Source organism: Meriones unguiculatus, chromosome 9 (genome assembly GCF_030254825.1).
Source record: "Meriones unguiculatus strain TT.TT164.6M chromosome 9, Bangor_MerUng_6.1, whole genome shotgun sequence".
Lineage (NCBI taxonomy): Eukaryota > Metazoa > Chordata > Mammalia > Rodentia > Muridae > Meriones > Meriones unguiculatus.
The window spans coordinates 85,945,955-86,234,312 of NC_083357.1; positions in this window are offsets into that span (position 1 = coordinate 85,945,955).

The following is a 288,358-nucleotide window of genomic DNA, read 5'->3' on the forward strand; positions in this document are numbered from 1 at the left end:
GCCCCTGGCAGCAGCATGGGTCTGGATGTCAGCGTGGTAGAAAGCAGCCTCAATACCTAGCTTGAGCGGCACAGTAGACTTGGTCCTGGTGGTGTAGGCATGGTTGAGCTTGTCCCAATAGCATAGGAGCAAGAGTGCTGGCCTTGCCTCTTACTGGCTACAGCAAATACCCTAGATAATGGAGGGTATGGAGCCTGAACCCAGCCATATTATGTAACCAGGCTATGCCAAAAACCCATATCCTGTCCTTTCTTCAAAGTACTCTGGGGTAGTGGTGGCTAAGAGGTTATAGGGGCAGCCAAACAATGAATGACTGCTCTAACTTGAGTCTGTTGAATCCCACTCCATGAAAGGGAGCCTATGCCTGAGACAGACTAGCTATCCATGATAAGGAAGCTGGCTAGATCAGATACCCAGGGTAAAACCAAACACTGCTGATAAAAAAAAAAATACTATTATTCTGCCATAGTCACAGGATTGGTATCTAATTAAAAACATTAAAAAAGTGTTTCCTCCTGCAGCATATTAGAGCCATTATTGAACTATATGCAAACATTAGGCAGAGCTCTGGAACCACATATAAGATGGGGAGGAATTATTGTAAGAGCCAGAGGTATCTAGAACCTCACGAAAAGAGGGCCCACATAATCAAGTAAGCAAGGCCCAAAGGGGCTCTATGCTCAGATCTCTGAATACATGCTGTAGTTCTTTTCTTCTTTTCTTTTTCTTTTTTCTTTTTTTTTTTATAAAGGAAAATATTTAATTGGAGCTGGCTTACAGTTTCAGAGGTTTAGTACATTATTATTATGACGGGAAACATGGCATTGTGTAGGCAGACAGGGTGCTGGAGCTGAGAGTTCTATATCTTTTTTATATCTTTTTTTATTTTATTAATTACACTTTATTCATTTTGTATCCCCCCATAAGCCCCTCTCTCTCCCCTCCCGATCCCACCCTCCCTCCTCTTTCTGCATGCATGCCCCTCCCCAAGTCCACTGATAGGGGAGGTTCTCCTCTCCTTTCTGATCTTAGTCTATCAGTTCACATCAAAAGTGGCTGCATTGTCCTCTACTGTGGCCTGGTAAGGTTGTTCCCCCCAGGGGGAGGTGATCAAAGAGCAGGCCAATCAGATTATGTCAGAGCCAGTCCCTCTTCCCATTACTATGTAACCCACTTGGACACTGAACTGCCATGGGCTACATCTGTGCAGAGGTTCTAGGTTATCTCCATGAATAGTCCTTGGTTGGAGTATGAGTCTCTGGGAAGTCGCCTGTGTTCAAATTTCCTCGTTCTGTTGCTCTCCTTGTGGAGTTCCTGTCCTCTTCAGCTCTTACTATTTCCCAGTTCTTACATAAAATTCCATTCACTCTGCCCAACAGTTGCCCATCAGGCTCAGCATCTGCTTTGATAGTCTGTAGGGCAGAGGCTTTCAGAGGCCCTCTGTGGTAGGTTCCTAGTTTGTTTCCTGTTTTCTTCTTCTGGCTTTCAGAAGCCCTCTGTAGAAGGTTCCTAGGTTGTTTCTTGTTTTCTTCTTCTTCTGATGTCCATCCTCTTTGCCTTTCAGGATGGGGATTGGACATTTTAGCTAGGGTCCTCTCTCTTGCTTAGTTTCTTTAGATGCACAGATTTTAGTGGGTTTGTCCTATGTTGTATGTTTCTATGAGTGAGTGGGTATATACCGTGTGTGTCTGTTTGCTTTTGGGACAACTCACTCAGGATGATCCTTTCCAGGTCCCACCATTTACCTGCAAATTTCATAATTTCCTTATTTTTCATTGCTGAGTAATACTCCATTGTATAGATGTACCACAGTTTCTTCATCCATTCTTCAGTTGAGGGGCATCTGGGTTGTTTTCAGCTTCTGGCTATTACAAATAAAGCTGCTACAAACATGGTTGAGCAAATGTCCTTTTTGTGTACTTGAGCCTCTTTTGGATATATGCCCAGGAGTGGTATGGCTGGATCTTGAGGAAGCGCTATTCCTAGTTGTCTGAGAAAGCGCCAGATTGATTTCCAGAGTGGTTGTACAAGTTTACATTCCCACCAGCAGTGGAGGAGGAGTCCCCTATCTCTACAACCTTTCCAGCATGTGTTCTCACTTGAGTTTTTGATCTTGGCCATTCTCATGGGTGTAAGGTGAAATCCAAGGGTTGTTTTGATTTGCATTTCCCTAATGGCTAATGAGGTTGAGCATTTTTTTAAGTGCTTCTCTGCCATTCGGTATTCCTCTACAGAGAATTCTCTGTTTAGCTCTGTTCCCCATTTTTTAATTGGATTACTTGGTTTGCTGCTTTTCAGCTTCTTTAGTTCTTTATATATACTGGATATGAGTCCTCTATCAGATAAAGGGTTGGTGAAGATTCTTTCCTAATCTGTAGGCAGTTGCTTTGTTTGTTTTCTTTTCTTTTTCTTTTCTTTTTGTTTCTTTTTCTTTTCTTTTTCTTTTCTTTTTTCTTTTCCTTTTTCTCCTAGCAATGGGAATGGGGGTGTCTGTGACACTTTCTTTTTCTCATAGGATCTTATCTCCTAGGGGGTTACATCAGTCCACCTTGATATGAATATTTATTTAGTCATATTCGGCTTGTTATGCCATGTTGGTTTGATAGCACTGGGAAGTCAGTTTTTTTTTTCTTTTTTCTGAATACTAATGCAAGAGCATTGGGTCTTGGGAAGTGGGTAGGGGCTGGAAGGAGGGTAGGGAAGGCTGGAGTCAAGATTTATTTTATGAGAAAATAAATTGAAGAATAAACACACACACACAGAGAGAGAAATAAATTTTAAATTGTGGGTCGAGAAAAAGCACATGGAACAGTTCCAATCAGGGTTTGATAGCCTGACCATTAGCCCATCACAGTTTGGGCTTCAGCCTCATTCTGTAAGATGGTTTGACACAGTGTTAGAACAATGTGTGATCTCTTTCCAGGAGACACATTTACATAGTAGCTGAATTGATGCCATTTATTTCTCCTAGTATAAAATTGTAAATATATATTACTTTCATTGGGTCCATTGTTTTATAATCTGGTAGGTTAAAATATTCAAATGTCTCTTTAGTATATTATCATTTAGTCCAGGGCAGTTATAATCCTACAGATAACTTCAGATAAATAGGTGTACCACCTAGAGAACATTTCTGCTGTTGTGCCTAATGAAGTTGTTATTATCAGAATACATTAAGTCTAACTGGAGAGGAAAACTGACATTTTATTTTTCCTAGAAAATCATGTTCAAATTTATTCTAGCTGTTTCTCTTTCCCCTTTGTGCCTTTGTGTGTTCTGATAATCAATGACTCTTTCATTAGCTCATTTGGATCACATCCATCTTTTGATTTGTATATGGTACTTTAGAGATGTTACAAATATAATTTTTCAGACCAAGACTACTTGATATATGTACAGTATATTGAAATAATAAAACCATAAACATTGTATGAATTTCAAATCACAATTCTTGCCATTTTGATTAATGTATTTTTTTATATTTGAAGTCATTCAGCTTAATTTTATTTTAAAAGATTTGATTTTTTATATATTGGCTTTATTATAAAAATGAAAATAAATTATAATATATCATGAGTAATTTCTATAAAGAAGCAACTGTATATGGGAATACAATGTAACAAGTGAAAAAGAAAACAGAAAGACTAAATATTGACGGATGTTAACGACTTGAATACATGTAATGAAAATGAGTTATACAACAAGACACAAAGCTTATTGTTTTTATAGTAATAACTGTCATACATTTTTCATTTTAGGTGGTGAATACATAAATTCCAGTGTGAAGTTTTATATCTTCCATTCTGAGTTCCCATTTTAAATGTGCATGAGTTCATTGAGTTGTATAGTCTTTGGATCTGGTTAACTTTGCTACATGATTTTTTACGTTCATTTTGACTTTATTCTACCCAAGACCAAGATAACACTGTATTATTCTTTAGTAAAAGGCAAAACATATACCAGAAGAGAAATAAAAAGTGACACCAAATGCAAAACTTTTATCCCTATTCAGAAGAGAAAATTTGAAGGCAATAGTTTCCTTGTGCAGAAAGCTAAAATACTAATTATTTTCTTGCCCAATGCAAAAAGGATTTTCTTTTTTTTTTTGAAAATCAAAGCATAAATTTATTACATAGACACACAGAAAACAACAAAAAGAATTAACAAAGTGAAGAACTGTTTTTTTAATTAAATTTTTATTTTTCTTTTTTAATTAAATTTTTATTTTTTTATTTATTACAGTTTATTCACTTTGTATCCCAGCTGTAGCTCCCTCCTTTATTCCTTCCCAATTCCAAACTCCTTCACCTCCTCCCTAAGTCCCTCTCTAAGTCCACTGATGGGGAAGGTACTCCTCCCCTTCCATCTGATCCTAGTTTATCAGGTGTCTTCAGGACTGGCTGCAATGTCCTCCTCTGTGGCCTTGCAAGGCTGCTCCCCCCTCAGAGGAGGGAGGGGGAGGTCAAAGAGCCAGCCATTGAGTTCATGTCAGAGACAGTCTGTGTTCCCTTAACTAGAGAATGTAATTGGATACTGAGCTGCCATGGGCTACATCTGAGCAGGGGTTCTAGGTTATATCCATGCATGGTTGGTCCTTGGTTATAGAAACAGTCTCAGAAAAGACCCCTGTGCCCAGATATATTTGGTCCTTGTGGAGATCTTGTCCTCTCCAGGTCATACTAACTTCCCCTTCTTTCATATGATTCCCTGCACTCTGCCAAAGGTTTGGTTATGAGTCTAAGCATCTGCTTTGATACACTGCTAGATAAAGTCTTTCAGGGCCTTCTGTGGTAGGCTCCTGTCCTGTTACTTGTTTTCTCCTATTTCCAATGTCCATCCCATTTGTCTTTCTAAGTGAAGGTGCAAAAAGGATTTTCTGCTCCTAGTCTATCATTTATCATCAGAAGTGGCTGCACTGTCTTCCTCTGTGGCCTAGTAAGGCTGCTCCCCCCTCAGTGGGAGGTGATCAAAGAGCAGGTCAATCAATTTATGTCAGAGACAGTCCCTGTTCCCATTACTAAGGACCCACTTGGATACTGAGCTGACATGGGCTACATCTGGGCAGGGGTTCTAGGTTATCTCCATGAATGGTCCTTGGTTGGAGTATCAGTTTCAGAAAGCACCCCTGTTTTCAGATTTTTGGTTCTATTGCTCTCCTTGTGGAGCTCCTGTCCCCTCCAGTTGTTTCTATCTCCCTGTTCTTTCATAAGAATCTCTGAACTCCTGTCAGAAATAGTCCCTGTTCCCCTTACTATGGGAAAACAATTGGTTACTGAGCTACCACAGGCTACATCCAAGCAGAGGTTCTAGGTTATATCCATACATGGTCCTTGGTTGGAGTGTCAGTCTCAGAAAAGATCCCTGTGTCCAGATATATTCTGTCCTTGTGGAGCTCCTATCCTTTGCAAGTCATATTAACTCCCCTTTCTTTCATATGATTCCCTCCACTCTTCCAAAGGTTTGGTTATGAGTCTTAGTATCTGCTTTGACACATCGCTAGGTAGAGTCTTTCAGAGGCCCTCTGCAGTAGGCTCCTGTCCTGTTACTTGTTTTCTCCTATGTCCAATGCACATCCCATTTGTCTTTCTAAGTGAGGGTTGATCATCTTACCCCTTGTCCTCTTTCTTGTTTATCTTCTTTAGGTGTACAGATTATGCTTATCATAATGGCATGCTCTTTGATCTCTCCACCCCTCAAGGGAGGAGCAGTCCTGCTAGGCCACAGAGGAGGACTTCGCAGCCAGTCTTGAAGATACCTGATAAAACAGGGTCAGATGAAAGGGGAGGAGGTCCTCCTCAAGCAGTGGACTTGGAAAGGGGCAGGGAAGAGATGAGGAAGGGAGGGTGGGATTGGAAGGGAATAAGGGAGTGGGATATATTTGGGATACAGAGTTAATAAAATGTAACTAATAATAATAATAAAAAAGAATGAAAAGCAACTGGAGATTATCAAAGTCTTCTGAAATTTACTGATTTCCTGAAATGTGCTTGATTTTCCTTAACCAGTGTTGACAGACAACTGTCAAATCACATTAAAAATGCCTCTCTTTGACTAAAAAAAAAAAAAAAAAAGAAAATTCCTTTTCTATATTTTAAAGTGAAACACACACACTTAAAATTTACTACAATGTTTCTATGGTTATTATCATTGGCTACTAGAATATGTAAATTCTCAATCATTCCTTAATTTATAAAGAATGTAAATATTAAAAAAAAAAGAATCCCTGAACTCTGCCCAAAGTTTGGCTATGAGTCTCAGCATTTCCTTTGATACTTTACAGAGTATAGCCTTTCCAATCAGTGAACTGGAGGTGGGGACATGAATGGAGAAGAAGGAGGGAAGGTGGGATTGGGAGGGGAAGAGGGAAGGAGCTACAGGTAGGATACAAAGTGAATAAACTCAAGTTAATAAAAATGAAAATAAAATAAAAATATAAAAAAGATGTTTTGCTTATTTCCAATATTACTTAACCTATTTGGTTTATGGATAGTTTTAACTCTTTTTGCATTTCTGACAGCTAAAATATATAACTAAATTATTCATAAAAACTGTGAAATGATTACTGTACAAGGTGAATCAAGTCCTGTGATATTTATTTTCAAGGAACAAATTCAAACTAATTGATTATTAGCTTTGGCATTGAACTCTGAATTTTGCTTCAATTAATTTTTCAAAGAATTCTATTAATATAATCATCACTTATATCTTCCTTTTTATGTTGTCTAAACTCAATTTCCTTTGCTGGTTAAATAAATATTCATTTGACAAAACAGTCTCTTTTAGACTGTGATCTGCTTTATGAAAATCTTTAAATAAACAGGAGGTACATTTCAATCCCTTATGTTATTAACCAGATCCTGCTATATCCCCTTCTCATTTTAAATCCTTAGAGCCTTGTAAATCCTCAGAGCCATAGAATTACCATATGATACATGGGACACTAAAATAATATATGTATATGTTATTTTTATTCTAAATGTATTTTCAAATTAATTTTACTAGTTTTTCAGAATCATTAATACAAATGAAAATGAACATAAATTATTATTTTCTATGTTTTGAAAATGCTACCTTCATTGTAATGTACTTAAAATATCAAAGTAATGAATTATATCAAGAAAAAATTGCATATTCTATATTGGCAAATTTTATGTTTTATTTAATTTGTGATACTTGACAAAAATACGTAAATTCTACATGTAAATCTTTTATTTTCATTTGGTTTTTTTTGCTTTTTGAGATAGGGCTTTTCTGTGTGGACTTGGCTTTCTTAGACTCTCCTTATAGACCAGGCTGCCTTCGAACTCAACATAGATCTGCATGCCTGTGCCTACCTCAGTTCTGGGATAGCAAGCATCTGCCACTGTACATGGCTTATACACTGAAGTTTTGGTACCTGGATACATTGTACAAATATTTCTACAGGGAAGGTAATTTATAGACTACTACCTCCCATACATTCCAGTGTTCATATGTGTGTGGCTTTCATTAGAAAAGGGCAGGCCTATTTTATAGTCAGGACAGCATTGTAAATCAGAGGATTCGGGGGTTAGATTAGTATATGTTTCTCTTTTGGGAGCCTGCAGAGTAGCTTCCTATGCCAAAACCAAACCATCAATAGGGCTGATTCATATATAAACTAACCAAGACTATGGCAGCATGACACTGGCTATATCACACTCCAGGGCCTCTGTAAAAAATGTCTCTTACTTGGTGTAATTGTTATTTCAGAGGCTTATTTCTGAGTATGCCCAACCTGTCTAGCTCTTCCTGAACTTTGGCTGACTGGTTCAACTCAGCTGTTCTGGCTCAAACTCCTTTCCAAGCTGACTGATACAATATGGCTTCTCTGGGCTCCTCACTGAATTGCTCTGCTTGGCCTCAAATTAACTCTTGCAATCTGTTCTAATGTCCCGTTTCTTTCTCTGAATTTAACTCCTTTGCATGAACTCATGGATGAACTCAAATCTACTGCCTGGCACTCACTCAATGGAACTACCCCAAACTCAACTCCACCCAACTGATGGAACTCTCTGAGCTGCTAGAAACTGAACTGCCACTACACTGACTCTCAACTGACTGACTTCAACTCAACTGCACTCTTTCCTGTCTGTTCTCCTCAGAGCTGGGAGAACTCTGTCAGATCTTCCTCTGATTCATCACTATATCTGCCTCTCAATTAGATTTCGCTTTTAAACATGGTTGCTTCTTTCTGCAAACTTACTTTACCTTCATTGCTTAGAATCAAAGGTGTGTACTAGGGGTGTGTCTATACTTCAGCCAGAGGATTAAGGTTAAGAGCAGGTCCTGTCTGCACTTCAGTCAGATCACACAAATCTAGGAGGCTTTTGGGTGTCATCCAAGCAACCATGTTGCAAGATTAGAATTCATGTAAGAGCCTCAGGTTTCCCCAGGTCCCGCCTCTGAGCAAAAGGTATTGGACGGGTCTGATGCTCTTTGGATGGATGACACCTAAATGATCATTGGTACAAAGTCCCAATTTATTTCTAATATCAGAGATCAGACCTCTACTCTTGCCTGATGTGTCTAAAACAAAAAGGGGGAACTGTAGAGAGCTGTGAAATGCCGCGCCTTAAAGATGGAGCTGGTTTCTGCCTTCCACCTTCCCGATGTCACAAACAACTCCACATTTGGCTAAGGCTGAGGATCTGGCTTGCTTCCATGTATGTGGACCTATCTGCATTGCCCACATGGCACGCTGGGGTTGGCTACCCAGAGGCTATTTAAGCTGTGGGCTGGCTTTCCCCAGGGTCCGAGGATTGTTCAAGGTTCCTGAATAAACTGCATTGAAAAAAAAAAAAAAAAAAAAAAAAAGAGCCTCAGGTTCAGCAGCTCTGAGTTAGCACCAAATTCTTCAGTGTATTTTGCTTTGTTTCAGTTTTTTTTTTCTTTGTTTCCTTTTTGTGGATCTTTTGTTGCTGTTGTTTGTGTTGTTTGGGGTGTTTTCCTTCTTGTATTTTGAGAGAGAAAGATGGTGACCTTGGGAAGGCAGGAAGAAGAGAGGAATCCAGAGGCACTCAGAAGGGAAAAAAAGAATATGAACAAAATACATGGTATAAAATATTTTAAATGACATAATTTTAAATGAAAATATAACTGTCAAATATTTGTAGGATGGTGGTGGTCAATTTTATTGTTATAGAATTTGAGAAAAATGAATTTAGCCATTGAAGGCTAAATACCATCTTAAAATTGACATACTGATACTCACTTGAGATGAGTAATACAGAGGTGAAAGTAAGGATACTCAGTGGCAGGTCCATTGTTCACCTTCCCCTGGGGGAGTGCAGCATTGCAGGGGCACAGAGAAAGATGTTGCTGCCAGCCCTGATGAGACCTGATAAGCTAGGGTCAGATAGAAGGGGAGGATGTCCTCCTCAATCAGGGTACTGGAGAAAGCCATGGCTGGAGAAGGAGGATGGGTGGGACTAGAAAAAGAAGAGGAATGAAGATACAGTGGGGATACAAACTGAATAATTTGTATATATTGTATATGCAATTATATACAATATATATTATATACAATATAAATACAATATATACTAATATAATTACATACAATATATTCTCTCTCTATATATATATATCCCATTGATCAAGGTAAATCTGTGCATGTTATTTCTCAAAGTCTTTATTTTTTAAATATTGTACTGTCATACAGCCACTGAATATCATGTTCTCTAATATTTTAACTAGTCTCTGTGGATAACTAAAAAATGTCTGTGGTCTGAATAAGACTTTAAGGTGAATATATATGTGCAGTCATTAGAAATTTTTTTTGGTGGCAGAAAAAATGTTTATTGGCTTTTAATCTCATTCCATATAATGTTCACAGTTTGGTAGTAGTCTTTTTACCACCTGTTTGGATTTGCCTGCAAAACTGTAAAATTCTACTTTCTAAAGGAAAATCCAAACTCACGAGATTCTTAATATGTCTACTATTTTCATCTGTCAAGAACAGATGCCCCTCAACTGAAGAATGGATGCAGAAATTGTGGTACATCTACACAATGGAATATTACTCATCAAAGAAAAATAAGGAGATCATGAAATTTGCAGGTAAATGGTGGGACCTGGAAAGGATCACCCTGAGTGAGCTGTCCCAGAAACAGAAAGGCATATACAGTATATACTCATTCATATAGACATGTAATATAGGATAAAGCTACTAAAATCTGTACATCTAAAGAAACTAAACAAGAAAGAGGACCCTGACTAAAATGCACAATTCTGAAAGGCAAAGAGGATGGACATCAGAAGAAGAAGAAAACAGGAAACAAGCTAGAAATCCGCCACAGAGAGCCTCTGAAAGCCTGCCCTGCAGTCTATCAAAGCAGATGCTGAGACTTATGGCCAACTTTTGGGCAGTGTGCATGGAATCTTATAAAAGAAGTGGGAAATAGTAAGATCTGAAGAGGACAGGAACTCCACAAGGAGATCAACAGAACCAGAAATTGAACACAGGGAACTTCCCAGAGACTCATACTCCAACCAAGTACCATGCATGGAGATAACCTAGAAACCCTGCACAGATGTAGCCCATGGCAGTTTAGTGTCCAAGGGGGTTACATAGTAATGTGAAGAGGGACTGCCTCTGACATAATCTGATTGGCCTGCTCTGTGATCACCTCACCCTGAGTGGTGAGCAGCCTTACCAGGCCACAGAAGACAACAATGCAGCCATTCCTGATGAGATCCTATAGACTAAGATCAGAAGGAAGGAGAGGAGGACCTACCCTATCAGTGGACTTGGGGAGGGGCATGAGTGAAGAAAGGGGAGGAATGGTGGGATCAGGAGGGGAGGAGGGAGAGGCTTATGGGGGGATACAAATGAATAAAGTGCAATTAATAAAAAATAATAAAAAAAGAATTCTCTCCACAGCCCTTCACTATTCTGATCATTAATTGCAACTGATTTTTTTTCTCATTAGTTCTTTTAACTTTTTTTATTGTTTATTACGATTTCTTCACTTTGTATTCTGACTGTAGCCCCCTCACTCCTCTCAATCCCACCCTCTTTCTCTCTTCTGGAAGGAGAGAGGGAGGGAAATACAGCCGGAATACAAAGTGAATAAATTGTAATATTAATAAATATATTTAAAAGAAACTGAAGAAAAATACAGGAAGTATTTTTAAGGGACATTTTTAATGATAAGTTAAGAGAATTGCTTGTTTGGTCAAAAACACATGAACTGAAAAGAAAAAAAGAAGAAACAGAAATTGTGGCTAACACTCATATCAAGGTTGTTACCAGGTATATATAAATGCCTCTTCTCAGTTAGTAACCAAGACACTTGGCAAGTGTTTATTTCCATTTCAGTTTTCTATTTTTAATTTTATTTGAAGCTGTGAAAATCTAAATATGTTGAGTATATTGAGAAAAAACAATGTTAGGATTTTAAAAGTAAATTTAATGTGTTCATAGATTCTTTTTTATTTTTGTGTACATACATGTATAAACTCAAATCAAAAAGTTTTAAGTTGCATCATATTTTGTGATAGGTATATAAACAGAGAGATAAAGAAGATATATTTTCCTTAATAATGTAAAGATTTATTAAGAAGATGTTACTATTTGTTTTCATTGTACACACTGAGGATTTTTCTTGTCTTACTCATAGAAGCAAAGACTCAGTGTCATATGTATCTTGTGTAAATATGAGAATGCAAGATGCCATTTTTCGCCAATCCATTTTACAGAAGTTCATTTATTCAGCTATTCATTCACAAGCAGAAATATTGAAAGACGTTATTCTAAACCCCCAAAGAATCTTTACTTTAGATCAATTTATTTGAACAATCGCTTGACAAAGCATAGCAACCTGTAAATATAGCACATTCACAACAAATACACTGCTTAAGGAGAAAATAAAGAGTGAATAATTTTTCAGTTTCTTCATTTAAAAATCAAAACAGCATCTGTTTAAGAAAAGACAAATGGATTTTCTATTCCAGATCTTTTAAACAAGAAAACACTGGAAAGGAGACCTTTCATTTAGAATCAATAAAAGTCTTCAGAACAAACAACATTTTGCTCTTTTAGCAAGGCAGTCTATTTCTTCTCAGAAATCAGTATCTAAAGAACAAGGATGTAAGAGAAAGATGTATTGTTCAGAGCAATTAAACTGAAACCTACATAAATAAAGGCTGTGGCTTTGTGTCAGCTTCAGACACAGCTATTGCACTAAACACTGAGATATTACAACTATAAAGCCTCAACAAAGTGCGATATTGCTTTGTAAATCAGTTTCTAAATCAAGTTTGAGTTTTATTTCTCCTTTATAGTTTGAATGAGAATATGCATTATAGAAAACAAAAATAATTTGGTGATTTAAATGATCAGTTTTACTTACTCAAAGTTTCAAAAATCTTTTGTTAAAGGGGCACATGCTAGAATCCCGAAAGTTTCTAATATACCTATTTTTATTGTATAAAATTTACTATCCTAATTTGTTTAAAATTTTCATTTTTTTTTCTTCTCCTAGAGTCCTGAATAAGGTACTTGTATCTAAGAACTACTGTTTGTTTTCCCTCCATAAATCTATGTATCCATCATCTATTTACTTATAATTTATCTAAAAATATTTTAGTTGAAGTCTATTACTCTGATTTTCTCTACATACTTAACATTCTATTTTAATTGGAACTCAATAGTAAATTACATGTTACCAAGTGAAAATTGGAACACACACATTTAAGTGATATCTCAACTTCCTGTGGTATTGTTATAATTTAGAATGACATAGCATACTAAAAGAGAAAAAGATTTCTTGGTAGTGTAGTTACAAAAAGTTGTGGAAGTATATACCCATTTTCTTGTGGTTACTGTATTATTAATCATTAGAAATGATTAATACACAAATAAGGACACAACTTTATATTATAAAAAGAAATCCAATAGCCAGGCATCTTTATATGAAAAGTATTAAGTATAGATTAGTAGATTTTATTTCAAAATGAATTTATCTGTTGGTGTTCTCTTCAGAAAGTTGTCTCCTGTGTCAATGAGTTCAGAGCTTTTTCCCACTTTTTATTTTAACAGGTTTAGTTTGTCTGGTTTTATGTTGAGTCTTTGATCCACTTAGGCTTTAGTTTGTTTGTTTGGTGTTTTTTGTTTTTTTGGAGGGTGATAAATATGGATCTATTTGCAGTTTTCTACATTTAGACCATCATTAGACCAGCACCGTTTGTTGAATATGCTATCTATTTTCCATTGTATTGTTTTGGCTTCTTTGTTGAAAATCAAGTATCTGTAGGTGTGTGGGTTTATTTCTGGGTCTTCTATTTGATTCCATTGATCCACCATTCGGTCTCTATGCCAATATTATGCAGTTTTTTTTCTCAATGCAGTTTATTCAGGAACCTTGAACAATCATCTGACCCTGGGGAAAGCCAGCCCACAGCTTAAATAGCCTCTGGGTAGCCAACCCCAGCGTGCCATGTGGGCAATGCAGATAGGTCCACATACATGGAAGCAAGCCAGATCTTCGGCCTTAGCTGTTGCTCTATAGAACAGGTTGAGATCATGGATGGAGATACCTCCAGAAGATTTGTTTAGCAATTCTGAGATTTTTGTTTTTCCATATGAAGTTGAGAATTGTTCATTGAAGGTTTGTAATGAATTGTGTTGGTATTTTGATGGGAATTGCATTGGATCTGTACATTGATTTTGGCAGGGTGGCCATTTTCACTGTGTTAATCATGCCAATACATGAGAATGGAAGGTCCTTCCATCTTCTGATATCTTCTTCTAATTCTTTCTTCAGAGACTTAAAGTTATTTCCACATAGGTCTTTCACATAGTTGTTTAAAATCTTACCAATGTACTTTAAGATCAACAATCAATAAATGGGATTTCATGAAATTGAAAAGCTTAGGTAAAGCAAAGAATAATGTCATCAGAACAAAGTGCCAGCCTACAGATTGGGATAGGATCATCACCAACCCTATATCTGACAAGAAGGCTAATATCCAGAAAATGTAATGAACAAAAGAAATTAAACACCTAGGACATGAACTCAGTGGCTGGATATTTGTTCATCTCCCCCTGAGGGGAACAGTCTTACCAGGGTACAGTGGAAGACAATGCAGCCAGTCCTCATGAGACCTGATAGGCTAGGTCGATGGAAGAGGAGGAGGACCTCCCTTATCAGTGGATTTGGAGAGTGGTATGGGAAAAGATGAGGAAGGGAGGTTGGGATTAGGAGGGAATGAGGGATGAGGCTACAGCTGGGATAAAAAATGAATAAACTCCCGTCCAATTACCTAAAATATAGCTAGACAATTGTTTAGACAGATTTGCAGCACAGGGAAAATTCTCATGTTGTATGCTAGTGACTCAAAGTCCAGCATACTTTCATTGACAGCCAAGTTGAGCGATTTGCCATAGGGTATCAATTTGCTCCTGCACGAGGTCAATCCTGCTCTCTGTCATGAACAACTCCACATTTGGCTAAGGCTGAGGATCTGGCTTGCTTCCATGTGTGTGGACCTATCTGCATTGCCCACATGGCATGCTGGGGTTGGCTACCCAGAGGCTATTTAAGATGTGGGCTGGCTTTCCCCAGGGTCAGATGATTGTTAAGGTTCCTGAATAAACTGCATTGAAAAAAAAATGAATAAACTATAATTAATATAAAATTAAAATTAAAAAAAGAAGTTAAACACCAACAAAACAAGTAATCCAATTAAATAATGGGGTGCAGAGATAAACAGATAATCCTCAATAGAGGAATATTGAATGTCAGAGATACACTGAAAGAAATGTTCAACTTCCTTAGTCATCAAGGAAATGCAAATCAAAACAACCCTGAGATTTCACCTTATACCCATCAGAATGGCTAAGATCAAACACTCAAGTGACAACACATGCTGGAGAGGATATGGAGAAACATCCTCCATTGTTGGTGGAAATGTAAATTTGTACAACCATTTTGAAATCAATCTGGTGTTTTCTCAGAAAATTGGGAATAGTTCTACCTCAAGATCCATCTATACCACTCCTAGGCATATATCCAAACTATGTTCAACTATACAACAATGACCTTTGCTTGACCATGTTCATAGCAGCTCTATTCGTAATAGCCAGAATCTGAAAACAACCATGATGTCCCTCAACAGAGGAATGGTTACAGAATCTGTAGTACATTTACATAATGTAATACTACTCAGCTATTAGAAGCAAGAAAATCATGAAATTTGCACGCAAATGGTGGTAACTAGAAAAGATCATCTTGACTGAAGTATCCCAGAAGCAGAAAAACACCTATGGTATATCCTCACTTATAAGTGGATATTAGCCATATAGTATAGGGTATACATACAAAAATCTATACGCTTAAAGAAACTAAACAACAAGGAAGACCCCAGGGAAGATGCTCAATCCTCATTCAGAAGGACACATGCAATAGACATCAGAAGCAGGAGAAGACAGGGAACAGGACAGAAACCTACCACAGAAGGCCTCTGAAAAACTCTGCTGATCAAGGTATCAAAGCAGAGACTGAGACTCACAGCTAAACTTTGTGCAGAGTACAGATAATCTTATTAAAAAAATGGAGGAGATAGAAAGATATGGAGCAGATAGGAGCTCCAAAGGAGACCAACAGAGCCAAACAAACAAACAAACAAACAAAAAACTTAGCCCTCTAGACCTGCAGAGATTGATACCTGAACCAAGGACAATCAAACCTAAAAGTTTGGCTCATATGTAGCCCATAGACTCAGTCTCCAAGTCTGTTCCCTAATAAGGGGAGCAGGGGCTTTCTCTGGCATGGACTCAGTGGCAGGCTCTCCTCCCCCTGGCATGTGCAGCCCTACCAGGCCACAGAAGAAAGTAGTAAAACCAGTCCTGATGAAACCTGATAGACTAGGGCCAAATAGAAAGAGTGGAGGACCTCATATATCAGTGGACTACATTAGGGAGAAGAGGTAAGGAGGGTGGGATTGAGAGGAGACCAGGGAGGAGGACACAGCTGGGATAAAAATTGAGTAAATTGTAACAAATGATAGTAATAAAATTTTAAAAATGAAAATATCTCAAAATAAGTGATCAGTATGTATAAAAATAATAAATAAACAAATTTAATTTTATTCAGTATTTAAAGGAATTATCATTTAATTCTAGTATTAAACATTTCTGTCAACCTCGAATGAAGAGAAAATTTAATACAGAAGCTAAAAGTTACAAAGAATGAGATACCAGATTCAGTCCTAATGAGACATCTGTATCATCTTTCTCCCTTGCATGGATCAGAAAACATTTTAGAAAATGTAGTGGACTTGATATAAGAACAAGATTTTTGGGAAGACTGCTGTGAAGGAGTACCTCCTAGTTAAATCATTGCCATTACAGTCAATGGCATTAAACTCAAAGTAAGTAACTCTAACCTGCACAAGATCCAGTCAGAGACCCATAGCCTATCATTAGGCTAAGCTCAGTGAGATCTGTGGAAGACTTCCAGGAAGGATAGAGGGAACTAGAGGGATCAAGAAAAACACAAGAAGACCTACAGAGTAATCTATCCTGGGCCCATGGAGGCTTGAAAAATCTGAACCACTAGCCAAAGTGCATGCATGGGTTGGACCTATAAATCCTACACATTTGTAGCAGATTGTAGTGGGGTAAAGATGTGGTTCCCCTAACAATGTGCATACTGACTGTCTCTGACTCTGTAGCCTGCCTCTTTATCGCTTTTCCCTAGCTGGGCTGCCTTGTCAGGCCTCAGTAGGAGAGGATGTACTTAGTCCTGCTTTGACTTGAGATGCCAAGGTGGGTTGGTCTCCCTTGGGGGCCTCTCCTTCTTTGAGAAGAATTGAAGGCATGGGGGAAGGGGATATGAGAAAAAAATATCTATCTTAGATAGAAAAAAAAACCACACATAAACAAAGCTTCCCCACTAACTGAAGGACACTGGCAGTTGAAGGATGTTGGAATAAGGAGAATCATTTGTCCTAGGACAGTGATCTCTACTTGGATTCCATGCACCACATAAAAGCCTACATCCATGGACATATGGACAGTACTGTTTGAACACATATGGTTATAGAAAAGTACATGAGTAGGCAAGAACACGAAGAGCTAAAAGGGTTGCATCATTAGCTTCAATAAGTATGAGTTTCTTATTCATTGTTTTACATTTTTTTACCTTTATTTTTGTCACAGATTTCTAAAATAAAGTGTCTAGTTTTAAGTACACAATTCCGAGGCACTGGATTTTATATTATCAGTATAAAATCATCCACTTAATATAATTATAAAAACTGTTCCCTAACTCCGTCATAGCCTCCAAAAACAATTAGACTATAACAAATACCCCTTCTTTTAGTACTAGAAAACCTTCCCTTTCATGAATTTATCTGCTCTAGATATTTTGCACAGTTCTAATACAAATAAAAATGTAAGTTTTATTGTGTGTCCCTTCTTTTACTCCACACAATTCTACTGTGCAGTTCTGTGGAGAATAGATGAAGTCCTGGGTAAATATTGGCCATAGTGTGGTCATAGCTACATACACCAATTCTCAGATCCATGAAAATTGTTAAAACTTTTCCTGGATTAGTGTCAGGGAAATGGAAAAAGCCATCCTCTGTCCCTTCCGCAGGTATTGACAGTACTTGCATAAATAAGCTGCTACAGCTTTCTCTTTCCAGATGACTGCAACCTAAGACTGCTCTTAGAAATATAACTCCCCAAATTCTAGCATGCTCTACAGAAGGAAACTACAGAATCCCTGGGTTGTTGTGTAGTTGATGCTGTGACTTTAGAGAAATTGAATCCCTCCCAGGAGCAGCTTTTCTGCAAGTGTGTCTGTGTGTTTTGTTTTCACTCCACTGTCAACCAAGTCAGGTTTCCAGGAGCAAACCTTCCAGGATGTGGCACTCTTCAATATGTCTCATGAGTGTGTGAAGTGCCACAGTGAGTGTACACTGTATTTTGTCCATTCATTTATCTTGCTGTGAACTTTGAGTCTTGAAAGTAGTTATGGCGTGCTATCCTTGAAATTTCCATTAATATTTCAATTTTAATCAGACTTACACATAACATCAGCAACTAGAACAAAAGCAACAGAGGTTTTAAAAAAAGGGAAAAGAAAAAGGATATGGTTGGGACCACTTATGAGATTGGAAAATAGTGTCAGAGTTAAGATTTCTCAAGATTATCAGGATTTTCACTATAAAAAGAAGGAGTATGTAATAAATTTATGTGTGACTACAATTTATACTTATAGTTGGAAATATTGCCTAAATATTCAGCCACTCTCTGACAAAAATATTTTGCTTTGTAAACTATAGTATATTAGCTCCTTACTATGGAAATATCCATGAATGCTTCTAGTACAGAATGAATGCAATGTAATTAAGATATATTGAGTCATATTTACCAAACATTCCTTCACAACACAGGACACAGTGAGAATCATTTGCCATGTTATTATTGCTCTATGGAAACTCAGTGTGTCACTGCTCTTGATCAGAATTCTGATAGCCTCATATTATTTGATCAATTGCCTTTGAAAAAGATTGAAATTTATAATTCAAAATATGCATCCTTCAAATTAAAATTAAATGTCCTTATGTGTAGATGTGCAACAAAACCCAAACAAAGAAGATGGGATATATTTAGTGAAATGTCTCTATATGTCCCTCATATCCAACATTCCACGGGTTTGATATAAAAAATCAAATTGTGTTTTAAGACTCAAAAGTTCTCAACAAAATGTTTGCAAACATGTGGGGTTTTTTTTTGTTTTAGTGTTTTTTTTTTTACTTCGGTGAAATGACATAAAATATTAATTCACAGATATGAAAATAATGACATTGTAACATGTGTATACAGTAAAACAACATGTTAAGTCCTCTGCATTGTTTTTCCATATTACATTTTCTTATGTTGTATGCAAGAAACCATGAGAATATAGAATATGATAAAATTTCACATTTTATTGTCATGTCCATATGTTGTTTCCAACATTTATGGAACATGTACTAAGTATGGATTATATCTCTTGGGGTGGGTCTTGAGCCAAATCAGATATTGGTTGCTTACTCCCACAGGCTGTGTGCCGCCATTGTACTAGCCTTTCTAGCAGACAGGAGTCCATTGCAAAAGATTTGTGGCTGGATTAGTGTGAGCCATGAGGACCGTGGCATCAAAAGAGTTGTTATGGAACTGGAAAGGTAGAGTATGTTCAAACCCTGGAAATCTCAAACTTGAGATATAACACCTGATGCGGAGACCAGCAGGAGTGGGACAGCTGTCTCTCTCTTTTCCCTGCTTCCCTTGGAGCACCTAAAACCTGACCCACAGCTAGATAGTTGCTGGCAATCTAGAATGCATCTGGATAACAATAAGCATCACCTGCATGCCAGTCCCAGTGAATGGGAGATATTCACTCCCAAAGCTCCCTCTCACTGCCCAAACTTTATAAACTCCCTATTCACATGGAATGAAGACGCTCCATCGATTGCCACAGCAGTAGCTGCCTTCAAAGCTCTCCTAGGTTGTGAGCTTCCTACAGCAATGTTCATCCACATCAGCAGGCTTCAGGTGGTTTCTAACCAGCTGCCCTATTTGTCTGTGTCAGGTTGTTCTCCCAGTGCCTCTCAGCTCTATTTTGGAGCCCAGAGCTCTTAATATTGGCTGGCCTGGTGCCAAAAGACCAACTAAAAGAGCTATGGCACAACTTGTATTGAAGAGACGGTCTTTCTCTCCTGTATGCTTATCAAAAACTATGATGCTTTCTGGTGGAGAGGATTTACTTCTTCCTGGATTCAACATCCAGCTCCACCCAGCTTCTCACCTCTGTGATCCATGCACCATCCTCCTGAGCCACGAGTCAGGTGGGCCAGATATTACAGGGAGAAACATGTGCTTCTTTCCTCCAGATATGGTACCTGGCCATGTCCAGCTACTCCAAGCAGGATTGGGACCACAGATTAGAGTTTACCTTTCTCCTCTGGTAGCAGGCACAGTACCTTCTTGTACCAAATGTATAGGAATTTTAATTCAGCAACATGGCTGCTCTGATTGCATCCAACGACCTTCTATGTCTGTGTGATCTGGATGGAATACAGACATGTCTTTAGTACAGATCTTTAATCTTGAACAACAACAATGAAGGTAAAGTTAATTTGTAAAAAGGAAGCACCCATGTTTGAAAGTGACGTTTGATTGAGGGGGAGACAAAGTGATGAAACAGAGAAATATTTGACAGACTGAGTCACGATAAGGTATGCTCAATTCTCACAAGAACAGATAGGAAAGAGAAGCTATTTAAGAGCAAAAAAGTAGTGTTCAGATAGTAGAGTAGGGTTCAGTAGAGAGAGTAGGGATGATAATACAGTAGTGAGTTCAGTAGAGAAGACAATACAATACAGATGAGTTCCGTACAGGCAGTTCAGTGCAGTTTGGTGCAGCTCAGTTGACTTTAGTTGAGTTCATTTGAGTTTCTGCAGTTTAGTTCATGGAGTGCAGAAGTAGAGCAATTCAGAAGCCAACCATAGCTAGTTTGAATCAGTCAGCTAGGAGAAGAGTTTGAGCCAGAACAGCTGAGTTGGACCTACTAGCCAGAGTTCACAAAGAGCTAGACAGGGTGAGCATATTCAGCAGTAAGTTTCTGAGACAACAATTACATCAGGTGAATAAAAGTTACTTTTAGACAAAAAAAGCTAGTACTTAGGGGTGAGGTCTCTATGCAGGCACAAGCTTGACTTGTAAATGTTCAATGAGTTGTGCAGGTGTGGTTTTCAGCAATGGGGCTTTGTGTCAGTTAGTGGAGAGCAAACTACGGCAACAGCCTGGGTTGTTTAGGGATTCCCATAGGACCCCTCTAGCCAACAACTCAATTAGATGCAACACAAATTCTGGTATTAGAAACTTTATTTGGTGACATGGGATGACAATTTGGAATTCTGTAATTTAGCTGAAGAAAGATTCAGATCTCAATTTCCACAAAAATTCCTACTTGTAAAACATGTTTCTTTTAATTTCTGAATGTTTCTTTGTTGACTTTAGATTTTCTATTTTTTTAATAGTACATCTTGAAAACACAGAATAAGGAAAGCTCATGGGAGAACAGGTGGGAAATGGCATATGACTTCAGAGGAAGACTAAGAAATCCCAAGAAATCAAAATTTCTCTGGGACAGGGATTGCTTAACGTAGAATCAGACTGAGCATGAAGTCAGTTGGAAACCTTTAAGAGCCATGCTGTCACACTCATGCCCCAAGATAGAAGAGGCTCTGAGAAAAATCTCTGGTGCTCTCTATCTCTTTAAGCTTTAAGGAAGCACTGACTCTCAACATAACAGAGAATCTGGAGATCTGTTTATTCTTTCCTCTTTGATCTGGAGATCAGAAGAACCAAAATGTGATTATTTCAAAAGCTTTTCTTTTCACTGGAAGGAGAATAAGAAGGAGAGTTCCAGGGACCTGTGGCAACCAGAGCACAATCAAAACAAAACAAAGCCTTCATTCATTCTCACATGGGATTCTAGTACTTCAGAGGACACTGGGATATTCACTTTGCCTCCTTCATAAAGTTCCTCCACTTGTAAACTGAAAATATTTTTCAGATAAACATATTGTTGCTTCTCAAAATACTGACAGCACCAGACTGAAGTAAATTTTTGCCCAGCTATCTATAATGCTGAAGAGTAGTAAAAGACCAGTGTTGAGTATTGCTTTTCTTATCTGTAATAAGAGCCACAAATCTATCAACTTCCTACAGAAATGTGCTTACCAGCTGAGAAGCTTACAAAAGCCTGTGAAATATAGTCAAAGATTTCAAGTGATGAAAGGGAGAAATCCCTGTGTTTCTGTTAAGTCATTATTCTAACATGCAGAATACAAATTTTACAAAAGGAGTTTGCAGACCTGTACTGTCTACTAGTTTGGGAATTATCTTTAAGTTGGACAGATTGGTGGATGTTCGTTAGTAACAGGAAGTCCATTGATCTGTACCAGCTTCTCTTTTTGTGTGTTAGATATAAAGTAACATGGTTTGCCTATGTTCTAGAGAAACATTAAGCTCTGTCTTGGAATATGTAAATAGGACTTCTTAGACTGTAATTTTAGTATGAATGTTTTGAAAAAGAAGGTTGTTGAATAATATTAGAGGTTTACCTAAGAAAGCTATTTGCAATATTGCCTTCTTTAGATACTGAATGCCCAGTGATTTCGATAATTTAATCTTCCACATTTTAAAGATAACAAAGAAAAAAAAATACGGCTGAGATTTATGTGAGGAATTATTGGCTAAATTAGGTTAGAGTAATGCTGTTTTCTGTCTTTGCTGATGTATTTGTCAGAGGGAGATATGAGAAAGTAAAGTTTTCATAATAGTTTATGAGCAAAATAAAAGAGAAGAGACAGATAACCACTATCATTGCTGCAGATTGCTAAAAGAAGCTTAGGAACTTGGGGATAAAAAAGATGTCCCAGGGCCTTATCAGCAAATTCAATTACAAATGCAAAGCCAGGAGGTTTAGAAACGCTAAGCTAAAATCAGATTCTGATCATTTGGAAACATCCAGGTTGCTTTTCATAGGTCTAAACCTCAGCTTGATGAGACAGGAAGAAATTGGAAAGAGTGTATTTTGAGGCAAGGGGGTTACATTTAAAATAATGAAATAGGTCTGCACAGAGGAGCTTAGCCAGCAGATTGGCTCAGCAGGTGCCCTCATTAGGACAGTTCCTTGAAGCTGTGGATTGTTAGCATAAATAAGAAAGAGATACCTTGTTGATAGTCCTTAGACACAGGTATTCATCTTCAAACTGAACTGTCTGTTGAAGAATTATGAGGTCCACAGGAACTGATTCTTTTGTATCCTCTAAATATCAGGCACAATACATATTACCACAAATTGCCAAAGAACACAGCACTTCTTGCTCCAGCTTAATTTGTTTGTGTGCTACTTTCCCTATGTGCATGGATACCTGAATAAACAATTTCTAAGGAATATTTTGCTTTTGAAAATCGGGGTATATATTGTTTTTAATGTGCACTAATGTCTGGCTTTTCAGTCACAACACCTTTATATTAATATCTTACATCATGTTCAGTCAAAGATTTCCAAATTTCTTTTTTGTCTTATGTAAATATCTTTACTTTTGAAATGCAACAGAACTCAGATAACTCACATCACTTGCATGTGATACATGTGTGGTAAATGTGACATGTCTGTGCATGTGAAGAGGCATTGGAGGAAGTTGAAGGTCTTCCTCTACCATTCTTCACATTTCTCCACAGCTTTAGTATCTATCCCTCACTGAGCCTGTCTGTTGCCATCATTTGGACTTTTTCTCCTACTGGGTCGCCTTATCCAGACTTAATAAGAGTTGAGATGCCTAGTCTTAGTGCAACTAAATAATCCAAGGCTGGCTGATACCCATGAGAGGCCTACTCTTTCTTGAAGAGAAATGAAGGAATGGATGAGGTAAATGGAAAAAGGTGCAGGAGAGACTGGGAGGGGAGCAGGGAAGAGAAACTGCAGCTAGGTTATAAGTTAATAATTAATCAACAATTCAAGAAAGATCTGAATCACAAGTATGGACTCCTTTTAGGGATTGTAGTTCATTCCAGATATAGTCGAGTTGACAGCCAACAATAGCCATTACGATGTCATATCATCAATCATCACATATGATTCGGCAATATGCAAATATTCTCAAATTATTGACATTTATGTGGAAGAAATAGGTGAAGCTGTTTTGTATATTTGTTGAACAGAAGGTTGACTAGTCATTATTACTGGATCCTCTACAGCTGGGTATTACAAACTCCAGAAAATCATATTTAGTCATACTTTTTCCTCTCTTGATCAGAGTACAATTAGAAATAATTAGTAAAGAAATAAAATAGTCTCAAATCCCTGTTTTGTTTTGTTTTTCTGTTTAGTGCAAAAAGCAAATGAAGGAATTCTGCAGGCTAAGAAACTAATGAGTATTTGTATTGTTGAAAATAAAAGGTATCAGGCTAAATAATGTTTATTATTAGCTTTATAATTATTACAGCTGTATTATTTAACCCACTATCATAATCAATAAGGCACAGTCCCCTAATAGTATTTATAATTGCCTTACAACACCTTGGGCTGGGTAAATAATTCTACCTGTGCCATAACATCCACCTTCCAGCTCTCATCCAATACCATCCACCTTATCCATTCTTACCTAGGCTACCTTCCATCCATAATTTTATAAATACTTGCTTAACCTTAATCTGGATCACTCATTTCCACACCATTTTCAGAGTCTTTCCTCCCTGCCCAAGTGGTTCCTTTTCCACGATAACACATCATGGCTTCCTTCTCTTCCCTTTCTTCCTATCTGTCTGTCTCCTTTCCATAATTCTCCTGTCCCCAAAGCCCAGTAACCTTCTCCCAGCATACCTCCTTCCACCTTGCCCAGGTACAAGCTTTTTTTTTTTATTAACCAATCAGGAATGTCTAAGGCAGATTTACACAAGTATAGGGCAAGAATCAGATCATGAAGGCCAGTAATTAGCGCCAAAATACAAATATCACACTCTGCCCCCCTCACCAACACCACTACAATGGTGATGACCCAAGCCACTAACTCTAATCACTAGCAACAGTGATCAGTAAGGACATGGAGAAGAAAAGCAGACTTGGTCTCAAGAACCTCTACCCAGATATAGCCCATCGCAGCATAGTATCCAAGTGGGTTCCCTAGTTTAGGGGAACAGGGACTATCTCAGACATGAACTCAATGGCTGACTCTTTGACTTCCTCCCCCCACTCCCCGAGGGAGGAGCAGCCTTGCTAGGCCACAGAGAGGACATTGTAGCCAGCTCTGAAGAGAACTGATAAGCTGGGATCAGATGGAAGAGAGGAGGACCTCCCCATCAGTGTACTTAGAGAGGGGCAGGAAGGAGATGAAGGAGGGAGGATGGGATTGGGAGGGAATGAGGGAGGGGGCTACAGCTGGGACACAAAGTAAATAAACTGTAATTACTATAAAAATAATAAATTTTTAAAAAAGAAATAAAAAGATTTTCTTTTTTTACTTAGACATACTTTTCAAAAATTTTTATTGAATTTTGTGAGTCACATCATATCATGCACTTCTCATCTCCCTCTACTCTTGTGTTGTCCTTTCATCCTTGCAACCTCCCCCCACAAAATAAAACATACACAAACAAACAGAAAAAAAAGCAGAGCATAGGAAACATCTCATCATAGAAGCTGTAGTAGGTCATGGTGTGTCCCACACTATATCCCTCTGTCCATACATCTTCACTTGCAAATGTTCATTGCAAGTGAGTCATTGCTCTGATTTGAGATCTTTGGCTTCTATGCCACCATCAATATTGAATCCTCACCTGGACTCCTCCTGGTTATTCTGTTGTTATCCTATGTCATGGAGATCCTGCATCATCGGAATAGCAGGACTTGCCTTTCAAACATTCCAACTATTTTTAGATGATATAGATTTTGGGGGTGTGCCAATTCAGGTCCCTGGATCTGGGTCTGTGTGGTAGCTGAGCCAGTTATCCTGCAGATTCTCTCTTACATGCATCACCAAGACAAGCTCTCCAACAGTACTCCAGCTAGGCCACCCAATGCCATCTTCTTCAGGAGGCATCAGCTATCCTGCTCTCCTACCTTTGCGGCTGGCTCAATTGTAGCTTTGCCATTAGAGCAAGTTCCACTGTGCTGCCCAGGCAAGGAGCTTTGTCCATTATCCAGAGTGCTGCAGCTGATGAGGTATAGGGCCAAGTCAAGCACTCTCTTGAGTCCAGTGACATTTTTTCCCAGCTGCACTAGGTGGTGAGGCATGACCAGGAAAGGAGGGCATCACTCTACATCCACTGCACCTCGTTCCAGAAGAATGGTAGGGCTAGCTCTCCAAAGCTCTCACCCTCAGGGCTGCCACAACTGTGACCTTGCCACCAGGGTCCAATCTGCTGTTGTCTAGGTAGGGTAGAGGGCCTACTTTCTCAAGTGCTGCAGCTGGTGAAGAGTAGGGCTTACCCTCCAGAGATCATGACCCTGTAGGCAGATTTTCTGACTGCCGGAGGAGGTGAGGAGGGTGATTATCACCTCTGAAACCAAGTCACCCCATAGCAGTGGAGTATCAAGGTCATCTCTCCCATAAACATATCCTCAAGGCTGGCTAACTCACTCTCCTGTCACCAGGGCCATCTCTACTGTGCTGCCTAGTCAAGGCTCAGGGGCCACTCTCTTGAGTGCTGCTCTTGATGAGAGATAGGCAAGTTCTCCAGAGCAGTGCATCCACTGAACGGTGCAGCCAGTTTTATTCCCTGGTGGCTTTCTCAACCAGCCACAAATCCATGTTTTCTAGTACTAAATAACTTGTGGTTATTGTTGTTTTTAAGAAACTAATGTTTGTTATACTAATTCACACACATACAGTCATAAAATTACTACTTGGCAAGAGGAATTTTGATACCAAGTGTTTTGAATTAGGTTTAGTATCCACTTATGAGTATATACCATGTGTGTGTTTCTATTCCTGGGATACCACACTCAGGATGATCTTTTCTAGATCCCACCATGTGACTGCAAATTTCATGATTTCCTTGATTTTAATTGCTGAGTAGTGTTCCATTGTGTAAAAGTGCCACAGTTTCTGTATCCATTCCTCCGTTGATGGACATCTGGATTGAATTAGGGTTTTTGTTTGTTTGTTTAGTTGTATAGTTTTTGGGTTTTGGTTTGAGACAGTGGCTTACTGTGTATCCCTGGTTGTCCTGGAACCCACTGTGCATACCAATCTAGCCTGGAACTCACAAAGAACTTCCTGCCTCTGTCCCCAAACTCTGGTATTAAAATTGCAAGCTACCACACCAGGCCATATTATATTTTTAATAAAATATTTTATTATTTTGTTTACATTTTGAATTGTTATAATTCTACATTTTTCCCTTTCCCTTTCCACTTTCCAAACCCTCCCAAATATCCTTCTTTGCTTTTTTCCCCAATCTATGCCCTTTTTCTTTATTAAATTTTTTATTATACAACGCACACACATTTTTAAATAGATAAGTACAACCCACTGAGTGTGCAGGATTCTGTCTCCTAAGAATGTCATACATTATACCCATAACATCTCACTCACATGGATGCTTAAATATGAACACATGAATGGAGTAAGGACAATGCCATTAGACATGATAATATGGACAGAGGAAAGCTCAGGAAGCTTCAGCGTTATACAAAAAGCTACAGGCAATGAAGGGATGCTAAGCACAAGGAATATAGTCTGCTTCAGGGATGAATATATCAATTACCCAGGCAATACTAAATAATCAGGCCTGAAAACATATACAAATATAATATTACACAGAATGAATAACTTGTACTTATGTATCTGGAAATTACATTTTTAGAATTTTTAACAAGTTTCACATTCTAAAAGTCCCTAACGTCTACTTGTCAAAAAATTATACATGAAGTCTTATTCTGAATATCATTGACAATATTTATTATCTACATTATATTTAATATTATTAGTATCAAATGAATTTTGACACAATTTGCCTATTTTTCATTAACTGCAGCTGTTTAAAAAACTGACAATATATAACATGTATATTTTTTTGCTTTTTTTACTTTATTTTTTTAATTATTAATTACACTTTATTCACTTTGTATCCCCCCTGTGGTTCCCTCCCTCCTCCTGTCCCAATCCCTCCCTTCCTCCATCCTCTGCATGCATGCCCCCCCCCAAGGCCAGTGATAGGGGAGGTCTTCTTTTCCTTCCTACTGATCCTATTCAATTAGGTCTCATCAGGAGTGGCTGCATTGTCTTCTTCTGTGGCCTGGTAATTCTGCTTCTCCCTCAGGGGGGAGGTAATTAAAAAGCAGGCCAATCAGTTCATGTTTATTTTATGATTAGTTCCAGTATTTACTATTATTTCTATAAAGTATAATTTCACATATTGTTTTACCTCAAATCTAATTGTGCAAATATTGAACTAAATATATGTTAATTTTAAATTTTAAATATTTTTGTACTAGACTTATTTTCTATGGGAGCAGTGTATAATATAAAAAATATATAACTGTCACCAGTACATTCTATAAACTAAATGTAGTCAAAACCTATACAAATAAATGCTGTTAAGCTTCAAGTTATAAGTGTTTTATAAATATTCTGAACTAAAACATCACATCAAAAATATTCACATACACATACAATTATATCAGTGAAGCTGGAATTAAAAATATAAGCTACAAAAAGATTGGAAAAGAAGAGAGATTATTTTTACAAATATGTACAAATTGCAGTATCTATAGAAGAGACAAATTTCAAAATATAAAAGTTTGTAATAATGACTCTGCTTATTTTTCAGACAAAAACACATTTCATAACATAATTCTGAATGTTATAAAACATTTCATTTGTTCCTAAGTGCAGTATTAACTTTGCAGTTCCTTTTTCTTGTTATTTTCCATTTGATACACAACACTAGCTTCTTGTTTGTTGGTATATCCTGTATGTGTGTCTACCTGTGAAGAAGAGGTACAACATTTCTTTACTTTAGGCCTCTAGATTAACGGAAAAGAAGATACACTTAACTTTAAGGGTCTGAGTTTTCTTGTGCCTCTGTTAACTTTGCCTAAGGGATTCTTTCCACTGCAGAAATTTCACATTCAATCATAGTGTACTCTGGGGGTATTTGTCATGGTCCTGACAGGTTGGATAAATGGTTAGTTAAAGCCACAGTGAAGGTCAATAAGGATAAGACTAAGGTAGCTAAATTAAAAGTGAACTATCAGTTATAACCAGCTTGTTATATAATGACTAGTTATGTTCAAAGAGAGCAGAATTGCAACTGTCAGGCAATAGATTTACAAGCATAGAGTTTTCACTCTGTAGCAATAGGCAACTAAAATAAAAACTCTACTTTTGTACAGTTGGTATTAGGACATTGTCACCTTCCCATCATATTTATTATTGATAGAACAGCATTAATGAAGAAAATATTAAAGGTGCTACAAAGTCAAGGTACTGGAGAAAATTAAAACAGCAAAAGTTTTAGTAAACAAAATAGTCCGCGTGATCAGTGTACTGAGTATAAGAAACATTAGGAGCAGCCTTGCTAGGCCACAGAGGAAGTCAATGCAGACAGCCATGATGAGATGTGATAAAGTAGGGTTAGATGGAAGGGGAGGAGGACCTCCCCTATCAGCGGACTTAGAGACAGGCAGGGAGGAGATGAGGGAGGGTTGGTGGGGATTGGGAGGGCATGAGGGAGGGAGCTACAGCTCAGATACAAAGTGAATAAACTATAATTAATATAAAAAATAAAACACACGCAAAAAAATAGAAACATTAGCCATACTGGAAAAGATATTTGTTGGGTGTTTCCGTCAGTAGAAATAGTCATGGGCTTCACAGTGAAGTGGTTTTTACTACAGTCTTTCAGCTTTTACAGAACTATTTATTATGAATGAGAAAATTTACAAATACATTTTAATTCTTAAACTTCAATAATACTTAAATAATTGGGTATTATTTCAAATATTAATAGTTTAAATATCTGGTTTCTGTGTTTCATTTTCTCATGAATTTGCTGCAGTTTTTTGTAGCTACATTTATATTAAAAACTGTAGTATCCATACATTAATTAAAAATAATTTATTAATATAAGCAATCCCTGAATGACTTAGACATTTCCTTAAGGCCCCCCGAATTCGTTCAATATTCATCAAGTGGCGGTGCTGGATAGTATGCTCAAAACACAAAATCACCCACAAAATCATTAAAATTATGTTAATGACACCATTGTGAGCAAATCCCAAACAATAGGAAACTTCTTATGTAATTAATGTCCTTTTTAAAAAACTATTTAGTCTTTAATTTTCAATGATGAATTACTAATTTTAAAGCATTTGCTCATAATGCAAACTATTCCCTTGAGCTCATAACTTGATGAAAGCACCAATGCCTTCAATTCATCCTCTGAAGATACTAAATGTTAAATCCTGCAGAGATTCACCTGCTATTATAAATTTCTTGTACTAACACAATCTCATTTCTAGGAACTATTGTTCTGAAAATCCTCATTTGAAAGTTTTATAAATATGGATAAGTATTCACTGCATGGCAATACATCCAACATAATAAAGTGAATGTGTACTCGGAAACCCAAGTTTAACAGAGTATCACCACAAAGAATTTTGAAAATGTTAAATGTCAGTCCATGCCATTAATGTAACCATATTCTGTTTATATTCTTATACATAAATTTTATACATAAGGTATTATAATTTAAACCTGTTTATATATTTAATGAGTAAGCTTCATTTAGAAGTTGGGTAGTGTTTATATTCTAATATACAGATTAAAGCTTTAAATATATTCTATTAAAGCAAGTATCAAATAGTGCAGTGTCTATCTGGAATGATTATACATTGTTTTTAATTCCAGTATAAATAACTGTCTTAGTTAGATAGTTATATTATGACACCTAAACGACACCACTCTGCTTATAAATAAAAATGTTACCACTTTTGAGTGTTTTGTATAAATTCTGATGTATTCCAGATTGGTTTATAGGTGGTTTTCAAATTGACTACATAAATCTACTTGACCAGGTTTCTTATTTCTTAGGGTTGTCTACAAATTTATCAGTGAAGACAAAATATATAATTTCAACCTCAAATTCTAGGTAGCAATACAAAGGACTGGACCTTAAAATAAAAACAGGAAATTGAAACCCGCTATCATCCTATATTGTGTAGACAATAATAAAATTAAAAATATATATGCTTGTGAATGCATATAACAGAGAAGTTGATTAACATATTCAAAGTGCTTTTTTTCTGTTTCCCTTGATTTATACCGATGAATACAATTTACATTATTAAATGCAGATAAGATGTTTCTTCTAACTAAAGAAAACAAGAAATAGCAGAAACATTAAAAACTTCATTCCTACTGAAAGATGAGTCTGTCAAAATATTGATGTTTCAGTCAGAATGAGATGTGGAACTCTTTGTTTCCTCTTTCATACCAAAAGCTGAGTGAATGTGTGGTCAAGCTAGAACACTTGTATTTGTATCATAAATATTCTGAATGTGTGTAGGAAGGAAGTTTCTGGTGGGACAATGTGTACTAGGCTGAAACTACTACTGTGACACTTATCATTGTGAGGGAAACTGAAGCAGAAATCATGAAAGACTGCTGCTTACAGGCTTGCTCTTTACGGCTTCCACACCCTGCTTTCTTATATAACTCAGAGCCGCCTGCTTAGAGGCATCACCAACCACAGAATGCCCATGCCTTCCCGTATCAATCACCAGTAAAGAAGATGTACCACAGGCTCATACACACTGAGCTCAGGAAGAAAATTTCTAAATTGAAATCCCATCTTCTCAGATAACTCCAGTTTGTGTAAAGTACAAATATACACACACATATTCAATACTTTTCAGCTCTTTAGCTTACACATAAACTTGTGGTTTATAACTTTATGTGACAACACATTTTGTAGGACATAAGGTTAGAGTGTTACTTCTTTAAAATATACAGTGTTCAGTAACTCTATAAATCCTAATAAATTAATTGCAATTTTTGAAATATTCATATAAAAGAACAACTCTAAGGCATATGCTACAAAGTTTTAAAATGGAGAATAATTTGTCAGTTCTATAATAAACAATGTAGCTAAGACCTCATATATTTATTTTTGTACAAATAGAAAAAAAAAGCTTAATGTTTCTAGAAGAAAATATTTTTAATTTCTGTTCAATAGCAAATCCACATTCTAAAGTAGCTTATATTTTTTTCAGTGTTTATAGCTTGGCTAACAACGATTTGCATGTGCACAAACAAACACACACACACACACATATTGTGAGGATTTTATTACAAATCCTGGTAAAGCCTAAGTCAGGATAAGTCCCTGGGAGGATATGAGAAGAAATCAAGCAGTGATTAGTAGTAGCAAATGGGTAGTTAGGCTTTATGTAGGTGCTCTAGTAAGAAAAGTGAGGACTTCTTTGGACAAGGACACACTTCCCAACTTTTTGATCAATTCACCCTGGAGAGATTGCATTGCCAGGCCACAGGAGAAAATGGCATACTCAGTCCTGATACAACATGGAGAGTTGGGGTAGATAGGAAAAAGAATTCCCATTTTCTGATGAATAGGCAAGGGAGGACAGGGAGGAGAGAGAAGTGGAAATGGGAAAAGAGGAGGGATGGAGCTGCAGGCAGGTAATAAAGTGAATAAATAATAAATTAAAAAAACAAAAGAGAAATCTTGAGATCTTGATCTATTTGGACTTTAAATTTCTTTAGGGTGATAGATATGGGTTTATTTGCATTTTTCTGCATGTGGACATCCAGTTAGACCAGCACCATTTCTTGAAGATGCTGGCATTTTTTCCATTGTGTGGTTTAGGCATTTTTGTTGTATTCAGTTTGTGAGCATTTTGTTGAGTATTTTTGCATCAATGTTCATAAAGAACATGGGCCAGGGGACCAAAGATCTCAACATAAAACCAGACACACTAAATCTGTTGGAAGAAAAAGAGGGGAAGAGCCTCGAACTCATACACACAGGAGACAAGTTCCTGAACAAAACACCAACAGCTCGGGCTCTAAGATCTACAATTAATAAATGGGACCTCAGGTAACTGAAAAGCTTTGGTAAAGCTAAGGACACTGTCGTTAGAACAAAACAACAGCCTACCAACTGGGAAAGGATCTTCACCAACCCTATATCCAATAGAGGGCTAATATCCAGAATATATAAGCAACTCAAGGAATTAGACACCAATAAATCAATCAATCCAATTAAAAAATGTGGTGCAAAGCTAAGCAGAGAATTCTCATCAGAGGAATATAGAATGACAGAGAAACACCTAAAGAAATGCTGAATGTCTTTAGTCATCAGGGAAATGAAGATCAAAACAACTTTCAGATTGTACCTTAAACCTATCAGAATAGCTAAGATCAAAAATTCAAGTGACAACACATGCTGGAGAAACCCTCCTCCATGCTGGTGTGAGTGCAAACTTGTATGACCGATTTAGAAATCAATCTGGCACTTTCTCAGAAAATTGAGAATAGCACTATCTCAAGATCCAGCTATACCACTCCTGGGCATATACCCAAAAGATGTCCCACCATTCAATAAGGACATTTACTCAATTATGTTCATAGCAGCTTTATTTGTAATCAATTTCCATAATCTGGAAACAACTAGATGTCCTTCAACAGAGGAATGATTACAGAAATTGTGGTATATCTATACAATGGAATACTACTCGGCTATTAAAAACAAGGAAACCATGAAATTTGCAGGCAAATTGGAGGAACTAGAAGAGATCATCCTGAGTGAAGTAAACCAGAAACAGAAAGACAGGCTTGAAATACACTCACTTTTAAGCGGATACTAGCCGTATAATACAGGTTAACCATTTACAGACCTAAAGAAGCAAAACACTAAGGAGGACCCTTGGGAGGATGCTTAAATCTCATTAAAAATGGCAAACAGGATAGACAACAGAAGCAGGGGAAAAGAGGAAACAAGATGGCAGCCTACTGTAGAGGGTCCTCTGAAAGGATTCACCAAACAGGGGAACGAAGCAGATGCTGAGAGTCACAGCCAAACTTTGGGCAGAGCACAGGGAGTCTTATGGAGGAAGAGAGCTGTGGGAACAGAGAAGAGCAACATGGAGCGGACAGGAGTCCCATAAGGCATCCAACAAAACTAAAAGTTCTGAGCCCAGAGGGTCCTGCCGTGACCGATGCACCAATGGAAGACAGTGAAAGGAGAGGACCTAGACACGCTGCTCAGATGTGGCCACTTAGCAGCTCAGTCTCCATGTGGATCTCTGAGTGAGGGGAGCAGGGGCTGCCCCTATCATGAACTCAGTTGACTGTTTTTGATGAGTCCCCGCTGGTGATGCAGCCTTGCCAGACCATGGATCCAGGCAGCCCTGATGAGACTTAACAAGTATGGGCAGACGGCAATAGTGGAGAAGTTCTCCTTTCAGTGGTCTAGGGGAAGAGGATAGGGAGATGAGAGAAGGGTAGGAATGGGGGAAGTTGAAGAAGAGGGCTTCAATTGGGGTATATAACAAATAAATTGTGAAGAAGAAAAAAAGGTAAACATTAAAAAAAAAAAGAAATCTTGGTAACCATATATACATTTCAGTTGAAGCATATCATATCTACATTAAATCTGCCTTTAATTATTAATTTATTGTTATTGTATATACACACTCAACACAACACAATCTTAGTAACAGAAATATGTTACATATCAATAACAAAAACTCAGTTTCTTCAGTACTTGAAGAACAAAATTTGCTCTTTAAAAGATTGTTGGATACAACATCAAACTAAAAGGAGAGAAAATTAAGTCAAATAAATTGAAATCAGGGAAAAAGGAAGGTTGACAATTCTGTCCATATCTCTTCAACACAGTACTGGAAATCCTAACTACACCAATAAGAAAACTAAACGACATCAAGGAGATACAAATCAAAAAAGAAGTAAAAGTACCACTATTTTCAAATGAGGTAAGAGTATACATGAGGGATCTCAAAAATTCTACCAGGAAAATCCTACAGCTGATGAACATTTTTCACAAAGTGGCTGGATACAAAATTACCTTAAAAAAAAAAAGTAGAAGCTATCCTGGATACAAAACATGAATGGACTGAAAAACAATTTAGAAAAACATCTTTTACAGTATCTCCCTCCCCAAAACATTAAGTACTTGGTGTAACTCTAACCAAGCAAGTTAAAGACTTGTATGAAAAAACCTGGACACAACCCAGATGTCCCTCAACAAAGGAATGGATATAGAAATTGTGGTACTTTTACACAGTGGAATACTACTCAGCAATTAAAAACAAGGACATCATGAAATTTGCAGGCAAATGGTGGGATCTAGAAAGAAAAGATCATCCTGAGTGAGGTATTCTAGTTGCAGAGAGACACACATGGTATATACTCACTTATATAGTCCTATAAGATAGGATAAACATACTAAAATAAGTATACCTAAAGAAGATAAACAAGAAAGAGGACCCGGGGTAAGATGATCAATCCCCACTTAGAAAGACAAATGTGATGGACATGGGAAGTAGGAGAAAACAAGAAACAGGACAGGAGCCTACCACAGAGGGCCTCTGAAAGACTCTACCTAGCAGCTTATCAAAGCAGATGCTGAGACTCATAACTAAACTTTCGGTAGAGTGCAGGAAATCATATGATAAAAGGGTGAGTTAGTATGACCGGGTAAGAACAGGAGCTCCACAAGGACAAAATGTATCTGGGCAAGGAGGTCCTCTATGAGACTGTTTCTCAAACTAAGGACCATGTTTGGATATAACCTAAAACCCCTCCTCGGATGTATCCCATGGTAGCTCAGTATCCAAGTGGGTTTTCCTAGTAAGGGGAGCAGGAAATATTTCTGACATGAACTCAATGACTGGCTCCTTTACCCCTTGCTAGGCCACAGGGGAGGACATTGCAACCAATCCTGAAGATACCTGAAAAGCTAGGGTCAGATGGAAGGGAAGGAGTACCCCCCCCCCGATCAGTGGATTTGGAAAGGGGTAGGGTGGAGATGAGGGAGGGAGAGTGGGATTGGGAGGGAATGAGGGAGGGGGCTACAGCTGAGATACAAAGTAAATACCTGTGATTAATATTAAAAAAATAAAATTCAAAACAAGAAAAAATATTAAGAAAAGTAAAATAAATCAACCAAATTCAGAAGTGAAAAGAATATCTAATTTGAAGTGGATGGTAATTTTACATTTAAAGTTTTATGCACATTTTTCATTTTCATTTTCCATAAAAGACACATTTGTAATCAGCCTACTAAAACTAAATTTCAATTTTACTTTGGTAACTTAAAAAAACTTCAAATTTTATAGAAAGAAATTAAAGAGGAAATTCAGAAGATGGAACAATCTCCCATGCACAATGATCTGAAGGATTAACAGCAAAAATGTTAATCTCATTCAAAATGGCAAACAGGATACAGAAGTGGTGAAAGAGAGGAAATAGGATGGGAGCCTACTATTGAGGGTCCTCTGAAAGGATTCAGCAAATAGGGGATCAAAGAAGATGCTGAGAGTCAGAGCCAAACTTTGGGCAGAGTGCAGGGAGTCTTATGGAGGAAGAGAGCTTGGAAAGATTACTTACCAAAAGCAATCTACAGATTCATTACAAATCCCATAAAAATACCAACATTATTCATTACAGACCTTGAAAGAATAATTCTCAATGACGTATGGAAAAACAAAAATCCCAGAATAGCTAAAACAATCCTGTGCAATAAAAGGTCATCTGGAGTTATCTCCATCCCCAATCTCGAGCTGTACTATAGAGCAACAGTAATAAAAACGGCATGGAACTGGCATAAAGCAGACTGGTGGATCAATGGAAGTGAGTAGAAGACTCATAAATAAACCCACACAACTACGGACACCTGAGTTTTGATGAAGAAGCCAAAACTATAAAATGGAAAAAAAGAAATAATCTTCAACAAATGAGGCTGGTGTCACTGGATGTCCACATGTAAAATATGCAAATAGACTCATATCTATCAGGCTGAACAAAATTAAAGTCCAGTGGACCAAAGACAGCAATATAAAACCAGATATAATAAATCTGTTAGAAGAAACAGTGGGGAAGAGCCTTGAACTCATTTGCACAGGAGGCAACTTCCTGAACAGAACAGCAACAGCACAGGCACTAAAATAAAAATAAATAAATAAATGGGACCTCATGAAACTCAAAATCTTCTGTAAAGCAAAGGATATTCTCAACATAACAAAGTAATAACCCACACACTGGAAAAAATCTTTACCAGTTATACATCCGACAGAGGGCTAATAACCAGAATGTACAAAGAAATCAAAAATTATATACCAACAAACCAAATAACCCAATTTAAAAAAAGGGGTATAGAGCTAAACAGAGAATTCTCAACAGAGGAATGTTGAATGGTGGAGAAGATTTAAAGAAATGCTCAATGTCCTTAGTGATCAGGGAAAAACAAATTTCAACAAATCTGAGTTTCTATCTTATAATCATCAGAATGCATAAAATAATAAAAAAAATTTCAAGTGACAAAACATTCTGGAGAGAATGTGGAGAAAGGGGAATCTTTCTCCATTGCTGGTGGGATTGTAAACTTGTACAACCACTTTGGAAATCAATCTGGCCCTTTCTCAGAAAATTAAGAATAGTGTTACCTCAAGATCCAGCTATATCATTCCTGGGCATATATCCAAAATATGCTCAAGTATACAACAAGGACATTTATTCAACTATGTTGATAGCGGCTTTATTTGTAATAGCAAGAATCTGGAAACAACCTAGATGTCCCTCAACTGAAGAATGGATACAGAAATTGTGGCACATTTATACAATGTAATACTACCCAGCTCTTATAAACAAGGAAATCATAAAATTTGCAGGCAAATAGATGGAACTAGAAAAGGTCATCCTGAGTGAGGGAACCAAGAAGCAAAAAGACATGAATATTAAATACTCTCTTACAAGTGTATATTAGTCATAGGATAACCACACTAAAATTTACAGACCTAAAGAATCTAAGCAACAAGGATGACCTTAGGGAGGATGCTTAATTCTCATTCAGAATGGTAAACAGGATAGACATGGAAACAAGAAGGGATCCAACCATAGATGTCCTCTGAAAGACTCCACCCATTAGGGATGGAAGCAGATGCAGAGACTCACAGCCAAACTATGGGCAGTACAGGGAGTCTTATGGAAAAGGGGGAAGTTAGAAGGTCCTTGAAGAAACAAGAGTAACACAAGGAGAGCAACAAAGCCAAAAAATCTGGGCCAAGGGGGTCCTGCAGAGACTGATACTCCAACCAAAGACCATGCATGGAGAGGAGATAGACAGTCTGCTCACTGTAGCTCATAAACAGCTCACTCTCCACGTGGGTGTCCTACTAAGGGGAGCAGAGTCTGTTTCTGACATGATTTTTATTGCCTGCCCTTTGATCACTTCAACCTGGTGTGAGGACTTGAGAGAACACAGAGGAAGAGGATCCAGGCAGTCTTGATGAGACTTCATAAGCTAGAGTATGATGGCAGGGGAGGAGGTCTCTTCCTTTCAGTGGACTAGGGGAAGGAGAAAGGCGTAAGAGGTAAGGAGGGTTGGACTGGGAGGAGATAACTACAGAATCACAGAGTACTTACTAAGGTGAGGCAGTGAGCTATATACAAATATCCGTTGCTTTGTATTATCAGTTTGTACTGTTTTCTTTTTCAGATTTTTAAAAAAAATTTTATTAATTACAATTTATTCACTTTGTATTGCAGCTGTTGCTCCTCCCTCATCCCTCCCTATCCTGTTCCCTCTCCCTCTTCTCTTCTCCTGCCCCTTCCCTAGTCCATTGATTGGGCAGGTCCTTCTCCCCTTCTGTCTGACCCTAGCCTATCAGGTCTCATCAGGACTGACTGCATTGTCTTCCTCTGTGGCCTGTAAGGCTGTCCCCCCCCCATGCTCAGGAGCTAGCTCACTTATTTTTTAAGATTTTATACAGCTTTTGTCTTTCAAATATTTTAATGTTGTTCACTGTTCCTCTCTACCAGTGAAAATATTAAAGTTATTGACCACCATCACCATTATACTATATGATTCTTGTAAAAAAGATGATGAAGAAAGCATTTTCCCATTGCTATTTTTTTCATATCATAAGTGGTTTATATATACATAGGAAACATTAATCAACTAAATTGCCTGACCCTGTAAAAGTGCTAGCCATATAAGACTGATGAACTTAATTTGATACTTGCATGCCAGGTAAAAAATCAGATATGCTGACATATGGCTGTAATTTAGGCATTCCTAAGGTGATAAAATTGGTAGGGATCATGGAATTAACAAGAAGTTTATAGGCCAGATACCCAGGAGTAAGCAGTGGAGTCTTAGAAAGAAAATAAACTACCTCAAAAAGGGGAAACCCAGGGAATGACTTCTGAGAGTAGCTGCAGATCTCTCTATATAAGGGCTGCAGTAGAAAATGACCTGCTCTCTCTCTCTCTCTCTCTTTCTCTTGTGTGTGTGAGCCCCTCTCAATAAATATATTTTTAGTAGTTAAACAGAACCCTTTTAGTTTTTCATGGTATCCTTTTAAATTGTTTGTAATGAATTCTTCATGCAGTAATCACATTTCTTTCTTTCTACAAAGAGTTGTTGGTTTGTTTTTTTTTCTTTTTCACATTGTCCACTTTGAGTAAATGATAATTAAGTTTTTTTGTCAAAATAGAAGACTCTATTGTACAATCTCAGAAACATTTTGATGTGAAATCCATTAAATTGCTGCAGAGTTCTTACATAACACTATTCCATCCAACCAGAAACTATATCAATAATTAAGCAATGATAATAATAATAAAAATGTGCATCACCACAGTAAATAAAAAAGTTTACCTTAAGAGGAAAATAAAAAGAGAAAAATAATTCTCCTTAAATTCCTAGATACAGTCTTCAATTGAAATGTTAAAATGATAAGCCACATTGAATTATGTTGGGGAACTTAACTTTTGGACTAAAAAAAAAAAATATGTCAAATGACTATTTTGCTCATTCACTCAACCATTTTTCATATATGAATTACTTCAAAAATTTTGCTGAATAGATATTATATGAAGGAATATAATAAGTGTTGGAGCTAAAGTAACAGGTAACTTGATAAAGATTTTCTCTATTCACCACAACCCAAGGAAATTAAGCAGCGCTCAAAGCCAATACTTCAGAGAAATGTCTGAAAACAGGACGGACTATACAAGGGGTCGACACTGTTGCATTATTTATCTCCTTTCGTCAGTGAGTCTGAAAATCTTCTCTAATGCCAAAGGTGCGAAAACAAAGAATACAATTATCAAAACTTTAAATTATTTTTGTACAGGAAAGATAGGGGACCTCTAATTCAAGAAGAAAATAAGGACTGCTTTAAGAATTATGCATAGAAAAAGAAGGTATATTTACAGATTTTCTCGCAGCAAACAGTACACAAATTGACCTAGAAGAAAAATTAGAACATTACAATCTTTCGATAGTGCTGTTAAGATAAAACCACGTATTTTCACACATTATAACTATTAGTAAAAGCTGCATATCTTGAATTTCAGCAGTGATTAAATTTGACATTACTCAGAAATAATAATAAAGCATTTTGAATAAGTATTTTGAAGAGAATTTAAAATCCTTCAGAATGGACCTGGATGACTACGTCCAACTATAACAAAAGAAAGTATAGATTGCTCATAAAAAAGATTAGTCCTTCATGTGACCACCCAAACACAACAGAGATTATAGTTAATGCAGACTAGTCTGGCTTTTCAAATTCAGTCATTTATAAAATTTATTTTATTTTATTTATTCCCTTTACATCCCAATCATAGGCCCTCCTCCCTCTTCCTCATCCCTCATCCCCTACTCTTCAAATAAGAGGAATCCCTTTCCACCAACCAACACCAGCACATAAAGTACCATCAGGAATGAACACAACTTCTTCCCCTGTGGCCAGGTGAAGCAGCCCTAACAGGGAAACATTGAAAAGCAGGCAACAGAGTCCATGCCAGAGACAGCCCATTCTCACCTTTCTTGGAGGCCTACATGATGACCAAGATATGTATGTGTAAGGTGCCTAGGTCAAGTTTATGCATGGTCCTTGGTTGGTGCATCAATCTCCATGAGCCCACCTGGGCCCAGGTTAGTTGATTCTGTTGGTCTTCTTATGAAGCTCTTTTACCCTTTGGATCATTTTACTCTTTCCCTGAATTCTTCCACAACATTCTTTCTCTCTGCTCTCTCCAGTGTTATGTTGTGAGTCTCTGCATCTGTTTTGATTCCCTGCTGGATGGAGCCTCTTAGAGGAAAACTATGCTAGGCTCCCTTCTGCAAGCATAGCATACAATCCTTAATAGTGTCAGGGTTTAACTCTCTCCAGTGGGGTGGGCCAGATATTGGTTGAACATTCCCTTAATCTCTGTTCTATCTTTATACCTGCCTGTCTTATAGGCAGGGTAAATTTTGGATCTAAGTTATTTTTAGGGGATGGTGGTGGCATGTTCCTCTCTCCTCACTAGGCATTCTGTCTGGAGAGTGGCCTGCTCAGTCTCCATGACCACTGCTACTAGTCTCTAATGGAATTAACCTCATATGTTGCCGAAGCCTACTCTGTCTCCAGCTTCTCTCAAAGATGCCCCTTCCCTTGTTTTTTTCTTTCTGTGCAAACCCTCTGTCCTCCTGCCCTCTCTTCCTATGTCTGATCTCCACCTACATTTTTATCAGGTGTGCTCTCCTAACCTGTTCCCTCTCTTCAACTTCTACTGTCCATTTTATTTCCTCTTTTGAATGAAATTCAACAATAGTCCCTAGGGTCTTCCTTGTTAACCCAGGGAAAATTCAGTTATTTTGATAGAAGTTTATAAATTTTTCAGTTCCTATGGATTTGGCTTCATTAGTACAGGTTAAAATAATAAGCTGTTATTTAAAATTTAATTAAAATTTACTATTTCTGAGTTCTCCTTTGGAAACAGGAATGCATAGTCTGAGCCATTATTTGTTGGACATATCTACTTTTTACTTTATTTTATTTTTTTTTAAATTTTATTTCACAGCAGGTCCACTAGGCTGGATGCCTCAGCTTTTCTTCAGTATATGTCAGAATCTCAACGAAAAATGTTCTACTGTCAGTTAATAAATAGATTTGCCAGCATGAGCAAGAAAAACCAGGAAAAGATCAAAGTGTTCCCTCTTCCATGTACTTTGCATAGTCTGGTACCAGAATGTGTGGCCTCAATCAACAAAGAAACTTTAGACATGAAGGGATCCCAATTAAAAATGAATCTTCCCACTTCAAATTATTTTATTTAGAAAAATTTCCACGTAGGTGTAATGGTCTTCTTGGGCTTTAGTCAACTATAAATGTAGTCACATTGACAACTAAGAATAGCCATCATATTTGCTTACATTTTCTTATGGGCAAGATAAACTCAAAGAGTTTAAATACACAGTAGGAATAAAAATCGAGAGTTTTAAATGATCTCATGACATTTGAATAATTTGACTTCAAAGTAAGGGAAGGATCTGTTTCTGAAAGGTTTTTCTAAAACCTACTAGATTTATAGCTGAGCAAATATTCATAAACATGTATAAAGTGTCACAATAGTGTGTGTACAAGCAGTGACATAGTTATCAATAATTGTCTACTTAGCACAGCATAGTTTCACTAGACCAAAAATGTTTTCAATTAATTAATTAATTACAATTTTTTATCCCTGCTGTAGCCCCTCCCTCGTCTCCTCCGAGTCCCCCCTACCCACACTCTTCTCCCCCTATGCACCTTCCCTAGTCCCCTGATAGGAAAGGACCTCCTCCCCTTTTATCTGACTTTAGCTTATCAGGTCTCATCAGGGCTGGCGGCTTCATCTTCCTCTGTGGCCTGACAAGGCTACACCCTCCAGGGGGAGGTGAACAAAAAGCTGGCCGTTGAGTTCACGTCAGAGACATCCCCTGAACCCCTTACTGGGAATCCACTTGGAAACTGAGCAGTCCAATGGTTGGAATATCAGTCTCTGAAGGACCATATGAACCCAGAATTTTTGGCTCTGTTGGTCTCCTTGTTGAGATTCTGTTCCCTCCAGGTCTTTCTAATTCTCTCTTTTTCGATAAGGTTTCCTGCACTCTTCCCAAACTTTGCTTATGTGTCTCAGTATCTTTTTTCATACCCTGTTGGGTTTTTCAGCAGTTCCCTGTGGAAAGCTCCTGTCCTGTCCCTTCTCCTACTTCAGATGTCTATCCTGTTTGCTATTCTGAGTAAGGTTTCAGCCTCTTCCCTAGGGTCTTACTTTTTGTTTAGTTTCTTTAGGACTATAGATTTTAGTATGTTTATCCTATATTATATGGCTAATATCCACTTATAACTGAGTACATATCATCTGTGTCTTTCTGCTTCTGGGTTACCTCATTCAGGATGATCTTTTCTAGTTCCCACCTTTTGCCTACAAAATTCCATAATTTCCTTGTTTTTAATAGCTGAGCAGTATTCCACTTTGTAAACATTCCACAATTTCTGTATCCATTTTTAGTTGAAGGACATCTAGCTTGTTCCAAGATTCTGGCTACTGTGAATAAAGCTGCTATGAACATAGGTGAGATTGACATCAGAACAAAATGAGAGGCTGTACACTGGGAAAAGATCCTCACCAGCCCTGCATCTGAAAAGGGGTTAATATCTAAAGTATATAAAGAACTGAAGAAGTTAAACATCAACAAGCCAAGTAAACCAATTAAAAAAATGGGGTACAGATTTTAGTGTGTTTATCCTATATTATAGATCTAGTATCCACTTATAAGTGAGTATATACTATGTGTGTCTTTCTGCTTCTGGGAGACCTCACTCAGGATTATCTTTTCTAGATCCCACCATTTGCCTGCAAATTTCATGATTCTATCCAGCAGTGTATCAATGCAGATGCTGAGCCTCTTAACTAAACTTTGGGCAGAGTGTAGGGAATCCCATGAAGGAAGGGGGAGATAGGGGACCTGGAGAGGGCAGAAGCTCTACAAGGACAGCAACAGAACCAAAATATCTGGGCACAGGGGTCTTTTCTGAGACTGATATTCCAACCAAGGATCATTCATGGATATAATCTAGAACCCCTGATCAGATGTAGCCCATAGCAGCTCAGTACCCAAATTTGTGCCCTAGTAGGGGAACAGGGACTGTTTTTGACATGAACTCAGTGGCAGGCTCAGGGGGAGCAGCCTTGCCAGGCCACAGAAGAGGACAATGCAGCCAGTCCTGATAAGCTAAGTTCAGATTGATGGAAAGGAGGACCTCCCCTATCATTGGACTTGAAGAGGGGAATGGGAGGAGATGAGGGAGAGAGGATGGGGTTGGGAGGAAATGAGTGAGTGGGCTACCGCTAGAACACAAAATAAATAAATTGTAATTAATATAAAAATTAAAATAAAAAAATGGGTACAGAGCTAAAAAGAGAATTCTCAACAGAGGAATACCAAAAGACTCAGAAACACTTCTTAAAGAAATGGGGGAATTGCAAATCAAAATGACTGTGAGATTCTACCTCACACCCATCAGAATGGCTAAGATCAAAACCTCAAGGAATGATGCATGCTGGAGAGATTGTGGAGAAAGGGGAACCTTTCTCCATTGCTGGTGGTAATGGGACCTTGTACAACCATTTTGGAAACCAATCTGGCAATTTCTCAGTAAATTAAAAACAGTACTACCTCAAGATTCAGGTATGAAACTCCTGAACATATACCCAAAATACACCCCACAATTCAATAAGAGCAGAAAAATCTTGATTGAGAAATTGTCTAGATCAACCTTTGCCTTTATGTCTAAAACAGTGATCTGTGTGCCTACAACTTATTATATAGTTTGGAAGCCTTTGAAATTGACTTTTGATAAAATTTTGTACTTATCAAAGAATTAAGGAATAACAGAAGAATGCAAAGTGAACAAATAGATGGAAGTCCAGAATACTAATGGAAATCCAGAATATTAATAGAAAATCAACAGTAAAACTGAGTTCATTATGTTTGGGATGTTTCCAGGTTACTATAGGCCACAAGGTTAGGAGGCATTATCTCAAGTTAAGTGAAAGATTTTCTTTTTTCTTTCCATAGCCTAAGACATAATGAAAAACTGAATTTAAATGTACTGTGTTAATTTTCCTGCTGAAGAAAAATTCAAGGTAGCAAAAAAGTAAACACAACAGCAGAATCATTACTGGATATCCTTACTCATAGTTTATCAGGGCATCAGTCTTATCCAGGGTTAACATTACTGTGCTCGAACATCATGACAAAAGCAACTAGGGAAGAAAATAGTTTATGGACCTCGTTCCATAGATTAGTTTATCATCAAAAGCTGTACGGCCGGGAACTTAGTAAAGACTGGCACATCGAGGCAGAAGAGAATGCAAAAGCCTTGGATTGGTGCTGCTTGCTGGCTTGCTCCTTTTTGCTTGCTCAGTCTTCTCTCTTATAGAACCCAGAACCACCAGTCCTGGAACGATGCCATACATAATGGGATAGGATCTCCAGCAATCACTGATTAAGAAAATGTCTTATAGCCACTTTGCTAAAGGTGTTTATCAGCTGTAGGAGTTTTCTGGTAGAATTTTTGGGGTCACTCATGTTAACTCAAAAAAATCAGTAGACCCCTGTATACAAATGATAAACAGACTGAGGAAGACATTAGGGAAACAATACCCTTCACAATAGTCACACACACACACACACACACACACACACACACACCAAAAAAAAACAAACAAAAGCATAAAATATGTTGGTGTAACTTTAACCAAACAAGTGAAAGAACTGTATGACAAGATTTCAGGGCTCTGAACAGCAAACTGAAGATATCAGAAGATGAAAAGATCTGCTATGCTCCATGTAGTTCCCGTCAAAATACCAAGGCAATTCTTTACAGAACTTGAACGAACAATTCTCAACTTTATGGAAAAACAAAAAGCCCAGAATGGATAAACCAATCATGTAAAATAAAAGAACTTCTAGAGGTATCTCTATCCCTAATCTTAAAAAGAGTAATAAAATCCCTAATCTTAATAACAGTAATAAATATTCGATGGTACTGGCATAAAAACAGACTAGTGGATCAATAGAATTGAATCGATAGCCCAGAAATAAACCCAAACACCTACAGACACTAGTTTCTTTAAAAGGGAGTCCAAAACCTTACAATGGAAAAAACAAAGTCTCTTCAGCAAATGGTCCTCGTCTAACTACATGTACACATGCAGAAAATGCATATAGATCCATATTTATCAACCTGCACTGAAGTCCAGGTGGATCAGAGAGCTTTAAATAAAGCTAGGCACACCAGCTCTATTAGAAGAAAATGTAGGAAAGAACTTCAAACTCATTGGCACGGGAGATAACTCCCTGAGCATAACACCAACAGCACAAGCTCTCAGATCAACAATCAATAAATGGGACCTCATGAAACTGAAAAACTTCTGTAAGGCAAAATATACTGCCAATAGAACAAGGCAGCAGCCTACAGACTGGGAAAAGATCTCCACTAACATTACATCTGACAAAGAGCTAATATCCAAAATATACAAAGAACTCAAGAACCTAAACAATAACAAAACAAATAATCCAATTAAAAATGGAATACAGAGCTAAACAGAGAATTCTCAACAGAGAAATATCAAATGTCAAAGAAAAACTTTTAAAAAAATGCCCAACATCATTAGTCATCAGGGAAATGCAAATTAAAACAACTCTGAGATTCCACCTTACGCCAATCAGAATGGCTAAGATAAAAAGCTCAAGTGCCAACACATGCTGGAGAGGATTTTGAAAAAGGGAACCTTCCTCCATTGCTGGTGGGAGTGCAAACTTGTACAATCACTTTAGATGTCAATGTGGGGTTTTCTCAGAAAATTGGAAAGAGCTCTCCCTCAAGATTCAGCTATACAACTCCTAGGCATATATCCGAATGGTGCTATAATATACAACAGGGACAGTTGCTCAGTTGTGTTCATAATGGCTTTAGTTTTAATAGAAACTAGAACCATCCCAGATGTCCCTCAACTGAAGAATGGACAAAGGGACTGTGATACATCTACAGAAGGGAATACTATTCAACTATTAAAAACAGGACGCCAAGAAAATTGCAAGCAAATGAATTTATCTGGACAGGCTCATCCTGAGTGAGGTAACCCATACCCAGAAAGATATGCATAGCATATAATCACTCATAAGCTGATACTAGCCATATAACACAGGATAATTATCCTATAACCCACAGACCTAAAGAAGCTAAGTAACAAAGAGAACCTAAGGTAGGATGCTTAATTTTCATTCAGAAGGGCAGAGAGGATAGAAACCAGAAGTGGTTGAGGGCAGGGAACATACCATAGATGTCCTCAAATAGACTTCAAGCAGCAGAGAAATAAAGCAGATGCTGAGACTCACACCCAAACATTGGACAGAGCACAGGGAGTCTTATAGAAGAGTGAGGAAATACATAGATCTTGAGGAGACAAAAGCTCCACAAGAAGAGCAACAGAGGCAACTAACCAGGGCACAGATGGGCCTGTGGAGTCTGAAGAACCAAAACCCCCTGTGGTTCCCTCCCTCCTCTCATCCCAACCCCTCCCTTCCTCTACCCTCTGCATATGCATGCCCTTCCTCAAGTCCAATGATAGGGGAGGTCTTCTTTTCCTTCCTTCTGATCCTAGTCAATTAAGTCTCATCAGGAGTAGCTGCATTGTCTTCCTCTGTGGCCTGGTAATGCTGCTTCCCCCTCAGAGAGAGGTAATTAAAGAGCAGGCCAATCAGTTCATGTCAGAGACAGTCCCTGTTCCTATTACAATGGAACCCACTTGGATACTTAATTGCAGTGGGCTCCATCTGTGCAGAGGTCTTAGGTTATCTCCATGCATAGTCCTTGGTTGGAGTATCAGCCTCAGGAAAGACCTTGTGCTCAGATTTTTTGGTTCTGTTGCTCTCCTTGTGGAGTTCCTGTCCTCTCCAGATCTTACTGTTTCCCACTTCTTTCCTAAGATTCCCTGCACTCTGCCCAAAGGTTGCCCATAAGTCTTGGCATCTGCATTGATTGTCTGCAGGGCAGAGCCTTTCAGAGGTCCTGTGTTTCAGGCTCCTAACTTGATCTCTCTTTTCTCCTTCTGATGTCCATCCTGTTTGCCTTTCTGGATAGGGATTAAGCATTTTAGCAAGAGTCCTCCCTCTTGATTAGTTTCTTTAGGTGTACAGATTTTAGTAGGTCTATCTTATATTATATGTCTATATGAGTGAGTATATACCATGTGCGTCTTTCTGCTTCTGGGATAGCTCACTCAGGATGACCTTTCCAGATCCCACCATTTTCCTGCAAATTTCATGACTTCCTTATTTTTTATTGCTGAGTAATATTCCATTGTGTAGATGTACCACAATTTCTGTATCCATTCCTCCACTGAGGGGCATCTGGGCTGTTTCCAGCTTTTGGCTATTACAAATAAGGCTCCTGCAATCATAGTTGAGCAAATATCCTTCTTTTGTACTTGAGCCTCTTTGGATACATGCCTAGGAGTGGTATGGCTGGATCTTGAGGAAGTGCTATTCCTAGTTGTCTGAGGAAGCACCAGATTGCTTTCTAGACTGGTTGTACACATTTACATTCCCACCAGCAGTGGAGGAAGATTCCTCTTTCTCCACAACCTCTCCAGAGTGTGTTTTCACTTGAGTTTTTGATCTTAGCCATTATTATGGGTGTAAGGTAAAATCTTAGGGTCGTTTTGATTTGCATTCCCCTTATGCTAAGGATGTTGAACATTTCTTTAAGTGTTTCTCTGCCTTTTGCTATTCCTCTATTGAGAATTCTCTGTTTAGCTCTGTACTCCATTTTTTAATTGGATTACTTGATTTGTTGCTGTTTAACTTCTTGAGTTCTTTATATATACTTTATATATATATTAGTCCTCTGTCAGATATAGGGTTTAAATTTTAAATAATTTTATACATTCACTTGTATCCCAGCTGTAGCCCTCTACCTCTTTCCCTCCCAATACTCCCCTCCCTCCCTCATCTCCTCCCTGCTGCCTTCCTAGTCCAATGATAGGGGAGGTCCTCCTCTCCTTCCATGTGACCCTAGTTTATCAGGTATCTTCGGGAAGGCTGCAATGTCCTTATCTGTGGCCTAGTTAGACTGCACCTCCCTCTTGGGAGAGGGGAAGCTCAATGAGCTAGTCATTGAGTTCATGTCAGAAACAATTCCTGTCTCCCTTACTAGGGAACCTACTTGGATGCTGAGCTACCATGGGCTCTGTCTGAGCAGGGGCTATAGGTTTTATCCATGCATGGTCCTTGGTTGGAAAAACCAAGTCTTTCAGGTGCCCTCTGTGGTAGGCTCCTGTCCTGTTACTTGTTTTCTCCTACTTCCAATATCTATGCCCATTGTCTTTCTAGGTGAGGATTGATCATCTTACCCTTGGTCCTCTTTCTTGTTTATTTTCTTTAGGTGTACAGACCTTAATATGTTTATCCTATTTTATAGGTCTAATACCCACTTATAAGTGAGTATATAACGTGTGTCTTTCTGTTCCTGGGATATCTCACTCAGCATGATTTCTTAAAGGGATTTCACCTACCTTTGCTTGTTGAGGAAGGCTGACTAGACTTGAGCCTTCTTGGGTCAGAGACAGAATGCTGTTTCAGATAAAAAAATATATATATAATCCCCTTACACCCATCAGAATGGCCAAGATTAAAAACTCAAGTGACAACACATGCTGGAGAGGCGGTGGAGAAAGGGGAACCCTTCTCCACTGCTGGAGGGAATGTAAACTCGTACAACCACTCTGGAAATCAATCTGGTGCTTTCTCAGACATAGCACTTTCTCAAGATCCGGCCATACCACTCCTAGGCATATATCCAAAAGGGGCTCAAATACACAATAAAGACATTTGCTCAACCATGTCTGTAGCAGCTTTATTTGCAATAGCCAGAAGTTGGAAAAAGCCCAGATGGCCCTCAACTGAAGAATGGATGCAGAAATTGTGGTACATCTACACAATGGAGTATTACTCTGCAATGAAAAACAAGGAAATCATGAAATTTGCAGGTAAATGGTGGGACTTGGAAAGGATCATCCTGAGTGAGCTGTCCCAGAAGCAGAAAGACACACACGGTATATACTCACTCATATAGACATATAACATAGGATAAACCTATTAAAACCCTGAACATCTAAAGAAACTAATCAAGAGAGCAGACCCTGACTAAAACACTAAATCCTCATCCAGAAAGTCAAAGAGGATAGACATCAGAAGAAGTAGAAAACAGGAAACAACCTAGGAACCTGCCACAGAGGACCTCTGTAAGGCTCTGCCCTACAGACTATCAAAACAGACACTGATTAAGGCCAACTGATGGGCAAAGTGCATGGAATCTTAAGTAAGAAGTGGGAAATAGTAAGACCTGGAGAGGACAGGAACCCCGCAAGGAGAGCAACAGAACCAGAAAATTTGAACACAGGGGTCTCCCCAGGGACTCATATTCCAACCAAGGAAGATGCATGGAGATAACCTAGAACCCCTGCACAGATGTAGTCCATGACAGTGTAGTATCCAAGTGGGTTCCATAGTAATGGGAAGACGGACTGCCTCTGACATAATCTGATAGGCCTGTTCTTTGATCACCTCCCCCTGAGGGGAGAGCAGCCCTACCAGGCCACAGAAGATGATAATTCTGCCATTCCTGATGAGATCTGATAGACTAAGATCGGAAGGAAGGAGAGGAGGACCTCCTCTATCAGTGGACTTGGGAGGGGCAAGTGAGAAGAAAGGGGAGGGAGGGTAGGGCTAGGAGAAGAGGAGGGAGGGGCTTATGGGGGAATAAGTACAAAGTGAATAAACTGTAATTAATAAAAAATAAAAAATATTAAAAATATATTCCCTAAAGGCTCATGTGTGCATTCTAGTTAAATAAAAAATTTATAATTGCATAATTTCACATGAATTATTTGCTATGTCTAGCAACTTTGAAGATTTTAGCTTACAAAATTGGTCTAATGGAAATTATGTGTTTGAGTCCTTCAATATTATAAGCATAATTAATTTCATAAACATAGTCAATATTATTTTAACTTGAAAGAAATTGTTTCATATAAATAACTTAATTTATGAATTAAAATAAAGACATGCATTTAAAAATCCACAAAAGTTAAGTATGTCTGTATATATGTCCTCTTCCTCTATGATTGCTTCAAGATTTAAAAAATCATAAATAGAAGCAGTGTTAACAAAATTAAATTTCTGGTGTCTTGAAAGTTATTAAATCAAACAACAAACAGCATGCATAAATATAAATTATCAATCAAATATACTAGAAAATTATTGTCACTTATAATACTAACGTCAATGAAACCTAAATGTTAAACACTTCACGTATGCTGTTGAATGAGGCTTAAATGGCTCATTCAAATGCAAGTTGCTCTTGTGATTTCGTGTCACAATCTTTCACATGTTATTTCTGTTCCTCCTTGTCATTTCCTCCCTACATCCACCCTTTCCTATCCATCTGTCTCGTTCTCTTTACTTTTTTTTCCCTTCTGTTGAAATATATACACTTGGCAAGAGATCATTCACTACTTCTCTTGGTTTCCTTTAGTCAAAGCATTGTAGACTATATTTTCAAGCATAGAGGAATAGCGCACACCTGTGCTTGGGGTAAATTTCAACAGTCTGGACCACTGTTAATTTACTATATGAAGGGAAATGAATGCCCTAGGGATGATCCTTTCGAAGACTGTCAACTTTTTGGTTGCATCTTAAAAAGCACGCGTGCTTTAAACTTGCATTTCACTTGTAAAATATTCAGACATTCTTCAAAAATATTTTTAAAAGTTCCTAACGAAAAGCATAGTTTAAAATAAAACATTATATATAATATTATATATTATGTTATAGTTTATGCATTACAGTATATTATATATATATATATATATCACACAAGATGTTTATTTATTCCTAATGATATTTTGCTATATTCATAGGTCTGTGATTCCCCCAAATGCCATGAGTGGGCATCATCCATCAACTGACAGGAGAAGATACAGAGGCACATAGCCAAACACTAGGCAGATGCAGGGGGAATCCCAAAGAAGGAGGGAGTGGAAGGATTCGAAGAGCTAGATGGGTAGAGGTCATGGTCCACAGATTTAACTAGGCAGTGCTCAGTGGGGCTCAAAGAGACCCTCTATGGGTCTGAGCTAAGTCATCTGCATACACCTAATAGTTGCATAGCCTGCTGTTCTTCTGGAACTGCCAACAGTGGGAGTGGCGGATGACTATTTTGTCTGTTCTTGGGATCCTTTTCCTCCTACCTCGTTGTCCCTCCTTGATATGAGGTTTTGTGCCTAGTGTTACTGTCACTCATTAGGTAATGTTAGCTGGCCTCTTTTTTTTTTTATATATAACTTTAAGAGAAACCTAGGAAAAGTGGTTCTGGCCTATCAGTGGACTTGGAAAGGGGCACGGTGGAGATGAGGGAGGGAGGGAGGGACTGGGAGGGAATGAGGGATCCGGACACCGCTGGGATACAGAGTTAATAAAATGTAACTGATAAAAAAATAATAAAATAAAAGAAAAGAAAAGAAAAGTGGTTCTTGGAAAGAGGGGAGGTCAGGAAAGGACTAGGAAGAGTGGAAGAAGGAATGTGTGCAGGATATAATGTATAAAAGAAGAATAAAATAAAGAAAAAGATACTTATCTATTTCTTTTATAAAAAGTATTATATTCAGAGAACTTCTCAGAACCAAGAATATACAGTTAATAAAATGATTTGGATAACATCACCTGTTGATTCTCTAACCAAGAACCATGCATGGATATAACCTAGAACCTCTGCTCAGACATAGCCCATGAAAGATCAGTATCCAAGTGGGTACCCTATTAAGGGGAACAAAGACTGTCTCTGACATGAAATCAGTGTCTGGCTCTTTACCCTTCCTCCCCCGAGCAAGGAATAGCCTTCCTAGGCCAAAGAGGAGGAGATTGCAGCCAGTCTTAATGAGAACTGATAAGCTAGGGTCAAATGGAAGTAAAGGAGGACCTCCCCTATCTGTGGACATAGAGAGGGGCAGGGAGGAGATGAAGGAAAAAGTGAGGGATTAGGAGAGAATGAGGGAGGGGGCTACAGCTGGGATACAAAGTAAATAAATTGTAATTAATATAAAAGAATAATAATTTAATTAAAACAAAACAAGTACTTTTAAACACGAATTACTTGAACTATTTAAAAATAACTTTCTAAATTGTAAAAATCTTAGTTATAGGATATAATATACACTCTGAATTTATACTTCAAAAAATTAAAGTGGATGAGCTCTCAAATGAAATAATATAGCTAGTTTTAGACACTTTCTACACTATTTTAAAATAGTCTGTTTGTCAGATAGAACATGGGTGCTCTAAATATATATTAGTGAAAAAAACTTTATGGAAGTAAACATGCTAATGAGCACTGAAAGCATTAATCAAGAGAATTAAAATCAATAAACATTACAATTTCCTCATGATTCTCCTTGTAGACATAAGAATTCAAGAAATCACAGTACATGAAAAGTATTCTATAGAGAGAAGAGACTAAAGAGATGGAAAGGCACGTGGAAATGTGTATACTGGCAAAGAACAAGTATATCAGTTACAAAGAATTAATAACTAAATTTAGCACTTACAAAAGTATACAAATAAATATTATTAATAATAAATATTCAGGTCACATACAACTTGTAGGAAATAGAAACGTTAGGGCAAAAATACCATAATAAACATTTAAATAAAAGCATAAAAGTAACAGTATAAAATGTGAAATATTGCAATATTTAGTAGTTTCCTATGCATGTGTTCATTTGTGTAAATCATAGGTGCTTATATGCAATTTTAGATGTAATAGAATTGTTGGTTGTATACTGAATATTCAAATATTTCTATTTTTGTGATGTATCAGAGTACATATTGCTGTTATTGTTTCATTCCTGATAGTCAACATTAGAAAAACAAAAGCAAAGTCATATTTTCAAAGAAAACCACAGTTAGGCTGTCGCCTAATTTAGAGTAGTTGCAAAATTCCTGGACATTGAGAAAACCTTTTCAGTAAAGAAACCAACTTCAGAAAGTGATGTGAAGGAAATGCTTTTAAGAGCTCAAAGCAGTAGCCACATGGAACAAAAGACTGAATGGCGAGGGTTCTGTGTGATGTTCACATTGAAGTTCTCCTCTTTATAGCTCAGCAGATCAAATGTGATGAGCCCCTCGTTACACCACTTGTCACCAAATAAAAGGGTATGAGCTTTTACTTTCACAAGTCAAAGAACCAAATTGTTCTTCTTTTATAAGTACCATAGGGATTAAAGTTTGGGTTTTTTGTATTTTTTTTAAGAGGGCCATTTAGCAATCCCCTAACTCCTGCTTTCAGTTATGACTTGTGGGCAATTAGAGATTCGAGTCTGGATCGAATAGACAGCTTTAAAAATGAACGTAAGTTGTTGGATTACTGTGATAGTCCATTAAGACATCAGAAACTACACATGATGTAATTCTTTTATGAAAAAAATAATGTGACTATGGACATCCAAACTTATTATCTTTGATTCTGAATTTGTCAAATGAACAAGATCCATATCACTTTCAATATTTTGGTAAGCCTGATTTTACCTACTTTTAAATTATTAACTTTGAATCCGTGTTCTAAATATGATTAAGAACCTACTTAATAAACATCACCAATTGTGAAGTACACTATGACATTAGCATTTGCCCCTCCATCTCTCTCTTTCTCTCACTCACTGCCCTGAGATCTACTTGGCCTTCTTGATGATTCTTGAACATAATAAATGTTCTGTATCTGAGAAACTTCAGACAAGTTTTGTCCTACCAAATATAATTATTTGGCCTATGCTTTGTCACTCCAACCTTAATTTTTAAAATATCTTTTCTTTCAATAAAATATTCCCTGTATCTACAGTCTTATGTAGAGTTTGTAATTTTCCTGTCTCCAGTATTCCTGAAAGTAATCCTGCCTTGCCTTTTCTCTCCATAACATTTAGTTTCTCTAACAGAGTGACAATTTCACTTCTTTTGTTTACTGCTTATTACATTTCTCTCATTTCTAGAATGGAGCCCCTTCTAGCTCTGCAGATGTAGTGTTGACTATTTTAGCCACTGGCAGAACAGAGTAACAAAGTAAGAAAATAACAGCAAAGAAAAAAAAAAGAATATAAATGGAATTATCTTAGAAAATGTACATTTACATGGGAACAAAGGACTTACACATGAAAAATATGATAAACAGGAATTAGCTACCATTGCGCTTTAAATGTCTTAAGTAAACCTTACATCACACCATCTGTACATAATGGTCCATGGCTTCAATTCCATACTTAGGTCAATGTGTATTTCTATGAGTTCAAAGCTATTCAACTTTATTTAGCTAGTTTGAAGGCAAACAGTGCTACTGAGCCCTGTTCCTAAAGAAAATAAGAGTTGGTTATTGCTGCACCATGTGCTTTTTATTTGGAAAGATTAAAAAACAAACATCCAAACATAATTTAAAATTCTGGGATAATTAATTATAAAATAAATTTAAGTAATTGATACCTATTTTTTGCAATATTGCCTTATTGTATATTTTTTAAAAATATATTAATTATCAAGTAGATAAAGAAGAAACTATTTGACTCCCAGAGACATTGTTAAAGTCACTTGAAATACACATTATTTCATAGAAGAAATATTTAGCAAATAATAGGTTTCATATAATTGAGACAATTTAAAACTCTATTGAATTTGGATAAATGAGTATGGGTTAGAACAGGAAGTATAATTGTAGGGACATGAGTCTGAAGTACTGAAATGTTCAACATTGCAGCATAAGTATAATGATTAGCCAATTACAGGATATTTATCATTTATTGTGCACAGAACTGTAAGATGCCTAAAGCAGGGAGTAGGTTGTCACAGGGCTATTTATTTTAATATAGACCATCACTTTTTAAGCTCAGTGCCACATATTGACAGTTATAAATTGCCCCTGGGTCCTAAAACTGTTAAAAATGTTTCTCTTGTTCTGACACTTTTCCATGCATCTATATATTGCAATTTCCTTTTAGAGGCTAATTAGAGAAGCAAGATTTACAAAGGCCCAGAAGTCAGATCAATGCTATAAGAACATTTCAATTTGTTTCACTGGGTCATATGAGTGAGTCATGATCAAGAGTGAGAAAATTATGGTTGGAACTGTTCCCCGGATAGATTAACACCCACGAGGCTGAAACTTTGAGTAAGCCACTGGACTAAAGTAAGCAAGTATCAGATCATTGAATGGTGCATAATTAAGATTGGAAGCTGCAGGTATTGACAAATGAAATTATGAAACAAATACAAGAAATCACAGACAGCGTTCTTTTTTGTCTCCAAATAATATAAGGTATTCAAATTATTATAGGCATACAATATAGTCCCTATAACCTCTTTTACAATAAATAACTAACATCAATTTTACTTAGGGGAGAATACCTTGTTATTAAAGATTCACATTTTCTTAATTTGTCTTTCACTGATGATGTACTCACAAAAGACATGCTAACCTAGGATGTTTTGTTGTTTTGGTTAATTAAAAGATTATTTAGTCCAAGCAAGGTAGCTCATGCTTGTAACCCCAGCACTTGGAGGACCAGAGGCAGGCAGCTCTAAATAAAAGGGTATTTATTTTGAGTCCAACCTTGTTTGTAAAGGGAGTCCAGGACAGCCCGGGCTATTGCATAGAGAAACCCTGTTTCAAAAAAAAAATCTTCATATTACTTTCACTGCCATTTCTACTCATAATAGTCCTTCAAAAAATGACCAGCATATTGTTTTTAGATAATGTTTTTTGTATCAGAAAACAAAATTTAAAAAAAATCTTGTCTAATTTATTACCCTGAATTAACATATATAATTTCACCTTTGATTTCTGTGCTGCAACTCTGCCCATGTAATTCCTATTCCCTCTCAAATTCATCTTATTTTTTGATTGTTACTCTGATACATACACACTTTGATGAAGGACCTTTGTCATTTCCAGACGACACAGTCTCACAGAACATTCCTTGTTCTCTGGCTCTTATGATATTTTTGCCTCTCCTAATGTAATGTTCCCTGAGTTTTGACTGCAGGAGTTATATTATAGATGGTAGCCCACAATCAGTTGTTCTCTAAAGTTTGACCAGTTAATTGTTCTCCGTAAAGTCTCTGTTAAAAATGGAAGCATCTTTGTTGAGAGATGACAGCTACACTTATATGTGAGTATAGAATAATTGTATGTGCAGTTAGGAATTATGATAGTTTAGTAAATTGCATGTAAATTCTCCTCTGTGATCCGTGAGCTTACTAGCCTCCAGAGAGTTGGCTGGGTTTCCAGTACCACACATTACATCACTTCTGTTGCAGTGTCTGTAAGTATAACTATACAGATTTAGATTACTTCCATGATATCAGTGCCAACATTGTACCTTTATAGTTATCTTGCTATGGTGAACAGTGTGGTTCATAGCTGTGATGCTTAGTAGGAGTATTGATTTCTTCTCTTCTTTGACAGTAGCTTTTCTAGCACCTTCAAATATTATGTGCACTAGTCATCATGGAAGAGAATTTTGATTAAAATCATTTTAGGTTCTTAGAGTCATGTATCCAAAGTGCATCAGTCCTTTGATACAAAGAATATTTGGCAATAAAAACTTAACTTCAGCCTCTAGGAGACAATCAAGAGCAACATTAACAGCCTATATTGTTCTAAAAGTCTTTGAGCTACCGTGATCAACAATGATAAATGGGTTTCTCATGTCTGATATCAGGGTTTTAATAAGTTAATCTATAGCTCATTAAATAAAACATCGTCAGTCCAGAGGATTTGGGATGAAAAAGAATATTCAATAAATTGAGCAATATTATTTTGGAATTGACATTTCGGATTCTAAAATATATTACAGAGCCATACTAATAAAAGCAGTATGGTACTAGTGCACAAACAGATGTACAGACCAATAGCACAAAATAGGATACTTGAACATAAGTACACATCACTACAGATATCAGATGGTTGATTAGGAGTTCAAAAGCATATACTAGGAAAATATAGCATCTTTGACAAATGATGTTAGGAAAACATGATGTCCTGAGAAGAATAAGAGTAGGCCTACATATGTCACTTTGCATATGTCACTTACTCAGCCATGTCCATTAAGTCTCTTCTCATAGCAGCTAGGAAACTGAAACAATGTAAGTGTCCTTCAACTGATGTTGGGTAGTTAAAATGAGCTATGTATACACCATGGAATACTCTTTAGCTGTAAGGAAATATAAGATTTGGAGCTAAGAGGGTAAAACTAGGAAAGATCACAAAACAGCTAAAAGATCACTAAAACAGCCCAGAAAGACAAACCTCACAAGTTATCTCTCATTGTACATGCCTAGTCCCATATCTACAGATATACAGTATACGACCATGAACAACAGCTCTCAACCTTCATAATGCTGTGACTCTTTAACACAGCTTCTCATGGGTGATGCCCCCAAAACATAAAATTATTTCTCTGCACCTCATAACTGTAGTTTTGCTACTTTTATGAATCCTAATGTAAATATCTGTGTTTTCTGATGGTTTTGGATCACCCAAAAGGGGTCGTGATCCAGAGGTTTAGAATTGCTGGTCTTAGAGCATCTCCAGAAACTAGGAATGTAAAAAGATACCAAGAAGGTAAAGGCATTCCTAGAGAGAGAATAGCATGATACAAATGATGTTAAGGGATATCTGGAGAAAACGGGAGCTTTGAAAGTGGGGCTTAAGGGACATGAATACAGAAGAAGTTGGAAAGAGGAAATTATGGCACTAAAAACATTTCTAAAAGCCATAAAATCATTATTTTTTGTTCTCCTAAAATTACATATAATGAATATAAGTGTATTTGTACACTAGCACATTTGTAGTTTTAATGAGCTGTGTCATATGAGCTAAAAAAAAATCTTGATGGTGTGGTAATGTGAAAATGAATCTATGATCATAGGATCATTTCTGTATAGTTTCAATGGAAAACACATCTCTTGTGTTTATGTAAATTAAATATGATATAAGCAAGCTTTCAATGCTCATATATACCAAAACTTTGCAGCCAGAAACAACACAAAGATGTGTTCCTTCAGGGTGAAACACTGGCTCATTCCAACCTCTGCTTCTGTTCCTCTTAACAGCAATCTCACCCTTCCAGTGGTTTATTTTCCTAGGAAGCTAAACCACCGTACCATAACGAGGCAACACTGACAGCTTTGCCAGTGCAGCTTTGCCTGGGTAGGGCCTTCATTGCTCCCACCGTGGCTACATCCTTGGTGGTGTCATTATTTTAGACTAACAGTAGCTAATTTCAAAGACTAGTTAAGATTCCTTTAGAGGCGTATTTGTGCAGATGGTAAACTGTAAGCTCCTTTTCAGAAGACATAGCATTGTTGGCAACATGACATAGACTTCGTGGGTCTATAGTGTGCCCTCACCATTCCTTATCATTATAATGTTTCTAATTCATGATCCAGAATAATTTTTTCTGCAATGTAACAGTATTTATCTTGTATGTATTCTGTCTTTTTGCTTTATACTGAGAAAATCAGTAGTGTTCTTAGGTTGGAATCTTTCCTTGAATTACATATGTATAAGCTTTAACATTCTTCTTTTCCATGTAGCATAAGCTTCCCTTTGTGTAAATTTGAAGCATAGCAGGTGGGCTGTTGCCCTGAGGATATCAACCCCGTCGTTCCATTCTTCATCAGGCCTCTCATCTTCAGCAAAACCTTGCCTCCAGGATTAATGTTCCTGGTACTACTTTTCTTTTCAAACTACATTTTGTTTTTCTTTCGTTCCAGTTGATATTACTCAATATAGTTATTCATCACTGATAGATAATAACCAAATGACATAACCAATGTTAGTCTATCCTGTAGGGGAGGAAGCAGAGAGTAAGAGCGAGAGTAAATGGAGGACTCCTAGAAATATCGACCCTCTGAATCAACATGAGTAACGTTCATATAAACTCACTGACTCTGAAGCAGCATGCTTAGGGCATGCACAGGGTTGTACCAGATCTTGTGCACTTATACTATAGTTTCCAGTTTTATGTTCTTACGGGGTTGCTGATTGTGAGAATGAATAGGTCTTTGAATCTTGTCAAAGTTTTCTCATGGGCTATTTTGTTGTTGTTGTTGTTGCTGTATCTTCAATGTATTTTTTCTAATTGTATTTTATTTTGTTAAATTAAAAATGAATGAATGAATGAATGAATGAATGAATGGATGAATGTAAGTCTAGGCACTAGTGTAAAAATTAACAACTGGTCTGCTATTGATGCCTGCTGGAAGAAGGAAAACCCATTGGATTCAACCATGGGTGATCCTTCTCACTGTCCTTGGAGTGAATGCCTTCCGGTACTGAAGGTGAGGCTCCAAACCCAGGTGCCCACTCTCATAATCCTGTGGACACCCTCTGGGTACTAGCGGCTTCTGCTTCCAAGCCAGGGAACCCACTCACACACAACTGTGGACACCTTTCTGGTCATTGCGACTAGTGTCACTCACGCTGGCCATCCTGTCGAGGGATACCTTCTGGTACTGTGGGGGAAGCACAGCTCCACTCTGCAAGATGGCCAGAAGCCTGGGTCATAAACAGCAAGATCAGTGCAGATAGAGAACACAGCAGAGCTGAGCTAGGCACCTGCCTCAAGTTCACTGGCCTTCTCCCCAAAGAGACCTGTTGGGGCACTGGAGCAGCTCTAGGTTTAGAGTTTTTTTCTGCCTGCTTCAAAGCAGCTTAGCCACCAGAGTTAAAAAAAAAAAAAAAGGAGCTCAGAATAGCCAGTGAGCCCAGAGAAGCTGAGCAGGTGTGGGACCCAAATCCCAATTTCCAGCATCTTAAGGAAGCCTGTGGGGCATAAAGACAGCTCTAAACTTGGAGGTCTTACTGCCTGTGCCCCACTACCTAGCATAACTGGGTAACAAACAATGAGCCAGTAGAGGCAGGGAATCCAGCAGAGACTACTCAAGACTCCAGAGATAGGTGGTGCCAGTCTGAAGTACAGGCTACAGGAGCAGTCAAGGATACAGACAACCAGATGGTTAGAGGCTGACACAAGAATACAGGCAACAAAAACCAGGACAACTTGGCTTCACCAGAATCTCCAAAAAAGTCAACAGTTATTCTATTGAGGCTGAAACACAGGAAAACTATCTAAATCTGCAATTTATGGAGTTATTCGAGGCACATAAATAGGAAACGAACAAAAAATAGAAGGCATCATAGACAGGAATCTGCTTTCAAACAGATAAAGGAAATATATAAAATCATTCAAGACATGTAAATGGAATTAGAATCAATAAAGAAAACACAAACAGAGAAAACGCAGGAGATGGAGAACTTAGAAAAGAGATCAGGAACCACAAAGTTAAACATCACCAGAAAGAATACAAGAGATAAAGGAAGGACTCTTAGGCACTAAAGATACAATTGCAGAAATGGGTCCAACTCTGAAAGAAAAAAATAAAATTGGAAAAGTTTCAGACACAAAGAAATCAAGAAATCAAGGACACCATGAAAAGACAAAACCTAAGAATAACAGGAATAGACAAAAAATAAAAAGATTTTAGACTCCCAAGCCCAGAAAATATTTTTGAGAAAATCACAAAAGAAAATTTCCCCAACCTTAAGAAAGAGATGCCATGTCCTCCTCTGTGGCCTAGCAAGGCTGCTCCTCCTTCGGGTCAGAAGGTGGTCGGTCACAGTCAGTCCTGATGAGACCTGATAAGCTAGGGTCAGATGGAAGGGGAAGAGGACCTCCCCTATCAGTGGACTTAGAGAGGGGCAGGGAGGAGATGAGGAAAGCAGGGTGGGACTGGGAGGGAATGAGGGAGAGGCTACAGCTGGGATACAAAGTAAATAGACCACAATTAATATAAAAAATAAAAATGAAAAAAAAAACTATATAGAAAAAAGAAAAAGAAAGAGATGCCATTAAATACACAAGAGGCCTACAGAACACCCAATAGACTAGATCAGAAAAGAAATTCTTCCCACCACGTAATAATCAAAACACAAAATCTACAGAACAAAGAAAAAAATTTTAAAAGCAGCAAGGGTAGAATGCCAAATAATATATAAGAGCAGGTCTATCAGAATCACACCAGACTTCTCAACAGAGAATATGAAAGCCAGAAGAGCCTGGGTGGATATCATACAGACACTAAGTGACCACAGATGACAACCCAGCAAAACTTTCAATCAAAATAGATGGAGAAAACAAAACATTCCATGACATAACTAAATTCAAGAAATGTATACACAGCAATCCAGCCCTACTGAAGATACTACAATGAAAACGCCAAACCAAAGAAATAAATTACATCCAAGAAAACAGAGGATAAACACACAATCACAACAAAAACTCAAAAGAAAACAAGCACACAAGCACAAAATTACCACCACCTCCACAATAAAAGGAACTAACAACAAAGAACATACCTTCTTCTCAGCACCTCGGGAACCTTCTCCATAATTGACCATATAGTTGATCATAAAGCAAGCCTCAACAGATACAAGAAGATTGAAATAATCCCTTGTATTCTATCTGACCCTCGTGGTCTAATACTGGACCTCAACAATAACAGAAATAGCAAAAATCCTACACACACATGGAACTGAACAACTCTCCACTAAACGACACCTGGGTCAGACAAGAAATAAGAAAAGAAATTAAACTTCTTAGATTTCAATGAAAATGAAGGTACAACTTACCAAACTTAAGGAATACAATGAAAGCAGTGCTAAGATGAAAGTTCTTAGTACCATGTGCCTTCATAAAGAAATTTGAGACATCTCATTCAAGTAAATTAACGGCACACCTAAAAGCACTAGAAAATAAAAGAACATACCCAAGGAGAGTAGATGGTTGGAAATAATTAAACTTGGGGTTGAAATCAATAAATTAGAAATAAAGAAAACAATTAAAAGAATCAACAAATCAAAAAGCTGTTTATTTATTTATTTATTTATTTATTTATTTTTAGAAAATCAACAAGACAAAAAACCCTCAGCCAAACTAAAAGGCAGAGAATACTATCCAAATCAACATAATCAGAAATGAAAAGGGGGGACATAATGACAGACACTGAAGAAATCCAAAGAATCATTAGGACCTACTTCAAAAGCTTATATGCAATAAAATTTGAAAATCTAAATGAAATGGACAATTTTCTGGATATATTCTATTTACCAAAGCTGAATCAATATAAGGTAAATAAATTAAATAGTCCTCTATCACCTAAGTAAATAAAATCTGTTATCAAAAGTTTTATTTAAATTAAGATTTACATGTGTTGAAAATGTATCTGGCCATCAATAAAAATGTTAAGAAAGAGAGATCGTAAGAACATTTAAAATGACATCATTTCATGTTACCTGAATGTAGATATTTCATTCACAAAAATGAGATCACATAGAAATAAATTAGTTTATTCAACATAGAGTAGTCAGTCATGAGCTATAAAAGCAAATGATCCATTGCATTGGATACAGTGGGAAATTAAAATTCAAAACATAGTTGAATTTTAAGAAAACATGTTAAAATAGAATGTAACATAATCATTTTATTTTTTTAAGATAGCTGCAGAGACAGCTTCTAAATTAATATAATAAAAAAGAGTGACTTAAAAAATCTGTTAGAAAAAATATATGAGAGTTAAATCACATTTCACTCAAACAGGAAGAATCATTGACTATCATGAGTCTGAGAGCCAACATTTGGAAGAAAGAACTGGAAAAAATTTAATCAAAGCAAACGTGTCATATATTTTTAAAGTATGGTTCTTTCTTTAGAATTATTGAAGCTGTTTCTTTGCCTTGAGAATTTCACCCATAAATGAATTCATAAGAGGTATATGATACAATCTTTGGTTTCTTTTGTGAAATACATGGATAGGGAGGGAACACTCATTCTGCTATTTCAAATAGACTTTATGGTTATCTGTCAAAAACAGTATGCATTAGATTATGAAATATGTATTATCATAGTAATATGGGATATTGAAAAAATAAGGTAGAGTGAACATTATCTGCCTGGGCTTTAATTTTTCTTAGATTATCATAGATTTATAATATGGTTAAATAGATACAGTTTAAATAGAAATTGTAGAACTGGAATTATCTACCAGAGTGTATAAGCATACCAGATATCTACCAGAGTATAAGCATACCAGATCATGGTTCCTCACCTTTTTTTTTCTTTTTTCATCATTAAATTTGAAACCATAGGGAAGCTTTAATATAAAACATAGATAAGTAGTTTTAAATATTTAGTTGTAACTGTGTTTGCTATTATTGGTGCAATTATTAACATAAATATTTTACAATCCTTCTTAGAAATAAGGGCTATGTAACTCTGTGGGTGATTGCTTCCTCTGACTTACTGTCTCAGAGTCTTATAATCCTTAAAAAGTGATCCTTTATCCCTGTGGTGTATGTTAGTACTCAGCTCATTTAATATCTTTTCAACTGTGTAATTCTCAAATGATTAAAAATAAAGTAATGCTTAATCTCTACATTCAGCTGTGTTGATAATTTGGAGAAGAACTTGTAACAAAGCTAGGAAGCTCTCCGAAGTTGCTAGATCTGCTGGGACTTGACTTTCAACTCCGACTAAATTCTGATGTTCTAGCTCTTTATGATATGTTATTCATCTGCTGATATGCAGATGGATGTTACAAGGTTTAAGCAGTAATGACATTACATGCAAACACACATACAAGAGCCCTGCAGCCATACATGCACATACCCCTATATTGTCACTAGAGTTTTGTGTGATTGAATTGGAGCCTTTTGTAGCCTCTTTTATAATGAAGCCGTGGTATTAAAACTGAAAAGTTTAAAGGTAAAATGTAACAGTTTGTCACAATTATGTTTCATATTGGCAGGTGCTCTGAACTTTCTGTTTGATAACTAGACATATAAATTTCAGTTCTTAAAGCTTTGCAGCCAATTTAAGGGCTCATTTATTTCACTGACAGCAAGATGTATGTGCAGTCTGGCATTCTGGTTGTCTGGGGCCAAAATCGGCACTTTGTTGCTTGCTTGTCTCACGGGGAGTAAATAGTAGCAATTTTTCAGCATAGGCATGCTAGCACAAGGTGTTTAGCAAATAAATGAGCATAAGATGACCTGTGGTGTCCTGAAATTACTAAAATTCATGAATAATAAAATGATCTATAGATTGTTAGCAGAGGGCTACAGCACAGGCTAATTTGCAGCCAGTGAGGCTTTACAGTATAATTTATAACTTTTGAAAATTTAATGACTTCATCAATTTTTACCTATTTTTTCACCAATATAATCTCCTGAATACCAGCGTGTCAACATATGACTTCCTCATATAGAAAGGGCTAAGTCACCTATATTTTAGTTTCTCTATGTTTCGTTTTCTTGAAATAATTTATATCAAAAAAGCAAAGTTACACTATGAAAAAGACTAAAAATTGACCTTAGTATTGCATAAATACCCAGGTAACTTGTTATTTCCTCAGGAGGGAATCATTTAGTTTTGACATTTAATAAGTTTGCTTGAATTTTAGTATCAACAACAACATATATATTCTTTAACAGTTTCAAAGTAGTCCATAAGCAAAGGTAAAAATATAAAAATATATGGCTTATTATAATAAAATACATGCAGAATATTTTGAAATTATTAACTTCAAAAACAGTATACAATTCCTAAACATAAATTTATCCTGTCATTTGGGATAAGAAATTAAAATTACAGAAGAATATCTATATGTGTGCTTTTGTTCTCACAGCATGCACACTATGTACTTTATAAACAAGTTGCTTAGTTTTATTATAAGTCTTAGACTATGATTTTATAATGCCAATAATTATGACAATTTTTTGGTAAAGTTTGAAAATCTATGAAACAACATTCAAGTTGGCCAGCCTAGGTCTAACCTAGGCCATCTGCTTATATTATAGTTTTTCTGTTTAAGAGAAAGTATGGGGCTGTTTCCAACACTTTTGCTTTCTGATACATTATCTTTCTACTGTATTATCTTGCCCAGCCTTTAAATATAGGGAGGTGCCTAGTCTTATTACAACTTGATATGCTATATTATATAGATATCTTTTAGAGTCCTGCGATTTTCTGAAGAGAAATGGAGGAGTGGATGGAGAGAGAGGATGTGGGTGAAGGGCCTGAGAGGAGAAGACTCGGGGCAAGGACTGTGATTAGGATGTAATATATGAGAGAATAAATTAGTAAAAAAAAAAAAAATCAAAAATGTCTTATGTAATAATGATTTGATTTTTGGTAAAGTGATCATAAAAATGCTCTTTTTAATTTAATTTTATTTATATGTTTATTTATTACAATTTATTCACTTTGTATCCCTGCTGCAGCCGAATCCCTCATCTCCTCCCTGTCGTACCCACCCTTCCTCTTCTCCCCTTATGGCCTTTCCCTAGTCTCCTGATAGGGGAGGAATCTACCCCTTCTATCTGATGCTACCTTATCTGGTGTCATCAAGGCTGGCTGCATCATCTTCCTCTGTGGCTGCACCCATCCAGGGGAAATTGATCACTCAGGATATGTTTTCTAGTTCCTAAAATTTGCCTGAAAATTTCATGATTTCCTTGTTTTTAATTGCTGAGTGGTATTTCATTGTATAAATGCACCACAATTTCTGTATCCATTCCTCTTTTGAAGGACATCTGGGTTGTTTCTAGATACTGGCTACTATAAATAAAGCTGCTATGAACGTAGTTGAGCAAATGTCCCACCATTATTGAATGGTGGGGCATCTTTCAGGTATATGCCTAGGAGTTGTATAGCTGTATCTTGATATAACACTGTTCCTAACTTTCTGTGAAAGCGACAGATTGAATAAAAAATGGTGCTGGGCTAACTGTATGTCTACATGTAGAAAAATGCGCATAGACCCATATTTATCACCCTGCACAAAACTAAAGTACAAGTGGATGAAAGACCTCAACATAAAACCAGACACACTAAATATGTTAGAAGAAAAACTGGGGAAGAACCTTGACCTCATTGGCACAGGAGACAAGCTCCTGAAAAGAATACCAACAGCACAGTCTCTAAGATCGACAATCAATAAATGGGACCTCATGAAACTGAAAAGCTTCTGTAAAGCAAAGGACACTGTCATCAGAACAAAACGACAGCCTACAGACTGGGAAATTATCTTCATCAACCCTACTCTGACAGAGAACTAAGATCCAGAATATATGAAGAACTGAAGAAGTTAAACAGCAACAAAAGAAGTAATCCAATTTAAAAAAATGGGGCAGAGTGCTAAAGAGAGAATTCTCAACTGAAGAATCTCGAATGTCAGAGAAACACTTGAAGAAATGCTCATAGTCAATGATATCTTTGATGTGTTTTTTTATTCGTTTTGCAAGTATTTTGTTGAGTATTTTTGCATCAATGTACATAAGGAAGATTGGCCTGAAATTCTCTTTCTCTGTTGGGTCTTTGTGAGGTTTAGGTACCAAGGTGACTGTGGGTGGCTTCATAGAATGAGTTTGGTAGTGTTCCTTCTGTTTTTATTTTGTGGAATAGTTTAAAGAGAACAGGAGTTAGCTCTTCTTTGAAGGTTTGGTAGTATTCTACAATGAAACCATCTGATCCTGAGCTTTTTTTAGATGGGAGAATTTCAATGATCACTTCTATTTCCTTGGGGGATATAGGATTATTTAACTGATTTACCTGGTATTGATTCAGCTTTGGTAATTGGAATCGATGAAGAAAATTGTCCATTTCATCATTTCATTTAGATTTTGAAATTTTGTTCCATATAGACTTTTGAAGTAAGTCCTAATGATTGTTTGGATTTCCTCAGTGTCTGTAGTTATGCCCCCCTTTTTCATTTCTGCTTTTATTGATTTTCATGGTGTCTCTCTGCCTTTTAGTTAGCTTGGCTAAGGGTTTGTCTATCTCGTTGATTTTCTCAAAGAACCAGCTCTTGGTTTCATTGATTCTTTGAATTGTTTTATTTGTTTCTAATTGTTTGATTTCAGCTCTGGGTTTGATTATTTCCAGCTGTCTGCTCCTTTTTGGTGTGTCTACTTCTTCTTTTTTTTTTTTTTTCTAGGGTTTTCAGGTTAGCCATTACGTTTCTTGTATGAGATATTACAAATTTCTTCTTGAAGGCACTTACAGCTATGAACATTCCTCTTAACAGTGCTTTCATTGTGTCCCACAAGTTTGGGTATGTTGTGCCTTCATTTTCATTGAATTCTAGGAAGACTTAATTTCTTTCTTTATTTCTGCCCTGACCCAGCTGTCATTTAGTAGCAAGTTTTTCAGTTTCCATGTGTAGGGTTTTTGCTATTTCTGTTGTTGTTGAGGTCCAACTTTATTCCATGGTAATCAGAAAGGATATACAAGATTATATCTGTCTTGTATCTGTTGAATCTTGCTTTGTGACCAGCCATATGGTCTATTTTGGAGAAGGTTCCATGAGGTGCTGAGAAGAAAGTAAATTCTTTTGTATTTCGGGGTAAGGTTCTGTAAATGTCTGTAAGGTCCATTTGATATTTGACCTCTGTTAGAGATATTATTTCTTTGTTTAATTTCTGATTTGTTGACCTGTCCTTTCTTGAGAGTGGGGTATTGAAGTCTGCCACTATTAATGTGTGGAGATCTATGTGTGGTTTAAATTTTATCAATGTTTCTTTTACAAATATGGGTGCCCTTGCATTTGGGGCATAGATGTTCAGGATTGTAATGTCTTTATCCCAGGTATGCAGGGGCAGTTCAATATATGGAAATCCATCAATGTGATCCATCACATTAACAAACTGAAAGAAAAAAAAAAAACACATGATAATCTTCTTAGATGTTGTAAAAGCATTTGACAAAATCCAACATCCATTCATATTTAAAGTATTGGAGAAGTCAGGGATACAAGGCACGTACCTAAACATAGTAAAGGCAATATACAGCAAGCCTATAGCCAACATCAAACTGAATGGAGAGAAACTAAAAGCAATCCCACTGAAATCAGAGACAAGACAAGGTGGCCCACTCTCTCCATATCTCTTCAACATAGTTCTGGAAGTCTTTGCTAGAGCAATAAGACAGTTGAAGAAGAGCAAGGGGATACAAATTGGAAAGGGGGAAGTCAAATTATCACTATTTGCAAATGATATGATAGTATACATGAGTGACCCCAAAAAGTCTACCAGGGAACTCCTCCAGCTGTTAAACACCTTCAGCGAAGTGGTCTGATACAAAACTAACTAAAAAAAAATCAATAGCCCTCTTGTATACCCAAGACAAAAGGGCTGAGAAAGAAATTAGTGAAACAAGACCCTTCACAATAGCCACAAGTGACAAAAAGTACCTTGGTGTAACCCTAACCCAGCAAGTCAAAAATTTGTGTTAAAAATATTTCAAGTCTCTGAAGAAATAATTAGAAGAAGATATCAGAAGATGGAAAGATCTCACATGCTCATGACTTGAAAGGATTAGCATAGTAAAAATGGCCATTTTACCAAGGGCAATCTACAGATTTAATGCAATTCCCATCAAATTACCAACACAATTCTTTACAGACCTGGAAAGAAAAATTCTCAACTTCATATGGAATTAGAAGAAACCCAGATTTGCTAAAACAATCCTCTGCAATAAAAGATCTTCTGGAGGTATCTCCATCCCTGATCTTAAGCTGTACTATAGAGAAATAGAAATAAAAACTGCATGGTACTGGCATAGAAACAGAATGGTTGATCAATGGAACTTAACAGAAGACCCAGAAATAAACCCACATACTTACAGAAACCTGATTTTTGACAAAGATGCCAAAATCATACTATGGAAAAAGGATAGCATCTTCAACAAATGGTGCTGGTCTAACTGGATGTCTACATGTAAACAAATGCAAATAGATCCATACTTATCACCCTATACAAAACTAAAGTCCAAGTGGATCAAAGACCTCAATATAAAACCAGACACACTAACCCTGTTAAAAGAAAAAGTGGGGGAGAGCTTGAATGCATTGGCACAGGAGACAACTTCCTGAACAGAACACCAACGGCACATGCTCTAAGAGCAACAATCAATAAATGGGACCTCAGGAACCTGAACAGCTTCTGTAACGCAAAGGACAGCATCATCCAAACAAAATGAATGTCTACAGATAGGGAAAGAATCTTCAAGAACCCTTTATCTGACAGAGGGCTAATATCCAGTATGTATAAAGAACTAAAGAAGCTGAAAAACAGCAAACCAAGTAATCCAATTAAAAAATGGGGAACAGAGCTAAACAGAGAATTCTCTGTAGAGGAATATTGAATGGCAGAGAAACAAAGAAATGCTCAACGTCATTAGACATTAGGGAAATGCAAATCAAAACGACCCTAAGATTTCACCTTATACCAATCAGAATGGCCAAGATAAAAACTCAAGTGACAACACATCTGAAGAGGTTGTGGAGAAAGGGGAACCCTCCTCCACTGCTGGTGGGAATGTAAACTTGTACAACCACTCTGGAAATCAATCTGGCGCTTTCTCAGACAGCTAGGAATAGTGGTTCCTCAAGATCCAGCCATACCACTCCTAGGCATATATCCAAAAGTGGCTCAAGTACACAATAAGGACATTTGCTCAACCATGTTTGTAGCAGCTTTATTTGTAATAGCCAGAAGCTGGAAACAGCCCAGATGCCCCTCAACTGAAGAATGGATGCAGAAATTGTGGTATATCTACACAATTGAATATTACTCAGTAATGAAAAATAAGGAAATCATGAAATTTGCAGGTAAATGGTAGGACCTAGAAAGGATCATCCTGAGTGAGCTGTCCCAGAGGCAGAAAGACACACATGGTATATACTCACTCATATAGACATGTAATATAGAATAAACCTACTAAAATCTATACATCTAAAGTAACTAATCAATAGGGAAGATCCTGACTAAAATGCTCAATCCCCAAAAGGTGAGGAGGGTGGACATCAGAAGAAGAAGAAAACAGGAAACAACCTAGGAACCTGCCACAGAAGGCGTCTGAAAGCCTCTGCCCTGCAGACTATCAAGGCAGATGGTGAGACTTATGGTAAACTGTTGGAAAGAGTACATGGAATCTTATGAAAGAAGAGGGAAATAGTAAGATCTGGAGAGAACAGGAATTCCACAAGGAGAGCAACAGAACCAGAAAATCTGAGCACAGGGTTCTTTCCTGAGACTGATACTCCAACCAAGTACCATGCATGGAGATAACCTAGAACCCCTGCACAGATGTAGCCCATGGTAGTTTAGTGTCCAAGTGGGTTACATAGTAATGGGAAGAGGGACTGCCTCTGAAATAAACTGATTGGCCTGCTCTGTGATCACCTGCCCCTGAGTGGGGAGCAGCCTTATCATGCCACAGAAGATGACAATGCAGCCACTCCTGATGAGATGTGATAGACTAAGATCAGAAGGAAGGAGAGGGGGTCCTCCCCCATCAGTGGAGTTGGGGAGGGGCATGTGTTTAAGAAGGGGGAGGGAATGTGGAATTGGGAGTGGAGGAGGGAGGGGTTTATGGGGGATACAAAGTGAATAAAGTGTAATTAATAAAAGTTAAATAAAAAATTAAAAAAATATAAGTCAAAAAAAAGTGGGAGGGAAGGTGGATTTAGGAGGGGAGAAGTGAGGGAGTTATAGGGGGATACAAATTGAATAAAATATAATTAATACAAGTTAAAAGAAGGCAACATATCAATCCCAAATATAAGAGTTTTATTAAATTCTTGTAATTTGAAAAAAAAAAAAAGAAATGTTTAAACATTTAGATTGTCCAAATCTTTCTCGTGGTACAGTGGCACCACTGTTAAAGATGCAGCCCTTGATGGGAGAGCTGAAACTTGGTAGAGAGCAAGGAAATACATCTATGCCTTCTTTCCAGTGGCTTAGAATTTCACAAGATTTCTGTGGGAATGTAACTGTTTTGCTCCTGTGTCTAATGTTTTATTTCCTTGTAATTACAGAGACAATGATTGACTTTTAATAAAGTCCATCCATGCCATAAACGTGTAACACAAATTTTCCTAAGGGGGAATTTGTGTGGCCCCCTACCTTGAATGTGTCTAGAAGTTCATCAGATTTAGAAGTGAAGGAAGTGTTTACTATACTCGTGTGGGAAGGAGAAACATCATATTTTCAGATTGTAAATGATTTTTAGCTTCAGTAGATGTTTAAAAAAAAATTCTTGAAAGACTCTACCCTATAGGATATCACAGGAGATGCTGAGACTTGCAGCTAGACTTTGGGCAGTGTGCAGGGAATATTATGGAAAAAAGGGGGAGACAGAAACATCTTAAGGTAATAGGAGCTCCAAAAACATACCAACAGAGCCAAAATTTTGGGCCCAGAAGGGCCTGCAGAGACTAGTACTCCACCCAAATTCCATGCATGGTGAGTATCTAGAATCCCTGCTCAGAGGAAGCCCACTGGCTGCTCAGTTTCCAAGTGGGTTCCATAGTAAGGGGAACAGGGACTGTCTCTGACATGAACTCAGTAACCAACTCTTTGATTCCCTCCTCCTGAGGGGTGTGGCCTTGATAGGCCACAGATGAACATGATGCAGCCAGTGCTGATGAGACCTGATTGGCTAGGGTCTGATAGAGGAGAAGGAGGACCTCCCCTATCAGGGGACTGCAGAAGGAACATATGGGGAAAAGTAGAGGGTGGGACTGGGAGGAGACAAGGGAGGGGACTACAGATGGGATATAAAGAAAATAAATTGTAATAAATAAATAAACAAATTTCAAAACAAGAAAAGAAATGCTCAACATCCTTAGTCATTTGGGAAATGCAAATCAAAACAACCCTGAGATTTCACCTCACACCTATCAGCTTTGCTAAGATCACAAACTGAAAGGTTGATGCATGTTGGAGAGGATGTGGAGAAAGGGGAACCCTCCTCCATTGCTGGTGGGAATGTATCCTTGTACAACCACTTTGGAAAAATACTCTTTAGAATTTTCTTTAGAAAACATCATTTGTTCTTTGAGAATGCCTTTTTTAAATTAAATTTAATTAATGAAAGTTATTACTGGTAAGGTCTAAAAATGAATTATTCATATAAAACATAAGAATAGAAGGTAAACATAAACAGTAAACTCCCTTTATCTAGAGTAGATATAAAGTAGAAAAAATTGAAGAAATCTTCAGTTGCATTTAATACTATAGCATTACATAAATATGTATACATATCACTTTGTGAAACATTAGTCTTGTGATTTTTTCTTCCCATATTTATTTTTAGAAATCATTTTCATATACTTAATATATGTATTTCCATGATGTTTCCTATTTGAAGAATATATGAAATGCAACTAATATATTTTTCTGGTAAACATAGAAGTAATTGGAATCATAGCACTTTAATAAACATTTCTTTTTATATTATTAATTTATTAAAATTGTGCAATGCACAAGTGTTTAAACCAAGCATTTTATCAATTGTGTGTTATTAATATTTTTATTAAAATATTTATTTATTGTAGGACAATTATTACTTGAGTACTATTTTACATAAATTATTTGGTATTTCATTGGCTATCAGGATGTAAAAATATATGGATTCATACTGGAATCTTTATATGAGATAACACTGAGATATTGATAAATTTTTTTCAAGTTCCATTAACTTTTGTTCTAATCATGTGTATTTTGCAAAATAAGACATTTCTTCTCTCCAAAGGTTTATCCAGGTGTAAATGTCCTTTATTTTCAGTGGTCTCCTTAGAATATATATTTAAATAACAAATATTTCAAATATTGATGATTTAACTTCAAATTATCATCTGTCTTACTTCTTATACCTATAGCCAATGCTATACATTTTTAATTCACTCAACCATATTGGAAATTTCTGCCACTGTTCACTATTGTTCTGTGTTTTACTACTGTATAAACATGCACTTCTTATAAAAAAATTAAAAAACATAAATAACATTGTATGAAAATTTATGCAACTGCCTCTGTATTGTCAGCTACAAACTAAAGAATTCACAGCAGCAAGGAAGGCATTTTAGAATATTCTGCAGTGAATAGTATGACCCTAAAATACTCTTATGTCTATGAAACAGACTATTGATTGATGGGAAAAAAAAGGATCTAAATCTATTTAGATAAAATAGAAAGTTATCTGGTCACTAAAGCGGGGGGAGGAAGGGGGGAGAAGAACAGGGCCAGAGGCAGAGACAGACAGAAATAGAAGGCAAATGAGAGAGCATGAATTTTAACTTGTCAAGAGAGAGAATTAAACACTAAGTTGATTTAAGTGAGATTTTTCTTAATAACTTAAGTTTCTGTTTGACAAAATAATTGCACTGTAAATGGGATTTGCTATACAAGGATTTCAGAGTTAAATATACCTGAGTGAATTATGAACATTCAAAGATTTAGTTTGGATATGTGATTATTCTTTGTTCACTTTTCATTTTCAATTTGCAAAACCTTAAATTTTGAGTAAAGCAAGACAAACAAATTAGGATAAATAAGACTTAGGGAGAATTATATTCTCTATGTGTAATCAATGTGGAATTGTACTAAAAATAGGGGTATTAGTGAAGGGGAAGTCATAACAATCAGTGTGATCTGGAGAAAATGAAATATCTGAAAAAGTTTTACAGTGAGAAAACCTTACATTAATTATCACTGGCTTTTTTTTTTTCTCTAAAGTGTTTTCATTTTTTATATTTATTGGATATTATACCATTGATAAAATATAATTCTAGATACATTTATGCATATATATAGTTAGATATATGTGCACACTATCTATTAAAATTGGTTGGCATATTAAAATATGCAAAGTAATTATGGAAATTCTATTAACAACAAAGAGTGTCATTTTATAAAATTAAATATCTGACTACCTCACACTCCCAACTATGTGACATAAACCTGTAGCATATGTCAGCTCTTACTGATTACAGTACTAATTAAGAGGTAACAAAATGTAAATATGCATGTAAGTATGTTACCACGTGGTTAGTATCCAAACCAGAAAATGTTGAGGTCAAAGTATTATCTGCAATTGTGGCTTTCCCACGCTCCTAATGGATTCTGAAAACAAGCCTCAGAATACCGAACTCCAACCTACCAGGGACTTCTAATGACACATTCTACAGGAAGAGTTCACAACTAAATGGCCCTCTCTTGTGGAGAGCTGAGACTCAGACGCCACTAGATGGCGTTGACATTCCACCCTCAGAACTGTAAACAGCCTCCAGTACACATGCGCGAATTGCCTAAGCACGCTAAGCATGCTGGCCCGAGTCATCAGGCGGGGTAAAGAGTGGGCAGCCAATCAGGGTATTGACACGTCACTTAGGTGCGACCTGGGCTTATATAAACAGCGCCACATCTGGGCTCTCTCCTCTCCTCTCCTCTCCTCCTCCCCCTCTCCCCGCCCGGGGCGGGCGGCCCGCGGGACGCCAAGGCGTCTCTCGGCCAATGCCCGCGGCCCTCTCCTCTCCTCTTTTCATCGCGTGAGTGTAATAAAGATTTTGTTGCGGGAGGATCCTTGAGTCCGCGTGCGTTTCTGCCGGCGAGACGATCACGCGGCTCCCAACACTCTCTTCCTTATCCCCCTACAACAAACTCACCGATATACATTGCTTCATCAAAATTCCAGACCTCCTCTATTTTCATTACACCTGGAATAAGAGACAACATGATTACCGCCTTGGAGTTTAGACTACTTATGAGCATGACATGGAACCTCACTCACTACTTTATCTAAAGAGGACAGTGTTCCACACTGTGCTGCAGGAGCTTCAAGTATTCTCAGACCCTCTGCCTTTCACTTTCTGTCTGTCCACAGCATTAATATCTCTTTTACTAGTTCTCTTACTGCAAAAACAATCTGCATAAGTGTCTCCCTTGTACTACTACCTTAGACCTATTGCAGCTTTCTTTTGAAATTGGTTACATGTCAGGCATGGGGGTACATGCCAGTAAGTCCAATACTCGGGGAGTCAGAGGCAGGTGGATCGCTATGAGTTCAAGGCCAGCCTGGTCTACAAAATGAGTCTAGGACAGCCAAAACTACACAGAGATAACCTGTCTCAGAAAAACCTGCAACTCATTTAAGAAGGTAAAATCCAGTGTAGTATTTCCCTTTCTTTAGCCTTCTTGATATCTAACCTTGAGAACGTAAGATGCAAATCCAAAGAGGCAATAAATATGCTGAAAGTTTCAAAAGTTAATGTAAATGTTATTTTGCCTTATCAAGATTGTTTAAACACCTACTCTTCTTAGGTTGCACAAATTTCAAAATTTACATATTGTAATCAACATTGCAATGTTATTTATTGGTGTCTATTTTATACTTGATTTTAACAAAAAGCCCAAGAAGAGATAAATAGTTATATTTATTAATAAGAATTATTAATAAAATATAAAAATAATAGAAATTCCATGTTAAAAATGTGGAAAATTTTGCCAAAACTGAGGAAGCAGGAAGAAGGTTTCCAATGAACCTAGGCCTCACTGCATCTTTTTTCTTTTTTTGATGTATAATTTTATTTTATTTTTTTATTAATTACACTGTATTCACTTTGTATCCCCCCATAAGCCCCTCCCTTCTCCCCTCCAGGTTCCACCCTCCCTCCCCCTTCTTCACACATGCCCCTACCCAAGGCCACTAATAGGGGAGGTCCTCTTCTTCTTCCTTCTGATCTTAGTCTATCAGATCACAGCAAGAGTGGCTGCATTGTCATCTTCTGTGGCCTGGTAAGGCTGATCCTCCCTCACGGGGAGGTGATCAAAAAGCAGGCCAATCAGATTATGTCAAAGGCAGTCCCTCTTCCCATTACTATGTAACCCTCTTGGACACTAAACTGCCATGGGCTACATCTGTGCAGGGGTCCTAACTCACTGCATCTTTTACTGAAAGATTTAAGGACCACTTTAATCTTTGCTGTTGGTGAATGTAAGGCTATCATTTCCTCAAGTCCATAAGAACACTCTCTAACTAGGCTCCTAATTAAATTGTAATTTATATTTAATTTCTAATTTAATTATTTTCTTAGAACATCTGTTATTATTAATTTCTTTCTTTCTTTTCATCTTTCTTTTTCTCTCTCTTTCTTTCTTTTATTATTTCTTTCACAGAGATTCACCTGTCTCTGCCCCATGAGTGTAAGTATGAAAAGTGTGAGCTGTCACACCTTAATTATTAAGTTTCTTTGGAAGTCTTCAAGTATCATGACTTAAAAGCAATCGATGATTATTGATTATTTAGTATTAATTATTCTATCAGGTGTTATTGAATAACCACTGTGAATAAAGGCTAAGAGTGTTATTGTGAGCACAGAGGCTGAAGAAATTATTCAAAATGGGTAAGACAAACAAAGCAAGAAGCTCAGTTTATTCTTACTCACGCTTTCTTTTGCATTTGTTTTTTAGGTTAAGGAATGTCTCTTATTCCCATGTTTTTTAAGATTTGTTCTGTTTGTTAGCTCTCAGTTGTTTTATTAAAAAGTGATACATTTATTTAGCTTTACTTTAATCTTCTTTTTCTTTTTCTCTGGTGCCTAAAATGTACATTCAAAATTGCTAATAACAGCAATTCATTTACTGTCATTTCAGTGAAGTAATAGGACACTAATTGGTTAAAAGCAAAACAAAACAAATAAAAAAAACTACATGTGTATATGTTCAGTCATGAAGGTTGCAGCACAGTAATAATTGCTTCATCAATGATGGATATCTGTGACATATCTAAAAATCTTACATGTGCATGTATGTACATGTTCCTGTACATAAATATGCATGTGTGCTTATGTGTGTGCATGTTTGCTTATGTTTACATGTATGAATGTGGAGGCCAGAGCTTAATATTGTCAGGTATCGTTTATCTTCTTCAAATACTTTTTTCTTATTGTTTCCCCCCCCCACAAAGTCTTTCATTGCAACTGAGCTCACTAACTCAACTATATTAGTTGGTATCAATATCCAGCTTTGATATCAATAGGATAAACTGAGGCAAGGCATAGATCCTGCTGCTGGTGACTCAGCAGACTCTCTCTAAGGGCAACTTTCTTGGCCAGAACCGATAGTTGCCACTGATAGCGGTAAAAGGAGGGGCCAGAACTGAGTTGTTCTTGGTGGCAAGCCAGTCCTGGTTTCTTCCTGGAGTGGGCTTACACCTATTATAGTAAGCAGGGGCTAAGGCTCTTCGCTCTTAGTGCAGGTTTTCCATGGTAGTTGCAAAACCAAAAGGAAAGAAAGAAAGAAAGAAAGGAAGGAAGGAAGGAAGGAAGGAAGGAAGGAAGAAGAAAAAGGAGGAGTGAAAGGACCTCTGCACAGGTTCACAAATGTAACCTCAGCAGCCCAGTGGATCAGGATTGAGAGCATCTAGCTCCAAATCAGCGGGATTTCTATTGGGGTTTCAGCAAGGTTCAGGGAATTCCAGCTTGACAATTCTATGATTGATTGACATTTAGCAAAGGTGATAGAACCGGACTGATTCTGTATGGTGGACCAAACTGCAATTGTTTCACCCAACCTATTGTGAAGAACACCTGGGTAATCTCCAGGTATTTATTGTTTAGCTGTTGCTAGGGGTGATGGTTAAATGTTACCAGAGGTGGGTGAGTAGCAATTGTTGAGGGGAACATCTGGGCCATGAATTAATCTCCAACTATTCACTGATTAGCCATTGCTAGGGGTGATGGTTAAATATTATTAGAGGTGGAGTTGATTTTTTTTCATAAATGGGGTTACACAGGCCTCACGTTGCACACTTCACAAGTGGGAGCAAAGGCTGGAAAACTTAGTTAAGATCTTGGAGTGACTGGGGCAGAAAAAGCTGACATTTTCCTATAATTAAGTTCTATTGCACTGTCTCCTCTAGACCTTAGAATAGGAAATCATTTACTCAACATTACTACCACTTTCTCTAAGGAAAAGATATGGATCATGCCTTCTTTTTGTAAAAACCTTTGATTGGAATTGCACTAGTAAGCTTAGTAATAATGGATCACTTATTGATCATATAAGGGGACATAATAATTGATAAAGAAATCACTGGTCTTTTTAATATAATGGCTACAGGCTTAAATAAGTCAAACTTAATCATCTTTCTATAAGTCTCTGGTGGAGACTTTGGCAATTTAAGCACAGGTTACAGTAGACAGGTTTCTTCATATTGAACTTTCATGTCCATCTTTGTCCTTTATCATGTCCATCTTTGTCCTTTATCTCAAAAAAGATTAATAATTGATCATTCTGTCAAGTGCCCTTGAACACTCCAGCCCTTACTTTTAAGAGCTTACCTCGATTTACCTAATTTAACCTGAAGTTAGCACTTTCTATCTGAAGAACCAAGGGGAAAGTTCAGTTATTAAAAGAAAAATCAACAAAACACAGATTATTATATTTTAAGCATTATCTTCTGCTAATGACAGTGCTCATTGCCTGAGCAAGCTTTCTAAATGTGGGTCATCTCTAAAGGTGTAAGCAAACTTAGGTTAATGTTTTTATTTGTCTAATGAAACTTACTTTCTTTTGAGATGTACAACAATGATTAAACTATTTATTGATTTTTTTATTTTTTTTAACTTTTATTAATTATACTTTATTCACTTTGTATCCCCCCCATAAACTCCTCCCTCCTCCCCTTCTAAGCCTACCTTTCATCCCCCTTCTTCATGCATGGAACTTCCCAAGTCCACTGATAGGGGAGGGCCCCCTCTCCTTCCTTCTGATCTTAGTCTGTCACATCTCTTCAGGAGTGGCTGCATTGTCATCTTCTGTGGCCTGATAAGGCTGCTCCCCACTTAGGGGCAGGTGATCACAGAGCAGGCCAATCAGTTTATTTCAGAGGCAGTCCCTCTTCCCATTACTATGTAACCCACTTGGACACTAAACTGCCATGGGCTACATCTGTGCATGGGTTCTAGGTTATCTCCATGCATGGTACTTGGTTGGAGTAGGAGTCTCTGGAAAGACCCCTGTGTTCAAATTTTCTGGTTCTATTGTTCTCCTTGTGGAGTTCCTGTCCTCTCCAGATATTACTATTTCCAACTTCTTTCATAAGATTCCATGCACTCTGTCCAACAGTTGGCCATAAGTCTCAACATCTGCTTTAATAGTCTGCAGGGCAGAGCCTTTCAGAAGTCCTCTGTGGCAGGCTCCTAACTTTCTTTTATATTTATTTTTCTCCATAGGAATGTATCAGTAATCAAATGGAATGCTTGAGGTCAGAGAAATAATATGAACATGTTATTTAGGAGTTCAATATGTGGCTATGTTCATTAATGGACATCAAACTGAAGCCCATTTGAGGGAAATTCGTACACATTAGCCAGGTTAAATTTTTCCTAAGGTATACCGCATGGGAATATCAGGCTTGGGAACTTATCTCCAACATGCCCTCCTCCATAAGAGTAAGTTACTGTGATCATATAGTTTTATATGTATATATGCATGTATGAATGTATATATGTGTCTATATTAATGAATGTATTTGCGATATGTTGTTTTAAATTTTTAATTACACATCACTGAAATGTAGTTCTAAAGATTACATATCTTTTTTCATTGATATAGTTTGATGCTAAATGATAACATAAGATGAATTATGAAAAAGTATCAGATAATTTAATACTTGAGTCATTTAGTTCATATATTCAGCAGACATTTTTTATTTTGATTTTCAGATAATCCAATTCAACAATGGTTTGCATAAAACAAAAATTAATATTGATATTTTACTATATTTTATAAAGAGACATAGTAGAAAGGTTTTTTGGATTAGTATCAACATATTTCACTTAAATTTTTATGATTTTATTTTCTATTATATAACTTTCTATAATTATAAGTTGAAATTAATCATAAAATATTACATTTTATTTTCTTATAATATGATATTAAAGAAAAATCTAATATAACTCTAGTATGAAAAGATATCCAAAAATAAGAAAAAATAAAGAGTAGTTATACTTAATAAGTATTAAAATACATTGTAATCTGAAAATTATGTCAGATCTAAAATAAATCTATGATAAAATGCAAAAGTAAATACTTTTCAGGTTGTAAAATAGGAAGAGAAGAGGGAGGGTGGGCCTTGGAGAAGATGACGGAGGTGATACAGCTGAGATACAAAGTGAATAAATTGTAATAAATAACAAATAAATAAATAGATAGATAGATAGATCTGTATATTTGCTCAACTATTTTGATTTCTGAATTGTGGACTTATTTAAAATCTCAATATCAGTATAACATTTCTTTTTCTTTGTAGATACATCAGGTTTGATAGTATTTTCTTTTAATCATAAAAATAGATCCTCCCCTATAAGAGGATTAGGGAAAGAGCATAGGGTGGGAAGAGGGAAGGAGGTTACAGACAGGATACAAAGTGAATAAAGTGTAATAAATAAATAAATTTTTAATTAATTTTTTATTTTTATATGAATTACAGTTTATTCAACTTATATCCCAGCTCTTGCCCCCTCCTTCTTTCTCTCCCAATCCTACCCTCCCTCCCTCATCTCCTCCCACTCCCCTCTCCAAGTCCACTGATAGAGGAAGTCCTCCTCCCTTCCATCTTATCCTAGCTTATCAAGTCTCATCAGGACTGGCTGCATTGTCCTCCTAAATTTTACAGTATTGTAAGTAATATTTAAAAATAAAGAACTTGTAAGTATAGTAATAATTTTTAAATAGTAACAATGATTTAACACTCATAGTAATTAGTAAGTCATTTATTGAATACTAGAAAATGGGACCAACTCCAACATTCGTTTAATAATTTTTCTCGTCTTTTACTATGTACACCCATATTATATTATTTGAGTGGGGAAAGACGTTGACAAAGTCTGTTTTAAGGAGTAGGAAACTAGACACCCCTCAAAACTTTCTGTTCCTTGTTTTTGTTTGTCTGTTTATACACTTTACATACTTATTGTAGCCCCCCCCCCTTTTTCCCCTCCCAGTCTCACCCTTCCTCACTTGCAGGCTCCCCTCCTCTTTTCCTCAGAAAAGGAGAGCTCCCTTTTCCATCGACCCCAGCTCGTCATGTTGCCTCAGGTCTGAGCTTGTCCTTTTCACCTGCAGCCTGGCAAGGCAGTCAAGCTAGAGGTAAGATAGCAAAAAGCTGGCAAGAGAATCCATGTCAGATGAGTTCCTGCTTCCATTACTAGAGGACCAACATGAAACCTATGCTGGCCATCTGCTACATCTTTGTTGGAGGCCTAGGTCCAGTTCATGCATGACACTTGGTCTCAGCAAGTCCCCTCTGGGCCATGGTTATCTGGCTCTGTAGGTTTTCTTCTGGAGCTCCTATCACTTTCAGATCTTCTCTTTCCTCCCTCTTTTCCATAAGACTCCTTAGGCATGATTCAATGTTTTGCTTTACTACAAGGTGTGCAGGGATAAAGATAGAGCAGAGACTGAGGGAATGCCTAAAAACTACCTGGCCCAACCAAAGACCCACCCTATCAGAGAGTGCTGACCCCTGACACTATGAATGATGCCCTGATAAGCTTGCAGACAGGAGCCTGACAGAGTTGTCCTCTGAGAGGCTCTATCCAGCAGTGTCTCAAAACAGATGTTCATTGTCTTTTAAGTTAGATACTAAGAAGTAAAGTTAGGTGAATTTTGTATGAATTTAGTAACTTTTTTTGAAATTGACTTGAAATTGTGATCCTTACTTTCTTCTCTTTATATATGTGCATAAGTAGTTCTCTAAATAAATGGCTCAGAGATCAAAAGTAAATAAGTAAACCAGATGACATCAGTTGAACCATAATGAACCATATCTTGAAAAAAAAAAAAAGACCTTTTGGCAAGAACATTTTTTATCTGATATCCAGAAGCATGACATACCATTCATAGGAATTAATAACATGCAAAAATAATAAATGTTTTTGTTTGTAGCATGCACTGGTTTCTCTTCTTATGTATAATTATATAAACGAATTTCCAGTACAAATCAAGTTAAGTGATCACTATTTTCAGACTATGGTGTTACAGTTAATTTTATAAAACTGGGTTCGTTTCTCCATTTCTCTCTTAACTCAAATGTCATAAAAATAATTGATATGCTACAAATTTTTGATTTATTATTATTATTTATTACAATATGTTCAATTAGAATCCTAGCTGTGGCCCCCTCCCAACTCTCTTCCAGTCCAACTCTCCTTCCCTCTTCCTACCCCTATGTACCTCTCCTAGTCCTCTGATTGGGGAGGACCTCCTCACCTTCTTTCTGACCCTAGCCTATCATGTCTAGTCAGGACTAGTTACATTGTCTTCCTCTGTGGCCTGAAAAGACTACACACCACAGGGGGAAGTGATCAGAAAGCCTGTCTCTGAACACATGCCAGAGACAGACCCTGTTCTCCTTTACTAGAAAACCCACTTGGAGACTGAGTCTATGGGCTACACCTGAGCAGGGGTATTAGGTCCTCTCCAAGCATGGTCTTGGTTGGTGTATCAGTCTCTGCAGAACCCCTGCCCCTCCCTCACTTTTTTTTTTTTTTTTTTTTGGCTCTGTTGGTCTCCTTGTGGAGCTCCTGTACCCTCCAGATCTTTCTCTCTCCCCCTTCTTTAATAAGATTGCACTCTGCCCAAAGTTTGGTAATGAGGTCTCAGCATCTGCTTTGATACACTGCTGGGAAGAGTCTTTGAAAGGCCCTGTGTGGTAGGCTCCTGTCCTATTTACCCTTTTCACCTTTATCCAATGTCCATCCCATTTGTCCTTCTGAATGAGGATTGATCATCTTACCCAGGGTCATCCTTCTTGCTTACCTTCTTTAGGTGTACAGATTTTAGTATGTTTATCCTATCTTATAGGTCTTATAATATCCACTTATAATTGAGTATATACCGTGTATGTCTTTCTGCTTCTGGGATACATCACTCAGAATGATCTTTTCTAGATCCCACCATTTGCTTGCAAATTTCATGATTTCCTTGTTTTTAATTTCTGAGCAGTTTTCCACTGAGTGAATGTACCTCAAATTTTGTATCCATTCTTCTGTTGAGGGACATCTGGGTTGTTTACAGGTTCTGGCTATTACAAATAAAGCTGCTACAAACATGGTTGAGCAAATGTCCTTGTTGTATACTTGAGTATATTTTGGATATATGCCTAGGAGTGGTATAGTTAGATCTTGAGGAAGCACTATTCCTAATTTTCTGAAAAAGCACCAAATTGATTTCCAAAGTAGTTGTATCAGTTTACATTCCCATCAGCAATGGAGAAGAGTTCCCCTTTCTCCACATCCTCTCCAGAATGTATTGTCACTTGACTTTTTGATCTTAGCCATTCTGATGGATTTAAGGTGAAATCTCAGGGTCATTTGATTTGCATTTCCCTGATGACTAAGGACTTTGAGCATTTCTTTAAGTGTTTCTCTGCCCTTCTATATTCCTCTACGGAGAATTCTCTGTTTAGTTCTGTATTCCATTTTTAACTGGATTATTTGATTTGTTGTTTCTTAATTTCTTTAATTCTTTATTGATGTCCTTTCTGGATGCAATAGAGAGACATAATTTGTAACTCTGAGTTTATTATTACTGTGTTGAAATTGACCACAAGAGATAGCTCAACATATGTAAATCAATAAATAAATGTCATCCACCTGACAGACGACACAAGGACATATGATCATAATGTTATGCACAGAGGCCTTTGATAAAACCCAAAACCCCGTATGATAATAGTCATGTAAATTCTTGGGAGGCATGAGATTTCTCAACACAACAAACCCATGTATTATATCAAGGAAAATAGTGAATTAACTACAAATGCTTAGTTATTCTTTGTGTTTGTTTGTTTACTTAGTTTGAAAAAAATCACTGATGGCAGTGATAATATCCAGACAATCTGTGCACACATTAAAACTTGAAAATTCTAAAATGCATTTAATTATATACTTTATTTGTAATTATTATTTTATTTTATTTTTTACTTTCATTATTAGCATGATTGTTTGTCCATGTATGGGACTTTGTGGTAACAGGTGGCTGTGCTTTTTGTCGATAGCATGTGGTAATCAAACAATTACTTTTCAGAGTCTCTTCCCATGAGCTGCAATGCAATTTGTGTTTGTCTGTCTTTTATCTTGTAAGTGAAGTACTGGATTACAGTTGTAATCATCAGGAATTTTTTTTGTGTTCAAGGAATGGAACCCAGGTCCTCAGGCTTGTGCAACTAGTGTTTGACATACTAATCCAGAATTCTGCAACTTAAAGGCAGTGAATCCTGTACTTTATGACTCAAATTTTACAAAAATATGTTACAGTCTTTTTCCTGTATATGGTCATTGTGTGTGTGAATTTGCAGTTATTGTGAAGATTTATAATAATCTGAGAACTTGATGATTAATGTATAAAACTAGTGCATTTGTAGGTGTCATGAAATTTGCTAAAGTTGAGATTCCAAATAATATATATATGTATATATATATACATATATATATATATAGAGAGAGAGAGAGAGAGATCTATAACTTTCAGGGATTGATGTATCCACTTTAAGAACGATTGATCCTTCAAAAGGAAAATTAAGGAAAAGAAGCAGAGAGAGTGCCTGGGAGATTGTTCAGACTGTGTCCCTTTAGTCACGTGTGTATAATGTCCAAGGAGCATCGTCAGTATTTATTGAAATGCCTAATTTAAAATACTACAAATTGACGTAATTTTCTTTTTCAGGAAGCACCATAGTTATTAAAAAATATTAAAAAGAAATATGACTATATATTCATGTTAAAATGTTTTATAATGTATACAGGTCGTGTATTGAATTGGTGCTTTTATTACTTCAATAGCCTATTTTTTTGTCTTTGCATGCCTCCTGTTTCACTATAGTTTAATATAAAATGTAACAATATATGAGTAGTTCTGTTTCAACTCATCATTCTTCCCCAGTTATTCAATAAGAGCAACATGAAATCCTCACAATTACGACAGTTCTCTAAGGATGTGCCTACCTTATCTTCTGCAAACTACAAAGGCAAAAAAAAAATGATAAAGTAATTTTCTTTGAGATGATATCTTTTAAGTCATTTACTTTTATATGTGAAATTAATTAAACAAGCAAGATTGAAAGTTGATATACCCAGGATCTTATTTCTTTTGCTTAATGTAGCATATATTTCTCTTTGAAATAATGCTCTATTGTAACTTCCTTTTTTCTCTTAAACCATCTGAAATGTTAGTTAATGATATACTTTATTATGTAAAGTTATTCTTTTCCTGTCAATATGTTTTTATACAGACCTCATATCATTTAAAACTCTGACTGATAACACTAAGTCAAACAAATTATTTTATGATAACAAATGCTATGTGAAATTTATATTTTTGTAGGTATAGAAAAATCACTAAAAATGAAGCTACTTGCAAATCATTTGGCATCTCTTCTGGGTAAGTATTCTTGACACAGAAGAAAAACAATACTTTTCTATGACCAGAATTTTTGGAAATAAAAACTATTGTATCATATCTCATAATTAAAAACATTATTACTATGTAATTTTATGCTTAATAATTCAACTTAAATAGGAATTAAGGGACGGCTAGACAGCTGGAATACAAAGTGAATAAATTGTAATAAATAATAACAATAAATTTAAAAATAGAAATGGAAATAGTATTCTGGGTTTTCTTTGATCATTTTAATGTCTTAATTGCTTATGTGTTATTCTTTGAAAAATATAAAGCTTTGTAGTAATAAAAAGTTTATTTGTTTAAAATAAATGTTGCTTATTAAGGGTCTGATAGACTGTTTTTACACTATCTTGCTAACTCACCTAAAATGTATTCTGTGTAAGATTTCATATTGTCTTTTGTATTTATTTGGATAGGTTGCATTAAATTCTACTGATGCTTATAAGCCATTATCTGAGTGAGTAATATTTAAGTATTGTATGAAGAAAAAATAAGCCTAATTAGCTGAAAACCAACAAAATGTTAGCTATTATACAAATACTTTTTTTTTAGATTTCTAGTTTTTGAAATTATTCTTTCCATCTTTTATTCTTCTCTCATACATCACATTCCAGCCACAGATTCTCCTCCCTCCACTCCTCCCAATTCCTCCATCCACCTCTTCTCCCCCACCATCTGCTCCTCCCTAATCTCCATTCAAAAACAAAAAGCCTCCCAGGTATACCCACTGAGTATGGCATAACAAGATATTCTTAAATAAATTTGGTCCTTTAGCAAAAAACTTTTCTATAAATTCAAAATTCATATTTATACTTTTCTTTAAAATAGTGGTTTTTATCTGTAGCATTGCATATCTATCTTTATATAAACTAATACAAGTACATTTTGGAAGTCTTCATAGAAATTATTTTAATATCATTTTAATATTTTTTTGTATATTTTCTTTACATTGCCACTAGGTGGAACCAGTAAACTTCATAATTTATACTGATTCATTTTTTTTCTATATGTATATTCTGATAACACTTTAACCAAAAGTTGTGGAACTTGTTCAAAATTGAAATTTATTTATAACAATGATCAACATTAGAACTTTAAATCTGATCACCACTAGAATTTAATTTCAAGTCTACCAATACTTTGGAGAAAATATTACTTCAAAAATAAGCAAAATAATCATGACCAATAAAATATATTTTGTTAGAGTAAATACAGTTTTCCAACAAATGAGAGAGAATATTAAATCATAATTTAAAACTACATTAATATTTTCAATGAGAAAAATGTATTCTTATGCTAATATTAAATGTTCAAAACTATGTACTAATTTTTAAATTCTTTAAAATAATTTGTAGCTACTAGATCATTAGACAAAGTTTATAAATTTACTGATAACAGTTAATTATGAAATGTGGAAGAAATAATGTTCTTTCCTACTTCTCTTATAAAGTGTAAGATATGGATTGTTTTGTGGAAAGGACAATCTTTGGTTTTAGTTGTATTCCAAAGATGATCTAAGGAGGCTTTAAGGTATATGTTATAAGGCGTAGCCACACAAATAATCCTGTCTAAAATCAGTCAGTCACAAAACAACAAAAAAACAAAAATACACTTCTGTGTGTGACAAAATGACTGGTGGAGAGGAAGGTGGTGCTACCAGAAATGAGAGGGAGACAAGAGAGTAGAGGCTACATAATGAATCTATATACATGTATGAAATTATTCAAGAACTAATTTGATCATCATCAACAACAACACACAAACACAAATAAAAATAAAAAACTAATGACAATGACAAGAAAAAAAAGAATTTAGCTCAGACTAATAAAGTGCTGATTACAGTATAAGCTATTTCCTTACAGGGAAGACAGTGGGAGAAGACGAAAATTCAAAACAGAAAAAGAAAAGATGAGGAAAATGAAGATCCAGCTGTGAGAACTGGAAGTGGCCTGTTTAAGAGAATACCTAGCTGCCTTAAAAGGGAAGACACTGTGCCTCACTGTTCTAGAGTACAGTATTTTGCATACCCACAGATATATTCTCATGGACACTCATGTCTGTGCTGTACTTTCACCAAATTTTCTTTTTTTAATAATTGAATCTTATTTAATGAAAAATATCTCAAAATTTATATTGATTATTGCAAACGTACTACTTTCAAGTAAAACCTTTTCTACAGTAGCTAGTAGTTGGAAACAACACTTTTGAGGTAAGATGTAAATCAAATCACAAAGTAAGCCTTGCATTAAAATATTTGCACTGGCCAGGTGTGGAGGCTCACAGCTGTAATCTTAGCATTAGGGGAAGCCTCAGCAGACTGATCTTTGTGAGTTCAAGGCCAACGTGGTTTACAAAGCAAGTCCAGGACAGCCACATCTATACAGATAAACCTTCTCTCAAACAAACAAACAAACAAAAAAACAAACAAACAAACAAAAAAACACACAACCAAAATCCCCAAATTATATAACTTTGTAATGATATAATAAAGTACTTTATTCTGTACAATTTATTAAGAATCAATTACAACTCCCATCACCCTGCAGGCTGAGAAATAAATACATGATGTTAGGAATATAGCCATACTCCAGCAGCTATCTTAAATAAGTAGAAGAGACGTTTTTCTCCACTGCTTTAATGAAAGACATCATCTTAAAGGTAGAGAGTTAATAAACTTCGTCAGGTCAAACAGACACTTTAGAGAAACTGAGTTTGAAATTCTTCATTAAATTAGCAGCAATGTTGTTGATGATGTAATCAAATAACATTCTAAAAATAATTGCGAAATTCTAGGGTGGACTTTTCCGGGCTAAAAATCAAATGAATTAATTTCTCTTTTGTATTAATTTTATTCAGTTTATTCATGTTTTATCCCAGATGTAGCCCTTATTCCCTCCCAATCACACTCTCCCTCCCTCATCTTCTCCCATGCCTCTCTCCAAGTCCACTGATAAGGAAGGTCCTCTTCCCCTTCCATCTGATCCTAGCTTATCAGATCTCATCAGGACTGGCTGCATTGTCCTCCTCTGTGGCCTGGCAAGGCTGCTCCTCTCTCAGGGGAAGGTGATCAAAGAGCCAGCCACTGAGTTAATGTCAGAGTCAGACCCCTTACTAGGGAACCCACTATGGATACTGAGCTGCCATGGGCTACATCTGTGCAGGGTTTCTAGGTTATCTCCATGCATTGTTTGGGGTATCAGTCTCAGAAAAGACCCCTGTGCCCAGATATTTTGGTTCTGTTCTCTTCTTGTGGAGTTTCTGTCCTCTCCAGGTCTTATTATCCCCTACTTCTTTCCTAAGTTTCCCTGCATTCTGCCCAAAGTTTGGTTATGAGTCTCAGCATCTGCTTTGATATACTGCTGGGTAGAGCCTTTCAGAGGCCCTCTGTGGTAAGCTCCTGTCTTGTTCTTTGTTTTCACCTTCTTCTGATGTCAATTGCATTTGCCTTTCTGAATGAGGATAGAACATCTTACCCAGGGTCCTCCTTCTTGCTTAGCTTGTTTAGGTATACAGATTTTAGTATGTCTATCCTATATTATATGTCTAATATCCACTTATAAGTGAGTATATACCATATGTGTCTCTGTTTCTGGGATACCTCACTCAGGATGATCTTTTCTAGATCCCACCATTTCCTTGCAAATTTCATGATTTCCTTATTTCTAGTTGGTAAGCAGTTTTCCATCGTGTAAATGTACCACAATTTCTATATCCATTCCTCAGTTGAGGGGCATCTGGGTTGTTTCCAGGTTCTGGCTATTACGAATAAAACTGCTATGAACATGGTTGAGCAAATGTCCTTGTTGTGCACTTGAGCATCTTTTGGATATATGCCTAGGAGTGGTATAGCTAGATCTTGAGGAATCACTATTCCTATTTGTCTGAGAAAGTGCCAGATTGATTTCTAAAGTGGTTGTATAAGTTTGCAATCCCACCAGCAATGGAGGAGGGTTCCCCTTTCTCCACAACCTCTCCAGCATGCACTGTCACTTGAGTTTTTGATGTTAGCCATTCTCATGGGTATAAGGTGAAATCTCAAGGTGGTTTTGATTTGCATTTCCCTGATGACAAAGGATGTTGAGCATTTTTTAAGTTTTTCTCTGCCATTCTATATTCCTCTATTGAGAATTCTCTGTTTAGCTCTGCATCCCATTTTATTTATTTATTTATTTACAATTAATTACACTTTATTCATTTTGTGAATTTTATTCATTATCCCCCCATAAGCGCCTCCCTCCTCCCCTCCCGATCCCACCCTCTCTTCCCCTTCTTCATGCATGCCCCTCTCCAAGTCCACTGATAGGGGAGGTCCTCTTTTTCCTTCTGATCTTACTCTATCAAATCACATCAGGAGTGGCTGCATTGTCATCTTCTGTGGCCTGGTAAGGCTGCTCCCCCTTCAGGGGGAGGTGATCAAAGAGTAGACCAATCAGATTATGTCAGAGGCAGTCCCTCTTCCCATTACTATGTAACCCACTTAGACACTGAACTTGATTTGTTGCTTTTTAACTTCTTGAGTTCTTTATATATTCTGGATATCAGACCTTTGTCAGATATAGGGTTGTTGTAGGCTGTCATTTTGTTCTGACAACAGTGTCCTTTGCTTTACAGAAGCTTTTCAGTTTCATGAGGTCCCACTTATTGATTGTTGATCTTAGAGCCTGTGCTGATGGTGTTCTCTTCAGGAAGTTGTCTCCTGTGTTAAGTTCAAGGCTCTTCCCCAATTTTTCTTCCAACCAATTTAGTGTGTCTATTTTCATGTTGAGCTCTCTGATCCACTTGTACTTTAGTTTTGTGCAGGGTGATGAATATGGATCTATTTGCATTTTTCTGCATGGAGACATCCAGTTAGACCAGCACCATTCGTTGAAGATGCTATCTTTTTTCCATTGTATGGTTTTGGCTTCTTCGTCAAAAATCAAGTATTCATAGGTGTGTGGGTTTATTTTTCGGTCTTCTGTTCGATTCCATTAATTCATCATTCTGTTTCTATGCCAGTACCATGCAGTTTTTATTACTATTGCTCTGTAGTACAGCTTGTGATCTGGGATGGAGATACTGCCAGATTATTGGTTGTTTTACAGTATTGTTTTGGCAATTCTGACTTTTTGTTTTTCCATACGAAGTTGAGAATTTTTCTTTCCAAGTCTATAAAGAATTGTATTGGTATTTTGATGGGAATTGCATTGAATCTGTAGATTGCCTTTGGCAAGATAACCATTTTCATTATGTTAATCCTACCATTCCATGAGTACGGGAGATCTTTCCATCTTCTGCTATCTTCTTCAATTTCCTTCTTCAGAGATTGAAGTTTATTATTATTATTATTATTAGTTACATTTTATTAACTCTGTATTCCAGCTGTATCCCGCTCCCTTATTCCCTCCCAATCCCACCCTAAATAATTCTAAATAATTTTTATTTTTAAATACAACAAAATATTAACACTGTTTAAGATAGAATATGCACCTTTGAACTTTTAAGAAGAAAGACATTAAGAAGGGTTTAAGAGTGAATGAGGGTAATGATATAGAGTGGCACAATTTGTGTGAAATTTTTGATGTGCGTGACCTTGGTAACACACGGTACACTGTAGAAGAGTTTGGCTCCAGTAACTGGAGTGCACTTTGAACTTCAGGAGAGACTGGAATGGTTATTTCCTAGAAGTGACTGGTAAAAAAAGCTTGAATGGAAGGGAGATTTGGCAAGAAGATGATGTAGAGAAAATGTTCAAAGCTTGCATTATTATTGGACACAGTTAAAATGGTAGCTGTATATAATAATATGACTGCATTAAAGGCCCCGGTTGTCATTTACTGACAAAAATTACAGTTGTGTGCTGTAGCACAATGAAGGGTTGGAAAAGCTACACAATTAGATAGGTTCTTGAATTTAAGCATAATTACATAGCTAATAAATTATTTGTTATGGAGAGATACAAGTAAAAGATTATGGATGTTTACATGCATAGATAAAAAAGTACAGAGAAGAAAGCATGTACTCTGTAGTTGGGTAATATTGCCAGATATTATTATTTCCAGACTTATAAAAACCTATTGAGCTACATATACTTTCAAAAGGTTTAAATATACATTTTGCAGCTATATAAAAATGAACTTTGTGTTTTTGGTCTGAGCCTATCTAAATATTTTTTTAATTTTATGTTATTAATAAGAACATATGATTTAATCCTGAATTAAGTGAAAAGACATTTAGGAATTCAAATTTTCTTAAATATGGGAACTATGGAAGATGTGTTTTCTTTAAAATATAATATAGAATTAAAGAGTTCAGAAACATAACTCATATCTATAATAATGTTCTTAGTGAAAAAATGTTTCTAGTCTACTCTATAATACACACATATAATATTTTATTTAGATACTTAAAGTGTAGAAACATATCATCTATCCACCAGAATTACAATAACATGTGGGTTTTCTGGGATGACAGCTGAAAATATTCATGACACAGTTGTGGGAAAGCCACTGTGTCTCCATTTGTTCTGAGAGTCTTTTTAAACTTGTTCATTTTAAAAAACAATTGACCGGAGCACACAAAATCTTATCTCCATAAATGAAATTTGTCCTCTCTTAGTTAATTTTGTTATTATGTCTCGGAATCAAGAGAAGGGTTTAAGGGACAAAATCAATACTAGCAATAGTTACCTGGATAAGTGCAAAGATCCAAAAATTAACTGTGGAGCTGAGATGTCAATGTCCATCAGCAAATGGAAAATTCAGAAGACGATATAAGTGATTCAAAAAGTTAAAGAAAGGTAGAAGTGCCTACCTACTCTTAACTAGCTGCATGAAAACAAGAAACAATCTAATTACAGTAGTGTAGTACTTACAAGTGAATCCTCAGTATTTTAGAATCAAATGCAATATTTACAAACTTCAAAGCAAGTATATAAGAATTTTGGCATAAAAATCTCAGATTATTTTCAAAAAATTTACTGCATGAAATATAATTGTTTCTGAATCAATTTTTATTAAATTATACTATAACTACATACTAGCATTATGTATGAATTTAAAAAGGAAAACAAAATTTCATTATATGAAAAATTTGGACATATACAATTAAAAATACCATCTTTAGTGTTCCTATAGCTGTGTAATGAATAACAGAAAATATGACACTGTACTGAAAATTCAGAAGAGGATCTGATGTTAATTTCAAATGGACTGTGTTTTAGTTCCTTTGTTTGCAGTCTTTAGATGACGGCAAAAATAAAAATTAAAAAAAAAAAAGGCTTACACAGCTATAAGCCATACATTTATAAATTGTGTTACCCTAGGTAACCAGGTAGAGGCCTCCTTTCAAAAACAAATCCAGTTTTTTACTTGTTAAACAATTAAGAAAGTACACATTAAGGGAAATGTATAAGTGAGGTAACTTGGGAGAGCCACAAGGAAAAGGGGGAGCACAGAAAACAATTGCTTCTGCAGCAAAGCAAATGTGGAGGTGCTAACTTATGATAGCCATACTCTAACAGCTGTAAACACACCAGTAAAAGTATATCCAACCATAGAAATAGTGTTGGTCTATGTAAGTTATATAATACATTATATATGCATGTATATGTATATATTACATAATATATACATACACCTATAAATTAAAGCAAGACATGACTATCTTACTTTAAGGGAACTATTCATTTATGAATGAGTACATGTTATTTTTGCTTTTCTGGTTCTGGGTTACCTCACTCAGAATGATGTTTCCTAGTTCCAATTTGCCTGAGAATTTCATGATGTCATTTTTTTTCATCCCAATACATTTACTGATCATATTTTATATTTTATTGTTATTATTATAATCATTATTATTATTTACAATTTATCTATTTTGTATCCTAGTCTTAGTCTATGTCCTCATCTCCTTCTGGTCATTCTCCCCACCTCTCCCTTCCCTATTCCTCTTCCCTAGTAGATTAGTAGAGGAAATCCTCATGTCCCCTCCAGGTCTTTTTATATCTCCCTTCTTCCACAAAATTCCCTGAGTTCTGTCCAAAGTTTGGCCGTGGAACTATACTTCTGCTTTGACCCCCTGCTGGTTGGAGGACATCTGTGGTAGACTCCAGTCCTGTTTGATCTCTTCTCCTGCTTCTGATGTCTATACTGTTTTCCCCTCTGAATAAGAATTAAGCATCTTCCCTAGGATCTTCCTTGTTTCTTTAGCTTCTTTAAGTCTGTAGATTTTAGTATGTTCATTCTATATAATATGAAAATATCCACTTATAAGTGAATATATATCATGTGTGTGTCTCTCTGTTTCTGGGATAGCTCACTCAGGATGATCTTTTCTAGTTCCATTTATTTGCCTGAAATCTTCATGATTTTTTTTTCTTTTTAATAGTTGAGTAGTATTTTATTGTATAAATGCACCACAATTTCTGTAACTATTCTTTGGTTGAGGGACATCTAAGTTGCCACTGATTTTATCTGAGTATATCTACTATAAACATTCCTTTCCAAACACTGTAAAGATATTCTTATTGTTTTGAGTTTACTATAATTTCTTCCTCTTTTAATTTTTTTATTTTTATTAAATATAGTTTATTCACTTTGTATTTCAGCTTCCTCATAAAATATCTTTTTTACAACTGATCTAAGTGCTAAATACCTAGAGTACATTTTTACATTTATCAGTCCTAAACTTTGAATGAATTCCATTTAATCCATCTGTGTTAAGATTACTGTCAATCACTAAATCTACTCCGGAGGTATATAATCATATATTTTTTTCAAATACTCATTTCCATAATGATTGTTGTTCCTTACCACTCTTGGGATCAAATCTGTGGATGTTTTCTTTATTTTTTTTGATGTTTTCTTTTAATTAGGTCTTTTTCTCATCTGTAACTCCCCAAACTTTAAAATTAATATTTGAATGTATTTAGTATATGGAAAATGAATGAAATATTATTGTTCTATTAGCTTTTTTCTTATTTATTTATTTTAGTCACTTTTATATCTTTGTAGTGCCTTCCCTCCTTCTCTTGCTGTTCCTCTCTTTTTTTCTTCTGCCCCACTTACCTCTGTTCATTTGTATTTGATATTCTGAGACAGTTTTTCTCACTTAACCATGAGCTCAGGGACAGGCTTGATTAGCTTGCCATTGATCTCTGGTAATGTGCCTGTCTCTAAACCCTATTGGCAGGGCTACAGCTGTGCTCTGTAGGGTCTGACTTTTATGTGGTTTCTTAGGATCCATGTTTATGTCCTTATACTTGTGCACCAAACTCTGGATTAACTGAGTTATCTGTCCACCACAAAAGTTCAGTAGATTTTGACTGTTTTAAACTATATCTCATATTATCCACAATCCACCCTCCAGTTTCTTGTATTGAATCTATAACTCCAATGTTAGGACTCCAATTGGTCTGGAGTGCTGTTCTATGAAGAAGATGAAACAAGAGACTTATTTCCTTTAGCGCAGAAAGAAAATACCTTATGATTCCATACAAAGACATTTCAGCATCCACCTATAAACTATTAAAACAGCAAAAATTAATCATGATAGTAAGCATATGATACATTTAGTTTCCATAATTGCATTTAAGCCATTCTTGGTCTTTTTGTTACGGTACACATAACAGTTACATATAATTACCCCTACTTTGCCTTTGAAAGGAAGTTAAGACGTCTTGGTTAGAGTACTAGAGAATCTTACCTTATTTTCTTACTTACTGAAGAATAAACATACACAAAGTAGGGTAATAATATTGTAACATATGTTAATAACACATGAAATGAAATCAGAAAAAAAAATGTTAGGTTTGATTTACTTGTGTAGTTTCTCATAATACTTGAGACTATGAATTTACTTTTTGTGACTGGTATTTTACCCGCTACATTTTTTACCTGGGGAATAGGGCAGAAGAAGGAGTTAGGTGGGACTGGAAGGAGATGAGGGAGTGGGCTGCGATCAGGATGTAACATGAATAAATTATTTAAAAAGTAGTTTGTATTAAACGAACTGAACAAAAGGATCCAGACAGTCCTGATGGCTAGGGTCAGATAGTAGGGGAGGACGCCCTCTCAGTGGACTAGGGGAGAGACATAGTGGGAGAAGAGGAAGGAGAGTGGCACAAGGAAGAGCTGAGGACAGAGGCTACAACCAGGAAACAATGTGAATACGTTGTTAATAATAATAATGAAAATTTTTAAATATATATAATGTGAGAATAAATGTAAAGACATTAATATAAAGCCCATGTCTTCGGGCACATAAATATTAACTGTATTGTGTTATATTTATCACTATTTTATCCAAGGGACTGTCTTAAAAGCTAAGTTATTATATTCTAGATATGGAGTGATAATTTAATCTCTTGTGTTATTTGAAAACCTATTAGTTTCACATTAAGTTTAAAATATGATCATATTACTAAGCAGAAACAAATACTAAGATCATCATGGTTAAATTTTATGCTAATAATATGTCACAGAAATGCAAATTCTGTTTTAGAGTCTTTGGAGGTTTTAACCAAAATCATTTTATTTTTTTTAAATTATATGTTGGAGACTTCTGTCTCCTGTGGGAGAAATCCTAATAGTTAAACTTTGAATGCATCACAATTTTGTCAACACTTTCCTAATACTAGTTAGGGAACTTAGACCCTTTTTTCCATTATTGTGGTTTTTACCTAAGACATCATGACACTATACACACATGGTAAATTCATTACCAATATTCTTGTGATATAAGAAGGTTGGGGCTGGAGAGACAGCCCATGGCATCTCAGGGTCCAAGCGGGTTCCCCAATAATAGGAGCAGGCACCCTCTCTGACATGAACTGAGAGCTGGCTCTTTGATCACGTCCACCTGAGGGGGAGCAACCTTACCAGTTCACTGAAGAAGACAAAGAAGCCAGTCCTGATAAGACCTGATAGGCTAAGGTCAAATGAAAGGGAAGGAGGACCTACTTTATCATTGGACTGGGAGAGGGGCATAGGCGAAGAAGAGAGAAGGGGGTGGGGTTGGGAGGGTATTGGGGATGGGGCTACAGCTGGGATACAAAGTGAATAAACAGTAATTAATAAAAATAAAAATTAAAGATAAATAAAAAAGAAGGATGACTTTTGAAGATGATAATTGGTGAAGAGCTTGCTTAGCAGCCAAATCCAGGATTGAAGGTGTAAGCCTTGTCCTTGGTAAGTGAAAGCAGGAGAACCTGAAGATAAAGATATCTTGGGCCATATAGTGATACAGAGTCAAGTGAGTGATATGACTCTGTTCCCAGACTAAACTGAAAACAAGGAACATTATTATTAAGTAATGTCTATGGTTAATTCAAAACACTTTTTTCTATATTTTTATTATTATAGCAGTTGTTAATTATAATTTATTCACTTTGTATCCCAGCTGTAGCCCCCTCCCTCATCCTTTCCCTCTTCCCCCCACAATGTCCTTCCTGTAGTCCACTGAAAGGGGAGGTCCTCCTTCCTTCTATCTGACCCTAGCCTATCAGTTCTCATCAGGGCTTCATGGATCTCTTCGTCTGTGGCCTAGTAAAGGAGAGGTGATCAAAGAGGAGGCAACTGAGCACATGCCAGTAGCTGCCTCTGCTGTCCTTAATAGGGAACTCATGTGGAGACTTAGCTGCCTATGGGCTACATCTCAGCAGGGAGTCTAGGTCTTCTCCATGCATGGTCCTTAGTTGATTCATTAGTATTTGCAGGCTCCCAGGGCCCAGACTTTTTTGGCTCTTTTGGTCTCCTGATGGAGCTCCTGTCCCTCCAAGTCTTTCATTCTCCTCCTTCTTCCATAAGATTCCCTGCACTCTGCCCAAAGTTTGGATATTAGTCTCAGCATCTGCTTCGATACTCTTTCAGAGGCTCTCTGCGGAAGGCTCCTTTCCTATTCTCTGTCTTCTCCTACTTCCTATATCTACCCTGTTTGCCCTTCTGAGTGAGGATTAAGCCTCTTTTCTAGGGCCCTCCTTGTTTAACTTCTTTAGGACTTTAGATTTTAGTATGTCAAAAACATACTAAACATATGTTTGAAAACAGTTTATTGTAAGGATTGGCACATTTTCTTCAGGTTTTATATCATCATTTGAATTAACTTTTAGTCTCATTTCTATTTATACCTTCAACTCTTTAAATATGAAATTACATTTACATATTACAAGTATAAATTTAAACATACCCATACTGGAGATATAAAAAGAGCTCATATATTAAAATACATACTGAAAAATATTAAAGCATTTCAGGATCAGACAATAACAAGTTGAAGAGTAAAAAGAAAATACAAGGAGAAAGTGAATCCACTCTCCTAAAGAACAAAGCAAATACATTATTTATTATATGAGAGTAATATTAGAATCATTAAGGAAGATAAGGAGGAAATCATTTAGATAATAAGAATTTCATCAGGTGCATAGAAAACTAATTCATGAGATAATTGTACATTCAGCCATCTACTTATTATCTGAAACTATTTACATCATCAATGAAGCCTCATTCAGATTTGGAAATATTAGTGTTAATATTTGAACCAAAAAAATAAAGAAAATGGAAAAAGAAAAAAAAGGTACTGTTTTAAAAAAATTTTAACAATTTTATTTAAGTCCAGTAGCAAAAATTTTCTTTCATAATAATCTATAGAAATATGTAATGTTTGGCGAGCCATATTTTTTATTTTGTGGGTTTTGTTGCTTGGCTTTTAGAGGAAGCCTTAGTATGTAGCTTGGGCTGAGATGGAATGCATTGACAAGAAAGAGTGGCTTATTATTGTCAGTCTTAAAAGCACTTATGAGCCCCAATGAACAAGCCAAAGATTGGAAAACAAGGCAAGTGTTAGGGGACCTAACTAAATAAAGCTCATCAAGGTAATAAAAAAAGGTATAAATTACAAAAATAAGTTCTTTATAAAGAGATATGTTTATGCCAAAAGGAATCAAAGTAGTAATAGATGGCAATGTGATGTAAATAAAATTGTAATGAATAAAATAAAATTGTAAATAAATATATGGTGATTCTTTAAAAATTAAAAATATATATTTAAAATTGCAGTTAAGTAGACAGAGGTAAAACATAATGAGATCGACTTTATGCTGTTCTGCAACATTAAATGTCATAAGACAAGGGCTCATTATCTGAATTTTGTGGGGAAAAAAAGGCTGTGCCCTCTGTGACAAAATCTGTCAGACCAGCTGTGACAAATGAGACAGAGAAGGGCACTCATTGACATGCAAAGAGTCAGAAATAAGCATGGCTTTCCTGTTGCAGTTATCTTTTTAGGAAAAATAGTTGGAATATCAACATCAACATTTCCATTAATGTAAAATATAACTATATATGCTAAATACATTTTAATATAATATATTATGTATTATTTAAACAGAGAAGGCCAGTGACTAGAAAATTTAAAGAGACTTTATGTAAGCAATGTTAATTAAAGACAAGGAGTTGAAATGTTTTTTACATATGAAGTATTTTTTAAACACCAACATAATTTGTGAAAAACGATATTTTGTTTTGCCAATGTTTTGAAGGACATGGGTGACTATGTATGAAGAAATGAGTAAAGAGGAATAACGTATATTTAATTAATAATATCAGTGAGGAAATGGAAAGGTTTTTTGAAAGATATGATTTTAGAATTTTTTAAGACATAAACTTTTAAAAGTATAAATATTTGCAACAAGTTTTAGTATGCATAAAACTGTAAATTAAAAAACAATGAAACAACATCATTAAAACTGATCTCTGAGTTACAAAAGTGATGTTTACAGAGGTGCTCATGTTGAATCCTGGACAACTAGAATTTATGAACTGATTACAGAGAAGAACTCAGAGTTTCTTATATTAGGATTTTTGTCTCTGATCATTCCAGATTAAGCATGCAATTGACTCAAAAGTTTGCATCCAAGGAATGATTTGCAATATTGTTAGCTAAGTCAATTTAGGACTAAAAATACACTTATCTTAACGAACAAGTATCATTTAGTTCTTGTTTTGGGCCACTGCATAACCTTTGGTATCTATAATAAAGTATACGGCAGACCAACAAGTGATTAATTTGATTCTTCAAATTATTAATTGTTGGTTTAAAAAAAAGGGGGGGGAATAATTTAAGAGAATGAATAAAGTGTAATTGATGAAAAATTTTAAAAAAAGGGAAAAAAATAATTTAAGAACCTTAAAGGACTTTCAAAAGTGGAGGAAAACATGGAGTTAGTCAATTTACATGGAGCACGTCTCGTCCCTGGGGGCAATGGTCTCCTGAACCTACTCAGACCTCGGACTCCACCACTGCTAGTTCTAGAATTGATGCAGAATGTTCCAATGAGGGGGTTAAGGCTTCTCATAATATTTACTATAAAACCACACCTGTTTGTTTATATCCCCCATTTTTATTCATTATTAGCCAGATAGAGCCAAGTAATTGTGGTAATGATACTTGCTTTTTTGCCCAATGCTGGAATGCTAGTGAATTTAGGTATGCCCTAGTTACTCGCATGCCTCGCTGGGTGCCTGTGCCCGTTGATGCCCCTCAAGCTATGACTCTCTTCAGACAGAAAAGGGATCTTGGAACTACAGCCACCATTGTTACTGCCATCTCATTGGCGGCTGTTGGAGCTACCACCGGGGCATTAGCCATGAGTCATACTGTGCAGACTGCTCAGACCCAGAACAATCTTTTAGCCAATGTAGCTCATGCCTTAGATGTACAAAAAGGAATTAATGCTCAACTAAAAGGAGGCTTGATGGTGTTCAATCAGAGGATTGACCTCGTGCAGGAGCAAATTGATACCCTATGGCAAATCGCTCAACTTGGCTGTCAATGGAAGTATGCTGGACTTTGTGTCACTAGCATACAATATGAGATTATTTTCCTGTGCTGCAAATCTGTCTAAACAATTGTCGAGCTATATTTTAGGTAATTGGACTGGAAAATTCGATACTACGATGGAGCAGCTGAGAGTGGCCATTGCCACGGTAAATTCTACCAGAGTGGACGCAGGACTAGCCACAGGAATATCATCATGGATTGCTGCAGCCATGAATCATCTGAAGGAATGGGCGGGCATGGGAGCGTTAGCAGGCCTTCTGGTGTTGGTCTCCTTGGTTTGCCTGTGGTATATATGCAAGATTAGAGTCTCACAACAGCGTAATGCAGCCATGACCATTCAGGCCTTTACAGCCATTGAAGCAGGATAGTCTCCCCAAGCATGGTTGGCTACCATAAAAAGCTAAAATGTTATGCTCAGGATCCGAGGCTAAGCACTGCACTCAGGGTCAGCTGCTTTCGACCCAGAGAAGAGCATGTCTGTTTGCATGGGGGTTGATGCCACAGGTCCCGCCTCTGATAAAAAGGTATCAGACGGGTCTGATGCTCTTTGGGTGGATGACACCTAAATGAACATCAGTACAAAGTCCCAATTTATTTCTAATATCAGAGATCAGACCTCTACTCTTGCCTGATGCGTCTAAAACAAAAAGGGGGAACTCTAGAGAGCTGCAGAATGCTGTGCCTTAAAGATGGAGCTGGTTTCCCGCCTTCCACCTTCCCGATGGTGAGTGCTCTCTGTCACGAACACATTTGGCTAAGGCCAAGGATCTGGCTTGCTTCCATGTATGTGGGCCTATCTGCATTGCCCACGTGGCACGCTGGGGTTGGCTACCCAGAGGCTATTTAAGCTGTGGGCTGGCTTTCCCCAGGGTTAGATGATTGTTCAAGGTTCCTGAATAAACTGTATTGAAAAAAAAAAAAAAAGAAATCACACTTTTATTTTGAAGAGACTCAAAAACTTAAATAATAATATTATCATTCACAGACAGCCTTGCTTACCATTTCCTCTTAATTTCTTTTTCCAAAATGAATAATATTGAACAATTTCAGTGTCAGCATAAATGTAGACAAACAATAGTAAGGATGTGTGTGAAGGCAACTAGAAAACATTAGTTAACTCAATATGCATAATTTAAATGAAGTTTTGCAACTAGAGATGACAACTCTTTACTCAAACCCCATAGATACAACGCATTTTGTATCTATGCCACACATGGGAATCTGAGAGACTCCCAAAACAATATCAAATATTTATGATGCATTTGCTCTCCTCCCAAAGCTTGAATATAAGATTCTATTGATGTCCTTCCCATTTACCTTTCTGAGTGAGGATTGATCATCTTACCCAGGGTCCTCCTTCTTGCTTAGCTTCTTTAAATGAACAGATTTTAGTATGTTTATCCTACATTATATATCTAATATCCATTTTATAAGTGAGTATATACCATGTGTGTCTTTCTTCTTCTAGGATACCTCATTCAGGATGATCTTTTCTAGATCTCACCATTTGCCTGCGAGTTTCATGATTTCTTTGTTCTTAATTGCTGAGTAGTATTCCATTGTGTAAATGTACCACAATTTTTGTATCACAATTTCCTCAGTTGAGGGGCATCTGAGTTGTTTCAAGGTTCTGGATATTGCAAATGAAACTGTTTTGAACATGGTTGAGCAAATGTCCTTGTTGTGTACTTGAACATATTTTGGATATATGCCTAGGAGTGATATAGCTGGGTCTTGAAGAAGCAGTATTCCTAATTGTCTGAGAAAGTGCCATATTGATTTCCAAAGTGGTTATACAAGTTTACATTCCCGCCTGTAATGGAGGAGGGTTCCTCTTTTACTCTTTCACCACATCCTATCCAGTATGTATTGTCACTTGAGTTTTTTTTTTTAATTAGTTACATTTTATTAACTCTGTATCTGCTCCCTCATTCCCTCCCAAACCTTCCCTTCTTCCCTTATCTCCTCTCTGCCCCTTTCCAAGTCCACTGATTGGGGAGGACTTCCTCCCCTTTCATCTGATCCTGTTTTATCAGGTGTCTTCAGAACTGGCTACAAAGTCCTTCTCTGTGACCTAGGAGTACTGCTCCTCCCATGGGGAGTGGGGAGGTCAAAGAGCCTGCCATTGAGTTCCTGTCAGAAATAGTCCCTGTTCCCCTTACTATGGGAAACCAGTTGGTTGCTGAGCTACCACAGGCTTCATCCACACAGAGGTTCTAGGTTATAGCCATACATGGTCCTTGGTTGGGTGTCAGTCTCAGAAAAGACCTCTGTGCCAAGATGTATTTGGTCCTTGTGGAGCTCCTATCCTCTCCACGTCATACTAACTCCCCCTTCTTTCGTATGATTCCCTGTACTCTGCCGAAGGTTTGGTTATGAGTCTTAGTATCTGCTTTGATACACTGCTAGGTAGAGTCTCTCAGGGGCCCTCTGCAGAAGAACTCTCCAGTCACTTGAGTTTTTTATTTTAGTCATTTTGATGGGTGTAAGGTGAAATCTCAGGGTTATTTTGATTTGCATTTCCCTAATGACTAAGGACATTGAACATTTCTTTAAATGTTTCTCTGCCAGATTTCTCAACAGAGAATTTTCTGTTTAGCTCTGTACCCCATTAATAAATTGGATTATTTGGTTTTTTTTTTCTTTTTAACTTCTTGAATACTTTATATATACTGGATCAGAACAGGGAGAAAACGGGGAACTGGACAGGACCCTACCACAGAGGGACTGTCAAAGACTCTACCCAATAGGGTATCAAAGCAGATGCTGAGATCCATAACCAAACTTTGGGCAGAGTGCAGGGAATCATATGAAAGAAGTGTTAGACAGAAATACGTGGAGGGACAGGAGCTTCACAAGAAAAGAAAGAGAACCAAGAAAACTGGGCCAGTGGTCTTTTCTGAGACTGATCCTCCAACCAAGGACCATGCAAGGAGATAACTTAGAACCCCTGCTTAGATGTAGCCCATGACAGCTCAGTCTACAAGTAGGTGTCCTAGTAAGGGGAACAGAGTGTCTCTGATATGAACTCAGTGTCTGGCTCTTTGATCAGCTCCCCCTGAGGAAGAAGCAACCTCGTCAGACCACAGAGGAGGACATTGCACCCAGTCGTGATGAGACCTGATAAGCTAGTGTCAGATGGAAGGGGAGGAGGACCTCTCCTATCAGTGGACTTGGAGAGGGGCATGGGAGGAGATGAGAGAGGAAGGGTGGGCTTAGGAGGGAATGAAGGAGGGGGCTACAGCTGGGATACAAAGTGAATAAACTGTTTTTAATATAAAAAATTGAAATTAAAAGAACCTATTGGACTGGAGAGATCACTCAGAGGTTAAGAGCACTCATTGTTCTTCGAAAGGTCCTGAGTTCAATTCCCAGCAACCACATGGTGACTAATAACGATCTACAGTGAGATCTGGTACCATATTCTGGTGAGCAGGAAGAATGATGCACAAATAATAAATAAATAAATCTTTAAAAATAAAAGAAGCTATTGATGAACACGCTATATACTTGGGACACTGGTCTTTTAGGAATCAAGCTACAAATAACCTGAGAGCCTCTTCCCTGAGGACTAACTCCCATAGAATAAGAAGGAACTATTTGAGGTTTACAGAAGGGGGTAATTCAAAATCTATACTCAGCATTCAGCCTACATCAATGACCAAAATCTACCTAATTGAACTTAGTCCTTCTAAGTAGGAGAGAATTTATGCCTCATATTAAAAGCTTAATTACCTACTTGTGGTTATTCTCATATAGTAGAGAAACTGACACTGACACTTTAATAAAACTTTTCAAATTCTAAATCCATTATAAATACAGAAACTTATACACCTGATAAGTGTTATATTCACGTTCTACCAAAATTAATTTCCTTTGTCACCCAATGTAGATTATCGTAGCAATACACAACTGATCAAAATGAAGAGAATGTCTTACCACGATATTTCCAAACCCATTTTCTTTATATATGAAACAACCTTTACACCTAAGACTCTAAAATCATCATGAAAGAAGGGTCACTAAGATAGAAAGAGCCAAAGGACAAGAACAATTTCTTTGAAATAATAGCTTGTACATTTAACAGAGAAGGAGCATCCATTGAATTATAGGTAACATTAATAATTACAGAAGAATCCATCAATTTAATAGCAAGTAAAAGGACACATCAAGAAGACTTACTATCCCCCTGAGGGGGGACCAGGCTTACCAGGTCATGGTCAGTGCAGCCAGTCCTGATGAGACCTGATAGGCTAGGCTCAGATGGAAGAGGAGAAGAAACCTCCTATCAGTGAACTTGGGGAGGGACATGGGAGAAGGTGATCACAGAGTTCACGACAGAAGCAGTCCCTGTACCCCTTACTTGGGAACTCACTTGGAAACTGGGCTTCCTTTGAACAGGGGGTCCAGGTCCTCTCTATGCATGGTTCTTAGTTAGAATATCAGTCTCTCCATGCCCCCCCCCCCCGGGCCCAGGGATTTTGGCTCTGTTGTTCTCCTTGTGGATTTTCTGTCCCATCCAGGTCTTTCTATCTCCCTCTTCTTCCATAAGGATTCTGGCACTCTGGCCAAAGTTTGGCTATGAGTCCATTATCTCTTTCAATACCCTGGTGGGTAGTCTTTCATGGTCCTCTGTGGAAGACTCCTGTCCTGTTCTTTGTCTTCTCCTACTTCCCATGTCTATCCTGTTTGCCCTTCTGAATGAGCATTAAGCATTTTCTTCCTTATTGTTTAGTTTCTTTGGAAGTATAGATTTTAGTATGTTTATCATATATTATATGACTAATATCCACTTAGAAGTAAGTATATATCATATGTCTTTCTGCTTCTGTGTTACCTCACTCAAAGATTTCACCTCACATCCATCAGAATGGCTAAGATCAAAAACTGAAGGGATGATGCATACTGGATAAGATATGGAGAAAGTAGTACCCTCCTCCATTGTTCATGGGGGTATAACCTTTACAACCACTTTGGAAATCAACCTGGCAGTTTCTCAGACAGTTAGGAATACGGTTTCCTCGCATCATGGATTGCTGCAGCCATGAATCATCTGAAGGAATGGGCGGGCATGGGAGCGTTAGCAGGCCTTCTGGTGTTGGTCTCCTTGGTTTGCCTGTGGTATATATGCAAGATTAGAGTCTCACAACAGTGTAATGCAGCCATGACCATTCAGGCCTTTACAGCCATTGAAGCAGGACAGTCTCCCCAAGCATGGCTGGCTACCATAAAAAGCTAAGATGTTACGCTCAGGATGAGAGGCTAAGCACTGTACTCAGGGTCAGCCACCTTCGACCCAGAGAAGAGCATGTCTGATTGCATGCGGGTTCATGCCCCAGGTCCTGCCTCTGAGAAAAAGGTATCAGACGGGTCTGATGCTCTTTGGGTGGATGACACCTAAATGAACATCAGTACAAAGTCCCAATTTATTTCTAATATCAGAGATCAGACCTCTACTCTTGCCTGATGCGTCTAAAACAAAAAGGGGGAACTCTAGAGAGCTGCAGAATGCTGTGCCTTAAAGATGGAGCTGGTTTCCCGCCTTCCACCTTCCCGATGGTGAGTGCTCTCTGTCACGAACAATTCCACATTTGGCTAAGGCTGAGGATCTGGCTTGCTTCCATGTATGTGGACCTATCTGCATTGCCCACGTGGCACGCTGGGGTTGGCTACCCAGAGGCTATTTAAGCTGTGGGCTGGCTTTCCCCAGGGTTAGATGATTGTTCAAGGTTCCTGAATAAACTGCATTGAAAAAAAAAAAAAAAAAAAAAAGATCCAGCTATACCGTTCCTAGGCATATATCCAAAATATACTCAAATACACAACAAAGACATTTGCTCAACCATGTTTGTAACAGCTTTATTCGCAATAGCCAGAACCTGGAAACAATCCAGATGTCCATTAGGGAGGAATGGATACAGGAATTGTGGTACATTTACACAATGGAATACTACTCAGCAATTAAAAACAAGGAAATCATGAAATTTGCAGGTAAATGATGGGAACTATAACAGATTCAGATTTTGTAAACTGAATTTTATCCCAGATCTGAAATGCCAATGTTATTATGTTGTGTTTTTCTTACTAAAGTATCATTTCTTAAAAACAATTACTTTTTCCCCAAAGCATTCTCCCTGTGTTTCAGTTTCATGTATGTTATCCTTATCAATCAGTGTATGCACATATATCCACTACTTAATTAATTTAATGTAATGTCAGAGAGTAGGTTTCATATATATTTAATCACTTCAGAACCTAATGCAAAGTATGCTATTCGTAGTTTAACATTCTATCGATCTACAAAAACTGTGATGACACATTTTACAGTTCATTAGTTAGAATAAATGTGTAATCACAGTAAAATTTTTAAAGCTTCTTATAAACCATTATGTTGAAAAAAGAATTAAATGGATGCTGCAATAAGTAATTGTTTTTGTATATACAAATAACCAAAAAATGACTCAATATACATATATATATGTATAGAGAACGAATCTCTTTTTTATATGTATATGTACATATATATACATACAACACACACATATAAATATATACATATATGTATATATATATATATCACAAAAAAGGATCAATGGAAGACGAACGAATGTTATTGAGAAGAGAAGATAAAATACAGTGAGAGTGGCTGAAGAGAGGGGACAAGGTAGAAGAAAGGTCACAGAGAGTTAAGAGGGTGGGGATTAAACATGGGGAGGGAGACTGTGAGAGGACAGAAGGCCTGAAGAAAAAAGAGGAACTGATGATCGGGGTATCTCTGTGACAAGTTAGAGGCCTCAGTCTTCGAGGCTCCTGGGAGGATTTGAGGGGGACTAAAGCAGACACTCTGAATGATAGAGGCCATAGAGACTGAAGAGGACATCCTCCAAATAGACTAGTCTCCTAGTAGAGGGATGGGAATACCAAACCTCCCACAAAGAACTTTGACCCAACATTTACCCTGCCTACAAGAAATGCAGAGATAAAGATAGAGCAAGAAGAGCAGAGACTGAGGGAATGCCCAACCAATGCTTGTCCCAACCAAAGACCCAGGTCATCAGAGTGCCTGAAATCCCTGAATTTTGAACAAAACTCTGCTAAGATTGCAGACAGGAGCCTTACAGAGTTGTTCTCTAAGAGGCTCTATCCCGCAGTGGCTCAAAGTAGATGCTGAGACTCACAGTCAAACATTGGGGAAAGATTATGTAATCTTGTGGAAAAGTGGGAGGAAAGAGAAAAGGACCTGGACAAGAGCTCCACAAGAAAACCAACAGAACCAGGGCCATCTGCTTCTCCCTTACTTTTCTGTTATATGTCTGCTTATGTGCCTGTCTGTCTTATTAAGGAAAACACAAATTTCTATAATTCTCATAATGATTGATATATGACAATAACTCTTCATTCATGGAGGTGGTTTTCACTAACTGATAATGCATATTTTATGCCTAATAATTGATAGTAGTGTATATTGGCTCATTTGGTCCTTTAAAAGCTTTGTCTACTAAAAACGCTTTATTCAATATTTATTACTTTATAAATTAAATATCTGAGGTATGCATATAATGCTTTACCAACAAAGTACAGAGTACTGGAAATCAGGCTTAATTATAGGAAGCCACGCTGCAAAGCCCGTTATGAACATCATATTTTAACAGTTAACTCTGCTTTATTTTCTCCTACAGTCAATCCTGTTGATTTTGACATACACAAATTAATCACTTAGCTATAAAGTTAACAAAACATATTGTTCTTCCTTCCCTAAAGCAGTTTAGCATGACTATCACTTGTACACAGGACTATCTCCTTGGTACTTCATAGGAGACAAGAGAAATTCACATTAGGAATTGAAATTTGAGACATAATGGCATACCTAAGTCACACATGTGTTAACAGACATGTCAGATATCAACATTCAAGTAGTTTTAACCAATGTTTTAAAACTATACAAGTAAAATGTTTTGTGATAGGATTTACAAACATGAAAAATGTAAAGAGGTTTACATGATAAATAGTTCTATCAAGGCTATGAAAACAAATAACGATATGAGGATTTTTCATATTTGACACAAAACTATTTCATACCACCAAATATAAAAAACAAAGATATATAAATATGTGGTATTTATATTGCTACTATGGAAACCTATGCATCTATAAATGATGAGTATTTGAATATAGCAAGAATTTACATTTAGCACAGGAAGATTTCATAAAGACAGGAAGCTTCTACATTGAGAAAAACATTCTCTTACATTATTTGCTTACAAGAAGACGCAGAAAAGTTTCAATGTAGAGGGCAAGATAGTAAACACTTCCAGCTTAATAGATTCTAGCATAATTCTCAAGTCTTTTATAGCAAAAAATAAAAATAAAAACAGAAACAAACAGCACATGACTGAAGGGCGCAGGTTCTGTTCCAATAAAACTTCATGAAACAGAATGAGTCAGATTTTGCAACAGTTTATAGTTTTCTGGCTTAACCAAACAAATCAAATTCCAACTTAGTTTAAAAGACTAAATGCATAGAAATAACAACAACAAAAACGACTATTCTATCTTGGTTAGTGATGTCTATTTCTTGAAATTGATAAGTAAATTTACATGACAAATATTGCTGGCCCTATGTAATCATTCAAATATTTTTAAAAATCTACATAAAGCAGAAACAATTTATAGGTAGAATTTAGTCGTCCTTGTCACGTGCTTTTCTCAAATCATCTGCCACTACCCTTTGATAATCTCTATGCCATGTTCCTTCCTGACACAGATAAAATTGTTTACTCCTAAATTTCAACAACACACACATGTAGAGTTTTAATAACTCAACCTCTCTTTTAAATTAGGACTATACTGAAAGAGATACTGAAACTCATAGTGAAAGTTTGGGAAGAGTGCTGGAGTCATTATGGAAGAAAAGGGAGATAGAAAGACTTGAAGGGGTAAGAACGTCACAAGGAGAACAACAGAGCCAAAATATATGGGCCCAGGGAGGCCAGCAGAGATGATACTTCAATTAAGGATCATACATGGAAAGGACCTACACCCCCTATTCAAAGGAAGCCCATTGGCTGATCAGTTTCCAAGAGGGTTGCTTAGTAAGGAGTACAGGGGATGTCTCTGACAGGAACTCAGTGACTGGCTCTTTGATCACTTCCCCCTGGGGGGTGCAGCTTTGCCAGGCCACAGAAGATGATACAGCCAGAGTTGATGAGACCTGATAAGCTAGGGTCAGATAGAAGGGGAGGAGGACCTCCCCTATCAGTGGACCTCGAAAAGGGCATAGGGAGAGAAGGGAGAGTGTGGGTGGAACTAAGAGACAAGAGAGAGAGCTGCAGTGAGGATACAAAGTGAATAAATTGTAATTAATAAATATATAAATAAAGTTAAATTAAAAAAAATAAAATTTATGAATATTTAAATGTTACTTTTCTTATAGGAACATCATTATACATCAATAAAACATTATGAAATGATCATTGTATTTATAATCAAAGCTGAGATCATAAATAAATGCCACTAACAGATGATGTTATAAAATCCTAAATATACTAAATATCTAACTTTGTGTTATTCTAAATTCAATTTTGTAAGCTTTCAAGATAGATTTTTATGTATTATTGAGCAACATCAAAAATGTAGGTGCCCATTCAGTACTGTTAATGGTCTGGTACTTCTCTTTACTAGAGAGAATGTAATAAATCATTCAGTTATTAAAAATACTTCTTCTGTTTCAAAATACAAGTTAATAAGTATCTGTTAATATTTAAATTACAAGGCATGTTAATATTACTGATTTTAAAGTGGATAATAACAATAAAATATTAGCTATTATGTAAGACAATCTTTTGTGTGAAAAGATTCTTGAAGTTTACTTAGTTTGCTTAACATCATAAAACGTAGACACACAACATTTACTTTGTTAGTAAGTATGATATTTCAGCTTTTAAAAAATATTTTCATATTTATAAGTTATAGTTCAAGAAAATATGAAAATTTAAAATAAAAACACAATTACTATAATTTATTGAAATACCTAATTTATTAAGGATAATTTATTAAGGATACCTTATAGATAAAAATCATATTTTAAAGTATACAGTTTGCAACCTTCGATCAGAAAATAGCAGTTACTAAAAATAAGATGCATTGAATTTTCATTTAATAATAACAAAATCTTTAATGTACAATTAAAATATTTTGTTTTTCACATTGCTTGGTCTTTTTAAATAGTAGCTAATTATATTAGTTCTGTTTAAAAGCTCAACACATTTGTTTGGAAAGGCTTTGGAAAAAACAACAACAACAGAAAACCAAACGAATGAACTCCCTTCAGTGTAAATCACTAAGAAGAGGACAGAAACAAGTGTATTCAGTGTGTTGAGTACTGGAGCCCACAGGGATTCAACACTTGCTCTGTGTTGGGAAAAACAGCAGGATTTTTTCAGTGAAGAAATGAGGCAGAGGAAAAACTTGTGATCACAAAACAGAAAAGCATATTGCTGATAAGACACAAGTGTTAGAGGCTTTCTTTAACCTCAAGCTGTGTCTCTCTCTGGAAAAAAAAAAAAAACTCATACTAATTTACACGAGGCAATTTTAGTTGCACAGCTAGAGAGAACTGTGAAAAATGAAATTAGTTGTTCTTTTTCAAGGGATGATTCATGCAAACTCCTGAAATGCCTGTCTCTTTTGAACTCAGTGGAAATAGCTGACTCCTGAATTTCCATATGAAACAATTTACTAAAGAAAACAGAACAGTCTTTTTAAAACGCATTTGGATATATTCTTGCACTTTCCCATAACAAGTATTTTTTTGTTGTTTACTTATTTTTTTGTTGTTTTTTTTTGTTTGTTTGTTTGTTTAACTTTTCAAGACAAGATCTCTCGGTATAGCATTGGCTGTCCTGGAACTCACTCTATAGATAGGCTGGCTTCACAGAGATCAGCTAGACTCTGCCTGCTGTGTTCTGACATTGAAAGCATGAACCACCACCACCGCCTAGCTCACAAGTTTTTTGTTTGTTTGTTTGTTTAATAAATTAAAATGAAATAATAAAAGAAAAGAAAAGAAGATGACATTTGGCTGTTGGATCAGAAAGTCCAAGCTTAAGGAGCTACGCCTGCCACTGACAGGGAGATTGTTGTCTGTTGCGTATTTTGGATATGAAATTCAAAGAGGAATATAACTCTGCCTTCTGCCTCTGCCTGCCAGTTCATTTTTCAGTTTTACAGTTACAGCTTGTAACTTCTGTGTATGTTTTGAGTTAAATGCATTTGCACTGGTGTGCACTGGGCATTTTGATTTATCTGTTCTAAGGCTTACATCAGGACAGATGAATCTGTACATGTCTGTCTTCATGCCTCCTGCTCAGTACCAATGTTTTGTGTACATGTTAAATGTGAACTCATGAAAGACTAACAATAAGCTCTCAAAATAGGGCATTGTGTCTAAATTAACAATACTTATACTTAGACCATTATCAAAGAGTTACGTCATAAGTCAAAAGCCCTCTTAAACATGAAAAATAAAGAGAACAAAATAGATATCTATTGAAGAAATTATGAAATGTGAAGGAGAGACTGTAGCACATATTCAAATTGGTTTTAATTATAGGGCTTTAAACTTTGCACCATGAAAGTTAAAAGTCAGTCTCTAATAAATTTTACATAGAAGTCCAAACTGAAAAAAATCTATGGATTATATTCAGTAAAAAATAAATGGTATCCTTTTCTGACTTATGAAATATTCAATTACAACAGTATATTTAAATGACTTATCTCTCATATATGTTCTGTCTCACCATAGTTTGAATTATTTTGATACTTATTAAAAATGTATATATTTCACTTACATTTTATTAAATGGATATGCAGTGATTAAAGGATCTTAATTTCTAAAGAGCTTCATGATTGCATATTATATTTTAGTTTTTTTCTTGCTCTTGAGTAGTTAATATTCTGCTTAGAAAGAATATTAATAACTGAACACAGTTTGTAATCACTATAATGTTCAGCATGTCTTATTTTAATGATATTTTTACTAAGTTCATATTTAGATTATTTAAGTACTAATTACTTAGATTCTAATAGAATACTATTTACAATATATAATGCTAAAATTTAGAACATTTCATATAAATGAGTGAAAATTTGAGAAATGCCATGTTTAAATATATTTTTTTTTAAATTCAACACCCAAGATTGGTGCGGAAATAGACTGACACTTCTGACAAAAAGGCAGGCTCAAACCCAGAGACAAAGACAAACAAATGTAGAATTTGACGATCAAGTTTAAAATTTTTTTAAGTTTTATTAATTATGCTTTATTCACTTTCTATTTTTTATATTTCTTTATTTTTAAATAATTTTATACATTCACTTGTATCCCAGCTGTAGCCCACTCCATTTTCCCTCCCAATCCTTCCCTCCCTCATATTCTCCCTGTCCCCCTTCTGAGTTCACTGAGAGGAGGTGTTCTCCTCTCCTTCCTTCTGGTTCTAGCTTATCAGGTATCTTCAGGACTATTGCAAGGTCCTTATCTGGGGCCTAGCAAGGCTGCTCCTCCATCAGGGGGGGAGGAGAAGCTCATGAGTTCATGTCAGAAACAATTCATGTCCTCCTTACTAGAGAACCCACTTGGATGCTGAGCTACCATGGGCTATGTCTGAGCAGGGATTGTAGGTTATATCCACGCATGGTCCTTGGTTGGAGAAACAGTCTCATAAAAGTACCTTGTGCTCAGATATATTTATGTGTTGTGGGGCTCCCTGTCCTCTCTAGGATATACTAATTCCTCCTTCCTTCATATGATTCCCTACACTCTGGTTTGGTTATGAGTCTCAGCATCTGCTTTGATATACTGCTAGGTAGAGTGTTTCAGGTACCTTCTGTGGTAGGCTACTGTCCTGTTACTTGTTTTCTCCTGTTTCCAATGTCCATTCCCTTTTTATTTCTAGATGAGGATTGACCATCTTACCCCTGGACCTTTTTCTTGTTTATCTACTTTAGGTGTACATATTTTAGTATGTTTATTTATTTTTTTGGCACAACCTTTAGCCAATAATTGCAAGGTAAACATAGATGGCTCATTTTTGTTTGTTTGTTTTGTGTTTTTTTCAAGACAGTGTTTCTCTTTGCAGAGTTGGCTGTCCTGGACTTCTTTTGCAGACATGACTGGCTTTGAACTCACAGAGATCCTCCTACCTCTGCCTAACCAAGTGCTGGGATTACAGATGTATGCCACTGCACAGTCTTGTAAATTTCAAGGAGAGTGTGGCCTATATATTTGCAGACCAGCTGTCACTACATTGTCTCATTTAACTAATTAATTAAACATGTAAAGTCACTTAAAATATCAGAAGGCTTTAAATTAAGGGTTCACACAAATCAAAATAAGTTAAGTAATTATTATTCAAAGAGGTACGATCTAAGTTACAATTATAATCAAAATCAGCAATTCAAAAAGGTAACTTTGGAGACATCATCTTCTGTGCTATAAAGAGTGACCAACTACACTTTTCCACCTCTACTGTCTAAAGCATACATAGGTTGATTGGAAGGTTCTGATCAGCTCTGCTCCCCACCTGCCACTATCCTTCCTTCATGACCAGCATGACCAATATGAAGTTGAGATCTCTACTACAACTAAGACTGAACCGTCAATGAACAATCCTTGTCTCATTCTGGAGAGACAGAATGCCAAGGATCATGTGCTCTCTATAACCATTTAATGCTTTCATATCCATTACAACCAGGCATTGTGGTTCACACCTTCAGTCAAAGCACTTAGGAAGCAGGCTTAAGTGGATTTCTGTGAGTTCAAGGCCAGCCTAATTTGTGTGGGTTTATTTCTGGGTCTTCTAACTGATTCCATTGATCAAACATTCTGTTTCAATGTCAGTACCATGCAGTTTTTATTACTGTTTCTCTAAAGTACAGCTTGAGATAAGGGATGGAAATACCTCCAGGAGATCTTTTATGGCAGAGAATTATTTTAGCAATTCTGGGCTTCTTGTTATTCCATATGAAGTTGATAATTTTTCTTTCAGGGTCTGTAAAGAATTGTGTTGGTAATTTGATGGGAATTGCATTGAATCTGTAGATTGCTTTTGGTAAGATAACCATTTTTACTATGTTAATCTTGCCAAGCCATGAGCATGGGAGATCTTTCCATCTTCTGATACCTTCTTCTAATTCTTTCTTCAGAGACTGGAATTTTTTTCCATACAAGTCTTTGAGTTTATGCCTTTTTTTTTTTTAATGATGTTTTTTTGTGAGGCTTCTCTTTTTTTTTTTTTTTTTTTGTACTTTATGTCTTTTGTGGTTATTATGAAGGGTGCTGTTTCCTTAATTTATTTCTCAGCACTTTTGTCTTTTGTATACAGGAAGGCTACTGATTTTTTTTTTTTTTTTAGTTAATTTTGTATCCTGCCACTTTGCTAAAGGTGTTTATCAGCTGTAGGAGTCCCCTCAAAGAATTTTTGGGGTCACTCAGGTATACTATCTTATCATCTGAAAATAGTGATACTTTGACTTCTTCCTTTCCAATTTGTATCCCCTTGATCTCCTTTAATTATCTTATTGCTCTAGCAAGGAATTCAAATACAATGTTGAAGTGATATGGACAGAGAGGGCAGACTTGCCTTTCCCTGATTTCAGTGGGATTGATTTAAGTTTCTCTTTGTTTAGTTTGATGTTGGCTATAGACTTGCTGTTTATTGCCTTTACTATATTTAGGTGTGTGCCTTGTATCCTTAATCTTTCTAATACTTTAAACTTGAATGGATGTTGGACTTTGTCAAGTGCTTTTTCAGCATCTAAGGAGATTATCATGTGTTTGTTTGTTTTTTTTTTTCTTTCAGTTTGTTTACATGGTGGATCACATGGAGAGATTTCTGTATATTGAACCAGCCCTGCATATCTAGGATGAAGCCTACTTGGTCATAGTGGATGATATCTTTGATGTGTTCTTGTATTTGGTTTGCAAGTATTTTGTTGAGTATTTTTGCATCAATGTTCATAAGGGAGATTGGCCTGAAATTCTCTTTCTTTGTTCGGTCTTTGCGAGGTTTAGGTACCAAGGTGACTGTGGCTTCATAGAATGAGTTTGGTAATGTTCCTTCTGTTTCTATTTTGTGGAATAGGTTGGAGAGTATTGGTGTTAGCTCTTCTTTGAAGGTCTGGTAGAATTCTGTGCTGAAATAATCTGGACCTGGACTCTTTTTGGATGGGAGACTTTTGATGACTGCTTCTATTTCCTTAGGGGATATAGAATTATTTAATTGATTTACCTGGTCTTGATTCAGCTTTGATAAGCGGAATTTATCAAGAAAATTGTCCATTTCATTTATATTTTCAAATTTTGTGGCATATAGACTTTTTAAGTAAGTACTAATGATTATTTGGATTTCCTCAGTATCTGTTGTTATTTTCTCCTTTTCATTTCTGATTTTGTTGATTTTGATAGTGTCTCACTGCCTTTCAGTTAGTTTGGCTAAGGATTTTTCTATCTTGTTCATTTTCTCAGAGAACCAGTTCTTGGTTTCATTGATTCTTTGAATAGTTTTATTTGTTTCTAAATTGTTGATTTAAGCCCTGAGTTTGATTATTTCCAGGCATCTACTCTGATTTGGTGTGCCTGCTTTTTTCTCTAAGGCTTTTAGGTGAGCCATTAAATTGCTTGAATGTGCTGTCTCGAATTTCTTCTTGAAGGACTTAGTACTATGAACTTTCCTCTTAGCACTGTGTTCACTGTGTCTCATACGTTTTGGTATGTTGTGTCTTCATTTTCATTGAATTCTAGGAAGTCTTTAATTTCTTTCTTTATTTCTTCCCTGACCCAGCTGTCATTTAGTAGTGAGTTGTTCAGTTTCCACATGTGTGTAGGGTTTTGGCTATTTCTGTTGTTCTTGAGGACCAGATTTATTACATGGTGATCAGATAGGATACAAGGGATTATTTCAATATTCTTTTATCTGTTGAGTTTTGCTTTGTGATCAACTATATGATCTATTTTGGAGAAGGTTCCATGAGGTGCTAAGAAGAAGATAAATTCTTTTGTGTTTGGGTAGATGTCTGTTAGGTCCATTTTAATGACTTCTGTTAGAAGTATTGTTTCTTTGTTTAATTTCTCTTCTGTTGACCTGTGCTTTGTTGAGAGTGGAATGTTGAAGTCTCTCACTATTAATGTGTGGGGATCTATGTGTGGTTTAAGTTTTATTAATGTTTCTTTTACAAATGTGGGTGCCATTGTATTTCGGGCATAGATGTTCAGGATTGTGATGTCTTCCTGGTGGAATTTTTCCTTGATATGTATGAAGTGTCCTTCTCCATCTCTTTTTATTAATTTTGGTTGAAGGTCTATTTTATTAGATATTAGAATGGCTACTCCTGCTTGCTTCATGGGTACATTTGCTTGGAAAACCATCTCCCAGTCCTTTAGTCTCAGGTAATATCTATCTTTGTGACTTAGATGTGTTTCTTGTATGCAACAGATTATTGATTATTATTTACACATCCATACTGTTAGTCTGTGTCTTTTTATTGGAGAATTGAGTCCATTGATGTTGTGAGAGAGATTAATGACCAGTAACAGTTAGATCCTTTGATATTAATGTTGGCTGTGGTAGTATGTTTGTGTACTTGTTTTTTGTGTTTTTGTGTTTTTGTTTGTTTGTTTGTTTGTTTTATGTAGTGAGGTTATTCATTTCCTGTGTTTTCTTGAGAGTATTTAGTTTTCTTGGGTTGTGTTTTTCCTTCTAGTATCTTTTGTAATGCTGGATTTAAATGTACATATTGTTGAAATTCCGTTTTGTAGTTGAAAATCTTCTTTTCTCCATCTATGAGGACTGAGAATTTTGCTGATTATAGTAGCCTAGGCTATCATCAGTGTTCTCTTAGGGTCTGCATGATATCCGTCAAGGCCCTTCTGGAATATTACTCAGCAATAAAAAGCAAGGAATTCATGATGTTTGTAGATAAATGGTGGGAAATCAAAAGATCATCCTGAGTGAAGTATCCCAGAAACAGAAAGACACACAGGGCATATACTCACTCATAAGTGGATATTATACATATAATATAGTTTAAACATACTAAAATCTGTATAGCTACGAAAGCTAATAAAGAAGAAGGACTCTGTCTAAAAAGTTCAATCCCCATTCAGAAAGGCAAATAGAATGGACATCAGAGGAGGGAGAAAACAGGGAACAGGACAGAAGCTTACCACAGAGGGCCTCTGAAAGGCCTTACCCTGCAGGGTATCAAGGCAGATACTGAGACTCATAACCAAACATTGGGCAGAGTGCAGGGAATCTTATGAAAGAAGTGGGAGATAATAAGACCTGGAGAGGACAGGAACAAGAGATCCAAAAAGTCTGGACACGGGTCTTTTCTGAGACTGATACTCCAGCCAAGGACAACTCATGGAGAAAACCTAGAACCCCCGCACAGATGTAGCCCATGGCATTCCAGTGTCCAAGTGGGTTCATAGTAATGGGGACAGGCACTGTCTCTGACAGGAAGTGATTGGCCTGCTCTTTGATTATCTCCCCCTAAGGGGGGGAAGAGTCTTACTAGGCCATAGAGGAAAATAATGCAGCCACTTCTGATGAGATCTGATAGAATAGGATCATAGGGAAGGGGAGGAGGAGTAGGGCATCCCTTATCAATGGACTGGGGGAGGGATGCAGGTAGGGATGAGGAAGGGCAGGTAGGATTAGAAGGGGAAGATGGAGGGAGCTACGGGAAAGATATAAATTGAATAAACTGTAATTAATTAAAACAAAAATAAAATGTTTGAATAAAAAAAGAATAGATAAAGAAAAAAGATTTAATCATACTAAAAATATTTTTGAAGAAGTAACATGTGACATATTTTAAAGAAAATTTATAGATAGCAATTAAGAATAATTCTATGTTAATTTTTAATAGAAAAATAGTGCACAAAATATTTTGTCGAGCACATACCAGAGAAATATTGTCTATACTTTATTAATTTAACAAAAAGAGAAATGTAAAAGTAAGTAAAGTAGAAACCCTGCAGTGATAAGCTTAATGTGAATGTAAAAATACCCTTATTATTACTATAAAGTGTAATGTTTTTAAAAACGTGAAGCACAAGAATAAGTCATGTTATTATGATTCTTTAACACTAAGGCAGAAAGAATGAGGAAATTTAAATGAAACAGCAAGTGGTCAATGCCAATAGTTCCTTTCAAATGAAATGTTGAATACTTTTAATTCTCTATGATAATTTAGATTTTATTTATTTAAAACTTATTTTTGAAATATTCTTCTTTTGATATATTTTCTTGGTAAATTTTTATCCCTTTTCTGCCTCTTATTCTAGCACTGTGAACACTACGAGGTATATGATTATAGAAAAGCAATGCACATGAATTTATGTATGTTGAACCTGGTAGCTTTTATGGATTTTCGTGTTTTTTAAGAATTTTTTCTATATTCTTTCTCATCCTATTAATATTAACTAGTCTCCCTATTTGGTTTGTCTAGACAGCAAAAAACTGAATATATTTATAACTGCAAAGGAGGGCACTGTTCAACAGTCTGAACTCTATGAAATTCAAATTTAATTTCATATTAAAGAGAGTCCTGTGTATGCATGTGTATGCCTATGTGTATTTGTGTGTTTATGTGTGTATGTGTTTGCTTGACTATAAGTCAAAAATTTAAATTACTAATAAAAGTTCTGTGTTATGAAAAAGGGAACGAAATGCTCACTGTGCCTTCTTTCGTGACTGGCTAGTTTCAGCTCCAGACCAAAATTCTCTTTGTACTGTGCTAGCAATATATGTATATTCCTGAATTAGCACTTCCTAATTTTCTGCGTAAACACCAGACTGATTTCAAAAGAGGATGCACAAGCTTACATTCCCACCAGCAATGGAGGAGGGTTCCCCTTTCTCTACATCTTCTACAGCATGTATTGTCACTTGAGTCTTTGATCTTGGCATTCTGAATTGTGTAAGGTTAAATCTCAGGGTCATTTTGATTTTCAGCTCCCTGATGACTGAGGACATTGAACATTTCTTTAAATGTTTCTTTGCCATTTGCTATTCCTCTATTGAGAATTCTCTGGTTAGCTCTGTACCTAATTTTTATTTGGATTATTTAGGTTTTTTGGGTGTGCAACCTCCTTCAAAATCTATCTGGTACTTTCTCAGAAAATTAGGAACAGTGCTACCTCAATATCCAGATATACCACTACTAAGCATACAAAATATGCTCAACTATATAACAAGGACATTTGTTCAACCATGTTCATAGCAGCTCTATTCATAACAGCAAGAATCTGGAAACAACCTAGATGTCTCTCAGGAGAGAAATTGATACAGAAAGTGGCATATTTACAAAATGGAATATTACTCAGCTATTAAAAACAAGGAAACTGTTAAATGCTGGGCAAATGGCATTAACATTGTGAAAATGGCCATCCTGCCAAAAACAATCTACAGATTCAACGCAATTCCAATCAAAATACAAACTCAATTCTGTACAGACCTTGAAAAGAAAGATTCTCAGCTTCATATGGAAAAACAAAAAACCAAGAATCTCCAAAACAATCCTGTACAACAAAAGATGGAGGTTATCTCCATCCCCAATCTCAAGCTGTATTACAGAGCAATAGTAATAAAAACTGCATGGTATTGGCATAGAAACAGAAAAGAGGATCAATGGAACCGATTAGAAGAACCAGAAATAAACCCACACACCTATGAATACTTGATTTTTGACAAAGAGGCCAAAACCATTCAATGGTGCTGGTCAAACTGAATGACTACATCCAAAAAAAAAAAAAAAAAGAAAGAAAAGAAATCCATATTTATTACCCTGCACAAACTAAAGTCCAAGTGGATCAAAGACCTCAACATAAAACCAGATGCTCTAAATCAGTTAGAAGAAAAAGCAGGGAACAGCTTAGAACTTATTGGCACAGGGACAACTTCATGAACAGAACAACAACAGCACAGGCTCTAAGAGCAACAATCAATAAATGGGACCTCATGAAACTGAAAAGCTTCTGTAAAGCAAAGGACAGAGTCATCAAAACAAAACGAATGCCTACAGATTGGGAAAGAATCTTCACCAACCCTTTATCTGACAGAGGGCTAATATCCAGTATATATAAAGAACTAAAGAAGCTGAAAAGCAGCAAACCAATCAATCCACTTAAAAAATGGGGAACAGAGCTAAACAGAGAATTCTCGACAGAGGAATACCGAATGGCAGAGAAGCACTTAAAGAAATGCTCAACCTCACTAGCCATTAGGGAAATGCAAATCAAAACAACCCTGAGATTTCACCTTACACCCATGAGAATGGCCAAGATCAAAAACTCAAGTGTCAACACATGCTGGAGAGGTTGTGGAGAAAAGGGAACCCTCCTCCATTGCTGGTGGGAATGTAAACTGGTACAATCACTTTGGAAGTCAATCTGGAGCTTACTCAGACAATTAGAAATAGTGCTTCCTCAAGACCCAGCTATTCTACTGATAGGTATATACCCAAAATTTGCTCAAGTACACAACAAGGACATTTGCTCACCCATGATTGTAGCAGCTTTATTTGTAATAGCCAGAACCTGAAAACAACCCAGATGTCCATGAATGGAGGAATGGATACAGAAATTGTGGTATTTTTACACAATGGAATACTACTCAGCAATCAAAAAGGAGGAGCAATCAAATTTCAAATCATGAAATTTGCAGGCAAATGGTGGAATTTAGAAAAGATCATTCTGAGTGAAGTATCCCAGAAGGAGAAAGACAAACATGGTATATACTCACTTATATAGACCTACAAGATATGATAAACATACTGAAATCTATGCACCTAAAGCAGATAAACAAGAAAGAGGACCTGGGGGGTAAGATGATCAATCCCCACTTACAAAGACAAATGGGATGTGCATTGGAGGTACGACAGGAATTCTACCACAGAAGGCATCTGAAAGACTCTACCTAGCAGTGTTTCAAAGCAGATACCTTCGGCAGAGTGCAGGGAATCATATGAAAGAAGGGGAGTTAGTATGACGTGGAAAGGATAGGAGCTACACAAGGTCCAAATATATCTGGAATTTAGAAAAGATCATTCTGAGTGAAGTATCCCAGAAGGAGAAAGAAAAACAGGGGTCTTTTCTGAGACTGACACTCCATCAAGGACCATGTATAGATATAACTTAGAACCTCTGCTTGGATGTAACATGTGGTAGCTCAGTAACCAATTGGTTTCCCATAGTAAGGGGAACAGGGACTATTTCTGACAAGAACTCAATGCAGGCTCTTTGATCTCTCCACCACCCAACAGAGGAGCAGTCCTGCTAGTCCACTGAATTTGCAGCCAGTCCTGAAGATACCTGATAAAACAGGGTCAGATGAAATGGAAGAAGGTCCTCCCCTATCAGTGGAATTAGAAAGGGGCAGGGAGGAGATGAGGGAGGGAGGGTGGAATTGGGAGGGAATAAGGGAGCGGGATACAGCTCAGATGCAGAATTAATAAAATGTAACTAATAATAAAAAATTAAATTAAATTAAAAAAGAAAATATTTAAAAAAAAAACCCAAACCAACCAACCAACCAAACAAACAAACAAACAAACTGGGCTCTGTGTGCCTTGTAGAGAGGATATCCCAACCAAGGACCATGCATAGAAAGGACTTAAAATCCCTGCTAAAGTTTTGCCCATAGATTCTGTCTCCAAATTGGTTCTCTAGTAAGGGGAGCAAGGGCTATCTCTGGTATGAACTCAGTGACAGGCTCTCTGATTACCTTCCCCTGAGGGGATGCAGCCCTGTCAGGCCACAGAGGAAGACAATTCAGCCAGTCCCAATGAGACCTGATTGGTAGGGTGAGATAGCAGGGGAGGAGGACCTCCCCATCAGTGGATTAGGGGAGGGTCATAGAGAGATAAGAGGAAGGGAGAGTGGGATTGAGAGGAAACAAGGGAGAGTGACACAGCCATGATAAAAAAGTGAATAATTTTAATAAATAATATTTTTTAAAAAGATATGTACATTCTGCTTTTTTAAACAAAGATTGAGATATTCTCATGTTCTCCTGGATAATTCATCAACACATCCAAATCTTCAGAATCTATTTAAAAGTAGTTTCCATATGTACCAATACCTTAAATAATTGCAACCTTAAACTAAAATACTTGAGGATGGAAAACTGTACATATAAAGCCTTGAAGCATGGAGATAAAAAGGAAGGTGACTTTTAAACTTGCATTCAGCTGCTATCTTGTTAAGTTAAAAATTAGTGATCCAAATAGTGGAACAGTATGTAGAAAAGAAAAAAAAAGTATATAAATTCTCTCTCAGCTTCTGTTATTTAAAAATCTCAACTTCTCCAAGTAGTCAAAAGGAAGTAGGTTCTACACCTATCGTACAACAACAGTAATAAAACAAAACAAAAAAAGTGGGAGCAGAATGATAGACCAGTACAAAGGGTTTAGAATGTGGCTGTGACTGTTTGGGGAGGTTGGCAGTGTGTGGGAAGAATCTGCAGAAGGGTAATTGTAATCAGACTACATTGTAAGAAGCAAAGCTATTTTCAATAAAAATAAGATTGAATTAATGCTAAACACATAAAAACGAGCCACCTGGAATGGTAATTTATTCTACAAAAAAAAAAAAAAACTATTTTACCTAATTTGATTTCTGTGTGGTGCTGCCTTTGATTACCTTGATCTTACCAAATTCTAAAATGATCAATCTCTTTTTTTTTTTTTTTTTTTTTTTTGGAAAACAATGGGTTTATTTTAGAATTCTCTCCATAATGGGTCTATGGAGCCTGACTCAGCATGAACAGCTCTGCAGGAACAGTTCTGCTCAACCCATGAGTGTATCTCTGAGAGGTTCCATGCCTTCTCTGCTCCATACCCATTTTATATTCAATAATCTTCATTTACAAGCATTGTAGCCAAGATTGGCCTTGAACTCAACATTGTCTCCCCAGCCTCCTGGTACTGGGGTTATAAGTATAGGCCGCCATGTCTGGCACTGTTTATACATTTTGTTTTTTCCAAGACAGGGTTTCTCTGTATAGCCTTGGCTGTTCTGGACTCACTTTGTAGAGCAGACTGGCCTTGAACTCACAGAGATCCACCTGCCTCTACAGGTGTGCACCACCATGCCTGGCTTATTTATACATTTTTAGAAAGGAAAATTTCACATATGGCCAGAAAGAGCAGCAGTGTACAGAACCCGAACCCATTTCATCAATGTCTGCTACCCACAAACAGATACACCTTTTTTACTGGAATGTTTTTGAAAAAAAAAATGTTACTATTTAAAAAAAAAAATGCCCTTAATTTAATAATAAATCTGACCTAGCAACATTATCTGCGACACCCAAACTTGTTTTCAAAGTCAGTCAGACCCTCACAACCAGGCTGTTACAACTCAAGCTTGCCTCTGAAGAGGTGACTCTTCTTTCCCTTTTTCCCTTTTCTAGAGTTTCTTTTCCTAGCTGCCTTTGGCTTCTTTGGGGCTTACAGAATGGGATAGTAGCCTGGGAAATGTGGGTCGCAGGTAGTTCTTTCCCAAAATTCCCAGTGCAGAAACTTTGTCTCATTTCTGCAGATCTTGCCTCTCCCTAAGCTGCCCCCAACGCTGATGAGCAGATGGTGGAAAGAGATGCTGTCTTGGGGCCTGGAGAAGTAGCTCAGCAGTCAAGAGCACTGATTGCTCTTCCAGATGACCCAGGTTTGATACCCAGCACCTAACAGTGACTCACAACCACCTGTAACTCCAGTTCCAAAAGATCCCTTTTCTGGCCTCTGTGTCTACTGCACACATGTGGTGCAGAGACATTTATGTAGGCAAAACTTCATATGCATGAAGTAAAAATAAATAAACCTCTGAGAAAGAAAGAAAGAGGCAAAGAGAAATGGTGGCTGGTGGGCAAGTTTAGACATTGTTGTAGCAAATGCTAGGTGTGACAAACATGGTATGGCCTTCTTTTTTTTTTTTTTTTTTTTTTTTTTGCTTTACCTTCTGCCTTTATTTATTTTTTTGATTTTTTTAATTTTTCATCAATTACACTTTATTCATTCTGCATCCCCCCATAAGCCCCTCCCTCCTCCCCTCCCAATCCCACCCTCCCTCCTCCCTCTGCATGCATGCCATTCCCCAAGTCCACTGATAGGGGAGGTTCTCCTCTCCTTTCTGATCTTAGTCTATCAGTTCACATCAAAAGTGGCTGCATTGTCCTCTACTATGGCCTGGTAAGGCTGCTCCCCCCCAGAGGGAGGTGATCAAAGAGCAGGCCAATCAGATTATGTCAGAGGCAGTCCCTCTTCACATTACTATGAAACCCAATTGGACTCTGAACTGCCCTGGGCTACATCTGTGCAGGGGTTCTGGGTTATCTCCATGAATAGTCCTTGGTTGGAGTATGAGTCTCTGGGAAGTTCCCTGTGTTCAAATTTTCTTGTTGTGTTGCTCTCCTTGTGGAGACCCTGTCCTCTCCAGCTCTTACTATTTCCCAGTTCTTACCTAAAATTCCATTCACTCTGCCCAACAGTTGCCCATCAGGCTCAGCATCTGCTCTGATAGTCTGTAGGGCAGAGGCTTTCAGAGGCCCTCTGTGGTAGGTTCCTAGGTTGTTTCCTGTTTTCTTCTTCTTCTGATGTCCATCCTCTTTGCCTTTCTAGATGGGGATTGATCATTTTAGTTAGGGTCCTCTCTCTTGCTTAGTTTCTTTAGATGCACAGGTTTTAGTGGGTTTGTCCTTTGTTGTATGTCTATATGAATGAGTATATACCATGTGTGCCTTTTTGCTTCTGGGACAACTCACTCAGGATGATCCTTTCCAGATCCCACCCTTTACCTGCAAATTTCATGATTTCCTTATTTTTCATTGCTGAGTAATATTCTATTGTGTAGATGTACCACAATTTCTGCATCCTTTCTTCAGTTGAAGGGCATCTGGGTTGTTTCCAGCTTCTGGCTATTACAAATAAAGCTGCTACAAACATGGTTGAGCAAATGTCCTTATTGTGTACTTGAGCCTCTTTTGGATATATGCCCAAGAGTGGTATGGCTGGATCTTGAGGAAGTTCTATTCCTATTTGTCTGAGAAAGTGCCAGATTGATTTCCAGAGTGGTTGTACAAGTTTACATTCCCACCAGCAGTGGAGAAGGGTTCCCCTTTCTCCACAACCTCTCCAGCATGTGTTGTCACTTGAGTTTTTGATCTTGGCCATTCTGATGGGTGTAAGGTGAAATCTCAGGGTTGTTTTGATTTGCATTTCCCTAATGGCTAGTGAGGTTGAGCATTTCCTTAAGTGCTTCTCTGCCATTCGGTATTCCTCTACAGAGAATTCTCTGTTTAGCTCTGTTCCCCATTTTTTAAGTGGATTACTTGGTTTGCTGCTTTTCAGCTTCTTTAGTTCTTTATATATACTGGATATGAATCCTCTGTCAGATAAAGGGTTGGTGAAGATTCTTTCCCAATCTGTAGGCGGTCACTTTGTTTTGATGACGGTGTCCTTTGCTGTGCAGAAGCTTTTCAGTTTCATGAGGTCCCATTTATTGATTGTTGCTCTTAGAGCCTGTGCTGTTGGTGTTATGTTCAGGAAGTTTTCTCCTGTACCAATGAGTTCTAGGGTATTCCCCACTTTTTTTTCAAGCCGATTTAATGTGTCTGGTTTTATGTTGAGATCTGTGATCCACTTGGACTTCAGTTTTGTGCAGGGTGATAAGTATGGATCTATTTTCATTTTTCTACATGTAGACATCCAGTTGGAACAGCACCATTTGTTGAAGATGCTATCGTTTTTCCATTGAATGGTTTTGGCGTCTTTGTCAAAGATCAGGTGTCCATAAGTGTGTGGGTTTTACATGGGTTACAGTAATTTGTGTGATTGAGTTTTGTGTTCTTTTTTTTTTGGTTTTGTTGTTGTTGCATTGTTTATTTACTTTCTTTTTAAAAATTCTTTATTAATTACACTTTATTTACTTTGTATCCCCCACCACCGTGATTTCCTCCTGTCCCAATCCCTCCCTTACTCCACCCTTTGCATGCATGCGCCTCCCCAAATCCACTGATAGGGAGGACTTCTTTTCCTTCCTTCTGATCCTACTCAATTAGGTCTCATCAAGAGTGGCTGCATTGTTTTCGTCTGTGGCCTGGCAATGCTGTTTCTCCCTCAGGGGGAAGTATTTAAAAGCAGACCAATCAGTTCATGTCAGAGACAGTCCCTGTTCCTATTACAATGGAACCCACTTGGATACTGAACTGCCATGACCTACATATGTGCAGGGGGCTTAAGTTATCTCCATGTGTGGTCCTTGGTTGGTGTATCAGTCTCAGGAAAGACCCCTGTGCTCAGATTTTTTGGGTCTGTTGCTCTCCTTGTGGAGTTCCTGTCCTCTCTAGATCTTACTGTTTCCCACTTCTTTCCTAAGATTCCCTGCACTCTGCCCAAAGGCTGCCCATAAGTCTCAGCATCTGCATTGATAGTCTGCAGGGCAGAGCCTTTCAGAGGTCCTCTGTGTCAAGCTCCTAACTTGTTTCCTCTTTTCTCCTTCTTCTGATGTCCATCCTTTTTGCCTTTCTGGATAGGGACTGAGCATTTTAGCAAGAGTCCTCCTTCTTGATTAGTTTCTTTAGGTGTATAGATTTTAGTAGGTTTATCCTATATTATATGTCTATATGAGTGAGTATATACTGTGTGTGTCTTTCTGCTTCTGGGATAGCTCACTCAGGATGATCTTTCCAGATCCCACCATTTACCTGCAAATTTCATAATTTCCTTGTTTTTTATTGCTGAGTAATATTCCATTGATTAGATGTATTACAATTTCTATATCCATTCTTCCACTGAGGGGCATCTGGGCTGTTTCCAGTTTCTGGCTGTTACAAATAAGGCTGCTACAAACATGGTTGAGCTAATGTCCTTATTGTGTACCTGAACCTCTTTTGTGTTTTTATTTTTTTATTTTTTTTCTGTCAGTATTTTGCAGAGAATATTATAGTTACATAATGTTCTCTTTAAAATTGCCACAAAGAAAAATAATAACTGGTATATTCAACCACATCCATAATCTCCCTACCAAATTGTTATATGAGTACAACTTTGTGGCAGAAAACATATATGCTATGAAAATCTGTTTCCTGCAGCTTTCATAGAATGTCTTTACATGGTATGTATTTGGGAAAATAAGTAGGCAAGGGAATGACTTGTTTCATAAAACATACCACTTGCATGTTAATAAGAACCTACCTTAGAGATACTCTAAAATACTTTCAACAGTGGCCCACCAAAACATCTAACACCTGACAAAATTTATAAGTAACTGAGGATTTTCATCCAGGAAGTTTATCATAGGAACCTTTAGAATGGAAGACCTCAGAGGTTTGATAATAGAAAACCACCTGGAAGCAAGTCATTCTTCTTTCTGAGTTGTTACACTTAAAATTGTGGGCTTGGGACAAGCATGTTCAACAAAAGATCAAGCCCATTTGAACCAGAATAATCAAATGTATCTGAGGCATTTTCTTACTTCTAAGGAAATATTCAGGCTTTGCACTTTTACTCTGTCAGTAAAGGTACATAGGGGAAACAACTTCAGCATGAGGTCTGTGATCCTCCAGTATGATGAAGAAGCATTTTTTTTACATGCCCACTTGATATGTATTGTAATTTCTGTACTAGATATAGTTTTTGCCATATTTCACACTAAAACACTGCCCTGCAGGATACATGATACCCTCTACTTTTCAACCACAACACAGCCAGACAGAAACCCTCCATGCTGAGGCATGAGGGTAGGTGGCTCTGGGCCATTTCAGCAGAAGTGCTGCTAGAGACTTTTTAAGAAACAATTCCAATCAGTTGGATTATTTGTTCTGCATATTTGATTTCCCTGAACGGTGATTGGAGCATTGTTGAACAAAACAAAATTGGCTACTTCTCTGAGAGAGCCTTGTCCGTGTTTCTACTTCGAGCCAGTGAAATGCCCCCAAAATACACTAATGCATAGTAAAGTCAGTTAAAATCTTGAATTCAAAGTAAGAACTCATGTTTTCTATTAGGTAAGCTATTACCACTGAATTGGGGGAGATCTCAGCCAGCAATAACTTTAATCCCACAATACCTAATAAAGTCTTTGATGCCAGAAATATAATTATTCTTTCATAAGCTGTGCACTCAAAAATTTATATTTCAGCAGCATTTTTCTTTTATTTTATAGTACAAAGATTCCTCAGATATTTTTACCATTGGGGATAGTGGACTCTTTTTCTTAAAATTTGTGAATACATTTGAATGGAATTCTTAGGCAATATTAACACTGCCTGTGTGATAGAGGATAATCATTATTCCATAGATTCAAAATTTTTTTCATTTATAATTTTATATTTTCAGGCTTATCCAATATAATTATTTAGTGCTTTTGATTATTCTCATACTCATAATGGCTAAAATCCACTTATAAGTGAGTACATACCATGTAAGTCTTTCTAGGACTGAGTTCCCTCTTTCAGGATAGTTCTATCTGTTTGCCTGCAAATTTTATGATTTTTTTTTTATTTTTAATGGCTGAGTAGCATTGCACTGTGTAAATGTGCCACTGAGTCTCACAGTAGAGGGAGGAGAACACCAACCCACCCACAAAAAATTCTACCCAAAAGTAAACTACCTACAAGATGTGCAGGGATAAAGATAGAGCACATAGATCAGAGATGTAGGGAATGTCCAACAGATGCCTGGCCCAACCAAAGACCCCCGCATCAGAGAGTGCCAACCCATGAAACTGTGAAAGATACTCTGCTAAGCTTGCAGACAGAAGCATGTCAGAGTTGTCCTCTGAGAGACTCTACCTACAACCACCTCAAAACAGATGCTGAGACTCACTGACAAACATTAATACATAGGGCATCTTGTAGAAAAGTGGGAGGAAAGAGAAAAAAAAAATGGAGGTGACAAGAGCTCCACAAGAAGCCCAACAGAGCCAACTAGCCAGTGCCCAGAGGTGTTTTCTGAGACTGACACATCAACCAAGGATGATGCATGAATTGAACCTTAGACGCCCTACAAAGATGTAGCAGATGGACAGCTTAGACTTCAAGTGGGTCCTCTAGTAAGAGAAGTGCGGACTCTGTCAGACATGGACTCATTTGCCAACTTTTTGATCACTTCCCCTGGAAAGACTGCCTTGCTAGGCCGCAGGGGAAGAGGACATGTTCAGCCCTGATACCACGTGATGAGCTGGAATAAATGGGAAAGGGAGATCATCTTTTCCGAGGAAGAGGGGAGGAGGCAAGGGGAGAGAAGGGGGTAGGAGTGAGAGGTGAAAAGATATAGGGCTACACCTAAGACATAAAGTGAATAAAAATTGAAATAAAAAATAAAAAAAATTATTCAAATAAGTACTCAAACAACATTTAGACATTTCTTCATATGCTAGAAAAGGTAAAGAAGAAGCTATAAAATAGGTGGTCTGATAATGTGGCACTGAAAATTAAATTTGTGCTTTTTGAGTATTGAGAAAGAAATCTCAACTTAATAATCACACTATATTGAAATGATGAAATATGAAGAGAAAAATGTGCCTGTGTTAAAGATAAGAAGATTAAAGATATAATATAAAAATCAAAGAAGCCAAAGTTTAGTTCTTTAGAAAAGTCTTTGAAAAACTTAACAAAACTTGCACATTGAAACCACCACCACCACCACCAACAGCAACAACAACAAAAAAAAAAACAATTTAAGATGAAATAGAGACATTTCTACATACATTTACATATGTAAAAGTTTGCAACAATGGTGAATAATTTTCTATTACAAATACATACATGATGTATAAAGTACGTGGAGAAAAGTACAATTGACAATACAGGAAGCAATATGTAAAGAAATATACTACAGATGAAAATAGTGTTGTACTTTTCAAAGTGTACTTATAATGAGAAGAACAGCCTCAGCTGCTGCAAATTTAATTAACTGAATTAATCCTTCATGATACTTTTACAAAAACATTTTTTTCTCCAAGAAAGACAGTTTCACACTAAATACTTTTGTTTATATATGAATTTGTATTTAACAAGTACTATATAGCTACAGTCAGTCAAATTTTCTTTTTTAAATAATGATGAATTAGATACTCATTGTAACTATCTTTGCCTTTCTCTCTCTCTCTTCTTGTTCTGCCTCTTTCTTTCCCCATCCCTTCTTTACCATCTCTACTTTCTCTCCTCTCTGCTGTCTTGCTTTCCTCTACTACATTTTCTTTATCCAAATTTATTATGAAGTATTGGCTCATATGGTTACAAAGTTTAAGAGACCCATGATTTTCTAATAATGAAATTAAGACTTAGGAAAGGTAATAGTAGAATTTCACATGTAATTTTTTATCTTAGAACAAAGTTACAAAACTGTAAACACTGGTGTGATGAATCCTAGCCCAAGGACAAGACTGATGTTACATGAAAGTTGACAAGCAGGGAATGAAAGACAAGAGTTCTTTATTCCCTGATCTTTGTTTTCTAATCAAATGTTCAATTAGCTGATCTATGCTAACTCACCCTGGGGAAGGAACTCTATTTTCCTGGGTTCACTAGTTTCGTCTCCAAGCACCATCATTATTATACTCCTAAATGATTTTCAAATGATCAACCTCACAGCAAAGTTAAGACAGAAAAGTTAACCATGACAGCTGTAAAAAGATCATGCATTTACTCAAAAGTAAGTGCAATATAATATGCTATAGACTTGTTTTTAGGCTGTTTAATGGGTTCGTTTCCCAATAATATGCTAGGATATTTATGATAACATAGTTGATAAAAGGGGAGTGTTTAAAAAGTTTTACAAATCATCAAACCAGTCTGACAAATGATCTCATCATTCTGAAGAAAGAATTCATAATTTTAAAATGTCATAATGTAATATAAAAATCGCATTACAGTGATATACAAAACACTGTGTTTCACAATACAATTGAAAGGTTGTTGATTTTAGTAAGTCAAAAGGAAGTATTCTATGTTAATCATTTTTTAATTACTTTTTTATTATCATTTATTACAATTTATTCAATTTGTATCCTAGCTGTGGCCCTCTCCCTCCTCTCCTCCCAATCCCAGCCTCCCTCCTTCTTCCCACTATGTCCATCTCCTAGTCCACTGATAGGGGAGGTGCTCATCCCCTTCTATCTGACTCTGGCCTGTATCATCAGGACTGGCTAAATTGTCTTGCACTGTGGCCTGGCAAGGTTGTACCTCGCCCCTAAGGGGGAGGTGATCAGAGAGTCTGCAACTGAGTTCAAGACAGAGAAAGCCCCTATTCCCCTTACTAGGGACTGAGTCTATGAGCAAGGATTTTAGGTCCTTTCCATGCATTGTCCTTGGTTGGGGTATCAGTCTCTGCAGGGCCTCCAGGGCTCTGTGGTTTTTGTTTTTGTTTGTTTTGTTTTATTTGTTTGTTTGTTTGGCTTTGTTGGTCTCCTTTTGGAGCTGCTGTCCCCCGCCCCCCAGGTCTTTCTATCTCCCCTTTCTTTCATAAGATCCTCTGAACTCTGCCCAAAGTTTGGCTATGAAACCTGGCTGTAACATTATGTTCAGGACAGAGTAACAGATGGGGATTTCCCAACAGAGGCTTTCTAGCTTCACTACACAAGCAACAAGATTTATTTGCCTCATCAAGAAAATGTATGGTGAGTCAGAAAACATAACCTTTTGGGGCTCTTAGTCATTAAAAAGTCTACAAAGTTTTTGATTTTTTTTTGGGGGGGGGAACGTTAAGGACTCTTTTGAAAGATGATAAAAAACTTTTCTACATTTATTCTAAAGAAATGTCTATGAAAAACTCATGAAATATAAACAGAAAGGGTATCTAGGTACTTACCTCTTATAAAAATATGACAATTAGTTAAACTGATAATGACTATTATTTTATCCCTATTCAATGTTTCAGAGAATATATTTGAAATAATTCAGTAAATTTTTGAAAATGAGAAAATATTCCAGCTTTATAATATATATCACTTATTAAAAGTTTGGAAAGAACCTGTCTCAACTAAGATGTTAATATTGGAATATCTTGAACAAAAATTTTTAAATTTTATGTACTTACTTTTGGCATTTTTAATACAATATATTTTGATGGTGCTCTTTCATCTCTCCATGTCTTCTTAAACCCTACACTTTCCTACCATCCAATTTCATAGTCTTTCCTTATCTTAGAAAAAAAAGAGAAAGCAATAAAATTAACAAAATAAAAAAAGACAAAACCCATTTTGATGACTTAAGTAATGGTGTCTTCATGAATAAGGCCCTACTATGGAGTTGTAGAGGGTGACCAAAAGCATAGCCAAGACCTTCTAAAGTTTGGTGTGGTGTTTATGGTCCACTATTAGTAGTAGGGGTTTTACACTGTAGTAAAAGATGTCTAGTTGGGACATTATCTCCTCCATGATATGATGACTCATTTTTAAAATTCTTTCATACATTTATATGTTTTAGGACACTTCACCATTATTAGTTTCCAATATGACATTTTCCTTTTTGCACTTCCTCCCTCCTCCACCTCTTTCCTCCTCCTCCCAACATGATCCTCCTATTCCAGCCCTCCAAATCCATCAATAATTATCTATTCTATTTCTCTTCCCTACAGAGATCCATTTGACTTCTCTAGTAACTTATTGTGTATGTAAATTCCCTGGTTCTATAAGGACATGCGTAAACAAATATGGTGGGTTTTCAGATACTCATTCAATAATAACCAAACAACAATCCATGAAAGTCACATGACCTCTTTAAAGGCTATAGTGTTAGTTGTTCCTCCCAATATCCCTTCCTCTACTCCGCCCTTTTAATATCACTTTCTTTTAATCGTCTTATTGTAGTTTTCCAATTATCCTTTTAAAATACTATATTTTATTTCACCCTTATTCAAAGATTCTCCTCATTCTTTCCCAGGATATTGTTACCTCATTTTAGCTCTGTGGTAATTTTAAATGAAACATACGTATCTAAAACTTAAACATTAACATAAAATATCAATGTACAGGTAAACATGAAACATATGTTTTGATGAGCCTGAGTTACCTTACTCAGAGACTAATTCTAGCTCCACCTAGCGAGTTTAATTATTTTAGTTTTCTCAATAATTAAGTTATATCATAGTGTAAACATAACAAATTCCATTAGCCATTCAGCAGCTGACGGATACTCAGGCGGTTTCCAATTTCAAGCTAATGTGAGCGATATGTCAAAGAGTAGAGATGAGTATTCACATAGCGGATTACCTTTGGTCTGCGTAACACAGTGTAGTTTAACTGCATCTCGTAGCAAATCTCTTTTCAGCTCTTTTACTTTAGTTTTAAACTGACACGGTTGAAATCCCATATGCTCCTGATATGTTGATTTGGTACTAAAGGTCAAACATAATTCATATTGTGACAAAATAAGCTTAATTAAAATATCATAAAGATCTCATTTATTGATGTTTTTCACTCATATTAGTGTCTATGACCTTAGGGTAGCCCCAGGCATTTTCAAGCTGCTTATATTAACAGGTCATGCATACCAATCTGTTGAGCAATGTGTATATCTTATTTCATTATTTCTGTTCACTGTGATATTTAAAAGCTACACTGGCCAAAGTTCATAAACTTGGGTCAAATTTGCTTCCTTTCTAATTTCAGACTGGTCACAGTATCGATGTTTCACCTAAATGACATTGATTTCAAAGATGGCAAAGTGGTTTACTGAGTAAAGTGACATAGAGCCAAACCTATGACCTGTCTTTCACCTTTAATATTCACGTACTGCAAGCAGAGAATTAACTCTGAAAGTTTTCTTCTGCTTTCACATGTACACTTTGGCATATACCTTCCCACACACATACACACACTCACATGAGATGAATAAATGTGTGTAATTATGTGTAATTTTTTTTAAAGTTTAAATAGGAATGGACAGGAGCTCTACAAGAACCAAATATATCAGGGCACAGGGGCCTTCTATGACACTATTTCTCCAACAAAGGACTATGTGTGGCTATAACCTAGAATCCCTGCTCGGATGTAGCACGTGGTAGCTCAGTATCCAAGTGGGTGTCCTAGTAAGGGGAACAGGGACTATTTCTGACAAGAACTCAATGACATGCTCTTTGACCTCCCCCCAACCCCTGAGGAAGGAGCAGCCCTGCTAGGCCATAGAGGAGGACTTTGCAGCCAGTCCTGAAGATACCGGATAAAACAGGGTGATATGAAAGGGGAGGAAGGAGGTCCTCCCCTATCAGTGGACTTGGAAAGGGGCAAGGAAAAGATGAGGGAGGGAGGGTGAATTGGGAGGGAATGAGAAAGGGGATTACAGCTTGGATACAAAGTAAATGACCTGTGATTAATATTAAAAAAATAAAAAAGAAAATAAATAAATAATAGATATTATATGTGTAATACTCTACTTACAAAAAATGAAAAATCAAATAAAGACCATAGGGCAAGAAAGACAAAAACTCAGATTCAGACAAGAATTAAAAGAAAAAGAGACAACTTAATAGTTTAGAGTTTGGCACCATTTTGGTTTATATACTTGCATGTTATCTTCATGAGTAGAGGCTCTACATACGTTCTGTTAATTTCAAAATGACCACTTGTGCTGCTCAGAATTTGTGGTTTAATGTGAGTTCCACACCAAAAGAGGGAGCTGATGTCCTACACTGCCAGGATAGCCATAAGTGGAGATTGGATAGACCAAAGATCTATGGTAGAACTAAATACACTAGGAAAAAAAAAAAAAAACAATGAAATGATTTCTAATGATATTTTGCTATACTCATAGATCTGCGCTTTGTCAAGTTACCATCAGAGAGGATTACTTCAGCAGCAGATGGGAGTGGGAGAGAGGCACACAAGACTTTATGCAGCAATAGAGTCTAAAATTCAGGTCTCATATGCGCTTCTCCTCAGAGCTGTAAGAATGCCACCAAAGAGAAAGAAAGATTATAAGAGTCAGAGTTCCTGTTGTAGGTTCCCTCTGTGTATTTCATAGCTATTTTTCTTGATGTATTTTGGGATTCTTAACAATAGAAAATGGTGTTTCCGACTCTTTTGCCTTTTCTTGAAACTCTTCTCTTTGTATTGGGTTGCCTTGTTCAGTCTTGATTAAGCAGTATTTTGCCTTTTCTTATTTTATCTTGTTTTGTCATGTTTAGTTTATCTTGGAGGTTTGCTGTTTCCTTAGGATTATACTTACATATGTTTTTCCTGTTCCAGATCTAACTGGCCATCATTTTCCACAGAGATTATGTTCTGTCCAGTTCATGAACTCTAAAAGACCAGGAATAAACAGACTCTGCTGTAAATACATGAGGTTCTTTTTATTGTAAATTACAAGCTGCAGCTTGGGCCCACACACCTCCACCACTGAAGCAGTGGGAGCTGAACACGCTGCACCCAGGTTAGTTGGGTGATATATAGATTCTGGTCCCTCCCAGCATGCCCAAGGTAGGGGCAATTCCTGCCTGGCAAGCATCTATGGGTCAAAATGCTACATTTTTAATTGATTGGCTATGGGAAGGTCCCCAGACCATAATGACCTGGTGTCCCTCCCTAGGGGGATGGGCCAGTTTCCTAGCAACTGTTATCTCTAGTGGGTGGGGAAAGAATGCAGTAAGGTGGCCCTTCCCCTCAGGGCATTACTAGACTTCTCCACCCACATAGTTCAGGCCTTAATTAATAATAGCTGCTAATTTTTAATCTTTTTGGTCTCTCAATTCCTCTTGTCACTATTTTGAAGCTTTTATTAAGACATTTCTCTTCGGAAAAAATAAACTTCTTGTGGCCCTAAAATCCTTAATATATTATTGCCACAAGAGATGAAAGTGTACAAGCCTATGTATTTTATATTCATGTCATTTGTCATAAGTAATCCTGTGCAAAGAGTCACTGTCTATGCATGCTTAGATGTAGATCAAGTTTCCTGTCAATTTTGGAAGATTTGTGTACCATTTGCATAATCTGTTTTATATGCTGCTATACACAATGGTCTGTGTTTATTAGAACTTGGAGGGGTTGGCAAAGTGAAACTAAAGGAGAGAAATGTTTCTCTTAAGCTTGTAGAATGAAAAATTAAGAATTTGATAAATAATAGAGGAGTCTAATATATTCTTTAAGGTCTATATCGGAACTGGTAGCCTGATAACTTGTGTGTACGTATGTATAGATACACACAAACCCATGGACAGAGAGAAAGAAAAAGATAGAGAGATGAGTGGTCGGGAGCCGTGACTCATTGGCCTGCTTTGATATTTAAATCTCAGCGGAGAGATGGCTTTTAGCAGGTCTTTACTAATGGCAGAGGAGAACTTGCAAGTCCATCTCCTTTTGTTTGTGACAACAGGTGGGATAGCTTGTGAGGGTTACACCTCTTCCTCAGGCTCCTTGTGCAAATTGACCTATTGTTCTGAGATGTTTTACTGGCTAAAGTAACTCCTCAAAGAATAAAGTGGTCAGAAGGCTGGAGGCAGAGGACGAGGCATAGTCTTGAGACTGGCTGCTGGCACTGCTTGCTGCAGCAGTCTGCCTTTTGCAAAAGCTGTCGAGTCTGGACCTTTAAAAAGTTTCCTGTGTGCTGTGTGTTTATTTTATTAATTTTAATCCTCACACCCAACTCAAGAACCGTTCGACTCTGCCCGGCTGGCCCCGGCAATGAGTGTTTTATTAGCATGCATGTCTATACACAACATGATTTCAGGGTGTTTAATGTAGCTAACAGAGAGTACTGGATCTCCTGGAACAGGAGTTAGAGATAGTTTAGAGTCAACCTGTGGCAGCTGGCATCTGAATGCTGTTTCTCTGACAGAGCAGCCAGTGCTGTTAACCACAGAGCCATCTCTCAAACCCCAAAGCTTACTTTCTATTACAAAAGACAAATTTGCAGAACACACCCAGCTCCTATCATGCTGGCAGACAGAACTGGGTGCAGATTGGAATGTGTCCTTCAAAAAGAAGAGAAAAATAAAAAAGATAGATATATAACATACCAGAGGGACATGGTGGGTAGATACTATCAGTCAAGTGTAAGGAGAGACAAACGTAGTAAATGTCTCCCACTATCTTATCTGTTAATGAATATTTATTGGCCAGACGGACCTCAGCAGACTTCAAAACAGGTTTCTGATTTTATCTATTCATTTATTTCCTCAGAAATGATTTTTTCATTGTAAAGAAGAAAAGAAAGTTTCCAGAAAATAGATCTAAGACAACATTCAGAGGCAATATGAAAGTGACTGGTAGTTACAATTTTTCCAAATTTAAAATGAATTATGTCTGCCATGTTACACAGATTTGAAAGAAAAAAAAAATCTGATTTCTCTCACTCTCTCCAACTTTCTGTCTTTGAGATTTCCTTTACTATAAATACTTTGATGAGTGTAGGAAAGAGTTAATAATGTTGACAATTAAAGAACAGTGATTCAGCAATTTAATTCTGTGAGATACTAACATAGTTCCTTTCACAGAGAGAAGAGGGACTGCTGGACAGAGGGAAGAAGCATAGGTGAAGAGCCACAAAATAAGTGAAATTTAACCAAGGAACTGTTTGCATCATTCTGTTACACAGAACAGAAATGTGGAGATAAAGGAGAAAATTGGGAAGGGGATCAGGTGATCGGATGGTCTAATAGATAGACATAAAATTTTAAAAGTCTCTATTATAAAGCTATATATTTCCTGCATGTGTGCAAATGTAACTTTTATTCTCTTGTCACCTCCTGTCATCCTGGAAACTTACTGCTTCCATCTGCTAAGCTGGGCCCAGTCTTGCAAGCTTCTAGCCTCCATACAATCTAATCTATGCATAGAATATTCTCAACCTCTAAGACTTACTGTTGAATAAGCTCAGCCATTCTAGATCTTTCTGAACTCTGGCTGGCTCTTCAACCTAGCTGTACTAGCTCAAACTCCTCTCTAAGCTTATTGATTCAAACTGGCTTCTTTCAGCTTGTGAGGAAATTGCTCTTCTAGGCTTTATACAAATTTCAGTATTCTGTTCTAATCCTCTGGTTCCTTCTTCTCTGGCTTGTTCTGTCTTAACCTGAGTCTGGTTTGTTCTCTCTCTCTGCAACCTGCTTCTGAAGAGTTCTTTACATTTTGTTTTCTTCTGTCCCATACCAGGTGGATGTATGAATATGAGACAGAGATTTTGGACTTTAGTTTACTAAGCGTGAGTGGATTTTGAGAAGGAAAAAGCTACACTCCAATCCCAAAGCCAGCTTGCTTGCTTGCTTGCTTGCTTTTCTTTCTTTATTTTTGTGCATCTAGAAAATTTATATTCTAGTTACTCATGACAGTAAAACAATATTATGGAATTGAAATAAAAGTAGCATAACAGTAATTTATTTTTTTTTATTTTTTATTAGTTACATTTTATTAACTCTGTATCCCAGCTGTATCTTGCTCCCTCATTCCCTCCCAATACCACCCTCTCTCCCTCATAAGAAAACATATTGTAAATAAGAGTATTAGATTACAAGTTCTAATATGCTTTAAAATCAGGTATTTTATTAAGAATAAAATGTACCAATATTTTAATGATATGTGTATCTTACTTTCTTTTAATTTTTAAGCTTTTTTTTCACTTTTCAAAATTTATTTATATTTTTATAAATTACGGTTTATTCACTTTGTATTCTCACTGTAGCCCCTCCCTCATCCCCTCCCAATCCCACTCTCCCTCCCTCAACTCCTCCCATGCCCTTCCCTAAGTCCACTAATAGGGAAGGTCCTCCTCCCCTTCCCTCTGACCCTAGCCTATCAGGTTTCATCAGGACTGCCTGCACTCTTTTCCTTTGTGGCCCACAAGGCTGCACCCACCAAGAGGGAGGTGATCAAAGAGCCAACCACTGAATTCATTTCAGAGACAGTCCCTGTTCCCATTACTAGAGAACCCAGTAGGAGACTGAGCTGCTATGGGCTCCATCTGAGCAGAGGTTCTAGGTTATCTTCATGCATGGTTGAAGTATCAGTCTCAGAAAAGGCCCCTGGGCCTAGATTTCTTGGTTCTGATGCTCTCCTTGTGGAGTCCTGTCTCCTTCAGGTCTTACTATCTCCTCCTTCTTTCATAAGAATCCAGGCACTCTGCCCAAAGTTTAGATATGAGTCTTAGAATCTTCTTTGATATACTGCTGGGTAGAGTATTTCAGAGGCCCTCTGTAATAAGCTTCTGTCCTGTTGCCTGTTTTCTTCTTCTTTCCATGTCCATACCCTTTGTCTTTCTGCATGAACCTTGATCATCTTACCCAGGGTCCTTCACTTAGCTTCTTTAGGTATACATATTTTAGTATGTTTGTCATATATTATATGTCTAATAACCACTTAAAAGTGAGTATATACCATGTGTGTCTTCCTGCTTCTGAGATACCTCACTCAGGATGATCTTTTCTAGATCCCATCATTTGCCTGCAAATTTCATGACTTCCTTGTTTTTTATTGCTGAGTAGTGTTCCATTGTGTAAATGTACCACAAACTTAAAAATAATGTACATTTATTATTTGCTTACAAGATTGAAAGCATATCTCCATTTTGACTATTTGGAAACGTACTTCCAAACTCTTAAGCAAATAATAAGCTTAGTTTTGTTTTTTATTTAATTATTTTCTGTAGCCACACATACCAAATCTTAGTAGGAGTCACAGCTCTATATCAGAATAAAAATCATCAATTCAGTATCAAGTTAATACGATATAGTATTAACAGTAAAGATTACAAGATACTAGTAACTATCAATGAAATATATATATATTTTCAAAACAAGGTTTTTAAATAATGTTTTAACCTGATTCACTCATAACAAAAATTCATTGTAACAAATGTTTCTTTGTATTTACAATGATGAGTAAGTAGTAATGCAGATACTAAAATGCAGAAATTAAAAATATAAGTGTTAATGTTTACTATTTGATAGTACCAAGGAACACATATTAACTAGTAATTTCTTGGTAGCCTATTATGCAATGACTTATTGTCGATATTGCCAGTTTATTAATAGTGTACTTTGGTTCTAAGATTTAAAAAAATAGAAGAAGCAAAATATAAGAGTGAATTAGTGAAGCTCTTGAGGGTTAGGACTAAGATAAGCAGTTCACTGCTTTGGCATTGCTAAGTCCATTAAACACTCAGTTGCTAGGTCAAGCAAATAGTACTTGCACATCAGCAGAAATTAGCTCTAATAGTAGAAAAATAATCTCTGAAAATAGATTTGCTAGACTCATCCATTTTTCCACATTATAGATTTGCCAACGCTGACAAAACAGTGCTTGAAATTACATGTTCATGGCAACATAGTGCACTCTCCATTCGCTGAATTTATTACATTCTTATACTGACTGCTACTTACTCATATCTTAGTAAGCAAAATGTCTATACTAAAAGTATATTTAATATCAAGCATAGCCACTCTTCTGTATCTAACAAAATCTGAAAAATGAGGATGCTGATATTGCATATGTATACTTTTTCTGTGGTTTGTAGTGTGTATGGATGATAGAAAACTGAATCACGAATAGAAGACACCACATAACAAAGAACTTACTTCATATAGCTCAGATATTCTTAGGAGTACAGAACCACATGTACTTTTCAGAATCATGAGATACTTTAATCTGTAACATGCAGAAAATGATAATCAGTGTGTATGGTGATTATGATAGTAAAAATCCGACAAAAATATTGTAAACAGTGCAGTGTGTGGTGTTCAAAATAAATCTGTTGAGAAGTGAATTGAGGAAGATTGTATTAAAAAAACTTAAAAATGGAGAAATATAGACTAGTAAAGAACTTTAAGCTCAAAACACTTGAATACGCTGTTGACGTGTCTAAAGATAATGATGACTAAAAGCAAAGTAACTTCAGAAAGACCTGCCATATTCTTATTTAATGCACTTATAAATATCACAAGATGATGAATAAGGTAACTGGACTTGCAAAGAATGTTCAATAATAATGAAAACTACTTTAAAAATAACAAACATTTCCGTATCACCATGCCTGGGATGAAGCCTACTAGGTCATGGTTGATTATGTTTTTAATGTGTGTGCCTTATGAACGAAAATTATAAAATTATATTTTATATGAAATTAATGTAATAACATTCAATGATTTCAATGTTTCTGCATTTCCCCTCAACTCCACACTCCCCGTGTCTTCCGTCTTCCTGTGTATCTGTTGTATGAATCTGAGTTTGGGGCTGCCCAAAGATTACCATTGGAAATTTGAATCTGTGTCTGCATTTGTGTTTATCCCTAGGGGTAACTGTGTGTGTGTCTGTGTGTGTTATGTTTTATTATATGCCTCCGTGGGTTTGTCTATCCTGAATGTGTGTGCCCATCTGCATGTGTGTTTGTGTATAACTAAGGGTTTTGATCTCTCTTTCATTAAATTGCAAAGAAACTATGAAACAGGGAAGGAATAAGACACTGCAGAAATCTTTTTAATAATTGATCTTTTTTATTTCATCAGATATTTATTTTTATTTTTGATATTTAAAAAATATCAGAAATATTTTAACACAGTTTTTCAAGGGATTCAGTCACAGCATTCAATTGACCATAACTGACCCTTACTGTTGTTTTGATTGGTTGGTTAGTTGGTTGGTTGGTTGGTTGGTTGTTTTTTTTTTTTTTGTTTTGTTTTTGTTTTTTCTTTTTCCAAGAAGGATAGATTAAGCTGGCCTCTAGCTTGCCGAGATCTTCCTGCCTCTGTCTTCTGGTCACTGAAATTACAGATGTGCACCACTGTACTTGCCTTAACAAAAATTATTGTTGATAAATCAACATACATAAAATGATGCTTTCACAGTATTTACAGGAAAACTCATAGCACTAAGTGCCTTTAAGAAGAAATCTGTAACATCTCAGACAAACAACTTAATGGCACAACTGAAAGCCCTAGAAAAAAAGAAGCAGAGATACTCAAGAGGAGCAGATGATTGGAAATAATCAAACTTAAGGCTGAAATCAACCAATTAGAAAAAAATAAAACAATTCAAAGAATCAATGAAACCAAGAGATGGTTCTTTGAGAAAATTAACACAAACCCTTAGCCAAAGTAACTAAAAGGCAGAGAGAAACTATCTAAATCAGCAAAATCAGAAATGAAAAGGGGGACATAACTACAGACAGTGAGGAAATCCAAACAATCATTAGGTCGTACTACAAAAGCCTATATGCCACGAAATTCAAAAATCTAAACGAAATGCACAATTTACTTGATAGACTCCATCTACCAAAATTAAGTCCAGATGAGAAAGAAAGACTGAATAGTCCTATATCCCCCAAGGAAATTGAAGCAGCCATCAACAGCCTCCCTTCCAAAAAAAGCACAGGGCCAGATGGTTTCAATGCAGAATTCTACCAGACCTTCAAAGAAGTGCTAACTCCAATTCTCTCCAAATTATTCCACAAAATAGAAATAGAAGGAACATTGCCAAACTCATTCTATGAAGCCATAGTCACCTTAATACCTTATCCACAAAAAGATTGAACAAAAAAGAGAACATCAGACCAATCTCTCTTATGAATATTGATGCAAAGATACTCAATAACATACTTGCAAACCGAATCCAAGAACTCATAAAAGATATCATCCACCATGACTAAGTAGGCTTCATGCCAGGCATGTAAGGGTGGTTCAATATATGTAAATCAATCAATGTAATCCACCATATAAACAAACTGAAGGAAAAAAAACACATGGTCATCTCCCTAGATGCCGAAAAAGCATTTGAAAAAATCCAACACCCATTCATGTTTAAAGTCTTGGAGAGATCAGGGATACAAGGCACATACCTAAACATAGTATAGGCAATATACAGCAAGCCTATAGTCAACATCAAACTCAACAGAGAGAAACTTAAATCAATCCCACTGAAATCAGGGTCAAGGCAAGGCTGCCCACACTCTCCATATCTCTTCAACATAGTACTTGAAGTCCTAGCTAGAACATATAAGACAAGTAAGGGAGATCAAGGGGATACAAATCGGAAAGGAAGAAGTCAAAGTTTCACTATTCGCAGATGATATTATAGTATACCTAAGTGACCTTAAAAACTAAACCAAAAACTCCTTCAGCTAATAAACACCTTCAGCAAAGTGGCTGGATACAAAATTAACTCAAAGAAATCAGAAGCCCTCCTGTATACCCAAGACAAAAGGGCCGAGAAAGAAATCAGGGAAACAACACCCTTCACAATAGCCACTAATAACCTAAAGTACCTTGGGGTGACTCTAACCAAGCAGGTGAAAGACTTGTTTGAAATAAAACTTCAAGTCTCTGAAGAAAGAAATTGAAGAAGACATCAGAAGATGGAAAGACCTCCCGTGCTCATGGATCCATAGGATTAACAGTGAAAATGCCCATCCTGCCAAAAGCAATCTGCAGATTCAATGCAATTCCTATCAAAATACCAACACAATTCTTTACAGAACTTGAAAGAAAAATTCTCAACTTCATGAAGAGAAACAAAAAAACCCAGAATTTCCAAAAAAATCCTGTACAACAACAAATTCTCTGGAGGTATCTCCATCCCTGATCTCAAGTTGTACTACAGAGCAATAATAATAAAAACTGCTTGGTACTGGCATAGAAACAGAAAAGTGGATCAGTGGAACCGAATAGAAGATCCAGAAATAAACCCAGAGTCCTATGAATACTTGATTTTTGACAAAGCCAAAACCATTCAATGGAAAAAAGACAGCATCTTCAACAAAAGGTATTGGTCCAATTGGATGTCTACATGCAGAAAAATGAAAATAGATCTGTTTTTATCACCCTGCACAAAACTAAAGTCCAAGTGGATCAAAGACCTCAATATAAAACTAGATACTCTAAATTGGTTAGAAGAAAAAGGGGGGGAAGACCCTAGAACTCATTGGCACAGGTAACAACATCTTGAACAGAACACCATCAGCACAGGCCCTAAGAGCAACAATCAATAAATAGGACTTCATGAAACTGAAAATCTTCTGTAAAACAAAGGACACCGTCCTTAGAACAAAACAACAGCCTACAGTTTGGGAAAGGATCTTCACCAACCAAACATCTGACAGAGGGCTGATATCTGGAATATATAAAGAACTAAAGAAGTTAAAAGGCAATAATTCAAGTAAACCAATTAAAAATGGGGTATGGAGCTAAACAGAGAATTTTCTGTAGATTATAGAATGGCAGAGAAACACATCCCTAGCCGTCAGAGAGCTGCATCAAAACGATGCTGAGATTTCACCTTACACCCATCAGAATGGCTAAGATCAAGAGATAACGCATGCTGGATAGGCTGTGGAGAAAGCTCCTCCATTGCTGTTGTGAATGTAAACTGGTACAACCACTATAGAAATCAATCTGGCACTTTCTCAGATAATTAGAAATAGTGTTACCTCAAGATCCAGCTATACCATTCCTAGGCATATATCCAAAAGATGTTCAAGTACACAACAAGGACATTTGCTCAACCATGTTTGTAGCAGCTTTATGTGTAATAGCCAGAACTTGGAAACAACCCAGATGTCCATCAACGGAGGAATGGATACAGAAATTGTGGTAATTATACACGATGGAATACTACTCAACAATTAAAAACAATGAAATTTGCAGGCAAATGGTGGGATCTAGAAAAAATCATCCTGAGTGAGGTATCCCAAAAGCAGAAAGACACACATAGTATATCCTCACTTACATAGACCTATAAGATAGAATAAACATACTAAAATATGTACACCTAAAGTAGATAAACAAGAAAGAGGTCCAGGGGTAAGATGATCAATCCTCATCTGAAATAAAAAGGGAATGGACATTGGGAATAGGAGAAAACAAGTAACAGGACAGTAGCCTACCACAGAAGGTACCTGAAAGACTTTACCTATCAGTGTATCAAAGCAGATGCTGAGACCCATAACCAAACCTTTGGCAGAGTGTAGGGAATCGTATGAAAGAAGGAGGAATTAGTATATCCTAGAGGGGACAGGGAGCCCCACAATGTCTAAATATATCTGAGCACAGGGGTCCTCTATGAGACTGTTTATCCAACCAAGGACCATGCATGAATATAACCTACAACCCCTGCTCAGATGTAGCCTATGGAAGCTCAGTATCCAAGTGGATACCCTAGTAAGGGGGACAGGGCTGTCTCTGACATGAACTCAGTGGCTGGCTTTTTGATCACCTCCCCCTGAGGAGGAAGCAGCCTTACCAAGCCACAGATGAAGACAATGAAATCAGTCCTGATGATACCTAATAGGCTAGGGTCAGATGGAAGGGGAGGAAGCCCTCCCATATCAGCTCCCTCCCCTTGGAGAGGGGCATGGGAGGGAGGGTGGGATTGGGAGGAATGAGGGAGGGGGCTACAACTGGGATATAAAATGAACAAACTGTAATTAATATAAAAATAAAAATAAAACATTTCCTGTAATGTTTTGGAGCTATGTCTTGGTACTTGACAATGTAATGAATAACAGAATGTATGAAATCAATATTTACAAGTGTCTAAAATGAAAGGGCAGATTTATTTTTGATTCAGTGACTGAAGAGGTAGTTCCTCAACTCTGTGGTTTATAGCTAAAATAAATAATTAATTTATAAATTTAACAAAAAAAATAAGCAGGTAAGTTAATGAATTATAGAAGCTACTGCTATTGACATGTGATAACAAAGGAATATTGTCTGAAAAAAGTCATGGAGAAGTATTGCTTAAAATAGAAATTGATAATTCATCTAAAATTTTTCATTAAACTGTTTAAAATGTTTAATTCCATTGAACATACAGGAATATTAAAATATTTGGTGAAAGGAACTAAATATTTGAAATGTGCGTTTTTTAAGATTATTTTTAACATTATGGATAATTATAAAAAATCCAGAGCTGGTAGGAAATTGACAAGTAAAAGTCTCCATACCAGCACAGTACACCTATAGAACAATCATTCTATAACTCCTAAGGTGCCACACTCTGATATATATACCAAAATTCAATAAGGGGTTTAACACAAATTAATTTAATACTATGAACAACTAAACTTTTTCTTGCATTCTGCTATACAAAATAAAGTGCATAGAAAAATTGCTGGTCAGACTTCAAGATACCTTATTTTACTGATGTTGGGTGATATTTTTTTTTGATAAATGAAAAAAACAGCAATTTAATATAATAAATATTATATTGATTAGTACAGTATGAATTTCCTAGAATAAGCACAGTTTAAGTGTTTGATGACCAAACACAAATAATGAACCAGAACTAAACAAAGCAAAGTAGTAGAAAACATGAGGAAAAAAAAAAATATATATATATATATAGTGGATTTTATCAAAACTTTAAGAATGATATTATTTGCAATTATAAAATATATCTTTACAAAATAAAGTATTTAACTCCAAGAGAAAAGGAACATGTCTTTAATCCCAGCACATGAGGGACAGAGGCCAGTGGATCTCTGTGAGTTCGAGGCCAGCACAGTCTATAAAGCATGTCCAGGACATTCAGGGCTACACAGAGAAAACCTGTCTCAGAAAACCAAAACAAACAAACAAACATCAAACAAATAAATAATTAAATAAATAAAGTATTATTTAGTATTCAGTCCTGGCATATTTATAAATATAATAAAATAATAACTAATATTTCTTTTCTGTTAATATTGGCAATGATAATGGTAAAAGGAGTTAATGTAGAGAACAATTTTTGTTATTTAAATATAATTTGACTAATTAATCTTTACACAATTGTACCTATAGTATATGTATCATGGTCATTTTACTAAGAATACTCTTTACCTCGCTTTCTTGGATCACAGTGTTATTTCTAAAGTCATTTAGGAAAGTATGTAAAGTTATAGAACATATCAAGCTACAAATCTCAAAATCATATGTACATATATATGTACATACATACATACACATACACATAGTCTCCTTTTGTAATTGAGTATTCTCAATATTGCTATACTAATATTAGCTCATTATAATTTATCAACTGGATACAGTGCTTTATTTAATCTCATTTATTAATCTTTGGTGTTTCTTTAAATCAACCCTGCTTCTAAAACCACAGGCAAGATACCCCTTGAAAAAACATCTATAATTTTTCATTTGCTCTATAGTTTTTATTCATACTATCATTTGGGACTCTTATAATCAGTGCCTAGAATATAAAATAGCCAAAGACTTTCATCACTCATGTGCAATTGTGAAGGATTATATTGAATTATAAACCTCAAAGAGTCAACATTCTTATTTCTGCCTTTGAAATATTACATCTGAAACCTAACGTATTAATTATCTGAAGTGGCAAAAATATTAAGCACAGCTAAATTATTGTGCACATGATGACGTCAATGAAAATGAATTCAGGGAAAATCATAGCTCTGAGAATAATATAAAATATCTATATTTATACAAATTTAAATTATAATCAAGGTGTATTTCTGAAACTTGATCATTAATCACAAAATACAATCATATACAGCACATGCTACATCTTTATTAGGGAAAACACTGGTGCTCATCAGCCCCAAAATTTTTTTCATTGTTTTCTTTTAGATAGGTTTCCCCAGGAAACTTAATTAGAAGGAGTTATTTACTTTTACTGTTCAGTGTCTATGGACCAATAGCTCAGGTATCAGAAACAATGTCTTTGTCTCATTTCTCCTATCCATATTTGTTTTGATTAAATGTAAAGTGTTCTTTTTTTTTTTTTTTTTTTAGAGGCCTTGCATTATTAGCTTCTAATGTTCTCTTTCTGGAACTCTTAATTCCTAACAATTCTAAGGATGGAAACAAAATTATTTCTTGAGATAATTTTGTATCCAGCCACTTTGCTGAAGGCATTTATCAGGTGAAGGAGTTTCTTTGGTTGAATTTTTGGGGTCACTCATGTATACAATTATATCATCTGCAAATAATGATACTTTGACTTCTTCCTTTACAATGTGTATTGCTTCATGTACAATAGATGTCTTATTGCTCTAGGTAGGACTTCAAGTACTATGTTAAAGACATACAGAGAGAGTGGGCAGCCTTGCCTTGCCCCTGATTTCAGTAGGATTGATTTAAGTTCCTTTTCATTTAGTTTGATATATTGGCTTGCAGTATATTGCCTTTACTATATTTAGGTGTGTACTATGTATCCCTGATCTCACCACAACTTTCAACATGAATGAGTGTTGGATTTTGTCAAATGCTTTTTCAGCATCTACGGACAACATCATGTGGTTTTTCTCCTGTTTGTTTATGTGTTGAATTACATTGCTAGATTTCCACATATTGAACCACCCCTGCATGCCCGGGATGAAGCCTACTTGGTCATGTTGGATGATATCTTTTACATGTTCTTGGATTTGGTTTGCAAGTATTTTATTGAATATTTTTGCATCAATTTTCATAAGAGAGCTAGGTCTGAACATCTCCTTTTTTGTAGAGTCTTTGTGTGGTTTATGTATTATGATGACTATGGACTCATAGAATGAGTTTGGTAGTGTTCCATTTCAATTTTGTGGAATAGTTTCAAGAGTATTTGTGTCAGCTCTTCTTTGAAGGTCTCATAGAATTCCACATTGAAACCATCAGGCCCTGGGCTTGATATGGAAGGGAGATTTTTATTATTGCTTTTATTTTCTTCAGGGATATAGGCCTTCCTGTATTCAAAAGACAAAACAGCTGATAAAGAAATTAGGGAAACAACACCCTTTACAAAAGACATAAAGTACCTTGGTGTGACTCTAACCAAGCATGTGAAAGATCTATACTAAAAAAGAAAAAAAAGCCTTCATGTGTCGGAAGAAATAAAATGAAGATATCAGAAAATGGAAAGATTTCCCATGATCATTATATCGTTATATAGGATAAACATACTGGAATTTGTACATCTAAAGAAACTAAACAAGAGAGAGGAACCTGACTAAAATGCTCAATCCCCATCCCAAAAGGCAGAGAGGAAGGACAGCAGAAGAAGAAGAAAACAGAAAACAAGCTAGAAACAAGCCACTGAGGGCCTCTGAAAGGCTCTGCCCTGCAGACTATCAAAGCAGATGCTGAGACTTATGGCCAACTGTTGGGCAGAGTGCATGGAATCTTATGTAAGAAGCGGGAAATAGTAAGATCTGGAGAGGGCAGGAACTCCACAAGGAGAGCAACAGAACCAAAAAATTTGAACACAGGGGTTTTTCCTGAGACTAATACTCCAACCAAGTACCATGCATGGAGATAACCTTGAACTCCTGCACAGATATAGCCCATGGCAGTTTAGTGTCCAAGTGGGTTACATAGTAATGGGAAGAGGGACTGCCTCTGACATAATTTGATTGGCCTGCTCTTTGACCACCTCCCCCTGAATGGGGAGCAACCTTACCAGGCCACAGAAGATGGCAATGCAGCCACTACTGAAGAGATCTAATAGACTAAGATCAGAAGGAATGAGAGGGGGACCACTCCTATCAGTGTACTTGGGGAGGGGCATGCGTGAAGAAGGGAGAGGGGTAGGATAGGGAGGGGAGGAGGGAGAGGCTTATGGGGAGATACAAAGTGAATAAAGTGTGATTAAAAAAAAAGTGCAGAAGGGTTCCCCTTTCTCCACAACCTCTGCAGCATGTGTTGTCACTTGAGTTTTTGATCTTGGCCATTCTCATGGGTGTAAGGTGAAATCTCAGGGTTGTTTTGATTTGCATTTCCCTAATGGCTAGTGAGGTTGAGCATTTCTTTAAGTGCTTCTCTGCCATTCGGTATTCCTCTACAGAGAATTCTCTGTTTAGCTCTGTTCCCCATTTTTTAAGTGGATTACTTGGTTTGCTGCTTTTCAGCTTCTTTAGTTCTTTATATATACTGGATATGAGTCCTCTGTCAGATAAAGGGTTGGTGAAGATTCTTTCCCAATCTGTAGGCGGTCGCTTTGTTTTGATGACGGTATCCTTTGCTTTACAGAAGCTTTTCAGTTTCATGAGGTCCCATTTATTGATTGTTGCTCTTAGAGCCTGTGCTGTTGGTGTTCTCTTCAGGAAGTTTTCTCCTATACCAATGAGTTCTAGGGTATTTCCCACTTTTTTTTCAAGCCGAATTAATGTGTCTGGTTTTATGTTGAGGTCTTTGATCCACTTGGACTTCAGTTTTGTGCAGGGTGATAAGTATGGATCTATTTTCATTTTTCTACATGTAGACATCCAATTAGACCAGCACCATTTGTTGATGATGCTATCTTTTTTCCATTGTATGGTTTTGGTGTCTTTGTCAAAGATCAGGTGTCCATAAGTGTGTGGGTTTATTTCTGGGTCCTCTGTTTGGTTCCATTGATCCACCATTCTGTTTCTATGCCAGTACCATGCAGTTTTTAAAACTGTTGCTCTATAGTACAACTTAAGATCAGGGATGGAGATACCTCCGGAAGATCTTTTATTGTAGAGGATTGTTTTAGCAATTTTGGGTTTCCCAAAAGAGGTTCAAGTACACCAAAAGGACATTTGCTCAACCATGTTTGGAGCAGCTTTATTTGTAATAGCCAGAAGCTGGAAACAACCCAGATGCCCCCCAACTGAAGAATGGATGCAGAAATTGTGGTACATCTACACAATAGAATATTACTCAGCAATGAAAAATAAGGAAATCATGAAATTTGCAGGTAAATGGTGGGATCTGGAAAGGATCGTCCTGAGTGAGTTGTCCCAGAAGCAAAAAGACACACATGGTATATACTCACTCATATAGACATACAACATAGGACAAACCCACTAAAACCTGTGCATCTAAAGAAACTAAGCAAGAGAGAGGACCCTAACTAAAATGTCCAATCCCCATCCGGAAAGGCAAAGAGGATGGACATCAGAAGAAGAAGAAAACAGGAAACAACCTAGGAACCTACCACAGAGGGCCTTTGAAAGCCTCTGCCCTTCAGACTATCAAAGCAAATGCTGAGCCTGATGGGCAACTGTTGGGCAGAGTGAATGGAATTTTATGTAAGAAGTGGGAAATAGTAAGAGCTGGAGAGGACAGGGTCTCCACAAGGAGAGCAACATAACAAGAATATTTGAACACAGGGAACTTCCCAGAGACTCATACTCCAACCAAGGACTATTCATGGAGATAACCCAGAACCCCTGCACAGATGTAGCCCAGGGCAGTTCAGAGTCCAATTGGGTTACATAGTAATGTGAAGAGGGACTGCCTCTGACATAATCTGATTGGCCTGCTCTTTGATCACCTCCCCCTGGGGGGGGAGCAGCCTTACCAGGCCATAGTAGAGGACAATGCAGCCACTTTTGATGTGAACTGATAGACTAAGATCAGAAAGGAGAGGAGAACCTCCCCTATCAGTGGACTTGAGGAGTGGCATGCATGCAGAAAGGAGAGGGAGGGTGGGATTGGGAGGGGAGGAGGGAGGGGCTTATGGGGGGATGCAGAATGAATAAAGTGTAATTGATGAAAAATTAAAAAAAAAAAAGAAATTGTGAGCCAGAGTAAATTCCATAGACAGTTACTGTCAGTTATTTGCCACACCAACAGAAATTAATACAACTGACTACATATGGAATTGCTACAGGCAGATTTAAAAAAGAGCAAAGCAAGTTCACTTTTATTAGTTAGAATTAGTTGCACTGGTCTAAATTCAAGGTATGGCCAATGCTGCTGTATTCTGGAGGATAGAGGACAAAGGTAGTTTCCTGTGCTACTTTATAGCTCTATTACACATTTTCAAATTTTTCTTCCATTCTGTGTTCACAGCACACAAGTACAATCTTTGATTCCATCTTCATGTCTCCTTAAAAAAAAAAAAAACAAAACAACAAAGCAGATTGACACCTATTATGAATAAGAATATAACAGTGGTATTAATCAATTTTACTACTGTTCTATGTGCTAAGAAGCTGAGGTAGGGCAAGTATACTTTACAAATTATAAAATGAATAAACAAATAACAATATATATATGAAAATAGTCATCCTACCAAAAGCAAATCACAGATTCAATTCAATTCTCAACAAAATAACAGCAAAAATCTTTATAGAACTTGAAAAGAACAAGTCTCAATTTCATAATGAAAATTGACAAAAACAGAATTGCTAAAACAATCCTATAAAATAACAGGTCTTCTGGAGGTATCAACAGCCCTGATCTTAAGCTGTACTATAGAGCAACATTAATATAAACTGCATGGCACTACCCTGGAAACAGAATGGTAGATGAATGGAATTAGATAAAAGACACAGAAATAAACCCACATACCTATGGATACTTGATTTTTGACAAAGAAGCCAAAACAATACAATGGAAAAAAGATAGCCTCTTCAACAAATGGTGCTGGTCTAAATGGATGTCTACATGTAGAAAAATGCAAATAGATCCACACTTATCACCCTGCACAAAACTAAAGTCCAAGTGGCTCAAAGACCTCAACATAAAACCAGATACACTAAATCAGTTAGAAGAAAAAGTGGGTAAGACATTGGAACTCATTTGCACAGGAGACAACTTCCTGAACAGAACACCAACAGCACAGGCTCTAAGAACAACAATCGATAAATGTGACCTCAAGACACTGGAAAACTTCTGTAAAGCAAAGGATATAGTCATCAAAACAAAATGACAGCCTAGAGACTGGGAAAGGATCTTCACCAACCCAACATCTGACAGAGGGTTAATATCTAGAGTATATAAAGAACTAAAGAAGTTAAAAAGCAATAATTTAAGTAACCCAATTAAAAACTGGGGTACAGAGCTAAACAGGGAATTCTCAGTAGAGGAATACAGAATGACAGAGAAACACTTAAAGAAATGCTCAAGGTCCTTAGACATCAGAGAGATGCAAATCAAAACGACCCTACGATTTCACTCAACATCCACCAGAATGGCAAAGATCAAAAACTCAAGTAACAACACATGCTGGAGAGGTTGTGGAGAAAGGGGAAACCTCTTCCATTGCTGGTGGGAATGTAAACTGGTACAACCACGTTGGAAATCAATCTGGAGCTTTCTTAGACAATTAGGATTAGCTCTTCCTCAAGATCCAGCTATACCACTCCTAGGCATATACCCAAAACATGCTCAAGTACACAAAAAAGGGCATTTGCTCAACCATGTTTGTAGCAGCCTTATTCGTAATAGCCAGAACCTGGAAACAACCAAGATGTCCTTCAGTTGAGGAATGGATACAGAAATTGTGGTACTTTTACACAATGGAATACTATTCAGCAATTAAAAATGAGGAAATCATGAAATTTGCAGGCAAATGGTGGGACCTAGAAACGATCATTCTGAGTGAGGTATCCTGAAAGCAGAAAGACACACATGGTATATACTCACTTATATAGACCTATACGATAGGATAAACGTACTGAAATCTATCCACCTAAAGAAGATAAACAAGACAGAGGACCCAGGGTAAGATGATCAATCCTCACTTAGAAAGACAAATGGGATGGATATTGGATGTAGGAGAAAACAAGCAACAGGACAGAAGCCTACCACAGAGGGCCTCTGAAAGACTCTACCTAGCAGTGTATCAAAGCAGATGCTAAGACTCATAACTAAACCCTCGACTGAGTGCAGGGAATCACAAAAGAAGGGGGGACTTAATATGACCAGGAGAGGACAGGAGCTCAACAAGGACAAAATACATCTGGGCACAGGGGTCTTTTATGAGACTGTTTCTCCAAACAAGGACCATGTATGGATGTAACCTAGAATCTCTGCTCAGATGTAGCCCTTGGTAGCTCAGTATCCAAATGAGTACCCTAATAAGGAGAACAGCGACTGTTGCTGACATGAACTCAATGGCTGACTCTCTGACACCCCCCCCCCAGTAAGGAGCAGCCCTGCTAGGCCATATAGGAGGACTAGGCAGTCAGTCCTGAAGATACCTAATACCTAATAAACCATTATCAGATGAAAGATGAGGAGGTTCCTCACCTATCAGTGGACTTGAAAAGGGGCAGGGAGTAGATGAGGGATGGAGGGTGGGATTGGGAGGGAAAGAGCGAATGGCATACAGCAGGAATACAAAGTTAACAAACTGTAATTAATATTAAAAAAATTAAAAATGGAGGAGAAAATATAAATATCTACAGATATATAAACAGATAGAAATTATAATGTTATTAGTACATCTCTCTTTATCCCTTCATCCTTCTATACCCTACATGCCTCTATCTTCTTCTTTGAAATATATATGTACATATACATAAATATAAGTATATATATGTATGTATGTATATATATATATATATATAAATGAATTTCAGAGGGAGATGAGGGACATACATTCCAAGGGTGGTCCCTTCTTCCTCTCTACCTAGTCCCCTCTTCCCCTCTTTCCCCCTTCCCCTCTCCCTTTCATCCTATAAAGGAGAGCAAGTCAAGTCATATCAAGACTGAGCTTATCTTAATCCGCTGCAGACAGTCGATATCCCCACTAAGGGGGAGTGATCCAAAGGCAACAGAGTCCATGTTAGATACAACGTCCCCAAAACCTCACATCTGCTTCACTCACAGGTGCCTCATTTGAAAACCAACTCGATTTTCTTCAGACTGAAACATATCTTGATGATGTGTGACAGCCATAAAAATAAAAGATACAGTGATGGCAGTAGAGGAAGTACAGAGCCACAGGGTAGTCATGTGCTACTACATCTAAAGGTTTCCTAAGTTAGCTGTTCTAAAGAAAAAAAATGTCTTCCTTAAAATAAACATTTTTTTTATACTTTGCAATTTTGGTAACTTTTTGTTTTTAATTCTAATTATATTTAGGCTTTTTATTACTTCTAGTATTGAGTGTGTCTTTATATTCTTACATTTTACTAATACTTTGAAAATTTTATTCATTTCACTTCGGTCATATTTATTTTTCTCCCACATCTCCTCCAAGGACACCCCTTCTCTCTTTCACACACACACACACACACACACACACACACACACACACTATTTCTTACTGGCTTAATTCTGAATGCACACTAATACTTAAATTTCATTTTACTTTCATGATTACAATGCAATCTCCTTCTCCTTCCCTTTCTCCCTGTAAACTTCATATAACTTTACTTTCTCTGTTTGGAATTCATCACTCTTTATTCATTAATTATTGTGTATGTCTGTCTGCCTGACTATTTCACTCTCTTTGCATGTGTTTTTAATTATATAAGCACAGGCTGATAAGTCTGTAGGATATTACTGAACCCACTGAGTCTAACTAATGGTGCCTGTGTACTCTATGGAGTATAGCCATCCACTGGAATGTGTCAGACCTACTAGGGACCACATTCTTCATGAAAATTAACTCTTTTCCAGAAGGTAACAATAACCAATAAATCCTCAACTAATGGTGACATTTTGTTGTATATAGCCATATATTTGGTAGGAAACAGTCTATTTAATAAAACTTAATACCAACTACACAGAATCAATTTAGGAGTGCAGTTGAATTTAATTGTTTCCATATAGCTGTTTAATAAATATATTAGGTATATTTATAATAAATATACTTAATAAATATAAGTATATATAAGCATACTTATATAATAAATATATAATTATATTTAATAAATTATTCAGATTCCATTTTGCCACTTTAGGTCTCATAAACAAAACAGGAAAAAGCAACAATATTCAAAAGCAGTTGTGTGCTCACATTAACTGGTAAAGAAAATAATGTATGAACGAATTTTGGTCACACAATGGCAACTTCCCTTCTAACTTAAAACTTTTCACACTGTACTAATAAACAGCTTGATGGAATGCAGCACATGAACTTTAAAAAACAATGGATATATCCATTATACCATTCTAATTGAAAGAAATACTCAGCAATACCATTAAGACAATTAGAAGCTTCATTTTAAATTAACAACTTTAAGAAACCTAATTTCCCAGAGAAGACTGCAGGATGATGCAGGCGAATATGTAGCTAATAACTGCAGTTTTGAAAGTGTGCTTACTCTCTGAAGAAATATTTTAAGTCCTAGCACTTTCTAATTCTCCCTAACTTTCAATTAACTTTAATAGGTAAGGATTGTTTCTCTCTTAGTAAAGTCACAGTGACTTTAAAACTAATTTATTCTTGTTAGGCTTCTTTTGATACTGTTGATTAAAAGGGCACCATCGTGTGTTGAATTTGACATATTTTATGATGTATGAGTTTGACATGTTTCTTTATTAATTATTTTTATTTTTTATATTAATTACAATTTATTCACTTTTTATCACAGCTACAGCCCCCTCCCTCATTCTGTCCAAATCCCACATTCCCACCCTCATCTCCTCCCATGCCCTTCTCCAAGTCCAATAATAGGGCAGGTTCTCCTCCCCTTCCATCTGACCCTAGCCTTTCAGGTCTCATCAGGACTGGCTGCATTGTCTGCCTCTGTGGCATGGTAAGGCTGCTCCTCCTCAAGGGGAGGTAGTCAAAGTGTCAGCCACTAAGTTCATGCCAGAGACAGTCTCTGTTCCCCTTGCTAGGGAACCCATTTGGACACTGAGCTGCCATGGGCTACTCCCATATCTGTACAGGGTTTGTAGGTTATCTTCATGCATGGTCCTTGGTTGAAGTATTAGTCTCAGAAAAGTCCCCTGTGTGCAGAAATTTTTGGTTCTGTTGCTCTCCTTGTGGAGCTCTTGTCCCCTTCAGGATTTTGTATCCTCCCCATTTGTCATAAGATTCCCTGCTTTCTGCCCATAGTTTGGTTATGAATCTCAGCATCTCCTTTGATTTCTTGCTGGGTAGAGTATTTCAGAGGGCCTCTGTGGTAGGCTCCTGTGTTGTTTCCTGTTTTCTCCTTCTTCCAATGTCCATCCTATTTACCTTTCTGAATGAAGACTGATCATCTTACCCTGGGTCCTCCTTTGTAATGGAAGAAACAATGCCAGAGCCTGCCTGCAGAGTCAAACAGTTCTTGAGTGGGGAGAAAGGATTGAAAGAAAATTATATTTATATATATATATATATATATATATATATATATATATATATAACAAGCATATATCAAAAATATGCTCAAGTACACAACAAGGACATTTGTTCAAACATGTTCATAGCAGCTTTATTCATACTATCCAGAACCTCGAAACAACCCAGGTGTCCCTCAACCAAAGAATGAATACAGAAATTGTGGTAAATTTACACAATGGAATACTACTCAGCAATTAAAAACAAGGAAATCATGAATTTTGTAAGTGGCAAATGATGGGATATAAAAAAGATCATCCTGATAAGGTATCCCAGAAGCAGAAAGACACATGGTATATACTCACTTATAAGTGGATATTAGATATATACTACGGGATAAACATACTAAAATCTGTACACCTAAAAAAGTCAAGCAAGAAGGAGGACCCTGGTTAAGATGATCAATCCTCACTCAGAATGACAAACATGGGATGCACATTTGAAGATGGAGAAAACAGGAAACAGGACAGGAGCCTGCCATAGACGGCTTCTGAAAAACTCTGTCTTACAGTGTATCAAAGCAGATGTTGAGACTCATAGGCAAATTTTGGACAGAGTTCAGGGACTCTTATGTAAGAAGGGGGAGATGGTAAGACCTGGAGGGGACAGGTGCTACCTAAGGAGAGCAACAGAACCCAAAAATCTGAGCAGAGGGGTCTTTTCTGAGAATGATACTCAAACCAAGGTCCTTTTGTGGAGGTGACCTAGAACCCCTGCTCAGATGTAGGCCATGACAGCGCTGTGTCCAAGTGGGTACCCTAGTAAGGGGAACAGGGACTGTCTCTGATATGAACTCAGTGGCTGGCTCTTTGATCACCTACCCCTGATGGGGGAGCAGCCTTGCCAAGCCACAGAGGAAGACAATGCAGCCAGTCCTGATGAGACCTGATAGGCTAGGATCAGATGGAAGGGGAGGGATACTTCCCCTAACAGTGGGCATGGAGAGGGGCATGGGAAGATATGAGGGAGGGAGGGTGGGGTTTGTAGGGAATGATGGAGGGGGCTATAGCTGGGACACAAAATGAATAAACTGTAATTAATATAAAAATTAAAATTAAAAAATAAGACACTACAGGGGATCTGTTTGACAGGGCATCTAGTAGAAACTAGGTGCTCAGTTTATTCCATATTCCCTTTTTTAAATTTTTATTAATTACACTTCATTCACTTTGTATCCCTCCCCATTGATCCCTCCCTCCTCCCTCCTAATCTCACCTCCCCTCCCCCTTCTTCACACATGCCCTTCCCCAAGTACACTGATAGGGGTGGTCCTCCTCTCATTCCTTCTGATTTTAGTCTATCAAATCTCATCAGGAGTAGCTTCATTGTCATCTTCTGTGGCCTGGTAAGGCTGCTCCCCCCCCTCAGGGGGAGGTGAGCAAAGAGTAGACCAATCAGATTGTGTCAGAGGCAGTCCCTCTTCCCATTACTATGGAACCAACTTGGACACTGAACTGCCATGAGCTATATCTGTGCAGGGGTTCTAGGTTATCTCCATGCATGGTACTTGGTTGGAGTATTAGTTTCTGGAAAGACCCCTGTGTTCAAATTTTCTGGTTCTGTTGCTCTCCTTCTGGAGTTCCTGTCCTCTCCAGATCTTACTATTTCCTGCTTCTTACATAAGATTCCATGCACTCTGCCCAACAGTTGGCCATAAGTCTCAGCATCTGCTTTGATAGTCTGCAGGGCAGAGCCTTTCAGAGGCCCTCTGTGGCAGGTTCCTAACTTGTTTCCTGTTTTCTTCTTCTTCTAATGTCCACCCTCTTTGCCGTTCTGGACAGGGATTGAGCATTTTAGTAAGAGTATTCCCTCTTGATTAGTTTCTTTAGATGTACAGATTTTAGTAGGTTTATCCTACATTATATGTTAAGAGGATACAAATTGGAAAGGAAGAAGTCAAATTATCATTATTTACAGATGATATGATAGTATACCTGAGTTACCTCAAAAATTCTACCAGGGAACTCCTACAGCTGATAAACACCTTCAGCAAAGTGGCCAGATACAAAATTAACTCAAAAAAGTTAGTATCCCTCCTGTTTACAAAAGACAAAAGGGCTGAGAAGGAAACTGTGGAAACAACACTCTTTACAATAGCCACAAATGATATAAAGTACCTTGGTGTAACCCTAACCAAGCAAGTCAAAGACTTGTATGAAAAAAATTTCAAGTCTCTGAAGAAAGAATTAGAAGAAGATATCAGAAGATGGATAGATCTCCCATGTTCATGGCTTGGCAGGATTAGCCATTTTACCAAAAGCAATCTACAGATTCAATGCAATTCCCATCAAATTACCATATTCCCTTTTTATAGTCAAAGCAAAGCACTTTGATACAATGAAGTTCATCGCTAAGTAAAATTTGTTTATCTCTATCATGTGTGTATAATTTTTACACAAACAAAAGGAAGTGAACTTGGCAAAAATATCCTTCCTATTGTCACAAAGTAAAGGAAGTGAACTTGGTAACACATGCTATCTATCCCTATCTCCAGGTGAAGGACAGGGTGAACACATTTTATCACTGAGAGCTCAATTTTAAGGCATCTTGCCAAACAAGCAGTTCTCCACAAAACAATGATTAGAATTTATATAACATATTTATGAATTAAATATGTAAAATGTATAAATAGTGCTTATTCAACATTTTAAGTCATATATCAGGGAAAATCTTTGATGTTAATGCTCCGAATTTTCAACGTTATTCCCAATGTTATTATGCCTTGTTTTGATATATTTACACTGATAATGTCTCTCTTGTGAATAAATATATCTGCCACATGACATATAATAATATACAAGATTAATTACTGTACAAATATATATATATCTGTATACATATGAACATATGTGTACATACAAATAATATTTTTTCTTTGATGAAGTTAGTATGACTTGGTATACTGAAAATTTTATATGAAAATTTAGCAAGTCTATTAAAATCCTTCAGAATATGAAAACAAAGTCAGGCATAAGGGCACATGTCAAGAATCCCATGTGAAACACTGATACAAAAATTCGATGACTACAAAGTAAGTTTGAGGTTGAACAAAATAAAACATACTAAATAATTCATTTATATACCCATAAACAGCATCATGAATTTTTATTACTGTGACAAATTTCCTGACAGAAAGCAACTGAAAAGTATATTGTTACATTTTGGGTCATGTTTAAGGGATACAATTCATCACTGTAGGGAAGGAGTCTCACATCTGGACACAGTAGAATGTAGTGAAAGGAAATGGAATCTTATCTAATTAATAATCAAAATATTCTTTTCCTATTTAACTAAAGGATGTTTAGTAAAACTTACATAAGTTATTTACGAGCAAAGCAAGTAAAAATGACCAAACTATATTTTGATCCATCTGAAAATGGTATAATATCATAAGTGATAAAATATGAGGCATTTCATTTTTGTTATCTATCTATTGTTTTCTTATCAATACATTTATGTATTTTCTATCATTTATCAACTTGTATACAGAAAATATAACTTTTCTGATTCTTGACTTATATAAAACAAAGTAATTCTTTAATATTCAAAATCATTAAAACACCTAAATATGATATGTTTTATACTGATTGCTCTTTTTTATAATTATGAAAGCTTGGTATCTATTAAAGTAAAAGGGAATTATTTTAGTTTTGATATAATACTAAATTAACTTGTTTTAGATTATGAGCTAAAATAATAGCTATAGTTTATTCAGTATCAGGTTAACATAGTTTCACAAGAACAGTCTATAATGTCAGCAGTCAAAGTTGATAGAGAATGTTTAAATAAGTCTTTATGATGTTTGGAAGTGTGTGTTGTGTGTGTGTGTTGTTGTTGTTTTTTGACAATAAATAACTTTATGTTTTATTTTTTAAAACGTAGGGTCACTAAGTGCACAAATCAGAATAACTCCTTTAGCAGGCTGGAGAGATTTCTCAGCAATTACTGTAGCATACTGTTCCTTGAGAAGGTCAGAGCTGAATTAGTACTTCAGATGGCCTAAAGTAACCTGCAACCCTGGGGCATGGAGGAGTCAGATAACTTAGGCCCCTGTGAGGACATGCACCTATATGCAACACAAACCAAACACTCACAAAGAAGAGAGAGAGACAGAGACAGAGAGAAAGAGACTGAGGGAGAGGGTGGGGAGAGAAAATTATCACATAAAAAGATAGTAAAAATATTTATTTTTATTTAAAAGATTAACACCTTCAACAAGGGCAAAATAAAGCATCCAAAAATCACAATTCTATTGGCACACTTTAAAAAAAAAACATTTATATTTCTTTTTTCTTTTTTCTCCCTACTCTACCCCAATTCCTTCAAACACCCCAATACCAGGTAGGAGAGAGAAAGAGTTAGTGGGAGAGGAGGATCATTTTTCTTAGCTGCTTCCTGCTGGTTAGGGTCCTTGATTTCTTGAAGTCAGTCCAATCCTCCTTTCAGATCTCCAAATTATTGTCTCACAACAGCAACCAGGAGCAGTAAAGGGGAAGCTGAGCAGCCTTCTTTCTCAGAGCTCCACACTCTCTGGCCTCTGGAATTTATTCTCTCTCCAGAGTCCTCAGATGTAAACTATCTGCATCTGGCAAAGAGCTCCTCTCAGGCTCCCTCCCTCTTCTCTCCATATGCTGCTCCCATAGTCCACTGATAGATGAGTTCCTCTTCCCTTCTATTCAACTGTAGCATATCAGGTCTCATCAGGACTGATTACACTGTCTTCCTCTTTGGCCCAGCTAGGCTGTACTCCCCAGAGGGAGGATCAGAAAGCCACCACTGAGTTCATGCCAGAGAAATCCTCTGCTCCCCTTTCTAGGGTACCCACTTGGAGACTGGGTCTATGGGCTACATCTGAGCAGAGGTTTTAGGTCCTCTCCATGTATGGTCCTTGGTTGGGGTATCATTCTCTTCAAGGCACTCGGGGCTCAGTTTTTATGGCTTTGTTGGTCTCCTTTTGGAGCTCTTGTCCTATCGAAGTCTTTCTATCTCTCCCTTCTTACATAAAATTCCATGTATTCTACCCAAAGTTTGGCTATGAGTCTCAGCCTTTTCTTTGATACCTCCATCTGGCATTGGGAGGAGATGAGAGAGGGGGCCACAGCTGGGATACTAATTGAATGAATTGTAATAAATGATAATCATTTTAAAAAGTTAATATCAGCTAAAAGACTATATACACATAAGGAGAAAAACAGAGCACAAAACTCTGGGCCCAGTGGGCCCTACAGAGACTGATGAATCAACAAAGGACCATGCATGGAGGTGACCTAGACTCCCTGATCAGATGTAGCCCATGGGCAGCTCAGTCTTCATGGTGGTTTCCTAGTAAGAGGAAGTCATAGGAATGAACTTGGTTGCCTGCTCCTTAATCAACTCCCTCTGGTGAGGTGGCCTTTCTAGGCCACAGAGAAAGAGGATCCAGTCATGATGAAACCTGATCGGCTAGAGTCAGATAGTCAGCAAGGAGAATCTCCCCTATCAGTGGACTAGGGGAGGTACATGGTGGGGAGAAGAGAGAGGAAGGGTGGGACTGGGAGGAGATGAAGGAGGGGGTTACAGCTGGGATACAAAGTGAAGAAATTGTAATTAATAATAATAATAATAATAATAATAATAAAGATATATTTTAAAAAACAAATTTAAAGAAAGAACTCCTGCAAAGGCCACAAGAGGCAAATAATCTTTCGCTGTGGACCATCTGAATCAGTTCTCATATCCCATACTTGGGACCAAAACAAGAACATGTTTATATCCATAAATTTTCCACCTTTCTGTTTTTTTTTTTTTTTTTTTAAGGCTTTTCTTTTAATATAAACATGCTCTTGCTTTCTTAAGAGGAGATAACCAAGAAACTAAACCCTTTTGGATCAATAATTTCTTTTATAACCTGATGACTTTCAGGTACTCTTGTCTGGAATGACTAGTACTTTTTGCTGTCGAGCCTCAGGCTAGGTTCCTGATGGCCAGAAATTACCCGGATGGTATTGCAGAGAACCCAGTGCTGCCAGGAACTGCTCATTCTGTTCTCTGACAGAAAGTCCTGTATTCCTGAATTACCACCCTGGCAATTTTAAACTCTGAGGCAGCACTGAGCATTTCCATATCTAAAACTTTAGCCAGTTACTGGGACAGCCAAAGGGTGTTAATCCCTTAACCTGAGACTGCTCCTTTGGCAGCTCAGTTTTCTCAAGATTAACCTGTTTTCTCAAAACAGAACTTTTTGACTTTAACTTTTATGCCTGCACATACTTCTGCTCCTCCAGGATCCCCATCCTGCCAGGGGCTATGGAAACTTGACACCAAAATGCAAGGAACAGGGCTGGGCAGCAATTGTGGAGAATTCCCCCCTTAGTTAACAGGTAGTCATCCTTTACCAATGAACCTTTTACTTTCTAAATATTTCAGTCTCTATCAGCTAATATTCTAGTTGCATTGCCAATCCTGCAATGAAACAAAACCAGAGAATCCCATGTGGGAGCAAGCAGGAATGAAACCAGCAGTAACAGCCTCAGTAAAACTTATGTTTGTATCCTGAAACAGTACATTTCTCTCCATACCCTTCTTACTCCTATATGGCATTACTCATTACTTAAACCCTATTTCTAGGAATTACAATTTATTTTAACTTTCAGGGTAGAATTAATGCTAGAGAAGATGTGGGAAAAGGGGAACCCTACTCCTTTGCTAGTGAGATCGTAACCTTGTACAACCACTTTGGAAATCAATCTGGCACTTTCTCAGAAAATTAAGAATAACGCTACCTCAAGATGCAGCTATAACACTCCTTGGCATATATCCAAAAGATGCTCATCATTCAGTAAGGACATTTATTCAACCATGTTCTAAGCAGCTCTGTTTGTAATAGCCAGATTCTGTAAACAACCTGGATCTTGAGGAGAAAGCCCCAGATTGATTTCCAAAGTGGTTCTACAAGTTAACATTCCCACCAGCAGTGGAGGAGGATTCTCTTTTCTCCACAACCTCTCCAGCTTGTGTTGTCACTTGAATTTTTGATCTTGGCCATTCTGATGGGTGTGAGGTGAAATCTCAGGATCATTTTGATTTGCATTTCCGTGATGACTAAAGATTTTGAACATTTCTTTAAATGTTTTTCTGCTATTCGATATTTTTCTATTGAGAATTCCTTTTTTTTTTTAGCTTTGTACCCCATTTTTTAATTGGATTACTTGATTGTTGCTGTTTAACTTCTTGAGTTCTTTATATATTCTGGATATCAGTGTCTGTTATTATGTCCCCCTTTTCATTTCTGAAAAGTTAGTTTGCCAAAGGGTTTGTCTATCTTGTTGATTTTCTCAAAGAACCACTTCTTGGTTTCATTGATTTTTTGAAGTGTTTGGTTTTTTTTGTAATTTATTGATTTTAACCCTGTGTTTGATTATTTCCTGCTCTCAACTCTTGGGTATGTTTGCTTCCTTTTTGCCCTGCTATGTCTTTTAAGTATGCCTTTAAGTTGTTTGTATGAAATGTCTCCAGTTTCTTCTTGAAGGCACTTAGTGCTATGTATGACCTTTTCTCTTACCACTGCTTTCACTTGGTGCCAGAAATTTGGGTAAATTGTGCCTTCATTTTCAATGAATTCCTGGAAGTCTTTAATTTCTTTCTTTATTTCTTCTCTGACACAGCTGTTGTTGAGCAGAGAGTTGCTTAGTTTCCTTGTGTGTGTAGGCTTTTTGCTATTTGTTATTGTTGAGGTCTAGTTTTAGACCAAGGTTTTTCTCTTGTGTCCAGGACTTATATAATGATTATTTTTTTATTAAGCATCCTTAATAACTAGTTCTCTTGGTACACAACAACAAATGTAGAATGCAGCTGTTACTTCAGATTTAGACACGGATTTGAATATAAATCTTAATAAGTATGTGCCTTTGTGTCCAAGAGTCATGCTCTTCTCTGATGAATGATTATGAATTCTCAATGGTATGCCTGCTTTTCTGCAACAGATTAGAAAACCCATGGACTGTCACTAATTTAAAAAAAACTCTATATCCTCAAAATTCTTTGAACTATCAATGACCCTGATTGTTTTCAAGAGGAATTACAAACCCCTGTGACCTGCTAAAAGCTCATTGAGTAGATTAGAATTAATTACTCAAAATTGTTTTCCCAGGTTATAAATTCTGCAAAGTACATGCAGAAGTAGACTAAATCATAAGAAATCTTTTGCATCTTTATGGGTATCTTTAATCAAATAAAAATAAATTGGTAAAAACACTCTTTACACTCTACTACAATTCTCAGACTTGGCTTTTTACTTACTCAAAGAACAGTTGATAGGTTAATGAGAAGTTTTACATACAACAATATAACTTGCTTTTCTTCTGCAACAGTGTTGTGTGGTTTAGAAACGTCATGGTTTCATAAACATTTATTTAAGATGATTGCAGGTATCTAAGAAGCTGACACTAGCAGTTTGTGGATAAATTGGCAAAATTGGAATGCTGTTATAAAAATTGGTTGCACAAATTTTGGATATATGCCTAGGAGTGGTACAGCTGGATCTTGAGAAACCACTATTCCTAATTTTCTGAAAAAAATGCCAGATTGATTTCCAAAGTGGTTGTAGAAGTTTACATTCCAACCAGAAATGGAGGAGGGTTTCTCTTTCTCCACATGCTCTCCAGCATGTATTGTCACTTGAGTTTTTGATCTTAGCCATTCTGATTGGTGTAAGGTGAAATCTCACAGTCATTTTGATTTGCATCTCCCTGATGACTAAGGACGTTGAGAATATCTTTAAGTGTTTCTCTGCCATTCTATATACCTCTACAGAGAATTTTCTGTTTAGGTCTGCACTCCAATTTTTAATTGGATTGCTTGATTTGTTGCTTTTTAACTTCTTTAGTTCTTTATATATTCTGGATAATTGCCCTCTGTAAGATATAGGATTGGTGAAGATCATTTTCCAGTGTGTAGGCTGTCGTTTTTGTCTGACAGCAATGTCCTTTGCTTAACAGAAGCTTTTTAGTTTGATGAGGTCTCATTTATTGATTGATGATCTTAGAGCCTGTGCATTTGGTGTTCTGTTCAGAAGCTGTCTCCTGGGCCAATGAGTTCAAGGCTATTCCCTGACTTTTTCTTCTAATCGAGTTAGTGTTTCCTCAAGACCCAGCTATATGACTCCTAGGCATATATCTAAAATATGCTCAAGTATAAAACAAGGACATTTGTTCAGCCATGTTCATAGCAGGTGTATTCCTAATAGTCAGAACCTGGAAACAGGTTGTCCCTCCAGATGTCCCTCTATGGATGAATGGATACAGAAATTGTGGAACATTAATATTATGGAATACTACTCAGCAATTAAAAGCAAGGAAATTATGAAATTTGCAAGTGGCAAATGGTGGGATCTAGAAAAGATCATCTTGAGTGAGGTTTCCCAGAAGCAGAAAGACACACATGGTATACATTCACTTTTAAGTACATACTAGGTTATATCAATACATGGTCCTTGGTTGGAGAAACAGTCTCATAGAGGACCTTCTTGCCCTGATATATTTTGTCCCTGTGGAGCTCCTGTCCTCTCCTGGTCATATTAACTCCCCCTTTTATCATATGATTTCCTGCACTCTACCAAAGTTTGGTTATGAGTCTTGGCATCTGCTTTGATACCCTGCTAGGTAGAGTCTTTCAGAGGCCTTTGGTGGTAGGCTCCTGACTTGTTTCTTGTTTTCTCCTATTTCCCATATCCATCCCATTTGTCTTTCTCAGTACCCTGGGTCCTCTTTTTTGTTTATCTTCTTTAGGTGCACATATTTTACTATATTTATCCTATCTTACAGGACAATATAAGTGAGTATAGCATGTGTGTCTTTCTGCTCTTGGGACCATGTATGTATATAACCTAGAACCCCTGCTCAGATGTAGCCCATGGTAGCTCATATCCAAGTGGGGAACAGGAACTATTTCTGACATGAACTCAAGGACTGGCTCCTTTACCTCCTCATACCTCCAAGGGAGGAACAGCCTTGCTAGGCCACAGAGGAAGACAATGTAGCCAGTACTAAAGATATCTGATAAACCAGGATCAGATGAAAGGGGAAAAGTACCTCCTCTAGCAGTAGACTTGGAAAGGGGCATGGAGGAGATGAGGAAGGGAAGATGGGATTGGAAGGGATTGAGGGAGGGGGCTACAGCTGTGATTAATATTAAAAAATAAAAATTAAAAAAATAAGTACATACTAGACACATAATATAGGATAAAGATACAAAAATCTGTATACCTTAAGAAGCCAAGAAAAAAGGAGGACCCTGGGTAATATGATCAATCCTCACTCAGAAAGAAACAGGATGGACATTGGAAGAAGGAGAAAACAGCAAACAGGACAGGAGCCTACCACATACGAACTCTCAAAGATTCTACCCAGCAGGGTATCAGAGCAGATGTTGAGACTCATAATCAAACTTTTGGCAGAATGCAGTGAGGTTGAGACATGTCCAACCTCCAAAAATCTCAACATTTTTTATTTTATTTTATTTTTTATGAAAAAAAGGGGAGAGAGTAAGACCTGGTTAGGACAGAAGCTCCACAAGGAGAGCAACAGTACCAAAATATCTGGGCACAAGGGTCTTTTCTGAGACTGATACTCCAACCAAGGACCAGTCATAGATATAACCTAGAACCCCTGCTCAGATGTAGGCAATGGCAGCTCAGTGTCCAAGTGGGTACCCTAGTAATGGAAACAGGAATTATCTCTGACATGAACTCAGTGGATGGCTCTTTGACCACCTCCCCCTGAGGGGGTAGCAACAGTGCCAGGCCACAGAGGAGGACAATACAGCCAGTCCTGATGAGACTTGATAAGCTAGGGTCAGATGGAAGGGGAGGAGAACCTCCCCTATTGGTGGACATGGAGAGGGACTTGGGAGGAGATAAGGGAAGGAGGGTGGGATTGGGAGGGAATGAGGGATGGGGGTACAGCTGGAATATAAAGTGAATAAAATGTAATTAATATAAAAATAAACAAGAATTAAAACAAGTTTGATGCCAAAAAATTTGGTTGTAGTAAGAACAAATAGAATAAATTAATGATAGGTGAATTCAAACATTTCCTAAAGAAGCGAAGAAAGAAGGAGGACTTTGGGTAAGTTGACCAATCCTCACTCAGACAGGCATGGGATGGACATTGAGAGTGTGAGAAAACAGGGAACAGGACAGGAACCTACCACAGAGAGCCTCTGAAAGACTCTACCCAATAGGGTGTCAAAACAGATGCTGAGATTCATAGCCAAACTTTGGGCAAAGTGCAGGGAATCTTATGAAAGGAGGGGGAATTAGAAAGACACATTTCCTTTTAAGACCTTGAGGATGATTATGTAGAACATTCAAGAGTAAGAAAGAGTTAGAATTGAATATAACTCACTGGAGAGAAATATCTGACCATGTAGAAGCCTCTTCTTTAGAATAAAAGCAAAAGTAAATGACATGAAAAATACAAAGAGGTAACAAAGGGAGGTTTGATGAATTTGAATGAACAACCAAATATTTAATCTGTATACCACATTTCTTTCTGAGGCATGTTTTCCAACTGTAAGTGAAAAACCTTGAGGCCAAAAGGCAACAGTCTTAATAAGGATCTTAAAATACACAAAAAACTGCAATCATTCGATTATCAATAGTTACATGCTAGGGGTAATTTAAATAAGTTAAGCTGCAATGAGCAGAAAGTGAGCAGAAAGACCCATTGTTCTTTTGTATATCTGTGTCTCATCAAATCCATTTCCCTAAAGGACACAGGAAGTATCAACTCTGTATTGTAAAAAAAAAAAAAAAAAAAGAGCTGCACTTTTCTACCTATCTAATTGTCCATGTTTTTAGACTTCTTAAAAATGCAGGTTTTTTAGCAGTGCTCCAAAATAGATACTAAGACTCACAATCAAACCTTCGGCAGAGTACAGGGAATCATATGAAAGAAGGGGAGTTTGATGTGGAAAGGATAGGAGCTCCACAAGGACCAAACGTATCTGGGCACAGGGTCTTTTCTGAGATGGACACTCAACCAAAGTCTATGAGAGAATAAAACCTAGAACCTCTGCTCGGATGTGACCCATGATAGCTCAGTAATCAATTGGTTTCCCATAGTAAGGGGAACAAGGACTATTTCTAACAGGAACTCAATGACTGGCTCTTTGACCTCCCCACCTCCCAAGGGAGGAGCAGTACTGTTAGGCCACAGAGGAGGACTTTGCAGCCAGTCCGGAAAATACCTGACAAAAGCGAGTCATATGAAAGGGGAGGAGGTCCTCCTCTATTAGTGGACTTGGAAAGGGGCAGGAAGGAGATGAGGGAGGGAGGGTGGGATTGGGGAGGGAATGAGGGATACAGCTGGGATACAGAATTAACAAAATGTAACTAATGAGAAAAATAAAATTATGGAAAAAAAATGCAGGTTTTTTTTTTCTGTGTGAAAATATACCTTCCGATTTGTTAAACAATGTATTTATTATTCATTTGATAATTAGATTAATGTGATTACATACACATTTGAATTATTTTCTCAGATTTACAGGTATCAGTGAAAACACTCTTCCTGTGTAGTAGTTGAGATTATATTCCCTTTTCCACTGGATCTTAAGAGATAAATTTGGTAGATTTATTTTCAATTATCCTAATTTATTTGATATACTTGTTAATTTAGGAGGTATTAATAACATAAATACTCCCAGTTTTGACTCATTGGAATTTTGTTGCTGAATTTTGTTTTATAATGAATGATCTTACCTGATTCTGATGTAAACAAAACAAACAAAAAACAATCAACTCAGACTCATCCAAAAATAAAAAAAAAAAAATCAAGCTACCGTACAGTGAATTATATATTATTGGACAGGGGACTGACTAAGATCATATTATTGGGTAGGGGACTAAAATTATTTAGAATAAGGCCAGTCTATAAACTACATACATTTAAATAAATAAAATAACATTAAAAATCGTATCCAATGTTGAACTAATTTAGAAAATGAATACTGTAGGAAGTTGTCTTTGGAATATATTTAACACACCAATCAAAAAAAATTCAAGGAATGGACTTCTTCAATCACCAAAAAGACTACCATTAGCAAACATTTGCATTTTCTGAATGTGTTAAGCATAGATTCTTTTCTCACACAATAAATCCTGAAGACAGTCTGTAGAACAAATATTGATTATCAAGAAAGAAACATTCCACATATGCAATAACATATAAACATATGTCAAGTGACAAATAAATCATGTAGTAGAAGTTACTGTGTGTACGCAATGATTATAACCTTAAGGAATTGCACTGGGAAGATGTAAGAGCACACATAAAAGCACGCAAGAGCAGATGATCCCATTCAGCCCTACAGAAAAGTGTGCAGTAGTGTAAGTATGTATCAAATTTCATGTCACTGGGCATAATCATATTCACTGCACCTATTTCACATTTACTCTGTAAAATAAATAACAAAATATCAAAATATCAAGGATCCATTGTATTCCGTGTTTGAAGATAATTCAGATGTTTGTGTAATTAGCGATTTTACTAAGGTATTATTTTAGAACTTCTAAATTAACATTTCTAAAACATGACTTAGAAAATGTTATATAACTGTATTAACTCCACTGAAACTTGTGGAGTACATTGCCTGTGTCACTGGGGAAATTGGCATGGAACTACAGTGAGGTTGAGACATGTCCAACCTCCAAAAATCTCAATCTTTTTTTATTTTATTTTATTTTATTTTATTTTATTTTATTTTATTTTATTTTATTTATTACACTTTATTCACTTTATATACCCCCATAAGCCCCTCTCTTGTCCCCTCCCAGTCCCACCCTCCCTCCCCCTTCTTCACAAATGCCTTTCCCCCTGTCCACTGATAGGGGAGGTCCTCCTCTCCTTCCTTCTGATTTTAGTCTATCAGATCACATCAGGAGTGGCTGCATTGTCCTCTTCTGTGGCCTGGTAAGGCTGCTCCCCCCTCAGGGGGAGGTGATCAAAGAGCAGGCCAATCAGTTCATGTCAGAGGCAGTTCCTCTTCCCATTACTTTGGAACCCACTTGGATACTGAACGGTCATGTGTTACTTCTGTGCAGGGGTTCTAGGTTATCTCCATGAATAGTCTTTGGATGGAGTATGAGTCTCTGGGAAGTTTCCTGTGTTCACATGTTCTGGTTCTGTTGCTCTCCTTGTGGGGTTCTCATCCTCTCCAACTCTTACTATTTCCCACTTCTTACATAAGATTCCATGCACTCAGCCCAACAGTCAGCCATAAGTCTCAGCATCTGCTTTGATAGTCTGCAGGGCAGAGCCTTTCAGAGGCCCTCTGTGGCAGGTTCCTAGGTTGTTTTCTGTTTTCTTCTTCTTCTGATTTCCATTCTCTTTGCTTTTTGGGATGGGGATTGAGCATTTCAGTCAGGGTCTGCTCTCTTGATTAGTTCAGTATCCAAGTGGGTTCCATTGCAATAGGAACAGGGACTGTCTCTGACATGAACTGATTGGCCTGCTCTTTAATTACCACCCCCTGAGGGGAAAGCAGCATTACCAGACCACAGAAGAAGACAACACAGCCACTCCTAATGAGACCTAATTGACTAGGATCAGAAGGAAGGAAAAGAATTTCTCCCCTATCAGTGGATTTGGGGAGGGGCATGCATGCAGAGGGTGGAGGAAGGGAGGGATTGGGACAGGAGGAGGGAGAGAACCACGGGGGGGATACAAAGTGAATAAAGTGTAATTAATAAAGAATAAATAAATTAAAAAAAGAAAAAAGTTTCTTTATATATACAAATTTTAGAAGGTTTATCCTATGTAATACGTCTATATGAGGGAGTTTATAACGTGTGTCTTTCTGCTTCTGGGACAGCTCACTCAGGATGATCCTTTCCAGGCCCTATCATTTACCTGCAAATTTCATGATTTCCGTATTGTTCATTGCTGAGTAATACTCTATTGTGTAGATGTACGACAGTTTCTCCATCCATTCTTCAGTTGAGGGGCATCTGGGCTGTTTCCAGCTTTTGGCTATTTCAAATAAAGCTGCTACAAACATGGTTGAGCAAATGTACTTTTTGTGTACTTGAGCCTCTTTTGGATATATGCCTAGGAGTGGTATGGCTGGATCTTAAGGAAGCACTATTCCTAGTTGTCTGAGAAAGCACCAAATTGCTTTCCAGAGTGGTTGTACAAGTTTACATTCCCACCAGCAGTGGAGGACGGTTCCCCTTTTTCCACAACCTTTCCAGCATGTGTTGTCACTTGAGTTTTTCATCTTGGCCATTCTGATGGGTGTAAGGTGAAATCTCAGGGTTGTTTTGATTTGCATTTCCCCAATGGCTAATGAGGTTGAGCATTTCTTTAAATGCTTTTCTGCCATTCGATATTCCTCTAGAGAGAGTTCTCTGTTTAGCTCTGTTCCCCATTTTTTAAGTGGATTACTTGGTTTGCTGCTTTTCAGCTTCTTTAGTTCTTTATATATACTGGATAATAACCTCTGTCAGATAAAAGGTTGGTGAAGATTCTTTCCCAATCTGTAGGCAGTCATTTTGTTTGGATGACTGTTTTCTTTGATTTACAGAAGCTTTTCAGTTTCATGAGGTCCCATTTATTGATTGTTGCTCTTAGAGCCTGTGGTGTTGGTGTTCTCCTCAGGATGTTGTCTTCTATACCAATGAGTACTAGGGTTTCACCACTTTTTCTTTTAACTGATTTAATATGTCTGGTTTTATGTTGAGGTCTTTGATCCACTTGGACTTTAGTTTTGTACAGGGTGATAAGTATGAATCTATTTGCATTTTTCTACATGTAGACATCCAGTTATACCAGCACCATTTGTTGAAGATGCTGTCTTTTTTCCATTGTATGGTTTTGGCATCTTTGTCAAAAATCAAGTATCCATAAGTGTGTGGATTTATGTCAGGGTCTTCTGTTCGATTCCACTGATCCACCATTCTGTTTCTTTGCCAGTACCATGCAGTTTTTAAAACTGTTGTTCTATAGTACAACTTAAGATCAGGGATGGAGATACCTCCAGAAGATCTTTTATTGTAGAGGACTATTTTAGCAATTCTGGGTTTCTTGTTATTCCATACGAAGTTGAGAATTTTTCTTTCCAGGTCTGTAAGAATTGTGTTAGTAAGTTGATGGGAATTGCATTGAATCTGTAGATTGCTTTTGGTAAGATGGCCATTTTTACTATGTTAATCCTGCCAAGCCATGAGCATGGGAGATCTTTCCATCTTCTGATATCTTCTTCTAATTCTTTCTGCAGAGACGTGAAGTTTTTTTTCATACAGTTCTTTGACTTGCTTGGTTAAGGTCACACCAAGGTACTTTATGTCCTTTGTGGCTATTGTGAAGGGTGTTGTTTCCCTAATTTCTTTCTCAGCCCTTTTGTCTTTTGTATACAGGAGAGCTACTGATTTTTTTGAGTTAATTTTGTATCCAGCCACTTTGCTGAAGGTGTTTATCAGCTGTAGGAGTTCCCTGGTAGAGTTTTTGGGGTCACTCACGTATACTATCATATCATCTGCAAATAGTGATACTTTGATTTCTTCCTTTCCAATCTGTATCCCCTTGATCTCCTTCAACAGTCTTATTGCTCTAGCAAGGACTTCCAGCACTATGTTGAAGAGATATGGAGAGAGTGGGCAGCCTTGTCTTGTCCCTGATTTCAGTAGGATTGCTTTAAGTTTCTCTTCATTGAGTTTGTTGGCTATAGGCTTGCTGTATATTGACTTTACTATGTTCAGGTATGTGCCATTTATTCCTGATCTCTCCAATACTTTAAACATGAATGGATGTTGGATTTTGTCAAATGCTTTTTTAGCATCTAGGGAGATTATCATGTGTTTTTTTTTTTTTTTTTTTCTTTCTTTCAGTTGGTTAATATGGTGGATCTCATTGATGGATTTCCGTATATTGAACCACCCCTGCATACCTGGGATGAAGCTCACTTGTTCAAAGTGGATAATATCTTTGATGTGTTCTTGTGCTCAGTTTGCAAGTATTTTGTTGAGTATTTTTGCATCAATGTTTTTATGAGAGATTGGCCTGAAATTTTCTTTCTTTCTTGGGTCTTTGTGAGGTTTAATTACCAAGGTGACTGTGGCTTGATGAAATGAGTTTGGCAATGTTCCTTCTGTTTCTATTTTCTGGAATAGTTTGAAGAGAATTGGAATTAGCTCTTCTCTGAAGGTCTAGTATAATTCTGCACTGAAACCAACTGGTCCTGGTTTTTTTTTTTTTGTTTGTTTTTGTTTTTGTTTTTTTTTTTTGTTTGTTTGTTTTGTTTTTTTGATGGGAGACTTTTGAAGACTGCTTCAATTTCCTTGGGGGATATAGGACTATTTAATTGATTTATCTGGTCCTGATTCAGCTTTGGTAAGAATCGATCAAGAAAATTGTCCATTTCATTTAGATTTTCAAATTTTGTGGCATATAGAGTTTTGAAGTAAGTCCTAATGATTGCTTGGATTTCCTCAGTGTCTGTAGCTATGTCACCCTTTTCATTTCTGATTTTGTTGATTTGGGTGGTGTCTCTCTGCTTTTTAGTTAGCTTGGCTAAGGGTTTGTTGATCTTGTTGATTTTCTCAAAGAACCATCTCTTGGTTTCATTGATTCTTTGAATTGTTTTCTTTGTTTCTAATTGATTGATTTCATCCCTGAATTTAATTATTTCCAGTGGTTTACTCCTCTTTGGTGTGTCTGCTTCTTCTTTTTCTAGGGTTTTTAAGTGAGCCATTAAGTTGCTTGAATGCACTGTCTCGAATTTCTTCTTGAAGGCACTTAGTGCTATGAACTTTCATCTTAGTACTCCTTTCATTGTGTCACACAAGTTTGGGTATGTTGTGCCTTCATTTTCATTGAGTTCTAGGAAGACTTTAATTTCTTTCCTTATTCCTTCCCTGACCCAGCTGTCATTTAGTAGCAAGTTGTTCAGTTTCCATGTGTGTGTAGGCTTTTTGCTATTTCTGTTGTTGTTGAAGTCCAGCTTTATTCCATGGTGATCAGATAGGATACAAGGGATTATTTTAATATTCTTGTATCTGTTGAGGCTTGCTTTGTGACAAACTATGTTTTGGAGAAGGTTCCCTGAGGTGCTGAGAAGAAGGTAAATTCTTTTGTGTTTGGGGAACGGTTCTGTAGATGTTTGTTAGGTCCATTTGATTCATGACTTCTGTTAAAGACATTGTTTCTTTTTTTAATTTCTGTTTAGTTGACCTGTCCTTTGTTGAGAGTGTGTTGTTGAAGTCTCTCACTATTGATGTGTGAGGTTCTATGTGTGGTTTAAGTTTTATCAATGTTTCTTTTACAAATATGGGTGCTCTTGTATTTGGAGCATAGATGTTCAGGATTGTGATGTCTTCCTGGTGGAATTTTCCCTTGATGAGTATGAAGTGTCCTTCCCATGTTTTTTTATTAATTTTGGTTGAAAGTCTATTTTATCAGATATTAGAATGGCTACTCCTGCTTGCTTCTTGTGTCCATTTGCTTGGAAAGCGGTCTTTTAACCCTTTACCCTCAGGTAATGTCAATCTTTGTGACTTAGGTGTGTTTCTTGTATGCAACAGATTGCTGGGTTTAGTTTACATATCCATTATGTTAGTTTGTGTCTTTTTATTGGAGAATTGAGTCCATTGATGTTGAGAGAGATTAATGACCAGTGGCTGTTAGATCCTTTGATTTTGATGTTGGCTGTGGTCATAAGGTTGTGTGCTTGGTTATTTATTTTTTTACTGTTGTGAGGTTAATTATTTCCTATGTTTCCTTGAAAGTAGCTAGTTTTCTTGGATTGTATTTTCCCTTCTAGTGTCTTCTGTAATGCTGGATTTGTGTGTAGGTATTGTTGAAATTTGTTTTTGTCATTGAATATCTTGTTTTCTCCGTTTATGAGGACTGAGAGTTTTGCTGGGTATAGTAGCCTTGGCTGACATCTGTGTTCTCTTAGGGTCTTCATGATATCAGTCCAGGCCCTTCTGGCTTTCATAGTCTCTGTTGAAAAGTCAGGTGTGATACTAATGGGTTTGCCATTATATGTTACTTGGCTTTTTTCCTTGCAGCTTTTACTATTTTTTTAATTTGTTCTGTATACTTACTGTTTTGATAATTATGTGGCTGGAGGATTTTCTTTTCTGGTCTAATTTATTTGGTGATCTGTAGGCCTCTTGTATTCTTTTTTTTATTATTATTATTATTTTATTTTTATTTATTTATTTTTTTTCAATGCAGTTTATTCAGGAACCTTGAACAATCCTCGGACCCTGGGGAAAGCCAGCCCACAGCTTAAATAGCCTCTGGGTAGCCAACCCAGGCGTGCCACGTGGGCAATGCAGATAGGTCCACATACATGGAAGCAAGCCAGATCCTCAGCCTTAGCCAAATGTGGAGTTGTTCGTGACAGAGAGCACTCACCATCGGGAAGGTGGAAGGCGGGAAACCAGCTCCATCTTTAAGGCATAGCATTCCGCAGCTCTCTACAGTTCCCCCTATTTGTTTTAGACGCATCAGGCAAGAGTAGAGGTCTGATCTCTGATATTAGAAATAAATTGAGACTTTGTACCAATGTTCATTTAGGTGTCATCCACCCAAAGAGCATCAGACCTGTCTGATACCTTTTTCTCAGAGGCGGGGCCTCTTGTATTCTTATTGGCATCTCCTTTAAGATAGGGAAATTATCTTCAATGATTTTGTTGAAAATATTTTCTGGGCCTTGGAGCAGGGAATCTTCTTTTTCTAATCTTCTATTCCTATTATTTTCAGGTTTTGTCTTTTTATGTTGTCTTGAATTTCTTGGATGTTCTGTGTCAGGAATTTTTTAGAGTTAACATTTTCTTTGACAGATACATCTATTTCTTCCATTGTTTCTTCCACACCTGAGAATCTTTCTTCCATCTCTTCTAGTCTATTGGTTATGCTAAACTCTGTAGTTCCTGTTTTCTTCCCTAAGTTCTTTCTCTCCACAATTTCCTATATTTGTGTTTTCTTTAATTTTTCCAATTCTATCTTCAGATCTTGAGCTGTTTTGTTGATTTCCTTCACCTGTCTGACTGTATTTTCCTGTTTTTCCTTCAATCCCTTCAGCTGTTTTTTTGAACAATCCTCTGTTTCTTTTATTTCTTTCAGTGATTTAAGCATTTCCTCTCTAAAGGCCACAATCTGTTTGGCTGCAACTTCCTGTATTTCTTTACAGATGGCCATAATCTGTTTCTTTTTATCTTCCTCTATTTCTTTATGGATGACTATAATCTGAGTTTATCATCCTCTAGGTATTTACATATTTTATTTGTTTCCTCTGTTATCCTCTTCATGAGCCTAGATATTATTTCATCTTCTTGAATTTCAATTATGTTGGGTATCCAGGGCTACTTGTCTCTGGAAAACTGAGTTCTGGAGATGCCATATTGCTCTGTCTTTTGTTAATTGAGCTTTTACGCTGGCCTCTACCCATTGGGCTATCTTAGGTGTTTGGAGTCAGTTTCTGGTGGTTTCTGGAATCCTGTGGTGGAGAGAATCCCCTTGGCAGGAAGATGTTTTTTCCTGAAGGAAGCATTCTCAGCTTTTTGGGTATAGTTACTGGATGGCCGGTGTTTTTCAGGAGTTGCCAATGCTCACTTCAGGCATAGAGACCTGAGTGGTAATCGTGGTCCTTGTTAGTCTACAGGGCTCTCCTCTCACTGGGAGAAGTCCTGAAGACAGCTGCCCTGATTCTGGGTTTCTTGCTGTACATTTGGTGATCTGCTGCTGTAACCTGTGTGTCCCGTGGTTTGGTCAGTTTTGTTAGGGATAACTGGTTGCCCATTGGAGAAGTATCTGGGGGTTGATCTCAGGGATTCTGGACTTTTGTAGGTCTGAGGTTGGGGTGTTTTGCCCCAGTAACCAAGGGGTAATCTGTGGTGGGTGGGTACAGCTCTCCTGGTTACAGCAGACTATCTGGTGCACAGGTTGTCCCTGGGTTGGGCTGGTCTGTGGGACCTTTTCCAGTGTTATACTGGGTGACCTGAGTCTGTCCTCTTTGCTTCGTTCCCTGTGAGGATTTCTCCTGACAGTGACTCCCACTCTCTGGTGCCCTGGGGCACACAGCTCTGTCTGTGCTGGAAAGCTGGGCACACAGCAACTGTTTGTGCTTGTGGCTGGAGCCCAGTTTAGTGAGGGTGGCTCGTACTTGCAGGTCAATAAGACTTTTTCCAGGGAAAGACTGGGAGACCCAAGTCAGCCCCATTTCCTTCCTTCCCTGTGGGGATTTCTGGCAACTGGGGCTCCCCGTCTCTACTGTTCTTGTGCCCACCATTCAGCCTGGGAAGGTAATCAGGACACACAGATGTGTGGCTCTGTTCTGAGGACCTAGTGACTGCGCGACCCAGGATCTCTTCCGGTTCTGACTGGGTGACTTGAATGTGGACCTGACTGATTCCCATGCTGTGGGGATTTCCTCTCACCTGGGAAACACGATTGCTGTTGTTTTAGGGCCCAGAGTTCAGTCTCTTGGTTGCTGTATGGAAAATGTTGTCCTGCTCCTCTGATGCAGTGTTCTCCTGGAGCCACCATCTTGTCTCCCCCCCAATCTTGAGACCAGAAGGAGGAAGAATCACTCCCTTCCTGTTCTCATGCCTGCATGTGCCTTCTTAAGTATTCTCTATCTCTACCTCATCAATTCTTCCTAGCGCCTTGAATTACTTCCTATGCAATTAAAGGATCCGCACCATCTCAGCCTCAGCCAATGATTTGTACTCACTTTGGAAATCCCTTTCCACTCCCCAAGGCCAAAATAGCATTAGTTCACCCCAAACAAAGACACAATTTCACTGACTGTCAGTGAAGAGCTGCTGTTTCACTGGAAACCTAAGAAAGCACTAATATTAGAATTCTTAGGGAAGCCCTGCTTCCCAGCCCTGTTTATTTACTTTGAATTTATAAGAAACTCAAAAAAAGGGCAAATTATGGGCAACGTGCAGAGAGTCACAGGAAAGAGTGGGGGAATAGAAGAACCCATAGCAGACAGGACCTCCATGAGAAGACCAACAGAGCCAACAAATCTGGGCCCAGGTGGGCCTGCAGAGACTGATGCACCAACCAAGGATCATGCATAGAAAGGACCTAGAAAACCTGCTCAGATGTAGACACTAGGCAGCTCAGAGCAGCAGCTGTCTCTGACATGGACTCTGTTGCCTGCTCTTTGATAACTTTTCTTTGGTGGGGGGTACCTTGACAGGCCACAGAGGAAGAGGATGCAGGCAGTTCTAGTCAGACTTGATATTAACTGACTTTTAAGAAACTTTCTTTTCTATGAATCATGCGAATAAATCCATAAGCACACATACACTGTCAAGGCAGAGACAGAACTATTCATCACTGGATAATTGAATTTCTGGATAATGGCTAGAATCCTGTTTCTTACTATATCATTCATTCCATATATCAATTATTTGTTTCATTTTATACTGGTTGGTGCTCTGAAACATTTCTTGAGAATAAAATTATTCTAAGTTTAAATTCGCCTTCAAATAAACACAATTTCACAGGAAAACATTTCATATACTTAAATACTGAAAATTTGTGGTAAAGTATTTGTTTAAATGTTTACAAATCTGTATAATGAGAGGTAATAGAGTAGAGGTAGTCAAATGAAATTAGGAACACAATGGTATTAATCAAGCAAAGAGAGTGATTTAAAAATAATGAAGAATTAAGGAAAAAAACCTTAATTTATCAAATAGCCAAACAAAGCAAGCCACAAAAACAGACCAAGAAAGGATATCTGAACTTGAAGGTGGATCCAGATAAAATAAAAAATAAAACAAACAATAAAGAAAAAAAAAAAAGATGACTTCCAGAAAGTTTTTGGATAGTAAAAATGATGTAGATGATGCACTTTGGGTGAAACAACAAAAATAAGAGCAACCCAAAAACAAAATTAGTAAAAGAAAAGAAACTTGAGTTTTTGAACTTCTGATGGGTGTAAGGTGAAGGAGGACCTCCCTTATCAGTGGACTTAGAGAGGAGTAAGGAGGAGATGAGGGAGGGAGGGTGGGATTTGGAGGGAATGAGAAAATGGACTACAGCTGGGATACAACATAAATAAACTGTAATTAATATAAAAAAGAAAAATTAAAAAAGAAAAAAGAAAAAAGAAAAGAAACAAGAAATATAAAGCAATTATAGATAGAATAGAAAGTGAAAACATAATACAGGGAGTTGACCAATAATAAAGGACTTTTATCTAAATTGTGTTTCTTCATGGCCAGAAAATGCTGTTTCAAAAGCAAATTATTGATATACCAGAATGTAAACAAGTTAACTGTAGACTTACCTGCCTACATTTAAGTGTGTGTGTGTGTGTGTGTGTGTGTATGTGTGTGTGTAGGCTTATAAGGCCTGAAATGAAAAAAGAAAAGGGATGCCTACCCTTCCTATTCTTACTAAACACAGGCCTTTACATCTTAAACAGAGCTACTATGCAACAGAAAGAAATGAAAAGGATACAAACAAAAAATAAATTTAACTTTTTCTCTGAAGACAATACCACTGCAGTGCTTAGATATTTATAATTGACAACATTTAAATAGCAGTTGCCTTTGCCAACTTCTCTGTTAATGGCAAAATTTTCATCATTTTCTTAACTTTTGTAGTAATTAGTAAAACAATTCTAAAAGCATATTAGAATTTAAAAGTAGATGCAAAAGTTCAATAACTTAGAAAAATATAATCAGAATATAATCATGACCTGACATCTTGACATTAAAACTAATGCAACACATACAAGAAATTGGCATTATGACAACTAGAGATAAATTTTGTGAAGGAGAGAATTCATAAATATACTCACATGTATGGAGTCAATTAATTTTAGAAAACATGCCAAAGCAATCTTTAAGTAGAATATTTTTTTTCCAAAAAAGTATACTATGACTACAGGATATCCATATGGAAAATGATGAACTTTGGACCTTTTCTCAAATGAACCATTTTATTGAACTCAAGCACAGTGTATGCATTTATACAAAAGCTAAATCAAAGAGATGCGTAGCACAAAACACAGAGTACTGTTTTGATATCAGGGTAAGGAGGTATAACTTGGAAAATTTACAATGTATAATAAAAGAAAATTAAAGTTTTGTAATACCAAAGCAACAAAAAATGGTTTTGTTCCTCTCTCAGACTAAAGAAAATGAGAAAATGATACTATTAAAATCCTTGCTATATAGTTGAGGAATATATTTCATGAATATGTTAAGAACTGCCTCTTGGAGATAATATGCAGGAACATATTTAATATGGCTATCAATAAAGGTATGATATACCACATTTTTTCATTAATGACTTTAGTGATAATGGCTGCAATATTAGCTATCAAGAATTTAATATGTGCAAGCTCATAAAGAATAGTTTATATTTAGGCACAGATTTTACTTTTGTTCCTTTAAGAGGCAATTAGGGGATGTTTTACACACACACACACACACACACACACACACACATATGCGCATGCGCGTACATTTTACTCTCCATACATTTTAAATAAGTTGGTTTTTGGTTGACAGTCTATTTTATTAATTACTAGGGTGGTTACTCCAGCTTGCTTCTTTGTCTGTTTGCTTGGAAAACCTTTATCCAGCTCTTTACTCTGAGGTAATGTCTATCTGTATTGCTGAGATGTTTTTCTGGTATACAGCAGAGAGATGGGTCTTGTTTTTTATAACTATTTTGTTAACATGTGTTTTTTATAGGGAAGTTGATGCCATTGATGTTGACAGATATTAATAGTTGTTACTTCCTGTTATTTTGATGTTAGTGGTGGTAGTGTGTATGTGTGTGCATGTGTGTGTGTGTGTGAGATTCAATTCTTTTAGTTTTGCTGATCTGGGGTTATTTATTTCCTGTGTTGTTTAGTTGGCTTCCTTGGGTTGGAGTTTCTCTTCCAGTATCTTCTGTAGGGCTGGATTTGTGGGAAGGCACTGATTAAATGTGTTTTTATCATGGAATATCTTACTTTCTCCCTCTATGGTGGTTGCTGGGTATACTACTCAGGGCTGACATATCTGGTCTCATTTGTCTGTAAGATATCTGTCCAGGACTGGCTGCATCATCTTCCTCTGTGATCTGTCAAGGCTACACCCTCCGGAGGGAGGTGATCAAAGAGCTGAGTTCATGTCAGAGACAGCCCCTGCTTTCCTTAGTGCTGATAGGCTAAGGTTAGATAGTGGAGGAGGAGGAACTGGGGAATGGGCACGGGGAGAAGAGGGAGAATGGGTGGGACTGGAAGGAGATGAGGGAGAGGTTACAACCAGGATACAAAGTGAAAATAAATTCTAATAAACAAATTAATTAATCAATCAATTAAAAGTATATCTGGCTAGGCCTTTCTGGGTTTTAGAGTTTCTGATGAGAATTCGGGTGTAAATCTGATAGGTTTACATTTATAGGTGACTTGTCTTATTACCTTGTAGCTTTGAAGATTCTCTCTTTGTTGTGTATATTTAGTGGTTTATTATTATGTACATTCAGTGTTTTGATTATTATGTGGCTGGGTGATTTTCTTTTCTTCCAATCTATTTGCTGTTCTGTAAGTTTCTTACATGTTTATAGGCCTCTCTTTCTTCTTATTTGGGAAGGTTTCTTTTATGATATATTCGAAATATTTTCTGGGCCTTGGAGCTGGGATTCTTCTTCTATTCCTATTATTCTTAGGTTTGGTCTTTTCATAGTGTCCCAAATTTCTTGGTGGTTCTATGTCAGGAGCTTTTTAGTTTTAAGACTTTTTTTTTTTGACTGATGTATCGATTTCTTTCAGTCATATCTTCTACTCCTGAGATTTTGTCTTCCATCACTTATATTGTGTAGGTGATGTTTGTGTCTGTATTTCCTGTCCTCTTCCCTTGGTTTTCCATCTCCAGGATTGACTCAGATTGCATTTTCTTTAATGTTTCTACTTCCACTTTTAAGTCTTGAAAAGTTTTATTCATTTCCTTCTCCTGTTTGATTATAGTTTCCTTTAGTTTTTAAATTTATTTAAGGGATTTGTTTAATTCTTTCACCTATTTGATTCTATTGACCTGTGCTAATTTCAGAGCTTTATTTTCCTCCTTTAAGGCTTCTATCATTTTCATAACCTCAGCCTTAAAATCTTTTTCTTGGGCTTCAGGTGGGATAGTATCTACAGGGCTTGCTGTGGTAGGACTGCTGGTTTCCAGAGGTGCCACACGGCCCTGAGTTTTATTGCTTGTGTACATAGACTGGCTTCTGGCCATCTGGTTGACTCCGGTGTTCACTAGCCTGGTACATCCATTGGGTTCACTGACTATGTCCCAAGTGGACCAGGTATTTGGGCAACAGGCAGAAAGATCATCAAGCCTGAGAGGTGATTTGGTGCCATACAGGCCCCTCAGGTTGGGGGACAATGAAGCTTGGGTACCTAGCCCAACTCACCTCACCTCTACTGAGCTCTCTCCCTCTCTCTGTCTCTCTCTCTCCCAACCCTCTTTCTCCTGGGCTTGGTGTTTGTGACCCACTTGGTCCAGACAGATGGGGAGCAAGCAGAAAGGTCTCCAAGGGAAAAGCTGATCAGGTGCCACACAGGCCTCCCTGAGCGGGATGACAATGGAGCTTAGATCCTGCTCCCAGCTCATCTCCATTGGGCACCGATATAAGTATATATAATCTTTACAATTTTGTCATACAGCAACAACCTCCTACTCATCCTCTGTTACTTCACCTCCTTCTCCCAAAGAATTGAGTTTTAACTCAAGCACAGCCATAGAAATTGGTATAAGCTTATGTGAAGGCAAGCCATAGGTATAACTGTCATATTCTGATTTAGATTAGGTTAAGAACTAGAATGTTGGATTCAGATAAGTTTGGCACAAGAAGTATGATGTTATTCTTTATATATTTAGTTCAAAATGAAAGCTAGTAAATCACACAGACAACTAAAGATAAGCATTTGAATTTTGAGGTGTCAAAAACTGAACATCATTTTAAAATGTGTTTGTGAGTTCTTTCATGATGCTAAGCTAGGAGTCTAAATTTTATTTATTTTTGCAATTTATTCACTTTGTATACCAACTGTAGCCCCCTCCCTCACCCCCTCCCAACCCCACCCTTCCTTCCTCCCTCTTATCCTAGCATGCCTCTCACCAAGTCCACTGACAAGAGAGGTCCTTACCTTCCATCCGACCGCAGTCTCTGAGGTCTCACAAGGACTGGCTGCATTGTCTTCCTCTGTGGCATGGTAAGGTTGCACCCCCATGAGGGGGAGGTAATCAAAAAGCCAGCCACTGAGTTCATGTCAGAGACAGCCTCTGTTCCCGTTACTAGGGAACCGACGTGGACACTGAGCTGCCATGGGCTACAACTGTGCAGGGGTTCTAGCTTATCTCCCTGCATGGTCTTTGGTTGGAGTATCAGTCTCAGAAAAGACCCCTGTGTCCAGAGTTTTTGTTTCTTTTGCTCTCCTTGTAGAGCTCCTGTCCTCTCTAGGACTTTCTATCTCCCCTATTTTCATAAGATTCCCAGCACTCTGCCCAAAGTTTGGCTATGTGTCTCAGTATCTGCTTTTATACCCTGCTGTGTAGAGTCTTTCAGGGCCCCCTGTAGTAGGCTCCTGTCCTGCTCCCTGTTTTCTCCCTCTATGATGTCCATCCCATTTGCTTTTCTGAGTGAAGATTGAGCATCTTACCCTAGGTACTCCTTGCTTATCTTCTTTAGGTGTACAGGTTTTAGTATGTTTATCCTAGATTATATGTCTAATATAAGAGAGTATACATATATCAGAGGTGTCTTTGGTCTTCTGGGATACCTCACTCAGGATGATCTTTTCTAGTTCCCACCATTTGCCTGAAAATTTCATGATTTCCTTGTTTTTACTTGCTAAGTACTGTTCCATTGTGTAAATATACCACAGTTTCTGTATCCATTCCTCAGTTGAGGGACATCTGGTTTGTTTCCAGGTTGTGGCTATTGTGAATAAAGCTGCTATAAATATGGTTGAGCGAATGTCCTTGCCGTATACTTGAGTGTATTTCGGGTAAAAGCCTAGGAATATTATAGCTGGATCTTGAGGTAGTATTATTCCTAATTTTCTGAGAAAGTGCCAAATTAGATTGATTTCCACAGTGGTTGTGCAAGGTTCCATTTCCACCAGCAATGGAGGAAGGTTCTCCTTTTGCCACGTCTTCTCCAGTATGTGTTGTCACTTCAGTTTTTGATCTTAGCCATTGTAATGGGCATAAGGTGGAAACTCATTATTGTTTTATTTGCATTTCCCTGATGACTAAGGACATTAAGCATTTCTTTAAGTGATTCTCTGCCATTTGATATTCTTCTATTGAGAATTCTCTGTTTAGCACTGTATCCCATTTTTTAATTGGATTGCTTTTTTTTTCTTTTTAACTTCTTGAGTTCTTTGTATATTCTGGATATTAGTCCTCAGTCAGATATATAGTTGGTGAAGATTCTTTCCCATTCTGTAGGATGTCTAAGTATTTATATTATTCTGGTTCATTTGGCATATGGGCTCACTTGGCCTCTGCTATGAGTTTTCACTTTCTTCTGTAACATTGTACTTTCTCTTTTCATTTGATATTTTCATTCTCTGATTACATTTTACCCTAAATCTACCTATATTTTACACAGAGTGGCATTTTTTTTTCATTTTCCCTCTCAAGACCAGTTTAATTGGGCATTCTGTAAACAACTGTCTATGTTATGTTCCTGGATGTGATTGATGTAAATTCAGACAATCATCCAGAAATAATCTTTATGGCCTTTAGTATAATAGAAACATTATGAAAGACATTTTTATGTATATATTTTTATAAATTATACTGGCACATAAGCATAGATTTACAGATCTACATGGCTTCAATATAAGCAGTGCCCATTATCTTTAAAGAGGCAAATAAGTCTTTTCAATTAGAGAAGCACTGACAAGAAAAAAATTCCTTCACTTTTGATTTTGTTGAATCATGTATCAGGTAGAATATTTTGACAGTCAGTGGACTCAGATATAAAGATTATCTATAAGATGAAAATACTGCTGAAAAACTTTATAGTCTATTGGGGCCGTAATTATAGAAAGCCATAATATCATATTACAATGTATTTATAACAATGCCAGTTGAAACAGATATTGTACTGATATTTTTTATAAAAGCATAACAGATAAAATTATACATGAAGAAAAATATGTCAAATTATACCCTGTATATAGTAATAATAGTAGAAATAAACAATCATATTTTCAATGTATATAGTTTTTCTACTTTCTGTATTTATTTAAAAATACACTTCTCTCTACATGCACAAGCTTACCATAAAATCATGTGCTTTTCTCATTAAAGTTGTTCTCATACATTTCCAGTTTTTCAGGTTTCTAGATTGTACCATTTTTGTTACCTCTGTTACTTGTTTTGAAGTGACTATAGGAATGCCATGTTGTCCTAAACTTATTTTGTGCTCTCCTATATACTTCTTAACCTTTTATCCAAATTGCTATATTTTCCTTGACAATGTTTTTGGGATTGTCCATAATCCTGATCATAGTCCAAATGTAATAGCCAAATAAATAAATAAGTTAAAAAATTAAATAAATATTTGTGCAAACTTAGATGCTAGAGTAGAATAACTAGAGGAATTGTAAATAAAAAATAATTGCTGTACAGTATCTGGAAAATAATGTAAACTAGTTGCAAAGACAATTATTACAAAGGCTGTGTCACCCCTTCTTTGATGTAAGCCCAGCAACACTAATGGAATTGCCGTTTTTGTCTGTAAAACTCTGTACACCTGAGCGTCTGTACCAAGAGATCTTTTGGAGGAGTTAGCATATTCTTGTTCTGGCCATTATTAAATAGTCTTATACTATTAATTGGCTTAATTAGTGAGGTTACTGGTAACTATTTCACATGGATCCTTTCAGTCTCATTCTTTTCTGTTATCCAGATAATATTAGCAGTGTTGCAATGACTGGAGCTACATTAGAAATTTAATTTTACAACTCTAGTGTTATGTTTCTCCGTAACTTATTAACATAATTTGTAGGTTATATTTTCTATTTTTTACAATATATTCACTTTATATTCTGTTGTAGCCCCCTCCTTTAACTCCTCCTTGTCCCACCATCTCTTCTTCTCCCCCTTCATCCCTCTCTGCTAGGCCACAGAAAGGGGGAGACCTCCTCCCCTAGTATCTGACCCTAGCCTATCAAGTCTCATCAGGACTGCCTTGATTTTCTTCCTCTGTGGGCTGGCAAGGCTACCCCACCAGGGGGAGGTGACCAAAGAGCAGTCGACCCAGTTCACTTTAGAGAGTGCCCTGCTCCCCTTACTGGGGGATTCACATGGAGACTGAGATACCTACAGGCTACATCTGAGCAGAGGGTCTAGATCTTCTTTGTGCACGGTCCTTGGTTGATGCAACAGTTTATTCAGGCCACGTGGGTCCAGAATTTTTGCTTTGTTGATCTCACATATATATATATATATATATATATATATATATATATGTGTGTGTGTGTGTGTGTGTGTGTGTGTGTGTGTGTGTCTGTAAATAATTTGGCAAAGGCATATTGGTTTTTGTATTGTATTTCAGTTATGTAAAATATTTAACTAAAAATTCAAATTTCAAGTCATGTTAAAACTAATCTTAGCAACACAACACCGACATTTTCTATTTTTAGAAACTGACTCATTTTGTTTGATTAATTATTTTGACAAGTTCATCCCTGAGTACTATATTTAGATATTTTTGCTACTACTGTTCTCACTGTCAACTTCTCCTATATCTTCCAGTTCCTCACACACTTTTATGGCTTATGCATGTTTATTCTTATTATGCATGCACAAGAGAGAGAAAGAGGGAGGGAAGGAGGAAGAGAGGGAGAAAGAGAGTGAGATCAAGCCATGGAATCCATTCAGTATTATTCATATGCATATAGTGTTGCTCATTTTACAGGTGTGTAGGGCTTTATGGATTACGATTGAATAATACATCAGATGGTGATTATGGAGTTATCTGTAGCTCTTTTAATTAGGGGTAAGTCTTTCTGAAATTTCTCCTACTTGTCCTGGCATTTCCACTGGTGCTATCTTTACTCAGGTTTTAGACACCAAGTAACTGAGATTTCCAAGGTGCAGATTCTTTTAAGTTTCAAAGTCACTATTTCAGAGAAGTTTGTCATGGTTGTCTTACTCTTTCAGCTTTTGCCTCTCTTCTTCCAAGATGTTCTTAGAGTCTTTTTTCATTTTTTTTTCTTTATTAATTGCACTTTACTCACTTTGTATTCTTCCCATGGTTCCCTCCTTCCTCCCAATCCAATCCCTCCCTTCCTCCACCCTCTGCATGCATGCCTGTCCCCAAATCCACTTATAGGGGAGGACTTCTTTTCCTTCCTTCTGATCCTAGTCAATTAGGTCTCATCAGGAGTGTCTACATTGTCATCTTCTGTGGCATGGTAATGCTGCTTCCCCCTCAGGGGGGGAGGTAATTAAAGAGCAGGCCAATCAGTTCATGTCAGAGACAGTCCCTGTTCCTATCACAATGGAACCCACTTGGATACTGAACAGCCATGGGCTACATCTGTGCAGGGGTCTTAGGTTATCTCCATGCATAGGCCTTGGTTGGAATAGCAGTCTCAGGAAAGACCCCTGTGCTCAGAATTTTTGGTTCTGTTGCTCTCCTTATGGAGTTCCTGTCCTCTCCAGATCTTACTGTTTCCTACTTCTTTCCTAAGATTCCCTGCACTCTGCCCAAAGGTTGCCCATAAGTCTCAGTATCTACATTGATAGTCTGCAGGGCAAAGTTTTTCAGAGGTCCTATTTGTCAGGCTCCTGACTTGTTCCCTCTTTTCCCCTTCTTCTGATGTCCAGCCTCTTTGCCTTTCTGGATAGAAATTGATCATTTTAGCAAGAGTCTTCCCTCTTGATTAATTTCTTTAGGTGTACAGATTATAATAGGTTTATCCTATATTATATGTCTATTTGAGTGAGTATATACTGTGTGCATCCCTCTGTTTCTGGGATAGCTCATTCAGGATGATCTTTTCCAGATCCCACCATTTACCTGCAAATTTCATGATTTCCTTGGTTTTTATTGCTGAGTAACATTCCATTGTGTAGATATACCACAATTTGTGCACCCATTCCTCCACTGAGGGGCATCTGGGCTGTTTCCAGCTTCTGGCTATTACAAATAGGGCTGCTACAAACATGGTTGAGCAAATGTCCTTATTGTGTACTTGAGAATCTTTTGGATATATGCCTAGGAGTGGTACAGCTGGATCTTTAGGAAGTGCTATTTATTTCTAGTTGTCTGAGAAAGCGCCAGATTCCTACCAGCAGTGGAGGAGGGTCCCCTTTCTCCACAACCTCTCTAGCATGTGTTGTCTCTTGAGTTTTTTATCTTAGCCATTCTCATGGGTATAAGGTGACATCTTAGGTTTGTTTGGATTTGCATTTCCCTGATGGCTAATGAGGTTGAGCATTTCTTTAATTGTTTCTCTGCCATTGGATATTCCTCTACAGAGAATTTTCTGTTTAGCTCTGTACCCCATTTTTTAATTGGATTACTTGATTTTTTGCTGTTTAACTTCTTTAGTTCTTTATATATACTGGATATTAGCCCTCTGTCAGATATAGGGTTGGTGAACATTCTTTCCCAATCTGTAGACTATCATTTTGTTCTGAGGACAGTATCCTTTGCTTTACAGAAGCTTTTCAGTTCCATGAAGCCCCATTTATTGATTGTTGCTCTTAGAGCCTGTGCTGTTAGTGTTCTGTTCAGGAAGTTGTCTCCTGTGCCAATGAGTTCAAGGCTCTTCCCCACTTTTTCTTCTAAGCGGTTTAGTGTGTCTAGTTTTATGTTGAGGTCTTTGATCCACTTGGACTTTAGTTTTCTGCAGGGTGGTGAGTATGGATCTATTTGCCTTTTTCTACATGTAGACTTCCAGTTAGACCAGCACCATTTGTTGAAGATGCTGTCTTTTTTCCATTGAATGGATTTGGCATCTTTGTCAAAAATCAGGTGTCCACAAGTGTGTGGATTTATGTCAGGGTCTTCTATTCAATTCCATTAATCCACCAGTCTGTGTCTATGCCAGTACCATGCAGTTTTTAGTATTGTTGCTCTATAGTACAGCTTGAGATCAGGATGGAGATACCTTCTGAAGATCTTTTACTGTAGAGAATTGTTTATAGGCAAGGTAATTTTGGGGTTGAAGTTTTTGTGCATGGGTTGGTGGAGCAAATAGAGCAGAGATTAAGAGAATATTCGTTCAATGTCTGGCCCAACCAAAGACCCACCCTAAGGGAGAGCGCTAACCCTTGACTCTATGAAAGATATTCTACTAAGCTTGCAGGCAAGAGCCTGTAAGAGTTGTTCTCTGAGAGACTCTGTCTAGAGGTGCTGCAGAACAGATGCTGAGACTCAGAGCCAAACATTAGGCAATGAGTAGGGGGTCTTATGGAAAAGTGAGAGGAAAGGGAAAAGAACCTGGAGGTGACAGGAGTTCCACCAGAAGACCAACAGAGCCAACTAACCAGGGACCAGAGCGGCTTGATGGAATGAAAGCATCAACCAATAACCATGCATGAACTCCAACTAGGCCCCCTACAAAAATGTAGCAGAAGGGCAGCTTAGGCCTCACGTGGGTCCTAGTAAGAGGAGTGGGGACTGCTTTGAACATGTACTCATTGCTAGCTTTGTTCACTTCACTCTGGCAGGACTTCCTTGCCAGACCACAGGGTAAGAGGACATGTTCAGTCCGATACAACTTTACGAGTTGAGGTGGACAGAAAAGGAGCTCCCCTTTTCTGGGGAATAGGAGTGAGAGAGGGTGGTGAGAGGGAGAGTGCGACTGGGAGTGGAGGAGAAATGGTTCTTCAACAAGAATGTAACATGAATAAAATATAAATTAATTAAAAATATTCACAGACTGTCTTCATGAACTATGACTCACATATTTAAACACAGTAAGAATAAGACAAAATAACTAAGACATCATGAATTTCACTAAACAATTTCTTAATATGGGCTGAAGAAGAGGAGAAGTAAAGTGAGGAAATCACTATTCATCAAATGCTTTTTCCAGTTGCTCTGCTCTCATTTGAATTTTCTTAAGTTTCATTGAAATGTGAAAGGCTGGAAGTATAGAAATTAGAATACTGATTTTTACAAAGATCTTTAACTATGGTAAAAATTTAATGTTTCCAGCACAGAAATTAAAACCCATTTTAATAGTCCTCAATATGCTTGTTATTGCCACTAAACTTTACTATATGCTTGACAGATACAATTGACACCACTATAAAAGAAACTTCCTTGCCCATAGCAGCCAGCAGCATCCTAGGTTATGGACTTATACATGATTTCTGGAATCAGCTCTGATCATAGCAGTCAACGTGGTTTCCAGCACCATTAAAGATCATGAACATCAGCATAGACCCAAGAGTCATCACAGACCAATATGGCCTCTGGTGACATCTGTGCTAACAGACACCAACCTAAAGTGAACTAGATATAGCTGTAATGTTTAAGTCCAGCATACCACTAGAATATCAGTTTACTTTTAATTTTGCTTATATATAAAAAATTAGGAAATGCTTTGTTGTTAATATTACTGATTTAATTTCTAAAGAGCATTTTCAAGCATGCAAATTTAATTTTGATATATTGTAGTTCATAAAAATATTTCTCATGATTTATTACTCAGAAAAACAGAGTAATAGGCTCTCTATAAAATTCAATGATATGAACATACTGTTTTTGTAGACCAGGGATAGGCTAATACAGACTGCTTTTTATGTATTTCTAACAGGTATTGAAATTTTATAAGCAGAGGAGGAGCATGAATCATCAGCAAAGTGGTCAAGTTCATGTAAATAGCTATCAGTACATCCTCTTTGAAATGCTAAGTCAAATACAATCTCCACTATATTCAACTGTCTTTAGTAATGTTAGTGCTTTCTCAAGATGAAACAAACAACAACAACAACAACAAAAACCCAACTGAGTACTATTGTCAGTGCACTCCAGGCCTCGTGCTTCATCTTTGAACTTTTGCAAAATTGATTTTCACACTGATTTACTATCTACTAGGTTTGGCTTGTTGGAAGCAGATAGAAGTATGGAAATAGCAATTCCCTGTGGGTTCTATGATACAGGAACCAAAACAGACAGGTTAAAGACAGGAACTGAGTACGTAAGATCTCTTCTTAAGAAAAATTATTTGCAGTGTCAATTTATAATTTACCCCAAATATATTTAAAAGTTATGAGCTTAAGGTGTGCTGGCATACATGCCAATAAAACATTTGCTATCAGAAATTTAATCAATGGCATATTTGAGTCCTCTTATAAATTGCAAGTACATTTCTTTAAAGCAATAATGTGTTATAGTTATAGAACATGTACAAACTCATAATATTTGTAGAAGTTTATAAAATAACAAAATAAATATTGACATGGTAAAATTTAATGTAATCAAAATTACAAAAATATCTTTTGTACATAAAATATGAATATATATCTTATAATACTAAATTTTACAAGGAAATTATAATATATTTACCATAGAACCATTTGTAAGTATATAATCACTAATAAATGTGATAATAATTATATGCATACCAAGCTAAGACACATTTGAACATTTTTTGACAAAATTTGTTTGCTGATCTTTAAAAGGAAATACGATCAGCAGAACTGTCATGACACATCTTCTATCACTTTACACAGGAATGCAAATTTGTTCTATTGCTTTTCTTTTTCCAGCAAATATAATCCCAAATGAATTAGAACGTTACTCTGTTTTCCCTCACAGTAATTCAGGATGTGACAATGACCGACTTTTAAGGAGAGAAAGAAAAGACAAACCTTCATCTTGGTACACAGTTCTGGTTTATCACATGTGCTGATGGCCCTACAGCAGAATGGCTAGAGTGCAGAATATCATTTGGTACTGGACAGAAAGCAAGGGTGTGGTTGTGTGTTCTGTGTCTTCTCCTCTAAAGTCCCTTAGAGTTGTTGAATATATCTAGTCTTAATCAACTCCAAAAGTGCTGGGTCTAAGTACAGTATTTAATATATTTAAATTTAAAGATATATATCCTAATACTGATGAGCATCACCAAATGGAAATGTGGACAAACTTTTATTCATAGCCAACACCCAGTGGTTGAGCTCAAGATTTCTTCCTGCGATTTCCCTATTGATAACTATCTTTATATTGAAAAGTCTCAAATTGTCCAATGATAACCATTTGCTGAACTAGTAATTTCTGGGACATTTTTATATTTCCCCTATCTGTTTTCTTAGCCCATTTACTATTTTCCCTGAAAAAAAAAATATTACCATGGTTTCCTAGTAGAACTGTACAGAAAAAGATTTCTCAAAATACACATTACTTTAAATTTTATTTATTTATTATTTCTACAGCATTCTGCCTGCATGTGTGCTTGAGAACCAGAAGAGGGCACCAGCTCTCATCGTAGATGGCTGTGAGCCACCATGTGGTTGCTGGGAATTGAACTCAGAACCTTTGGAAAAACAGCCAGTGTTCTTAACCTCTGAGCCACCTCTCCAGCCCCTGTTAGGCCACAGAGGAGGGCTTTGCAGCCAGTCCTGAAGATACCTGATAAAACAGGATCAGATGAATGGGGAGGAGGTCCCCCCTATCAGTGGACTTGGAAAGGGGCACGATGGAGATGAGGGAGGGAGGGAGGGACTGGGAGGGAATGAGGGATCGGGACATGGCTGGGATACAGAGTTAATAAAATGTAACTGATAAAAAAAATAATAATAATAAAATAAAAAAAAAGAATTTCAACTAATCAAAAAAAAAAAAAAACACACAAAAAAACCAAAATACACATTGCTATTTAACAGTTCCTGAACTCTGAGAAAATTCATTTGTAGGCTTAAGGTTATCTGGGATTTTTTTCATTTAATTTTGAGTAATCTCTTATGCATATTTTTCTTATTGAAACAAATATTAGCTAAAATTTCTCCTCATTATTTTTCCAAATAATTCCTTACCCGTTTCTTTTCTTATTTTATTTTATTTCATTTCAATTCAATTTGTTTTTGTTTTTGAGGCTATGATTTAACTACAAAGTTTCCCCATTCCCATTCTTCCAGGCAAAGCCTCTCTTATAGTCCTGACCATTATGTGATTCTTCAGTTATTTTGTTTTTATTCATTAAATGTTTTTTCTATCTTTGTCCACTAATAGATTATTTTGTTAAGTTATATTTCTTTATTGTCTCAAATAAATACAAATTAATTGTCTAAATTTAAATTCATTAATTTTATTACTATATTATTTGTTTTACTTAATTCATATATTTTTCTGTTGTTCTAGCTATATTACTTCCTTGCATTCAGTAACCTTTTTAAAATATGAATAATTCTTTATATGGCAAAAGAAATACTAGCTACCTTTTACAAGTACATGATTCTTTGTTTGTCTTACATTCCATTTTCCTATGTTGTTTCTCTTTTAAAAAAAGAGGGGGGCAAGTTGAGGTCCCTTAAGTTGCTTTAGAATTTTACTTTCATTGTGAGGTGAGTAAAGGGCTTAATTTCATTCAAGGTTAACTCAAAATATCAGAAATGAATACAGAATATTTATCACTGTAAGATGGATGTGCAAAACAAATGTTGACTGTAACAAGAAAGGTGATTACTATTGAAGCTAATGGCATTGTCTGTACATATATCTGAGTGTAAATTTGGTTTCAGTATACATATTCATCAAGTCAAATGCTGTTATATAGTTATTTTATACACACACAGAGAGAAAGAGAGAGAGTAAAGTTGAGATAAATAAAAAAGATAATATTAAAATTATGAGTTCATAAAAATATCCAAACCACTAAGATTATATAGTTTTAAAACTCATGGAATTTTTTTCTCAGTGATTTACTAAGTAAGGGAGACATATTTGACAGTCATGGATACACATGAAGTCTGAAAGCTTGGCCTCCGGATGTTATCTAATCAAGAGGATGACATAGGCCACCAGGTATGGAATAATTAAGAATAGAAAGCCTCATGAGGAAAATTAGAAAAAGGTAGCCCTATAAGATATTGTGAGAGAATTCTACAATTTAGATCTTTCCCTGAATTTGTCTCTACTGTTTTTTCTGGTGAAACATAAGTATGATGACTTTTCTGAAACAACATTGTACTGAATGGAAAAAAGAAAACTTCAATAATATTTGAATGTCTGTCCTACCTTTAGAAAAACTTGTGAATCAAATAGAGCTTCCAGACATATTTAATTTGACATAGTTGGAAGGAACAGAATTGAAAGAAAAGTATTTTATAAGTAACCCTTCTCACTGATGAAAAATATCATCTCTTTTACCATAAAAATATTTGTTTTCTGTGTCCTTTACATTGAATTTCCTGCATAGACTCTTAATAGTTTCCTGTTTTCTGTGCATAGTCCAATTCAAACATGTATCTAAAGAGTCAAAGCTTCCACACACATGCGAAAAAGAGGGTGTATGGTATTTGCCTTACTTGGTCGGAGCTAACCGACTTTAAATGATTGTTTTCAGCTCCATATACTTACTCATGAATTTTATATTTCTTTATAACTAAATAAAATCTATGGCTTATATGAACTACACTTTTCAGTATATACTCATTTTTTTGTATTAATACCTAAGTTGTTCTTATTTCTTGGTTAGTATGAGTAGAGCATATGATAAATATGAATGAGCCAATATCACTATAGTTCGATATAGATATCATCAGGAATAAGCCCAAGAATGGATGGGCAGAGTGGAGAATGTATAATATGCTAGGATAATTAACACCAAAGATTTTTAAATGTTATATGAAAACAGTATAATAGAAGACCATGCAAAAAAATTCTACATACTAATGAATTCTTATTGAGTTATCTCATAACAGCTGAAATATATTCTTCAGACAAACTATGTTATCATATAAGAACTTGAAGTCCAAGTTAATAATTACCTCCTTTATGTTGGGTTGTTGGTATTGTGTAGACTCCACAAATATTAAGGCATTTTGCCCTTTCTCTTTATTATATTCCATTACTTGATGGTAAGACTCATGAGTATACAGGAGCCAAATTTTTGTTATTATTATTTACTTGTTCCAAATGGCACCTTCATGCTTCCTATGTGCCTTATTTTTGACTTTTAAGATAAAAAGATGAAATCTGGATATGGACAAACACACTATGTTTTCATTATTTCCTGGAAAGAAAACTACCAGAATAAAGATGTATGGGAGAAATACCTATCCAAAAATAATTTGAAATATAATGGGAAATATCTTTCCTTATAATATCTATTTGCTTTATAAATACAGCTCCCCCCAAAAAAGCACATTTGCCAAATTTGCCATCTTAAAATATATCTTATCACTTCTTCAAATACAAATTCATCTCAGAAGAGGTACATGTCTCAGGAACTCACAGTATGAAGTCATTAACCATTTTCCAATCCTTATTTTTAGCAAAAGTCCCAAGTTTCAATAGGAACTATGTAGAAAGTCCTAACTACTGATGAATAAAATGTTTTTTATATTTCTAAAGGTTTATTAAAGTACTATTGCCAAGATTAAAGAACAAAAGCTTCTGAAGCAAACTTAATTTAATATTATAAGGGAATGATGGTCTTGGCAATAAAGCATTTTCAAAATAAGCATGAACTAAAGGTAAAACTAATAGTGATACTATTTTATCATTATAATTTAGTATGCTTTAGATATTGATTCGAAATAATATATCAATATGTTTTCTCTTTTGCCCATGAAAACATTATTGGTATTTGGTCTAAAGAATGTAAAATATATCACTGACATATGATTTATATGAAAGTTAAGTTATCCCTTGAAAATGGAGTGTATGTGAAATATGAGGCCAAAAAGTAATCATTCAGTGCTGTTTTCAATGCAAGTTGATTCTAGGAGGCCATTAATGATTACAGACTTCTAGCAGACCCAATAATACTTTCTAATTTTTATTTACTCATTTTACATTCCACAGCCAGATCTTTTCTCTCCACCAGATCTTACTCTCCCTCCCTGTTTCCCCTATCCTCCCTTCTCTACCTTTCAGAGAAAGGGCGTACCCCCTACCCACCTACCCTTGAATATCAAGTCACATCATGACTGGATTTATCCTTCTCCCCTGTGGCTTGCTGAGGTAACCCCACCAGCAGAAAGAGATCGAAAACCAAGCAACTGAGTTCATGTCAGAGTGAGACCCTATTTCCCTTACTGTGGGTTGAGCTGCCCAGGCTCTCTTCACCCATTCTTCCATTTATTCTATTTTTACTTCTGAGTGGGAGTTAAGCATCCTCCCTTGGGTGTTCCTTGTTACATATCTTCTTTGTGTCTGTGATTTGTAGTATGATTGCCCTGTACTATATGGCTAAAAACCACGTGTGAGTACATACCATTTGCCTAGTGGGCGTAGGTCCAGTCTGTGCATGGCCCTTGGCTGGTGCTTCAGTCCCCACTGGTACCCCTGGACCCTGGTTAGTTGTCTTTGTTGGTTTTGTTGTGGAGATTCTGTCCCCTCCAGGTCCTTCCTTCCTTCCCCCTATTCTTCTATAAGACTCCCTGTGTTCCACCAATGTAGCATCTCTGCATCATTAGGTGGTGGATGCAGCCACTTAGAGGACAGCTATGCTAGGCTCCTGTCTGCAAGCATAGCAGAGTATCATTAATCATGTCAGGGGTTGGCTGTCTCCCACAGGGTGAGTCTTAGGTTGGGCCAGACATTGGTTGACCATTCCATCAATCTCTGCTTTGTTTTTGTCCCTGCACATCTTGTAGGCAGGACAAATTTCGGGCCAAAGATTTTGTGAATGGGCAAGTGTTTGCCTCCCTTTACTAAAAGTTGTGTCTTGTTAGAATTTGGCCTCTTCAATCCCATGACCCCTGTCACTAGGAGTCTCAGCTAGAGTTACCCTCATATCCTCTCATGAGTCCACTCTGTCACAGGTCTCCATCTTATCAGAAGTCTTGCCCCAGGTTTCTCTTCTCTGCAAGCTCTTCGACTTCCCTCCTCTACTCTCCCCAGGTCTGATATTGACCCTTATTTCACTCCGTGCTCCCTCTCTTCACCCATTCTTCCATTTATTCTATTTCTACTTCTGAGTGGGAGTTAAGCATCCTCCCTTGGGTGTTCCTTGTTACATATCTTCTTTGTGTCTGTGATTTGTAGTATGATTGCCCTATACTATACGGCTAAAAACCACTTGTGAGTACATACCATGCGTGTCTTTCTGTTTCTGGGTTACCTTGCTCAGGATGATATTTATTAGTTCCATCTATTTGCCTGCAAAGTTCATGCTTTCCTCATTTTTAACAGCTGAGTAGTATTTCCATTGTGTGAATGTACCACAGTTTCTGTGTCCATTTCTCAGTTTTGAGGCATGGTTATTGTTTCCAGGTTCTGGCTATTGCAAATAAAGCTGCTATGAACATAGTTGAGCAAGTGTCTTTGTTGTATGGTAGGGTCTCTTTTTGATGTATACCTAGGAGTGGTATAGCTGGGTCTTGAGGTACAGCTATACCAAATTTTCTGAGATAACACCAGACTGATTTCCAAAGTGGTTTTACAAGTTTGCACTCTGAAATTCTTTCTTTGTTGGGTCTTTGTGTGGTTTAGTTATCAGGGTGACTGTAGCCTCATAGAAAAATTTAGTAATTTTTCTTCTGTTCCTATTTTGTGGAATAGTTTGAGGAGTATTGGTATTAGCTCTTCTTTGAAAAACTAGTAGAATTCTGCCCTGAAACCATTTGGCCCTGGGATTTTTTTAGATGATAGAACCTTTAATGACTGCTTCTATTTCCTTAGGGATTATATGACTATTTAACTTATTTACGTAATCTTGAGTTAACTTCAGTAAGAGGAATCTATCAAAAAAATTGTCCATTTCATTAGGTTGTCCAATTCTGTGGAGTACCAGTTTGTGAAGGAAGACCTAATGATCCTTTGTATTTCATCAGGGTCTGTAGTTATGTCCTTTTCATTTCTGATTTTGTTTATTTGGATACTATCTCTCTGCCTTTAAGTTAAGTTGGCTAAGAGTTTATCTATCATGTTGATGTTCTCTAAGAACCAACTCTTGGTTTTGTTGATTCTTTGTATTTTTCTCCTTGTTTCTAATAAATTGATTGTAGCCCTGAGTTTATTTCAGCTGTCTATTCCTCTAAGGAATGTTGGTTTCCTTTTTTCTTAGGGCTTCCAGGTGAGCTGTTAATTTGCAAATAAGAGCTCTCTCTAATTTCTTTATGAAGGAACTTAGTGATTTTAGCTTTCCTCTTAGTGATGCTTTCATTGTGTCCCATAAGTTTGGGTATGTTATGTCTTCATTTTCATTTAATATTAGGAAGTCTTTAATTTCTTTAGTTTATCCCTAACCAAGTGGTCATTGAGTAGGAAGTTTTTAGCTTCCAAGCATGTGTAAATTTATTTATTTTTTGTTGTTTCTATTGTTTAATCCAGCTTTAATACATGGTAACCTGATAACACACAATGGGTTAGTTCAATTTTCTTCTGTTGGTTGAAGCTTGCTTTTTGTCCAACTCTATGTTCAATTTTGGAGAAGGTTCCATGAAGTGGTGTGAAGAGGTAAATACTTTTGTGCTTGGGTGAAAAGTTCTGTAGATATCTATTAGGTCCATGTGGTTCATGACCTCTGTTCATTTCATTATTTATTTATATAGTTTCTGCCTTGATAATCTGTCCTTTGATGAGAGAAGGGTGTTAAAGTCTCTCCTTAATAATGTGTGAGAATTGATGTGTGTTTTAAGCTTTAATAATATTTTCTTTATATATGTAAGTACCCATGTATTTGATGTGTGGATATTCAGAACTGAATTGTCCTCTTGGTAAATTTTTCTTTTGCTGAGAATTAAGTAACCTTCCCCATCTCTTTTGACTAATTTTGTTTGGAAGTCTGTTTTATTAGATATTAGGATAGCTACTTTGGCTTGTTTCTTGGATCTGTTTGCTTGAAAAACCTTTTTTTTATTAAATTTTAATTTTTATATTAATTACAGTTTATTCACTTTGTATCTCAGCTATAGCCCCCTCCCTCCTAATCCCATACTCCTTCCCTCATCTCCTCCCATGCCTCTCTCCAAGTCCACTGATAGGGGAGGTCCTCGTTCCCTTCCATCTGACCCTAGCTTAATGGCACTCATCAGATCTAGCTGCATTGTCCTCCTCTGTGGCCTGGCAAGGCTGCTCCCCACTTAGGGGGAGGTGGTCAAAGAAGCAGCCAATGAGTTCATGTTAGAGATAGTCCCTGTTTCCCTTACCAGGAAACCCACTTGGAGACTGAGCTGCCATGGACTACATCTGAGCACGTGTTCTAGGTTATATCCATGAATGGTCCTTGGTTGGAGTATCAATCTTACAAAAGACCCCTGTGTCCAGCTATTTTGGTTCTGTTGCTCACATTGTGGAAGACCTGTCCTTTCCAGGTCTTACAATTTACCCCTTCTTTTGTAAGATTCCCAGCACTCTGCCCAAAGTATGGTTCCTCACTCAGAAAGACAAACAGGATGGACATATTTAGAAGGAGAAAACAGGAAACAGGACAGAAGCCTACCACAGAGGGCCTCTGAAAGACACTACCGAGGAGTGTATCAAAGCAGATGCTGAGACTCAGAACCAGACTTTAGGCAGAGTGCCAGAAAAACCTTTTGCCAACCCTTTACTCTTAGGTAAAAAGTCTGTCTTTGTTGCTGGGTTGTGTTTCTTGTATGCAGCAGAGTGTTAGGTCCTGTTTATGTATCCATTTTGTTTGTCTGTGTCTTTTTATTTGAGAGTTGAGTCCATTGATGTTGACATTTATGTTGGTGGTGATAGCACTTATGTTCTCATTATGTTTTAGTTTTTTGCAATGATGTTGTTTATATCCTGTGTTTTCTTGGGTGTAGTTAACCTCCTTGGGTTGGAGTTTTCCTTCTAGTATCTTCTGAAGTGCTGGCTTTGTGCAGAGATATTGTTTAAATGTGGTTTTGTCATGGAATATCTTCCTTTCTCCTTCTATGGTGATTGAAAGTTTGCTCAGGTCTCTTAGGGTCTGCATGGCATCTGTCCAGGCTCTTCTGGTTTCCATAATTTCTGTTGAGAAGTCAGGTGTGGTTCTGATCTGTCTGCCTTTATATGTTACTTGACCTTTTTCCCTTGCTATTTTTAATATTTTTGTTTGCTTTGTATGTTTAGTGTTTTGTTTATTATGTGGCAGTAGGAATTTCTTTTTTCAGTTTTATTTTTTTAATTTATTACAATTTATTTACTTTGAATCCCAGCAGTAGCACCTTCCCTCATCTGCTTCCAATCCTACCCTCCTTCCTTCTTCTCAACCCCTGACCCTCCCCCATTCCACTGATAGGGGAGGTCCTCCTCCTCTTTCATCTGACCCTACCTATCACATCTCATCAGGACTGGCTGCATTGTCTTCCTATGTCTTTTCTGAGACTGATACTCCAACCAAGGATCATGCGTGGAGATAACCTAGGACTCCTGCAGAGATGTAGCCTGTGGCAGCTCAGACACCCAAATAAGGGGAACAGGGGTGTCTCTGATATAAACTCAGTGGTTTGCTCTTTGATCACCTCCCCCTGAAGGGGGGACACCTTAACAGTAATTTCTTTTTTAGTCTCATCTATTTTGTTATGTAAGCCTATTTTATATTTAAAAGAATTTCTTTTTTTAGGTTAGGGAATTTTTCTTTTATGTTTTTGTTGAAAATATTTTCTGGTCCTTGGAGTGAGGTGTCTTCTTTTCTTCTATTCCTATTATTCTTAGGTTTCATTTTTTCTTCATGTCCTTGGTTTCTTAGATTTTTGTGTCAGGAAATTTATTGATTTACCATTTTTCTTGACAGATATATCAATTTCTTCAATTGTATTTTCTCTGCCTATGATCCTCACCTTCATCTCTTGTATTCTGTTGATGATGCTTACCTCTGTACCTCCTATTCCCTTCCCTAAGTTTCCTTCTCTAAGATCTTCTCAGTTTGGATTTTCTTTTTCCTTTATTGAATCTAAGTTTATTCTGTGATCTTAAACCATTCTATTCATTTCCATCACCTGTTTTATTGTGTTGTCCTGTATGTCTTCGAAGGCATCTATTTTATTTTATTTTCCTGTGTTTCTTTGAGGAATCTATTCATTTCTTCTTTAAAGGCCTCCACTTGTTTGATTGTATTTTCCTGCTCTATTTAAAGTATGTTAACATCTTCATAAGCATAGATTTAAGGTCATTTGCCTGTGTTTCATTAGGATATCCAGAGTTTGTTGCAGATTCTGGTGGAGTCATATTGTCCAGGTTTTGTTGACTATGTTGTTACCCTGGCCGTTAGCCATGGGTTTATCTCTGGTGTTAGCTGGTTCTTCCTGGAGCCAGCCGGAATTTGCAGTCATGGAAAAGAATCCCTGCCTATGTTTTGTGCTGGGAGCTGGATTTCTATGAAATGCTAGCAGCTTTTCTCTTCTGTTTATGTCCAAATTGGACATATTGGGATAGGGTGTTTACCTTGTGTGAACCTGAGGTCCAGTAGGTCTTCTCCTGAGAGCTGATAGAGCTGTGGACAAAAGGCTGGATCTGCTCATCTGTGGAATCACAGACATCCTCTGGGTGGCTGGGTGGGCCAGGAAGTTTGTAGCTGGATCTGAGTGTGCCAGGGTGCCAGGATCTCCTCTGTCCAGTGAAACAGGAAATGAAGCTGATGTTTTGGAGTTAGCAGCGTAAGCAGTTGCTTGCTTGCAGTTTCTGTTCTCTGGGTAGATATACTTACTGTACAGCTGGTCCCACAGGGAATAAGGTAAAACCATAGACCAGAGGCTGGAGATTGTGTCCTTTGTGTCTGGAGGTGTCACTGTCCTCTAAGAATTGGGAGGGAGAAGTCTGGTGTGTGGAGGTTCAAGCCATGTGTCGCTGCTATTCTGGAATTGTATTTGGGTAAGTGGAAGGAAATGGGTAGCCGTTTGTCCCTTGGGACATGGAGTTTGGCCTTGCGGGTTTGGGACTCTCTCCTTTTGTCCAGGAAATACAGATAGTGGTATTTTGTAATCTGTTAGTCCAAAGTCTGTTCACCTGCTTGTCAGATATCATGAGCGCTGTGCATGGCCCAATTGGAGTCTGTACAACCAATTAAATTTTAATATTAAATTCTAGAATTCTTTAAGTAGAACATAGTGGGATCAGAAAAAGGAGATGGGGGTTAGAACAGGGAGGATAAAGTAGGGAGGGGCAAGGGATAGAGTGGCTTGTGTGGGGGGAACATAGGGAGAGACAATTAAAATTAAGGTGTCTGTGAGTGGTAAAGTAGAACTCATAAAGTAGAAACTTAAAATATATACATATATAAAGACAGCAAGAACCATACAGGCAAACTTCTAAGACATTTCAAAACAAATAAATCGTATTCTTTCATAGCTAAGCATTTACAATGTATATGTGCATGCAAAAAAAATTCAATTAAAAAAAACTATTCATCTCTCTTTATCACCATTGTTCATTCCAGCTGATGTGATAATTGAGTTGAACTATTTGTGAATGGACAATATCCAGAGGAAATACAAGCTTGTCATATGTTTTTGACAATAGGCTATTTTTGAAAGTTAAAACAAGTTTCTCACTAGAACTTTAGCCTCTCAGAGAAATTGAAAGCTAAAAGACTTTATTCTTTATTACAGAATTTATTTAGAGGACATGACTCTTAGGTCCTTGAGAAAAATATTCCCTAGTTTATAAGTTAACAAAATTCAAATCAAGATATGGCAATTGGATATGGGTTACCATGGTGAGTTTTTCTTCCCACTTTGACCACTTGTGACTTTCTGTGAGAAAGAAGATTCTTAACTTAGTGATGAATGTTCTGATTGTTTATGAGTATAAAATTTGTATTTAGAAAGTGTTGAGAAACTATGCTGATTTAAAAAATTAGCAATAGCACATTTTTCTCTGTGATCCATGACTCCATAAGACTCCTCAAGCTCCTCCTAATATTTGGCTGTGGGCCTTTGTACCTGTTTTGATCTACTGCTGGGTGGAGTATCACAGAGGACAGTTACACTAGTCTCCTGTCTGCAAACATAGCACAGTATCATTAAGAGTGTCAGTGATTGGCTCTCTCCCATGAAGTGGGTCTCAATTACTGGTGGGGCCAGTAATTGTTTGGTCCATCACTCAGTCTCTGTTGCATTTTTATTCCTGCACACTTTGTTGGCAGGATAAATTCTTTGTCCAACGTTAAGGATACTTGCTCAACTATGTTCATAGCAGCTTGATTTGTAACAGCCAGAAACTGAAAACAACCTGTATGTCCTTCAACTGAAGAATGTATTAGTTTAATCCAAATTCAGTTGATTTGTTCATCATTTAAAAAAACGTCAAAATTAACTGTCTACTCCTGTAATATTATGAAGATCAGTGCATGTGACTGTGAGTCAAGTTTTTCTTCAAAATCAGAAGCAGGAATTGAATGGGCAGGACAAGATGGCGGTGCCAGGAGGACTCTCATTCTGACCAGCAGCACAGCAGGATAAGCACAGTGACCAGCAATCAGAACTCGAGGCCATAAATCACAGTGATTGTGTTTCCCAGGTGAGAGGATACCCCACGGTGGGGGATTCAATCAGCTCTTAACTCACCCGGCTAAACCGAGGAAGAGATCCCGGTTCCACCAGACGCTTGGCTGCCAGCTGCCAGCCCCAGCCCCAGCCCCAAGCCAGTGTCTCTGGTCACGGTCCCAGACTGAACCGTGTGCACCACACTATCAGAGACTGGAATTTTCAATCGAGAGATAACCCAACAGTGCAGGAAATGATTGGGACCGACCCTAGGTCACCCAGATATCCCCTGGAAGACTCGGGTTCCACAGGCACCCCAGGAGCCAGCCCGGAGCCAGAGCCAGGGACCCAGGCTCCAGCACAGAGCCCTGCCTGCCTGCACGCCTGATTCGCCACCTGAGATAGAACTGTGGGCACCAGGGCACCAGGGCACCAGCAAATGAGTTTCACTGTCTGGTGCAAACACACAGGGAGGGAAACGGCTGGTCTGATCTCAGAGCACTCAGCTGATACCACCACCCCGAAAAGGTCTCGGGAAAATTACCCAGTTTAGGCAGACGCCCAGGCTCCCAAAGGCCGGAAAGGCAGACACAGGCAGTTTCTGCAGCCAGCCAGCTGGCGGAGACTGAGCAGTGCGCACCAGGGCAAAAAAAGAGACTGGGAGTCCCTGTCTCCAGAGAATCCACAGGGAAGGAAGGAAACTGTACTGACTTAAATCACCCAATCCTTTCCTGGAAAAAGTCTAGTAGACCGGCGGGGCTGAGCCGCCATCACTCAGCTGTGGTCCAGACACAGGCACAAACAGTTGCTGTGCACCAGATGTCCAACTGGGTCACAGCAGCTGATCATTTAATTTACAGCAAGAAACCCAGAAACAGGACAGCTGTCCTCAGGACTTCCCTGGGTGAGAGGAGAATCCTCTTGACTAACAAAGACTACAGTTACCACTCAGGTCTCTATCCCTGAGGTGAGCAGCAGCAACTCCTGAAAAAACGCAAGCCATCCAGGGACTATACCCAAAAAGCTGAGAAGACATCATTCAGGAAAAAACAGCTTTCTGCAAAGGGGATTCTCTCCACCACAGGATTCCCAGGAACCACCAGAAAATAACCCCAAACACCTAAGATAGCACAATGGGTAGAGGCCAGCGTAAAAGCTCAAGCAGCAAAAGACAGAGCAATATGGCATCTCCAGAACCCAGTTACCCAGAGGCAAGTAGCCCTGGACACCCCAGCATAACTGAAATCCAAGAAGATGACCTAACAACTATGCTCATGAAGATGATAACAGAGGAAACAAATAAGATACGTAAAGACATAGAGGAAGAAAACCCAAATAGAATATTGCCATCCATAAAGAAATAGAGGAAGCTGCAGCCAAACAGTTTATGGCCTTTAGAAAGGAAATGCTTTCCACATCAAACTCCCCTTCTTTCATATGATTCCCTGCACTCTGCCGAAGGTTTGGTTGTGAGTCTTAGTATCTATTTTGGAGCACTGCTAGGTAGAGTCTTTCAGATGCTTTCTGCGGTAGACTCCTGTCATACGTTCAATGCATATCCCATTTGTCTTTCTAAATGAGGATAGATCATCATAACCCGTGTCCGCTTGATGTGGAAAGGATAGGAGCTCCACAAGGACCAAACGTATCTGGGCACAGGGTCTTTTCTGAGATGGACACTCAACCAAAGTCCATGAGAGGATAAAACCTAGAACCTCTGCTCAGATGTGACCCATGATAGCTCAGTAATCAATTGGTTTCCCATAGTAAGGGGAACAAGGACTATTACTAACAGGTACTCAATGACTGGCTCTTTGACCTCCTCACCTCCCAAGGGAGGAGCAGTACTGTTAGGCCACAGAGGAGGACTTTGCAGCCAGTCTTGAAAATACCTGACAAAAGAGAGTCATATGAAAGGGGAGGAGGTCCTCCCCTACTAATGGACTTGGAAAGGGGCAGGGAGGAGATGAGGGAGGGAGGGTGGGATTGGGGAGGGAAAGAGGGATACAGCTGGGATACAGAATTAACAATATGTAACTAATGAGAAAAATAAAATTATGGAAAAGAAAAAAAAAGAAAGGAAATGCTTAAAGCAGAAGCAGGAATTGGATGCCCTAGAGAAACTGTGAGCCACCGACTCTGGTTCTGGGACTGAACCCTGGTTCTCTGTAGGAAAAGTATCTACTCTCAACAACAAAGTCAATTCTCAAACTCTCCAGCATATTTCCACAGAAAATTATGTATGCCTTAAATAACATTGATGTTGTTTGAACTCTGCAGTAGATTTCTACTAAAAATTATTTAAATATATTAATAAAACTTATGTTTATCATTACTTAACTTTGTTTAAGGTCAGAATAATAGAGGCCTTTTAATACAGAATTTAATCATCAATCTTGTTCAACTCCTTAATCTCATATACATTATAGCATAATGATTTTACTATGCCATGGTAGAAATAATTCCTTTAGATATTTCATAGTGATCTTTCTTGTGCATTAAAAGTGGAGAAATGAAAAATGACAATCACATTTCTTGAGTCTTAAGATGTTTTGGAAAGTTAGCTGTAATATTTTTTGATACCTCATGGGTTACGATTTCTAGGTGTTAGGGAACTAAAATACAGTAGTAAACATACAGTCACATGTGAGAGAATGTCAATTTAGTTGCTGCTTGTTTTTGGTTAATTAGTTCAAAATATAACACTAATTATTTACTTTGTAGAACATCTTCCATTAAAAGGAGATCCTTTTTAATAAAATTTTCTTCTGCAGTTATATCTAAAATAAAGTTAACAATTTCTTTCTAAAATTTAAATTAATATTGGCATTGTTAATTAAAATTACTTTAACATTAATATATATGATGTGTTTTGCATTAGGAAGTGTTTCTAACTGTAATGTGTTATATAAAATACAGTGATGGGGAAAATAGAAATGGAAAATACGTGGACTGATTGTTTTTCTCTTGGAATAAGTGAATAACATTTATATATTTAGCATTTGATCTGACTATACAAGTTTTAGTCAGCTATATAACCAATGTATTAAAATATATCTCATACTTATACTAAGTATACTCTCAATGGTAATTATTAAATTTTATCACAATACTTTGTCTCAGGTTTTATGGGTATTTCCAAACACTATTGTAATTATTTAACTTTATCTATTTATTTTTCCTCTTTCTCTCCCTCCTCTTACTTTGCCTTCTCTTCATTGTTATGCTATTAATAAAAATTTAGTCTTCCACTAATAATGAATCCTGAGATTCCTTCAAGTGTTATAATATGGTATTAAGCTCAATTAGAATGCAAATGTTTGGGAGGTTCATAACCATTGGTGAGCTCAGTGAAATGTAAAGCATTAAGTTTCGTTCTTTTCATTATACATCATTTTTTCTCAGGAAGCCAAGCCAAAAAAAAAAAAAAAAAAAACACCCACAGGATACTTAAGGTCAAAATGTTTTTCCTTATTCTGCTTTATTTTTCAGTCCCATGTGACCAGGTGAATTTGACTGAACAACTCTAACAAGTTTTATTCAATTCATTTAGGATTTAAAAAATTTACATTTGTTTTCACATTCCTTTATTTTGATGCCACTTGAACACAGATACTGTCTGTAAAAGTCAAGCATGACTATATTACAATAATATAGTCAACTTAGTTAAAATATTTATTTCATTTTGTTAGTATAATTTTATCAGCAGACATAAAAGTAAAATTATGGATCTATTTGAACTTTTCTACATGAAAACATCCAGGTAGACAAGCATCATTTGTTGAAGATGCTATCTTTTTATCATTATATGAATTTGGCATATGTGTCAAAAATCAGGTGTCCATAAGAATGTGGGTTTATTTCAGGGACTCCTGTTCGATTCCATTGATCAACCAGTCAGTTTTTATTCGAGTACCATGCAATACTACTGTTGCTCAATAGTACAACAGTAGCATTGAGATCAGGGATGGGGATACCTCTAGAAAATCTTTGGTTCATCACCCTGCACAAAACTACAGTACCAGTGGATCAAAGATTTCAATATATAACCAGACACACTAAACATGTTAGAAAAAAAGTAGGGAAGAACCTTGAACTCATTGGCCCAGGTGAAAACTTCCTGAACAGAACACCAATGGCACAGGCTCTAAGATCAACAATCAATAAATGGGACCTCATGAAACTGAAAAGCTTCTGTAAAGCAAAGGACACTGTTGTCAAAACACAACGATTGCCTATGGATTTGGAAAGGATCTTCACCGAACTTATATCTGACAGAGGACTAATATCCAGAATATATAAAAACTCAAGAAGTTAAACAGCAACAAATCAAGTAATCCAATTAAAAAAAATGAGAAACAGAGCTAACAGAGAATTCTCAGTAGAGGAATATTGAATGGCAGAGAAACATTTAAAGAAATGTTCAACATCCTTAGTCATAAGAGAAATACAAATCAAAACAATACTAAGATTTCACCTTACACCCATCAAAATGGCTAAGATGAAAAACTCAAGTGACAACACATGCTGGAGATGTTGTGGAGAAAGGGGAACCCTCCTCCACTGCTGGTAGGAATGTATACTTGTACAACCACTCTGGAAAGCAATCTAGAGCTTCCTCAGACAACTATAAATAACGCTTCCTCAAGAACCAGCTATACCACTCCTAGGCATATACCCAAAAGAGGCTCAAGTACACAATAAGGACATTAGCTCAACCATGTTTGTAGCAGCTTTATTTATAATAGCCAGAAGCTGGAAACAGCCCAGGTACCCCTCAGTGGAGTAATGGATGCAGAAATTGTGGTATATCTACACAATGGAATATTGCTTAGCAATAAAAAAATAAAAAATAAATTCTTATACTTATGGTTGTGAGCCTAGCCTTTAACGGCAGAGCCATCTCTCAGCCCAGCAATAAAAAACAAGGAAATCATGAAATTTACAGGTAAATGGTGGGATCTGGAAAAGATCATCATGAGTGAGCTATCACAGAAGCAGAAAGATGCACACAGTATATACTCACTCATATAGACATATAATATAGGATAAACCTACTAAAATCTGTATACATAAAGAAACTAATCAAGAGAGAGGACTCTTGCTAAAATGATCAGTCTCTATCCAGAAAGGCAAAGAGGCTGGACATCAGAAGAAGAAAGAGGGAACAAGTCAGAGGTCTGACACAGAGGACCTCTGAAAAGCTCTGCCCTGCAGACTATCAATGCAGATGCGAGACTTATGGTCAATCTTTGGACAGAGTGCAGGGAATCTTAGGAAAGAAGTGGGAAACAGTAAGATCTGGAGAAGACAGGAACTCCACAAGGAGAGCAACAGAACCAAAAAATCTGAGCACAGGGGTCTTTCCTGAGACTGATACTCTAACCAAGGACTATACATGGAGATAACCTAAGACCTCTGCACTGATGTAGCCCATGGCAGTATCCAAGTGAGTTCTATTGTAATAGGAACAGGGACTGTCTCTGACATGAACTGATTGACCTGCTCTTTAATTACCTCCCCCTGAGGGGGAAGCAACATTACCAGGCCACAGAAGAAGACAATGCAACCACTCCTAATGAGACCTAATTGACTAGGATCAGAAGGAAGGAAAAGAAGTCCTCCCCTATCAGTGAACTTGGGGAGGGGCATGCATGCAGAGGGTGGAGGAAGGGAGGGATTGGGATGGGAGGAGAGAGGGAACCAAGGAGGGGTGGATACAAAGTGAACAAAGTGTAATTAATAAATAAAGAATAAAAAATAATGTACATTTTTAAAATAGTACATAATGAGGTCTTAATTAATGAAATAAAAATAAATTCATTAGGAAAAAAAAAGGAAATCATGAAATTTGCAGGTAAATGGTGGGATCTGGAAAAGATCATTCTGAGTAAGCTTTCCCAGAACCAGAAAGACACACAAGGTATATACTCACTCATATAGAAGACCTCCCCTATCAGTGGACTTGGGGAAGGCCATGCATGCTGAGCGAGGATAAAGGGAGGTATTGGGATTGGCATGGGAGGAGGGAGGGATCCACAGTGGGGATACAAAGTGAACAAAGTGTAATTAATAAGGAATTTTAAAAATAGAAAAAATGTGAAACTATTTTAATACCATATAATAATGCCTCACAGATAGCTTAGATTGAATTTCAAGTCATTTACATCACAGTACTGAATAGTAAATATGTTTACATGTATAATATTAAAAATTTCTAAAAGAACTAGAGATAGGAATTTTCAATGGGCTACTTTTTTATTTTGTTTTTCAAGACATGGTTTCTCTGTGTAGTCTTAGCTGTCCTGGACTCACTTTATACACCAGGCTGGCCTCAAACTCACAGACATCCTCCTGCCTTTGCCACCCTGAGTGCTGGAATTACAGGCATGCACCACAATGCCTGGCTCAAAGAGCTACTTTTTTGGTTTATTTTAGCACAAATTCTGTCCAAGGTTTAAGGAACTCCAGCCCAATATGGCTTTCTCATTGCTGAAGTTATGAAGCTGTCCAGCATTGCAGGTTATCAGTATTGTGGTTTTGCTAGAAACTAAAATTCCAGAGATTCAAATATATGCACATATATACATCTATCTATCTATCTATCTATCTATCTATCTATCTATCTATCTATCTATCTATCTATCTATCTCTATCTATCTATATATATGTATATAAACACTCACACACATACATAAAGAAAGAGAGTGAGAGCCCTTAATCAACATAATACAGGACACTGTACACTTATATTTCTTATAGCAGTGTTCACAATAGAGAGGGTATAGTTTCAGCCTAAATGTCTATCAGTAAATGTGTGGATAAAAAGACAGTATGGTCTATATCTATCTATTATCTATCTATCTATCTATCTATCTATCTATCTATCTATCTATCTATCTATCTAATTTACTCAGCCACAAAGAATAAAATTACTTCATTTTGAGAAAAATAGTCATACTTGAAGAATTATCATATTATAAAAATTAGTATGATCCAGAAACATGAATATCGCATTTTCTTACATATATTGGAAATATACATTCAAAAGATTTTGGATGCAGAGGGAAGCTTTTTTGGGGAATAGAAAGGTAATGCTTTGGAGGGAAAGAAGATGATTAGTAGCAAAATAACAATGTATATAGACATATATTTTACATGCATTTGTACTATTGCAATATATCATTTACAATTTTTACATATATTAGTACTATATAGGCACATATATACATTCACAATTTGACAAAAACTCAATATATGCACATTAGTATTAGAATAATAGAAATAATTAACTCCGTTAAGAAATCTGGTCAACAACAAAGCCAAAACTTCTAGGCCCTGGGGGCCTTGCAGACACTGATTAATCAACCAAGGACCATGTATGGACAGGACCTAGACCCTCTGCTCCAATGTAGCACATGGGGAGCTCAGTCTCCATGTCTAGTAAGGGGAGCAGGGGCTGTTGCTGGCATGAACTCGGTTGCCTACTCTTGGATCACTTGGCCCTGGTGAGGTGGTATTATGAGGCCTCAGAGAAATTGGATCCAGATGGTCCTGATAAGATCTGATAGGCCTTTTTGGAGCTCCTATCCTTTCCACGTCATACTAACTCCTCCATTCTTTCATATAATTCCCTGTACTCTGCCGAAGGTTTGGTTATGAGTCTTAGTATCTGCTTTGATACACTGCTAGGTAGAGTCTTTCAGGGGCCCTCTGTGGTAGGCTCCCATCCTTTTACTTGTTTTCTCCTACGTCCAATGCACCTCCCATTTGTCTTTCTAAGTGAGGATTGATCATCTTACCCCAGGTCTTCTTTCTTGTTTATCTTCTTTAGGTGTATAGATTTCATTATGTTTATCAGTGGACTTGGAAAGGGGCAGAAAGCAGATGAGGGAGGGAGGGAGGGCAGGAGGGTTTGGGAGGAAATGAGGGAGCAGGATACAGCTGGGATACAGAGTTAATAAAATGTAACTAATAAAAAATAAAATTAAAAATAAAAGATATGATAGGGTAGGTCCAGATGGTAGGGGAGGAGTACCTTCCCTATCAGTGAACTAGGGGAAGCACATGGGGAAGAAAAGGGGAGAAGGGGAGAACCAGGAAGAAATGAGGTAAGGGGCTATAGCTGGGATACAAAGTGAATGAATTTTAATTAATAATAATAATAATAATAATAATAATAATAATGGATTTTAAGAGAAAATAACAACAAAAGAAATCAGGCCAATCCTTTGGGAGATCAAAATTTGGAACTGTAACTTGTTAAACAAGATTCATGTTTACAAGGAGTTCATAAAAACTTTTTTTTTAAAGTCAGGCCTTTGGGAGGCAAGTGAGCCATGAATGTAGAACTCTAAAAATAATATTATGCATTATAAAACTAAAAATCAGAAAATGATCTCCCTTTGTCTTCGCACTGTGTGATGATTCAATAAGACAACCATTTCAGAAGGGGCAGTGTGCAACCAGGACCATACAGTGCTGAACCTTTCTCTTAGACCTGCAGACGTGGCCTTCAGAGCTGTGTGATACATGACTGTTCGTTTTACAAATCAATTCACAATTTCTGTGGAACACTGCTCATTTTCAGTCACCAAAAGAGAAAGATAATGAAGTAATTTTTGTAAACATGATAAGTATGTCTGCAGACTTAAAAGATGAAATAGTAAGATATACTCATTAAAATCAAGCCAGCACCCCTGACAAAATTCTGTAATAAGTGGAGTAAATAGTGTGTGTGTGTGTGGTATGTGTGTGTGTGTGTTTTACCAAAATTATTTCTTCTCAACTAAACATTAGTCAGGTGAGAGAATTAAAAAAAAAATAGAGCACATATAAACAAACAAGTGCTCAATTTGACTCATCTGGTCGGGCTCAGAACTATCTATACCTGTGCTGTAGACAAACACCAGACCCCAGGGTAAAGGCTATGCCCCACTGAACCGAGCAGCATGGCAAGTGTTGAGTGGAAGCTGAATAGCAGGCTTCAGAAATCTTATCATAGCCTACTAAGAAATTGAGGACTGAAGCAGATGTTAAAGTTAATGCAGTGGTTCACCTAATGTGTAACTAAGCTGATGATTAATCCCTCAGTTTCCCATCTGCTGGTGAATGCGCCTGATTATAATAGCAATGGACAGAAAGGACACTGTGTCCTACGCATCAGGTAATAGAGATGAATTTTAAAGGAATTTCCACAGTTGTGATTTGAAATGCGTTGCTAATAACAGAATGGAGAGCACAGACACTTTTACTTGTTATAAAATGATTACGATATATTCTCTTATAACATGGTTTTGATCATATTTCTGCATTATTAAGCACAGCATGAGCCACAACTTTTTGTGGAATTTGTGAAATAAGCTAGGTCCCCTGAGAAAATATCAATATCTAAAATTTGGTCACATAGGCGAGGTCCTTTATATTTGTTCTAAAGACTTCTAATTCTACATGTGTGATGGCACATAATACAACAGGAGATAGAGGAGAACCCAGGAATCCTTGTAAAAAAAAAAAAAAGAAAGAAATCGGAATCTCCCTCACCTAGATAAAATAATCATTCTTGAAGAATGAGAATGTAATCAATGCCCTAAATAGATTAAAATAAGAAAGATGTAATTATTTCTAAAAATTAGGTGAAATGATGGAAGAAACTGTAGGACAAGAAGAGATACACTGAATATAAAATTAAAATTGATTTCCATTAAGTAGGTAACTATATATAGATGTGGCTATAAAAATAAGAATTTGCTATAGTAATCTCTAACTAATATAATAGACTCATTATCAAGGTCATGTATCTATAATTCTGTCACATTTTGCAAAATAGATGAAATGAAATAACTACATTTACACACACACCTAGAATATCAGATACTGTCATTTTATAATTTGGTAAATATTTGTGAATCTTATGACAAAATTATTATCTCTATAAGTACACATAATAGTCAACTGATATAGTTCTAAAATGCCAAGATTCTAATTGGCAGAGCCACAGACCAACCCTAAGTTATGATTACAAAATGAATGTATTGTGAGCTGTTGGATTTTTCTTATTAGCACCATCAATTGCTGTGCAAGAATTCTCATTAAATCATTGTGAAAACTCTTCCTCTAATTCTGTCCTGCTAGTAGAGTCTTATCTTTTGTTGTATACCCTTGTGTATTTGATAAATTACTGTGTTGTACAGCATACATTTCCAAAATGTTTCATTTAAACTTTAGCTCCAGGGACAGTGTAAGGAACTGCTGAAAAAAATCCTTGACAATGTCATTTTCCAAACATGGATGGGGTATTAGAATGTTTTTCAAGATATGGCTCATTAACTTTTCTGTGTTCTTCATGTTGTAAAGAAAGGGTATAATGAAAGTTGTCATTATCAAAGGATGGACTATTTGGGGATGTGCTAAGAAAATGTTGGCAAAGAACTAAAGATGCCTATACAATAAAAGCGCAAAATATCTCTGACATGATGAATACAATTAATGTTTATTTACATTGCTCTTGAAATATGCTAAGATATTGGATGTTTTTACTCTCAAAGTGATGAATATCTGAAATGCTTTTAATCATGTTAATTATTTAACCTTGTTTTCCTACAATGGTTATATAATTAAACTAACATGCTGAATAAAATACATCTCAGAAATAAGAAGGGAATATCAGAACAGATAAAGGAATAAAAATCGGCAGTGGAGAAATATGATCAAAGTACCTTGTGTATAAAAGTCTCATGATGAACAACACTTTTTTATAAATTAATAAACTTAAAGATACAAAAGTCATTAATTTAAAAAATGTCTTATTTCAACTCATCTTTTAATATTCATTGGTAATTTGGACTATAAATGTTACTAATGAGAAACATTCTTCCCACTGATGAATTCTTTCTCTTTGATAAGTTTAATACCTATGTTTTCTCTACTTGTACAAAAATTAGGTTTGTATTAAGGGCCAATGAGCAAGCTTATGAAGGTCCAGTAAATTATAATGACCTTAATCTCTAATATTTTTTTACATAAAATACCATTATCATGATATATTAGCATACATTTCAAATGTAAATATGAAAAAGAAACAGTCACTTTTATTTACACATGGATTGGACATCTTAAATGTATTTGAAGATATCTAATGAAATCACTCTATTTGTAATTTATACATTCAAAAATATTTACCAAGACATCCAACAATTATACAGCCAAAAAATTTATTTTTTCTAAATTAAAGTAACTATCAAAATATTTTCTTCAAAAATGTTATAAAATTAATATTATAATGTGTCAGTAAATTATTGACTTAAGTAATGTACAGAATATGGCATTCATATAATTTAAACAAAGTTTTAACTTGTTTAAGAAACTTCATAGTTATGGCTTACTTAAGTTTAGAGATTTTGAACACAATTTATTTAATATTAATGAGGGAAAGGTGTTACACACTTTAAGCATTCTGTTCTGTCACATTTCTGTAATATTTTCCTGTAAGCTTAAGGACAAATATATTGAGACTTTATTTCACACTATATATTTTTATTGGGAAACAAAAACATAAATAACATTTTAGAAAATCAAATAACCAGAAAACATACCAAATGTTCTTTAATTTCTTTTCTTTTTTTTTCTTTATTAATTACACTTTATTCACTTTGTATCTCCCCCGTGGTTCCCTTCCTCCTCCAATCCCAATCCCTCCCTTCCTCCACCCTGTGCATGCATGCCCTTCCCCAAGTCCACTGATAGGGGAGGACTTCTTTTCCTTCCTTCTGATCCTAATCAATTATGTCTCATCAGGAGTGGCTGCCTTGTCCTCTTCTGTGGCCTGGTAATGTTGCTTCCCTCTCAGGGGGAGGTAATTAAAGAGCAGACCAATCAGTTCATGTCAGAGACAGTCCCTGTTCCTATTACAATGGAACCCACTTGGATACTGAACTGCCATGTGATACATCTGTGCAGGAGTCTTAGGTTATCTCCATGCATAGGCCTTGGTTGAAATAGTAGTCTCAGGAAAGACCCCTGTGCTCAGATTTTTTGATTCTGTTGCTCTCCTTGTGGAGTTCCTGTCCTTTAATTTCTATAGAACCGTATGTTTTCAAAATTGTGCTTAGACAAAGGGAAAATTAAAAACATAGTATGACTAGTTCTTCTCTGTTTTCTTGAGGAAATGTCTTCATGCTATTTTTCAGGAAAATTTCTTCACTATATGTTAATTTTCTGTTGGTCATATTTATCCTACCAAAATTTACCTGTGCTGATGCTTTACAGTAAATATGATTTTTGTAAATTTGAAAAAAAAATGGTTTAAATCATATGAACTTCATCAGACCTTGAGGTTAGAAAGCTAATTAAATACTCTTGTTCAGAATCAAGAACAATCTTGTAAAGTAGCTTATGCTACCTTCAAGGTTAAATATTCTTACCAGCTTAATAATTTGAAAATAAGCAAGCAACTTTTCCTAAAGTTGAAACTATAATTTACAAGTTTTTTGTTGTTGTTGTTGTTATCTTTTTTCTTTAGAAATGATGACCATGACCATCTACTGAAAGGTTTTTGTTTGTTTGTTTATTAATTACAGTGTATTCACTTTGTATCCCCCTATAAGCCCCTCCCTCCCCCTTCTTCTCGCTAGCCCCTCCCAAGTCCACTGATAGGGGAGGTCCTCCCCTCCTTCCTTCTGATCTTAGTCTATCAGATCCCATCAGGAATGGCTGCATTGTCATCTCCTGTGGCCTGATAGGGCTGCTCTCCCCTCAGGGGAAGGTGATCAAAGAACCGGCCTATCAGATTATGTCAGATTGTTTTTTAATATTATTTCACTTGGCATGGTGCAGGCAAGGAACCTCCAGCTGGTACTGTTTCATGTAACATGGTCCACTCTTTGCATGTACACACAAAATAAGAAGAATCAATTGGCAAACTCGGGTGCCACCTGTCACAAGCATCTTCTCCCTCTCTCTGTCTGGAACCAAAGAACCAAAAGAATCCTGTACTTTCCAGAAGACATCCAGCTTTGCTTTTCTAGAGTCTTCTTGCCACTGGGATTGTAGTGTCTCCTTGAGGACTGTTATTTAGTCTCCCTGCCTTGGGTACAGCTGCAGCACAGATCTGCAAGGAGGGGAAAGGAGTGTTTGTGGAGGTGTTGACAGGAGGCATGCAGTCCTGGCCGTTGGAGAGCAGCCAGAGTAGTCAGAGTCTACAGGTTTGGAGAGATCTATGCCATGGTTGAAGGAGATGAGCTCCTTCACCTTATCCACCTTATCCAGGGAGCTGTCCTTCTCCTTCTGCTGTGCCAAGATGAAGTTCATTTCCACATACTTACTTATATGTTTTTATGCCCCTATCAATTTCAGCCTTTTATAAAATGTTAATATGGTGAAAAAAAATGTATTGAACTCATATATAGGTAACTTTTGAGATGCCCTATAACCTCATGACTACAATGATAACAACTGCTAGAAAAATATGTAGAATAGGTGCTGTCTTCAGCAATGGGCCTTTACAGTCAATTTGTAATCATTGATAGTCTTGGCAAAAGCTTTGTTGATTTTAGTGTTTAAATGGGACCAATTTAGCCAACAAATACATAAATGTAAACAATTTCTGGCATTGTAAGCTTCATTTTGGTGACAATAAATGTTCACTGAGGCTCTGAATGACCTGTTATTTGGTGACTTCATTTAGATTGCCCTTCAGATAAGAATATATCATAGGAAACTTCTATATTAGGTTACCATACAACCCTAGAGATGGCCCTCTTTTATTCCCTTCCTAGCCTCAACTTTCTTTCCTCTCTCTGTTTTATCCTCTCATTATGGTTGGCCACTTTGTCTATCCATAAATATGTATACTATTTACCCATTCAAAGGTAATTCATAATAACTCTACAACTCATTGAACAAAGAGAAGTCAAACTGGTGCATACTTGGAGACTTCACCTCTTCAAACTAGTATAGTAGTGGAAGGTTCTTTATATGATAGCAAAGTATAAAGAGAAATACCATACCAGCTACAAAACCTTGAGTCTATTATAGCAACCTACTTATAAGACAAGCTGGCCCAATGGTGGCACAAAGTTTATGGGAGTCATGAATCAATATCTGATTTGAGTTGAGTTTGGTCATGAGATGTGACCATACCCAACGCTGCTTAGATAGGCAGACATCTGAGAATATATAAATCAAGAACCTTGGGGAAAATCAAATACTATTGTTCTGATAATGGACGATAGCAATAAAGTGACTCTTACTGACATACTGTTATAATCAGATTAGTGTCTTTTTCAGCCAGTATGAGAGAAGTAGCATATTTCTGTTCCTGTAACATATGGGAACAATACTGAGAACCAGGCCAGGCAAGTCTCAAAGACTGAGAGACCTTGGAAAACTCAGACCTGAAATGAATGTGTCCATCAGATTTTCCCATAGAATTTGGAGAATTCGGAGGAAGAGAAGGAAAACCTATAAAAGACAGAGAAGATAGAGGGACTGAAGGAACGAAGTTCTCTTAGAGACTGTGACAGTATTTGCAGAGTTTGCAAGGGTTTGCACAGATGGGGTCCTAGAGATGCAAGAAGTAGACATATGCCTTAATCCTAACCATGGCACTATTTGCAATTTACAACCACTTTCAAATGAAAATTTAAGGGTAGAGTCTGTGCTTAGCAATTCGTGGCCAATACAAAACAAACTCAATGGAAACTATGAAATTTTCAGGCAAATGGATAGAACTAGAAAAGATCATCTTGAGTGATGTAATCCAGAAACAGAAAGACATGCATAGTATATACTCACTTATCAATGGATATTAGCCATAAAATGTGGGATAAGTATACTAAAATCTATAATCCTAAAGAAGTTAAACAACAAAGAGGACCCTAGGGCAGAGGCTTAATCCTCATTCAGAAGGACTGCATTCTTAACTGCAGCAAGGTTTTTAATTTTTTCCTCTATTTGGTTCATACTGAGTCATTTTAATTACTACATTCCAAATAGCTTAGAGGTATAATAAAATTTTTAAATATTTTTAAAATGAGGGCAATTGTATGAGATCCCTTCCACATTCATTAAATCACAGAGCTAATCAAAATATTGAAATGAATATTTTGTTTATGTAACCTTTGGTTTCTAGACAGATCTGTGTTGATATTCAAACTTGCCTTACTCTTACTTATTATAGCAACTGAAAATTACACTTTATCCTTGATTATTTTCTAATTAGAGTTCTAATTCAGAAAATAAGGAATATTCATCACTGGGCCTTTCTAGGTTATTCTTAATAACATTCAAGTCTAAGTTGTTAAATTAATAGTCTGTTATTATGTAATCTAATATTAACACATCGTTAAAATAATAAAACAAAAATATATATCCATTCTGGTTGTTGAAAATATTCTTTCTGAGAACGGTACAACATACCGATAAAATTTCATTATTTTGTTTCCCACATTTTACAAGTTCCTTGGAAAGAACATCATGTTACAATACAGAAATAAGAAACTAATGATATAAATATAGTTCAGCTCCATCAGAAAACCTCCGTGCAATTCATGGTGATGAACAAATGTCTTTAGATAGTAAAATTTTACATTTTATGGACAATAGCCATGCATTGTTAGAATTACCAAAATGTCTCAAAAATAACTTGTAATTTCTTCACTAATTATTTGTATTACTTAATTTTTGCTGTGATGAAACACTGTGACCAAAATTAAACTTATGGAAAAGTTTATTTTAGGTTAGAGTTTCAGAAGACTACAAACCCATTATGTCAGAACTGCATAGAAAAACTGCAGGCAATTCAGCAGGGGTAATAAGCTGAGATCTCATGATTTCAAATGAAAGCATGAAACAGGAAAGGGCTAACAAGTAGGGACAAGAAGCTTTTATCTTCAAGCATGCCTCCAGTGAATATTTCCTCCAGCAAGGCAGAACATCCTAAAACTCCCTAGACAGTACCTGACACTGATGCACAAATGTTGAAGTATCAGACTCTATGAGAGACATTGTCATTCAAAACAACCACTGCATTAATATATATCTATATATTCTCTATATTTATTATCATCATTCTTTTACTCTGTTTTAAAATATACTTAATTTCATATCGATAACAAAGTAACAAAATGTTATATTTCATTGTGATGTATATTTTGAAAATAATACTAGAGTTTTTAAATTTGTTTAAACAAAATTATTGAAAATATATAGTACATTGATGACTATTTCAAAACAACTTGAACCTCGGCATTTACATCAAAGTATTATATATGCTTTTATTATTAAAGGGTATAATTATAAATCATTCTTGAACTGGCATTGCTGCCATAATATCTTTAACTCAAGAACTGATTAATTTTGCAAACTACAAACCCAATCTGCTGACATAGAGTATAAGATTTTTCATTACCTTATAACGAGGTACCATGGCTGAATCAATTAAAATTTTATCTTGAAGTCTAACTTGATTATTATGGATAGAAAGAAGAACCAGCTACCTCTTCTAATATGAGTGCTTATAAAAATGAAGAAAGGTAGGTGCCATGGAAGATATATAAGGTAAAGCTAGTTTTGCTAGTGGTATTATGTCTTTCACTGATAAAGTTTTTTTTAATTCTTTATTAATTACACTTTATTCACTTTGTATCCCCCCTGTGGTTTCTTCCCTACTCCCCTCCCAATCCCTCCCTTCCTCCACCCTCTGCATGCATGCCCCTCTACAAGTCCACTGATAGGGGAGGTCTTTTTTTCCTTCCTTCTGATCCTAGTCAATAAAATCTCATCAGGAGTGGCTGCCTTGTCCTCTTCTGTGGCCTGGTAATGCTGCTTCCCCCTCAGGGGGAGGTAATTAAAGAGCAGGCCAATCAGTTCATGTCAGAGACAGTCCCTATTCCTATTACATGGAACCCACTTGGATACTGAACTGCCATGTGATACAACTGTGCAGGAGTCTTAGGTTATCTCCATGCATAGTCCTTGGTTGGAGTATCAGACTCAGGAGAGAACCCTGTGCTCAGAATTTTTGGTTCTGTTGCTCTCCTTGTGGAGTTCCTGTCCTCTCTAGATCTTACTGTGTCCCACTTCTTTCCTAAGATTCCCTGCACTCTGCCCAAATGTTGCCCATAAGTCTCAGCATCTGCATTGATAGTCTGCAGAGCAGAGCCTTTCAGAGGTTCTCTGTGTCAGGCTCCTAACTTGTTCCCTCTTTCTCCTTCTTCTGATGTCCATCCTCTTTGCCTTTCTGGAGAAGAATTGAGCATTTTAGCAAGAGTCCTCCCTCTTGATTACTTTCTTTATGTGTACAGATTTTAGTAGGTTTAGCCTATATTATATGTCTATATGAGTGAGTATATACCATGTGGATCTTTATGCTTCTGGGATAGCCCACTCAGGATGATCTTTCCAGATCCCACCATTTACATGCAAAATTCATGATTTCCTTGTTTTTTATTACTGAGTAATATTCCATTGTGTAGATATACTACAATTTGTGCATCCATTCCTCCACTAAGGGGCATCTGGGCTATTTTCAGCTTCCGGCTATTACAAATAAGGCTGCTACAAACATGGTAGAGTAAATGTCCTTATTGTGTACTTGAGACTCTTTTGCATATATGCCTAGGAGTGGTATAGCTGGGTCTTGAGGAAGTGCTATTCCTAGTTGTCTGAGAAAGCACCAAATTGCTTTCCAGAGTGGTTGTACAAGTTTACATTCCCACCAGCAGTGGAGGAGGGTTCCCATTTCTTCACAAACTCTCCAGCATGTCTTGTCTCTTGAGGTTTTTGATGTTAGCCATTCAGATGGGTGTAAGGTGAAATCTTAGCGTTGTTTTGATTTGAATTTCCCTGATGGCTAATGAGGTTGAGCATTTCTTTAAGTGTTTCTCTGCCATTCGATATTCCTCTACCGAGAATTCTCTGTTTAGCTCTGTTCCCCATTTTTTAATTGGATTACTTGATTTTTTGCTTTTCAGATTCTTTAATTCCTTAAATATATTGGATATTAGTTCTCTGTCAGATATAGGGTTGGTGAAGGTCCTTTCCCAATCTGTAGGCTGTCGTTTTCTTCTGATGACAGTGTCCTTTGCTTTACACAAGCTTTTCAGTTTCATGAGGTCCCATTTATTGATTGTTGCTCTTAGAATCTGTGCTGTTGGTGTTCTGTTCAGGAAGTTGTCTCCTGTGCCAATGAGTTCAAGGCTCTTCACCACTTTTTCTTCTAAGTGGTTTAGTGTGTCTGGTTTTACATTGATGTCTTTGATCCACTTGGACTTTAGTTTTCTGCAGGATGATAAGTATGCATCTATTTGCATTTTTGTACATGTAGACATCCAGTTAGACCAGCACCATTTGTTGAAGATGCTGTCTTTTTTCCATTGAATGGTTTTGGTATCTTTGTCAAAAATCAAGTGTCCATAAGTGTGTGGATTCATGTCAGGGTATTCTATTCAATTACATTGATCCACCAGTCTGTTTCTATGCCAGTACCATGCAGTTTTTAGTATTGTTGCTCTATAGTACAGCTTGAGATGAGGGATGGAGATACCTCCTGAAGATCTTTAACTGTAGAGAATTGTTTTAGCAATTCTAGGTTTCTTGTTGTTCCATATGAAGGTGAGAATTTTTCTTTCAAGGTCTGTAAAGAATTGTGTTGATAATTTGATAGGAATTGCATTGAATCTGTAGATTGCTTTTGGTTAGATGGCCATTTTTATTATAGTAATCCTGCCCAGCCATGAGCATGGGAGATCTTTTAATCTTCTGATATCTTCTTCTAGTTCTTTCTTCAGAGACTGGAAATTTTTTTCCATACAAGTCTTTGACTTGCTTTGTTAGGTTCACACCAAGGTACTTTATGTCCTTTGTGGCTATTGTGAAGGGTGTTGCTTCCCCAATTTCTGTTCCTTCCCTTTTATCTTTTGTATACAGAAGGGCTACTGATTTATTTGAGTTAATTTTGTATCCAGCAACTTTGCTGTAGGTATTAATCAGCTGTAGGAGTTTCCTGGTAGAATTTTTGGGGTCATTCAGGTATACTATCATATCATCTGCATACAGTGATATTTTGACTTCTTCCTTTCCAATTTATATCCACTTGATGTCCTTCAGTTGTCTTATTTCTCTAGCATGGACTTCAAGAACAATTTTGAACAGATATGGAGAGAGTGGGCAGCCTTGTCTTGTCCCTGATTTCAGTGGGAATGGTTTAAATTTCTCAACATTGAGTTTGACGTTGGCTATAGGCTTGCTGTATATTGCCTTTACTATGTTCAGATATGTGCCATGTATCCCTGATCTCTCCAAGACTTTAAACATGAATGGATGTTGGATTTTGTCGAATGCATTTTCAGCATCTAAGGAGATGATCATGTGATTTTTCTCCTTCAGTTTGTTTATGTCGTGGATCTCATTGATGGATTTCTGTATATTGAACCACCCCTGCATGCTTGGGATGAAGCCTACTTGGTCATAGTAGATAATATCATTGATGTGTTCTTGGATTCAGTTTGCAAGTATTTTGTTTGTTGAGTATTTTTGTATCAATGTTCATGAGGGAAATTGGCCTGAAATTCACTTTCTTTGTTGGGTCTTTGTGAGGTTTAGGCACTAAGGTGACTGTGGCTTCATAGAATGAGTTTGGTAATGTTCCTTCTGTTTCTATTTTATGGAATTGTTTGAAGAATATTGGTGTTAGCTCTTCTTTGAAGGTCTGGTAGAATTCTGTGCTGAAACCATCTGGTCCTGGGCTTTTTTTGGATTGGAGACTTTTGATGATAGCTTCTAATTCCTTCGGGGATACAGGAGTATTTAATTGGTTTATCTGGTCTTGATTCAGCTTTGGCATGTAGAATTGGTCAAGAAAATTGTCCATTTCATTTAGATTTTCAAATTTTGTGGCATATAGACTTTGGAACTAAGACCTAATTATTGTTTGGATTTCTTCACTGACTGTGGTTATGTCTCCCTTTTCATTTCTGATTTTGTTGATTTGGATAGTGTCTTTCTGCCTTTTATTTAGTTTGGTTAAGGGTTTGTCTATCTTGTTGATTTTCTCAAAGAACCAGCTCTTGGTTTCATTGATTCTTTGAATTGTTTTATTTGTTTCTAATTGATTGATTTCAGCCCTGAGTTTTATTATTTCTAGCCATCTACTCCTCTTTGGTGTATCTGCTTCTTTTTTTTTCCCCCTAAGGATTTTAAGTGAGCCATTAAGTTGCTTGCATGAGATGTTTCAAATTTCGTCTTGAACGTACTCAGTGCTATGAACTTTCCTCTGAGCACTACTTTCATTTTGTCCCATAAGTTTGGGTATGTTGTGGCTTCATTTTCATTGAATTCTAGGAAGTCTTTAATCTTTTTCTTTATCTCTTCTCTGACCCAGCTGTCATTTAGAAACAAGTTGTTCAGTTTCCATGTATGTGTAGGCCTTTTGCTATTTTTGTCATTGAGGTCCAACTTTATTCCATGGTGATCAGATAGGATAGAAGGGATTATTTCAATCTTCTTGTATCTGTTGAGGCTTGCTTTATGACCAACTATATGGTTTATTTTGGAGAAGTTCCATGAGGTGCTGAGAAGAAGGTAAATTCTTTTGTGTTTGGGTGAAAGGTTCTGTAGGTATCCATGAGGTCCATTTGATTCATGACCTCTGTCAGAGTTATTGTTTTTGCTTAATTTCTGTTTTGTTAACTGGTCCTTTGCTGAGAGTGAGGTGTTGAAGTCTCCCACTATTAATGTGTGGGGGTCTATGTGTGGTTTAAATTTTATTAAAGTTTCTTTTCAAGTGTGGGTGCCCTTGCATTTGGGGCATAGATGTTCAGCATTGCGGTATCTTCCTGGTGGATTTTTCCTTTGATGAGTATGAAGTGTCCTTCCCTATCTCTTTTGATTAATTTTGGTTGAAAATCTATTTTATTAGCTATTAGAATGGGTACTCCTGCTTGCTTCTTGTGTCTATTTGTTTGGAAAATTGTCTTCCAGCCCTTTACCCTCAGGCAATGTCTATCTTTGTGATTTAGGTGTGTTCCTTGTATGCAACAGATTGTTGGGTCTTGTTTATGCATCTGTTCTGTTAGTCTGTGTCTTTTTATTGGAGAATTGAGTCCATTGATGTTGAGGGAGATTAATGACTAGTGGCTGTTAGATCCTTTGATATTGATGTTGGCTATGGTAGTATGTTTGGCTACTTTTTGTTTTGCTGTAGTGAGGTTATTTATTTCCTGTGTTTTCTTGAAAGTAGTTAGTTTTCTTGAGTTGTATTTTTCCTTCTAGTATCTTCTGTAATGCTGGATTTGTGTGCAGTTATTGTTGAAATTTTTTTTGTTGTTGGATATCTTGTTTTCTCCATCTATGAGGACTGAGAATTTTGCTGGGTACAGTAGCCTAGGCTGATATCTGTGTTCTCTTAGGGTCTGGTATCCGTTTAGGCTCTTCTGGCTTTCATAGTCTCTGTTGAGAAGTCAGGTGTGATTCTAATGGGTTTGCCATTATATGTTACTTGGCCTTTTTCCCTTGCAGCTTTTAGTATTTTTTCTTGTTCTGTATTCTTACAGTTTTGATTACTCTGTGACGGGAGGATTTTCTTTTCTGGTCTAATTTATTAGGTGTTTTGTAGGCCTCTTCTATTCTTATAGGCCTCCCCTTTAAGTTGAGGAAATTTTCTTCTATGATTTTGTTGAAACAATTTTCTGGGCCTTGGAGGAGGGAATCTTCTTTTTCCTCTATTCCTATTATTCTTAGGTTTTGTCTTTGTATGTTGTCTTGGATTTTTTGGATGGTTTGTGTCAAGAATTTTTTAGATTTATTATTTTCTTTGACAGATACATAGATTTCTTCAATTGTATCTTCTATGCCTGAGAGTCTTTCTTCCATCTCTTGTAGTATGTTGGTTATGGTTACCTCTGTAGTTCCTGTTTTCTTTCCTAGGTTCTCCCTCTCCATGATTTCCTCCATTTGTGTTTTCTTTATTTTTTCCAATTCTATCTTCAGATCTTGAACTGTTTTGTTGGTTTCCTTCACCTTTCTGAGTATATTTTCTTGTATTTCCTTCAATTCCTTCAGCTGTTTGCTTGAACATTCCTCTGTTTCTTTTATTTCTTTCAGTGATTTAATCATTTCCTCTCTGAATGCCACAGGCTGTTTGGCTGCATCTTCCTCTATTTCTTTATGGATGACCATAATCTGTTTTATTATATCTTCACCTGATTCTTTACGCATTTTATTTGCTTCCTCCATTAACCTCTTCATAAGCATAGATGTAAGGTCAACTTCTTGAATTTCACTCATGTTAGGGTATCCAGGGCTACTTGCCCCTAGATAACTGGGTTCTGGGGATGACATATTGCTTTGCCTTTTGTTGGTTGTGCTTTTTTGCTGGCCTCTACCTATCTCTCTGTCTCAGGTGTTGTCTGTTAATTTCTGATGCCTGTTGGATCCTGGGGTGAGGAGAATCTATTTGGCGGGGTTCTGAAGTTCTCCTCTGCTTTTTGGGTATGGTCAACTGAATGATGGTGCTTCTCAGGAATTGTCACAGTTCACTTCAGGTGTATGGACCTGTGTGGTAACTGTGGTGTTCAGGAAGGCTCTCCTCTCATCAGGAGAGTTGCTGGTGATGGCTGCCCTGTTGCTGGGTTACTTGCTCTGAATTTAGTGAGCATCAGTTGCTCTTAAGGTGTAATTGTTGGGTGCAGCCCTCTTGAAGAACCAGGGATTCCCACAGTTCTGTCAGTTTAGCTAGGGATAACTGGTTGATCCTTGCAGCAGTATGAGGGCTGCTGCAATGGCTCTCTGGTTTTTGTAGGTCTGAGGATGTAGCTGTGTGCCCCAGTGCCCTAGCGGTACTCAATAATGGTGGGTGAGCACAGCGCTCATGCATGCAGTAGAAGGTTAGAGCCTAGAGTCTGCGTGAATCCAGAAAGTCTTTTGGAGCTAGGTGTCCTGAGCTTTGGACCTGATGATCCCCCCACTGTGGGGTTTCATCCTGACAGAGACACCCAGTCTTTGCTTTGGGGACAGCCCTTGTGTCTGTGATGGCAAGTAGAATCCACAGGCAGAGACTTAGGTATGTGTACTTGAGACTCTTTCTGCCTTTCTGGGGATTGGGAGCCTGGGCATCTGCTGAAACTGGGTAATTTTTCCCGAGACCTTTTCGGGGTGGTGGTATCAGTTGAGTGCTCTGAGATCAGATCTGCCATTCCTCTCCCTGTGGGTTTACACCCAACTGAGAAACTCAGTCTCTGGTGCCCTGGGGGCCACAGTTCTATCTGGGGCAGCCAGTCAGGAGTGCAGGCAGGACTCTGTGCTGACGCCTGGGTCCCCGGCTGTGGCTTTGGGCTGGCTCCTAGGTGCCCATGGAACCCCGATTCTTTTCCAGAGAATGTCTGGGTGACCTTAGGTCGGTCCCAATCGTTTTCTGCACCGTGGGGTTATCTCTTGACTTGAAATCTCAGTCTCTGATGTTGTGATGCCCACAGTTCTGTCTGGGACAGTGATCAGAGCATGCTGGCCTGTGGCTCCGGGCTAGGAACCAAACACCTGGTGGGACTGGGATCTCTTCAGTGCTTTAGCTGGGTGATTTAAAGCTGATTGAATCTCCCACCGTGGGGTATCCTCTCACCTGGGAAACACAATCACTTGTGTTTTAGGGCAGCGAGTTCCGACTGCTGGTCACTGTGCTGATCCTGCTGTGCTGCTGGACAGAAACAGAGTTGTCCTGACGCTGCCATCTTGCCAAATCACTGATAAAGTTTAAAGTTATAAAATAAAATAAATCAAATCAAGCATGTTTCCATTTTCTCAGAGCAGTTTCACTCAGAAATTGTATTATAAATCTATAATTAATCATAAATTTGAAATTAATCCAGAAGTAGAAAACAGGAAAAAACCTAGGAACCTGCCACAGTGGGCCTCTGAAAGCCTCTGCCCTGCAGACTATCAAAGCAGATGCTGAGCCCGATGGCCAACTGTCAGAAAGAGTGAATGGAATTTTATGTAAGAAGTGGGAAATAGCAAGAGCTGGAGAGGACAGGAACTCCACAAGGAGAGCAACAGAACAAGAAAATTTGAATACAGGGAACTTCCCAGAGACTCATACTCCAACCAAGGACTATTCATGGAGATAACCTAGAACCCCTGCACAGATGTAGCCCATGACAGTTCAGTGTCCAAGTGGGTTACATAGTAATGGGAAGATGGACTGCCTCTGACATAACCTGATTGGCCTGCTCTTTGATCACCTCCCCCTGAGCAGGGAGCAGCCTTACCAGGCCACAGAAGATGGCAATGCAGCCACTTCTGATGAGATCTGGTAGACTAAGATCAGAAGGAAGGAGAAGAGGACCTCCTCTATCAGTGGACTTGGGTAGAGGCATGCATGTAGAAAGGGGAGGGAGGGTGGGATCAGGAGGAGAGGAGGGAGGGGCTTATGGGGGGATACAAAATGAATAAAGTGTAATTAATAAAAGTTAAATAAAAAATTTTAAAAAAGACTCAATTTTTATGCAAAATGAAATATGAAACTTAAAACAATCATTGAATTTTAAAAAGATGAAGCACAAATTTCTTCATACCTGTGAACAATATAAAGTAAGACTCATTTTTTTAGTATTCTGTAAATCCTGCTAAAAATTAGTAGCAAAGAAAATACTTCAAAGTATTAGGTTTTATTGAATATATTTACATTCAAGTACTGTTCAAGATTGTCATTTCTTTTTGTTCCTCTCTCTTTTTATGTCCCAAATTAATTAAAACTATTTTAAACAATAAAGTAGTGAAATAAGAAAATAGAACATGTTCATAAATGTTATGTAGATAATAGACATTTTCTTATTATGGAGAGTTCTACTTTACTTTATTTCAGTTAAAATGGATATATACTCACTCATAAGTGGATATTACATATATAATATAGGATAAACATACTAAAATTTGTTCACCTAAAGAAACTAACCAAGAAGGAGGACTCTAGCTAAGATGCTCAATCCCCAATCAGAAAGGCAAAGAGGATGGACATCAGCAGAAGGAGAAAACAGGGAACAGGACAGAAGCCTCCCACCAAGGGCCTCTAAAAGAATCTACCCTGCAGGATATCAAAGCAGATGCTGAGAGTTATAGCCAAATGTTGGGCAGAGTACAGGGAATCATATGAAAGAAGGGGGAGATAGTAAGACCTGGAGGGAAAGGAACCCCACAAGGAGAGCAACAGAACCAAAAGATCATGGCACAGTTTTGTTTTGTTTGTTTTTTTTCTGAGACTGAGACTGATAATCCAACCAAGGACCATTCAGGGAGATAACCTAGAACCCCTACATAGATGTAGCCCATAGCAGTTCAGTATCCAAGTGGCCTCCATAGTAATGGGAACAGGTACTGTCTCTGACAGGAGCTGGTTGGCCTACTCTTTGATCATCTCCCCGAGGTGGGAGCAGCCTTACCAGCCCACAGAGGAAAACAATGCAGTCATTCCTGATGAGACCTGATGGACTAAGATCAGAGGGAGGGAGAGGATGACTTATCCTGTCAGAGAACTTGGGGAGGGACATGCATGAGAATGGGCAAAGAGGGGGGATTGGGAGGGGAGAATGGAGGGAGCTATGGGAAGATGCAAGCTGAACAGACTGTAATTAATAAAAATTAAAATAAAAAGCAAAGGGGAAAAATAAAATGGATATAGGTTTGTAGACTTACCTTTCAAGTCTGTCATTTTATTGATTTACTTTCCCAATGACTCAATAATAGATTAATATATAATTAGTAAGTAAGGCAGTTACTTTTCTACAATTTTTATTTGTTTGTTTGTTTCAATGGACATAACTGTTATTGGGAATTGGATTTATTTTGAGACGTGACTCTGAATTTCTATTTCTTTCAGTGGGTTTGTTAAAAAAAAAAATTCCATGAATATGTAGTTCTCAATTGATAAAGCTACTAATCCTTTTCCAAGGCACTAAGTGTTAATTATTGTTTACTTCAATTTAACCACCAAAATTGGAGAACCCCTGTGATGGTGGGTGCCTGTAATTCCAGCACTCAGGGAAGCAGAGGCAGGAGGATCTCTGTAAGTTTTAGAGCAGCCTGGTCTACAAAGTGAGTCCAGGACAGCCAAGGATACACAGAGAAACCCTTTCTTGAGTCTTTAGGGGGCGGGGAGAAGAGGAAAAAAATTCCCTTTTCTTCACATTTTTATTTTAGATTACCATTACTAGTTGCATAACATCTAAATTTCTTTCTACTTAATGCCATCTCCTCTTTTACTTTGTTTACTAAGCTCATATGTTCCTTGAGAAAAGGATGGTATTAAATATAATGACCTTAAAACAACCTTTCCACTACAATGATTGTGATGTGGTCAAAGAGACTTGTAAGTAGACTAGGATGGGGACATTGGAATAAATGTTACTTGAGTGAAGAGTGGCTTCCCCATGTACATGGGGGAAGGGAGAGCACTGTTATCTAGAAAGACCTTTCTAGCAACGAAAACAATATATTTTTTAATTCATGTCCTGAAATTGAATGCTATGAAAGAGCCAATGTCATATAACTTATAAAGTCTCTCTTTCTGCAGGATGCAGCACAGGGTAAATTGCTGTTAGGGTGTAAGTATTGCTCATCCAGACAGTACATCTGAGTCTACTGACTAGCCCTACTGGCCCTCAAGCACTCCTTGTCTACCTTTCCTATCACTGCAATGCATACCACTGCCCAAGAACAAGAGTATGATTTTCAGCAATGCTACCCTGCTACCAATGGACAGCTACAAAATAAGTGAAGGAGCTCACTATCCATGACAGAACAAAACCTGCTTATACTAATTAATTAATTTATTAGTTAAGTTAGTAATGTGCTTATTTACTGGATTTTTAAATTACTATTCTTTAAAAAACAATTTATGACAGTTTCTTTGAACTGACTTACATTTTATAGTCCTTCTTGCAGGAATCAATGCTCATATTGAGCAACAGGTTCTAGGCTACAGTGATGATTATTTTTTTTATTTGTCCTAAAGCAGATCAGCTAATTTATGCATTGATTTATAAAGCTAAGAAGAATTATCATTACCACTGCCCAAGAATCTAGGATCCTCCATGCTGTTGTTTATGGCAAAACTTCTCCCATTTTTTTTCTTATCATTCAAATGTTTCCCTAAAACCTTGTCTTTCAAATCCCTCTCATGCTCATGAGTAATTTTAAGTGTTCTTTTATACTTAGAGGTCTACTTTTCTAACTGTCTCAGTATCAACAACAAAATCTTTTTAAATTATTTTCTCTCGCATATAAATGTACTGTGCAATATGTGGGAAGGCATGGTCATATTAGTGGTATGTATTTGCATATGTGTGTGGAAGCGCAGAATTGTTGTTGTATAATTCCCTACATTATTCTTTGAGTCAGGTTCTCTTAACTCAATCCAGAATTCATAAATATGGCTAGTCTTGAAAGCCAGCATTCTCTAGGGAGCACCTACCTTCTGAGTCAAAATTATAGCTTGACCACCTGTGAATTTGGTTACCTTGGAGAGCTGTGAGGGTTGCATTGTGGACACCTGAGGTCCTTTCAGTGAGTCCCATGGGAGGATCTTAAAAATTATACAGAATTTCAAAATGAGTAACTTCTGTATTGACTGGAGTTTTTGAAGAGATCTTTGCAATCAGATTCACACAACATGACGAGAAGTGCCAGAAATACTTGAAACATCCTCCTGAATCCCCTCCAGTTTTTGAGGAATGGAATAGCTGAGCTCAGGGTAATCACAGAAATAGAGGTAACTGCTTGCAAGCTAACAGATAGTTTAGAGGTAGGGATAACAGACAAGGGTGGCTAAGTAACAATTGGTCAAATCAGAGGCATGAAGCATCATGGGGTAACAACAACCCATAGCAGAAACCAGAGCCTTACTATCTATCAACAACAATACAGATATTATGGTCTCAACTAATGGCCTTCATATGGTTACCACTGAGAGAATTGTAGTATTTTGACAATGTGCTAAATATGTACATGTCTTCTTTCTTTTTTCTTTTTAAATTTTTTATTTTATTTAAATTCATTTACTTTACATCCCAAGGCTATGTAAAGGAGAAAGGTATCCCTTTTCTCCTCTCCTCTAAGACCTCCCCCCACCACAGTCTACCTTCCTCTCTTCCCTTCCTCCAGGAAAGGGGAATTTCCTCCCCCCATATAAACCTTCCCTAGCACATCGAGTCACACCAGGACTGAGCATATCCTCATCTACTGAAGCCAGGCAAGGCAGCCCTGCCAGGTCATCCAAAAGCAAACAATAGAGTCTATGATAGAAACAGCCCTCTTCCCCTTCCACTTGCCAGGTGACCCACATAAAGACCAAGGTACCCATTGGCTACATATGTGCAGGAGGCCTAGGTCTAGACTATTCAGGCTCCTTAGTTGATGTTTCAGTCTCTAAAAGCCCCCTTGGGTCTGAGTAAATTTTCTCTGTTGGTCTTCTTGTGAGGATCCTGTCCCCTTCTGGTCCGACCATCTTTCCCCCATCATTTCCACAGGAACCTCCCCCCAGAGCTCTGTCCCATTCTTGGTTGCAAGTCCCAGGATCTGTCTCGATTTGCTGCTGTGTCAAGCCTCCCAGAAGACAGTCACGTTAGGCTCCTGTCTACAAGCAGAGCAGAGCATCATGAATTGTGTCAGGGGCTGGCTCTCTAAAGTGGGGTAAGTGTCAGCTTGGGCCAGTCATTGGTTGGACATTACCTCAATCTCTTTTCCCTCCTTCTCCATGAACTTCTTATAGGCAGGGTACTTTTTGGACCCTGGGGAAAGCCAGCCCACAGCTTAAATAGCCTCTGGGTAGCCAACCCAGGCGTGCCATGTGGGCAATGCAGATAGGTCCACATACATGGAAGCAAGCCAGATCCTCAGCCTTAGCCAAATATGGAGTTGTTTGTGACAGAGAGCACTCACCATCGGGAAGGTGGAAGGCGGAAACCAGCTCCATCTTTAAGGTCCAGAATTACGCAGCTCTCTACAGTTCCCCCTTTTCGCTTTAGACGCATCAGGCAAGAGTAGAGGTCTGATCTCTGATATTAGAAATAAATTGGGACTTTGTGCCAATGTTCATTTAGTTGTCATCCACCCAAAGAGCATCAGACCCGTCCAATACCTTTTGCTCAGAGGCGGGACCTGGGGCATCAACCCGCATGCAATCAGACATGCTCTTCTCTGGGTCGAAAGCTGCTGACCCTTAGTGCAGTGCTTAGCCTCGCATCCTGAGTGTAACATTTTAGCATTTTATGGTAGCCAACCATGCTTGGGAGACTGTCCTGCTTCAATGGTTGTAAGGCCTGAATGATCATGGCTGCATTATGCTGTTGTGAGACTCTAATCTTGCATATACACCACAGGCAAACCAAGGAGACCAACACCAGAAGGCCTGCTAACGCTCCCATGCCCGCCCATGCCTTCAGATGATTCATGGCTGCAGCAATCCATGATGATAATCCTGTGGCTAGTCCTGCGTCCACTCTGGTAGAATTTGCCGTAACAATGGCCACTGTCAGCTGCTCCATCATAGTATTGAATTCTTCAGTCCAATTACCTAAAATATAGCTAGACAATTGTTTAGACAGATTTGCAGCACAGGAAAAATTCTCATGTTGTATGCTAGTGACACAAAGTCCAGCATACTTCCATTGACAGCTAAGTTGAGCGATTTGCCATAGGATATCAATTTGCTCCTGCACGAGGTCAATCCTCTGATTGAACACCATCAAGCTTCCTTTTAGTTGAGCATTAATTCCTTTATATACAACTAAGGCATGAGCTACATTGGCTAAATGATTGTTCAGGGTCTGAGCAGTCTGCCCAGTATGACTCATGGCTAATACCCCGGTGGTAGCTCCAACAGCCGCCAATGAGATGGTAGTAACAATGGTGGCTGTAGTTCCAAGATCCCTTTTCTGTCTGAAGAGAGTCATAGCGTGAGGGGCATCAACGGGCACAGGTACGCAGTGAGACATGCGAGTAACCAGGGCATACCTAAATTTACTAGCATTCCAGCATTGAGCAAAAAAGCAAGTATCATCACCACAATTACTTGGCTCTATCTGGCTAATAATGAATAAAAATGGGGGATATAGACAAACAGGTGTGGGCTTATAGGAAATATTATGAGAAGCCTTAACCCCCTCGTTGGAACATCCTGTGTCAGTTCTAGAACTAGCAGTGGTGGTGTCCGAGGTCTGAGTAGGTTCAGGAGACCATTGCCCCCAGGGGCGAGATGTGCTCCATACCAATTGACTAACTCCATGTTTTCCTCCACTTTTGAAAGTCATTTAAGGTTCTTAAATTATTTTTCCCTTTTTTTTAAATTTTTCATCAATTACACTTTATTCATTCTGCATCCCCCCGTAAGCCCCTCCCTCCTCCCCTCCCAATCCCACCCTCCCTCCTCCCTCTGCTTGCATGCCACTCTCCAAGTCCACTAATAGGAGAGGTTCTCCTCTCCTTTCTGATCTTAGTCTGTCAGTTCACATCAAAAGTGGCTGCATTGTCCTCTACTATGGCCTGGTAAGGCTGCTCCCCCCCAGAGGGAGGTGATCAAAGAGCAGGCCAATCAGATTATGTCAGAGGCAGTCCCTCTTCACATTACTATGTAACCCAATTGGACTCCAGGGCAGTTCAGAGTTGAATCTCCATTTTTTTCCCCTTGTTAGGAGTCTTAGCTAGAGTCCCACCCATATCCTCCCAGGAGCCTAACCTGTTGCAGCCACCAGCTTGTGAAAAAGATGGTCCTCCTCAGTTTCCCATCTTCTTCCCAGTCCTCTTACCTCCCAACTCCTATTCCCTGAACATCTGATCGCCATTGTTTCTTTCTCTATTCCATCTCCTACACAGTGTCTTCACTTCATCCACTTCTGCTGTCTATTCTGTTTCACCTTCTGACATTCTGGCACCCTCCCTTGTGCCTTCCTTGTTACTTAGTGTCTTTGGGTTTGTGGCTTGTAGTATGCTTATCCTGTACTATAGGTCTAATACACACTTGTGGGTATATGACATGTGTTTCTGCTTCTGTATTACTTCATTCAAGATGATCTTTTCTAATTCTATCCATTTCCTTGAAAATCTCATGATTTCTTTATTTTTAATAGCTTAGTACTATTCAATTGTGTAAATGTACCAAAATTTCTTTACTGTTCTTCTGTTGAGAGACATCTGGGTTGATTACAGCTTCTGGCTGATATAAATAAGGCTGCTATGAACATACCTGAGCAAATGTCCTTGTTGTATGGTGGAGCATCTTCTGGGTATATGGCCAGGAGTGGTAAAGCTGGGTCTTGAGGTAGAACTATTCCCAATTTTCTGAGAAAGCACAGATTGATTTCCAGAGAGGTTGCACAAGTTTTGCACTCCCATCAGCAACGAAGGAGTATTCTCTTTTCTCCACACCCTTACCAGCATGTATTGTTACTTATGTGTCTTTAATTTGTCAAAATGTTCGATTTTGTTTGTCCATAGGGTTATTAATTGTTTTGGGCTTAGAAAAAATGATTTATTAGAAATGGGATATTTGATGGGAGAATAAATCTAGCAAGTGTGGATTATATTGTTTGACTTCATCTTAAATATTGTTTTATATTATAATTTAATGCTTTTTGTATTTAGTCTGTTTTACTTACATGGCATCTAAGAATTCTGTCTTTAACACAGGAAAAAAACTTAAATAAAAAAGAAAAAGAATCCTTGTTTGATTTAAATGTGAATGATGAAAATGGTAATAATAAAATTCATTACTTTCTTTTTTTGCTATTTTGAATAATGTCAAGGATTTGAGCTTGACTGATGTGGGTGCCATGTGTGCTGAGCAAGCATAAGGACCTGCTCTGTGGTCACCAGGACCCACCCCAAAACCTGATAGAACAGGGGCATCTGTATCCTCTGCATTAGATGTTGGAATTTTGCTGTAGATAGATGGAGTAGTTACACCTTGGATTCCCAACTCTGTTTTGGTTGGTTATAGTTTTCTCTGATAGTCTGAAACTTTTAAAGAAGAAGAAAAAAAGAAGTTTTCTTTATGAGTGTGAAGATCTACTTTCTTCTATAGATACAATGAATCCTGAGCCATACCCTATTCTATGAGCATCAAATTCATCATTTCTCTTTAGGATGCACTGCAGTTTAGAGTGTTCACATGGCTAACACATTTATCCTTTACAATAAACACAACAGCATGCCAGTACCGGTAACAATGGGGCTTACTAGCTAGCCATTTTAGCTGAAACTGAGAGCTTCAGGTTTAGAAGAGAGACACTTCTAGACAGAGACACTTCTAGACACAAGGTAGGTTGTACAAAGGAAGATATCTAAATATCACCTTATGGTTTCCATACATTCATGTATGGTGTCCATGCATTTATGTGTATGCATGCGCACACACACACACACACACACACACACACACACACATACACATACAGGCACACACGTGAAGATATGCAGATATGTCAAACACTGCTATGCTGTGCTTCCCACAGTGAACTGGATTTTCTGAAACTGTAATTTACAAAGTCTGTGTTACTTGAGATTGTTATGCCCAGATCATAAGGTCCCTGAGAGACCAAAAGATTAAAAATCAGCTATTATTAAGGCCTGAACTAGGTGGGTGGAGAAGTCCAGTAATGCCCTGAGGGGAAGAACCACCTTACTGCATTCTTTCCCCACCCACTAGAGATACAGTTGCTAGGAAACTGGACCATCCCCCTAGGGAGGGACACCAGGTCATTATGGTCTGGGGACCTTCCTCTAGCCAATCAATTCAAAATGTAGCATTTTGACCAAGATGCTTGCAAGGCAGGAATCTTGCCTACCTTGGACATGCTGGGATGGACCAGAATCTTTAAATCACCCAACTAACCTGAGCATGGGGCGATGGGGTCTCACTGCTTTGGCGGTGGGGGTGTGGGCCCAAGCTGCAGCTTGTAATGATTTATAATAAAAAGACCCTCATGTATTTACAGTGGAGTCTAGTTATTCCTGGTCTTTTGGGGTTTGTGAACTAGGCAGAAGAGTCCCCAAAGACCACCAGGAGCTGGACCACGTATACAAGAATAAAGAGCTTTTTTGAGCTTAAGCTCAGTCTCTCCATCATCAACAACACAGTGGATCAGAGAGGAAAGCTCCAAACAGCTGCATGGCAGGGTTTTTATTGAGGTTTGATCAAGAACCAGGAATTCCAAGCTTAGCAGTTACAAGACTATATGACATTCAGCAATGGGAAGATTTCTGCAAAGTGATTGGCTAACTAAGATAACTAACATTGAGTGAGCTATCTGTAGGCCTCAGGAATGTTAGGTATACTCTGTGCCATGAAATGTTCTACTACAAGGTGGCTGGCCAGCACAAATACCCTACTCTGAGATAAGATACCTTCCTATTCTTGTGGTTACCTCCAGGTTATGTTTTGGGTAGGGAATTTTATGGTTTTCTTATTCCCAGAATTGGTGACCTATGGCCTAGATCCTGAAACTGATGACTTTTTTTGGGGGAGTGGGGTGGGGAAGAGAGTCAGGCCTGTTCCTCTCAAAATGTTTCTGCCAGGACTTTTGGATATAGTAAGGTGAAGTAATGGTTAATACTGCGGACATCAGAATAAGAGCATAGTTAAGCAAAAAACTTAACCAACATTTCAAAAATGCCAAGTGAGAAGTCAAATAGCTCAAAGCTACTAGGAACATCAAAAACAGTAAAAACTGATATTTTTTTTTCACTAAACTGAAGAATGTGAAAATTATTCCTTACCTTCATAAGAAAACAGTTTCTTAGAATAACTCTGTAAATTTAAGAAAGGGATTAGCTAAATTGGGGTCAAGATACACAGAATAATTTCCATGACTCTTGTGACAAAGAAACAGTATGGTTTGGAGCTATAGCTAGAAGAGAAAATAAGGTCAAGAGATATTCTTATCGTTAGTGAAATTGGAGTAGTAAGAGTACAATTTGTTAAATAAAGCAGTTAGGAGACGAGGGGAAATGTAGTTCTGAGAGAAGAGGAAGTAATTACCAGTGCATTGACTTCCAAAAGGCACATGGTCCTGTGAAAGCATTTGGCTTTAAAGAAAAGTAAGATTAGATCCACTGTAGAAAAACTCAGGATGGAAGAATAACAATGATAAAAAGGAGAAGGAAAAGTTCAAATTACAAAAAAACAAATGTTTTTTTTTTTTATGATGTCTATGTTTTGAAAGCAAAACACACTTCAGTTCATACTTTGCCATTTGCATCATCAAGAAACGAATGTGTCACAAATGGGTTTTGAAAGAATGTAAACAGATGTCAAGAAACTTTTCATTGTACAGAGATCCATAAACATATGGAATGACCCACCAAAAAAAGTGTGAATTGAGAATCATTGAAGCCCTCTGGGAAGCTATTAAGACATACACTTGGAGATCAAAAGTTTTAAGAAGAAAGAAGTTTGAAGAATTGTGTGGCACTTAGTTTTTTTTTTTAACCAACATTTTCTCAGTTTATGATTGTCTCCCTGTGGCTTTGAAGAAAGATATATTTCTTCCATCTGTTATTTTCCATTTTGGATACTGTAAAGAATTAAACCAGAAAAAGCACAGACCACATTTACTGAGTAGAACGGAAGAAATTTCAAATTTAATGCTTTATAAGCACATAAATCTATACTCACAGAGTCCTTAGTTTATAAATTAAATAAAGTAGAGTAATTTTATCTCTGAACTTAAAAAAAAGTCTTATTTGCTGTACACAGACTGAAAGTTTCAGTAGTTTTAATTGCAATATGTTAATGAAGTCCTGTTAGAATTCTCAAAACATTAATTTATTGTTTGCTTACATATCAGTCTATATTGTGTGTGTCATACTACATGATGACTAAGAGCTAATATAGGTACTTAGTATTTTAAGTAGATATTGAATTTATGTGTCTTTATTTATTGAATCTGAAAGGTTAGAGTTAATTCCTGGGGCTGGGGCAGAATCACAAGACCACATTCCTTTCAGATAATGGGCCAGCAGCAGTCCCCACCCAGATAAACCTCAGAGTAAGACTGGAGTCACATGGCCCCTAAGAACTAGAGGTCAGATGTTTCCCAGGTAGCTAGCCTGACCTTTAGCAGTCTTGGCGCCTAAAAATAGACCAATCATTTTAAAGGTTAGCTTCCCTAGAGACCACCCCGCTTGCTTTTTGTTCCTTTTACCCAATCCTGTAATGCCAAGGCTTGTACTACCCCACTGGCATTTTTGTTCCTTTAAAAACCTTGATCTCCCGGAGCCAGGATCGCTTCCCGGTATGTCTTTGTAAAGGACAGCCACCCGGCTCCAGCTTGTAATAAAAAGACCCTCGTGTGTTTTTTAACGGAGTGGATTCCTGTAGGTCTTTTGGGGGCTTGTGAACTGGGTGTAATAAATCTATTATTACTGAATTAAATGTTATCTATGTAAGTCACCACAGGTATTCAGATATGTTTGTGTGATTATATGGTTTTGACATTTATTAAGTAAAAGAGTAGGATTTTTCTAACAGTATTAGTAAAATATACATTTTGTGTGTCTTCTTTGTGTATTATTCATAGATTTATAAAAAGAGTTAACATAAAATGAAAATGTTATGAGATGGTTTAAACACAGAAAGGACATAACCTATCTTTCTAGAAACATGTAGGCTTTTCATGTCTACTTTATTGTTAATAGAAACTTATTTACTTTCTGCTTCTATTTCAGTTCCAGAATTCAAAAAGTATATCAGATCCATAAAAAGCCCACAATTTCCAGTTGAATTTGATGCATATTAGAATTATTTCAAATTAAAATCCCCTATAAATCGCATTTTTGAAAGCTACATTTTAAAATATTTGTGTGGACATATGTTTTAGGCACAAAATGTATGAAGATAAGTGAATTTTTGTGTAAATCCAAGAAAATAAAGTAGAATGACCTGTATTACTTTAAAGACAAAACAAACAAACAAACTAAAACAAAACAGGAAAACTGATCTGCAAAGCAGATTAATCAGCATTTATCTAAGCAATTTTCCCATCCTGGTTAACACTTTATAAAATATTCATAGTTTTAGAATGTGTTTAGTGTGTTAATAATAGTGTGTTTCATGTGATTTAAGCTTACATTCTTTTATTCCAAGTTAAAATGCACTGTCCCACCTGGCAATACAATGCAATTTATTTATGCTTTTTTCCTAATACTTAACATTTTTGTAGAATTATTTATTTAATATTTGTGTTATACCCATTTCACGAGCCCCCAAAAGATCTCCAGGAATCGACTCCATTGCAAAACACATGAGGGTCTTTTTATTGAAAAATTACAAGCTGCAGCTTGGGCTACACAGCCCCACCGCTGAAGCGGTGGGAGCTGAGCGCACCATGCCCAGGTTAGTTGGGTGATATATAGATTCTGGTTCCTCCCAGCATGCCCAAGGCAGGGGCTATTCCTGCCTGGCAAGCATCTATTGGTCAAAATGCTACATTTTGAATTGATTGGCTATAGGAAGGTCCCCAGACCATAATGACCTGGTGTCCCTCCCTAGGGGGATGGGCCAATTTCCTAGCAACTGTTATCTCTAATAGGTGGGGAAAGAATGCAGTAAGGCCGTCCTTCCCCTCAGGGCATTACTAGACCTTTCCACCCACATAGTTTAGGCCTTAATCTGCTAATTTTTAATCTTTTTGGTCTCTCATTTGCTTGTTACATTTTTTATGTGCCTGTGTGAACATACATATACCTGCCATGGCACATATGTGGACACCATGAATTGTATGAATTGCTGTTCTCCTTTTATCTTTTACTGAGTTTCTACTGTTAAATTCAGGTTATCAGGCATAGAGACAAGTCCATTTATCCTCTTTTTGACATAGTATTTATTTAGAAATTTCTCATTGTAACATTTATGACTGGTTTTGGGTTTTTTGGTTGTTTGTTTGGTTGTTTGGTTGCTGTTTTATTTTTTATTTTTTCAAGACAGTTTTTCTGTGTAGTCTTGGCTGTGCTAGACTTGCCTTGTAGCGGAGACTGGTCTCTTACTCAGGATTCAGCCTGCCTTTATCTCCTGAGTGCTGGGATTAAAGGCGTGTGCCCTCATGCTTGGTTGGCTGGTTTGTTTTGAAGAAGAATTATGTCTTCAATGCCTGAAATGTAATTTAAATTCTGTGTTTAAGTTACCTTTATGATATTCCTTTTCCTTTGTTTTCTCACTTTATTTAATTGATACAAGGGCTAGTATTTTGTTATGTGACCAGAATAACTTCACTCTGAAATGTTTACTAAACTGTAAACACAAACAACATGACTTTAGGGTTGTGAACACAGTGTGTGTCAGCTCACAATTCAGCCTGAGCTTCAAACAGAAGTTCAAGGTCAATACAAAGTAGCAACGAAAAAAAAAAAAAAAAAACTGGAAGCCAATGTTAGATAATACTCTTTCATTCTAAATATGTGAGATCACCTCTTAATACCCTCCAAATATGTTATAAAGAACGGAACAAGCCAAGACTTTCTAATAAACACAACCAGGGCTCGCACGCACGCACACACACACACACACACACACACACACACACAAACTGTAACAAACTACATAATTTTCACAATTGGCTGGTGTCTGCTGATTAAAAAAACAAACTATGAATGGGAAAGAGAAGTACAAATGAGAACATAGCTGTGTTAAACACATGCTTGATATAGTACTATATAAGAATGTGTGGTTAGATGATAAAAGACCTTTCTAGCTTTTTCAAGGCTCCAATTTCACAGGAGTAATATTCCCAAACTTATCTAATGTAACACATTGCTCAGGTACATCTATATCCTTTTAACACCTGAAAAAGCTCTGTAATTATTTTGAAGATGGTAAATTTCCACATTCACCCCTTTATTTTCACTTTCAATCTTGATTATTCAGAGTTGTAAATAATATGTCATTACCCAAAAATGTGTCTGCCTACAAAGTTGTCCTTTCGAATGCCTCATATTTCCTGTGATGTTTTTCTTCTATATTGAGACTGCTATCACAAATGAGGGACTCTTTCCTGATTCTTTAGGTCTGAGTACATCTCTCAAGATCAGAAAGTTTCCCCAAAATATCATTTATCTATAGCTATATCAACTGCCTAGAAGGTCACTTTTACCTACCTTTAATACTGAGATTATTTCACTTTACAAAGATAATTCGACTACATTTGAATCTAGTCTTATTTTTTACAACCAAGATAAATTATGGATACATTAGTTAAAATAATAATCATCTTTAAAATAAAATGTTTGCAAATTCTCATTGTAAGGATGTCTCCTAGCTCTTATAAATAGTCCATTGCCTGCCTGACAGCTTTTTTAAAGGATGCATTCACTTTTATATTCTGTGTGTGTTCTCCTGAATTTTTATGTTTTCTAGCATGTATATTCCTGATACATACTGTAGCCAGAAGAGAGCATTTGTTATCCTAAAACTGGAGTTACAGATGGTTGTGAGTGTCCATATCTGTGCTGACAAACAAATAGAAAATAAATAAATAAATAAACAAGCAAACAAATTAAATTAAAAAGTGCTTGTTAGTGCTGATTCATCTCTTCAGCTCATGGAATTTGGATTCTTAATGATGATGCTAATATTATTGGCTGTTAACACTCATCGGTTTCTATACACCATCACTGCTCCCACTAGTGTCTCCTTAAGGCTACATATATGTAAACAATTGTTCACTATAGGCTGAGATTTTTCAAACGCCTACCTTATTTAATGTTCTTAAACACTTTTACCTCCCTTCCTATGCCCTGACCTTAGGTAAGAGATTAGTAGGGAAAGGGGTTCTAAATATCTTTCAGCTTCTTAATGCTGATTAGGGTCTTTGGGTTTTTTGAGGATATACCAATCTCAATCTTTGGGATATCAGCAGTCCAGTCAAACAGCAAAACAGCAAACCACAACAGGAGCAGCAAACAGCAAGCAACAGCAGCAAAGGTGGTACCACTCAGGAAAAAAAAAAAAAAAAAAGGCAAGACTCCTCTCAAACTGAATGAGTCCTCCATAGCAACAGGAAAAGTCCTCTGTGAAAACCAGCAAAGCAATCCAAACTGGTTCAAAGCCTAGTGTTGCCAAAAGCATTGTCTCACTGTCTTTGGGCTTTTACTTATTCCTTCTCAGAGTCCACAGGAGGATGTTTTCCAGCTGGCAAAAACCATGCCCCTTACACGAGCTAGTTTTCAGCTGACAAGCATCATGCACCTTTCCAGAGTGGAGGCTTCACCGGGAAAACAATTCCTACATCCCACAAGTGGAACCGAAACAAAGAACATATTCACTTGACTCAACTGAGTTTCCAAAGAAACCAGAAACTTTCACTTCAGTTCACTGATTATAGTCATAAAGAACTTGTATTATTATTGTAATTGACGCTTGACATTTTGGTAACTTTGTATGAATAATGACACTCATTTATAAGCATTGGCTTTAGTTATAATATATGTAGTAATTCTTTGTATCTGCCTTTTATTGACTTTTTATTGTATTTTCAGAATATGTATTTTTATATTTTCCAACTTCGCTACCAACTATAAGTAGATATGTTCCATTTTTATGTTAAATTTATTCAAGAATGTATTCTACTACTTGAAATAAACTCTGAATATAATTATGCCAGTAATCAACGTATAATCTTCAATTCTATCTTCATTTCTATTGGATTTGAAATTGCATTAAAAAATTCTATTTTCTTAGTTTGCATGAATACATGTAACTTCTTGTCACTGAGGTTTGCCACTAAGAAATCTTAAAAGGGGCCTTTTATTGAATGTGTCGTTGGAATCAGCCTCCCTATCAATTCTGAAGCTATTTGTAGTCAAAAGGAATGAATGTCTCAGCTTTTACTTCTTAGAGTTCAAAGTGATATATCAGGAAATCAAAGTAAAAGTACAGTGAATAAAATCTCTATTGAATTTCAGAGGGCAATATTGCCAACGCAATTATATCAAATAACAATCACCCTTCTATGTTATTAGCAGCTATCAAATTAATAGAGTCAAGGTTGTTCCATATTGTTAAATACAGATATTAATATACTGGTCAAAGTTAAACATTTGTCATGGAATGTATACTTATTATTGGAAGAGGTGAAATAGACAAGTCTAATGGAAGAACTCAATACTCATGCCGTAGGATCTGCTTATAAAAGTAGGTCACGATTTATTTTAGTCAATTTTATTAACTTTACAGAAAAAGAGTGGTGCCTATTCAAAAAAAAGATACTGTTTCTCAAAATTCATGTGAGGAACAGGCTGTTCAGATAAAGATACAACTTGATAAAGATAGGAAGGTGTCTGGATTCAGGTTATTTAAAAAAAAAATGGACCTCTTTTAAAAAGTGACATGGCAACTTTAAACAGATTCATAGTAATCTTTGGAATATACATGTAGTATTTTCAGATTACTTACCAAATGTCTCACCACCAAGATATGGAGAAGGGCAGATATTTAATTTAAGATTTACTTGCTTTTCAAACACATCAAATGTGTGCTAATAAACTGATTTTATTTATTTTTTCTCACCCAAGTTCATAGCAGCTTTATTTGTAATAGACAGAAGCTGGAAACAACCCAGGTGCCCCTCAGTTGAGGAAAGGATAGAGAAATTGTGGTGCATTTACACATTGGAATATTACTCAACAATTAAGAACATGGAAATCATGAAATTTGCAGGCAAATGGTGGGAACTGGAAAAGATCATCCTGAGTGAGCTATCCCAGAAGCAGAAAGACACACATGGTATATACTCACTTATAAGTGGATATTAGAAATATAATATAGGATAAACATACTAAAATCTGTACACCTAAAGAAGTTAAGCAAGAAGGAGGACCCTGGTTAAGATGATCAATCCTCACTCAGAAAGGCAAATGGGACAGACATCAGAAGAAGGAGAAAACAGAGAACAAGACAGGAAACTACCACAGAGGGCCTCTGAAAGACTCTCCCCAACAAGGAATCAAAGCAGATGCTGAGGCTCATAGCCAAAGTTTGGGCAGAGTGCAGGGAATCTTATGAAAGAAGGGGGAGATAGAAAGACCTGTAGGGGCCAGGAGCTCTACAAGGAGAACAACAGAACCAACATATCTGTGCACAGGGGTCTTTTCTGAGACTAATACTCCAACCAAAGACCATGCATGGATTTAACCTATAACCCCTGCTTAGATGTAGTCCATGGCAGATCAATGTCCAAGTGGGTGTCCTAGTAAGGGGAACAGGAACTGTCTCTCATAAACTCAATGGCTGTCTCTTTGATTACCTCTCCCTGAAGGGGGAGCTGCCTGACTAGTCCACAGAGGAAGACAATGCAACCAGTCCTCATGAGACCTGATAAACTAGGGTCAGACAGAAGGAGAGAAGGGCCTGCCCTATCAGTTGACTTGGGGGGAGGGCATGGGAGAAGATGAGGAATGGAAGGTGGGATTGAGAGGGGATAAGGGAGGGTGCTAAAGCTGGGATACAAACTGAATAAACTGTAATCAATGAAAATGAATTAATAAAAAAAAAAGAGATGACTGTTGAAAAGAGAACTGGAACATGCAAGACGAGGGCTAGGAAGCCAAATGTCAGAGAATTAGGAAAGTGTTATGGGTTATATGACCCAGAGTACAGGAAAAGGAGGCAGGTAGAATATAGAAACATTCCCAAGTTTCCAGGAAAATCTAGGCATACAACCAACAGCAAAAGATGTAGAATTTTAGTCAGGAAGAGAAATGAAGAGATGGCTTTGAACGAGATATAACCAATATACTGGTGAGCAAAAGACGTTCCTGTGAATTAAGTTTCTCATTCTCTACAATACATCTGCTTAGAATCTTCTCTAGCCCACAGGTCACCCAAAGTTACCCCATAAGTCATCCTAAACCCACTGTCTTCTTAAAATCGACAGGCCAACAAAACACTGGGCCCTGGTAGCCTGCAGAGACTGATACCCCAACAAACGACCATGCATGCAGAGGACCTAAAACCCCATAGACTCAGTCTCCAAGTGGGTTCCCTAGTGAGGGTAGCAGGGGCTTAAACTGATTTTAGAAACACAATTTTGTTAATTATCTTCTTCACTACTGATATAAGCAGACATTAGAAAAACTTGATACTAAATATCTCAACAGCTTACAAAAAAGTTTTTAAGTATTACAGCTGGATTTAAAAAAATACAACTTTTCAGATAAAAAGAGGGAAAAATCAAGTTAAATGTTTTTCTAGTTTTATAATTGAATAAATTGTGGGAAAAGAAAAGTTGCTGTCATCTGTTCCTTTGACTGGATTTTACATAATTTAGTTTCGCTAATAATGATCATACTAATGTTCGGAGTTGGTCTTCTGCTATGTACTTTAATGGTAATTACTAATCCCCAAGATCAGGTTGCTGTCCACACAAGCACATTGCAATTTATACCTGTCCTTGTTGTGTGAACCTTGCCTAAGAAATTATTTTGATTTGACCAAGAAAAAAAAACAACAACAACTGCTTCTGGGCAGGCCAGAAGGAAAGTAGGAGTGGCTAAGGTTGGGGCAGAAGGATCATGGGAGAAGATTAGGTACAGGATGAAGACGGAAGAGAGGGCCAAGACAGGTTAGGGGAGAAAGAAGCACACAGCTTGATTTTTGTGGATGAGGATAATTGGTCCAGATGACAAACATTAGTAAGTGTTTTGGGATTAGTAAGTGTCTGGGAGGTAGTCCAGAGAGAAATTGGTACAGGAGGCTATGTGGAATGAGGGTTTGGATGGTAAAGATAGCTCTATCCAGCAGAGCCTCAAAACAGATGCTGAGACTCACAGCCAAACATTGGGCAATGAATATATTTCCTTGTGGAAAAGTGGGAGGAAAGAGAAAAGGATCTGGAGGCGACAAGCACTCCACAAGAAGACCAACAGAGCCAACTACCAGGGCCCAGAGGGGCTTGCTGATACTGAAGCATCGACCAAGGACAATGCATGAACTCGACCTAACACCCTACAAAGATGTAGGGCAGCTTAGGCTTCATGTGGGTCCTCTATTAAGGGAAATAGGGACTGCATTGGACATGGACATGCTTGATATTTTTTTTTTCACACTTTCCCCTGGTAGGACTACCTTGCCAGGCTACAAGAGAAGAGGACATGCTCAGTCCTGATGTAACATGATGAGCTGGGGTGGATGGGAATGGTAGCTCCCTTTTCTGTGGCATGGGCGAGGGGAGAGGGGGACTGAGGGAGGATGAGACCGGGAAGGGAGAAGTGATGAAACTACAACCAGGATGCAAAGTGAATAAAAAAATAAATTGATTAGAATAAAATTTTAAAAAGCAATAAAATGAATCCTAATGAAATTCTGCTATACGCATAGTTTCCGGTACTGCTCAGCTATTACCAGAGAAACTTCCTCTTATAGTAGAAGGAACAAATACAGAGACCCATACCTAGGCAACTGGCAAAGAGTGAGAGACCTTGACACACTAATTACTAAATGTGAATTCTTCACCAAAGCCCTATCACCGGACTCAGGGGAATCTGAAGAAGAGGAGTCAGGAAGACTGTAAGAGCCAGAGGAGAAAGACAACAAAGAAGCAATGCTTTCTATACACAGAAGGAAAGATTCACATATGAACTCAGACATTAGCACATTCCAAGGGCCTGGACAGGTCTGTCTCCTCTAGAGAGGATGCCATGCTCAGTGGACAAAAGCCCCCATTCTTAACTCAGATCATATCTCCAATTGTTATCTACTCACAAGGGAAAAATAATTTAAGCCATGTGGTTTAAAGTCAGGCCCAATACCCGGAAGTAGATGGCTAATACAAAAGAAACGCAGTATCATCCTTGGAGATTTTTTTATATAACAAAATTTTGTCTATACATATGGCTTCTGGTTTGAGTTTTTCATGGGATGTTTGTGTATGCAAACATTTGTGTATCTATATCTATATGTGGTTTTTGCCTCTTTTTGTAGCTTTATCGTTTCTTATTTTTTGTCCTTGATTTCTTATTATATTGTATTTCATTTAGTTATTTTTCTTTACATTTTTATTTGTTTTCTAAGTTGAACAGAAAGTGTAAGATGTGTTGGAAGGAAATAGGAGGAGGATCGTGGAAGAGATGGGTGATGGGAGACCATAATTAGAATATGCTGTAGGAAAAATCTGTATCTATGTTCAACAACAAAAAACAAAAATAATAAAGATGACAGTCAGCTCAATTTCAAAAAAGAGAAGAAGAAGGAGGAGGAAATTGAGAAGTAGAAAGAAAAATAAGAGCAGAAATAGAAGAAGAAAATATTTCTGCTTTCTGTGGTTGTTATTCTGTATTAGGGAGCTGGCAAGGTACACAGGCATTACACAATTTTACACTATGCCTTTGTACATGATCATTTTCTCCTATCTCTTGAGAGCCTACTTGTAACCTCAGCTCATGATTACCCAGCTATGAGAGTCTTCAAATAGTAGGGATACTAATGCCACTTAATTGTTCAACCTGTGACAGCAATTTATAACCCTTCCCTTCAGGCACCCCTCAGAATGAACTGAAGTTTAAGAGATTAGAAACATAAATCTTAACTTGTAACTGGATTCCCATCTAATAATGGCCAATATCAGGATTTAGTGAGCACCTCCAGAGGGGTTGCTGAAACTTGCTTTACCATACAATCAATTGAGCTGAGACAGACAGCTAAAGCAGAAGCAGAGACAGTTTATTGGAAAATCTCTAAGGGAAGAAGATGACCATAGAACATGGCAGTTATTTGACAACTAAAGCAGAACCAGTTTACAACTTTATTTCCTATAAGTAGACCTTTGGAAGTTTTTATTTTCTTTTTATTTTTTTTTTCTACAGTGTAATGTTTTAAGCTCACTTGCATAAAATATTGGTGATTTTTAATTTTTTTTTGTAATAAACACTGAGTAAAAGTAATTTTGGGGGCAAAGGATTTGATGTACATGTGCCAGGTAACACTCTGCTGATTGAAGCCAAGGCTGTAACTTGAGAAAGGAACAGGGAGGAAAGAACTCAAGCATAAGAAAAGGAGTGCTAGCCTCAGGCTTGCTCCCCATGTTCTGCTCATCTTGCTTCAATACTCCATGAGCCCCTGCCTGGAATGGGACCACTCCAAGTGCCCATAGGTCGTCTAATGGAGGCATGTTCTAAACTAAGGTTCCTCTTTTTTTTCAGACAACTCTATCTTCTATAAGTTGAAAAATATAAAATAAAACACAGAAATATGCAAACCAAGACAGAGATTTTTCTGCACTCACACTGTCAGTAACTTGCAGTCCTACCTATAACTACATACCACAACATCTCACTAACGTCTTTCTTTTTAGTGTGGATTTTACTACTCTGCTGAGCCATAATCTACATAACTAGCCATAATCTACATCACTCTAGAATGCCTCTGTATCTGAGACAAGAGCTGCATTTAATCAGATCTCTGGTAGTTTTATGCATTGATAGTTTTTTCATCCTTGATTTTCCAGCTATACGTGTTTTATTAATTTATGCTGTTTCTTTTTTATGTTAATTTTGTAAGCCTTTGTTCAAACCTTTCAAACCTCAATCTTCATTCTCCTCTCCTGATTTTCTTATGTTACTTCAAATAACTCGATAAACTTATGGGTTCACCAAGTAGGATTTGAATGTAAAACTTTCTTTGGTCTGTTTAAGCCTTCTTTGCATTGAGTGTATATATGTTTTAAAACTAAATTTTACATAATTTTATGAAGTGAGCAAAAATTTTTGTTTTATGTATAATTTCTAACAAGGCCTTGATAGCTCAGTTGATAAACTGGATGAATACTACTTAATCCTGGGATAATACTACTTCACTACATGCAGGTAGCATATTCTGCTATTCACTTCTCAGTAGGCATTTATCATAGTTGTACATCTTAAGTGCTGTGAATAATGTGACCGTGAATATTACGGCAGATGTATTGTATGACTTATCTACTCATTTGAATATATAAACTGAAATTCTACTTCTGGATAATAAAAAAAAAATTAATTTTATATAATTTGAAATGTTTCTAATGTTTTCATAACCTCCCCAATGTTTAATATACTCTTATGTATATCCCTCATATATTTGACAGAATCAGCCATCACATACAAAATTTCTTAGCTATTTTTTTATTTCTGTTTTTACTTTGATGATCAAATGTTTAATTCTCTTAAGTCTTTTATTTTAATATGATCCTACTTGCCTAGTTTCTGTTATCTACATTTTATGTCCTATAAAGCAAAGTAATTTTCTTTTATGAATTCTAGTCCTTGGGTATTATTTTTACATCCTGACAAGATTTATTTTAAATGATGATATCCATTTTTTTCAACACGAGTAAGACATTGTTATTAACTATCTCATTTGTTTCCACATCCTTGTTAAAGTTAAGGTTACCATTATTATGGTTTGCATAGGTTCTCATGTTATAATCATTGGTCTTCAGCTCACGATGATATTTAGAGGCACTTTGTAAAAATTAAGAGTCAATACCTATATGCAAAGGAGGGGTTAGAAGTGCACTGGTCTTTCAGAATGTTTACTCCTGGATCATTCTTATTCCCTGCTCTCTATGCCACCTGCCTACCATAGTGCAAACAGCCCTATTCTATCACATCATACATCCGGGATTGACTGAAATCTCTTACAGCATGAACTAAAGAAACCTTTATTGAGTATATTTAATTTCTTTGTTCTTGGCTCAGAGAGCCAACATATGGGAACATTTATGTATTCTGTATTCCAGCCATCACACTGTATGTCTTTCTTCATATTATTCATGTATTTTTTTAATTACTAAGATTTCTGCTCTTTTGAAAAATATCATTAATGCTTATCCAGTATTTTAATTATTTTCTTTCTCCTTTGTATGTTTTGAAGATCAATAAGAATTTAACAATTCTTCATATAGTTCTGTAAAATTGTAATTCTGCAAGATTTTTACAGAGATAATCTTTATTTTTCAACATTATATTATTCTAGTAATATTAAAACATTCAGTCAACAATTATGGATTATCTTTCCATGTATTTATTAAATCTTCTTTAATTTCCTTTATCAATATTTTATATATTTTAGTAGTCAGTTTAGATTTTCTTTTAAACATGTTCTTTTTATATTTTCCTTTTTATTCATTCTTCTGTCATCCTGAATGTAGTTTCCTCTTTCTCCCTCATTCTGCCCAGTTTCTGTCCTACCCCTCCCCTTTCCCCAGATCCACACACTTTCACCCTCTACAGAAAAGAGCAAGCCTTCCAGGAACATCAACTAAATATGACATAAAAAGATACAATATGAACAGGCACAAATTTTCACATCAAGGGTATCAAGTCAAGCAAATGAGTCAGATATAGCACTTTTTTCCACTGTTAGTAATTGCACAAGAACTCCAAACTATAAAACCATAATGCTTATGCAGAGGATCTAGGTCAGACCCATACTGCTCCCTGTTCCTGTTGAGCCCACTTGAGTTCCATCAAGTGATTCTCTGGGCTTTGCTCTTATGGTGTCCTTCAGGCCACTGCTGCCACCGGTTCCTTCTCCCATGCTCTGCAGGACTCTCCAACTTGCTCCTAATTTTTGGCTGTGGCTCTTGGTGTGCATTCCCATTAGTTGCTAGATGGTGTCTCTCTGATCTCTCTGATGACAATTACTCTAGGCTCCAGTCCCAGCACATCCTGCAGGCATGACAAACTGTAGGTTTGTGGTTGGTGTCAACAATGTATCCACTTGACACCTTGCCTGGTTACAGAGGAAGGCCAGTTCAGACTTTGTGTCCACCATAACTAGAAGTCTCCTTTAGTGCTAGCCTTATAGATTTCTATAAAGTTACCATTGCACTAGGTTTGTAAATCCAGTCTCTGAATACATCCCAATCCATCATTTCTTGTCATATTCTCTCCCTCCATTTCTCTCACCTGATCTCTCAAATTCCATCTACAAGCACCTTCAGTATACCTGCTAAATATATTCTATTTCCACTCCCAAGAAAATCCTTGAGGAGACAAGAGCCCCACAAAGAGATCAACAAAATAAAAAAAAAAAATCTGGGCCCAGGGGTCTTTGTAGAGAATGATACTCCAACCACGGACCATGAATGGAGATAACCTAGAACCCCTGTTCAGATGAAATCCATGGCAGCTCAGTTTCCAAATAGGTTTTCTAGTAAGAGGAGCAAGGGTTCCCTCTGACTTGAACTCAGTGGCCAGCTCTTTGAGCACCTCCCCATGGGGTCCAGCCTTCTCAGGCCACAGAGGGATGACAATGTAGACAGTCCTGATGAAACTTGGTAGGCTAGGGACAGATGGAAGGGGAGGAGGATCACCCCCTATCAGTAGACTTGGGGAGGGGACAGGGAAAGAAGAGGGAAGGCGTTTGGTTGGGACTGGTAGAAGACTAGGGAGGGGCTACAGCCAGGATAAAAAGAGAAAATATTATAACAATAAATAAATAATAAAGAAAGAAATAGAGAGCAAATCTAAAAAATTATATATCCTAACATCCCCCCTTAAGCCCATCCTCCCTTAAGCTCTCCTTGTCTCTTAGCCTCTCTGGGTATGTTGATTGTAACACTTTCATTCTTTACTTTATAGGGAATATCCACTTACAAATATGTACATACCTTGTCATCTGGATCTGGATTATATCACCCAGGATAATTTTCTTCTAGTTCCATCCATTTGCCAGCAAATTTCATGAAGTATTGAGATAAATTAACAATAACAACAAAAGAAATAATAAAGATTTTACCAACCATCTTTTCTGAACCATATATAAACTCAGTAAAGACTCAGTTCCATAGACATGTACATACAATGTAACACATGCTAACAAAACACCCTCCCACACTGAAACATTTAAAAGCTAAGTAAATACTTCATTGTGTTCTTTGTTGTTTTACCATATTTTGAAATCCATTTTTGATAGAGGGGTAACCATTTTGTTTACCACTTCTGGATATTATGAATAAACTTGAGCAAGTGTCCTTGTGATAGATTGGAGTTATTTTGGTAATAAACTAAGGAGTGATATGGCTATTTTGTGAGGTAGATCACTTCCAATTTTCTGAGAAACTGTCATGTTGATTTCCAAAGTGCTGTATAAGTTAATACTCCCACCTGCAATGGAGGAATATTCCCCTTCTTCCACATCCTCAGGAGCATGAGCTGTCAACCACGTTTTTGACCTTAGTCATTCTGACAGATGATAATTGTTTTGACTTACATTTCCCAGATGGCTAAAGATGTTCAATATTTTTAAGTGTTTCTCAGGTATTTGCAATTTTTCTGTTGAGAATTGGATTATTTAGTTTGTTGATGTCTAGTTTCTTGAGTTCTTTATATATTTTGGATATTAGCCCTCTTTCAGATATGGAGTTGGTAAATTTTCTTTTCTTTTTTTAATTTTTATTTATTTCAATTCATTCATTTTGTATCCAGGCTGTAACCCTTTCCATCATACCCTCTTAATCCCACGTACCCTCCCTCTTCTCCTTCCATGCCCTTTTCCCAGTCCACTGATAGGGGAGGTCCTCTTCCCCTTCCATTTGACCCTAGCCTATCAGGTCTCATCAGGAATGACAGCATTGTCTTCCTCTGTGGTAAGGCTATTCCCCACCTCAGGAGGAGGTGATCAGAGATCCCGACACTGAGTTCATGTCAGAGACAGTTCCTGTTCCCCTTTCTAGGAAAACCACTTAGAGACAGAGCTGCCCTGGGCTACATCTGTTACATATGGTTCTAGGTTATCTCCATGAATGGTCTTTCGTTGGCGTATCAGTGTCAGAAAAGAGACCTGGGCCCAGATTTTTTGATTCTGTTACTCGCCTTGTGGAGCTCCTGTCCCCTCCAGGTCTTTCTATCTCTGCCTTCATTCATAAGATTCCCTGCACTCTGCCCAAAGTTTGGCTATGGGTCTCAGCATCTGCTTCTTTACTCTGATGGGTACAGTCTTTCAGGAGCCCTCTTGGTAGGCTTCTGTCTTGTTCCCTGTTTTCTCCCTCTTTCGATGACTCTCCCAGCCTACTGAATGAGGATTAAGCATTTTACCCAGAAGGTTCCTCCTTCTTGCTTAGCTTCTTTAGGTGTACAGATTTTAGTATATTTCTCCTCTATTAGATGTCTACTATCCACTTTTAAGTGAATATTTACCTTGTGTGTGACTTTCTGCTTCTGGTTACCTCACTCAGGATGATCTATTCTAGTTCTTTAGCTTTCCATTTTGTCCTATTGATAATGACCTTTGTCTTAGAGAAACTTTCAGTTTCATGAGGTACCATTTATAAGTTGTTGATTTTAGTGCTTGTACTATCGTTTCCTAAGTTTGTCTCATGTGCCAATGCACTAAAAGCTATTCCTATTTTCTGTTCTACCTGATTCAATGTTTTCGGTTTTATGTTGAGATCTTTAATGAACAGGAATTCAAGTTTTATGTAGGATGATAAGTATAGACATATGTGAATTTTACATACTAGTATCCAGTTAGTCCTTCAACATTTGTTGAAAATGCTTTCTTTTTTTGAATATTTATGGCTTCTTTATCAAGACTTAGTTATCCATAAAAGTGTTGATGTATGTGTCTTCAATTAAATTCCACCGATCAACATGTCTGTTTTAATGCCAATATTAAGCAGTTTTTGTTACTATGCTCTGCAGTACAGTTTGAAATCAGGGTGATACCCCAGGAAGAATTTTTTTTTTTATTGTAAAGTAGTGTTTTAGCTATCTTGGGTTTTTGTTTGTCCATATGAAATTTAGTATATATCTATATCTATATATCTATATATCTATATATATATATATATATAATTTTTTTGATGAGGATTGCAATGAGTCTTGAGATTGCTTTTGGTTGGTAATATAGTCATTTTATTATGTTGATCTTACTGTTTCATGAGCATGGGAGATCTTCCCATCTTCTGATGTATTCCTCAGTTTCCTTCTCCAAAGCCTTGAAGTTTTAATCATACAAGTCTTACATATGCTAGGTTAGAGCTACCACAAAATATTATATTATTTGTGGCTATTGTGAAGAGTGTAGTTTTCCTGACTTTTATCTCAGCCACTTTGTCATTTGAATACAAGACAGATAATAATTTATTTATTTATCTTGGATCGTGCCACATCACAGAAACTGTTCAGCAGAAAAATTTTGGTATAATTTTTGTGATCTCTTATGTATACTATCATTTCATCTGTGAATAGCCTTCCTTTCCAATTTGAATCCCTTTGATTTGCTTTAATTTTCTTTATAGTCTATCTAGAAGTTTATGTACTGTATTGAGCAGATAATGTCATTTAGTTAGTTTGGATGAGGGTGTGTTTATTTTGTTGCTTTTTTTTCAAAGAACTAACTCTTTGTTTCTTTGATTTTTTTATTGTATTTATTTTATTTTAGTAGTTGATTTGATTTTTTTCACGTAGTATACTCCTCTTAGATGAGTTTACTTTTTTTTGTTTTAGAGCTTTCAGGTTTGCTGTTATATTGCTAATATGAGACCTCTTTTATTTCTTTATGAAGCATTCCTCTTAGCCAAGATTTTATCAGGTCTCATAAGTTTGAGTATGTTGTGCCTTCATTTTCATTGAATTCCAGGAAGCCTTTGTTTTCCTTCTTTAGTGCTGCCTTGACACAGTAGTCATTCATTATAGAGTTATTCAGTTTCCATGAGTTTGTAAGCTTTCTGTTTTTGTCTTGTTTTGTTTTTTTGTCCTTGTTGAAATCCAGCTTCAAATTCTGGTGTTCTGATAGGATGCAAGTGGTTGTTTCAATGCTAAGACTAGCTTTGTGAAGGAGTATATGGTTAATTTTGGAGAATGTTTTATGAGGCTCTGAGAAAAAGGTATCTTCTTTTGTGTTTGGGTAAAATGTTCTGCAGATATCTGATAGATCTGTTTGGTTCATAATATCTCTTAGTTGTATTATTTCTCTGCTTCATTTATGTTTAGGCGATCTGCCCTTTGGTGAGAGTGATGCATTAAAGTCCCCCACTATCAACTTGCGTGTTTTGTGCCAATGTGTGATTTATGTTTCAGTAATGTTTCTTTTTACAATTATGTGTCCCCCTTTTTGTGGTACAGATGTTGAGAATTGAAAATCAGCTTGGTGGATTTTTTTCTTTGATGAGTATGAAGTGTCCTTCCCTATCTCTTTTGATAAATTTTGGTTGAAAGTCTATTTTATTAGATATTAGGATGGCCACTCCAGCTTGCTTCTTAGAGGCACTTGTTCTGGGGGCCTGCCTTGGCTGTTCGACCACAAGGTGCCCTGCACAGGGGATGAGAAGTGAGCAAGAAAAGGGAGTGAATCAGGTAAGTCAGTCAGGGCAATCTTACAGCTCGGACTGACTAACAATCAGGTGCTTTTTTATTTACACGGGTTTCAAAGAACAAAGTGGGACTAATGATTATCCAAGAATTGCAAATTATATGTTTGATTTCTGATTATATGTCCATGCTTACAGGGATAATCACAATTATAAAGTACAACTACAACAGAATTTTATTATTATTATTATTAGCCCTGTAATTCCATTTTAAAGAATCTAAAGAATGTCCTTTCAAAGCAAACACAGATATGACATGACAGCCTGCTGTCATGATGGACATTTTTGTAGTTTTTTTCCATTAGTTAATTTATTCATTCACTTTACATCCTGATTGCAGTCCCCTCTTTTCTCCCCTCCCAGTCCCATCCTAATACCCCCCTCCTCCCTCTCCCTGAATACTTCTCCTCAAAGAATGGGAGACCCCTCATGGATCCCAAACCACCCTGGCACATTAAGTTCCAGCAAGACTCAGCACATCCTATCCTACTGGGGCCAGACAAGGCAACCCAGCTAGGGAGAGAAGATACAAAGACAGGCAACAATAAGAGAGACCCTCACTTCAATTGTTAGGGGACAGACAAGATGACCAAGCTTCCCATCAGCTGTATATGAGTAGGGGCCAAGGTCCAACCCATGCATGGTCTTTGATTGATGGTTAAGTCTCTGTGAGCCCCCATGGGCTCAGTTTAGTCTACTCTGTAGGTCTTCTTATGGTCTCTTGACCCCTTTTTCTCCCTCAGTCTTCCTCTCACTCTTCCACAAGACTCCTGAGCTCTACTTGCTGTTTGGCTGTGGGTCTCTGTATATGTTTACGTCAGCTGCTGGATGAAGTCTCTTAGAAGATAGTTATGCTAAGCTCCTGTCTGCAGTCATGGCAGAGTGCCGTTAATAGTATGGAGGGTTGCCTCTCTCGTATCTGGTGGGTTTTAAGTGGGGCTAGGCATTGGTTTGGCCATTCCTTCAATCTCTGTTTCATCTTTACCCTTGCATATCTTGTAGACAGTACAAATTTTGGTTGGAAGGTTTTGTGGGTGGGTTGATGTCACCCTCCCTCTACTGTGAGTCCTGCCTGGCTATCAGAGGTGGCTACATCAGGCTCCATATCTCCTACTGCTAGGAATCTCAGCTATAGTCACCCCTACTTACTCCCATAAACCTTCCCCATTGGAGTTCTATGGCTTATCCTGTAGGCGCTCCTCTAAAGATCTCTCCCAGCACTCTCCCCTCACTGTTCTCCCCATATCTGATCTCCAACCCTCTTCACCTACCCACCTGTGTTCCCACACTATTCCCTCCATCCATCCACTTCCAATGTCTATTTTATTTCCTTTTCTGAGTGAGATTCAAGCATCTTCTTATGGGTGTTCCTTGTTACTTAACTTTTTTTGGGTCTGCATTAGAGCATGGCTATCCTGTAATTTATTGCTAATATCCACATATAAGTGAGTACATACAATTCATTTCTTTCTGGGTCATGATTACTTCATTCAAAATGATATTTTCTAGTTCCATCCATTTGTCTGAAAATTTCAAAATGCCATTGTTTTTAGTAGTTGAATAGTATTCCATTGTGTAAATGTGCTACATTTTTCCCCCATTCTTTGGAAGAAGGACATTTAGGATGTTTCCTGTTTCTGGGTATTATGAAGAAGGTTGGAATAAACAAAACTGAGAAAATGTCTTTATGATATGGTTGTACATCATTTCGTCATATGCCCAGGGATGTTACTGCTTGATCTTAAAACTATTCCCAATTTTGAGAAAATACCAGATTGATTTTCAAAAGTGGTTGTATAAGTTTTTACTCCCAGTAGCAATGGAGGAGTGTTCTTGCTTTAAATCCTCACCAGCATTTGCTCTTACTTGGGTTTCCTATCTTAGACCTTCTACCTCTCAAAATATGGAACGAGTCATTTGATTTGCATTTTCCTGATGACTAAAGACATTGAACATTTTTTTAAAAGTGTTTCTTGACCTTTAGAGATTCCTCTGTTGGGAATTCTATTTAGCTCTCTACTGCATTTTTTTAAATTAGGTTATTTGGTTTGTTGGTGTATAGTTTTTTGAGTTCTTTATATATTTTGGATATTAGCCCTCTGTCAAATGTAGGGTTGGTGACTATCTTTTCCCATTCCTGTAGGAAGGTTTTATGTCCTATTGATGGTTGATGGTGCCCTTTGCCTTACAGAAGCTTTTAAGTTTCATGACGTTCAATTTCTTTGCTGCTCATCTTAGTTCCTGACCTCTTGGTCTTCTGTTCAGCAAGTTGTCTGCCATGCCTATGTGTTCAAGGCTCATCCCCACTTTCTTTTCTCATAGATTTAGTGCATCTTGTTTCATGTTGAGATCTTTGATCCACTTGGACTTGAGTTTCCTCCAGAGTAATAAATATGGATTTATTTGTGTTCTTCTGCATGAAGACATGTAGTTAGGCTCCCTCCATTTGTTGAAGATGATTTTTATTTTTTATTGTGTAATATTGACTTCTTTGTAAAATTTAAGTGTCCGTATGTTTATGGGTTTTTTTTTTCTGTTTCTTCAATCCTATTATATTGATAGCCCTATCCATTTTTATGCTAAAACCATGCTGTTTTTATTACTATTGCTCTGTAGTAAAGCTTGAAATCAGGGATAGTGATACCTTCAGAAGTTACTTTATTTTACAGGATTGTTTTAGCTAATCTGCTTTTTTTTCTTTTTCTTTTTTTCCATGTGTAGTTGAGACTTGCTCTTTCAAAATCTGTAAAGAATTGTGTTGGAATTTTGATGGGAATTATATTAAATCTGTAGATTGCTTTTGGTAAGATGGCCATTGTTAATATTTTATTTTATATTTTTTTAATTTTAATTTTATTTATGTATTTATTTATTACAATTTATTCACTTTGTATCACCACTGCAGCCTCCTCCCTCATCTTCTCCTAGTCCCACCCACCCTCTTTCTTCTCTCCCTATACTCTTTTTCTAAAGCCTTGATAAAGGAAGACCATCTCCCCTTCTCTCTGACACTAGCTTATCTGGTCTTATTAAGGCTGGCTGTATCATATTCATCTGTGGTCTGACAAGGCAGCAACCCCTTCAAAGTGAGGTGATTAAAGAGCCAGCCACTGAGTTAACGTCAGAGACAAGTTTCTCTACCCCTTATAGAACTCACTTGGAGACTGAGCAACCAGTGGGTTTCCTTTGAACAGGGGGGTCTAGATCTTCTACATGAATAGTCCTTAGTTGGAGTATTGTTCTCTGCAGTCTCCCCCCGCCCCCACCTCCTCGCCCTGGTATTTTGGTTCTGTTGTTCTTGTGGAGTTCCTGTTCCCTGAAGCTCATGATTTCAGGAAGCGGGCCTGGCCTGGCCTCTAGAGGAGTGGGAGGCTTTCACCAGTGGTGGCAGTGTAGGTCAGAATATGGTGAAGAGGGGCAGTTAGGGTTGTGCAGGGAAGGCATTTGGTAGGGTTGGGGAGGGCAGTCTTACCAAAGGTTCAGGATGCTGTCCTGGCCTCTAGTGAGGAAGAAGGCTTTTGACAAGGATATGATGATGAGGAGAACAGGGGCAGTTGGGGTTGAGCTTGGTATTGTGGACAGGGTTGAGGTAGCTGTCTTACCCAGGGATAAGATAATGGCCTGGCCTTGGTGAGTCATTAAACATATTATTAAATATGAGTCTCTTTTTTGCAATTTTAAGAATAATTGTCTTATTATTAATTCACTCATTAAATGTAAGTCTTATATTTGGGCTGTTATACTTACTGAGTTTTCTAATGTTTCAAAAAGTTTTTATATGAATGCTATATTTATATTTCCCTTTTCCTTCTTCCAACCCTTCTTGAACCTTCTTCAAAAAAAAAAACCCTGTCATATTTATGGCCTCTTTAATTAATATTTATTTAATTGTTATTACATATCAGAAGTCATTAATTGGCCATGAGAAAAGCCTTGTGAGGGTTTCCTCATCCACATTAGCATGGCTTCTTGTAGTATTATTCAAGTCTTGTTGAAGTAAAAATATGGTTGAGATTCCATTGGTACAGTTTTTATGTCATATATAAAAGACAAAATCTGTAAGCAGAAAACCACCTTCCCTGGCTTTTTAAATATTTATTTATTTATTTATTAAAAATTTATTATGATTTATTCACGATGTCTCCCAGCTGTAGCCCCTTCCGAATCCTACCCCCTCCCTTCTTTTTCCCTATGCCCCTCCCCTAGTCCATTGATGGTCCTACTCCCCTTCCATCTGACCCTAGCCTTCCAGGTCTCATCAGGACTAGCTGCATTGTCTTCCTCTGTGGCCTGGCAAGGCTGCTCTTATGATCAAAGAACCAGCCACTGAGTTCATGTCAGAGACAGCTCCTGTTGCCCTTACTACGGTGAACTGGTCTACAGAGCTAGTTTTAGGACAACCCAAGCTACAAGGAGAAACCCTGTACTTAAAAAACAAAAAACAAAAACAAAACAAAACAAAAAAAAAAAAACAAAGCAACAACAACAAATCAAAACAAGACAAAAACAATCATTCTGCAAGACCTCACTATTCATGAGCAGTAAGGTCAATTTACAATATAAAGCATGAAATCCTTCCTTTTCAGCTCAATTGGAGAGTTGTTTGTTACATGATATAAGTGTCATTATGTAACATTTCGTTATAGTGCACAGTGTTGGTCATTTTTGTTGTTCTTTGTACCATGGCTGGATATAAGCCTTTCTACCTTGAGAGCTTGTATCAAGACTTCTAGTGTCATGAGAGCTAATCTTAGAGAAGTAGTATCTGGATAATTTTTAGCCCCATTTATATTAGTTCTATTCCCAAAATATATGGTGATTTTAATAATAAGGATCTTAAAATTCTGGAAGAAAATAAATAGAAACACAATCAGCCTATATTTTTGGGATTCTCTTGAGTATCACTAAGTAACAACTTAAAAAGAAATTTCTTATGTCTGCTACTAAAGGTTGTTTCTTTTAGGTTTTTTGTTTGTTTGTTAGCTTATTTGTTTGTTTGTTTGTTTTAGATAGCCTGTGGCTCTTCTGGGGAATAGCACAATAATCCTAAGTGTTATAACTTTATTTAAAGTTACAACTATACACACACACACACACACACACACACACACACACACATGCATGCACACAATTGTAATTTTAAGGAAAAAATAAAATGATATTATTCCCTGTAGCATTTTCAAACCTCTATTGTTACAAATAGTCCCTTACATGTAATTTTGATCGAAACTTCTCAAGTGAAGGTGGAGGACTTGGTAGTTGTGGTGGAACAGGTCTTTAATTCCAAAACTCAGGAAACAGAGGCAGGGGGATCTCTGTGAGTTGTAGCCACCCTATTTACAGAACAAGTTACAGGATATCCAGGACTACACAAAAATAAAGCCTTTCTCAGGAGAAAAAAATCCAAGAATTACAGCACAATTCATATTTTCTGTGAAGATTCCCTATTTAGAGTCATTCTCCTTTTCAGATAAACTTCAAGTAAGAATGTTAAAATAGCAATGAGTTATGCCTAGGGCTTAGCTTTATTCTTTATTCTACATAGCTTTATTCTTTTCTAAATTACCAATCTTAAATTTTCTGGGTAGGGCATAAACAAGTCTATAAACTTCGTTTATTGTTAAAAACACAGCTTAACTCCCTTGCTTCTATCACCTTTGATGTTTACCCTATGACCTGTAACCTGATTGGCCTTTAGTGCCACCCCTTTGCCTCATTTATGTTCTTCAGCCAACCTTATGAGAGGTAACTTCAGAAGTCACCAAAATTCTACTATATCTATGATATGTTTCGTCCAGTGCCCCTTGAGGAATCCACACTTGGATACTTCTTATCCATTTCCTAAACAAATCTTTTACAGATAGCCCCATACTTTGTTCTATATTAAAATATCTCCCTAATAATTTCTAACTGTGGTTCATACAAAACATTTTGAAGTTCTTTTCTGTAACAAAGTCTAGAATAAGAGCTTTACCTGAGAGGTAAATGAAATAAGTCATTCTACTATTAACAGTAACCGAGATCTATGTCTCTAAGCCACAGTCCACCGATACCTACAGAAACAATAAAAATGGGATTTGCTTTGTTGTTCACCAATTGCAGTGTTTTAATTATGAGCACAATATGATCTCCATCTCATAGAGGAGAGTAACTAGGTATAGAATTCGTGGCAACTAATTTTGTAGAACAGTACAGAGCTCTAGATGTATATGTGAACAGCAATAAGGAGAGGGAAGTCCTCAAATAAACCTTACATGGGATACTATCTTATCCTTAACTGTTTCACTCCTCAGGGTATAAGTTATCCTAGGAGACATTGCATTACTTACTTAGGAAGTGTAAGGTTCCAGTGCGCTCCCCAATCTTTTTGTTTACCTTAACTTCTCTTTCTTTTATTTGCCTCACCATGACGCCTATCTATAACTTTACAGTTGGTATGATGCATCTCTGCCTTTTGATGACAAATACAAGTTATCTATATGAGCATACATTTTAATTAATTGATAAGCTGCATTTCTATACAAAAGTCTCACGTACTTCCTAAATGGATATCTTCTTAGGAAGAGAATTTAATAATAATTTGATTTAGTTTGTATGCTAGACAGTTTTATTATCAGATGTACCACAAAAACTTTGTAGGCGAAGAGACCTGCTTCAAATGCAAAAAAAAATGATTTAAAAAACTTATGTGAAAGGAGTTACATTTGAATCAAGAATTTTATTGGAAAATTAATTTGATTTTTCTTTTTATTATAACTTTATTCTTAACTTCCTGAAAAGCTACAGGGCTCCACAATATTAAGATCATCTTTCAGTTATAACTAGCGATTTAATATATCACTGTGAACTTTTCATTCTGCAACAGATGAGTAATGTGAGAGCCCAAGGCAATGCTTCTTCTTCCTTTGTCCTGACCTCTAAAGCATTGCTCACTTTATGAATATATACTGAAGTAAATATCTTTTTCTAAATAATTCCTAACATACACCACACACACACACACACACACACACACACACACACACACACACACATGTACATTAACTGTAATCATGTTTATCTCTTTTTACTTAGACGTTCATGCACGGGGCTGTGGCACAGGTATGGAATTGCAATTGTGGTAGGAGATCAAAGCTTGCCAGAATTACAGAGTGAGTTTGAACACATTCTGATCAACTTGAAAAGGACCAGAGGACAAAGCTCTCATTGATAAAGCACTTGCCTAAAATGCCCAGCATACTGGGTTTAATTTATAGTGCTGAAAAGAAATCTATATTTGTACAAAAGTGTACTTCAATCTTAAAACACAAGAATAGTATGTAGCGATAGAATTTTAAGCATAGCATTGAGGAAAAAATGAAAGGGAATGAGGTAATAGAACAACAAACAGAGAGAAAGAGAAAGAGGAAATGGAAGTAGATAGATAGATATGATGGATGATGATGGTGATGGATAAGGATAGATAGATAGATAGATAGATAGATAGATAGATAGATAGATGATAGATAGATAGATATGATGGATGATGATGGTGATGGATAAGGATAGATTGATAGATAGATAGATAGATAGATAGATAGATGATAGATAGATAGATATGATGGATGATGATGGTGATGGATAAGGATAGATAGATAGATAGATAGATAGATAGATAGATGATTTTAGGTAAGTAAAATACTCTTTTATTTAACTGGCTCATTTTATTTATATGCACATGCATATACAAATTAAAAGTTTGCAATATGATTTTCTGAAATAATGTGAATACTTACACTATTCTTTGAGCTTTATATAATACTCATTTTACATTTTTGGTAATAAAAGACCATGATGTTTATTTTTCCATGTAAAATATACACATCCTCAGACACTATTCTTAGAAACATGGAAAGCTAAAAACTTTGTCTTCTTACTTTTGCAGCTAGCTTTTTAAGGTCATATTTTGCAAATTGTATAGGTCCATTTATTATTAATCCCTTTAATTCTTTTCACATCTATACATTCATGATAGAATATATTCTAGTTTGTATTGCATGTATTTTCAGTATGTTTATTGAATTAACCATTTTGAAAAAAAATAAGATCATTTTAAGGGGTACAACAATGTCTTTTAATTTTCACTCAGAATTAGAAGATCACCATTATAGTTTAACTTTAAAAGCAGCCATTATTTTTCCAAAGAGTCCATATACATTAACACTTTCTTCACACTCCTTTGCAAACAAAGCTCCAGCATCATTAATGTAATTTTTCTCTCTGTGGCTTATCAACTTTTCGTATTCAAATGATCATAGTTACTTTGGAAACATAAAACAACAGTGAATATAATATACATATATATTTCAAATTTTACCATATATTTATAAAACAGTATGTCCAATTTTTTCTCTGTTGGTAGGCTAACTACTTAAACATTGATATTTTTTATGCTGCAAGAGACATTTACATGATGCATTCCAAACCGAGAACCAAACATTAAACAGAATAATATATAAACAGTGAAGATTAGATTTACTGAAGTCTTAAATCAATCATAACAACCAACTCTTAAGTCACTCAAATAAGACCCTAATAAAAATCTTAATATAACTGATTCCATATGGCTGGTAATAAATGGGAGATACAGTTAATAAGAAAAATTATTGTAAAATTGTATACAATAACATATTTCATTCAAATATGATTATGCAAATATTATTTTACATAATTGCTATTTAAGCATAACAATATATCATTTCTATTTTAATTATCTTATATTTTTGAAATTAGCATGAGATTACTTCAGAAACTCAAGAGAAAGATGTTAAATTTGCACCTAAGAATCAATTAATGTTTAAAAACACACAAATTATTTGTTTTATATTCCATCCAAGTAAAATGATTTTTACATTACATCAGTAGTGAAATGCATATCACAGATGATAATCCATGTCAAATATTATGTTACTTGGCTATTGTCATTAAATTTAAACTTTTAACAAGAAAAAAGTAAATTTCATGTAGAATTCTTACAGTTTGCCAAGAAGTTCAAAAGAAAATTCACAGTTTAATGATATATATCAGTAACATGAAGAAATATTTCACCTTTACACATGTTTTAAAGAGTTTCTTTTTGAGAACAAAGAAATTAAAAGATTTTTATCTTGCCTGAACTGGTCAAAATAAGATGAATTTTAATATAGTAAGTTAGTTATGCACATATGATGAATATCATACGAATATTTCTAATTTAAACAAATAGAAAAATAGATTATATCCAAAAAGAATGAATATCATCCATCATAGACACACTTTAAATTAAGCTTATTGGAAAATACAAATGGCAACAAATCTAATAGAACTATGTTAGATGAATTGTATTGCTGACATTGTTTCACCAAATTACATTTCTCTTTGACCCTCATCTGTAACTTTCTGTAGAGTTAATCTCAGGACATTAGTCATTTTTGAAAGTGTTAATGTACCATAAAGAATTTGTATTATCATTAGCCTTACCGTCTAAGCCAGGTGTTACAAGATCTCTACATCTGCCCTAAGTTCATTTAGCAGCTTATAAATCTTTATCAACAAATGATGAATTTCTATGGTGAACTATGTTCTTAAACTCTACTGAAATGCACAGTATAGAAAATCAAGTCATCTCGTTTAACTTTTTAAATAACATAAAATCAATATGCTAATATTCAGTCTTTAACTTTTCATCGTATTTAATTTCACTGTTAAGCAATTTAGGTACATCATACAAACACTAAATTATAAGGTTTGCTTATATAGTATGGTTCATTACCTATATTCCAATTCTTGGAAGTCAAAGCCTTTCAGATTTCTTAGACACACTTCCTTGTGTACAACGTATTGAACTTAGATTGGATTATTAAACAGCAGCAACATTTTTGTTGTTTATGATCATTACTGTGTTTCAGACTATTACACAACAGTGATGATTATGCTATTAAATCACAAGCTAAACATATCCTTCACAAAAACGGAGGTGAAAATATATAAAAATAGTTTTATTATTTTTGCTTTATTTTAGCAATATCTAAGGGGAAATATATAGCCTCATACAACCCAGTGCTGTTCTCCATCATGCTTATTTTCAATATTTTTACAACTATACACTAATATGCATCTTTAGTATTAGAAATGTTGTTAAGATATGAAGTCAAAGTAAATGTCATAGATTATACCTCTATAGAAAACCTAAAGTTTGAGGGCTTAAGATAATAAAGATATAGCTCAGTTTTGGGAGCTCATTAAAAATGGGCAGATGGTTGGTCCAATATACAGCACTTTGTGAGCTATTTCATATACTAATAATTCCAAAAACATATATGTACATTCCATTTGAGAGTGAAACACTGGAACTGAATTTAGACCATGCATTCTACCAATTTTCACTATTTTAAAATCTGTATTAAAAACCACATTGTCAGGTTTTCTTTCTTTGTATGTCTTAAAACCTTTGAATTAACATTTAAAACACCTTATGAGATTTATGTCTCTCAAACATTCTCTGTGTATCTCTTTCCTGCACTTAATTTCTCCTTTATCCTCTCTTTTTCTGTTTATAGGTGGTTTTCTGTCCTTATCTTAATGCTTCTTTTTTTTTCAGAGCGTTTTTTAAATTAATTTATTTACACACTTTACGTTTCAATCCTCTCCTCCTTGTACCACCCTCCATCCCTCTTTCCCCAACTGTCCTCCACTACTCTTCAGAAAAGAAGAGCCCTTCAACCATAGTCAACCCACCTCAGATCTTCAAGGCACATCAAGACTGAGCTCTTCATTCTCTCCTGCAGCCTAACAAGGTAACCCTCCAAGAGGAAAGTGATCAAAAAGAAGGCAGCAGAGTCCATGTCAGAGTCAGCCCTGGTTCCCCTTATTAGGGACCCACATGAACACTGATCAGCCCATCTGCTATACTTGTGTAGGGGGCCTACGTCCAGTCTATGCATGGTTCTTGCTTGGTGTTTCAGTCTTCACAAGATCCTATGGAGCCTGCTATTTAGCTCTGTTGGTCTTATTGTGGCGTTCCTGTCACCTACAGGTCCTTCTATCCTTCTCCCCACTTTCTGGAATACTCCCTACACTTCACACAACGTTTGGCTGTGAGTGTCAGCATCAGTTTCCATACACTGCTGGGTGGCGCCAGTCAGAGGACAGCTACCCTAGTCTCCTTTCTGTGAGCATATCAGAATATCTTTAATAGTGCCAAGGGTTGGCTCTCGCCCATGGATCTCAGATTGTTCCAGGCGTTCCCTCCATATCTGCTCTATCTTAATCCCTGCACATTTTGTAGGCAGGATAAAAATTGGGTCTAAGTTTTTATGGGTGGGTTGGTTTTACCCATCCCCCACTGGCAGTTCTGTCTAATTACAAGGTGCTACTTGGAGTCTCAGGTAGAGTCAACACCTATCCTCCCAGAATTCCATCTTGTCTTACTTCTCCAGCTTGTCATTGAGATGCCGCTGCCCATAGTTGCTCTTCTCTGTGTGTCTTCTGTCCTCTCTCGCACTTACCCATGGTCTGGTCTCCACCCTCATTTTTCTCCCTGCTACCTTCTCCTGCCTGGTTTCATCTCTTCAACCTCTGCCACTGTTTGTTTTATTTTCCCTTCTGAGGGAGACTTAAACATCCTCTCTTGGGTCCTCCTTGTCACTTATATTCTTTGGGTCTGTGAATTGTAGTTTGTCTACCCTGTACTTTATGGCTAAAATCTGCTTATAAGTAAGCACATACCAAGCAAGTCTCGGTTACCTCTCTCAGGATGACCTTTCCTACTTCTATCCATTTGCCCGCAAATTTCATGATTTTTCTTTTCTTTTCTTTTCTTTTCTTTTCTTTTCTTTTCTTTTCTTTTCTTTTCTTTTCTTTTCTTTTCTTTTCTTTTCTTTTCTTTTCTTTTCTTTTTTCTTTTCCCTTCCTTCCTTCCTTCCTTCCTTCCTTCCTTCCTTCCTTCCTTTCTTTCTTTCTTTCTTTCTTTCTTTCTGATAGCTGAGTAGTATTCCATTGTGTAAATGTACCGGAGTTTCTATATGCATTCTTTAGTTGAGGGACATCTAGGTTGTTTTCAGATTCTGGCTATTTTGGATAGAACTATTATGAACATAGCTGAGCAAATGCCTTTGTTGTATGGTGGAACCTATTTCTAGTAGACATCTGGAGTGGTATAGGTTTCATGTGGTTTCTTGCTCCACTTCTCCACCTAGGGTTGACTTTATTAAAACCTGTGACAGAAAGTTCTTAGATGAAAGGTGTATACTGGGGCTGGGTGAACCACACTGTAATGACCTGTTTAAAATTAAAAAAAAAAAAAAAATCTTGTGTATGGTAAGGATCAACCACACCAAACAAGAAATAGGGTTTTATAGTTCCCAATTTGGGGGTTCACAACAGGAGTTAGGATCCAGAAAAATTTTCACAATGCCAGAAAGTTCTCCATGCTTTCTGTAGAAACCTGGCTTACTCTTCATTATTGTGATTCATAATTCTGAGCTAGTACATACATAATTTGAAAAAAAAATCAGTTTAAACAGACATTCCATAACACATTACTTACACTATATTAGCATCACATTGTTAACATATCTTGCACACATTTTTCAAAATACGAAGTTTCCCTTTGAGAGCTAAGTTTTGTTCAAAAGAGGATCTGCACAAAACTGATGATTCAATTAAACTACATTTTTAATTGAAAATAGAGTTTTCCTAGTCCAATGATTGGGAAGGTCCTCCTCCCCTTCCATCTGACCCTATCCTATCAGGTCTCATCAGGGCTGTCTGCATTGTCTTCCTCTGTGGCTTGGTGCATCCTTACCGAAGGTGTTTTGTTTTGTTTTGTTTTGTTTTTTGTTTTTTTTAGTTATTTTATTTTATTATTAATATGAATTACCCTTTATTTACTTTGATTCCTCCTTAAACTCCTTCCTTCTCCCCTTTCAGTCCCACCCTCCCTCCCCCTTCTCCACGCATGCCCCTCCCCAAGTCCACTGATAGGGGAGGTCCTCCTATCCTTCCTTCTGATCCTAGTCTATCAGGTCTCATTAGGAGTGGCTGCATTTTTTTGCTCTGTGGCCTGGCAAGGCTGCTCACCTGGGAGGGAGAGGGGTTGGGATTGAGAGTGGAGCAGGGATACAAAGTGAATAAACAGGAATTAATATAAAAACATAAAAAATAAAATTTAAAAAAGTGAAAAAAAGGAAATAGAGTTTTCTCTCATACAATACATCCCAAAGAGCTTTCCATCTCCCTAATCCTCCCTTCTTTCCACACTTTCTCTTCCAGATCCACTGTTTCTCCTTTTCCCTTTAGAAGAGAGAAGCCTCTAACAGACAACAACCAAACAGTAAGACAAGGATACAGTAACATGAGATGAAAGTCCTGAGGCTAGACAGGGCAATCCAACAGGAGGAAAAAAGTCAAGTGCAGGCAAAAGAATAAGGGTGGCACCTGTTGCTCTGTAGGACTGATGTTAGTAGTCAAGATAACACTAAGACAACAGCCATAACATATACACAGTGGACCATAGTGCAGAAACATGAACTTCTTTTGCCTGCTGCTTGACTCTGTGAGCCCATATAGATCCTGCTAGGCTAACTCTATGGGCCATGTGGTTTGGGTAAACTACATCCTCACTGACTCCTAAAATCTTTTCTCCCCCTCTTTAGCAGTGTTTCTTAACGTGTGAGTAGAAGGACCTGATGGTGAACTTCAATTTAAATATTTATGTAACATTTGAAATAAGTGTTAATTATATAATGTGTATAGAGTATGATCAATGATGCAGTTCTGGGGTACTCACAGTTGTAATATTATTACCATTTTTAATTAAAAGAAAGAGGAGAGTAATTATCAAAACCTAGGAAGAGTAGACAGAGAGCTGTCTTGTGAAGACTGATATCTTTTAATTATAGTTTCCAAACAAAGTAGGATAACCTCAGAGGAAAGCTGTCTTGTTATTCTGTTGCTCTTATTCTTTTAAAAAGTATGAGCTTAGTGTTTTCTTTCAGCAGATTAACTATTAATGGAAAGTATCTTTATGCATGGAGATAACCTAGAACCCCTGCTCAGATGTAGCTCATGGGCAGCTCAGTCTCCATGGTAGGTTCCCCTAGTAATGGGAACCGGGGCTGTTTCTGACATGGCTCAGTGACCAGCTATTTGATCACCTTCCCCTAGAGAGGTGGCTTAAACAAGAAGAATGGATGCAGAAATTGTGGTACATCTACACAATGGAGTATTAGTCAGCAATGAAAAATAAGGAAAACATGAAATTTGCAGGTAAATGGTGGGACCTGGAAAGGATCATCCTGAGTGAGCTGTCCTAGAAGCAGAAAGACACACATGGTATATACTCACTCATATAGACATACAACATAGGATAAACCTAGTAAAATCTGTACATTCATAGAAACTAATCAAGAGAGAGGATCCTGACTAAAATGCTCAATCCCCATCCTGAAAGGAAAAGAGGATGGACATCAGAAGAAGAAGAAAACAGGAAACAACCTAGGAACCTGCCACAGAGGGCCTCTGAAAACCTCTGCCCTGGAGACTATCAAAGCAGATGCTGAGACTTATGGCCAACTGTTGGGCAGAGTGCATGGAAACTTATGTAAGATGTGTGAAATAATAAGAGCTGGAGAGGACAGGAACCCCACAAGGAGAGCAACAGAACCAGAAATCTTGAACACAGGGAATTTCCCAGAGACTCATATTTCAACCAAGGACTATTCATGGAGATAACCTAGAACCTCTGCACAGAAGTAGCACATGGCAGTTCAGTGCCAAAGTGGGTTACATAGTAATGGGAACAGGGACTGTCTCTGACATAATCTGATTGGCCTGCTCTTTGATCACCTCCTCCTGAGGGGGGAGCAGCCTTACCAGACCACAGAAGATGACAATGCAGCCACTCCTGATGTGATCTGATAGACTAAGATCAGAAGGAAGGAGAAGAGGACCTTCCCTATCAGTGGACTTGGGGAGGGGCATATGTTAATAACAAGGAGGGAAGGTGGGATTGGGAGGGGAGGAGGGAGGGACTTATGGGGAGATAGAAAGTGAATAAAGTGTAATTAATAAAAAAAGACTCAGAGAAATTAGCAAAAGTGTATATAACATGTATTATGCACTTGATTTTCCAGATCATTATCTTATATAATATTAATATTTGTATTTTGTATTTCCTAAGTCCAAAACAAGCAGTAAATGAGCTTCTACTCACGTCAGATTTTGTGATAAATTGGTCATAATTTTCCTTTGATAAAGTCCTTGTCTGTCTCATTCAGATGGAATAAAATCTGTTAATACCTATAGAAGTTGTTAGAATCAGAATTCACAGACATATACAATTATTAAGCTTTTTAATGTTAACATCAGTTTAGTTAACCATATATTCAGAAATTACAAGACATGCCAAAGTATGTAATACATATTACCAAACATTCTGTAAAAAAGTATGACCATTTAAACATTTTTTTTCAAGTAACAAGAGATGCTAGCTTTTAGATAAAAACATGTGATTGTGTTCCTACCAGCTTTATGCATTTCTAACATATTTACATACAGCCCTGCTGTAAATGTCTTTTGATCAAACATCTAGATAGTACCCTTAAGTTAATTAATGAGATTAACTAGAAATTTCGGGTCCAGATAGACAAATAAAAATAGGCAAATGTGAACTAAGAGCAAAATCATTTTATCATTAGAATATTGAAGGTTGTTATGTGCATATTTAGCATGAAACTTCTCTGTGCTCTTTTTATTTTCCTAGGCTCAGTGAATTATTATAACTAGATACTTTTAAAATAATTTATGAATTACATTATAACTTCTTCTAATAACATGCGAAATTAAACATAATAGGGAAATCAAGACTTGTTTATTTTTAATCCAGGAATGGCATTTTACTGTTAATATTATACTAACTTTTAATAATGATTTTGATTTCCCCAAATTGATGAGGAAATTGCTGATTATGTGAGGTTTCCATATTTAGTAAAAATGAATATTAATATTGTAAAATGATGAATTGCTAATATGGGACATTGAACATGCAATCAACTATAAAATATCCTTCCTATAAAAGACAAGAATTTATAGTGATAATTTTGTACTATATTCCATTTCTAATGCCATCTATTGCAAAGGCATGGGAAATTAAATAGCATTTCACTGTGAGCAATAATTATTTTTCTTTAAACATGCTTATTTCACTTTTGGTGGAAAATAATTGAAATACGTGATTATTACCAACATTTTATTTTAAAATGCATTTCAGCAACATAAAGTATAAGAAATTTAAGTCATCTTGTACTTATGAGAAAATATCTATTGAAAACATAATTTAATTCATTAGAATTTCAAGAATAATTTCTGTTTTTTAACCCCAATACTCAATAATGACCTGCATTCTGAGAAAATGTATTGGTGTTTTGTAGTTTTTGACACTTAACAGAGTATCAACATTCATTCCAATTCTCTTTATATTAGAAACTCATTAGACTAAGTAAAGGCTTCTTAAGATTTTTAGCAGTTTGCTATTCTACAACCTTTTTAAAGTTCTACAGAACATACATAATTTGTTATTTCTATCCATTGCTTGCCATTAAACAAAGGCAGGGGTGCAAAATGGAATTTAAAAAGCTGGTGTTATAGTCACATACTGTGATAAGATAAGCAAAAGGTCAAACTTTCCAAATTAAGGAGCTTGTCCTGTGATCCTTTCCATTACCATCTGGTTTGCAGGAAACCAAATCATCCTAGGGTTTTGTAGGGCCATACTGTTCTCCCATATGTCTGTGAATGCTGAAAAGAAAGATGGAGTGGAGAGAGGTAGAAAAGTGGTTTTAGGGGATTAGAATTGAAAATAGCTCTTTGATGTTTACTACAATAGCAATTTCTGAAGGTGTCAAGTAAAGGTCTTAGGTAGAGAAGGCTTCCAATGAAAGCATTTAGGCTAAAATGTCAAGGAAACATATGAGAAACTTAGCTAGTTTCTAAAAAACACCTGTGACTATATCATTTAGTATAATTTTGAGAAGATGACATATATTGCTCCTTCAAATAAATAAAAAGAAGCTATCATAAGGAATATCCTTCATTGCCCTTAAACAATACTTTAAACATCCCTGACTCCATGAGTAGTCCACTCATAATTCTCTCTTGATGTCATGAACAGTAGTTTCTTCCACTACTGTCATCATATCTTCCTGGAACCTAACTCTAGCATTCCACTTAAAAGTGAGTATATACCATGTGTGTCTTTCTGCTTCTGGGATACATCACTCAGGATGAGCTTTTCTAGGTCCCACCATTTGCCTGCAAATTTCATGATTTCCTCGTTTTTAATTGTTGAGTAGTATTCCAGTGTGTAAAAGTATCACAATTTCCATATCCATTCCTCAAATGAGGGACATTGGGGTTGTTTCCGGCTTCTGGCTATTATGAATAAAGCTACTACAAACATTGTTGAGCAAATATCCTTGCTGTGTACTTGAGCATATTTTGGATATATGCCTAGGAGTGGTATAGCTGGATCTTGAGGAAGCACTATTCCTAATTGTCTGAGAAAGCGCCAGATTGATTTCCAATGTGGTTGTACAAGTTTGCATTCCCACCAGCAACACAATTACTATAATGTATAATGAAGGCAGTTGTGTCTACAATCTCACTTCAACAACTCTGCTCTTTTAATACAAGTTATTTTTAAATGTGGAAATCGAGGTTTTTGCAACTCTAGGACATACATATAAAATCCAAAAGCATAGCAATATTTTATAAAATAATTTATTATTAGTTCATTTCCCTCCACGAGGGTCAAAGAAACATTGCTGTTTTTCCAATAATTTCCCACAAAGTGTTATGGTGTATGAGTTACTGACAACTAATGAAACATAAAAGCTTTGATTTCTATGTTGTTTTTGGTAAAATAGACCTATAGTTATGGCAAATTCCCTGCATAAGCAGTCACAATTATTCCAAAGCCAAGCCAACATCCTTTGCCTGAAGGACCCTACAGAAATTATATATTTAGTATAAATACCTGTCAGCTCCTAGACCTGAGGCTGAAGAAACAACCACATTCTTCATAACTATAGCTTAATACTATAGATCATATACTCTATGAGATAAGATTCTGAAATCTGATTAATGGCCGACTTTAGTTTGAAATATAAAAATAAAGAAACAATAACATCAACAGTAAACCCAAGCACTGTAGATTGGCCTCTTGACTTTTGTATTTTTGCCCCCTCAATACCTTTTCTCTTGTTTTTAATTCTCTAAGACAGTAGTTTTTCAACCTATGGCTTGTGATGCCTTGTGGGCAGTCAAAACCCCTTTCACAGAGCTCACAAATCAGATGTCCTATATATTAGATATTTACATTATGATTCCTAATTGCCACATAATTACAAATGGCAACAAATAAAGTAGAACAAAATAACTTTATGGTTAGATTCACCATAAAATGAAATAATTTAAAGGATCACAGGATGTTTGAGAACCACTAATCTAAAAAAAAAATAAAGAAAATGCAGGTATTTTTTTTAGGTGTATAGATTTCATTATGTTTATCATATCTTATAGGTCTATATCAGTGAGTATATCCCATATTTGTCTTTCTCCTTCTGGGATATTTCACTCAGAATGATCTTTTCTAGATCTCACCATTTGCCTGCAAATTTCATGATTTCCTCCTTTTTGATTGCTGAGTAGTATTCCATTGTATAAAAATACCACAATATCTATACACCTAAAAAAGATAATCAATTGAGCGGACATGGCGTAAGATGATCAATCCTCATTTAGAAAGACAGATGGGATGTGCATTGAACGTATGACAGGAGTCTACTGAGCGCATCTGAAAGACTCTAACTAGCAGTGTTTTCAAAGCAAAGACTCATGACCAAACCTTTGGCAGAGTACAGGGAATCATAAGAAAGAAGGGGAGTTAGTCTAATGGGGAAAGGATAGGAGCTCCACAAGGACCAAATATATCTGGGCAGAGGGTCTTTTCTGAGACTGACATTCAACCAAGGACCATGTATGGATATAACCTAGAACCTCCACTCAGATGTAGCCTGTGGTAGCTCAGTAACCAATTGGTTTCCCAAAGTGAGGGGAACAGGGACTATTTCTAACAGGAACTCGATGACTGGCTCTTTGGTCTCCCCACCCCCCAAGGGAGGAGCAGTCCTGTTAGGCCACAGAGGAGGGCTTTGCAGCCAGTCCTGAAGATACCTGATAAAACAGGATCAGATGAATGGGGAGGAGGTTCCCCCCTATCAGTGGACTTGGAAAGGGGCATGGTGGAGATGAGGGAGGGAGGGAGAGACTGGGAGGGAATGAGGGATCGGGACACGGCTGGGATACAGAGTTAATAAAATGTAACTGATAAAAAAAATAAAAAATAAAAAAAAATATAAAATGTTAAAATTCCTGAAGACAAGTAATTAAAAATTTTATTATTAGTTTTCCAGTAAACTACTTTCAAGAATTTCATTTATGAGTATTATATTTACATAATTTTCACTCTTCTAGCTTCCTCATCCAATTCTGCCCATATCCACCAAAATCTGTCTCAAATTTTTGACATCTTCTTTCATTATATATGCAGGTGCCCACCTATAAATCCATATATATATATACATATATATAAATGCATATATATATTTACATATATATCCACATATATATTTATACATATACACATATACATATATAAAAATACAGTGTGCTGAGTACATTAAGTGTTTCAGTTAAATTAAAGTTGACCTCTTGCAATTAGATAACCCATCAGAGACTTCATCCTTGAAGAAGGCTAATTCTCCATCCATCACCAGTCATTAGTTTTATCTTTTCATCTAGAAGTAGAAACTTATGATATCCCTTCATCCACTCTAAGGTCAACTGCCTTTTTTTCTTTGTTATTGAAGAGCAGCAGTCAGAGCCTATTTTGTTTTGCAGCTCTCTTGGACATCTCTGTTTTCTGTATTTATGTGAGATATTCTATGGTTCGTGGAGGAGCATTATAACCCCAAGATATCTTTGTGTTCATAGAAAGACAAATGAGATGAACATTGATTGTAGGAGAAAACAAGTAACAGGACAGGAGCCTATCACTGAGGGCCTCTGAAAGACTCTACCTAACAGTGTATCGAAGCAGATACTGAGACTCATTTCTTTTTTAATAACACCTGTATTCTACAATCCATCTCTATAGAGCTCATTCCAGATGGTTTCTTTTCTTGATTTCTGAAGGTATGTCAACTTATTTATTTACATCAAAACATTGGAAATTGGGAATAAGAGAAATTTTGTGGCACTTCATTAACGGTATTGGAAAACAAAATTTATCATTATTTAAATGGTGGTTTATCAGTAGCATCAGTAATAGCCTATTAATTAGATTATCGACACACATATAATATATATTTATACATACATATATCTATATATATCTATATATAGCCTTTAACCTCCTCTGTAAGAACAGTTTTATTGAAAAACAGTAATAATCATGAATGTTTTCCATAGTTTCTGTAATGATTAGAGTGGCAAAATTGTGTAACAGCAAGGAGACATTGTGTCCTTATGGCACATACATCCTAAAATATTTTCTTATTAGGTACTTTGACAGGATTTTATAACCTCTGCCTCAGATTTAAAGAAAATAAGTATTATCTCTAAAGAAAAATACATAGTGGAATGCATGATAGATTTTATTTCTAAGATGTTTAGTGTTTTTCAGAGTAAAAATTAAAACCTTCATTCAATCAACTTAAATTTCAAATGTTTAGTTGTTAAATCAAGTAGTGCATAATTATTGGTATCAGTTTTTTTGCACCACTTGTCTTATTTATTTTTATATTTTTTAAATAAAAATGTTTTCTTTATTATTATTATTTATTACAGTTTATTCATTTTGTATCCCGGCCGTATCCTCCTCCCTCATTCCTTCCACATCCCACCCTTCTTCCCTCTCTCCCAACTATGTCCCTATCCTAGTCTACTGATAGGGGAGGTCCTACTCCTCCTCTACTCTCTGACACAAGCCTATCAGGTCTCATCAGGTCAGTCTGGATCCACTTTCTCTGTGGCCTAGCAAGGCCACCCGCCAGGGGGTGATCAAAGAACAGGCAATTGAGTTCATGCCAGAGATGACTCTGAAATCCTTACTAGGGTACCACATTAAGACTGTACTGCTCCTAGACTGCATCTGATCGGATGATCTAGGTATGGTCCATGTTTGGTACTTGGTTGATTCATCAGTCTCTGCAGGACCCCCTGAGCCCAGATATTTGATTGTGTCGGTCTCCTTGTGTATCTCCCCCTTCTTCCATAAGATTCCCTACACTCTGCCCAAAGTTTGGCTCTGAGTCTCATCATCTGCTTGGATAACCTGGTGGGTAGAATTTGTCAGAGGCTCCCTATGGAAGGCACCTGTCTACTTCCCTGTTTTCATCTACTTTTGATGTCTATCCTCTTTGCCCTTCTGAATAAGTATTAAGCCTCTTCCTTAGAGAGCTAATATCCAGAATATATAAAGAACTCAAGAAGTTAAACATCAACAAAGCAAGTAACGTAATTAAAAAAATAGGGTACAGAGCCAAATATAGAATTCTTTTTTTTTTTTTTTTGTTCTTCTCAATGCAGTTTATTCAGGAACCTTGAACAATCTTCTGACCCTGGGGAAAGCCAGCCCACAGCTTAAATAGCCTCTGGGTAGCCAACCCTAGCGTGCCTCGTGGGCAATGCAGATAGGTCCACATACATGGAAGCAAGCCAGATCCTCAGCCTTAGCCAAATATGGAGTTGTTTGTGACAGAGAGCACTCACCATCGGGAAGGTGGAAGGCGGAAACCAGCTCCATCTTTAAGGTCCAGAATTACGCAGCTCTCTACAGTTCCCCCTTTTCGCTTTAGACGCATCAGGCAAGAGTAGAGGTCTGATCTCTGATATTAGAAATAAATTGGGACTTTGTGCCAATGTTCATTTAGTTGTCATCCACCCAAAGAGCATCAGACCCGTCCAATACCTTTTGCTCAGAGGCGGGACCTGGGGCATCAACCCGCATGCAATCAGACATGCTCTTCTCTGGGTCGAAAGCTGCTGACCCTTAGTGCAGTGCTTAGCCTCGCATCCTGAGTGTAACATTTTAGCATTTTATGGTAGCCAACCATGCTTGGGAGACTGTCCTGCTTCAATGGTTGTAAGGCCTGAATGATCATGGCTGCATTATGCTGTTGTGAGACTCTAATCTTGCATATACACCACAGGCAAACCAAGGAGACCAACACCAGAAGGCCTGCTAACGCTCCCATGCCCGCCCATGCCTTCAGATGATTCATGGCTGCAGCAATCCATGATGATAATCCTGTGGCTAGTCCTGCGTCCACTCTGGTAGAATTTGCCGTAACAATGGCCACTGTCAGCTGCTCCATCATAGTATTGAATTCTTCAGTCCAATTACCTAAAATATAGCTAGACAATTGTTTAGACAGATTTGCAGCACAGGAAAAATTCTCATGTTGTATGCTAGTGACACAAAGTCCAGCATACTTCCATTGACAGCCAAGTTGAGCGATTTGCCATAGGATATCAATTTGCTCCTGCACGAGGTCAATCCTCTGATTGAACACCATCAAGTCTCCTTTTAGTTGAGCATTAATTCCTTTTTGTACATCTAAAGCATGAGATACATTGGCTAAAAGATTATTTAGGGTCGGAGCAGTCTGCACAGTGTGACTCATGGCTAATGCCGCGGTGGTTGCTCCAACAGCCGCCAATGAGATAGCAGTAACAATGGCGGCTGTAATTCCAAGATCCCTTTTCTGTCTGAAGAGAATCATAGCGTGAGGGGCATCAACGGGCACAGGCACCCAGCGAGGCATGCGAGTAACCAGGGCATACCTAAATTCACTAGCATTCCAGCATTGGGCAAAAAAGCAAGTATCATTACCACAATTACTTGGCTCTATCTGGCTAACAATGAATAAAAATGGGGGTTATAAACAAACAGGTGTGGACTTATAGGAAATATTATGAGAAGCCTTAATCCCCTCGTTGGAACATCCTGCATCAGTTCTAGAACTAACAGTGCTGGTGTCTGAGGTCTGAGTAGGTTCAGGAGACCATTGCCCCCAGGGGCGAGACATGCTCCATGTAAATTGACTAACTCCATGTTTTCCTTCACTTTTGAAAGTCATTTAAGGTTCTTAAATTATCTTTTCTTTTTTTTCCTTTTTTTAAAATTTTTCATCAATTACACTTTATTCATTCTGCATCCCCCCATAAGCCCCTCCCTCCTCCCTTCCCGATCCCACTCTCCCTCTCCTTTCTGCATGCATGCCACTCCCCAAGTCCACTGATAGGGGAGGTTCTACTCTCCTTTCTGAAGAATTCTTAATAGAGGAATATCAAAAGGCAGAGAAACACTTAAAGAAATGCTCAAAATCCTTAGTCATCCAGGAAACAAAAATCAAAACGGCCCTGAGATTCCACTTTACACCCATCAGAATGGCTAAGATCAAAAACTCAAGGGATGGCACATGCTGGAGAGATTGTGGAGAAAGGGGAACACTCCTCTATTGCTGGTAGGAATGTAAACTTGAAAACATTGGAAATCAGTCTGGGGGTTTGTCAGAAAATTAGGAAGAGTGCTACCTCAAGATCCAGTTCTACCACTTTATTTCCTTAAAATTGACTAATATAAATATATTTTTGTACATTTGTCTTTAGGTGTTTCAAATACTGATCATTAGTTACCAAACTGAAAGTGAGAAAATTACAATTTTATAGTATTGACTTTATGTCAATTCAATTACAAAAATGGTAAATGGATGATTTCTTTCCCAAATGCATTAATATCACCTTCTACCTCTATAACCATAAATCTAGACAAGGACTGCTGAATACTTTACAATTATTTCAGCACTGCCACATAAAATTTTCTCCACAAAACTTTTTCTTCATAAATAGAATTTAGTTAACTGGGTCAAGGAGAACTTTACTGAGCTTTTTGAAAAGACCACAAGTACCAGGCTGCTTATTCCTAAGCATCTTGCATAATTGTTGTTCCCAAGAGAGGAAACAAGTCAAATAAGCAAGGACCACAGACAGAGATTTGTACACTGTTGTTACTCTAAAAGATGAATTCAGTTATAATATACAAATATTTGGACATAAAGCCAAGCCATACTTTATGAAAGAAAATTTTAAAAAGCTATTTAATTATACTGTGAGCATGATGAACTTTAAAAAATGTATGTGCTTTAAAATAAAGCAGATACTTAGATATCTCTGTGACTGTTAGTACTTACTCAGAACTTCATTAAACATAAAATCACGTAAGTGTTTGAACACGCCTGTGGAGGAGTATATTTAGAGGTTTGTGGTGGGAAGAGCTACCTGGTGTGAGTGATACAATTCATTGTGTAGAAAATACTGGACGTTGTAATAATAGAAAAAGTGACCTGAAACATAGCATGAATGCCTTTATTGCCATATGTTCCTGCTTATGAATGTGATATGACCAGCTACTTCAATCTCCTACCAATGACAGTATACCGTACCTTTAGTTGGGCGCCAGGATAAACACTTCTTTTTATTTTCTTAATTTTTATTTTTATTTTAATTGCAGTTTATTCACTTTCTATCTCAGCTGTAGCCCCCTCCCTCCTCCCCTCCTATTCTCACCCTCCCTCTCTCATCTCCTTCTATGTCCCTCTCCAAGTCCACATATAGGGGAGGTCCTCATCCCCTTCCCATCTGACCATAGCTTATCTGGTCTCATCCAAAGTGGTTGCATTGTCCCCCTCTGCAGCCTGGCAAGGCCGCTCCACCATCCAGGGAAGGTGGTCAAAGAGCTAGTTAAGGTCCAAGACAGTCCCTGTTCCCCTTACTAAGGAACCCAATTGGAGACTGAGCTGCCATGGGCTAAATCTGAGCATGGTTTCTAGGTTATATCTATGAATGGTCCTTCGTTGGAATATCAGTCTTGGAAAAGACCTAATGCCCAGTTATTTCAGTTCTGTTGCTATCCTTGTGGAGCTCCTGTCCTATCCAGGTCTTACATTCTCCCCCTTATTTCTTAAGATTCCCTGCACTTACCCAAAGTTTGTTTATGATTCTTATTCTGCTTTTATATATGCTGGGAAGAGTTCTTTCAGATGCCCTCTGTGGTAGACTCCTGTCCTGTTTTTTGCCTTCTTCCGATTTCTGTCTTTCTGAGTGAGGATTGATCATTTACCCAGGGTCCTCCTTCTACCTCGCCTTTCTTTCTTTCTTTCTTTCTTTCTTTCTTTCTTTCTTTCTTTCTTTCTTTCTTTCTTTCTTTCTTTCTTTCTTTCTTCTTTCTTCCTTCCTTCCTTCCTTCCTTCCTTCCTTCCTTCCTTCCTTCCTTCCTTCCTTTCTTTCTTTCTATTAGTTACAGTTAATTTACTTTGTATCCAAGCTGTAGCCCCCTCCCTCATTCCCTCATCAATCCCACCCTTACTCCCTCATCTCCTCCCTGCCCCTCTTTAAGTCCACTGATAGGGGAGGTCCTCCACTTCCATCTGATCCTAGCTTATCAGGTCTCTTCAGGACTGTCCGAAATGTCCTCTTCTGTGGCCTAGCAAGGTTGCTCCTCTCTCAGGGGGTGGGAGGAAGGTCAAAGTAGCTCACCTTCTTTAGGTGTTCAGATTTTTGTAGTTTTATCCTGTATTATATGTCTAGTATCCACTTATAAGTGAATATATACCATGTCTGTTTCCGGGATACCTCACTCAGGATGATCTTTTCTAGTTCTCACCATTTGCCTGCAAATTTCATGATTTCCTCATTTTTTAACTAATGAGTAGTATTCCATTGTGTAAAAGTACCACAATTTCTGTATCCATTCCTCAAATGAGGTACATCTAGGTTGCTTCCAGGTTCTAGCTATTATGAATAAAGCTGCTACAAACATGGTTGAGCAAATGTCCTTGTTGTATACTTGAGCATGTTTTGGATATATGCCTATGAGTAGTATAGCTGGATCTTGAGGAAGCACTATTCCTAATAGTCTGAAAAAGTGCCAAATTGATTTCCCTGCACAAAACTAAAGTACAAGTGGATCAAAGACCTCAACATAAAACCAGACACACTAAATCGGTTAGAAGAAAAAGTGGGGAACAGCCTAGAAGTCATTGTACAGGAAACAATTTCTTGAACAGAACACCAACAGCACAGGCTCTAAGACCATCAATCAATAAATGGGACCTCATGAAACTAAAAAGCTTTTGTAAGCAAAAGGCACTGTCGCAGGAACAAAACAACAGCCTACAGACTGGGAGAGGATCTTCACCAACCCTATATCTGACAGAAGGCTAATATCCAGAATATATACAGAACTAAAGAATACCTCATTCAGGATGATCTTTTCTAGATACTTCCGTTTGCCTGCAAATTTCATGATTTCCTTGTTTTTAATTGCTGAATAGTATTCCATTGTGTAAAAGTACCACAATTTCAGTGGACTTGAAAAGGGGCAGGGAGGAGATGAGGGATGGAGGGTGGGATTGGGAGGGAATGAGGGCGAGGGCTACAGCTGGGATACAAAGTTAAAAAACTGTAACTAACATTAAAAAAATATAAAACAAAGTTAATGATAAATCTTCACAACAGTAAAAAAATAAAACTGGATTTTGTTACTGTAAATAATAATGTTTACATGGATGAAAATTAAAACAGAACTAAAGAAGTTGAAAAGCAAGAAAACAAACAATCCAATTAAAAAGTGGGGTACGGAGCTAAATAGAGAATTATCCGCAGAGGAATATAGTATGTCAGAGAATCACATAAGAAATGTTCAGCGTCCTTAGTCATCAGGGATATGCAAATTAAAAATGATCCTCAGATTTCACCTTACATCCATCAGAATGGCTAAGATGAATAACTCAAATGACAAATGACTTTATATACTGGAGAGGATGTGGAGAAAGGGGAACTCTCCTCCATTGCTGGTGGGAATGTGAACTTGTACAACTACTTTGGAAAACACTCTTTTTTTTTCCAATGTATTTTATGATATTGATATTAACATTAAAATAAAACCTAGCCAGGCATAGTGGTTCACAACTGTGATCCCATCAGTCGGGAACAGAGGTAGGTAGATATTTGTGAGTTCGAGGCCAGCCTGATCGACAAAGTGAGTTCAGGACAGCCAAGGCTACCCGGAGAAACCCTGTGTGGACAAAAAAACAAAACAAAACTAAATAAAAAAAAAAAGACCAAAAAACAAAGCAAACCAAAACAAAACAAATAAAAACCAAAATAAAATAAAATAAAATAAAAACCAAGACTTCCTCTTCACATTCATTTAGAGATAAAGAATGAATCATATAAAGCTTTTGTATTTTTATGCAATGCATATTCTTACTATAATAATTATGTTTTAATAATTGTTTTTCCTTTCTCTTTACAGCAGTAGTATGTGTTGCAACCACTTTGAGGTTCTCATGTTACTTTCAGAGGGTTGGCCCAAGATTGTTGGAAAACATAGAAGTTTACATTATTATTCATAACAGTAGAAAATTACAGTTATAAAATAGCAATAAAAACATTTAATAGCTGGGGTCACCATAAAATGAGAAATAGCATTAAATGGTCACACCATTAGGAAAGTGTAAATGTAACTTTGATTTTCCTGATGCAATTGCCATCTCCAAGTCTAACTGCCTTCTGTCTGGTAACTGAGGCCTAGTCCTGGAAGCTTCTAAACTCTTTACAATCGAATCCAGGCCTCTGAATCGAATCAAATCGAATCGAATCGAATGCTCTCTGCTCCTGAGACTTACTGAAGAATAAACTCATTCTCTCTAGCTCTTTCTGAGCTCTAGCTGCCTGGTTTAACTCAGCTGTTCTGGCTGATAATCCTCTCCAAGTTGTTTGATTCCCATGGACTTCTCTCAGCTTCTGACTGAGTTGCTATGCTTGGCTTCAAACTCACTTTAGAAATCTGTTCTAATTTCGCTTCTTCTCATTCTCTGGCTTGTTCTTTCTTCACCTGTGTCAAGCTTGTTCTCTCTTCTACCTGTCTCTGTAAAACTTTCCTAGTAAAACAGCCTCTTATCTCTTTTCCTCTGCACTGCTCACTTTCCACTGTTATTTTGGGTGTTGTGCATATGTTATTCTGTCAAATCTTTCACCAATTAATCATCCTGTCTGTTCTTCAATTAGACATCAGTTTCAAAAGTGGGTGTTTTCTTCTACAAACTCTCTTTACCTTCATTGTTTATGATTAAAGGTGTGCACTAAGGGTGTATCTGTATTCCAGCCAGATCACACAGACCTAGAAAGTCTTTGGTTGTGGTCAGAGTAGACATGTTGCTGTATTAAAATTTTTCTACAGTATGATGAAGAACCACTACCCTGGAAAATGTAGGAACTTGATTCTCATTCTTAGTTTTGCCTCTCTTTCTATATACTACTTGCATTCTAGAATAAAAGATGTGTAATGCCATGACTTAACAAAAAAACAAAATTAGAACTATGTCAGCCAAAATTAATGAAGTGAATAACACTGTGACAACAAAAAAGTAATTAGATGGAGAAGATTGCTAAAGTAAACACTAAGTGATTTCTACCATCATTTTATCACTACAATCTGCTGTTGCTTGGTGAAACAAATGCTGAAATAAGCACTGGCTTATTAGAAAAATATAGACTGTACAGAAGATGAAGTATTAGCCCAGAAAGCATTTCTATTAATGAGTTATTGGACAGTTCTTATATTTTATTACTACTGTGGTTGAGCACATAGACAAACCATCACAACAAAATATTGAACTCAGAATACTTGGTTTGGTTTTGGGCTTACTACTTTATAAGCTTTATTGTGCTTGTTTTGCAGTCATCTCAGTTAGAATTAGAGGACATAATGCCACCATTTAATCAACTGTGCTGTTCAGTAGTAGCAGTACAAAGGTTGTTTAAAACAGGACCCCCCATTATCTCTACCATGATGAAATGCTCAGTATATGTTAGCTATTATCGCACATATCAAGAAGTGAAAATGTACATGCAGGACTGTACACATAAAACACTAACACTTGAAAAGTTGCTTCAAAAATGAGTCTTTATATTGGGAAAGTTAAACTGATGAATGATAACTGGAGTTAGTAGTGCCTTTCCAACTTGAAAGCTACCTTAATGATGAAAAAGAAAAAAAGAAAAGGAACCCATAACTGACACAATTACTTAGCAGCAAAATCACTGACTATATTCTAAATATTTGTCCTTATGCATACACATAAGAGTAGTCCTAGCACAACATAAAGAAAGTTTTTCAGGCAGGTCTAGTGGTCCTTGCCTGTAATCACAAAACTTGGGGAGGCAGGGACAGGCAAATCTCTGTGAGTTCTAGGCCAGCCTGGTCTACAAAGCCAGTCTAGGACAGCCAAGACTACCTAGAGGTACCTTGTACTGAAAAACAAAAACAAAATAAAAAATAAAAATAAAATAACAACAACAAAAAGTTTCTCTTTATGTTTATCATATCTTGTAGGCCTATATAAGCAAGTATATACCATGTTTGTCTTTCTCCTTCTGGGATACTTCACTCAGAATGATCTTTTCTAGATCCCACCATTTGCCTGCAAATTTCATGATTTCCTCCTTTTTGATTGCTGAGTAGTATTCCATCGTGTAAAAGTACCACAATTTCTGTATCCATTCCTCTGTTGATGGACATCTGGGTTGTTTCCAGGTTCTGGCTATTACAAATAGAGCTGCTATAAACATGGTTGATCAAATGTCCTTGTTGTGTACTTGAGCCAATTTTGGGTATATACCTAGCAGTGGTATACCTGGGTCTTGAGGAAGCACTATTCCGAATTGTCTGAGAAAGCGCCAGATTGACTTCCTCAATGACAGGCTCTTTGACCTCCCCATCCCCCAAGGGAGGAGCAGTCCTGTTAGGTCACAGAGGAGAACTTTGCAGCCAGTTCAGAAGATATCTGATAAAAGAGGGTCAGATGAAAGGGGAGGAGGTCAACCCCAATCAGTGGACTTGGAAAGGGGCAGGGAGAAGATAAGGGAGGGAGGGTGGGATTAGGAGGAAATGAGGGAGCGGGATACAGCTGGGATACAAAGTTAACAAAATGTAACTAATAATAAAAAGAAAAAAATGGGAAAAAAAAGTTTCGCTTTGTGACAGAAACTACTGAAGAAGAGCATATCCAATCAACCAACATGCACAAAGCTGGTCTGAATAGATGCATCTATTTCACTCCCACAGCAAAGGCTCAGGAATCGTTGTGGAAATTGAGAAGCAGTATTGAAAATACAAGAACAAGAAGTGCTGTAGGATAATTTTTCCTAGGAGTGTTGTTTGTGTGTGTGTGTGTGTTAATTTATTATTATTATTATTATTACAATTTATTCACTTTGTCTCTCCACTGTAGCTCCCTCCCTCATCTCCTCCCTTGTACCACCCTCTCTCCCTCTTTCCCTCCCTATGCCCCTTTCCTAGTCTACTGATAGGGGAGGTTCTTTTCCCTTAATATCTGACTCTAGCCTATCAGTTCTCATCAGGACTGTCTGGATCATGTTTCTCTGTGGCCTACTAATGGCACCACCAGGGGAAAGTGATGAAAGA